Source organism: Pelophylax lessonae (genome assembly GCF_965119305.1).
Source record: "Pelophylax lessonae genome assembly, chromosome: 3".
NCBI classification, from domain to species: Eukaryota; Metazoa; Chordata; class Amphibia; order Anura; family Ranidae; genus Pelophylax; species Pelophylax lessonae.
In genome coordinates this window covers 456,734,234-456,978,026 of record NC_138770.1, presented here as the reverse complement: position 1 = coordinate 456,978,026, position 243,793 = coordinate 456,734,234, and the positions used below count along the sequence as shown (strand labels likewise).

The 243,793-nt window shown below is 43.0% G+C and overlaps 1 protein-coding gene across 1 annotated transcript; it reads right to left on the bottom strand.

Moving 5' to 3' along the window:
* Positions 1-1,110: 1,110 nt before the first annotated feature.
* On the bottom strand, positions 1,111-158,587 carry PLG (plasminogen). The gene is made up of 19 exons (XM_082251594.1): positions 158,440-158,587; positions 142,573-142,708; positions 126,816-126,922; positions 114,478-114,592; positions 105,618-105,757; positions 103,822-103,942; positions 96,680-96,798; positions 95,292-95,454; positions 88,825-88,946; positions 63,725-63,890; positions 61,006-61,165; positions 58,830-59,000; positions 52,282-52,378; positions 48,752-48,872; positions 42,079-42,153; positions 22,647-22,787; positions 17,398-17,504; positions 3,478-3,623; positions 1,111-1,397 (listed from the first exon to the last, which is right to left on the bottom strand). The coding sequence occupies exons 1-19, from the start codon at positions 158,486-158,488 to the stop codon at positions 1,236-1,238; spliced, it is 2,418 nt and encodes an 805-aa protein (XP_082107720.1). The 5' UTR covers positions 158,489-158,587; the 3' UTR covers positions 1,111-1,235.
* Positions 158,588-243,793: the final 85,206 nt, after the last annotated feature.

Here is a 243,793-nt window from a genome sequence, read left to right as displayed (position 1 = left end):
GTGAAGATAAATATGATGGGTAGGTAGAAATCAGGTGCGCTAACCCAAAAAACATAACACAGCATATAAACATATACGTGAAAGTGGTAGAAACAAAGAGTATCAAAATAAATGCAACAAATTTAAATCAAAAGGTGAGTCAAATAGGATCACCAGTGTGTCTCAAACAAAAGTGTCCAGAAAAATGTGATAAACAGTCCAATTGATGATAAATCCAAAAATTTGTGCTGTGACCCCAATTAAACTCAGGAAGGTGCAAGCCACGTGATAAAAAGGTTCAGCGTCCCACCACCAGCTTAGCTCTTTACCAAACGATGGAAATATAAGGGCATGTAAGCATATCCCTGCTCCGGAGATCATGCAGCTACACAAGGATTCCAAATCACCCAGGTGACACTGATAAACACAGGCAGTATCTGGACTCTTACCGGACAACGCTAAGGTGCAAGCCTGGAACTTATCCTATGAGGGGTCCTGTGTGGAATCACTGTAGGTGGATGGCTGGTAGGATCTCGGGTGTCTATTACCTTATACAGCTCACTATGTCTTTCTTGTCTGGTGATTTGCCTAGGCTAGTGACTTCCTGTTCAGCCCTCTCTCTCTCACATGAGAGAGAGTCCATTGTCCATTGTTTTTAAATGCCATTTCTTGGTTGATGTCTGGTGAGTGTTTTGACCCTCCTCGCTTATCATTGGAGGAGACGTTTAGACATGCTGGATTATCCAGCTGGTTTTGGCTGTTCGTTTTCGCTTGGGCTCACCAGTTGGACTTTATGTTAACAGCGATTTATGCTGCATTTTTGATCACAACCTGGTGGCACATTTCCACTGTTCTGCCTTTTTTATCTGTTTGAGCACTAAATGTATCACTTACTAGTGCTGCACATCTCTTATTTTATATGGTTTTCTGAGGGTTGTATATTCACCTTTGTTTGGGCCAGCTGCTATATACACCAGTTTATCTAGCACTCACTTTATTTTGGATTTTACAGGGCCAGGGATTAACTCTATATAGTATCAAGAACTGTTTTTTTTGCCCTAACTCGAAGGAGAAAATGATCTTTGCCTGGAGATACTTTTTTTAGAAATGATAATGAAAACAAAACATATCTAATAAATTAGATTACTATTCAGTTTATTCCAACTGACAAAAAATGTTATTTATTTTTGTTATTTTTGACATACTTCTCAGTCTCGTTTGTTCATTTATAATAAATCATAAGCACTGTTAATGCATTAATTTGCTTTCATTGTCTGTTCAATCCATGAGATAAAGCGAGACACCCGTACATATACACCTGGCTTCATGGGCTGAGCACAGCCAAGACCCCATGAGGTTACTCCTTGTAAAACATACTTTTCCCCATCAAAGCAAGACAAAGGTCCTCCACTGTCACCCTGGAAGAAAGAAGAAATACTTGAAATTTTCAGTAAACATTTAGATGTAAAAATTGTTTCTATGAAGAGGTGTAACCTCTCTTTTTTGTCATACAGGAGATTCTCCAGTCCGTTCACTTATTGTTCTGGCTTTGGAGGGTTGAGAAGTTGCAGCAACAGAATGCAGAATTCTGGCATTTGGGTGAAACCAAAAGAAACAATGCTGCTGTCTGAGTAGTAGCATGTTTGAAGAAAAAAAAAAATGAGTTTAGTCCACCAAGCAGGGGTTTCTGCTGTTTACCAGGGGCCATTAGAAATGAGGAACACCCCTATGTCTTTGTTTAGGGGTGCAGACCAACATCCTACCATTTGCTGTTACATAAAGCAGGGTAATGATATGATTAGCTTTGAAAAACATGAAGCTCTCTTGGTTATAAATCCAATAGTTGAAAACACGAGAACTACTTGTGTACACCCACTGGTGGCTAGCTTGTGAAGTATCTTTTATGCCGGTTCACACTAACGCGGAACGACTTCGGGGGCGACCTGTGAAGTCGCGTGCACCGTGACTTGCACGGACTTCATATAATGAATGTCTATGCAAGTCGCTCCGATGTCGCCCCGAAGTAGTACAGGAACCTTTTTCTAAGTCGGAGCAACTTGAGTCGCTCCTATTAGAACGGTTCCTGTAGCACACAATGGACCGCGACTTGTCAGGCTGACCAGTCGCTTGACAAGTCGCGGTAGTGTGAATGGGGTCTAAATAATTCTACAGATTGCAAATATTCCCTGTAGGAATTATATGGACTAAAGCTGTTGTACAATTCTTCCAATGATCTTTATTTTAAACCTGTAACATTTTTATGTTCACATGGGTGCTGAATAAAAATGGCACCTATATTGTTTTGGCCAGTAATTAATGCAGTTCTTTTTCAGCAAGCCCAAAGCTATTCAAGTGAATGTCTAACGCTGCTTGAAGTGTTCAGATTAGCACAATGCAACAAAATGCCATGTACACCTTCCCTACCCAATGTTTGGGGGTTGTTTTGCCAGGCACCTACAACTACATATGACAATTTGGGACTTTTTATGGATTATCTGAATAATATTCACTAAACGTGATGATTTTTTATTTCATTTTGTAAGTTATATTTTGAATTTTGTTCATCACATACTGTAAACGTAACACTGACATTATTTTATATATTTATTTAAGTTTTTCTAGGAAGGATAAATTACAGTTGTCATTTTGTATATACATTACATTGCACAAATTACAAGGCATCCAAGGCTGGCCATATGTGGTTCTGTTTTTTTCCTTCAATCAACAGGCTGAATTAAAAAAAAAAAAAAAACTGAACCAGTTCCACACATTAGGGGTGGATGGGAAATGCTCCCCACTGTGCTATTATATTCTGACAGCAGGGGGACTACTACGCTGTAAGAATACACAGATTAGCGCTGCAGCTACTGATTGAGTGGCTTTTATCTGACAGGGCGGTTGAACAGAAGTTGATCGATAGATTGACTTCTGTTCGACTGCAGTGGCCTCACATGGGTTGTTATTCTGCCAGTCCCTGCTGAAACGGCTGAATTTCCTTCCATCTTTTGCTACCTTAAAGTCATTCTAAAGCCCCGGTATTTTTACCTTAATGCATTCCCCCCATTAAGGTAAAAAAAAACACCTCACTAACGCTCCTCCTCTCCCCTTTCCCAAAACATTTACCTGAGCCTGTCAGTGATCCAGCGCTGTCACGGCTTCAGGTCTTCTCTCCCCTCTCTTCCTCTTCTCAAATAGATTTGCGCAGCAGCAGGAGCCATTGGCTCCCGCTGCTGTCAGTCAAATTGTGTGAGCAGAGAGCAGGGGCGAGCTGTATTGTGCATGTCCATGGATGCACTGCAGGTGTGCCCCCATAGCAATCGGCTTGCTATTGGTGCACACTGAGAAGTGGAGGAGCTTGGAACACTGGCAGGGGCCCTCAGAAGAGGAGGTTCAGGGGCGATCTGTGCAAAACCATTGCACAGAGCCAGTAATTATATATATAAAAAAAATGTGGCCATTTTCAATCACTTGACTCGAGCAAAGGTTAGATTATCTTACCTGACAACTGTCAATTCCTCCATGGATGTTGCCAGCACACAGTTCCTTGCTTGTCACTTTGTTATTAAGGTATTCTGGGCTGTTACATACTTTATTTTCAATGACAGGGAAACCGGCTTCTTTAAGCACTCCTGCTTTACCAGTGCCTAGAATAAATTACAAAATTGTTAGCAGACTTACTAAAACAATTTAATCTATACAGGTCCAAAACACCATTTGCTTCAATGGTGCAAACCATCAATAAAGTGGCTACATACAAAAATAGATTTGGCATCCGTCCCAAATTGGTTTAGGAAACACACCATAAGGGCAAAGGAGGGGAAAGAAGGGGACTTTTAGTACTCTATAGTATGGTTGAATATATATATATATATATATATATATATAAACCCGTCTAACACTAGGTCGACACCAATGCATTTTTAGTGCATTTTGCAGTTTGCAGAAAGACACTACTGTCAATTTAACATGGTTTCCTAAGGTACACGTTCACATCATTGCTTTTATCAGCCATTTTTTGTACAGGTTCAGGACATTTTGCATGTTGCAGATTTTATTTGATTGCAGATTGCATTTTGCGTGTGATAGGCTTCAATCGACCCGCACTAAAAAACGCAAGTGTTGCATTTTTGATGCGTTTTTACATGCATTCTGGATTTTTTTTTCTCCACGACAAACTGTAAATAGCTGGTTGTTAAGGAGCGGACCGGAAAGCCGGCCACCCCATCCCTAACAACCGATGAATCGTCAGCTGTCAGTGGTGTTCCCCACTGAGAGCTGAATATAAAAAAATAATTTCCCAGCAATAAAAAAAATAAAATAAAAAAAATCTGCTAAAAAAAACGGTGTGGGGTCCCCCCAAAATCCATACCAGCCGCTTATCCAAGCATATAGCCTGGCAGGCGAGCGATCGCCCCCCCATCTGAACCATACCAGGCCGCATGCCCTTAACATGAGGGGGTGCTTTGGGGCAGGGGGGTCTGCCTCCCCCAAATCATTTTGTCCCCATGTTGATGGGGACAAGGGCCTCTTTTCCACAACCCTGGCCAGTGGTTGCGGGGGTCTGTGGGTGGGGGGTTATCGGACTCTAGAAGCCCCCATTAACAAGGGGGCCCCAAGCCCCTGGTGTGCAGTCACGTTGGAACAAGAAGGGCCAACCCCAAACTGTTCCCACAAAGTTAGGAGCATGAAATTGTCCAAAATGTCTTGGTATGCTGATGCCTTAAGAGTTCCTTTCACTGGAACTAAGGGGGGAAAATAACCCCATTCCATACTCCCCCCTCCACCAAATGATTTGGAGCAGTTCACAAAGCAAGGTCCATAAAGACATGGATGAGCAAGTTTGGGGTGGAGGAACTTGTCTGGCCTGCACAGTCCTGACCTCAACACCTTTGGGATAAATTGGAGTGGAGACTGCAAGCCAGGCCTTCTCGTCCAACATCAGTGCCTGACCTCACAAATGCGCTTCTGGAAGAATGGTTTAACATTCCCATAAAAACACTCTTAAACCTTGTAGACAGCCTTCCCAGAAGAGTTGAAGCTGTTAGGGTGGGCCAACTCAATATTGAACCCAGTGGACTAAGACTGGGGTGCCATTAAAGTTCATGTGCGTGTAAAGGTTGGCGTCCCAATCATTTTTACAATATAGTGTATATAAAGTGTAACCGTGCTATGTGTGACCTTATGAATATCTCCAAAACAAAAATCCCAAATTTGATATAAATACATTTTAAAAATTCAATAATCAAGGCATCAATAATAGTGCATCAGTATATGTGTAAATAGATGGATTAATAAACATACATGTGCAAAAAAAAGTAACAAATATATATACAGTACATGTGACGATTCAAATATCAAATTCATAAAGTTCAAAAAGAACTAAAATAATTCATACAGTCCAAAAAAACAAAAGTTCATATTAAATGTATATGTGCTGTGTTTAAACCAATATCAAGTGCATATAATGCTGTGTTTTAACCAACACCTGCTGCGATGCAATAGAAATGTTCCAAAGTATCATCCAAACTCTTCTGTGATCACACAGCACCATGTGACTGCTCCCTGAGCACACAACGTTAAAAAACAAAATTGTACTAGATTCAAAGGAGGGTAATATCACACTGTTCAAACACACACAAACTCTCCAGCCTGAAAAATCTTCTCCAGCATATTACGGGTTAATCTTCATTGTCTGGTTCCAGCATCATCTCTTATACATGTATAAAAGGGGAAAGAGAAGTAATGCAAAATGGTTTATATTTATTCAATATCCATAAGTAATGCACTGAAATAGGTAAGTGTCAGCCCAACACTAAAGAATCAATGCTTATTCTCTGTGAGCAATGCCGGCTGTGTCTTCGAGCTGCAAACGGACAGGCTGTGCAGGATGACATCACAATTATGTCCACTCGCCGTTCGGAGCTCCAACAGTGGAAGGATCGTAAAGGGTCATTATTAAATAAAACCATGCGTGTGTAAGACAAAGGGGTGGAAGGGGTCAGGAGTGTGGAACACAAAGTGTGGAAGGATTAGGGAGTACACTATGTTTCAGGGTTCAGGAGTGTATTACACACAGGGGTGCAGGGTTCAGGATTGTGTTACACACAGGGTACAGGGTTCAGAAGTACATTACAAACAGAGTGCGGGATTCAGGAGTGGATTACGCATAAAGTTCCGGGGTACATTACACACAGAGTGCAGGGTTCAGGAGTACATTATGCACAAAGTGCCAGATTCAGGATTGTATTAAGCACAGACTGCAGAGTTCAGGATTGCGTTATGCACAGGGTTCAAAGGTGCATTACACATAGAGTGCAGGATTTAGGAGTGAAGGGTTCAGAAGTGCATTATGCATAGAGTTCAGCATTCAGCCCTCTTCCACAGCTCCTTCCCTCTGCATCCCTATCCACATCTCACTTCTAAACCCCTCCTCAACTCTAACTCTGCACCCTCTTACCTCTACACACAACCCCCTCTCCACTGTTCAGTTCCACCCCAACCTTTAAAGCTCCCCTATCTTCTACATGTTTACCTTTCTAAAAAACACCTCTTAGCAGATAGCCCAGTTCTATCACCTCCCTTTTATCCTCGCACACAGTGCACTGGGTGCACACTCATTTGCAGCTCTGCCTCTCCCTCACCAGGCAAGAGATGGGGATCACGGTGCAGCTCACCATGCAATGCCCCCCTCCTGCCCATGAACACACTGCTCTTGGCCAGCTACCCATCACTCGTCTTGGCTCTGAATGTAGGCGTAGGCAGAGTTCTGTAGAAGTTGCAGGAGAGCTGCACTGTCATTTGTAAATACAGGGGTGAGCACATGGTCAGTGTTTGGAGATGGTGGAACTGAGTTCCGCCAAGTTCTGGCTAAAAAGCTCTGGCTAAAAAGAATTCCTGCATGTATAGTGGTGAAAATAATTATTTGATCCCCTGCAGATTTTGTAAGTTTGTCCACTAACAAAGAAATTAAGGGTCTATAATTTTTATCATAGGTGTTTTTTAAATGGTAGAGACAGAAAATCAACCAAAAATCCAGAAAAAACACATCCAAATGTTATAAATTGAGTTTAAGTTCAGTAAAAAAAATAAGTATTTGATCCCCAAGCAAAACATGACTTAGTACTTAGTGGAGAAACCCTTGTTGACAAGTACAGAGGTAAGACATTTATTGTGGTTAGCGACTAGGTTTGCACACATCCCAGGAAGGATTTTTGTCCACTCTTTTTTACAGATCTTCTCTAAATCTTAAAGTGTCTCGGCTGTCACTTGGCATACCTGATGTTTCAGCTCCCTCCATACATTTTCTATAGGATTAGGTCTGGGGACTGGCTAGGCCACTCTGTGACCTTAATGTGCTTCTTCTTCAGCCACTCCTTTGTTGCCTTGGCGGTATGTTTTGGGTCATTGTCATGCTGAAAGACCCATCCATGACCCATCTTCAGTATTCTGGCTGGAGGAAGAAGGTTCCCTTTCAAGATTTTACAATACATGGCCCTGTCCATTGGTCCCTCAATGCGGCAAAGTCGGTCTGCACCTTTAGCAGAGAAACAGCTCTAAAGCAACCTCCGTGCTTGACTGTAGGGATGGTGTTCTTAGAGTCATAGTCAGCATTTTTCTTCCTCCAAACTCGAAGAGTGCCTGTCAGGGTTACCTGATCTGAGGCAGAGATGTTGAGAGGACTCCCCTTGCGGCTAAGTGCTGCACACCCCTGGAGATGGTACAGAAGGTGTGGCGCCCAAAGTGGCATGGGTTACCAGCTGCAGGCAGGTAGGTATATCCAGGAGCAATCCGAGAGCGAACTGGAACCACAGCAGGGTAGGAGTCTTCAAGGGCTCTGGAGCAGGTGGGCTACCTTGTGCCGAAGGCATAGTCTCTGGTAGCGGAGACAGGAACTGGCCAAGGTCTGAGACTGAAGCAGGCAGCGGGAACCATGGTACAAGCCAAGGTCATGCACAGGAGACAACCAGAATAGCCAAGGTCAGTGGAACCCATATGGAAGAAAAATATATTTCCAATATATTTAGGGAAAATTTTTTAGAAATATTTGAATATGGCCAAAATTGTAGCATTTCAAATATATTTCCAATATATTTGGGAAAAATAAATTAAAAATTTTTTTTTAAAATATTTTTCAAATATATTTTTCTTCCATGTGGGAAGAAGCCAAGGTTCAAACCAGGAGCAGGAGTCAGGAACAAGCCGAGGTCACAACAGGAAATCCAAACAGAATACAGGAAGAACAGGAACACAGGGAAGCTGAGAGATAATCCAGCAATGAATCTGAACATATGGCCACCTTTTATAGGCCAGCAGAGGGCTGTCAATTGAGCCAGGCACATCCATTGCTATTACTGGCAATGTTGCCTGTTCTCCTATGGTCATTTCCCTGACAGTGCCCCTCCCCAAGAAGGCACATGTATAGTCATGTCAATGAACATAGAAATGATTCAGACAAGGATTGGAAGAAAGTGCTGTTTTCAGGGCTGTTTCTCTGCTGAAGGTACAGGCTGACTTTGCCTCTTGAGGGGCCAATGGATGGGGCCTTGTATGGTAAAATCTTGTTGCCAAGAGACAGCCAAGAAACCTTACGGATTTAGAGAAGATCTGTAAAGAAGAGTAGACCAAAATCCCTTCTGAGATGTGTGCAAACATGGTCACCAACTACAAGAAACTTCTTACCACTGTGCTTGCCAACAAGGGTTTCTCCACCAAATACAAAGTCATGTTTTGCTATGGGGTTAAATACTTATTTTACTCACTAAACTGCAAACTTAATTTATAGCATTTAGTTTATGTGCTTCTTTTGAATTTTTGGTTTATAATCTGTCTCTATCATTTAAAATACATCTATGATAAAAATTAGAGATAGACCCTTCAATTCTTTGTACGTGGGCAAACTTACAAAATCTGCAGGGGATCAAATAATTATTTTCCCCGCTGTAAATGATGATGTGTAAAGAGTGGGCTGGAAAGGCTTAGAATTTCAAAATAATGACCAAAAAAAAAAAAAAATAGCCCAATTCTGTAGGGCCGGCATACATGCAAACGGTCGGCATGCAGGGGTTAAAAAAAAAAACCCAACTTTTCATATAAATATTCAGCTGCTGTCATTTTATAAAATGGTCTAAAGTTAAATGCAATAGGGCAACAGGGAGACATTCTATGCTGTCCTTGTACAGAATGCCTACAGAAATGTAATTTCCTACTTGTGTGATTGGATCACTGGTTTTCTCAGACATCTGCACTAAGATACAAGAAACATTTAAGTGTTTCCTGCAACAGGATTTCCATTTTGTGTGAGATACTCGCTAAGAGTTCATTCTAAAGGAATAGATGCGCTACAGATTATTCATTAGAACACCGAAAGTGCTCCAGGTGAGTATAATGGACTAGAACCTCCCCGTTCAGGAATCACTTTGGAATTGAGATGGTGGAACAAACAGCTATTTCTTCAGAACAGTAGAAATCTGCTACAAAGTTTATTCAAATTCTTGTGATCTACACTGATAACTCACAGGGGAATGTTTTTCCTCAATAAAAGCGGAGTTACTGATTATCAGTTCAATTGATTCACAGTTTAGTATCCCCATGCAGATGCACTGCTATACCTGCTCTTGTTTGAGAAATGTGAATGTTCTATAGCAGGGGTCAGGAACCTTTTTGGCTGAGAGAGCCATGAACACCATATATTTTCAAATGTAATTCTGTGAGAGCCATACACTATATTTCAGGGGTCGGGAACCTTTATTTAATCAGCCCTATTTCGGACACTTTTTTGTTTACAAGTTAAAATCAGTATTTTTTCCTAGAAAACTACTTAGATTATAAACATTATATATATTTTTTTAGCAAAGACTCTGGAGAATAAAATGTCGGTAATTGCAATATTTTTTGTCACTGCATTTAAAAAATACTTAACAGTAAAGTTAGCCCATTTTTTGGGGATTTTTTCAGATGCTTCAGTTGGTTTATCCTTTCAAGGAAAGAAGAAAGCTGTCTTCTATTGCAATGAACCCTTTTCAAAATTTTTTTATGTGGAGATTGGGTCATTTAAAAAAAAGACAGTACTCAGTACAGGTTTACTTTATCCATAGCATTTTTTTTGCATACTGTGAAAGATGATGTCACGCCGAGTAAATAGATACCCAACATGTTACGGTTTAAAATTGCGCACACCCGTGGGATGGCGACAAACTACGGTTAATAGAGATCTCAATAGGCAATGCTTTACATTTTTTTAACGGTTACCAGTTTAGAGTTAGAGTGTAGCTCTTTTTTTTAAATTATTGCTCACGCTCTGGCGATCGCGGCCATACCTCACATGTGTGGTTTAAACAGCGATTTCATTCGCGGCTCGACTTCCGTATACGTTTTTTTTCGTGCGTGAGCTAACGGTGACGGGTGCCGCTAAAATTTTTTTTTTTTTCCTATTTAACGGAAAATTTATATCAATACTTACCGTAATTTTCCTTTCCTGATAGAACTCCATGGCAGCACACGTATGGGTAGGCTCCGCCTCCTCTCCTACCCTATAGGACCCCACTCCCATAAATTTTTGCTCCAAGCCAGGAGCCGTGTTCCATATATAGACTACTCCAGCAGATGGGAGGGAACTCCTGCTGCCATGGAGTTCTATCAGGAAAGGAAAATTACGGTAAGTATTGATATAAATTTTCCGTTTTCCTGACAGACTCCATGGCAGCACACGTATGGGAAATAACTAGCCATACACACCCGGGTGGGCAACTGCTGGTCAAACAGAAATAGGTTTAATTTGCACCGTCAACAGACAAAATCTTTAAACCAAAATCAACTGAGGATAAAGAAGCAGGTTCAACACAATAGTGTGACATGAAAGTGTTAATTGAGGACCATGAGGCCGCTCTGCAAATGACATCTGGTGCAACATGAAGGGAAGCCGCCCAAGACGTAGAAATCCCTCTGGTGGAATGAGCCGTCACCACTTCCGGAGGAGCCAGTCCCTTGGCTCTATATGCCCACTGGATGGTCTGAACTATCCAGCTAGAAATTGTTCTGGAAGAAGCCCTCTTGCCTCTGTTCTTTCCATAAAAGAGAACAAATAGATAGTCTGACTTGCGAAAGGAAGCTGTGAACTTCAAGTATGTTTGAAGGACTTCGCCCACATCCAACGGATGGGTACTCTGGTCATCTTGAGACTTGAATGTAGGTAAAACAATCTCTTGGTTGACATGAAAAACTGAATTTACCTTCGGATTGGACCCTAGCATAGGGACCAGGACAACCCGATCAGGAAAAAATGTCAGAAAAGGTTCTTTGCAACCTAGATCACTAATTTCAGAGACACGTTTAGCCGATGTGATGGCTACTAAAAAGGCCGTCTTCATAGACAGATTCTTAAGGAAGAAGGAATCTCCATGTTCCAAAACTGTTGTTGAGAGAAACTCAAGGACTAGTGGAAGGTCCCATTTGGGGAACCTGGGTTTCCTGGGAGGTCTCATTCTTGACGCACCTCTGAAAAACTGCCGGACCAGAGGATGTTTTGCCCATGAGGTCCCTGTGAAGGCAGAGATTGCTGAGATCTGTACTCTGAGAGAGCCAACAGCCAGAGATAGGTCTAAGCCTGTCTGGAGGAACCCCAGAATGTGATGGATCTTAGGATTAGTGATGAAATCGGACTCATTAGACATGTAATCCTCAAACTTAGACCAGATCCTCTCGTAGACTTTGTTGGTGCCCGGTCTCCTGGCACTCATCATTGTGGACATTGCCGCACTTGGACAGCCAAGAGCTTTTAGTCTTTCCCTCTCAAGGACCATGCCATGAGATGTAACTGCGCTGGGCATGGATGCAGCACTGGACCCTGAGATAGAAGGTCCGACCTGAATGGCAGGGGAACAGGATCCCGAAAGCTCAGTTGGAGCAGCAGAGGAAACCAGGGCCTCCTTGGCCAAAACGGAAGAATTGCTATGATTTCTACCCTCTCTCTCCTGAGTCTCTGCAGGAACTTGAATATCACTGGGACCGGGGGAAAAGCATATGCTTTGTGGAACTTCCAGTGGTCCGTCAGAGCATCTACCCCGTAGGCTTGGGGGTAACGCCATCTCGAGTAGAATTTCGTCAGTTTGGCATTGTTTGGAGAGGCAAACAGGTCTACTTCCGGAAGAATCCCCAGAGAGATGACCCACTTGAAGGTTTCTGGATGAAGAGACCATTCGTTGTTGTCTAGATTGGTTCTTGACAGAAAATCTGCCTGAACGTTCTGGACTCCTGGAAGATAAGCAGCTGATAGATTGGCAAGATTCCGTTGGGCCCATGCCATGATCGGTTTCACTTCTTCCAGAAGGGAGGAACTGCGGGTGCCCCCTTGCCTCTTGATATATGCGACTGCCGTCGTATTGTCTAGCCGTAGAAGGACCGAGGACCCTTTCACCAAGTGACGGAAAGCCATGATGGCACGAAAAGCTGCCCGAAGCTCCAGGACATTTGAGACCAACCCGAGGGTGGGAAAGTCCCACCTGCCCTGGGCCACCTCTGACAGGCAGTGCGCACCCCAGCCCGTCTGGCTGGCATCCGATGTCACAACGATCCAAGGAACGGGAACGATCGAATGACAATTCAGGAGATTTTCCCGTTGTAGCCACCAAGACAGACTCGCCCTCATAGAGGATGTTATCCGTACAGGAGTGTCTGGATTCCCAGAGCTCCATTGGCGGAGGAAACCGATTTGAAAGGGCCTCATCCTCCACTGTGCCCACTTGACCATGGGGGCCGTGGAGACCATGGTCCCTATTATTTTCAGACACTGTGATGCCCGAAGATAAGGAGTTGACATTGCCGGTTGTATTCTGCTGCGGATCACCGGAATCTTCTCCACTGGAAGAGAGATGGTGCCTCTGGAGGTGTTGAAGAGTGCCCCCAGGAAGATCAAGGATTTTGACGGATCCAGATGGCTTTTCTCCAGATTCAAGAGCCACCCGAATTCTTGAAGGGTGGAGATTACCTGAGATCTGTGTTGCAGAATCTGTGCTTGGTCTTGAGAAAGAAGAAGCAGATCGTCTAAGTAGTGAAACAGTCGGATCCCTTTCGATCTGATCAGAGCTACAATAGCCAGTAAGACCTTTGAAAAGACTCGAGGTGAGGTGGTAAGCCCGAAAGGGAGACAGGTAAACTGGAGATGCACTTGACCCACGGCAAAGCGAAGAAACTTTTGTAGTTCTGCTGCCACTGGGACATGGAAATAGGCATCTTTTAGATCTATGGAGATCATCCAATCTTCTGGTTGCACCACTTGGCGGATAGTGAAGAGTGTCTCCATCCTGAACCTCTCTTTCTTTATGAAAGAGTTCAGATGAGTCAGGTCTATGACCGGTCTCCAAGAACCGTTTTTCTTTAGCACCATGAATAGAGGTGAATAAAGGCCTTGAAACCTTTCTTCGGCCGGAACTGGGATGACAGCACCTTGAGAGATCAGGGAATCTACGTATGACAGAAGAATTGACTTCTTTTCTTCCACGCGAGGTAGAGCCGTAGGGATGAACCGCAGAATTGGAGTTTCTTTGAAAGACCAAACGTGACCATGAGACACAGTCTTGACGGTCCACTGGTCCGTAATCGAGGCTGCCCAAACGTGCGCAAACTGACGTAGACGAGCGCCTACTCGCAACGCTTGAGCAGGCCTGATATCAAAAAGACTTTGTGGTCTCCCGACCACTAGAAGGTGTTCCCTTGTTGAACTTCTGACCTGTAGGTTGAGATCTTTTCCAATTCTTTCTGAACTCACGTCCAGGCCTGTAAGATCGAGCTTCTCTGGATCGATCCGAACTTGGTTTGTGCTGAAATCTTCTGCGGTCAAACAAACGGCGATCCTGAGGGAGGAAACCTGATTTACCACCAGTGGCACGGGTAATGGCACTGTCCAGCTTGTTGCCAAAAAGGAACGCACCCTCAAACGGAATCCTGCACCAGGCTTGTTTGGAAGCAGGATCGGCCAGCCAGGGACGTAACCATAAAGCACGTTTGGCCGTGACAGAAGAGAGCATGACCCGCGCCACCAGGCGAATGATATCAATGGAAGCCTCTCCCAAAAAGGCCGTTGCTAACCTTAGTTCATACACAGCCGAGCTTCTGGCTGCTTCTTCTGAGACACCTTTCAGTGTGGTCTCCACGTTATCTACCCAAGCCTCCATAGCTTTGGATGTGGCTGCAAGGGCTAGGGCTGGCTTGCAGGTCATACCAGCTAACAGATAGATCTTTTTGAGATCCGTATCAATTCGTCTATCCAGACCATCTTTAAATGAGACGGAATCTTCCAAAGGTAGGGTAACGTGTTTGACTAGCCTCATCAAGGCTGCGTCTATTGTAGGTGCAGAATCAAGATGCTTCACTTTGTCGGTCTTAAAAGGATATAACCTGGAAAATTTGGACGATAAGGAATTCTTTCTTTCAACTCCATGCCATTCGTCTGTAATGATTTCCCCCAGCTCATTCAGAAAAGGGAAATGATCCCGTTCTTTCTTGAGATGTTTAAAGTATTTCTTCTGTTTTGCTGGGGAGTCTGCTGGCTCTTCCTATTTTAACGCCTCTTTTACCGCTCTTACTAGCGGAGAGATCATGGCAAAATCAAAACCTGAACTTTGGTCTTCTAGGTCATCCTCACTTTCAGAGGAATCCGAGAAGCGACTCGGCTGGGAAGTGCCTGGCTCTACGTCTTCCCTCTGAGGGAGAACTGGAGTATCAGTTGTATGCCCAGACAGCCGGTTGGAATCCCAATCCCTTAAGGATTCTTGCACGATCCGCCTGACCAGGGTTTCCACTGGTGGATCTGGGACTTGTTTTTCCTTGATTGCCCGAGAATAGCAGGCATCACACAAGGATCTATCCTCAGGGACTACAGCCCTACAACCCCAGCAAGATTTGTGTGCGGGGCGGTCAGCATGTCGGGAAGACCGGGTTGGACAATCATCATGGCGCCTAGACCTAGATCTGGATCTATGGTGCCTGGATTTGGATGATGCATGGTGATGGCCTGAAGGTGATCTATCCTTTGATCCCGATGCAGGACGTTGGTCAGACCTAAAAGGGCTGAAAACAAAGGAAAGAAAAGCTCAGGCTACAGTAAGCCAGCTGGCAGACAAGCGAGAGTTAAAAGCTAAAGCTCACCTGTTGCGCAGGGACTGGCCACCGGGGGGCGGTGAGGCATCCATTGCAAATCACAGCGAGATAACCTGCAATAGGAAGGATGTAAGAACTCAATCTTACCTTCCCATAGCCGCCTTTCCCCTCCCCCATTCAAGCAGGACTGACCCAGCACAGGACTTACCAAACACAGGCAGAGACACAGCGTGGGGAGGCCGCCGCAAAAGCCCACAGACATCCCAAGAATGACAGCTCCATCAGCTGTTTAAATTTCCCGGGAGCCGTAAAGCCACGCCCCCCCCGACGCCACCGCGTCATGGAGGACCGGAAGTGGCGTGCGCACAAGCGCAGACCACTTAGGAACCAAGCCTCGCAATGAACACCCAACTGGGAATCAGGAGGCAGGGGGAGGAGCCGAGAGCGACGGCCTGGAACGCAGGAGCGCTCCAGCCGCCATACTAACCAGGAAGCAAAACGATATAAAGTATAAAGTAAGCAATACATTACCACCAATACCGACAGAAGGACCTGGAACGCTCCTCAACCGGAGACTAGCGTGTGCGTCAGGGCATAAGGGCCTCCCGCTAGTAGCAAGGACGTTTGGCCAAGCGATGCAGCCCACCTCTCATTCAGGATTTATGGCATCTTCCGGCATCATTTCAAATTGCCCGGGTCCACCCAGTAGTACTGAGATTGCTGGACTAAGGTAGAAAGGCATCATCCAGGAAAGCCACACGCCACCAGGTATGTAAGAAAACGCATCCTATAAGGTAAGACTTCTCTTGCGGAAGGAGGACAAAAAAGGAACACGGCTCCTGGCTTGGAGCAAAAATTTATGGGAGTGGGGTCCTATAGGGTAGGAGAGGAGGCGGAGCCTACCCATACGTGTGCTGCCATGGAGTCTGTCAGGAAATTATTTTTTTTTTTTACTTTATTACAGGTTTTAAAAAAAAAAAAAAAAAATCTGATCACTTTTATTGCTGTCACAAGCAATGTAAACATCCCTTGTGACACCAATATGTAGTGACAGGTACTCTTTATGGAGGGATAGAGGGTCTAAAAGACCCTAGACCCCTCCATTACACTTTTATATATGCAAAATGCCGAAAACGGCATTTTTGCATACAGCCATTTTTTAAATCTGCCGCCTTTTGCAGCAGAGTAACCCGGAAGTGACGTCATGGACGCCGCCTCCGGGTTACGCCATCGGAGACCCGATCAAAGCCATTTCCGGCTTTGATCGAGACTCCATCCAGCCGGCGGATGCGCCAGCTGGGTGCTCGGGTCTCCCGTTGGGACGGGAGGCCCGTTCAAAGTCACGGAAGGCGGCGCTCAACCGGGTAACGATCGAGCGGCTCCTGAGCCGCATCGGTCATCACTGACGGAAAGCCAACCGTCGGCTGTAAACCACGGTACCGGGATGGTGCCTCTAGCTAGAGGCATCATCCCGGTATAACACCGCAAAGTCTGCCGACGTAGATCTACGTTACTTTGCGGTAAGTGGTTAATAATCATATTTATGGGCCGCAGCTATACAGTGAGTAGATGGAACCGTGCGAAAGTGCCTGGAGTCCGGTCGGGAATAGAGCAGAGCAGGCAGGTATGCAATGAGGCTGGAGTGGTGAAGCGCCTGCAGGCCTGCGAGTGATGGAGGTGAGTATAGGCCCTGAGAAAATGGCGGCCGGCTGCTGAAGGCCTCAGATGTGAGAGGCAGCTCCCATGGGTCCCTGGGTGTCAGAGGGGAAGGAGATTGTGTCTGTCAGGGCACAGGGAGCGGATGGCAGTTCTCCTTACTGGGCGGTGATTGCCAAGGCCCTCAGATGCACAGCATATGAGCCAGCGGCGGTACCACGAGTAGGTCGCGGGGTCCGTAGTGCGGCAAAACAATCACCCAGAGACGAACTGAGGGTAGCGGTGGGTAGCCCACAAAGTGTACGGTCGATGGGTGCAGAAATCTCCTTGGCACCGGGCAGAGCTACACGGATGGCACTGGATTGAGTGGTAGACGAGGCGGGCTCACGTCCGGACACGCCCCCCTTTATTAAAGATTTGTCTGCGAGCCAGATGCAGCCATCAAAAGAGCCACATCTGGTTCGCGAGCCATAGGTTCCCTACCCCTGTTCTATAGACATAGTATACAGTACATTGTTGTCATGGTAATCCTAGGTATGCATTCATTTAACCTGGATAGGGTAGGATGTTAGAGCAAAACAGTAATGTTGTATGTTTATATGTGATCGCAGTAAAATGGGTAATAAAACATCATTGAGATTTAAAAGGCTAATCATATAGCGGTCTCACCTTGTGTCTCGCCCCATCCTGTTACATAACATTCAGACTTAGCGGGCACCACATAATTTTCAGGTGGTAGGCAAGCGGGGAGAACTTCATCTGTGATTAAAGCTGGGCTATAAAAGAAACACATCAGCTATTTTATCTACCAATTGAAAGTTTATAAGAATAATCTAATCCTAGCATTACTCATAGATATAGGCTAATCAAAACAGCTATTTAAGATTTAACACTGATCAGTTCAATTCACGCAAGGTTGAGATTCTTTTGGCATTTGGCATTTCTTTCATCTCCCTAATGGGTTGAAGAAAAATAAAGCTGAACGAATGCCGTACCAACACAAGGGAAGCTTATTCATGCTATTATATTGTGAAAGTGGGATTCCCCCTTGCCAGAATATACTGATCAATGCTCGCAGCCATTGGCTGCAAGCACTGATCACATACAAAATGGTTAGACTGGCTTCTGTTGGACAGACTGCTGTACAGTACAAACGAATGGAGTGTTAGTAGGAATCAGTCGATTTTTGGACACTCTGTACCAAGCCTTAGCAAAGGAAGTGTCTGTCAGCTCTATCATTCTTGATGACTTCCCTTTAACGTGTAAATGGACTGCTACCTGTGTATGTCTGTACATGCAGCAACACACACACTCATATAAACACTCACCAGCCACTTTATTAGGTACACCTTGCTAGTACCGGGTTGGACCCCCTTTTGCCTTCAAAACTGCCTTAATTCTTTGTGGCGTATATTCAACAAGGTGTTGGAAACATTCCTCAGAGATTTTGGTCCATATTGAAAAAAAAGCATCACGCAGTTGATGCAGATATGTCAGCTGCACATTAATAATGCAAATTCCCCATTCCACCACATCCCAAAGGTGCTCTATTGCAATGAGATCTGGTGACTGTGGAGGCCATTGGAGTACAGTGAACTCATTGCCATGTTCAGGAAACCAGTGGTGACATGATTTGAGCTTTGTGACATGGTGCATTATCCTGCTGGAAGGAACCTTTAGAAGATGGGAACACTGTAGTGTCATGGTCAGCAGTAATACTCAGGTAGGCTGTGGTGTTTAACCACTTTCAGAACGGAGGATTTGGCTGCTCAATGACCAGGCCCTATTTTGCGATTCGGCACTGCATGACTTTAATGGACAATTGCGCGGTCGTGCGACGCTGTATCCAAACTAAATTGACATCCTTTTTTTCCCACAAATAGAGTTTTTTTTGGTGGTATTTGATCACCTGTGTGATTTTATTTTTTTGCGCTATAAACAAATAAAGAGCGACAATTTTGAAAAAAACACAACATTTTTCACATTCTGCTACTGTATATGAAATTCTCTCAAAAAAAATCTAAATTTTTTAACATTTTAGGCCAATTATTTTTCTGCTACATATTTTTGGTAAAAAAAATCGCATTAAGCGTATTTTGATTGGTTTGAGCAAAAGTTATTGTGTTTACTAACTACAGGAAAAGATTTATGTCATTTTTATTGTTTTTTTTTTTTTACTAGTAATGGCGGCTATCTGCGATTTTTAGCGGGACTGCGACATTGCAGCAGACAGATTGGACCCCTAACTGACATTTTTGACACTTTTGGGGGTACCAGTGACATTACTACAGTAATCAGTGCTAAAAATATGCACTGTTACTGTAAAAATGACACTGGCAGGGAAGCGGTTAACAGTACTGGTGATCAAAGGGGTAAATGTGTCCCTAGGGGCGTGATTCCAACTGTGGGGGGGGCGTGGCTTGTGAAGTCATCACAGAGACATGCGATCCTATATAGCAGGATCACATGACATCTGTGATAACTTCAGGGAGAAGTACGGACGGCTGTGTTTACATCAGCCGTCCAACCTTCTCTGTCAGCGGCGGGAGATCGCGAGAGGCCGGCGGCCATCAGAGATACCTGCCACACCCACTAGCTTTCCCGCGATCACCACTAGCTCCTCCCAGGCGAGCGCCGTACATGTACGGGCTTTTGCCTGGGAGCGCCAGCCTGCCGCAGTACATCTGTGGCGGCTGGGGCTAAAGTGGTTAAACGATGCTCAATTGGTACTAAGGGGCCCAAAGTGAGCCAAGAAAATATCCCCCACACCATTACACCACCACCAGCCTGAACCCTCGGTACAAGGCAGGATAAATCCATGCTTTGATGTTGTTTATGCCAAATTCTGAACCGCCCATCTGAATCTCACAGCTGAAAATCGAGACTCATCAGACCAGGCAATATTTTTCCACTCTTTGGTAAGTCTGTGTGAATTGTAGCCTCAGTTTCCTGTTCTTAGCTGACAGCACTGGCACCCAGTGTGGTCTTCTGCTGCTGTAGCCCATCTTCTTCAAGGTGCGATATGTTATGCATTCAGAGATAATAATCTGCATACCTCCATTGTAACAAGTGGCTATTTGAGTTAACCTCTTGCCGACTACCTAACGACGATTTACGTTGGCAGTCAGCCCCTCACAGGCAAAGTGACGTAGTACTACGTCGCTAGCCTGTAAGGCTCTAGGGAGCGAGCGCGCGCCGCTGGAGGTGCGCTCCCGCTCACTCACGACCCCCCCCCCCCGGGTGTGAGCAGCGGACCCGATGTCCGCCAGTCCCTCGTGATCGTCGGTTTTACCTGGAGAAAGGCAGACGGCTAATGTAAACAAAGCCGCCTGTCATTCTCTCCTGTGTAACAGCAGAGATCATACGATCCTGCTATGTAGGACCGTAGATTTCTGCTGTTACATGAAAAGCCGCATCCAATCACACAATTGGACCCTCCATTCTCTTCTATGAAGGAGCGAGTGTAATCTTTAATCCAATCCGGTCCACTAAAAACAAATGGAATGATGCATTGGATCAGATTGCAGTTGGGTGTAAGCAACGCATGGGCTCTGTCCCAATCTGCTTAGCGGGGATCAGCTCACAGATCCCCTGCTGAGCAAAGTGGAGTACACTCCCCCCCCCCCCCCATGTGCCGTCTGTTCTGTCCCTATGCTCTGACTCCATGCAGCTTCTCTAACTGCCCCATCTCTCTTTTTCCCTTGCTCTCTCTCTCCTTCTCTGTCCTCTTCTATTCCCCATGTGTTCACTCTAGAGAGGGTCCCTATGTACATGCAGTGGGCTGTATAATAAAACTGCACACAGTCAGTGAAAGTTAATCCCAATCCCCCAATCCTAAATTAGTGGTAACAGCAGTGAAAGTTAGCCCCCCCATCCCCCACTCCTACAGCCAATGACAACGAATGTTAACCCTTTCCTCAATCGCAGCCATTGTGATCACTTACAGTGCATGGTCACCGACTCCTGTGCCCCTCTCTCCTGGCCAGGACTTTGTTTTATACTGGGGGGAGAGAGATAACTCCTCCCACATGGGATTTTTTTTCTTAGAGAACAGGTGTAGGGACTCAACAACGCCCCCATTCCACCACTCGCCATAAACATCACCACCATCCCCTCCCTACGGAGAGACAGCATGCCGCATCAAATGGTAGGTGTGGCCAAACTGCCTTAACTGTGGGGGAGGATCTTAATGGGGCGTTGTTAAATACCATGAGTGCATTGTGCACAGGGTGCAGGGTTAAGGAGCGTGCTACATACAGAATGCAGAGTTCAGAAGTGCCCTAACTACAGAGTGCAGTGTTCACTAGTGCAGCACCCACAAAGTGCAGTGTTCATGAGTGATCTATGTACAGAGTTGTGAATTGTGCTACGTACAGAGTGCAGGGTTCAGAAGCGCATTAAATATGGAGTGCAGGGCTTGTGAAGTGTGCTACGCATAGAGTGCATGGTTCAAGGGTGCACTAGATATAGAGCGCAGGGTTCAGGAGTGCACCATGTACAGAGTGCAGAGTTCAGACATGTGCTATGCACAGAGTTTAGGAGTGCATTACGTACAGAGTGCAGAGTTCAAAATTGTGGTACGTACAGGGTTTAGGGTTGAGGATTGCACTACATATAGAGGGGTGCAGGGTTCAGCAGTGTGTTACATTCAGAGTGCAGGGTTGAGGATTGCACTACGTACAGAGTCCAGGAGTGCATATCTTACAGGCCAGTTTACAACCCCCTTTTCCCCCAGTACAGCGCTCTCTCTCCAAATTTCTCCCCAAGAAAAAGCTACCCTCTCCTTCCAGTATAGAGCGCTCTTCCCATTCGAGTACAAAGCTTTCTTCTCCTCCCCTTCTAGTACAGATCTCTCTTTTCCTCCCTGTCCAGTACAGAGCTATCCTTCAGCTCTCCTCTCCCCCTCAGAAGAGAATCTACCACTTACAGTGGGAGGTCAGGCTGCTGGTTTGGGCTTCTGGAGATGTTGCGGGTGTGATACTAGAGCACCTGTGTTTCTACTCCACCCCCTCTTCTGTTGTATATGCATAGCAGGGAGCATTTTGCGTGTGCTGATGCAAGGGGCCAGCACTTGAGGTGGAAGAGCCTGGTACATTGGAGTGGGGGTTCCAGCACCCACCACACACTGCCACTCTACAGGTTGGGTGCTTTATCACTCTTTTCTCTGCGAGGTGCTGGAACACAGAGTTCTTGTGCCCATCCCGCCCCAGCCACTCTGTGTATTGCACACGGGGTGAAAGCCATGCACATGGGGATGACCCCATGCGCACGCCTATGACTGCATTCCAGAACTGCCAATATGAACAAAAATATGTAAGGCCAGGGCTTTTTTTCAGCGGGAACGCGGGGGAACGCAGTTCCGGCACCTCTAGCACTGAATGTATGCCATGACAAGGGGTGCTGGAGGGTCTACTGATGCTGGATCTATTGATTCTGGAGGGGATCTATTTTTGGATGGCAATCTATTGTTGCTGGTGGAGGATCTTTTGATACTGTGGGGTAATTGTTGCTGGAAGGGATCTACTGTTTGGGGAGGGGGGTTTACTGTTGCTGGCTGCTAGAGAGTCTATTGATGCTGGCTGCTGGGAGATCTTTTGCTGCTGCTGGGGGTCTATTGCTGCTGGGGGGGTATATTGCTGCTGGCTGTGGGGGATCAATTTTATTGCTTTTCTTGTTATCATAACAAAATTTCATACATTCCACTACAAAATTATACTTGGCTCTATATTCTCTAAAAGGGGCTGTACTGGAAGCTGGGTAGGGGGTGGATCCAAGTGTCGGTGCTCAGAGGTGGGTAGGGGTGGAACCAAGGGTTAGTGCTCGAAGGTGGATAGGGGGCGGAGACACAAAGTAACTTAGAAAGGGGAGTTCCTGCACCTTTTCTCTGAGAAAAAAAAAGCCCTGTGTAAGGCAATTACCTCTTCAGCTTCAATAGTGCTAAATCTGCATTTAATGGCTCCAGGAATAGTTTTTCAACATCTCTGACTTGCTTTGATGGTTCATTGCCCACTTCTTTATGGATTCCAAGATGTATTTTGTAATATGATGGTTTGCTGGAGCTGTATAACAAAAAGTGGACAAAAGTCTATTTATTAACAATGTATCATGCTGATATGATGAATAATATAATAATTAAAAATAATGACCGTGACATTAGCTATTTCTGTTTATGCAAGGCATTATTCATCCTTGTATACAAAACACCTTATGCATATATAAATAGCGTTTTCCCTCGAGGACAACCAGTGGTGCTGCACTTTTTCAAGACATTCAGGCAGCATCACAGGCTTATTTAGTAACAATTTAAAATTGCTGTGCTAACAATTTACGTTGTGACTTATTGAAAAAAAAAAACATTTTATGAAAGGTCCGGTCCCTGCTACTCCCTCCCCCACCCCCCCCCCCCTCACTTCCCCACTTTGACAGCTAGCAGGGGACCTTCTCTCCCCACTACCATGTCAAAATTCTAAAAAAACACGGCCATGCGGGGCTTTGTCACTCATTCACAGTGTTCTGTAAATGGAAAACTACAAGTTCTAACAGCCTTAGTGGCTGTTGGGTTGTATATCTCAATGAACTGCCATGGCGCTATGAGCGCTGTGGTAGTTCATTAATTCTTCCTGTCAGCATGTATCAGCTTGCTCAAATGAGGTACGAGCAAGCTGATACACTAACAAGCCTGCAGGATCCTGGAACAAAAAATAATAAATGCACATAATTTTACAAGCAAAAAAATGTGCAGTTAATAATTTTTTGGCAAAAGGTGAACTTATCCTTTTAAATAGCTCTACATGGAACATAACAAGGTATTACAGATATTCATAATTGGTTGAATAAGACACCAGTCCATCCAGTTCAACCTGAGTGAGTATGTGTGTGTGAGATTGTGAGAGAGACTACTATTTTCCTTAATCCCTGTACATTTTGTTTTCTAAGAAACAAATCTAATAGTTTTTTTTTTTAATTTATCAACGCTCTGTGCTGATACCACCAACTGTGGAAGGGAGTTCCACATCCTTATACCTCTAACAGTAAAGAACCCCTTACGCAGTTTGAGATTGAACTACTTCTTATGCCGCTTGTATTGCCGTATGTCTTTTCTAGAGAACTTAGGTTAAATTGTTTCCTCCCAATGCTAGAGTCAAGATTCACCGGTTTGTATATTAGGATCATATTCCCTCTTAAGCATCATTTCTCCAGTGAGAATAAGTTCAATGTTTGTAGACCTTCCTTATCACTAAGGTCCTCCAGCCCCCTTTTTAGCTTTGTTGCTCTTCTCTGGACTTTCTCCTGTTCAAGCACATTCTTCCTGAGAATTGGTGACGAAAACTGGACCACATATTCAAGATCTGGCTGAACCAAAGGTTTGTAAAGTGGTAGAATGATAATTTTATGTCCTAAGTAAAAACCCTTTATAATGCATGCTAATAGTCTGTTCGCTTTGCTTGCTGCAGTCAGGCATTGCATGCTATTGCTGAGTCTGTGATTTACCAGGACCCCCAGATCCTAATCCATTCTCAATTCTCCAGGAGGTTCTCCCCCTAACATGTAACTTGCATGCATATTCTTAGCTACCATGTGCATTATTTGGAATTTTTCAATATTAAACCTCATCTGCAATAAAGTTGCCGACCCTTTTATTTTAACTAGGTATTCTTGTAAAGTTGATTTATCATGTTGGGAAGTTATAGTCCTGCTTAGTTTTGAATCATCAATTTTATTATGGATCTCCATTTCAGTTTGAAGAAAAAGGAAAATATGCCCGTTGTGTGGTGCTGGAAAAACAGGCCTGGCAAAAGCCATGTTAATGTTGTTTTGACTGATATAGAATAATAGAATAACAATATATTCCCTGTGTGCGTCAATTCCCTACGTTTTCAGTTGCCTGGGAAGCATAGATACAGCATACAGCCCCGCTGCCAGCAACTTATTGACAGGCTGAAATATGCATTGAAAGGACGCTACACTGAATAATACTTGTGTTTAGAGTTGTGCATGTTCAAGATCATATGCCCATAATTTAGAATTTTTGCATGTTTCTGAATGCATACAAACTGGGTACCACTAGGTGCAGCATCCAGCCAATGCATATTTTATCCTGTCATAGATTTTAATAGGCTGCTGGCAGCAGTGTGGGACATTGCAACTCTGCCTCCCAGACAGTCAAAGTTGCTGTGATTTATGCACAAGAGCAATCATGTGACCGTCTAAGCCCTGCCCCACCCATTAACATGGCTCAGGGAGCTTGATTGACAGATGAGTATTTCATCATTACTCCATTGCTATTTATTGTACTGTAGTCTATGTCAATGGGTGGACAGGGCTCCAGCCATCATGTGATTATTTAACCACTTTACAACCGGAGGATTTTGCTGTCTTCCGTCCAGGCCACTTTTTGCGATTCGGCGCTGTGCGACTTCAACTGACAATTGCGCGGTCGTGCGACGCCGTACCCAAACGAAATTTACGTCCTTTTTTTCCCACAAACAGAGCTTTCTTTTGGTGGTATTTGATCACCTGTGCGATTTTTACTTTTTGCGCTATAAACAAAAAAAGAACGTTTATTTTGAAAAAATAACAATATTTTTCACATTTTTTTATATGAAATTCCCCCCAAAAAAGATGTAAAAACCAATTTTTTTAAAAGTTTTTGGCCAATTTGTTTTATGCTACATATGTTTGGTAAAAAAAATCGCAATAAGCGTATTTTGATTGGTTTGCGCAAAAGTTATTGCGTTTACTAACAAAGGGAAAGATTTCTGTCATTTTTGGTGTTTTTTTTTTAACGCGTAATGGCGGCGATCTGCGATTTTTTTTTGCGGGACTGCGACATTGCGGCGGACAGACCGGACCCCTGACTGACATTTTTGACACTTTTGGGGGTACCAGTGACATTACTGCAGTAATCAGTGCTATATATATGCACTGTTACTGTAAAAATGACACTGGCAGGGAAGGGGTTAATTTTATTGGAGAGGGAGGGGTTAATGTATGCCTGGTGCTTACTGACGTGTAGGGGGGGAGGTGACTATGTGATTCATGGACAGATCGGATGTCCAGCTATGCTGAACAGTCCGATCTGTCACTCCCTGTCACTATGGAGATCCGCCCGCTGTGTTTACACACAGCGGGCGGATCTCCAGACTCGATCCCCGACGATCGGGTAAGAGCAGCGGCGATCGCCGCTGCTCCTCCCCTGGCCCGACTCCCGCTGTGAATGAAAACAGCGGGAGCGAGCCTCCGGCGGCGCGCAAGCGCCGCCCAGAAGGGGAGGAGTCCAGTCACGTTAATACTACGTGACTGGACGATAACGAACCACTCTGCCGCAGTAGTATTACTGTGAGCGGTTGCAGAGTGGTTAAAAAAAGGGATTTATATGTAAAGAGCATTATGTGAAAGAATCCCATGAAAGCAAACTCTGTCAGATTGTGAAGACATCTCCTGTGCACAGCCCTCTTCAGATCATCCCACAGATTTTCAATTGGATTCAGGTCCTGGGCTCCGGCTGGGTCTTTCCAAAATGTTGATCTTCTATTGGTGAAGCCATTCTTTTGTTGATTTGGAGGTATGCTTTGGGTCATTGTTACGCTGAAAGGTGAAATCCATCTTCATCTTCAGCTTTTTAGCAGAGGCCTGAAGGTTTTGTGCTAACATTGGCTGATATTTGAAATTGTTCAAAAGTTCCTCCACCTTGACAAAAGCCTCAGTTCCATCTGAAGGAACCACTATGCTTCACTGTGTGTATGTTTTTTTTTTTTTTTGTTATGGTAATGTGCTACGTTGGTTTTTCTCCAAACATACTTTTTGGAATTATGGCCAGTTCAGATGGCACTTCAGTTTTCGTAAACATGATACAATATTAGTCCTGACTAAGGGTTTCCCTCTTACCTCTTTTCCTGGACTCGTAGTGAACTAACTTTAGAGGAGCTGACCTATCTGTTCCAGAAAGCTTACAATTGGTGGTTGTGTGCATCACTCTGTTCATGATTGTTTTATATGCAAAGTACAGAGCTTGATTTGACTGCTATCTGCCTGATGAAGCAGACATGGACCCGTGAAACTCATCGAAGTCACAGCAAGCATTCTATCGCTCAAGTTTGACGGGGATGATGAGTGATGATATATAATAAAATCTCATGTACTTGCAATGTTTACATGCAATATTGTTGTCTTCTTAAACTTCATATGTGTTTTTTTTTAATATTTGTAGAATAAAACAACGACTTTTTATACAAACGCGTGCCATCTTTAAAGTCCTTTTTTCCATATTTAGGTTTTTCTCTGTATATATAATTTATTAAGACTGTGGTCCTGGACACTATGGGGGATATTTACTAAACCTGGTGCACTCAGAATCTGGTGCAGCTGTGTATGGTAGCCAATCAGTTTCTTACTTCACCTTCTTCAATTAGGCTTTGGCAATAAAACCTGGAAGCTGATTGGTTTCTATGCAGAGGTGCACCAGACTTTGCACTCTTCAGTTTTAATGAATAAAGCCCCGTACACACGTACCGATGGTCGGCATACAAATGTTCCTCTTTTCTCCCCGGGATGTCGGTGTCTGCTGAAAAGTGCAAAGACAGCACAAGGACAGCGCAAGAATTTTGTCCGCCGACTGCAGAAGTGATGTCATGTAATGGTTAACTTTCCCTGTGTTTTCTATTTTCTGAGCATGCCCAGTCTTGCAAATCTGCGGTCTGTCGGCCGAATTGTGTACTGACAGGCGAACAATCGTCCGTTCTGGTGTCGGCATACAAATATTTTCATGTTTGCAAGAAAGACTTTTGTCCGCGGATTGTGCGCAGACATCTGTCGGAGGCACCATACTAACACGCGTACAATCGGCAGATCCTTCGTCCACCGACGTTTGTATGCCGACGATCGGTACGTGTGTACGGGCCTTAACCCCCTATGTGTCCATTAACTAGAAGGTCTCCCATTGAATTCCTTCCTCCCATCAGCTAGCTTAATTTTAATGTTGCTGTAGGCTTCTTGGGAGCCTCCTAAACAAGTTTTCTTCTTGTTTTTTCATCTATTTTGAAGGAATGTCTAATTCTTGGTAATGTCACTCTTGTGCCATATTGTCTTCATTTAGTGATGACCATTGTCACTGTGTTATATGGTATATCTAATTACTTTTTTTGAAATTTTATCCTGATTGATACCTTCCAACAATGATGTCCCTTTAATGCTTCGTAAGCACCAAAAGATGATTGATGTTTTGGAATGACCTAGCCAGAGCCCAGACCTCAATCCAATTTGATTTGGAGTGCTTTTACAAGGAAGAGTGGGCAAAGATTCCCAAGGTAAGATGTGCCATGCTGATAGATTCCTACCCTAAATGACTGTATGCTGTGAAAAAATCGAAAAGTACTTAAAAAAAAGTAGGCAGAGGGGTGCAGCTCTCGTTCTGTCATATGACAGCGCCCCAGAATGGCCACTCTCGCATGTCCGCGGGGCATGCAGCGTGGCGATTGCGGCCACGTCTTCGGATATGGCGCAACGGCGATCTTGGTAGAGAACTCTTTACCCATGTGATTGGGTGTGTCCAATCACAGCCGGTGACATGTAAATGCGTAAGTGCCATTTATCGGCGCTTCTCGCCTCACACTGTCAGAGTGTGTGACGAGGACAGCTGATCAGTGGCTCCTCCTCAAAGGGGAGTGCAGGACAAGTAATCAGGGCACTGATCTATTAGTAATTCCAGTCAGTGCCCATCAGTGCCTTCTCATCTGTGCTGCCCATCAGTGCCTCCCGTCACTACCCACCAGTGCTGCCCATCAGTGCCCATCAGTGCCACCTATCAGTGCTCATCAGTGCCACCTATCAGTGCTCAGCAGTGTGGGATATTAGCGCCTCCTCATCAGTGCCACCCAATCAGTGCCCTTCAGTGCCACCTCATCAGTGCCCATCAGTAGAGCCTATTAGTGCCCATCAGAGCTGCCTCATCAGTGCACATCAGTGAAGGAGAAAAATTACTTATTTACAAAAAATTTTGGTAAAAAAAAACAGCAACCCAGGGGTGATTAAATACCATCAAAAGAAAGCTCTATTTGTGTGGAAAAAAATGCTAATAATTTTATATGGGTACAGCATTGCACGACTACGCAATTGTCATTCAAAATGTGACAGTGCTGAAAGCTGAAAATTGGCCTGGGCAGGAAGGGGGTGAAAGTGCCCTGTATTGAAGGGGCTAAGGGTGTGCATATTTATGCAACCACATTATTGAAAGTTTTTTTTCCCCCCTTTAACCACATCCATACCGGCGTATAGTAATATGACGCCGGCAGGATGGCTTTACCGTTCCCCGGGGGCGCGCAGCGCAGCGATCAGGGATGAGGCTCGTCCCTCGGACATAGCCCACTCCTGATCAAGGTAAACAGCCAATAGAAATTGGCTGTTTACCATGTGATCGGCTGTGTCAATCACAGCCGATCACATGAGCGGCTCCAGCGCAAACCGCTCGTTCTCTCTGCAATGCGCACCCCCGGGGGCACGCAGAGCAGCGATCGGGGACGAGGCTCGTCCCTCGGACAGAGCCAATCCCCGATCTAGGTAAAGAGCCAATGAAATTGGCTTTTTACCACGTGACCGGCTGTGTCCAATCACAGCCGGTCACAAAGGTCAACAGAGAACACAGTAACTAGCCGTCACCGTGTTCTCCTCCTCACATACTGATCCTGTGTGAGGAAGAGATTGTGGTAACAGCTAGTTACCAATTACTGTGCACTCCAAACACACTGATGGCCCCCCCAATAAAGAGCACCTGTCACTAGCCCATCAAAGTACCTGTTACTAGCCCATCAAAGTACCTGTCACTAGCTCATCAAAGCACCTGTCACTAGCCCATCAAAGTACCCGAGTACCTGTCACCAGCCCATCAGGTACTCTGATGACAGGTACTCGGGTACTCTGACGGGCTGGTGACAGGTACTCGGGTACTCTGATGGGCTGGTGACAGGTATTCGGGTACTCTGATGACGGGTACTCGGGTACTCTGATGACGGGTACTCGGGTACTCTGATGACGGGTACTCGGGTACTCTGATGACAGGTACTCGGGTACTTTGAGTACCTGTCACCGGAGTACCCGTCATCAGAGTACCCGTCATCAGAGTACCCGAGTACCTGTCACCTACCCATCAGAGTACCTGAGTACCTGTCACCTACCCATCAGAGTACCCGAGTACCTTCCACCTGCTCATCAGAGTACCTGATGCCTGAAGTACCCGAGTACTTGACGCCTGCTCATCAGTACCCATCACTACTCATCAGTACTCACCATTTACCCATCAGTACCTATCACCTATCAGTATCAGTACTGATCATCAGTACCCATCAGTACAGTATCAGTATCACCTATCAGTATCAGTACTACTCATCAGTACCCATCAGTACCTATCACCTGCCCATCAGAGTACCCGAGTACCTGTCACCTGCCTATCGGAGTACCCGAGTACCTGCCACCTGCTCATCAGTACCAGAGTACCTGTCACCTGCCTGTCGCCTGCCCAACAAAGTACCCGAGTACCTGTCACCCTTCATACAGCCACCATGACCAAGTCCAAAAAGGTTTATATACGTCCTCCGTTTAAACCTAAATACCGGTGTTATGGCAGCAGATAGCTGCCATAACCCTGGTATTTTTTTAAACGGTGGACGGTTGGCTTTCTGATAAGAGTGGTCCCAGCGGCGGATTTGCTGTGGGATCACCCGTCCGGGATGGCGGAAGAGGTGCCCCCCTTCCCGCTGCATTCCGGTCCTTTTCCCTGCTTACCGGACCCGCCGGCAGTGGGGAAAACTATCCGGTCCCGGATCCTCACAGACAGGATGTCGAGTGAGCGCAAGCTTGCCCTCACTCGACTCTATGGTCTTGGAGGACCGGAGCTACGGAAAATGTCGTTACCTAGCAACCGGTTTAAAGGTCCTTTTTTTTTTTTTTTTTCATTTTATAGAATTATTTTTTTTTTTTCTATCTTTTAGTGTACTTGTGAGATCTGAGGACTTTTTGACCCCAGATCTCACAAAAAAGAGTTCCTGTCGTGCCCATTTCTATTACAAGGAATGTTTACATTCCTTGTAATAGAAATAAAAATGATCAATTTTTTTTTTTAAACGGTGTAAAAATAAAAAATAATAAATAAAATAAATAGTAAAAAAAAAAAAAAATTAAAGCGCCCTGTCCCCGTGAGCTCGCATGAAGAAGCGAACGCATACAGAAACCCGCCCACATATATAAATGGTGTTCAAACCACACATGTGAGGTATTGTCGCGATCGTTAGAGCAAGAGGAATAATTTGAGCTCTAGTAACTCTAAGATGGCAACCTGTAGAAATTTTTAAAGTGTCGCCTATGGGGATTTTTAAGTACCAAAGTTTGTGGCCATTCCGTGAGGGTGCGCAATTTTGAAACATGACATGTTGGGTATCTATTTACTCGGCTTTCACATTATGGAAACAAATTGGGCTAACTTTACTGGTTTCTTATTTTTTAATTCAAAAAAGTGATTTTTTTTCCAAAAGACCGCTGCGCAAATACGGTGTGATAAAAAATATTGCAATAATCTCCATTTTATTCTCTAGGGTCTCTGCTAAAAAAAAAAATATATAATGTTTGGGGGTTCTAAGTAGTTTTCTAGCAAAAACAACTGATTTTAGCTTGTAAACACCAAGTGTCAAAAATAGGCCTAGGCAAGTGGCTAGGATGCATGATGGTGCTCCATGCATGTTGGGCCCCTCTATATGGCTAGGCTGTGAAAAAGTCTCACACATGTGGGACTCAGGAGGAGTGGTAGAATGTATTTTGGGATTGTAATTTTTGCTGTGTACATGCTATGTGTTAGGAATATCCTATAAATTGACAACTTTGTGTAAAAAAAAAAAAGTTTTCATTTTTTTCCCACATTTTCCAAAAACTTGTGGAAAAAAATTATATGTTCAACCCATAATGCCTCATAGAATATACGTTGGAGTGTTTGCTTTCCAAAATTGGGTCATTTTGTGCACTTTTCCATTGTATTGGTGCTCTAGGGCCTTCAAAAGTGTGATAGGTAGTAAGAAAGTTTTATGTTTATTTATGCTCCTAGAACGCCTGAAGGTGCTACTTGGATGTGGAGTCTCTTTTTGTGGCCAGGCTGTGTAAAAGTCTCACACATGTGGTATCACCATACTCAGAAGGAGTAGGAGAATGTATTTTGGGGTGTCATTTTTGCTGTGTACATGCTATGTGTTAGTAATGGCTTATAAATTGACAACTTTGTGGGAAAAAAAAGAAAAAACATTTTTTTTCTTAATTTTCCCAAGAATTTTGGGAAAAAATTATAACTTCAAAAAACTCACCATGCCTCCTACTAAATACCTTGGACTGTCTACTTTACATAAAGGGGTCATGTGGGGGGTATTTGTACTGTCCTGACATTTCAGGGCCTCAAGAAAGGAGATAGGCCGTCAGTAGCACATCTGGTGTGATCAATTTTCAGCAATTGGTACCATAGCTTCTAGACTCAATACTTTCACACAGACTAAATAATATACACTAATTTGGGTTCTTTTTACCAGAGATATGTAGCAGTATAAATTTTGGCCCAAATGTATGAAGAAAAATTTATTTTTTGCAAAATTTTATAATAGAAACTAAAAAAAAAAGTGTTTTTTTTTCCAAAATTTTTGCTCTTTTTTTGCTTATATCACGAAAAAAAAAAGAACCCAGTTGTGATCAAATACCACCAAAAGAAAGCTCTATTTGTGTGAAAAAATGATAAAAATGTTGTTTGGTTACAGTGTAGCATGACTGAGCAATTGTCATTCAAAGTGCTGAAAGCTGAAAATTGGTCTGGGCAGGAAGGGGGTCTAACTGCTCTATATGGAAATGGTTAAAGAAACCCGTTAGTTTTTTTTTTTTTTTTTTTTTATAACATTTTATTGAAGTTCAAGAAAACTCATTTTACAAACAATTTCAAAAATTGAACCACAGAGATGATGTGATAACATAGAAGTAATTGCGACCAGAATATTGTTCACAATTAATGTAATAGAATCACGAGGAACTTCAGAGCATAGAATGAACTGCAAAGAAACTGTGGGATGATATGAAATTTTCAGTGGTATAAAAAGGGGGAGGGGTGGGGCAGGAGGGGAATAAGAAGGAGGGAGCAGGCGGGTAAGGAAGAGTTGTAGAGAGGGGGGGGGAGGGGAGGGGGGGGGGAAGGGAGGATAGGGTGGGAGGGGGGGTGAATGGGATGATGCGAAAAGGTATGAGGGAGAAATGGATTCGGGTACGGAGGAGAGAGGTAGAGGTTAATGATAATAAGGTTGTGGCATACAGTAGAAGTCCTTTGCCATATACTACATATGTAACCTGGATATGGGGGAAAACTGTGCGTCACAGGGGCAAACATGAAAAAGTCAAGCATAAAAGACACCTTCAGAGGTATTATTGATAGCACTCGGTTTCGGGTGGGTACACCACTAGTTAGGAAACCAAGTGCTATCCTCAATCACATTCACTTGCAGGTAGTAGTGTAGTGGGTCTTAGGTCGATGCTATGGAAGGAGCCACCCTCCTGGGAGGGAAGCTAGACCATTTCTTAGTGAAACGGGTGGCAGAGTTCGTGGGGTGAAGGAGCAAGCCCGTAGCTTCTATGTCACGGAGAATATGTAGGCTATTCGTTAACTCTGTAAGAGTTGGGGGGGACGCCTCCATCCAATGTTTTAATATCAGCCTTCTCGCTATCATTAGACAAGTCATCAGCCAAGGCGTGTGGCCAGTTAGGTGTTTCCAACTGCTCTTCGGGATAGACAAAGCCTTATGATTGGTATATCCAAACAGTAGGAGGTAAATATCCTTAGGGAGTTGGATTCCAGTATAACGTTGTACATAGCGCAGAGTTTTGTCCCAAAAGGTGGAGATAGGCTGGCAGGTCCAAAACTTGTGAAGTAGAGAAGGGTGGAGTTCGTTACAATGTGTACAATGATGGTGAAAAGTGTCCGGGGACCATCGGAGATGAGGAATATACGCTCTGTGGATTATTTTAAATTGTTGTTCCCTCCAGAACTCATTAGTGATGTATTTGCGTGTGGTAAGGTAGCCTGATAGGATTTTTTGGTGCGCTTCATCTGAGTGGAGGACTTTATTCCAAGATTTAGCTACGGTAGTTGCAAGTCCTTGGGAAAGTTCCGTATATAGGGGCTTGTATAAGTGAGAGATTTTGTGTTTATTGTGTTGCAGCCAGGAGTCCACTAGGGAGGGTTTAAAACGTCCTTGTGATGGTAGATAAATGGAGTTCACAAAGCTGATGCACTGTCTATAATATAGATAATGACTTGAAGGAATGCTATACTTAGTGGAAAAGGCTGTAAAGGACAGAGGTTGTCCGGTGGAAGTATCAAATAACTGCGCAAACCGTTTTACCCCCCACCTTGTCCAATCCCCATATGCAGTATATTGCTGGGCTTGTGGAAACATGGGGTGTCCATGTATAGGCAAATATTGGGAAAGGCGTTGGGGGGTGCCTAGTCGCCGTCTCACCTCCCTCCATGCCACCACCGTATCTCTCAGTAAGAGATTATGCCTCAAGTGTATTGGGAAATCCCCTGTTCCACAATGCAGCAAGGCTGCTAAGTCGTACGGAGCGGCCATGTGGGTTTCTAAAGTAAAGTTGGTGTATCTCGACTCAAGGCTCAGCCAATCTAGACAACCCCGCATGAGACACACAATGTTGTACATTCTTGTATTGGGGAGATCTAGTCCCCCTGCCTTCTTGGCCAAGTGAAGCTTTGCTAGTGCAATTCTGGGTCTCTTGCCCCTCCAAATAAAGGAAGTGACTGCCTTGTGTAGACGTTGGACATCGGAATGCTTGAGTAGAAGTGGGATAGTTTGAAGAGGGTAGAGGAGTTTTGGAAAGGTGGCCATTTTGTATAGATAGCATCTGCCAGAAACTGACAAAGGAAGGTTCGCCCAGTTTTTAAGTTCCGCAATCATTTTATCAATGGTTGGGGTGAAGTTTAAGTGGTAAAGGGAGGATGGGAATCTCCCTATTTTGACCCCCAAGTAAGTGATATGGCTGGAGGTGACTCTAAGAGGAGAGGCAGATGCCCAGGAGGGGGTGCGTGTGGAGTTCAAAGGAAGTATTTCGCTTTTGGAAAAGTTGATGCGGAGGCCAGAGCAGCGTCGGTATGTATCAAAAACGCCCTGTATTATGGGTAGATCGTGTTCGGGGTCGGAAGTAAATATCAGTACGTCGTCTGCGAACATTGCTGTACGCAATTCATCTGGGCCCACTTTTATCCCCCGAAGCTCAGGATGCGACAGCATTAATCTCGAGAGTGGCTCTACTGCTAGATTGAAGAGCAGAGGAGACAATGGACAGCCTTGGCGCGTCCCTTTGAACAAACGGAAAGAAGGAGAAATATGACCAGCTATCACAACCTGTGCCTCGGGGGAGGCATACATAGTCCGTATCAAATGAAGAAAAGGGCCAGAAAAGCCCAGATGCACTAATACTCTGTCTAGCCATTGGATGTTGACATTGTCGAATGCTTTTTCAGCATCGAGTGTTATTATGGCTGCTTGGTTGTGGGGGTCTGCCTTTGACATTTCTAGCGCTGTCAGGACCTTTCGTAAATTGGAGGTGGCCGACCTTCCCTTAACAAAGCCAGATTGGGTCGGGTGTATAAGAGAAGGTAGTATGGAGGCCAATCTATCAGCCATGATCTTGGATAATAGCTTGGAGTCCACATTAAGAAGTGAGATTGGTCTGTAGGAGCCTGGGTCCACAGGATCTTTACCCTTCTTGTAGATTAATTTAATATGCGCCTGATATCCCGTTGGTAAATAGGCATTGCCGTGAATGATGTGGTTGAACACAGACAGCAGAGTGGGGGCAATCGTATCTACTGCTAGTTTATAAAATTCTGGGGTGTACCCGTCCGGACCGGGAGACTTGCCTAAGGACAATTGTGTGATGGATTTCGTTATCTCTGCCAGTGAGATGGGGGCGTTAAGGAGATTTAATTGATCCCGTGGGACTTGGGTGAGGGTGACCGAGGAGAGCCATTGCGAGGCTGCGTCCTCGTCGTATGGTTCGTAGCTGTATAATTTTTTGTAAAAGGCCTCGAAGGTCTGATTGATTGCCTCTGGAGATTCCACAATCTGACCATCCGCGTTTTTTAGCTGGGTGACATGTGTAAGTGTGAATGTTCCTCTGCAGAGGGAGGCTAGCAGTTTCCCTGGCTTGTTGCCAAATGAATGATACTTCCAGTCTTGATGAGACTTATATAAAAGTTCCCTGGTCTCAGCCCACCCGTCAAAGGCCGCCTTAGCCTCTCGCCACTTTTCTCTATGAAGCATAGAGTTAGATTTATTTAGCTTGGCCTGTGCCTCAGGTAAGGTGTCACTGGCTTCTCTAAATGCCTTAGCTATATTCTTTTTGTATGCTGAGGCATAAGAAATAATCCGACCCCGGAGTACTGCTTTACCAGCCTCCCACAGGAGTATTGGCGATGTGGACGGAGAGGCGTTATTGGCCAAGAAATCCCGCCATGTGTCCCTGACGAGTGAGGTAACCCCAGGGTCCTTGGCTAAATAAGAGGGGAACCTCCACAGTCTAAGAGACGGTTTGTCAGCAACTAAGGTGAGGTCGACTAAAACTGGGGCATGATCAGATATCGCAATATCATGAATTTTCGGGGAGACCGCACAGGGGAGCAAAAGGTGATTTACGAAAATGTAATCTATTCTCGTGAGCGTGTGGTGAGGGTTGGAGTAAAAGGAGAATTCTCTACTATCTGGGTTGTTTAGGCGCCAAATGTCCGTGAGACGCAGACTGTCCGTAAAATTCAATAAGAGGGAGGAGTGGTGAGGATGTTTTGGGGGAGGAGCACCGGCTGCATATGATTTATCTTCAGTGTGCTGCATAAGCTGATTGAAATCACCTGCCACTAGTAAAGGGAGATGTAAGTGCGGTGCCAGGTTTTGTGTCAGCATTTGGAAAAAGGAAGGGGAGGGAACATTGGGGGCATAGACCCCTGCCAAGACCCAGTCTTGTTGGTCAGCAGTGAATTGGACAACAGCTACCCTACCTTCCTTATCTTGATAAATGGGCTGGGCCGTGGCTGCAAAATGTTTGTGTACCAAGATTAGTACCCCGGATTTGCCCTTCACCGCGGGGGATCCAAAAACGTGTCCCACCCAGAGTTTTTGCATACAGTGGAAATCCTTTGCTTCTAAATGTGATTCCTGCAGGACAGCAATGTCGGCTCCCAGGCGTTTAAGATGCCTGAGAACCGTCATTCTTTTGTTTGGAGACCTAAGCCCTTTCACGTTCCAGGAAACTATCGTCATGGGGGATCGTAGTCAAGTGGCTGATCCGCGAGTCGAGTAGCAATAAAAAAAGGTACCTGGAAACACAGTGTGACGCACAGTTGGGAATAACAGAACCTCTGTGTATGTTGCATGTCAAACATATCAAAGAGTAACACTAATCTAAAATAGTCAAAGGGTGAAAGCCCAACAAGGGCCTGGGAAGTTAAGGGAAGTGTGAAAACCATAAGGAGTGCAAACTTCACTTTTTTCCTCATCAAGAAAGCAATCGGACAGACAGCGTTACCGGCTTGGAAGGGTTGTTGTCCATGACGAGATGTAATAAGCCAGCGATATCCGATATTTCAACGGTGGGGCATCAGCAGCCCGGAGGCTCAGCATAGACAACAAAACCTCAAGACGGCTAGCCCCCTGCACCAGTAAAAAAAAAAAAAAAAAAAAAAACACATATAGACCTATACATATAGGTTAAAGCATGCAATATCACATAGATTACTAGACAATAAGACATCTTAGCAATATTAAACATCATAGAACCTGAGGGAGACATCACGGCCGCAGCTGGAGTAAGAGCAGAGACACCAGGTGAAAAATCGCCTGAGACGAATAATGAAAAAAAGGCGAATTGGGTGTCAACTGCTGGACCTTAGCGGGAAACGTGTGCAAATGAGAGAGAGTCAAGACATAAATCAGCGATTCCAGGAGCGGGAAGAAGAGGGACCATTGGTGCGCTGTTTTTTGGCTGATCCTTTCCTGGGGCTCCGTTGTTCCCTGGCACCTTGGGGGCGCTGAAGTGGAGGAGTGGATGGAGGATCCAGTGTTATATTGAAGTGTCGTTGCATAAAATGTGTAGCTTCCTCTGGGTGCGTGAACGACTTTTGCTCCCCCGATAGATCCGACAGGCGTAGCGTGGCAGGATATGCCAGGGTAAATTTTATGGCCTTTTGATACAGGGCCTGACATATCGACTGAAAGGCTTTGCGGCGGCGGGAAACTTCCTGCGAATAGTCCGCGAAAATCAGCAGTTTTTGGCCATCAAGTTGTAGAGCTTTTGAATTGCGAAATGATTTAAGAATGTTCTGCCTGTCCACATAGTTCAGGTACCTCACTATGACGGGGCGCGGAGTACGTCTTTCGTTAGAAGGGGCACCCAGACGGTGGGCTCTTTCCACTGTACACGGGGACGTGATTCCCAGGGCCAGAGGCAAGCGAGTCATAGCAATGTCCATGAGAGACTCTGCCCCTTGGGACTCGGGAAGACCAATGATCCGGAGGTTATTTCTCCTAGATCTGTTCTCCAAATCATCTATCTTTTCCAGGAGATATTTCTGTGTTTGCTTGGCTTGGTGATCCAAAGCAAATGAGCCCTGCAGCTCATCCTCCATGTCGGAGACTCTATGCTCCAGATCAGAGATCCTTTGGGAGTGTTCTCCCATGTCCTTCCTGAGCTGTGCCATCCCTAGTGCTATGGCCTTATCCACCGCTTCGGTGATGGTGGGAGAGAGCAGGGATGCCACAGCCTGAGCCAGAGAGGCTATCTGTGCGTCTGGCAGCGGTGACTGACCTGGTGCTGCAGGTGCGGGCGGGAGAGATGCGTCCGCCATGTCCGCCTCCGTGCAGGCCTGAGGTGGAGCCGCGGCCTTGATTTGCGGAGCGGCGGATGATCCGCCGTGGTGCAGGAATCGATCCATTCCACTGCGTCTCCGGGCAGAGAAGAGGTGGATCGCCGGGTCAGAGTGCTGCTGGCGACGGTGGAAAAGGCTTTGTAAGCGGTAATTCCCGGAGCCGCTGTCCCACGCTGCCTCTTACATGGGCGCCGGAACCGGAAGTCAGTTTTTTTTTTTTAATTGCACATATTGTAGGTCATATTAAAGGTAGAAAAATTTCAGAGGTGATTTATCTTGGTGTGATTGTTTTTACATCTCAAAAAAACCCAGTATTTTTATAGGGGTGTAACTATGAAATCAATTAAAAAATCATATAAAACAGCACTTAAAGTGTTAACCCCTCATAAGTGTTCAAACAATTCACACAACAAAATAACAATGACATCTATATACATTAAAGTGGAACTTTAGTCATAAAATTAAGTCCTGCTAGATCACTTCAGGCTGGCCCCTTTTGCAGGTATAGCTATGTAAAACATTAAAAATAAGTGTCTATTCTGTTTAAAATCCAGTAATACACTTTCTCACTCTGTTCTGCGCATGCTCAGCTGCTCTCCATTTTTGGCATTGTGCTGAAAATCAGAGCCACTAGAGGCTGATCTGCTGATAGCCTAAAGATTTACTGCTGCTCAGGGGCTCTGGCCTTTAGCAAAATGGCAGTCTCCGGCAAGAAGAAACAAAAGCAGTGATGAAGGCAATTTACAGCACACACTAAATTTAGTAGCCTAATTAATCATGTAAAATGTATGTTTCTTGCTAAAGAACATTATTTTTCATCAAGTTATTATGAGTAAAGTTCTGCTTGAAGCGGTCATGAAAAAAAAAACATAAACCACATGTATACAAATGTGTCCATTGCTCCAACAACCTGTAATCAAATCTGTGTGAATTTGTTTATTGAAAAGAAATACAAAGTATCCATTTCACTCCACCTGTGCATCTCTCAATTCTGAATAACAACAAATTATTCCACTCTGTCTTTTATTCCTCTGTGCATGAAATCCAATCCACAGGTGATCCCCGTCACCAGTTAAGCAGATCCGCACTCACCAGACAGTAATGCCGTTGTAGCGTGAGAATTACCTACCCCGTGAGAAAAACCTACCCCTCGTCACTTCCGGCCAGGAACAGCTGAGCAGCGCAGCAGTGCGCATGCTCAGAGCTCCGGATACCTGATGTAAGAACTGAGAACCTGACTAGTGCGCATGCGCACTAGTATGGAAATATGTCGGCGTACTGTGAAGAAAACCTACCCGCGCGGCGGTTACATAAAACAGCTGTGCAGCACTATGAGTCATCTCCGCTCCTGTCCCGGTCACTTCCCTGCTCTCGGCAAGTAAATATAAAAGCGGCTCTCGGCTCCGTGATGTATGTTTTCATACACCCGCCGCCGCTTTTATATTTACTTGCCGATAGCAGGGAAGTGACCGGGACAGGAGCGGAGATGACTCATAGTGCAGCACAGTTATTTTAATGTAACCGCCGCATTACATACAGTGCCGTGCACCGGAAGTGACGAGGGGTAGGTTTTTCTCACGGGTAGGTAATTCTCACGGAACACCGTCTCTCTCAAGATAGGCACACAAGCGCAAAGTTATCCCAAGAGCGATCTTCATTTGTCTGTGTATGTGACTGCTCAGGACTTAGGGCTCTTTCACACACTCCGTCCGTCGGACGGATTCCGTTTATCTCAGCGGGGGATCGATCCACCGATCCCCTACTGAGCAGGAGGATGACAGCTGTTCTCCGCGCTGTGTTCACCCGATGTCCGCCGGTCACACTACGATCGTCGGTAGAGCGGGAGAAAGGCGGGCGGCTTATGTAAACAAGCCGCCTGTCATTCTCCCCTGTGTAAAAATGGAGATCAGACAGTTCTACTATGTAGAACCGTTGATCTCTGTTTTTACAATAGGAGACATGTCCCATCACAGTTAGAAACACGCCCCTAGAACACATTTAACCCCTCCCTCTCCAATACAGTTAACCCCTTCCCTGCCAGTGTCATTTTTACAGTAACAGTGCATATGTATAGCACTGATTACTGCAGTAATGTCACTGGTAACCCCAAAAGTGTCAAAAATGTCAGTCAAGGGTCCGATCTGTCCAATTTTTGGGGGATATTAAACATAGCAGCTATATATGTTAAATACTGTATATAGATATTATTTAATTTGCATAACGAGATTATTTAAATTTTTACAGCAGTTTTTGTTTCCACTGTCTATATTAAAGCATATGCGCATGGGTTTAATGTCACTTTAACCACTTGCCTACTGGGCACTTAAACCCCCTTGCTGCCCAGGCCAATTCTCAGCTTTCAGCGCTGTTGCACTTTGAATGTAAATTGTGCAGTCATGCAACACTGTATCCAAATGAAATTTTTATAATTTTCTTCAAACAAATAGAGCTTTAATCACTACTGGGGCTTTTATTTTTTGCTGAACAAACAAAAAAAGACCAAAAATTTTGAAAAAAAAAAAACAACAACAGTTTTTATTGTTTGTTATCAAATTTTGCCAACTGGTAATTTTTCTCCTTCACTTATGTGCACTGATGAGGCGACACTGATGGGCCCTGATAGGCACTGATAGGCTGCAATGATGGGTACTGATAGGCTGCACTGATGGACACTGAAAGGTGACACTGATGGGCACTGATAAGGCGGCACTGGTGGGCACTGATGGGCGGCACTAAAGGGCAGCACTAAAGGACACTGGTAGGTGGCACTGAAGGGCAATAATAGGCAGCACTCATGGGCACTAATAGGTGGCACTCATGGGCACTGATAGGTGGCACTGATAGGTGGCACTAATGGGCAATGATAGGCACTAATAGGTGACACTTATGGGCAGCACTCATGATAGGGCACTGATTGGCACTGATAGGTGGCACTTGTGGGCACTGATATGTGGTGCTTTGGGCACTGGTAGGTAGAACTGGTATGTGGTGCTGATGGGCACTGGTAGGTGGCAGTGGTGGGTACAGATGCCCCTCTCCTCTTCGGGATCGATGTCCCTCTGACAGCAGCGGTGATCTGCATTTTTTCTCCTCACACTGACAGCTTGGGGAGAAAAAAACAGCTGATCGCCGGCTGCTGTTTACATCACATGATCAACTGTCATTGGCTGACAGCTGATCACGTGGTAAGGGGGTGGGACCGGCCCCTTACTCCGATCTGTGATCAGACGAGTCTCATGGACTCTCTGATCACAGAGCGAGGCGCGCGTGCTCTGCAGGGAGCGCGCAGGCAGCTCATGCACGGGAGGACGTACATGGATGCCCTCCCTGCAATTAAGGTCCATGCTGTAGCCGTCTTTCAGCTATAGCGCGGAAGGGAAGAGGTTAATCATAAATACTATACTTACCGCTCTAAACAGTGTTTTGCTGTGACAACCCATTCACGATCAATCAATGTTCCACCACAGAAGTGCAGATTGTAGCTGTAAGACAGAGAAATGCTTAATTGCATACCAATGCTTATAGAAAGGCATGAAAAGAGTTAACCCTGTTTCATATGGGCTTCAGCTCATAGAAGAGCCGTGTGAACAGCAAGCATTTACAAAGCATTAGCAGAGCTTTTGGTAAGCTTTGTTGAAGCTTTTAAAGTATTACTTAACTTCAGTGTGTAAATGTTAAACACAGATTCTAATGGGAATGCTGATGGCCACTTTAAACAAGCTGCTAGCAGGCTTTCAACAAGCTTCATGTAGTGCTGAAGCCTGCTAGTACCTTGGTTAAAGTGACAATTAGTACCCCCATTAAGGTCTGTGTTCAACATTTACTAGCTAGAGCTGAATGGCACTTTAAAAGCTTCAACAAAGCTTGCCGAAAGCTCTGCTAATGCTTTGCAAAAGCTTGCTGGTCACACTGCTATTATCAGAGGCGGCTCTAGGCTTTGTGAGGCCTAAGGCAAAACTTGGACATGAGGCCCCACTCACGCCCATAATGGGAAAAATAATTCAAGCGATAAAAATTAACTGTATAAATTGCATATATTAAGAGACTTAACCTTTGTACTATGAATTCACAGTTTCTAGAATTTTCTCTAACCAATTCTTCTTTAATGAAAGATCATTAAACATTGGGTATGTATGTGTATATATATATATATATATATATATATATATATATATATATCTATATACATATATATAGATATAGATATAGATATATATATATATATATATATATCTGCTTTTACATCAGTCCCCAGCATTTCCCTATAGGTCACGATTCCCTGAGTCCCTCCTTACATCAGAGTTCAGTGTCCCCCCTTACATAAGAGTTCTCCTTTAAATCAGATTCCCCCCAGCATCTCCTCCTTACATCAGAGTCCACAGAATTCCTCTTAACATTAGAGTCCCCCTCTTAAATCAAATTTCACAGAGCCCCCTTTACATCAGAGTCTCCAGAGTTTCCCACTTACACTGTAAGAGGGAACTCTGAAGACTCTGATGTAAGAGGAGTTCTGGGAACCCTGATTTAGGGGGAATGTTGGGGACTCTGAAGTAAGGGGAGTTCTGGGAACCCCGATTTAAGGGGGAATGCTGGAGACTCTGATGTAAGGAGAGTTCTGGGAACCCTGATTTGAGGGGGAAAGCTGGGGACTCTAGTGTAAAAGGGAACTCTGTGGTCACCAAAGCTCCCCCTTGCATCAGAGTTTCCAGAGACCTCATTACACTTCCCTTCCTCTTTCCGCCACAGTCTAGGGCATGACAAGTCCCACTGCAGAAGGCTGCCATACCTGATTCCCCACAAAGGGCACTGTAAATTCCAGTATAGTGCACTGCCATTCCTCCCTGAGGAATGGAAGCCTGCTATGCTTGGACTTGTACTGCTCTCTGTAGGGGACTGAGGAACTACTGCCTGCTATGCTAAGACTTGTGGTGCCCTCTGTGGGGACTAAGGCATGGCAGCCTGCTATTCTGGAACTTGTAGTGCCCTCTGTGAGGGAGCTGGGAGAAAAACAAAGTACAACTCCAACCAAAACTACCAATAATGTACAGAGTCCATATGCTATATAATGTCACAGCCCCGATACCCCTCACCTTCCACCTCGGGTGCTGTCATTGTGTAGGGCAAAGGGCTCTAGCTCCACCATGTTTGGCTTTGATGTCAGATATGCAGGACTGGCTCAGCTCCACTCTCTTCCCTGGCAAATGACTCTGGCGACTCTGGGGGCCTCTCCTCCTCCCCTAGCCACCCAGGGGCCCTCTCCTTCTCCCCTAGCCACCCAGGGACCCTCTCCTTCTTCCCCAGCCAACCAAGGCCCCCTCTCCTTTTCCTCCAGCCATCCTGGGGCCCTCTCCTTCTCCTCCTCCAGCCACCCAGGGTCCCTCTCCTTCTCCTCCTCCAGCCACCCAGGGTCCCTCTCCTTCTCCTCCTCCAGCCACCCTGGGGCCCTCTCCTTCTCCTCCTCCAGCCACCCAGGGGCCCTCTCCTTCTAATCCAGGCACCAGGGGCCCTCTCCTTCTCCTCCAGCCACCCAGGGGCCCTCTCCTCCTCCTCCAGCCACCCAGGGGCCCTCTCCTTCTCCTCCTCCAGCCACCAAGGGGCCCTCTCCTTCTCCTCCTCCAGCCACCAAGGGGCCCTCTCCTTCTCCCCCAGCCACCCAGGGGCCCTCTACTTCTCCCCCAGCCACCCAAGGGGTATATTCTTCTCCCCCAGCCACTCAGGGGTCATCACCTCCTCCCTCAGCCACCCAAGAGCCCTCACCTCCTCCCTCAGCCACCCAGGGGCCCTCTCCTTCTTCCTCAGCCACCCAGGGGCCCTCCCCTTCTCCCTCAGCCACCCAGGGGCCCTCTGCTTCTCCTTCAGCCACCCAGGGGCCCTCTCCTTCCTTAGCCACCCAGGTGCCATCTCCTTTAGCCACCCAGGGGGCCCTTTCCTCTTCCCCTAGCCACCCAGGGGCCCTCTCCTTTTCCCCTAGTCACCCAGGTGCCCCCTCCTTTTCCCCTAGCCACCCAGGGGCCCTCTCCTTTTCCCCTAGCCACACAGGGGCCCTCTTTTTCCCCTAGCCACCCAGGGGCCCTCTTTTTCCCCAGGGGCCCTCTCCTTTTCCCCTAGCCACCCAGGGACCCTCTCCTTTTCCCCTAGCCACCCAGGGACCCTCTCCTTCTCCCTCAGCCACCCAGGGGCCCTCTCCTTCTCCCTCAGCCACCCAGGGGCCCTCTGCTTCTCCTTCAGCCACCCAGGGGCCCTCTCCTTCCTTAGCCACCCAGGTGCCATCTCCTTCAGCCACCCAGGGGGCCCTTTCCTCTTCCCCTAGCCACCCAGGGACCCTCTCCTTTTCCCCTAGCCACCCAGAGGCCCTCTCATTTTCCCCTAGCCACACAGGGGCCCTCTTTTTCCCCTAGCCACCCAGGGGCCCTCTTTTTCCCCAGGGGCCCTCTCCTTTTCCCCTAGCCACCCAGGGACCCTCTCCTTTTCCCCTAGCCACCCAGGGACCCTCTCCTTCTCTTCCAGCCACCCTCTCCTCCCCCAGCCACCCAGGGCCTTCTTCTCCTCCTCCTCCACCAACCATTGTAAGAATCTTCTAACTTCCCTGGGGCTACTCACCCCCTCACCCCCTTTGTGTAGTAGACACCACAAATATATGACCAGCCTGCAGAGTGACAAGTCGGGGCCTGGTTATCTATATGTTCCTGGGCCAGGGCAGAGCTCTCCTCCCAGAGCAACAACCGATGATAGCAGAGTGAGCTGAATGGGCAGTCACTTCCTACTGATGCAGGTACACGCCCACCGATTCCTCCACATCTTAGGATTACATGATCAGACGGCCAATCCCCAGGCAGAGAAGGTGGGGTAAGTGTCAGCGGATAACAGATACCTGGCAGCCACAGTGAAGGGACTGCAGCACACTGCTGCAACTTTTATATCCGAGGATTTAAAACAATCTTTTACTTGGGAGATTTCCCTGACTGCGCCCTTCTAAATGTTGACGCTCCGCCAATGGCCGCGAGGCCCCTGTAGGTGCGAGGCCTTAGACGACCGCCTACTTTGCCTAATTAGAGAGCCGCCTATGGCTATTATGCAAGCTTCATGAAGCCTGTGTAAAACAAACCTTATATATTATATGTTAGGTGAGTTATACTTGCAGAAGTTACATTTTACAAAACATATATACTTTTGTATTGCTATGCAGTGAATGTGAAGATTTTGTTTTTTCTCACTTCAGTCGAACCTTTAATGGTCTATAAACATGTGCACCAAGCATTAGTGCACAGCCACGTTCCTGACACCTTTACAAATACGTTTTAAGCTAACATGATACAAAATGAGTACTGTATACATGACTATGGAATGATAAAATTACCTTGCAGCAAAATTAAATTATATTGACACTGTGGGGTTGATTTAATAAGTGAATAATAAGTGAATAATACTCATAATATAATATATATATATAATATATATATAATAATAAGTGAATAATAAGTGAATAATACTCATTCACTAAGGTCTGAGTCAAATTCTCTTGCAAAATGCAACTTCCTTTGAAAAGAGAACAGCCTATTTGCCTTTAATCAACCCTTGTAGCTATCATTCCTCTTTACAACTTCCTAGGGGGTCCTGCCCAGGAAAGTCCTCAAAGGCCTTCACCCCTTGGCAGTTTTTAACAATATCAGGTATATCTATCAGTAGTTAGTCAAATCTAAATGGAATGGTTCTGTAACGTTAAAGATGTTTCATAGCTTACCCGTCACCTTCTTCAGAGTGTCAGGAAGATACCCCAACATTTACATTCACATCTTAGTGCACCTTAATTCAATCAGCATGAAATGCGTAAATGTTGATTGTCCAAGAGCAGGATGGGAGGTGTGAAAAATGTTTTTTTTATTGGTTGAGCCAGATGGACTTGTGTTTTTTTTCAACTTGACAAACTAAGTAACTATGTGGAGCCAATATGTTCCAGTTCCAGTTACAATCCTATTGAAAACAACTTTTTTTGCAAAAGGTGTAAAAGAGCCCAGCTACTTCAAAATGGAATAAACCATCTTTAACCGCTTCAATACAGGGCACTTTTACCCACTTCCTGTCCAGGCCAATTTGTAGCTTTCAGCGCTGTCACGCTTTGAATGACAAATGCACGATTATGCAACACTGTACCAAAATGAAATTATAATTTTTTTTTCACACAAATAGAGCTTTTTTTTTTTTGGTGGTATTTATTCACCGCTGGGTTTTTTATTTTTTGCTAAAAAAAAGTTTTTCATAGCTTTTGTCAGAAAATGTTATAAATAAGTAATTTTTTCGTCTTTACTGATGTGTGCTAATGAGGCTGCACTGATGGGCTGCACTGATGAAGTGGCACTGATGAGGTGGCACTGATGGGGCGGAACAAATATGTAGCAATGATGGGCACTGATAGGGGGCACTGATAGGTGGCACTTATGGGCATGGATAGGTGGCACGGATAGGCGGCACTGATGGGCACTGAAAGGCAGCACTGACTTGCATCACTAAGTGCGATGAGACTGGGGCAATGCCATATGGCAGCTAACAGGTGGAAGCCTTTATCACCACATTTCTTCCATAAATTATGTTCTTTCTACCCTGATGATTTTCAACAATTTACACCTTTAGGCTGGCTATACTCTAGTTGAATTTAATATGACCCTATTTGAAGTTTTAAGAACATTTATTCAATTTTCTGATTGTTAGTGGGTCAAACTGACATTTGTTTTCAACTGCAGTGATGTTACATAGTTACATAGTAGTTGAGGTTGAATAAAGACAATAGTCCATCCAGTTCAACCTGTGTAGGTGCGCGTGGCCGTAATCATCTCTCATACCCCTTAATGTTCTGATCCTTGAGATGTACGTCCAAGAGTCTTTTGAAAGTAGCCATACTTCCCGCAGAAACTACCTCTTGTGGTAGAGAATTCCACAATCTTGTAGCCCTAACAGTAAAAAAAAACCTGCGTTGCCTGAGGTCAAAATGCTTCTCCTCTAATCACATTGTATGTCCTCGAGTTCTCATGCAATCCTTGCGGTTGAATAGCTTTTTTTCTATGCTGAGATCACCATTGAGGTATTTATTAATTGCTATCATGTCCCCTCTCAGGTGTCTCTTCTCCAGGGAGAATAAATTAAGCGATTGTAGACGCTCTTCATAATTAAGGTCCTCCAATCCCCTAATTAGTTTAGTTGCCATTCTCTGGACTCTCTCCAGCTCCAACACATCCCTCCTGAGGACTAGCGACCAGAACTGGACAGAATACTCCAGATGCGGTCGGACCAGAGTTTTTGAAGGAGCAGAATAGAACATTTCTCGATCAAATTAATTTTTAACAGTGAATGTGGTTTTTGTTTGGTCCATTTGTTCCAAAATTGAATGTTAAAGCTAATGAAAATTTGCAAAACTTTCATATGAACATTCGTTCAAAAACTACTAGTGTATACCCAGCTTTAGCCATGGAAATTGAGGAACTAAATCCTTTGCAGTCTTCCTTAAACCAACAATAAGATTGTGTACCTAGGACAGGATGAAACCACTTTCAAACCCACCATCCTGCTCTAGGACAGTCAACATTACTGTTTTTAAACACATTTTATGGTGATTGGATTAAGGTGTCCTACTACTAACTAGATATAACATTACCTGGATAAATGAAAACCCTCACAGACTATATCAGGTATGTTACCAGGCAGAGCTCATCAGATGTGTGGTTTTCATTTCTAACAAACAGAGGGTGAGAGTTAAGCCTAGTACACACTGCTAATTGTTTTCTGGGGCTGAATGAAAAAAACCTGACAGTTCAGGTCAGAGCCGCTGTACTAACAATCCGATGTTAGTACAGCGACCTCCACTGCTGTTCTACTGTATTCTGACAGGGGTTGCCCCCCCCCCACAAGAACACTTTGGTCAGTGCTCTCAGCCATTGACTTCTATTGAACCAGCTGATGCTGCCCGACATTCGACCTGTGTGCATGGGGCTTAATGGTCCAGTAATCTGGAAGCACTTGCGCAAACTTTAAAGTTAAAATGTTTTGCAAGCAATTTTCTTGAAATGACAAAAGCAGCGCAACATTTACCTTGTTCGAAGACTGATCTGCCAAGGCCAAGAATTTGGATATGATTCACACCCACCTACAATCCTTCCAAAGCATTTTCTTTGTTTTTTTTTGGGCTTTCCACACTCAATTTCTGTTGAGGCTTAAACAGTAAAATACATTAACATCATATCAGTGGAGGACCAGCACATAACATTTCTTCACTACTTCAGTCCTTTATCTTTGTACTCCGTATGGACTTTAGCAATTACTACATTACCACTATGGGCAAGTTTAATCGGCAAAAACATTGTCATTACTTTACATAACAAAGTAATGCATGCATTGTTTTTTGGTGGACAAACCAAAGACGGCCACAGTTGGTTCGAATCTCGGCCGCTTTAGCAGGGAGTGGCCAAGATTTAAACCATCTATGGGAAGGCTGAATGTACCCAAATCAATCCATTAATGGACTTGGGTACAACTAGCATGTTGGATTTTCGGAATGCAATTATTGCCAGCGGCTAAAGCTGCTAGCAGTAATCACTGTGTTCTCCCGGCAGGGATGGCTCCCTGTGCCCGCCCACAGGGAGAACACAGTTACTCCACAGGAGAGATTCCCCCATCAACACTGACTGTGTTGATGGGGTAATTGAGCTATTTTCTTTCTTTTTTTTCAGCAGTGTGGTTGCAGAAAAGAAAATCTCACCATCTATGGCCTGCCTAAGCTTTCTGATAGCATCATGAACTGTTTAACAAGACTATTCAGTTTGTTGCAGGCTGGCTGGTAAGTTGAGCTGAGAAATGGTTTTTATAGTTGTTTGACATGCATTGCCCTTCCATTTGCTCCTTGCTTTTAAGGCCAGTTATAGGTTGGGGCAGTGGCTGTTTGTTATTTGTTGAGGGGGGCACACTGGTCACCTCTGCTTCCATTGTGATATTTGCAAGGTGTCCAGTGTGCCTTTATGGAGGGGTGGGATCCCTCCAGGCATACCTGCCCTTAATCTAGCCATTGTTATATCTCATAAAATTAGAATATCATCAAAAGCTTAATTTATTTCAGTAATTCAATTCAAAAAGTTAAAACTCATATATTTTATATAGATGCGTTACACACACAGTGATATATTTCCAGCATTTCTTTTTTTTTTTAATTTTGATGATTATGGCTTACAGCTAGTGAAAACCCATATTCAGTAGCTCAGAAAATTAGAATATTACATAAGACCAATAAAAAAAAAAAAAAGGATTTTTTTAATACAGGCATGTTGGCTTGGTGAAAACTATGTCCATCTACAGTATAGTATGCACTCAATACTTGGTTGGGGCTCCTTTTGCATGAATTACTGAATCAATGCAGCATAGCATGGAGGCGATCAGACTGTGGCATTGTTGAGGTGTGATGGAAGCTTAGGTTGCTTTGATATTGGCCTTCAGCTCGTCTGAATTGTTCGGTCTGTTGACTCTCATCTTCCTCTTGGGATGACAATATCCCACAGATTCTCTATGGGGTTTAAGTCAGGCAAGTTTGTCTCTCATCCTCCTCTTGACAATACCCCACAGATTCGGCAGTGTGGCCAGGTGCCAAGTCCTGCTGGAAAATAAAATCAGCATCTCCATAAAGCTGGTCAGCAGAGGGAAGCATGAAATGTTCTAGAATTTCCTGGTAGAAGGCTGCGCTGACTTTGGGCTTGATAAAACACAGTGGACCAACACCAGCAGATGACGGCTTCCCATATCATCACTGACTGTGGAAACTTCACACTGGACCTCATGCAACTTAAATTTTGTGCATCTCCACTCTTCCTCCACACTCTGGGACCTTGATTTCCAAATAAAATGCAAAATTTTCCACAGTCCATGATGATTTGGGAAGCCATGTCATCTGCTGGTGTCGGTCCGTTGAGTTTTATCAAGTCCAAATTCAGCACGACCCTCTACCAGGAAATTCTAGAGCACTTCATGCTTCCCTCTGCTGACCAGCTTTATAGAGATGCTGATTTTATTTTCCAGCAGGACTTGGCACCTGCCCACCCTGCCAAAAGTACCAATACCTGGTTTAATGACCATGGTATCACTGTGCTTGGTTGGCCAGCAAACTTGCCTGACCTAAACCCCATAGAGAATCTGTGGGGTATTGTCAAGAGGAAGATGAGAGACATTTTTCCAGCAGAACTTGGCACCTGTCCACACTGCCTATGTAATGTGAAGGCCTGCCTACTAAATCAATTCAATTTGTATGCAAGGAGGCAGGCCCTTGCAGTTCATAGTTGTGTCATATGTATCATGGACATTTTCAGGGTCTGTATTTGAACCCGAAACCTCTGCTGTGTCGGGCAATGTCGCTTCTTGCTGAGCCACCTGGAATGCTGGACAGTCCCCTGGACAAATACTTATATGATCCTGCCTTGAACCTTGTGTGTCCTGAATCCTGAACTCTTTGCTTCTCCTATGAACTTTCTAATCTAAGCCATGTCTCTGCACTTCTTGTTTGCCAGATTATTGTGCTCTATCCAGCCAGTATCTCGCTTTTGTCTTTCCTACTGCAGTCCATATCTTTAGTACCAGGTTACTGACCCTTGGCTTGTTTCTCGACCATGCTTCAACTTAATCCCAACCTGCAACTACTTGTTACTGACTGTTGGCTTGTTTACTGACTATGCTTCTGTTTGATCCTTACCTGCTATATCCACTACTGGAACCCTGGCTTGCTCACCTCCTGGTGGGGCAATCCTGAGGACCGCAACCTGGTGCTAACATGCAGCTAAACCCATCTCCACCACCAGAAGCTCCGGTGAACACCAGTTGGTACTTAGATTATGCGCTTCAGGTGAGCCTGCATTTATTGATAGAGCGACCTGCTTGTATACCAATCCTGCTGGCCAGTGGGAGTCCCTCTACTGCTATAGCTACAGGTCTCTGAGTCTGACCCCTGACCATAACAGACATTTTATTTTATTGTATCTGTTTGTTTTACTCTGGATAAGTATGTGGTTTTCAGGACCATTAGTGTATATTGCCTAGCAAGAAACCTAACATTTCGACAGCTTGCACCTAAGAAATCAAACAGCCCTACGCTCTCCAAAAGAAAAGCAAAATTGATTTTGTGTGATGATTAGTGATACACAGTTCAACTTTACAGAAACAAAAAGGTATAACACAGCTAACACCAGATTAGTTTGTAAACATTTACTGGAGGAAACTAGAAGAGAAAATGTTCTCAGTTGTAGTGTCCCTAGTCCGATAATATGCTGGTTTGCCCAGGAGAAATGTCAGGAATGGATGAGCACCGACCTGAACTGTAAGAAGACCCCCTTCCTCAATACCATTCCAAAATTATGGTAACCAGGCTTGATCTCACATGACTTCAGTAAATGTCAACTTATGGCAGTTTAAAATGCATATTAGCCAAATGTGCATGAGTAACTGAGGTTTTTTTGCAGCAGCTAAATTAGAACAATGTACATGGATGACATTGATTAATTTTTTTGTAATATCCCACAGACTACCATAAATGATACACCTTCATGTTATCTTGTATAAGTAATAAAATGAGTATGCAGAACATTTACCACAAGCAGGAATTTCACAGTAATCCCAACTGACTGGACCAGGACTTGCTACAAAGCACCAGGGGCCATTTATATCTCCATCAGGGTTCCTGCAGTACTGTGATAAAAAGAAAACACAAAAGTGCATATTAGAGCTAAGTATTTAGTAAACTGGAACGCTAACTACTTTTTAGTATATGATGTAATGATACCCCTTTCACTATAATCACATTTATAAAGATAGTGGCCTATAAAATGACTTTAGTAAAATGCTAATTAAGTGCCAGTGTCTATGGACATGCTTTTGACATCAGTTTGAGATTATTCAGAATTTATTGCAGATACATTATATAGTTGAACTGCTTCAAACTGCTTTTGCAGTCCCATATACTTATATGGGAAGAGAAGCAGTTCTAAAGCAAACAAAATCATATCGATACAGGTCCTAAACCAAATCTTTTTGTTGAAATAATTATAGAAAGAAAAAAGAAACATACTTCGTGGTAGAGGTAAGGGAATGGCGCTGTCTACTGGAAAGTAGTGTAGGTGGTGATATATATATATATATATATATATATATATATATTGTAACAGGAAGTCAGCTAAATCTGGGAATGTAGTCACAGGAAGGAGATACATTTCCACCTGATTTAGAAAGTCCATTAATTAATTTAGGGTGTTGGCTACAGAGCTAGCCAGCAGGAAGTTGAAAGGCCTTCACCTGTTCAGAATGAGGGAGTTAAGGCTCTATAATTTGTTCAGAGAAATTCCTATTGTTTGCTGCCTCCAGAAGCTGTGTCCTGAAGCCATGTGGGCTGGGAGCAGGAGGACAGTCAGCGTGTGCCTCCCGACAGGATGTGTGGGCCTGGGAGAAGACCCCCCGGAGTGATGTGTGCCCGGGACGGTAACCAAGGGTGAATACGTCTCAAAGGTGAGAAGACGAACTGTTGATGTGAAAGAAACAAAGGACTGTGTTGCCCTGTGAAGCTATTATAAAAGGACTATTGAGTGTCCGCTGGAGGACAAGGAAGTCTGCCCGACGGTAGGTTGGAGACAGACACTTAGGCAGGTTCCAGTTGTGAGAAGGTAGCCGCCCACAGAGGCAAGGATTTATTTTCTGTTTTATTTTATTTTGGATGTTTTGCTGCATACAGCCTGGTGAAGAAAACACCATTTAATAAACCACACTGTTTGTTTGCAAGCACTTGTCGGCTACCTCTCTGGGAAAACGCACCCCCCAAGGGGTCATCCACACCCGCCACCGAGCTAATCCCTTACATATGGTGGAGGTATGCAGTGGGCAGAAGCGAAGATCCCTGCAAGGAAGTGCAAATGTTTGATGAACTTTGTCTGGTGCATGAGATTGCACAATCTATGTGTGCAGGAGAGAAGATCCTGACAGAAAAAAAAAAAAAAAAAAAAGTGTTTTAAAGAGACAGGGGTCTCAAAATTTTTTGATGAACTTTGTTGTGTCTGGTGCAAGTGACTGCACAAACTGTGTGCGCAGGAAAAGAGATCCTGCAAGAGAGAGAAAAACTACATGTGTTGAAGAGACAGTGGTCTGAAAATTGTTTGCTGGACTGTGAAAAATTTGTTTGTGGAGTTATTGAAGATGGGGCGGTCCAAACGCCTGAAAAATGCAAAGATAGATGAAATGAGAGACCGGATTCTATGGATGGAGGGGATGTTGCCGTCTGAACCAGCCCCATCCATGCCTAAAGAGAGTCTACTAAAGAGGAAGGTTGTTGTCCCTAGCAACACTGATGAAACTGCTATGGAGACGCAGTGTGCTCAGATGAAAAGTAAACTCAAAATGGAGGAGATGTTGAAACATCTGATTATATCAAATGCAGCTCAACAGCAAGCAAATGCAGCTCAACAGCAGGCAAATGCGGATTTTCAGCAGAGCTTTGCAGCTCAACAAAAGGCTCATCAAGAGAGCATGGCAGGCTGGAAACAGAGACGCCAGCAGCCAATGGAGGCCATCGGTTTGGAGGAAACCGAGTATGTGTGCAGGGCTGAGTTGGATGCCTTGCAACGGAAAATGGAAGAAAAGGAACAAGCCTTGGAATTGCTTAAAATGGAGCATAGAAACTTGCAGGAAACAAATGAACTACTCAAGTCTCATGTGTCACAGTGGGAAGAATCCACTGCTCTTCTTTTGGTCGAGTTGCAAAAACGCAGAGAGACTATAATGGAGAAAGATACCATCCTCATGGAAAAGGAAAGTGAAATTCAGACTTTGCAGAAGCAAAGTATGGCTGATATGTTGGAGTTGCGTAATCAGCTGGAAAAAAGTCTTCAGTCTTTGGGAGCTACAAAAATAGACCTGCAGGAGTCGCAGGAACAGAATGTTGCTCTGGAAGCGACATTGTCTCTCAGCGACAAAGAGAAAAGTGAAAGAGAGGCTAAATTACTGAGTACTGTGTATGAGCTCACTACTTTAAGCAATGTGGTAGATGAATGGCGTGCGGACTGTGAAAGTTGGAAAGGGGAAGCCCAACGTGTCCAGCAGCAGTTAAAGGAGAAAGAAGCCTGTGTGGCAGAATTACATTCTTATTCCCAGATGCTAGCCAATGAGGTGAAGGCTCTTATGCAGGGAAAAGAAGATTGTGAACATAAGAGGGAAAAAGTAGAGGCACAGCTTCTGGAATCGCAAGTCAAGGTGTCAGAAGGTGACCGATTGTGTGCTAAGCTGTCAGAGAAGGCAAACCGACTGCAGGTTGAGTTGGACAATGTTACAAATCAGCTTTCTCAAGCAGACAGCAAATCTAGAGAAATTGCGGAAGATTTTTCTATCTTGGAATCGCAGCTGCAAGACACGCAGGAACTCTTACAGGAAGAGAGGTGTCAAAGGCTGAGTTTTAGCACAAAGCTCAAACAAATGGAAGATGAGAAAAATGGCTTCCTGGAACAATTAAAAGAGGAGGCGGAAGCAAAGAAAAACCTATCAGAGCAAGTCGCAACATTGCAAGCTCAGATAGCGGTTATGAAAAAACGCATGGAAGAAAGCGTTGGTTCATTACAGTGTGTTGAAGATGTGAAAAAGAAGTTTGATCAGATGCTTGGTGAAGAGAAGACTGTGTCTGCAAAATATGCAGAAGAACGCGCACGTGCAGAAACGGAGGTGCGTGATAACGAGAGCAAAGCCCTGTTCTTGGCTCGCTCTTTGGAGGAAGCTCTAGAGTGTAAGGCTGAACTAGAAAGTGTTAAACAGCTGCGTACAGAAATGGAAGAATTGGTCAGCTCCAAGGATGATGTTGTGAAAAGCGTTCAGGAGCTAGAAAAGTCTAAGCGAGCCTTAGAACAGCAAGTAGAAGAGATGAAGATTCCGTTGCAGGAACTGGAAGAGGAATTCCAGGCAACAGAGGATCTGTCCCAAAGAGGGGATAGTGTGCCTGATGCAGTTTTTAAAAGGATCAGTGTTTTGGGGTCTGTCCTGAGTGAGCCTCAGAAATGTGACGACATGTGGCTTGAATCACCCCTTTGGAATAAACCGTTCCTTCAAAAACTTCAAGCATTGGAAAATGTATCATTAGAACTTCAGCAAACAAAGGAGCTGAGTAAGAAATGTGGTGATTTCTCAGTTCAGGCTGAAAACCTAGTGGAGAAAACTAAGGCTGTTGGTGAAAACGTGAAGCAAATGAATAAGTGCCTTTCAGGGAATGTTTCCAAAATGGAACTGGTGAAAGACGGGTGGCAGAAGTTTGATCGTGATCTTGAGATGCATTCCATGTGGAATTCAGATAGAGAAAAAGAACTAGGTGACCTTGAGCGGTCAAATAGTTCAGCAGAAAGTGCATTGAAGAAACCTGTAAAAGAATGTGTTGCAGTTCCATGCTTCTTCACTGATGCAGAGAGGAGGTCTATAATGGATACCACCCAGATCGCTGGGTTCAACTGTGTTGTTGCCTTTGACCCCTATGTTGGTGGAAGGAAAGTTGATGATGTTCTGGTTGGCTACTTCTGTGAAGAGTTTGGCAAGAAATATAAACTGAATATCAAATCAAATAGTAGGCCTTTACTGCGACTCGCTCAGGAGGGCGAAAAGTTTAAGAAGTTGATGAGTGCAAATGCTTCAGATCTGCCTATGAATATGAAATGTTTGAATGATATTGATATCTCTGGGAAAAGGAACAGGGGTCACTTTGAAGAAATGTGTGACAGCCTGTTGTCTCAATTGGAAAATCCTCTGCACAGCATCTTAGAGCAAGCAAAGCTCAAGAAGGAAGATCATTCCCTTTTACAACAAAAAGTCAATGATTGTGTACAGCTGTATGGAGAGGCAACTCAAGTCACAGAGGGATGTCAAGAGTCCCTACTTGGAACAAAGCTTAGTGAAGCAAAGGTTCTCAAAGTTTTGTGGAAAACATTTATGGATTGCAGAGAGAGGCGTCTTAAGAATGTTGAAGACATTAAGACTAGCCCAATTGAGTTGCCTATGGATCACAGTCCTCCGTGGTGGATTGGACAGACGGTTATGAGGGACAAGCTGTCTGACATTTATGAGAAAGCTGTCAATGAAGATGACAGAAACGAGAAGGAGCGAAATGATGCCAAAAATGCAGTTGAAGAATGTGTATATGAGATGAGAGACAAACTGTGTGGCATTTATGAGAAATCCGTCAATGAAGATGACAAAACAGTTTCATCCGGAAGCTTGAGGATAATAGGAGGCTTATCAGTGAGTCAGCAGTGCTTGACACATGCGTGCCTGGAAATCTGTGTCCCAACCCTAGGGTTGAAACAAGAGGGGGGGGTATGTAACAGGAAGTCAGCTAAATCTGGGAATGTAGTCACAGGAAGGAGATACATTTCCACCTGATTTAGAAAGTCCATTAATTAATTTAGGGTGTTGGCTACAGAGCTAGCCAGCAGGAAGTTGAAAGGCCTTCACCTGTTCAGAATGAGGGAGTTAAGGCTCTATAATTTGTTCAGAGAAATTCCTATTGTTTGCTGCCTCCAGAAGCTGTGTCCTGAAGCCATGTGGGCTGGGAGCAGGAGGACAGTCAGCGTGTGCCTCCCGACAGGATGTGTGGGCCTGGGAGAAGACCCCCCGGAGTGATGTGTGCCCGGGACGGTAACCAAGGGTGAATACGTCTCAAAGGTGAGAAGACGAACTGTTGATGTGAAAGAAACAAAGGACTGTGTTGCCCTGTGAAGCTATTATAAAAGGACTATTGAGTGTCCGCTGGAGGACAAGGAAGTCTGCCCGACGGTAGGTTGGAGACAGACACTTAGGCAGGTTCCAGTTGTGAGAAGGTAGCCGCCCACAGAGGCAAGGATTTATTTTCTGTTTTATTTTATTTTGGATGTTTTGCTGCATACAGCCTGGTGAAGAAAACACCATTTAATAAACCACACTGTTTGTTTGCAAGCACTTGTCGGCTACCTCTCTGGGAAAACGCACCCCCCAAGGGGTCATCCACACCCGCCACCGAGCTAATCCCTTACAATATATATATATATATATAGACAGGAAAAGTGTGTACAATGGATATAAGAAAGTATACAAATTTATTGAGCCAATGAATATAATAAAGTGACCATTGGTTCAATTAATTTGTATTTATTTGTATTTTATTGAGTACTCTGCACCTCTATTGCGTTTTACCAATTTCGGATATTTGCCACTACTTATTCATTTTAGCACTTTATTGGTATTTATTGCACTTATATTTCACCACACGTCATATTTTAGCCCATTGCATTTTAGTTATTGTGCTATTTATTGTTCATCTTTGTGTATTTATATCTCTTATATCCATTGTACACACATTTCCTGTCTATATCATATATATATATCACCACCTACACTACTTTCCAGTAGACAGCGCCATTCCCTTACCTTTACCTTTACATTTTGATATAGCTTTTGGCTAAATTTCAGGGAAGCTGCAGCCTACTCACACATCCATAATATATTCTTTAGCGCGGAGTCCAACACCTTTATACTTCGTAGTAGAGCATCTAAGCCAGTGTTTCACTTTTTTCAGTCAAGGCACCCTTTAAAATTATAGACAATCTCAAGCCACCCTTTAAAATTATGGATGATCTCAAGTCACCGCATTCCAAAATGTAAAAAACTATTCTAATAATTTTACATAATGCGGCAGCATCGTTACACGTAGGACACCCAACATTAGAGGTGATTCATTCTTCCAAAGTAAAGACACTTTTGCACACTAGTACCGACTAGTATTCCAGTGTTTCTCCTCTCTGTCTCTCTGGTAATAAGACCCTAGTGTTGATGGAGAGGGGCAGGGGTGGGTCAAACAAGGATGTTGTGCAGGCAATCAATGCCCTTTTTATCAACACTGATGATATCACAGGTTGTTAGGATGCCGGTGGCTAGAAGGTTAAAATTGTGCACAATAAAAACCTGTGGATTTGTGTAACTAAAAGGCAAGCTTGATCCACCTGCTGGCTACCAAAAAATTATCAAAAATGTTATACACAACACACACACACTTGTAGGCACTTTATTTTGTAGTCACACATGTATTCTACTTTTAGTATAAAATATTACATTATCATTATCTGATGATGTAATTCTCAAACAAGCTTACATTTTTATCCAATCCAGCATCTGGGTGACTTATTGGTGTAAAACTGTTGTGTGGATGAGGTGTCTGGGAGCTCCATTCTTGACAGGTATAGCCTTTAACAGTGACCGATCTTGTACCACGATAATCTTGACCTTTACCAATAACACAATCTGACAGAAAAATTGAATTAAGCTAATTAGCATTCTATTGAACTACTGGATTTTGTTTTGTGTGTTGCTCCCAAATTAGGACTTTTCATTGGTTGGGTTCCCTGGGTATTTTAAATTAAAATAAAATGTAATGCATGCATGGTCATATTTTACATTTGAATCCTGATTTGAAATAAAAAGAGTAGATTCTTACTAAATTGTACCAGAAATGTAAAGTGTCAACATAGAAAGGTACAGTATCTCTGTAGCCCTTTATAGCACCATAGGAGCTCTAAGGGACCTGCACTAACATTCTGCTGATACTTTCGTCATTAGAATTTCAATACAGATTCATTTCCAAAACACTCTTACATGTAACTGTGAATAAACTAACCATCTTAAAGTGCACTACTTTGGAAATATCTCTTTTAACATATGAGGGCCTATTTATAAAGATTAGTGAATACTCTTTTTTTTTCTTTTTCAAAACAAAGCAGCCAATTTCACCCTATGATCTCTTATATTTTTAAATTAGTTTGTAGGTAGCTATTTTACCACTAGGTGGCTTTGTACAAGATGAGTGTCTGGTTACAGTGTGTAGTGTCCTCAGGTACTAGTCCCTCTTTAGGGCGAGCCCTCCAACAGTGATTTCAGGGTGAGACAGCACCCATATATGTCAGGTAGGGAGGGGAATAGTTAGTCTTTGGGCATGGGAGCTGAACACCCCCGCACCTATGAGGATGTAGCCAGCCCTCATAGTTCCTGGACAGGGCAAGAGACCATGTGGTCCTGTACTCAGAAGGAGCCGGCTGTAATATTTCCGTCCCTTATGAAGGTGGGGGCTATAGTGGATTAAAAAAGGCCTTTTAGGCTAGGTCGGCAAGCAAGTGACTCTAAAAGAGCACAGTCCTATGAGCACTAATGACCCCTGGGCAGAGGAGAGGTGGTAAGGGAGTTGGCTGCTGAGGTGCTACACATGCTTTCACTTGTGACTACTGTGGACTGTCCACTAAATACCAATGGCACAATGTAATGTTAAGTGACTCTGGAATGCATGTCCTCATGATGTGACTGTAATGCAGTTTCATGAACACCACCAGTAACATCCTTGGGGATACAAAGGTCTATGGCAGAACTAGGAGGAACAGTGTTCTAAGGAAAGGAAAGTGTTCTAACAATGGGCTGGAGTGGGGTAGGGATTTGTGTTTTGGCACCAGATTCAACCAACCACAAAGCCCCTCTTACATTTATATGCGCAAATCCATTGAAATACAGAGGATTTGTGTTCCCAGATTCTTTCAACTAAAAATAATGGATTGTTTGATTTAGGGGGGCTTTCATAAAAAAAAGAAGTCCATATAAAATTTCATAGTTTTCTGCTAAATAGATTTCATTTTTTTTCCCCTCTGTTAGAATATGATGGAATTAAAAGGGTTGTGGATGCAGCATTGTTAGTCATTTTTCCTCTAGCTTTAGATAGAGTAGGGGAAGTTTAACATCTTTAATATTTTTGTTTTTAGGTTTTTTGTTTTTTTTTTACTGTCTGTGTCCCACAGGGAAAATTTTCCTTCACTTTAGCATTCCCAGACAAAAATAAAAACATTTTCAGTTATAAAGAAAACCTCTTAACCTTTATCTAAATGTCAGCAATTGTTAGTGATTACAGGTTTAATATTTTTCCTTCATAGAACCGGTTGTACAATCTGTAAATCTACCTTTACGGCCCATTTACATCAGTGCCCTGCAGTAAAATATGGTACCGCATAGTGCGGTGATTTGTGTTGCAGTGCACTGTAGTAATAAAAAAAATAAAAAGACAGTAGCGATTTTTGCCGCATTGGGACCAAGTCAAAATAAATGAACTACAATAACACAGCCTGCTGCAGTGCACAATAAAGCATGTTATGGGTCATGCATTACCTTACTGCAATTGTGAATTGAAAACAAGTATTTTTCAATGCAAAAATAATGCATGCTTTAGCACATGGGTGTGTTTTATAAAGTAACAGAATTGGGCTGTTGGTTTTCTTGCCTGGACTGCTGGATACTAGAGTAGGCTTTGTTGTCTGTACAGGTTTCTGCTCTATAAGTGGTACATCGGTGCATTTCTTCAGGTTACAATACTCCCATCGTACACTAGGCTCTGTGGTATAACACCATGGGCTTTTGTCGTTATCTGGATTCCTGCAGTAATTATTTTCCAGTCCCCTGCAAATATAAATGTAAGGTATATGATTCCATTTCTTTTAGTCTGAGTAAAATATTGTGGGCTTAATTCACATTTTCCTCTTAACATTTGAGATAAAATAACTCATAGCTTTTTTTCAAACATTGTTTTTTGCAATTCACAAAAAAACACTACTAACAATAAGCATAATAATAACTAACTAATAAGCATAATAATAACTAACAAGAGTTATTTCATCAAAATGTGAGGTATTTTACTCTTGAAACCACTCGGTATTTTATCTCATGATGTGATATCCTGTGGGATGAATACATTAGAGAAGGATTAAAACCTTTGAGATTTTTTAGTGCTAATAAAGAGGTAACATGTCTTAAACCGTAGAAATATGCAGCATATGTATTAATACAAAAGAAAAAAGGTGAATAGAATACCAGTCAAAGGGAAGCTGTATTCACAGGATACACATGGTGTCTCAAAAACAAGTTAAATTAAGTAAATACATACAAAATTATCTTTTTACTGTAAGTCCTGGTTCACACATTTGCGATAAAGGAACCCTGCAAATCCACTGCGGGTTCCCACATCGCACTCGACTCGCAGGCAGTTTACACTCCCATATGTGAATCGCTGGTGATGTCAATACAAAGTTAACGACATCCCCAGAGCAGTTCGCATATCGCAATGCAAACTGTCAGTTCAAAACATGAATTGGATCGCATAGGTGTGAACACCCATGTGATCCGATCCTGGTGCAGACCAAAAAAGGGTCCTGTGCAACTTTGTTCCCAATGCGGTGCAAATTCAGCCATACAATCTGTATCGCTATAGTGTGAACCGGCACTATCGCTATAGTGTGAACCGGCACTAAATGTCAAATATTGAATTGAAATAGTATCACTATAGTGTGAACCGGCACTAAATGTCAAATATTGAATTGAAATATCGCTATAGTGTGAACCGGCACTAAATGTCAAATATTGAATTGAAATAGTATCACAAATCATATATATAAATACTCTTCTTCCACCAATAAAAAAGACAACTTTCATTAAGGAGATTTCCCTTCACTTCTGTCACATAGCCAAAACAGGAAGTGAGAGGAAAACTATACAAATTAAAAGAATCACTTGGGGCTTCCCAGGTCACCAGAACTAGTGTCCCATTGGAAGATTTCCCCTCTTACTTTTCTGGGGAGAACCCAAAATGTGGAATTTTATTTCACTTTAAATGATAATGGTAAAAAAGACAAACAGAGAGAGTTATTCTCCCTAACGGGGACACTGACAGCAATAAAACCTGACAGGGGGTCTAATTCATCTCCCCTCTATCTAAAACTAAAAAAAAAATAAAATTGTCTGGGAAAGTATGAGCAGATCCGCCCGCTTGTGTAAACAAAGCAGGCGGATCTTCTCTGTGACAGACAGGGAGAGATCACAGAAATCAGCATAGCTGAACCTGTGATCTCTGTCTCTGTCACAGAACCCTCTCCCCCCACACACGTCAGTAAGCATGAGGCATACATTTAACCCCTTGATCACCAACAGTGTCATTATTATAGTAACAGTGCATATTTTTAGCACTGATTGCTGTAGTAATAGCACTGGTACCCCCCCAAAAGTGTCAAAAATGTCAGTTAGGGGTCCGATCTGTCCGCTGCAATGTCGCAGTCCTGCAAAAAAAAAAAAAATCACAGATTGCCGCCATTACTAGTAAAAAAAAAAAAAACAATAAAAATGACAAATCTTTCCCGAAGTTAGTAAACACGATTAATTTTGCGCAAAACAATCAAAATACACTTATTGCGTTTTTTTTTTTACCAAAAATATGTAGCAGAAAGCAAATTGGCCTAAAATGTAAAAAAATTTTGATTTATACATTTTTTTTTCGGGAATGTTATATAGCAGAATGTGAAAAATATTATATTATATATTTTTTTCTAAATTCTAAAAATTAAAAATTGTGATAAAAATACCACCAAAAGAAAGCTCTATTTGTGGGAGAAAAAAAAGGATGTAAATTTAATTCGGGTACAGCATTGCATGCTTGCACAATTGTCCGTTAAACTAATGCTGAATCGCAAAATATGGCCTGGTCAGGAATGGGGGGGGTAAAATCTTCCGGTCTTAAAGTGGATAAAAATACACTCATCGAGAATTTTTTTGTCAAAGACATGTAGCTAAATACATTTTGGCCTAAATATATGACAAAAATGTAATATATTGGATATTTTTTAACAGTCAAAGTAGAAAATGTAACTTTTTCGCAAAATGTTTGCTCTTTTTTTATTAATTTTGCAAAAAAAAAAAGCGCAGAGGTGATCAAATACCACCAAAAGATAGCTCTGTTTGTGGGGAAAAAAGGACCTAAATTTAGTTTGGGTACAGCATTGCATGACCGCGCAATTGTCAGTTAAATTTGCGCAGTGCCAAGTTGAAAAAAGTGGCCTGGTCATTGAGCAGTCAAATCTTCCAGCGCTAAAGTGGTTAATCAGCGGCTGTTAGTTCTATCACCACTGAGCACATATTCTCCTTCATCCATCATTTTTGTTTATCCTCTATAATATTGTCAGCATCACTTACGCATTTGGAAGTTTTTCAGGTGTCTTGGAATGTTGATGTGGCACTTGGGAGCTCCAGGGCTGACATCTTTTACCAGAAATAGTTATGTAAGTTGTGCCTCGGTAATCTCCTCCATTTCCTTCATAACATTCTGAAACTGTTGTAGGTGTTGTCGGCTTAGGTATAACTGTAAATAAAAAATGTAATTACTTTTCTTTATTTAAATGAATATGTTCTACTATGCACTGTAGAAAGCATTCATATGGTAAATATTCAAGCTCTAGATTGCAACACACTTACCCGCACACTTTGTCACCTACTTACTATTGGTCCCTCAATATGATTCGACTTCGAAAAGAGGAAGACCAGGGCTTAAGTTTCAGAGAAGTGGAACTTGCCTTGCTAAATGCCCCAGTTTACCCAAAGCCACCAATAATACATCTAAAGTTATTTGTAGCTGCCTATAGGCACCTGCTTTGTACTCTCCCCTCCAGTTTGCTAAGCACATTTTTACTTTAGAAATCAAACTCCTTTCATAGTAGTAAACTGTTACGTACAATTATAGTGGGAGAACCTTTCAAAGTTGGTAAGTTTAATCAAAGACACCAGTTCAACCTGAGTGTGTGTGTTACTTGCTACCATTTTCAATATCACTGTATATTGTGTTTGCTAAGAAACAAATCTAAAGGCTTTTTGAACTTATCTACACTCCCGCTGACAACACTAAATATGTAAGGGGTTTCCAAATTCTTAAAGTTCTACAGTAAAGGCCCTTTAATTCCACATATATCAAACACAAGGCCCGCAGGCCAAATTTGGCCCACCAGGCCTTGCAATGTGGACTACTCACCCAGTTTTGTAGCTGGATCATGGCAAAACTCTATTCCACCACCTCAGATTCTCACCCTCTACTCCCCACTGTCACTTATAAACACTGAAGCCTTTCTGTGTTGCACACTATGCACCCCTGAACTCTGCACTCTGTACATAGCGCACCCCAAAACAATAGATACATTGTCTTACAGATACAACTGGCCTTTTGAGGGAAACCATACTGCTGATGTAGCCTGTGATAAAATAGAGTTTTACACCCCTGCCTTACGCAGTTCAGACTCAGTTTCTTCTCATTCAACTGTGGTGCTTAATTATGTATCATGTATTTTGTAATTGTTTTATTTGACATATTTATGGGTAAAGATGACAAGGGTAGCATATGCCATTAAGTAATTCCAAGTCCTCTTGACATCATTTCCTGATAGCCCATATAAATTTTCCCGTCAGGTTGCCATGTGACTTTGAAAAAGTGGCAAGACCACAAAAAACATTGTCATGGCAACTGTTCTGCTTGTGGTTCAAGTCTGCTTCCTGTGAGTATTATGGCTTCTTCCTAGCCTTCTGCCGTTCCTGTGAGGCTATTTCCTGCCCAACCGTGTGTCATTTCCACTGCGCCGTCTTCTTGGAATCTTCTGTACAATCTCTCCACACTGAACATCATCTCTCTAGCTGATTCTGGCCTCTTCCTTGGAGTCACCTGTTTATCCAGCCATTCTTGTGGTGCTCATATGCTATTACTGTCACCTTTACAGTGTCACAGTGAGCTTTTTCCCACAGCATCATTTATGCCAAAGAGCCATTTTTTGTCTTTATGTGCTCAATAAAACTTTTCTAATGGATACTGTGGATACATGTCTTAGGCCCCTTTCACAAATACGGTCCGATCAGATCCGCCTGTCAGTTTTTCAGGCAGACCTGATCAGATGCCCCATCCACATCTCCACTGACACCTGCTGCCATCCAATTCAATCCTGTCTGTCAAATCCGGACGGATGGAAACCCTATTTTCCATCCGTCTGGCAGATGGGATCGGATGAGAGCGGACAAGCGGTCCATTCCCACCAGATTCCCCCATAGAGGACAATGGGGATCTGACAGCTCCATCTCCGCACATGGAGCGGAGACTGAGCTGTCATTCGCCTGCTCAGCAGGGATCGGCGGATCGATCCCCCGCTGAGCAGAACAGAGTCAGGTGTGAAAGGACCATTATTTGGTTTAATGTAAATATGAAAAGAACTACTGCGCTTACTATCTGAGTATAGTTCTATATATCAATAGAATCTATGATTCACAAGGGTAAAGAAAGAAGTCCAAATATAATATAAAGTGTCCAAATCAGAATGTGAGATCCGTGTTTGAAGAAAAAAGTTACTGTGTTCCAAAGTGAAAAAAGGAGTGAAAAAGGAGGGATCACCATCGAAAAGGAAAACCCATTGATTTAGCTCTTCTCTATTTATTGCGCCCATTTGAATTCGCTTGTGATCACAATTTGAATGCTCGTTATTTCCATGGAAAATGTAAGCGTTCTACCTTTTTAATAAAGAAACAATTTTTGATGTTATTACACTATGTGGAGCTTTTCTGTTTTTTTGGAACACAGGAACTTTATTTTTCAAACACGATGTCACATTCTGATTTGGACACTTTACATTATATTTGGACTTCTGTCTTTACCCTTGTGAATTTGTGCACTGTCGTAGATTCCATCGATATATTGAATTATACTCAGATATAGACTACGAGATTTTAATATATTTCCATAAGTTTGCACGATGCACTTTAGCCTTTTATGATTGGAATGTTATTAGGGGATGTCATACATGGTTTATCATAATTTATGATTTTAGTATAATTATGTGTTATCATTAGGGATGAGCTTCGAGTTCGATTCGAACGAAAGTTCGACTTGAACATTCCCTTTTCGCTCGTTCATCGAATGACGAACAAATGTGCTTCTTTGCAGGAAATTTGAGCGCCCGCATCCATAATGTGCGACGCATGCAGTGCATCATGTGATTGGCCAAAGCATGCACCCTGACCTCCATGCTTTGGCCAATCTAATCATCTCCGCCATGATTGGACAAAGGCAGGCTGCCTTTAGCCAATCATGGCTCAGGGGCTATGTACATGCCCCACACTATATAAAGGCTGCTCGCACAGCCGCAGCGTGTAGTGTGAGTGTGCGGGCGTCGAGATAACAAGTGATTGAGACAGGGAGAGGAACGAGATTAAGGTAGGGAGAGAACAGTCATTTGCAATTTATCAGACAGTGCAGCATAGTCTATTTCGAGACATTGCTAGCAGTGAGTAAGGCAGGGAGAGAGATATGTGCTTTTTATAAGTTAAGAGATCAGATAGGGAAATATACTCAGTAGTGCAGTATATACCATAGACCATATACCATATATACCAGCCTATTGCTTTACAGCACAGAACTCCACAGGTGTAGGGTGCTGCAAACTCCCCGTGGGTTTCAAAAAGTTCATTAGTTTGGGCTTTTTTCAGCACATGTGCAGTAGACCGCAGCGTTGCTGTTTGCAACATCTGTCTGAAGCGGATCAAGCATGGCTAGAACACCAGCACCACATGCTTGACAAGGCATATGACGACCTGCCATGCAATCCATTGGCAACAGCACCTGAAAGAGCCACAAGTTTAAAACAAGCATACTTCACCTTGCTCCTCATCTGGGATCTCTAACCCTAATACAGGACTCAAAATTTTAAGTCCTGAGCTACTAGCCAGGCCTTAAGAGTTACTCGCCACTTGTTGCCCCACCCAAACCCTACCCTGCACCTAAACACGCCCTCGTAAATATCTCATAAAATTACACTGTTAAATGTTTTATTCAGAATTAAGTTACAAAAATAAATATTAACAACAACAACCGAGAGAGAGAGGGTTCAACAGAGAGAGAGGGGGTTTGACAGAGAGAGACAAGGGGGGGGGGGTTGACAGAGAGAGGGGGTGACAGGGAGAGAGAGGGGGCTGACATGGGGAGAGAGGCAAAGGGGGTGACAGGGAGAGAGAGGGGGCTGACACGGAGAGAGGCAAAGGAGGTGACACAGAGAGAGGGAGAGAGGGGGGTGACACAGAGAGAGGGAGAGAGGGGGGTGACACAGAGAGAGGGGGTGACACAGAGAGAGGGGGGTGACACGGAGAGAGAGAGAGGGTGGGTGACACAGAGAGGGAGAGAGGGGGTGACACAGAGAGAGGGAGGTGACACAGAGAGAGGGAGAGGGGGGGTGACACAGAGAGAGGGGGGTGACACGGAGAGAGGGGGGTGACACAGAGAGAGAGAGAGAGAGGGTGGGTGACACAGAGAGAGGGGGTGACACGGAGAGAGGGGGGTGACACGGAGAGAGGGGGGTGACACGGAGCGAGAGAGAGGGTGGGTGACACGGAGAGAGGGGGGTGACACGGAGAGAGAGAGAGGGTGGGTGACACGGAGGGAGAAAGGGGGGGGTGACACTGAGGGAGAAAGGGGGGGTGACACAGAGGGAGAGAGAGAGAGAGGGGGTGACAGAGAGAGATAGAGATGGTGTAGAAATACCACTATAAATAGACTATAAATTATAGACTGTTGTGTGATCCTCTGCGCTTAAAGGTCAAAGAAAAAATATATAGATAAATCAATATCACAAATGCTGCTACTTAATAGAATCAATAAGAGTCCATCAAAAGTCCATTAAACTTGAAGTACATGGAGCAGGAGGAAACTGTTCATCCATAAAGGGTCACTAGTGTAGGTTTATAGGGAACACAATTGCTTGCCACCACCAATGTGCCGGGAGTAATATAGCTGGATTTTAGACTCACCAGAAATAGATGCTTCCCCACTTTCATGGAGCATACGCCCATACGGCGTCCACATTGTTTACTAGCAACAAGGGAGAGGAGCCCCGAGTGACTGATCTACCCAGTGTGGAACCATAAGCGGTTACCGGTGTCTCCTGAGCCCCATTCTTGGAGTTCTATATATTTCTTTCATGTGCAAAGCAATCTGCCAAAAGTGAGTGTGATATTTGAAGTTTTATGAATAAATTTTATGTTTGAAACGGTATCACGCTATTGGAGGCTTTCTGTTTTTGTCATCCATATACACTGGTTGAGAGGAGTTGTCGGCAGTATATCAGGGGATCTGGATCAGAGAAACCATTATTGTATCACATGCTATATGTGCCTGTTCCATAAAAGTGGGGAGGCATTTATTTCTGGTGAGTCTAAAATCCAGCTATATTACTCCCGGCACATTGGTGGTGGCAAGCAAGGGTGTTTCCTATAAACCTACACTAGTGACCCTTTATGGATGAACAGTTTCCTCCTGCTCCATGTACTTCAAGTTTAATGGACTTTTGATGGACTCTTATTGATTATATTTTATTTTATTTATGCATTCATCTTATGCATTTACTTGTCTGTGAAGTTTATATTTATAATTGTTTGGTTTATTATATTTTCATTGTGGTACATCAGCACCCGCAGTGATTCAATTGAACCTATTGTATGAATGGTAAGAGGTTACCACCATCCCTGCGCTACTGAAATTTTAGTCAGAAAGACCTAGAGTTTTTTGATGAATTTCAATTCTACAGAGATAGAGATGGGGTGAAACAGAGAGAAAGAGAGGGGGTATAACAGAGAGAAAGAGAGGGGGTGACAGGAAGAGTGAGAGGAAGATGACAGGGACAGAGAGGAAGATGACAGGGACAGAGAGAAAGATGACAGGGACAGAGAGGAAGATGAGGGGGTATAACAGAGAGAAAGAGAGGGGGTGACAGGAAGAGTGAGAGGAAGATGACAGGGAAAGAGAGGAAGATGACAGGGACAGAGAGGAAGATGACAGGGACAGAGGAGGGGGGGGGGGGTGACAGGGTAGGGAGGAGTAAGTCCGGTCACAGTGCTCATCTTACTCACTCAGTCAGAGATGTTCACCATGTAGCTGCTGGCTGCTAATGAAACTTTCCCGCCCACACACTCAGTGCAGCCCGTGCCTGTGTGAAGATGTGTGGGCGGGAAAGTTTCATTAGCAGCCAGCAGCTACATGGGCACAGGGAGAGAGAGAGAGAGGGGGAGGGAGAAAGCAGAGCAGATTCAGCCTCTCCCATTCCTGGAGGGGGGGAGCTGCTCACTGGGCTATGACACTGGGCTATGAAACACACACACACAGCCTTGTGACAGGAGGGGCAGGCTGAACGGAGGAGCTGCATATTCCCCCTACAGTACAGCCCTGCTCATCAATCCACTCGCAAAATGCGAGAAGGCGAGTGGAATTTTTGAGGGCTGCCCTAATATACCTCATGTCTTCTCAAATACCTGCATTGAGAGGGATGATGGTATAGCAATGAGTGCCACAGAGACTTGCACCCAATCTGCTAGCAGTACACCACTGCTTGATATGAGCAGCAGGCAAATTTCACTACCCCAGTTGCTGAACCATAAAAAGAAATACTGTCCCATCGATCCACATGCTCAGTGTCTTAATGCTAGCTTGGCCACATTGCTGGCATTACAATTGCTGCCTTTTCATCTGGTAGACTCTGCTCCCTTTCGCGAATTTGTGGAATGTGCTGTACCACAGTGGCAGGTACCAAAAAGGCATTTCTTTTCGCGTAAGGCCATTCCGGCTCTCTACCATCATGCGGAAGGTAGTGTTTTGGCCTCATTGGAGAGAGCAGTCAGCAGGAAGGTGCCCAGTACTGCTGACTCTTTGTCCAGCAGGCATGGACAGGGATGTTACATTTCCTTCACGGTGCACTGGGTAACTCTGCTGGCAGCTGGGAAGGATGCAGGACAGGGTTCAGTGTTGCAGCTTGTTTTGCCACCATGCCTCCAAAAAGCTGGTGCTGGTTCTGCCACATCTGGCTACTCCACCACCTCCTCCTCCTCCTCTTCTTCTTCCTCCATGTCCTCTTCTGCTCAATTGTCCTCTGAAGCAGCAGTGCTCCCTAAGCATTCAAGGGGCTATGCAAGCAGTCAGGCTAAAAGATGCCATGCGGTGCTTCAGTTGGTCTGTCTAGGGGATACGAGTCACACCGGGGCAGAGATTCTGTCAGCTCTGCAGGGGCAGGCTCAGAGATGGTTAACGCCACAACAGCTTGAGCCAGGAATGGTTGTATGCGACAATGGCACCAACCTTCTCTCCGCCCTCTGACAGGGACACTTGACACATGTTCCATGCTTGGCACATGTCCTGAATCGGGTGGTGCAGCATTTCTTGAGCAGATCCCTAGGATTCCAAGATCTCCTGAGGCAGGCCAGAAAAGTCTCTGGCCATTGCCGCTGTTCATACAATGCCAGTGCTCGCTTATCTGACATTCAACGGGAATTCAACCTGCCGACCAACCGCCTCATTTGTGACATGCCCACCAGGTGGAACTCAACATTGGCAATGCTGCAGCAGCTGAACATGCAGCAGAGGGCCATCAATGAGTATCTGTGTGGCATAAGGACAGGATCAGGGGAGCTTGGCTTTTTTTTGCCATGCCAATGGCTTTTGATAAAGGATGCATGCACAGTCCTGTCACCATTTGAGGAGACCACAAGGATGGTGAGCTGGGACGATGCATACATCAGTGACACTATCCGTCTAGTCTATCTGCTGGAACACATGCTTCGTGGAATCATGGACAGGGCACTTGAGGCAGAACAGCAGGAGGAAGAGGAGGACTTCCTTTTCTCACAAGGCCCCCTTTATGCAGATATCATTCCTGCAGGGCCACAAAACACACAGGAGGAAGATGAGGAGGAGGATGGATGCAGAGGATAGCATTTAGCAGTCTTCAAGGGATGGTTTTGATTCCCCAGAAACCCCTGGAGTTGTACGTGGTTGGGGAGAGGTTGCTCCTGACAATGTCATCCTTAGTGACCCAGATGACTCAGAAGCTCATGCCTCCTCCAACTTACGTTGCATGGGCTCCCTGATTCTGCAAAGCCATGCGAAAGGACTCGAGGATTCGTGCTATCAAGGAGAGGGATAATTAGGTTGGCAACCCTTCTTGATCCACGTTACAAGGGTAAAGTTGCAGAGCTCATCCTGCCTTCGCAGAGGGAGCAGAGGATGAAACATCTTGAGGAGGCCTTCAAAAATATTTGTGTACCACCTTTTCAGACACTGGGAGGTTAAAATTCTCTTGACATGTTTCTGAGGCATCGTTCAGCCAAAGGATGAGCAGTGGAGAAGGCGGCCGGCTGACTGATGCCTTTAAACAGTTCTTTAGTCCTCAGCAGCACTCAGGGCTGTTAGGTTTAAGCAACCATCAGCAGCGTCTCCATCATATGGTGCATGATTATCTAGGAGCAAGAGCAGACTTGGAGACCTTTCCAAGTGAGCATCCACTGGGTTACTGGGTCTTGAGGATGGACCACTGGCCAGAACAATGCTCAATATGCAATGGAGCTACTGGCCTGTCCTGCTTTCAGCGTGCTTTCCGAACGAACGTTTAGTGCTGCTGGAGGTTTTGTGAAAGACAAAAGAGTGCTTCTGTTCACACACTGTTGACCAGCTGACTTTTATCAAAATGAATCAGTCCTGGATCAACAAGAGCTATCAAGCCCCTGATGCTGATGTAACTGGTTGAATTTGCTAGGGGTCTGCCATCCCTTGAAGACTGCATATGCTGCCTATCCTATTCCTCAATCTTGATTTTGCAAGCTTCCAACAATGTTTTTGGTTTAGGTCACTACCAACCCCCAAGGCCTAAATTTTCTGCACTTGTATGTCAGGTGCACACAATTTAAATTTCGTATGTAATTTTTAACAGCAGGCCCTGTCCCTGTGCCCTGCGCCCAGCAAGAGCAACTGTGAGGGGTTACAGTGTTCAGGCACCACCAACACCAAAGGCCCAATTTTTTGCACCTATATGACAAGTACATGCGATTTCAAATTTGTATGGAATTCTTACCAGCAGGTCCCATTCCTGCGCCCAGCAAGAGTAACTATGAGGGGTTGGTTACGATGTTCAGGCACCACCAAAGGTCCAATTTTTGGCACCTGTATGACAAGTACATGTGATTTCAAATTTGTATAGAATTTTTACCAGCAGGTCCCATTCCCGTGCCCAGCAAGTGTAATTGTGAGTGGTTAGTTATGGTGTTCAGGCACCACCAACACCAAAGGCCCAATTCTTTGTACCTGGACGACATGTACATGCAATTTAAAATTTGTATGTAATTCTTACCAGCAGGTCCTATTCCTGAGCCCAGCAAGAGTAGCTGTGAGGGGTTGGTTATGGTGTGCAGGCACCACCAACACCGAAGGCCCAATTTTTGACACCTGTATGACAAGTACATGCAATTTAAAATTTGTATGGAATTTTTACCAGCAGGGCCCGTTCCTGCACCCAGTAAGAGTAACTGTGAGGGGTTACGGTGTTTAGGCACCACCAACAACCAAGGCCCAATTTTTCTGCACCTGTATGACAAGTTCATGCGATTTCAAATCTTATTTCTAACGGCAGGGCCTGTCCCTGTGCCCATCAAGAGTAACTGTGAGGGGCTATGGTGTGTCGGCACCACCAACACCAAAGGCCCAATTTTGCTGCACCTGTATGACAAATACATGCGAATTCAAATTTGTATGGAATTTTTACCAGCAGGGCCCATTCCTGCGCCCAGCAAGAGTAATTGTGAGGGGTTACGGTGTTAAGGCACCACCAACAACCAAGGCCCAATTTTTCTGCACCTGTATGACAAGTACATGCAATTTGAAATTTGTATGTATATTTGTATATGACATTTTTTCCTAGAAATTAGAAATGTCAGTATTGCTGCAGCAGCCTACATACATCGTAGCGATGCGCTACTTTACAGGCACATTAAGGGGACCCCCCAGGCGCAATATTCGAAGGAATTTTTCATTTTTATAGTTTCACTTTAAGCCTCATTAAATCAGTAAATCACTGCTCCTTTAAAAAAAAAAATTTTAAAAACTTTTTTTGCATTGCTACATGTTCCCCAGGTCAGTACCCGGACCCCCATACACTTTAGTTGGGCAATAACTTGCATTTAACCCTTCAAAATGAGGCTGTTTGATTTTTGACATATGAGTTCCAGACACAAAGACACAAAGTCCATTTAGTCCAACCAATAAAAGGGGAAAACAAAACAAACACTTTTTTTTTTTACAGTTCTATATACACAATCCCATACCCACAGTTGATCCAGAGGAAGGCAAAAAACCCCAGCAAAGCATGAACCAATTTGCTCCAGCAGGGGAAATAATTCCTTCCTGATCCCCCAAGAGGCAATCACACGATCCCTGGATCAACTTTACCTATAAGTGTTCGTTTTCATGAACTATTTAAATATAAACAGATATCAGTCCATCCGGCTGAGCTCATTAATTGTCCTCTAGCACTATCTAGTGACCACCTACTAACAGCGCTCTCGTGTTTTTTTTTTTTTTTTTTCATAACAAACCACACCTGCTTAGGAAATGTATCGGCTTGCTATGCGTCCATTAAACACCATACTAAAGGTTGTTAGTCCACTATTAACTGCATAGAATGTGAAAGAAATGATCAGAGGAAAATCCATTTTAAGACAATTCTACATGTAATCATACCAAAGCAAAGCATGGCAGGGACAACACAATTTCATTTCAATGCACCCTGAATAGAATACATTATACAGAAGGTGTTTGCAGAAATGATGCTGAGCCTGCTCACCTTTTTAAGGAAGGAGAGGAAGGTTGATACCTCCTATGCTTTGACGTGTACCATCCTTGCACGTCAGATCAGATCAGGTTGTTGGATATGAGTGTGTTTTCCTCAACAGTGTCCTTCTCATTGGGTCTAATCTGAACAACAACCTTATAGTGTTTTGCCCTGCTTCAGACAAGAACTAGTTGCTGTTATGGCTGACATTCTGCAACTGTTCCACTGTTTCATTTTTGATTAGACAACAGAAACTTGCTGAAGTTCTGATAGTATCACAACCATGACTACCAAATGAAATTACATGTTTTCGGTAACAGCCCTTTTCTTGCTGTGGCAAGTTGTGGGCTGAGATGACAGCTCAAGATGGTGAAACGACCTGATGCATGTGAATTTGTGTAAAACAATTTCGAAGTAGACAACAGGCTCAAGTCTACAGAAGAAGAAGCAATTGATCTTCCCAGGAGAACTAAGGCAGAGCTTGCCACTGCCAACCTCAGGCTTCACAAAATTGTCTCTAACAGTGACAACAAGGCAACGAAAGCCTTTCCCTTAGAGGACAGTGTTGTTAGTGTAAAGGGATTAGAGCCAGGAAAATATTTTCCCCTTACGCAGCATAGCCGTAGATGTGAAACAAGACACATTCACGTTTCACATGTCAACTTGTGACAAGCCCTTCATGAAATTAAAAGTAAAGTTTTTTCTCTTGTGAACAGCATTTATGAATCTAGTTTTCAGAGGACCCTTTCAGCTGTATACATGCATTACATACATTATCCAACTTTCTTATTCAATTTATTTTAGATTTACCTTCAACTATGTAGTACAAGGGCCTGTCTAAATATTTACAAATTGAAAGTATTTAGGTTTTACCTCATATTATATGGTTTTGGTAAATATTAAGGAAAATTGTACATGAAAAATGTATAATGTATGTATGTCTTACTGTTCAGGGCAAGATACTTCTAAAACAGCTTACTTCTGAAAACACAGATTAGGATACCCCATTAAATACACATAATAATTGTGCATCAACACAAAACAACCTGATCTTGAGGGATCAGGAAGCAATGTTTCCCCTGCTGGAGCAAATTAGATCATGCTTTGCTGGGGGGGAGGCTGCCTTCCTCTGGATCAACTGTGGGTATATGATTGTGTATCTAGGACTGTACTTTTTTCCCCTCTTTTATTGGTTGAATAAGATAGACTTGTGTCTTTTTTTAACCCAACTATGTTAACCAAATCAGCAGTAAAAGATAGGTGAAAAATAAAATGTTTTAAAGTCCAATTATGTGAAAATCTTAAGCGTGCTTAAAGAAAGGACTAAAAAGATCAAATGAAGTAAAGCATTAAGCTGTACACCAATCGGGTGAAAATATCTTTCACCAGATATAATTGATCCCTATGACAGAAATCAAGCAAGCCAAGTTGTTGGTAACAAGCCTCTAGATAGACAGTGATCACAGCAAGCCGCCAGCATTAAACCTTACTCCATAGGTCAGTGTGTCTGGCCGGGCAGCACCTTCATTTATAGAAAGGAACAGAGGCCACACATGGGGTAAACCTGCTATGCTAACTTTTATTAAAAGGAATAAGTTGAATATTTTTACATCATTGGACTTTGATTATTTCGTTTTCAGTTATCTTTTACAGCTGATTTTGGTTGTTTTTTGTTGATGCACACTGTTCACTTATTTATTGGTTTTGGCATCTAGTATTCGGATGTTTGGTGGGTGCAGCTTTGAACACATTTTTCAAACTAAGTGCAGAAGAAAAGATTTTTATTTATTTAGGATACCCCATTATCCAGAGAGAAACAGCAAAGATAGGAATCATGGAAAGAGTCTCTTTAAGCATTAAAACAACTTCTGATACCATGCTCTTACATCCTTCCATCCCTAACAAATGTCACCAGAAAAAAGATCTTTTTTTTTCTATAATCCTTCCATTAGACAATAGCTGCAGTAGCCTACTTCAAAGTTATAGATCCCAGAGACAAAGTAAGTGCGGGTTTTGTCCCTGGTAAGGCCAAGCTGACACCAACACCAGCACATACCATTGTTAGCTGTTGAAATTCCTTAGCTTACACAACGGGAAACAGATTTTGAAATAGACTCGTTTCACTTTTACATGGACAGCATGTGTTGGGATACATACATGTAGCACCCTACAGGTAGGTGCTTGGTAAATGCATGGTGGGCCTTGTCTGCCTAACAGCAGGGCCATGATTGTGTTTTGGTTAGGGTGTCATGGCTTCCAGGTGTGTCTGCTGAGAGGGGAGTCTCCCCACTGGCTCTGTGAGAGGCTTCTCATAGGGCAGTGGGGGAAACCCAATCAGGGACACATTCAGGCTTGTAACTACCCCAGAAGGCAGATTCTGCTGCAAAGGATTCTGGGAGTGGGTATTAGTCTGAGGGGAGCGCGTGGCTCAGCGTCTTTGGCGGGAGCAGAGTCCCAGGAGGGAGGGAACGGCTGTCTCTCCTCCTGTTTGAGGAAGTGGATGTCTCGGGGTGCTGTCTGAGAATGCAGAGGATGCTGAGTTGAGCTGCGGGGATCCGATGTGCTGAGAACCAGTGGAGGGAAAGAGGGGTCCAGTCCCAGGAAAGCCTACACAGGTCGTGAGTACTGAGGATTGCCCCTGGAGGTCTGCCTAGTGTCAGTGGGGACCACTCCGGAGAAGGTTCTAGGATCCAAGTGTCAGCTAGCTGTAAAGAGGGTGCCTAGGTGGAGGACCCTGAAGTGTCAGAGGGGGTACCTAGTTAGGGAACCCTGAAGAGTTAAAGGGGCGTCTGCAGTTTGGGCCCTGAAGAGTCAGTGCACAGTGTGTAATGCATTAGTTAAGAGTTGCAGCCAAACAGGAATTCACATCAAGCTACCTCAAGCCAGTGCAAGGCTGGAGGGAGTAGTCAGTGACTTGTGAGTGCCAAAAGTGTCAGAAGTTAAATATTCTACAGTCCTGGATCTTCTGGACTTAAGTCGGAGTTCCAGCACAGCTTTCAGAGATACAGTGTGTTCAAAGCGCCAGTAAGCATTGGCTAGCGTCAGCTGGCATCAAGACAGCGATAACGGGCATTTTTGCTATAAATAGTCCCAGAATTGTACATAGTTGAGCCAAAGGTGTATCCCACTCATTCCCTTCTCCCATCCCCTAAAATACAATAAAACATAGGGGGCGTGGCCTGGAGAGCAATGGAGTAGGTCGCATTGCACGAGAGCTCCTCCGGCAATATCCTGACTTCTCGATCCTGATTCATCGCTGAGTCCAGAACTCATCTCTTCCTGACCCCTACCTGTTCCCGGATCACGCGGTGGTATGTCTCCCCCCCGGCAGAAGTCGGAGGCCGCTGCGAAGCTGGACAAATTCCGGCACAAGGACAAGGAGGCCCCGCTGGAAAATGGCGCGGCCTCGTCCACCGCCCCGGCTGCATCCACGGCTGATCTGGCACAAGTGCTTGACGCCATATCTACCTGCCAGGCGACCCTGACGGCTCGCATCGAGGAAGTTAAAATTGATGTTTCCCTCCTCCGTCAGGATTTCCAGAAACTGCGAGACCGGGTGTCCGAAACCGAGCACCGCTTAGGCCGCGTGGAGGATGCGGTCCCCCCCCTGCAGGCCTCCTCTGACCAGGCAGAACGCCATATATCCCAGTTGCTCTCTAAGCAGGACGATCTTGAGAATCGGATGCGCCGAAACAACTTGCGCTTCGTGGGCCTGCCTGAGGGTGCTGAGGGGGCCTCCCCTGCCACGTTCCTTGAGGATCTCCTGGTGACCACCTATGGTCGGGACGCATTCTCTCAATCCTTCGTGGTTGAACGGGCTCATCGGGTGCCATCCAAGTCGCCACCTCCGGGAGCGCCCGCCAGGGTGTTCATAGCTAAATTCCTCAACTACCGGGACCGGGATGCCACCTTACGTTTGGCCCGGGATAAGGGCAACATTCCCCACCTCAACAGCCAGGTGCTCGCATTCCCGGATTTTTCTGCAGAGGTCCAGCGTCGCAGGGGCAAGTTTACAGATATCAAGCGGAGGCTGCGCGCCCAAAACCTGAAATATGCTATGTTGTTCCCTGCCAGGCTCCGTGTGGTGGGCGAGGACCGGGTGCATTTTTTCGAGGATCCTGAGGAGGCTGTGGCATGGTTGGACAGACTGAGACCTGCCTAGTGCGTGAGTACACTTTTGTCCGCAGTCACCTTTCCTGCTGTGCCCACCTTACTGCCCATATTTGCCCTGTGAGTCACCTGTATTTTATACTGTCCCTCCGTCACTGTTGACCCTGATCCCCTGCTCCGTCCATCCCTATTCAAGACGTGAGGAACTGCTGCGGATTTGCCCTCTTTTTTGTGACACCCTGTCCCCCCCCCCCCCCTTGTTCTTCCTTCTCCCCCTGTTCTGGACACCGTTTACTCGCCATGTGCACCGTGGAAATATTTTTACAGACTGCCGTGTGCTCTCCCTTTGCTTTGCTCCGCCGGCTCGGCCCCCCAGATGTCCTGTCTTGTGGGGGCTGTTTGCTGGCACTACTACCGGAACTCTTTTGTTCTTCAGAGAATGTTTGCCCCCTTGTTACGCTGTGCCCAGATTGCAAATTTGTTTGTGTTTATTGCTATACTATGTCTGGTGTCCTGGCTGTTTGTGTGCGGGCCCCTCTCGGGTCTCCGCTGCAGCTGGTGCTCCTTCTGCTTCAATATGGGTACTGTTGGGTTTTCCTGTTTGGGGATGTATGCTCGCACAAGTTGGGGTTGGTGTAGAGCTGGGTGGGTTAGGGTTGTTTATTTACAGAATGTTTATTGTGTGCTGTTCATTATGATATTGCGATGCTGCCATTTTTCTATGTTTTCTTGCCATATCTCAGTCTGTACCTCTCTGCAGGCTCGGTCTCCACTGACACTTTATATCCTGGTGCCATTTTTTTACCTACCTCCATGGCCCCGTTGAAATTGCTGGTTTGGAATGTTCGTGGCATTAGGGACAAAATCAAACGTACGGCCCTCTTTACTTTTTTGAAGGCCCAAGCTGCAGATATTGCTGTTCTAACTGAAACCCATGCCACTGGCTCCTTGGTTCGCGCTCTACGGAAGCCCTGGATGGGGTGGACATATCATGCCACGTACAGTTCCTACTCCCGTGGAGTCTCAATATTAGTTGCTAAGTCCCTCCCCTTTGCTATTTGTTCGGTGGAGACCGACCCTCAGGGTCGCTATGTCCTTCTACATGCTACACTGGCGGGTTCTCCTATTCTGTTGCTGGCCTACTATGTGCCCCCCCCATTTTCTGGGGCTATCCTTGGGGCCGGTTTAGACTTTATTGCACGCCACCCTTCTGTGCCTGTTATATGGCTGGGTGATTTTAATATGACCATTGACCCCGAGCTGGATAGGGTGAGTTCAACTCTCCCTGCCCGGCCTTCGAATGGTCTGACCCGTTTTGGTCGGGTAATGTCCCAGTTCTCGCTGATTGACACCTGGCGCCACCTGTATCCTACTAAGAGGGCTTACTCCTGCTTCTCGGCGGCTCATGCCACCATGTCTCGCATTGATTACATCTTTATTTCCCCACAGCTTGCTCCTCAGCTACAGGCAGCGGGCTTTTGCCCGCGTATCCTGTCTGACCACGCCCCTTACTGGGTGATCCTGGATGTTTTGTCCCGGCCACCGCGCAGTAACTGGCGGCTTAATCCGTTCTGGCTTGGCCTAATCCCAGACACTGAATCTCTAGACGCTGAATGGGACTTGTTCTTCGCGACTAATGACGGTACCTCGGATGTCCTGACGGTGTGGGATGCGTTCAAGTCTCATGTGAGGCTGAGACTTTCCCATGCCATTTCTACTTTTAAACGTCACTCTAGAGCTTCATACGCCCAGGTGCTGGAGGACTTGGCCTCTATGGAGGATCAGTATGCTCTTGCACCGACTCCGGATGCGCTCGCGGGCCTTAAATTGCAGACGCGGGTGGCCGAACAGCTTAGTTACGAGAGGGCTAGGCATAAATTATTTTTCGCCAAGCAGCGGATATTCGAACAGGGAGAACGCCCGGGTAGGCTTTTGGCACACTTGGCGCACCTGGATGCCCGCCCTCCGGTGGTCATTTCCCTAGCGGGTCCGGATGGATCCCTAGTTTCTGACGCTGCCAAGGTTGCCAGCATGTTTGCGTCGTTTTTTCGTGACACCTATTCCTCTGCGGTGGCGTACGGGGCCCCCGAGCTGGATGGGCTGCTGGCTGACCTGTCCCTCCCTCAGTTATCGGCGGTTCAGGTGGAGGCCCTTGAGGCCCCTATCTCCGCCGAGGAGGTGCAGGCGGCTATAGCTAGTTTCGCTCGTTGCAAAGCTCCAGGCGTGGACGGGCTCCCTGTGGAATTCTATGCACAATTTTCGTCTACCCTTGTTCCTAGGTTGGTGACCCTCTATCGATCTATTTTTAAGGACGCTGCCCTTCCTGACTCTATGCGTGAGGCCCTCGTCGTTTTGATCCCGAAGCCTGGGAAGGACCCTCTCCAACCTGAGTCGTATAGGCCCATTTCCCTATTACAGACTGATGTGAAAATCCTTGCTAAAGTTTTGGCCATTCGTCTAAATAAGGTTATCCTGACGTTGATACACCCTGATCAGACGGGCTTTATGCCTACAAAAAACACTGCCTATAACACTAGACGTCTATTTATGAATTTACAGGCCTCGCATGCCCAGCTGGGGGCTCGGGTGGTGGTCTCGCTTGACGCGGCCAAGGCCTTTGATTCTGTCGAATGGAATTATCTATGGCATTGTCTGCGTATCTTTGGCTTTGGCCCGCGATTCATCAGGTGGCTGACTATCCTCTACGATGCCCCTCGGGCACGAGTTCTGGCGAATGGCTGGACCTCGGACGTGTTTCCTCTCTCCAGAGGCACCCGTCAGGGGTGCCCTATCTCCCCTCTACTCTACGCCTTGGCGGTGGAACCATTGGCGGCGGCTCTTCGATCCCATCCGGGTATTGAGGGGCTTCGTGCTGGTCCACTGGTGGAGAAGGTTAGCCTGTATGCTGACGATATGCTTTTGTATTTATCGGATGCTGGTCCTTCCCTGGCTTCGGCTCTGCAGGTCATCGAGCACTTTGGTAAGTTCTCTGGTCTACGTATCAATTGGGACAAGTCCCAGATTCTCCCCATGGATGCCTCTCCCCCTACCTTTGCCCAGGCCTCATTGCCCCTTCGACGTGTCAGCGTGATTAAATACCTGGGTATACATATATCTCGGGATCTTTCGGACTACGTTTCCCTCAATATTGAACCGGTTATATCCCTGTTCAAGGCTAAACTCCAGGCGTGGGCTAAGCTCCCGCTGGGGGTGATGGGGCGGATAGGTCTCCTCAAGATGATTCTGCTTCCTAAAATTTTGTATGTTATGTGGCATTGCCCGGTCTATATACCACTCCGCTACTTTAAGGTCCTCGAGGCCCTCTGGAACTCGTTTATCTGGGGATCGGCGAGGCGCAAATTGTCGTCGCGTACGATCCGTCTCCCGATCTCGTTGGGCGGTCTCGCGGTCCCCGATCTTCCCCTGTACTATTTGGCGGCTCAGCTATCCCATTTCTACCACTTGGACAAACAGGACAATCTGAGGTGCCGTCTCTTGGTCTGTGCGGACTCTGGCTTCCCGGTTCCCCACCCATTCTGTGACCTCCTTCGGGGGGTGAAGGGATCCCACGGGTCCTCCCCGCGTGGGAGTCTCTTGCATAACTATAGACGTGTCTGGGACCTGGCGATGCAGAAGATGGGCTGCGAGGCCTTGCACGCTGATACGCCGCTGTGGTTTAATAAACTTCTACCAGAACTTTTACAGATACCTGATCCCAGTGTCTGGATCTCTAGGGGTGTCTTCCTGCTCTCCCATGTATTGCACCGGGGAGCAGTGAAGTCGTACAGCCAACTTAAGCAGGAGTTTGCCCTCCCATCTCATATGTACTTCCGATACATGCAGCTCGATCACGCGCTGCGGGCCCAGTTCCCGGTGGACTGTCCGATGGTGGAACCCTTGGACTTGACTAGGGTCCTCATGGGCGCGGACCACTGTAAGCTGATTGCCCTTCTGTACGAGATGTTGCTTACGCCCGCGGCCACCAAGATCGCGTATGCGTTGAAACCCAAATGGGAACCTTTGTTGGGAGAGATACTGGATGAGGATTGGGAGGATGTACTGATGGGCGCTAAGTGTGCTTCCCCTAAAATGTCGGATCGCTTTACTCATGTATGTATCCTTCACCGTACATACCTTACCCCTGTACGTATGGCTAAATTTCGTCCCACCCAGGCGTCCCATTGCCCCAAGTGTCTGCTGTCGACTGGCACATTCGACCATCTGCTGTGGCAATGTCCGCGAGTACGCGGGTTCTGGGCCCAAGTGGTCCAGTTCCTCCACGATCAGATGGGCGCGCCTGTGACACTCGACCCTAGATTGTGTTTACTGGGACTCCTTACAGATGTTGAGATTAACAAGCACGTGGCCCAGTTCTTGCAGGAGACCCTGTTTCAGGCCCGTAAATTGCTGGCCAAAAATTGGATCCAACAGGCGGTGCCTACCTTGGCGGCGTGGATTAGCGAGATCAATAGCACTCTCCCCTATAAAAAACTTATTTATGTTAATAGAGGTTGCCCGGGGAAATACCATAAAGTGTGGGATAAATGGCTAAATTCTTCCACTACTTGTACATCGTAATTCCTAATGCATTGTGTTCCAATTTATCGCATATCTGTGTACATTGTTCTACTAATTGCTATGTACTCTCGTGAGCTGGCATTGACTGTCAAGATTTATGGACTGGTTTGTTCTATATTGGCTATCTCGCAGCCTTTTCTTGTTGTATATCTCCTGTTGTGTTTCAGTACGCAATAAAGTTGTTTTGATTTAAAAAATACAATAAAACAACCAAACAAAGACGCCGGAGTTGTCAATGTCTCAGTTCTCACGTCCAGGGTCGAAGCTCGCATGGGCTGGAGAGGTAACCGGTAACGATGGCAGACCCACATCAGGCCCAATGCCTGGAAAACCTGCTACATACATAACCACACAAAACCATTTTATGTGTATGTCAGTAACAGATTACAACGCATCAAAAAGTTCTTTAATCCTAAGCAATGACACTCTGCAAATACACTCTTGCAGTGACAGTCGCTGCATTTTGGACATTTCATGGACATCCTCCCTTTACTTCTTGAATGATGACACTATTACAGTTAATTTAATCAAACACATGCAGCTCTAGCCCAGTTCCTCAATCTGTCCTGTGATTGCTTCAATGTGTATAAACACCCATGTATAAAATCCAATAATTTATGAACCAATAAAGTTCGTACTAACAAAAAAAATATTAAATGAATATATATATATATATATATATAGTGCTGTGAAAAAGTTGTTGGCAGGTGTGAAGAAATGATGTAAAGTAATAGTGCTTTCAAAAATATATATTTTAATTGTTTATTTTTATCAATTTACAAAATGAAAAGTGAGTGAACAGAAGAAAAATCTAAATCAAATCAATATGTGGTGTGTAGTGATGGACGAACATCTGACGGGACGGTTCGCGAACGGTTCGTGCAAACTCGCTCAAATGTTTGCGAATCGCAGGTTCGCGGCGGGTCCCATTCATTTTAATGGCAGGCGAACATGAAAAACCTCCAGGTCATATTTGCAGCCACAAAATACTTACTAGCTGTGTACACATAGTCCCACAACATGGACACTGACATACCAGAAGTATTGCTATTGGAAAAGTTGCCATAAAATGTTTTTTTTTTTCCTAAAATCAGCCAGAACTGACAACAGCCGGTAAATACATGTCAAATACATATAGGGTCCATTCACACGTCTGTAAAATGGGCCCGCATCCATTACACAATTTAGTGGAACGTTTACAGACCCATTTATTTTCACCTGACAGCAAAGAACTTTGTATTCTGTGGCGGGAGGTACATTAGGCATTGACAGGATACAGAAGTAAGTGTCGGCCAGTACAGGCCCCAAAAATTAGCCAACAGGCGTTCACCTGACAGCGAAGAACTTTGTATTCTGTGGCTGGAGGTACATTAGGCATTCACAGGATAAATAAGTGTCAGCCATTACAGGCCCCAAAAATTAGCCCACAGGAGTTTACCTGACAGCAAAGAACTTTGTATTCTGTGGCTGGAGGTACATTAGGCATTGACAGGATACAGAAGTAAGTGTCGGTCATTACAGGCCCCAAAAATTAGCCAACAGGCGTTCACCTGACAGCGAAGAACTTTGTATTCTGTGGCTGGAGGTACATTAGGCATTCACAGGATAAATAAGTGTCAGCCATTACAGGCCCCAAAAATTAGCCCACAGGAGTTTACCTGACAGCAAAGAACTTTGTATTCTGTGGCTGGAGGTACATTAGGCATTGACAGGATAAATAAGTATCGGCCATTACAGGTCCCAAAAATTAGCCCACAGGAGTTTACCTGACAGCAAAGAACTTTGTATTCTGTGGCTGGAGGTACATTAGGCATTCACAGGATAAATAAGTGTCGGCCATTACAGGCCCCAAAAATTAGCCCACAGGCATTCACCTGACAGCAAAGAACTTTGTGTTCTGTGGCTGGAGGTACATGAGGCATTCACAGGATAAATAAGTGTCGGTCATTACAGGCCCCAAAAATTAGCCCACAGGCGTTCATCTGACAGCAAAGAACTTTGTATTCTGTGGCTGGAGGTACATTAGGCATTCACAGGATAAATAAGTGTCGGCCATTACAGGCCCCTTGAAACTTTAGGGCTGCATTTCTGCAGTTGGAGTTGAAAATTTGTTCAGGATCAATGGTGTTCTAAATACTGAGAAATACAAGCAGATACGTATCCATCATGCCATACCAAAAGGGAGGTGTGTGATTGGCCCCAAATGTATTCTGCAGCAGAACAATGACCCTAAACATATAGCTAATGTCTTTAAAAAACTTTTTTATAAAGAAGGGGCCAACCCAATAACAATTGGTAATAGGTAATAAAGTGCAGCTGCCCTTTTAAGTGTCAAACACAATCAAGTTATGTATAGTATAAAGGTAGGCACTACTCCTAAAAAAGCAACAGTGTTTAGATAAAAAGTGAAAATGTGATAAGAAAGGTGCCAGCCTCATATAATAGAATAAAAACATGAAAAGCAACAATGTGAAATATGGTGCAACTGCCCCTTTAAGTGTAAATAACACTTAGATCTATCAAATGTGTAAAGTAGGCGCTATTCCTTGGAATATGAAAATCACAATAAAATAAACATTCAGTAACACATATCACATACTGTATATCATATTCCAAATTGTAGTCCGTATAAATATTATCACGGTCACCTTGCCTTTAAACAATTATGCGCAATCATTCTTCTTTTTCCAAAAAAGTGTGACCACCATATGCAGGCAAAATACTCACTCACCAACCGCAAATGACCAATAATATCTTGGAATGCACGCTAGCTCTGCCCTGTGAGCGGCCATGCCATGTGCTCTGATATTTCCAAAGACTGTCTGTGTTGGTGCTTCTCAAGCACCCTGTAAATGTGAGTGCTTTATTTTATGTGTTTTATATTCACCAGTTTTTAATAAACTTACTATACTATGGTATCATTATGGTATTGTGCTTGTGGCTATTCTGGGTAATAAGAGAATACCTGTATGGGAGTTCATGGTGAAAGTGGATTTATCCTATCCCAATTTCAACTTCCATGGCTAAAATAATATAGACCTTAATTGGTCCTTTACGGTTGGTGAGTGAGCATTTTACCTGCATGTGGTGGTCACACTTTTTTGGAATAAGAAGAAATATAACACATAATTGTTTAAAGGTACGGTAACCAGGAAAATATTTGTTTGGACTGGTTACATTATTGTGTATTTCATTTTCCAGGGAGTAGCCCCTACTTTACAGATTTGATGAATGTTATTATGAAATCTCTTCAGTGTGAAGAAGAACAAGGGGCCCTAGAAGTAATGGTTTGGTCCCCAGAAAGCCCTGATCTCAACATCATCAAGTCTGTCTGGGATTACATAAAGAAACAGATGGATTTAAGGCAGCCTACATCCACAGAAGATCTGTCGTTAGTTCTCCAAGATGTTTGGAACAACCTACCTGCCGAGTTCCTTCAAAAACTGTATGCAAGTGTACGCAGAAGAATTGAGGCTGTTTTGAAGGTAAAGGGAGGTCATACAAAATATTGATCTAATTTTCTGATTTGCATTTGTCTTCTGTTCATTTTCTTTCCAACTGACAAAAATAAACTATTAACACTTCTATTTCTGAAAGCATTCTTAATTTACTGCATTTTTTCACACCTGCCTGAAACTTGCTGTGCACCGTACTGTGTGTGTGTGTGTGTGTGTGTATATATATAAAAAAACTTTATATTATTGTGTTAAACAATTCATAAAACATTTTTGATTGAATAATACATAAAAATCCTGTGCAAATAAGGGCAATCATTAACCGCTTCAATTCCGAAAGGTTTACCCCCCTGCATGACCAGGTCATTTTTTGCGATACAGCACTGCGTTACCTTAACTGACAATTGCACGGTCATGCAATGCTGTGCCCACATTAAAATAATATACTTTTTTTCCCACAAGTAGAGCTTTTTTTGGGGGGGTATTTAAACACCTTTGCAGTATTTATTTTTTGTGCTATAAACAAAAAACCTACAATTTTGAAAACAAAACAATATTTTTTACCTTCTGCTATAAAATACACCCAATAAAAAATGTAAACAATCTAATTTCTTCATCAGTTTAAGGCAATATGTATTCTGCTACATGTGTTTGGTAAAATAAATCCCAATAAGTGTATATTGATTGGTTTGCGCAAAAGTTATAGTGTCTACATACTATTGGATATCTTTATAGAATTTTTATTTATTTATTTTTTACTAGTAATTGCGGCTATCAGCGACTTATAGCCGGACTGCGACATTGCGGCGGACAAATCAGACACAAAGTGACACTTTTTGAGGACCAGTGACACCAATACAGTGATCAGTGCTAAGAAAAATGCACTGTCACTGTACGAATGACACTGGCAGGGAAGGGAATAACATCAGGGGCGATCAAGGGGTTACATGTGTCCCTAGGGAGTGCATAATAACTGTGTGGGGGGGGTGCTTGTACTGTGGGAAGACAGAGATCCGTGTTCCTGCTTAGCAGAAACACAGGATCTCTGTCTTCCCTTGTCACAGAACAGAGATCTACTTTGTTTACATAGGCAGAACCCCCCCTTCTGCCTCTCTCGGGTACAATGGGCGGGTCCTGGCAGACATCGGGAACTGCTAATTGGCTCCTGGAAGATGTACAGTATGTGATTTCACCTGTAGGAGCCACTGCCTCGCAGTATATCCTGTATAAGTAGGGCAGTCTGCAACTGGTTATTCAGTGGGTCTCCATACAAAAAGTGTCCAGTGCATCAACACTATTACGTGCTATTTCAAACAGCAATCTTTAAAATAATCTTCAATCATCAATTGTACAGATGCGCCAAACTACACTCCACTGTGCTTTACATCACTCCATTTTGTGCTTCCTCCACAAACATTTCATGCTACTCGCCAGAGGACGAGACCCTTTATGGGTTGGGTCATATGCACTTTTAAAGCCACTCTTTTATTCTCTTTCACGCATTCCATCAGTGTAAACCACATTTAAAAGACATACTAAAACTCTTCATTGCGTACCATCCTTATGTGAAATATGGTGCAGCTGCCCATAGTGTAAATCTATTCCATTAAAAACACGCTTTCCTTTCACTTACATTATTCAGTGTCTGAATCAGCACACTGACATCGACTCTCAGAAAGAACTGTGTACCCAGCTGCCTGTGAGCAGATCTATCTGTCACGTGTCCAACAAGCACCTCCCTATGCATCCAATCGCTCCCTTCCCATCATATAGAGTTTTATGCTATGTGTATATTGTCTATTTCTTTGCCTTTAATATTTTTTCCCTACCTAACTCCATAGCTAGCGGGTGCATTATATAGTTAGCTCCACCCTCCTTCTATATGCTTCAGCCTCCATTAAAATCACAATGTATTCTGCTGGAGCTGGTCATATTATAATCTTTTTATCTGTCTGGTTGCTCATTTGCAAAGATCTGCACAAGTTTTGGATTTGGAAAAAAGATAACACTAATAGTGTATCCACCGTGCCTAATGGTATACAGTAGTAGGATATATATCAAAGTGGGAGATAGCAGCAGCTATAGAAATAATGGTGATATGTCAAAAATAGCCTTAGGGGTCAGGGCTACCTACAGCGCTTGCTAATAATTATAGTGCTATGTGCAATTGCAATTGATCTTTGTGTGGTTTTGCAGCTCAGCAGGAGTAATGATGTCACCCACTCTGTTATGTGACAGATGATTGGTCGCTAGCCAGCACTTCATAATGGGAGGAGGTCACATGCATTTCCATACCCAGAAGTACCAGCTATTTTGCAGTTACAGCCACAGTAGAAAGAGTGACAATTGGCAAGGTGGTTGGGAGTACAAAGAGACTGTTACTTCGTCCTGAATTGACAAGGTGACATTGTCTCCCTAAAGACTTCCCATTAAACTCTAGTTGTGAAACAAGGTGAAACACTATGCACAATATAATAAATAGATTTACCAGCAGGTTGCGAATCACAGCTGGGTATTTCACAATATTCCCATCGTGTTTCTTGGTCTGTGGTATAACACCAGGGCATGGTCTCCCCATCAGGGTTTCTGCAATAGTTCTTTTCTAGATTCCTAAAAAAAAAAAAAAAAAATTGGTTTAGAAAATATTATATTAGTATATCAAAAAAGCATATGAATGGTTTAAATTGAACATATTAATTAACTTGCTACCTGTGACAGGAGTCACTTTGGGCATGGGGGTTGTGGACCCCAAATTCCTTTAAAGAGGTTGGGAGGCACTATGTCCAGCCTTGTGTGGCTTTCTTATGTTTAAGTCACCCTGCATCTTTTATGGATGCAGGGTGACCGGGAGGGTGGTGTACACTGAGAATATGGTTTGGACTATTTCAAATGGGACAGTATATGCATTGCCCATATCTCTCAGGAAATATGGAGATCTACCTTATTCCTGTAAACTGTAAGGCACAGGAAGTGCACTCCTAATATGGTCATTCCAGGAAGTCCAATGAGGAGACGGACTGTCTGAGGTGGCTCTCCATTCACCTATTGTCGGGTGTGCTAATGAACTTGCCTGCTGTCTGCTAAGAGATGTATTGACACTCAGAGTAATGTGTATTGAGGGCTCGTTAGGGAACCATTGTTCTGTGTTTGGCTATTGTGTACATTGATTACCCCCTGGGGGCTTCTGTCTCCTTGCACATGGCAGTCCTTCTGGTCAAGCTATCTGACCAATCACTGCTGACTCATTTTCAAGCCCTCATTTGCATGGCTGGAGAGGACCTTATGGGCAACTGCAGGTACTGTGCAATTGACCAATGGGAAAGCGGTTGTTGGGGGAAGGATGTTCCAAATTCTTTATAAAAGTGTGCTGTGTTCTTCCAATAAATGTTGTTCCTGTTTTACCCTCAACTCGGAGCTTCGTTATTGGGGGGATATATTGTATGCTGTTCCAGTTTGACTGCTAGGAGTGCAAACCCTTCATATGGTTTTTCCTATTCAGCTGTATGCAGCATTCATAAGGTTCCAGCTACACTGTTTGCATCATTCCTTGGTTTCCAGTTCGGGAGTTTGGTGTCCTGCAAGTAGCTGTGCCTGTAGCTCTGGAAGGGGAAGATCTCCTAAACGGTTTTAACCCTTTTGTGTCCGGGGTGCCGTTACACTACCCTTACAAACTTTAAAAGGTTTTCTCCATTCTCTGGTTTTGATTCTTGGTCCTAGTTAGCCCAGTCAATGACCTCTGACAACATACTCAACTGTGCTTCTGTCTAACGCTCTGGCACTAGCCCTACCTGGTTGGATATTACCATTATCTACAAACTTGCCTAATATAACTGATACCTTAACCTGTTTATCGGCCACTTGCCATCATGGACCTCATTCTGTCTGTCATGTGAGTTATAATCCTACTACTAAAAACTCAGATGAAGAACAGATAGACACATAGTCTACATACACCTTAAGATCATATTTTCTCTCCTCAGCCATCCTATTTCCTCTGCATGGCTCACAATCCTTATCTGGGACCCTCAAAGAAAGATGTTGGGGTACACAAATAGTATCTGTACTTCAGCACTCTCCTTTTCATTGAACATTTTCAACACATTCTCCATTGTCAGTACATAATTTGAGGAAAATTTCCTGTACATTATACATTTATTGCTGCAATTGTTTAAATGTAAAAAAATAATTGACACTATAACACAATGGATTTTCCAGAACACTTAGAGAAGTACATCCAAAGCTCATTTGGCTGTACTTCTCCTGTGGATCATGGGAGGGCAGTTCGTTTATGCACTCTTGTGCACTCCTGTGACACATTTTCAGTAGACAGCAGGCTGATGTCAGAGGTGGTCCAGGCTAAGACAAGATTGCGAAAATATGGTCGGGATCCCCCCACAACCCTGGACCGGCACCTGGCTCAGCCTCTCAGCGAACCGCTAAGAGGCTGAGCCAGCTGCTCCCAACCCCTCAGCAGCCCAGAGCTCCAGTGAGGGGGAGGGCAGAGCAGAGAGTCAGTCACTAGTTCTTCTCTGCTCATAGAGCTCTGAGAACCGAGTGATCGGTGGCCGGTTGATCGCTCGGTTCTCATTCTTAGAGCTGGTGGTGGACAGATGCAGCATTGGGTCAATGCGGCATTACCTGGGTAAGTATGATTTTTGAAAAAAATTTTTAAAAAAGCCACACTTCAGGCTTTAACCCAGCAAAGTATTTCTCACCTGGTATAGTATTAAGAAACTAGAATATATCTGTCCTTGTCACATGAAATATATAAAAAAACGTTCCAAACATAGATTGTGAAATGACCCGAGCAAATGTTTATCAAATGTAACAGCAATTAACTTAATTACCAGACACAGTGCAAAAGTACATTTTTGATCCTCAACTTGGCCCATTGTTCTTCACATTTACAGGGAATCAGGTTCTATTAAGGAGTTGTGGCAGACACATGGATAATCTTTACAAAAATGCTACGAAAATCTTTAAGCAACCTTTTATTTAGTGACACAACACAGAGGGCCTTTTCCCACTTGTCTTTTCCACTGACGTTCATTAGCTCATGCACATTGATGCACAGTATTTTACACATTAACTTGAGCTGCATTGAAGCATTGTATTTAATTTAAATAAGCTGCCAGTGCATGGTAATGGAAGGAAAACTAGCACTGCACCTTTTATTGAACATAGCATGTGCGTTGTGGTGTGATGCAATGAACGTCTGTGGCTACCTACTGTACTTATGTGTTGGGATGACATTCTATATGTATGAATTCTAAATCAATGCCACTACAATGCATCTTGTGCTAGGTATAAGTTGATAAATCACAATTGAGACACAATAAATGTGCATTTAACATATGATGAACTCATCCTAAATTAACATATCTGTGCAAATAAAATCCATATAAAATGTGCAAACACTGTGCAAAAAAATATATTATAAACAAATATATAAATATATATATACTGTAAGGTGCAAAAAGGTGCTCAGATCTTTTGCCGTGAAGGAATGATGATAACATGCACCACCAAAATAAAAGAGTCCAGCGATTAAATGAGCTCCTTACCAGCTGCTCTGATCCCACAAGGAGACCATCAGATTCCTTGCTGCATTGCAGCCATATACACCACCATCTTGTATGCAAAGGTTCCACAAACTCCTAAGCCAAGATAGACTCCATGGAGAAAGTTAAAGTACAGAGGAAAATCCACATAGTGTAGTATTTTACCAACATTAAAAAAAAAAAGATAAAATCACGCTTACAGTACAATTGGACGTTCCGGTAAGAGGGGTCCCAAAATGTTATCATTTGCTAGCACTCCCCATTTTTTATTAATTTGTTTATTTACTAATCTATAATGTCTATGTAGCACCCTCCTAGTTAGGTAGGTGCTAGGTAAAAGCATCTGTTGCTCCTGCTGCTTATCAGGGTAGCCTGATCTATTAGTTTGCCTGTCAAATGTTTCCAGGTGTGATTCACTGGGTCTGAGGGAGTCTCCCCACTGTATCCAATGAGGGAGCTTGTTGGACAGTGAAGGAAACCCAGCCAGTGACGTAGCCTGTTTCATGGCAGTCCCAGTTGGAGGGCATGCTGCAATGCATCCTGGGATTGGCCATAAATAGGGAGGGGACATGTGACAGGGCGTCTTTGGCGGGAAGCAGAGTCCCAGGAGGAGGCAGACAGCTGGTCTCTCCTCCTGCAGGTGTGAGGAAAGTGGTTTAGGCAGTTGGCCTAGTGAACCGGGTGTGGAGCTGAGCTGCAGAGGATCCACAGTGCTGACAGTGGAGTTGGTGGCAGAGTCTCTCAGGAAAAACAGTGTCGTGAGTACTCTGGGATTTGCCACAGGGTCTGCCTAGGAGAGGGAACCACTCCAGAGAAGTCAGAGGATCAAGGAGCGAGCTCACACAGGAAGTTTGACAGTAAAGGGGGTGCTGTGTAGTTGACCCTGAAGAATAGGAACAAAGGAGGTGCCAGGAAGGGCCCTGAAGATTGTTCTGCAGTACAGTACAGATTACCTCAGGAAGTTCACTCAATTTTGTGTCAATGCTTGTGACAATAGTGAAGCAGCGGCCTAGCCGTGACTAGCGTTATATAGTGTTACTCAGCGTTAATCAGCATTAATCAGTTGTCCCAGCTATTTTTGAGTAGTTATATAAGCTGGAGTATCCCATTCATTCCCTTCTCCTACCCAAGGTCTAAATAAAAACACAAAAACCAAAGCCATTGGACTGTTTCCCGACTGAGCTAAAACACTTGGGAAAATGTTGAACTGTCATGCTGTTGCTAATGGTAACCCAGGAGAACCCGTAATCAGCAGCTCCCAAGGGAGTAGTGCTACATCTAGAATAAGTTGTACAGAATGACCAACTAATATCATTAACATCCAGGGCTTTCACCCTTGGGGTCAATACGTTTTTCCTATCTATATTTCCAGCCTTTTCAATCACCTCCTCTAAAGTATTTTTCATATATCTTTTTTCCCGGAATCTGTTCTTTAGAATCAATGCCTGTGAAAAACAGTCTCCCCTATAGAGATGTTCCTCCTGATATGCTGGAATTGCCCCTTAGTACTATGCATTCAGTCACGGAGGTTGGTGGCAGCTGCCAATCACAATATACCAATTCCAATCTGTCTTCTTAAAAAAACACCCTGTTCTTTAAAGATTTCTAAATCTAAAAAATGAATATTGGTCAAACTCCATTCATAGGAGAAAGAGATTCCTCAATCATTGGAATTAAGCTGAGCCAAAAAAGGTCCCTTCCTCCCACATTGCCATAAACAAATTGGCGAGGGAGGGAGCAAACTTAGCCCCCATCTCTACATCCACTTTTTGTAAATAAAAAATGATTGTGTGTCATAGCAAAATGTAATAGTTTTAAAATAGAATATATTTGATCCCTTGGGAGCAATAGATTACCCCGTAGATAATGTTCTGCCTCGGTCATCAGCTTCTAATGTAGAATTATTGTGTAAAGTGAGGAAACATCTGCAGTTACTAGCATAGTGTCCTCACTGCATTCTAAACCATCATTTGCTTTAATAATTTGTGTTGTGTCCCTAAGTAAAGCTGCCAGCTAATGGTTTTAAATTGTAATCAATATATTTACCAATCCGTGAGAGAAAAAAAATATATCCAACTCACAATAGGGCGCCCTGGTGGCCTAGATAAACTCTTATGTATTTTGGGAAGAATATTTATAACAGGAATCCTGGGTGTTACAGGAACCAGATAATGTTTTTCTTTTTTTTTTCCAAAATACTCTCTGAAAAACCTCTTTTAACAGTTTTTTCTAGTTCCATCTAATAGGAATGAGTGGGATCTTTCCTTAAGACTTCATATGTAACTCGATCAGATAGTATATTCTCCATTTCACTCATATAATCCTCTTTTCTCAACAGAACAATACCATCCCTCACACGTGACGTTATTCCGCAAGTCAGCCTGACTGCTTGGACCTGCTGGTTATTTGTAACATATGCTGTGTAATTCCCTCAAAATTGTAAGTGTGATTATATGATTTTACTAAAATTTTGGTAAAATACTACACTATATGGATTTTCCTCCGTACTTCCTCCATGGAATCTATCTTGGCTTAGGAGATCGTGTAACCTTGGCATGCAAGATGGTGGTGTATATGGCTGCTATGCAGCAAGGCATCTGATGGTCTCCTTGTGGGATCAGAGCAGCTGGTGAAGGAGATAATTGAATCACTTGTGGTGATTCCTTTTTGAAGTACTCTTTCTTCTGTGGTGTATGCGATCATCATTCCTTTGCGGCAAAGAAAGAGGGACTATTGAAATTTAGAAAATCTGATTCAAATCAATGGGCTGCTATGCCTGTGCAAATGTGGTCTGCCAACCCGCATACATGTGAACCGGGCCTAAAGCAGTAGTAAAGTAGTTTTCAAATAAAAAACACTGGTCCTCCTGCAGGTTTAACCACTTCTTCTGAAAAATAACTGTATTCAGAAGTGGGTCTAGGCCCAAAAAAGTTTGGGAAGCCCTGATCTAGCCAGTAACACACTTCCTCTATTAGACAGACACCACTCTAGATGAATGAGCACAGGGGGCTTATTTGGACATCAGCATTGTCAGTCTGGGATAGTGTCAGAGGTACTAGCAAATTTAAAAACAGCAACAAATCGAAGCTAAAACCCAGCTAATATGTCATAAGTAGTTACAGCAAACAGTTGATCCTTTTGGGATAAAGGTTTTAGATAAATAAATAAAAGCTGATCATTTTAAGCACCCCTGCCAGGGTTAAATAGTCTGTCTCATCTTTGTAACTGCAAGAGAGCTTTTTTGTTGAAAAACCAAATTATTGGCTAGATCACCAGATGAAAATAGAAGAAAACCTACAAACAGAAGCTAATACAGCCATATAAAAGTCTGATTGACTATAAATTCTTTGCCGACTGACATATACTGGATATGTAAACAAACACAATATCTTACTTGCAGGGGTAGTTCTCATGGGTTCTGGTATGGTTGTGGGGTTTCTGCACATTCCAAGCCTGACAAATCTTTCCTGATGCTGTAACAGCGATATTTCCTCGATATGACTCGCCTTTCCCAGACAAACACTGCAATCCCGGTGGTGATGGAGGGGGATTAGAAGCTTCAAAATGGAGAAATAAACTTTAAAAATACTATAATGTAGATATACTGATTTTAGGAGAAAATATTGCATATGATACTATGCAAGCAATGGCTAAAGAGTTAACACTTTTTGGATTCTAAGCAACAAAAAAAAAAAATGCATTGTATCTGTCAATAAACAATGAAGATAGCTAAACCCCCCAAAAATGTATATAATAAAAACGAATATATATATATATATATATATATATATAGTTTCTAGGTACATGTGATTGCTGCATTCATTTTTTTTTTTAATTTTCACCTGGTAATCCTGCAACTAACACATTTCCTGTCCTAGGGTCACAATGCTCACTGTATTAAATATATGAAGGAGCAGTGTTGTTGTCCTAGGCTGTTCTCTCCATTTTGGACTACAAAGACAGTTTTTATAACTCAAGATTCGTGGCAAGGATCAACAGGTATTTTTCTGTGGCGGAAGAAAAGTTTTAACCCTGAATAAACAAATGAATGCAGCCATCAGATCTAAGGTTTTGTAAGCTCCAATATATTACATTTTTGCCTTTGGGTTTAGATATGCTTTAACCACTAGAGCCCTGGGTATCATTTTAAAATGCAACAAGCACAGAGGCTATTTTTTCCAGCGTCGTTTTAAGATGGCACCTGTAGGTCCCACTGGCTAATAGATGTGGGCCAGTACTAAACCCAATCAGGTTCTGGGCTTCTGATCCTTTAACAGATCTCTCAAAAAAAGTTTCCTAGAAGAGAATGTAAACACAATGCTTTGACATTGTGATTACATTGGGAGTGTTATGATGTCACAAGTGGCTGACTGATGCCACTCTGTCCGGCTTCACCCTTCAGCAGAACATCGCTAGGCTGCCTGTTTGCATAAATAAATGTACAGGGAGTATGTATGGATGGATATGAGTACTGTATATATATATATATATATATATATATATATATATATATATATATATAAAATACATACTGTATATAGTAAAAATAATATTCCCTCCTCAGTTTTTTTTGCACCTATGAGACTATTTGCCGAACTTATCATAAAAAAAATTCTCCAGCTGTTTCAGGAACTTAATACATACAAATGCAAATACTTTGTAGTCTTGGGGGGTCCACTAAAATTGGAACTAATTCATGTAAAATAACTGAAAAAAAAAGAACAATTTACCAAGCCCATGTTATTGCATTATATTCAATAAAATTTAAAATTCAGCACTCACTACAGCGTGGAACAGTGCAGTATTCCCACCGCTTGTTTGGGTTAGTAGTAAAGCACCATGGTCGTGGTTCTCCATCTGGATTCCGGCAGTAATTCTCAATGAGATTTTTTTCTGGAATGCTAAAAACATAGGTACATTTACAGGTACAGGTACAAGATCTCTTGCATCAAATGCTGGTAAACTGGGCAATATTAACTTGTATTAACTCTCAGCAACATTTTAGCTATTGCTTAATTAATTTAATGTGATTGTAAAAATAAAAAACCTTTTATTAGTAGCATACCCAGCCCCCTTAGATACTCACTTCACCCCAATCCAGATCCAGCGCTGTGCACATCTGTACCAGTTCTTTTCTCTCTCACAGGCTTGGTTAAGAGCAACAAGAGCCCTTGGCTCCTGTTGCTGTCAGTCAAAACCTGTTAGCAAAGAGCAGGGGGCTTGGTTGTGTGTCTCAATAAATGCAAACAGCCCGGTTCAGAATTGTGCACACACGAGTGACCTATAGGAAGCCCCTTCCTATGGTGGACACTCAGCAGGGGGTGGAGCCAGGAATCCCAGCAGGGGACCCAAGAAGAGGAGGATCAGGGCTGCTTTATGCAAAACCATTGCAGTTGCAGAAAATTTTCCATGACTCCTCCATAATACCAGAGGTAAGGAAAAGCCTTGTATCTATTAGGCATCAGACACTTATGGTCTAAATATGCACATTTTTATGTCAATGAAATGTAATCTCAGTAAAATCCCTCCCAATGTGTATATATAGATCAACTGATATACAGACTGTTACTTGAATGTCTATTATGCTGACCCGGGACCTTTTTAGGGAATATTTTCTTTAAACATTTTTATTAAAATGTGAAAACACTTCTATAGGTTTATGCCTTTGGTCAGACCACTCCCCTGTTCACTTAACCCTGGGCAGATTTCCTCCCAAATCTTGTTGCCATTCCTCAGATTCCTGGGGTCTGAATGACAACCTTTTGTCAGACTCACTAGGCCGTTACACCAAGGCGATTCAGGATTCCTCACATACATCATGCCTGTGACTCAACCTCTCCACTAACCCAACCCAATCCTCTTAACAGGAGGCACTGAAATGCATCCCCAGAGGTATATTCATCCAGCACAGATCCAGACTTAAATGGGAACGGGCAGCCAACATTGCCTCCCTTAAGAACACCCATAAACGCACTCTTTATCCCACCATTTTACTTGATCTCTCAAATGCGTGTGAAACGTGACCTTTTGCGTCTTTTTGCTGATCATTCCCTTATAGCCAGGGACAAAGCACATGACCATTTATTTTCTCAGGCCAACAAATATGGGCGTCACCCAGCTTGGGTCATTAATCCTCGTCCACACCTACAATCATTTCCTTATATACTATCATCAGCTAATGTTAAAGTTCATCATAACAACAAAGCGATAGCCTCCAAATTTTGTCTCTATTGCGCCCAATTATATAATCTTCCTCCACCAGGCTCACAAACCTCTTCAAGGTCGATGTCTGATTTGCATTGGTACATTCGGTAGATGGCATTACCGACCCTTTCACATGAGGACTGAACCGATTTAGACACACCGTTGACTGATGCAGAGTTCCTCTGTGCCATTAAAGGTCTAAAAGTAGGAAAGAGCCCTGGAACGATGGGTTCACCTCTCAGTTCTACAAGACTCTTGCACCACTTTTGTCACCTTTTCTGGCTAAAGCTTTTGAATGCCTTGCATTTGTCATTGCCTTATCTCCTGCACGCACAAATTGTGTTTCTTCCCAAACCAGGTAAGGATCCATCAAAGTTGTTTGCCAATGTGTTAGTCAATTGTCTTTCACCCTTGCTTCGCATTCTGTGCACAGACCTCTTACTGAATTTGAAATCCTCATCTTAGATATGCTCTCTACTATGTATAAAATCTATATCGCAACAGGCCCATGGGACCCTCCCCACCTTTACTAGATTGGGAAAAGAGTTTGCTCCAGAGGATAGGCACACAGCTTTGACATTTACGCATAAATCCTCTATATCCTGCTATGTACAGGAGAAAAATTATAAGTTACTATCCAGATGGGACAGAGATCCTGTCACCCTCCATCATATCTTGGTCCATGTCCATCATGTCTACTCCAGTAATGTAAGCCCTGAGGTCCCCTGGCGTTAAGACCCTATTTCTTTCTTCTATTTTGCTTTTTGTTCTCTCCTTGATTAAAGAGATAGTGACACCTTCTATGGATTCCTATGTAGGGCACTATTGTACACCCAAACTCCCCTGGATGGGGTTATTCTGTTTTCCCTTTTATTCTTACCCCCGTATGCCTTTTATCTGTATAGCCCAGGCTTTACGAGCTTTGATTTCAGAAAAGTTGGACCGATCTTATAGCCCACTCTTTCTCCCCTTCCTATCTTCCTTTTCTTCCTCACTTCCTTCTTTCCCGCTTTTCCTCCCTTTCTTGGTTATTCATTAAACCCCCGCAGACTCCATAACAAATCTGTAAGAGGTTTACTGCAGTTTTTTTTTCAGTCCCCCATTAATGGTGTGCTGCAGACCCATAGACTTACAGTATGTTTATATTGTTTCCTCTTGCAATCTTTGTAAATTACTTCCATGTTGCACTATGTTTGTGGGTTTGACTGAATTCACGTGTGATACTGGAGCTGTCATTTACCACTTTCGAATCTCCTGCATTTTATTGTATTTTTGTTGAAAATCAATAAAAATATATTCAATCTAAAAAGTGAAAAAACTGGAGAACTCAGTCAGGTTCAAACACATACTCCACTTTTTAACTTTGAGGATTACACTAGTGCCAGGTAATAAAACAAACATTTCCAACTGTGAAATTTTGGATTTCTTTCAACTTGAAATTATACTTGATAGCACATCTTCTTTTACTTTAAATGACCTCAAATGTTGATACTCCACATTCCCCTGGACTCTGACCCTACATTTATATCTACTAAACTGGAAACAGTTTCAGCGACCACAGCATATTCTATAAATTTCACTTTCACTTCCACTTTCAGTCAAATTACAAACACAGCCGTAGGCCCACTCATGACATTTCTGGCTTTAGGCCTTCATTTTTGAGAGTAAAGCAATGTCCATACACAAATGCATTTTCTGCACTTTACTGTAACTTTACAAGATTTTCCTGACATTTGACATCACATTGACATTCTACCAGAATTCTCCAGTGCAGAGTGCCATACACAGGAGTAGACATTCTGTAGTTTTCATTTAGGTGCAGAATGTCAGCACAAAATTTTGGAAGCCAACTTTTCTTTGTACCTCCTTTCCTTGGGAGCACCACAGAGTTGTAACCAATTCCCCAACGTATACTATCCACAGTATTTAGCTTCCATCACCAAGTATAATCAAGGTGCCTTCATTACTATACCAGACTTTCCCAATGTCCCTTCCATAATTCTACCCAGCTGCTCCCAGATGGCATGCTCATTCCCAGGTATCATAGTACTCACATCAGAGGACACTGGTCTGGCCTAAAAGTAATTTTGAAACCTGTTTATGACCCACGAAAGGCTAAAAAAATGACAGGGTGACCACAGCTGTTCCTACTAAGTTCTTAATTCTCTGGACTGAGAATTTATGCCCTATAGAGTGCCCTGTAGGTCACATTATAGTAGCTCTGGGGTGTTCGGCTTCCATGCCCCATCTAACTAGGTCCCTCGCATCCTGGCACTTATTTGGGCAATAAAGTTACCCATTACACCGCTAGAGGAAGGTTTTCTCTGAAAGGGCCTAACACCCAATTATCACTTTATCTATACCAGTCTATATGGGGAATGGAGCCATCTAGTGGAAAGAAAGCTAACTGCATCTGCCAACAAGTTAAAACAATTGATAATTGGCATTGCCAAGAATACCCAATAATTTCAAGGAAAATTAAAAACCAAGATTTTTCTTGCACATGATTGGATGGTTCAAGTCAGCACAATCTCATCTCACTTACTAAGCTAAGTAAATTTTTTTTATTTTTTTTATTTTTACAAAGTAAATTTACATTTAGCTTAGTGAATGAGCTGAAATTGTGCTCACTTTAACTATTCAATCATGTGTAAACAAAAATACTTAAATTGACTTTACAAAATGAAACATCTCTTGATCATCTATTGATCGCTAGAGCTATAACCACCACCTTTGGCTATTGCTACTAGTAGCTCAGTCTGACCCCCTTTGCTGCTGTATGATATCCTGTCGTATCAAGTATATGATCAGGGGTGTCTTTATGTACTTTAATGTTACACAATGTTTTGTTCTTGATTTATCTCTTCTGCTCTTAAAATTCTTCAAAAGGAAAGGAAAACATGCTCCCTTTAGTAAATCAGTGTTTTACTGTTTCTAGATTATTTTAAAATTTGGAACCACTGGATGGAGTACTTTCAATGCACACTTTAAAACCACTTTATTCAGCTTGCAGGCATCTAGAGTGTGCTATTTGATTTGCATTAAGTGAAGTCAAACTCTTGCTAGAACTTTCGTATTTAGTATTGGATAAAGTGGCTAAGTAGTAGAACATCTGACTTTTTTTTACTGTTTTCTTTGTTCCTGTTGGTGGTACGTCTTTCAGTTCTGTGAAATGAGAGATTCTAAGCATTTCTCACCCTATGCAAAGGTTAAAAAAATGTTTTAGCTGAAGAAAGATTTACTGTATCTAAATTATAAATTGTAGCACGTCCAAGCAAATTTTTGATTCTGTAAGTTTGCCTATAAATATTTTTTCCTGAAGCTTTCAGTTAATAGCCAAAACAGGTTTTTTTTTTTGGATAGATAGGGGAAAGGTTAGAACCCTTGTCGTTTGTTTGTTTGTTTTTTTTTTTTTTTTTGGAAATGTGAAATTTTATAGCTGTCACAGCACAGGAACTGAAGAAAAATCTTTCAACCGGGACAACTGTTCCATTGACAACTGTCTAAAGTGGGGTACACACTATAAGAAAATCAGGCGAATGATCGTCCGATTTTCCTTGTTGTTTCACAGCAAATCAGAACCGATGAACGGAAATTTGTACGAAAATACCCATACGATAAAAGCTTTTTTTTGTTGTTCATTGATTCTGATCATGCGTAGTCTTTCTTTTCTGATTTTTCTTGTATAAAAATTGTACGAAAACGGTACACATTAACCACTTCAGCCCCGGAAGATTTTACCCCCTTCCCGACCAGGTCCTATTTTGCGATTCGGCACTGCATTACTTTAACGGACAATTGCGCAGTCGTGCGAAACTGCACCCAAACTAAATTTACGTTCTTTTTTTTCCCACAAATAGAGCTATCTTTTGGTGGTATTTGATCACCTGTGCAATTTTTATTTTTTGCTCTATAAACAAAAAAAATTTGAAAAAAAACAATATTTTTAACATTCTGCTGTGACATTCCCAAAAAAAAAATTAAAAATCAAAATTTTTTTAACATTTTAGGCCAATTTGTTTTCTGCTACATATTTTTAGTAAAAAAATTGCAGTAAGCGTATTTTGATTGGTTTGCACAAAAGTTATCGCGTCTACTAACTACAGGAAAGATTTATGTCATTTTTGTTGTTTTTTTTCTAGTAGTAATGGCGGCGATCTGCGATTTTTTGTGGCACTGCGACATTGCAGCAGACAGATCGGACCCCTAACTGAAATTTTTGACACTTTTGGGAGTACCAGTGACATTACTACAATAATCAGTGCTAAAAATATGCCCTGTGGGTGATCAAGGGCTTAAATGTGAGCCTAGGGGAGTGATTATAACTGTGGGGTGGGGGGCGTGGCTTCTGAGATGACCATGTGATTCTATATAGCAGGATCACATGGGCTCTGTGATCATCCCAGGAAGAAGGATGGTCGGCTGTGTTTACAACAGCCGACTGTCCTTCACTCGCAGCGGGGAATGATCGAGAGTGTCAGGCGGCAATCGGAGCCGCCTGCCGCTTTGCTGATAATACATGTACGGTGATTTGCCTGGGATCGGCTGCCTGCCACAGTACATCTGCGGCGGATGGTCAGAAAGGAGTTAAAGGAAAATTGTTTGTTTTTTCCCATACAAGAAAAAATTTGTCCCTTCGAGAATTTTCATGCAAAAATTCAGAATCTGCTGTAGAAAGTTCTGTAGACATATACGAAAATCGTACGAATTTTTTGGACGAAAATGTTCGCCTGATTTTCCTATAGTGTGTACGACCCTTTAGAGGAGAATTCAGTTTGGCAAGGGTTTCCCCCCACTTCCTATCTCTACTCCATTACAGGAAGTAAAGGGAAATAAACGGGATAAAGGCAACAAAAAATAAATCAATAAGAGTTTATGTTTTCCCTACCTTATGCAAAAATATAAAAAAATATAAAAATAAAGGTTTTGACTGTATGTAAAAGGTAACACCTTTACCTTTTTTTAAAAATTATATATCTTACAATTATATACTGCAAACATGTACATTACAAAACCAAGGAACAAAACAGGGGTTGGTTTTTGACACTTGTGGGAAAGTACCTTTCACACAGTATCCGTAATGGCCTTACTTATGACAGTAAAGGTGTGTTTTAGGCTGAGACGCCAGCTAGCTATAGCAAAGACCATATTTATTATTGATGGCATAAATTATACATTTCAACATAGGCTTCATCTTTTTCTCGCAACCGATCTTCAGTTATTTGAAACAAAATGAAGAGCTCCCTGAGACCTCCGATCAACTAGGGTACAGATGCAGAGAAGGAAATGCTAAAAGCATATTACTAGCATTTAGAGATAAGCAAAAAAATAATATATATATATATATATATATATATATATATATATATATATATACATAAAATTCATAATTATTAGAATAAAAACAAATCATGTTTGGTACTGTCCCTTTCACACATTTGCCCGAGGCATAAGCATGTTATGGCAGCACTTCTCATACAAAGACGAAGGAAGCCAAATCTTCCATGTGCCTTAATAATTAGTAAAGAGGGGTTTACTATAAAAGATTATTTTGTTTACTACTTCACGTGTAGCTAATTTTAGGATACACTAAACAATATTCTAGTAACAATTGCAGGATTTCTAATTACCATGATTTTTTTAGTTTCTACTCAAGAGCGCTTGAAGCTAAAATGCTTAACTCAATATTCTGAAAGCAGGCGATTCCACTGCACTTTTACCTTGCAGGGTTGTAACCATGAGAATGGGGGGTTTGTGAATCCCATTTCTGACACACCAAACCGGACTCTGTCCTTGAAATTTTCCCCCTGTAATTTTCTCCACTGCAATGAAAGCAATCGTCTGTAGAAGAAGCATTAAATCCTGATCAATATTTTGCATTAATACATTTATATGCCATGTTGCAAATTAAATCATGAAAGCTTGCATAATTTATTAAAGTTTTACTTTGAGTGCTGAAGTACTTTTACCCTTAAAAAAGAGTTGCAGATTGCAAAGGTTGTAGGACTTCCTACAGCAGCTGATTGGCCTAGAACTTTTACAAAGTGCTGAAATTCCTTATTGACAGACAGTTATACAGGCATACCCCACTTTTAAGTATACAATGGGACCAGAGCATGTATGTAAAACGAAATTGTACATAAAGTGAAGCAATACATTTTTTCATTTCTCAATGCATGTAAATACAATAGCTCCATGGGAAATCTTGGTCAGCTTGACATGGCACTGCTCCCAAACCATAAGTGACAAGGATACCAAGTTTGAGGTGCATGTTAACCTCCTTGGCGGTATGATTATGTCAGGAATTACATACCAAAAGCGGTACAATTCTTTTCATGGAAATTTGGCGTTATGTATTATAGGCCTACAATTCTTAGTAATTACTGACTTAAACCTGACCAAAACAAGACTCTAGTAGACATCCCAGATGTGATAAATTTGAAACACAAACGCATGAATTATAATCGAATCAATAATATTATTTTATTATTTATTATATAATATATATAATAAAATTATATTATTGATTAGATTATAATTCATGCATTATATATTATATATAGATATATGTGTGTGTGTGTATATATATAATATAACGCATGAATTCTAATTGAATCAATAATATAATTTTATATATATATATATGTGTGCATATATATATATATATATATATATATATATACATATACATATATATACCGTTGTATATATATATATATATATATATATATGCGCATATATATATATATATATATATATATATATATATATATATATATATATATATGTATATATATATGCATATATATATATATATATATATATATATATATATGCATATATATATATATATATATATATATATATGCATATATATATATATATATATATAATATAAAATGTGTTTTGTGTTTTGTGCAACGTTTTTTTTTTTTTTTTTTTGAATTTCCCTCCCTAGTTCCGCTCCCATGCAGCATTGCTGCTGCAGGGAACGGAACTAGGAAGTGATCACACCGACGGAGGGACGGAGGAGCGGCGGGACTCTCGGCTGGCGATCTCAGCAATGAGAGATCATTGCTGGATTGCCAGGATAAGGTAAGAGAACACCGCTGCGCTCTCTGCAATCCACCCTGAGCATGACTCGGGGTTACCGATCCTGATATGTAAAATCAACCCCGAGTCACGCTCGGGATTACCGCCAAGGTGGTTAAGGGGATCCAGGACTATGACATGGTAGATTACCTAGGTAGGCTGGCCGGCCACAAAATAGGATATGTTGTAGTCCTGGGTCCCCTCCTGGTGCTCCCTAAGTTTGGTATCCCTGTCACTTATGGTTTGGGAGCAGTGCCATGTCAAGCTGACCAAGATTTCCCATAGACACCAATGTTAAAAACCGGGAGTAGTGCCATGCCAAGCTGACCAGGCTTGTATGTAAAGTGTACATAAAGTGAGTGTACGTAAAACTGGGTATGCCTGTATGTAAATATACACTTATACTTAACATATAATTACTCACCTTCACATTGGGGAATGTTGCAAAATTCAAATCTTTGGACGGGGTCTGTAGTGTAACACCAAGGTCCATTTGAATCTCCATCTGGATTTCTACAAAAGTTTGCCTCAAGCCCCTCATTTGGAAACTTTTCAGGAGTAAAGCTGGGCACGAAAAAATATCATATTACATAATTATTATTATTATACAGGATTTATATAGCGGTGACAGTTTGTGCAGCGCTTTACAATATGTGGGAAGACAATACAGTTACAATACAATTCAATACAGGAGGATTTAGAGGGCCCTGCTCATTAGAGCTTACAATCTAGAAGGGGGGGGGGTCAAGTGAAACAAAAGTCAATAGCTGTAGGGTATGAGCTGATGGAGAGAATGGAGGTACAGTTGTTAGGTGTGGGTAGGATAGGCTTCTCTGAAGAGGAGGGTTTTCAGAGATTATCTAAAAGCTAATAGAGTAGGAGATAATCGGACAGATAAGGGTAAGGAGTTCCATAGGATTGGTGAGGCTCTGATAAAGCCCTGGAGGCGAGCATGGGAGGAGGTGATGAGGGCGCTAGAGAGCAAGAGGTTTTGAGAGGAATGAAGAGAGCGATAATGTAATGTAATTTACATAATGTAAATTGTGCTAAACAAATCATATGCTAATACACAGGGAAGAATTAATAAAAAGTGTCGGAGACAAATTTTGTCTCAACTGGAGATCAGCCAATCAGCTTTTACATTTTAATTTTCTAAGATGTGTAAACAATTTAAAAGATGGAAGCTGTTTGGTTGCGAAGTGCAAAGGCATCATTCTATTCCTGCTGATATTTATTGATGCCAACAATGTTACCAGTGGTGCTGAAATACCCCTGTAAAATCTAAGAAGGAAAGTATTCTAGGATATGTAATGGCAGCAGAGCTGCCATAGCGATGTGAACAGCATTGACTTGGGCATGGTTTGTATTTTATTCAGTATAACATGGTTTGCTAGTGAAGGTGTTTGCATCCCCAGAGATTTACAATAATATACAATTTTTTCCACTTCGCTATCCAAAATATCCAAAGACCATGAAATGTGCAACACAATAAATATTCAAATGTGCAATAAGACAAACTAAATTATGTTGATGACATACTAAATTCAATGAAAATGCACAGGTAAACAGGTATTAAAACAGTTATATATACAGTGCATACTGAAAGTATTCACATCGCTTTACTTTTTCCACATTTTGTTATGTTACAGCCTTATTCCAAACTGGATTTAATTTATTATTGTCCTCAAAATTCTACAAACAATACCCAATAATGACAATGTGAAAGAAGTTTGTTTGATATTCTTGCAAATTTAATAAAAACCAAAAACAAAAAAACCCATGTACATAATTATTCACAGCCTTTGCTCAATACTTTGTTGAAGCACCTTTGGCACCAATTACAGCCTCAAGTCTTTTTGAGTATGATGCTAAAAGCTTGGCACACCTATTTTTTGGGCAGTTTCTCTCATTCTTCTTTGAAGGACCTCTCAAGCTTCATCGGGTTGGATGGGGGGGGGGGGGGGTCGGTGCACAGCCATTTTCAGATCTCTCCAGAGATATTCAATCGGGTTCAAGTCTGGGCTCTGGCTTTACCACTCAAGGACATTCACAGAGATGTCCTGTAGCTACTGCTTTGTTATCTTGGCTGTGTGCTTAGGGTCGTTATCCTGTTGAAAGATAAGCTTGCGCCCCTCTCTGAGGTCCACAGCTCTCTGGAGCAGGTTTTCATCAAGGATGCCTCTGTACATTGCTGAATTCATCTTTCCCTGAATCCTGACTAGTCTCCTAATTTCTGCCACTGAAAACATCCCCACAGCAGGATGCTGCCACCACCATGCTTCCCTGTAGGGATGGTATTGTCCAGGTGATGAGCATTGCCTGGTTTCCTCCAGACATGACGCTTGCTATTCAGGCCAAAGAGTTCAATCTTTGTTTCATCAAACCAGAGAATTTTGTTTCTCATGGTCTGAGAGTCTTTCAATTGCCTTTTGGCAAGCTCCAGGCAGGCTGTCATGTGCCTTTTACTGAGGACTGACCTCTGTCTGGCCACTCTACCATACAGGCCTGATTGGTGGAGTGCTGCAGAGATTATTGTTCTTCTGGAAAGTTCTCCTCTCTCCACTGAGAAACCCTGGAGCTCTGTCAGAGTGACTATCGGGTTCTTGGTCACCTTCCTGATTAAGGCCCTCCTCCCCTGATCGCTCAGTTTGGCTGGACCGCCCGCTCTAGGAAGAGTCCTGGTGGTTCCAAATCTCTTCCATTTATAGATGATGGCAGCCGCTGTGCTCATTGGGACCTTCAATACTGCAGAAATTTTTCTTTACTCTTCCTCAGATCTGTGCCTTGATATAATTCTGTCTCTGAGGTCTACAGACAATTTCTTGGACTTCATGGCTTGGTTTGTGCTCTGACATGCACTTTTAACTGTGGGACCTTATATAGACAGGTGTGTGCCTTTCCGAATCATGTTCAATCAACTGAGTTTATCACAGGTGGAGTCCAATCAAATTGTAGAAACTCTCAAAGATGATCAGTGGAAACAGGATGCACATGAGTGTCAAGGCAAAGGCTGTGAATAGTTATGTATATGTGATTTTTTCATTTTTTATTTTTAATAAATTTGCAAAGATTTTAAACAAACTTCTTTCAAATTGTCATTATGGGGTATTGTTTGTAGAATTTTGAGGAAATTAATGAATTTAATCAATTTTGGAATAAGGCTGTAACATAACAAAATGTGGAAAAGTGAAGCACTGTAAATACTTTCTGAATGCACTGTAAATATACCTTATTTGAACAATGAACAGACTTTTACAGCTGCACCATAGATTTGACTCCTTCAGTATGTTCAATACGGTAGGACTGCCCTTTTAGCTTAAAAGGACTCTCATTTTTTTTTTTGTAATTGTAAAAAAAGATATTGTGAGTTGAATTTCATATACTTCTCTACATACTTTTGGCCATTACCATTAACACTCCTTTACTGTCTTTCCTTTTCTTCTACACCCACTTCTCTCTGAGTACCCCAAAATTTTGCTAGCCAACTTAAGCTGGCCATAAATGGATCAAAATTTGGCTGGTTTGTCAGGGACCAGCTTGTGTTTTGTTCCATCTATAGCAGTACCTGTTTAGGAGAAATTGGAAATTGGTATATTTTTGTTCAATCACCAATCCATCATTTCACCAATTAGCTGCAGCGCTGATTAGTGTATTCCGTCAGATTACAAAAGCACAACTGGGATGATACCTCCATCAACCTCGCTTGATCAGCGCACTAATCATCTCTGTCCAGCTTTACTTAAAGTGGAACTAAACCCTCCTATTGTTTTCAGCCAAAGAAGCTGCCATTTTGTCCTCTGTTTGATCTTCAACTGCCATAATTCTGCACATGTCATCAGTTATGACACCAGTCATTTGATGGGTTGACAGTTTGGTTGAGAGCACAACCAATGTGACAGTTACATTTTCAACATGTGCCAGGAATGTTACTGTTTTCTGAAAATTGTAAATTGATGGGTTTAGTTCCATTTTAAGATTTTTATGCACATATCTATCCATATCTCTATAGTTTTATTTGCCATTTTCCTCAGTATAGGCTGCAAATGAAATGCAATCAATTAAAAAATAAAGAAGAAGAAAGAAAGAAAGGAAAAGATTAAAAGAGTAATGTGATGTGGTATGCATAACTATATAATCTAAGAATGAAGATAAGTATGCCGATGTTGTGGGTCTGATTTAATGAAAATGGGCATAATTAAAATTCTCATTTTAAATCTGTATGCTGAATCTTACTGCCAGAAGCTGGTAGAAACATTTAGAGTAAAAACGACTAGTATTTTTGCGTTTACAGATATGTATCCATTCATACAGAATTTAGAAGTATATAATTCTTCATCCACTCCTCCAGCTCTGCTAGAATAAATTCCTGCATGTACAGCAGGGAAATGAATTATTTGATCCCCTGCAGATTTTGTAAGTTTGCCCACTTAGAAAGAATTAAAGAGTCTATCATTTTTTTTCATAGGTGTGTTTTAAATTATACAAATGTTATAAATTGAGTTGTAGTTCAGTGAGTAAAATAAATATTTGATTCCCTACCAACCAGCAATAATTCTGGCTCCCATGGACTGACTACAGTATGTGCCTATCTGATACACAGATTCGTTCTGTCAATTTAAGAGGGTGCTCCTAACGACAACTTGTTATGTGTAGAAAGACACCTGTACACAGAATCTTTTTCTCAGCCCAAACCTCTTTATCATGGGCAAGACCAAAGAGCTGTCAAAGGACATCAGGGACAAGATTGTAGACCTGCACAAAGCTGGATGGGCCAAAAGACCATCAGCAAGAAGGTTGGTGAGAAGGAGACAACTGTTGGAGTGATTATTTGCAAATGGAAGAAACACAAAATAACTACCAATCGCCCTCGGTCTGGTGCTCCATGCAAGGTTTTGCCTAATGGGATAAGAATGATCATGAGAAAACTGAGGAATCAGCTCAGAACTACAGGGAAGGAGCTTGTGAATGATCTCAAGGCAATTGGAGCCACAGTCACCAAACAAACCATTGGTAACACAATACGCCACCATGGATTGAAATCCTGCAGCGCCCGCAAAGTCCCCCTCCTCGAGAAGGCACATGTACCATTTGAAGTTTGTCAATGAACATCTGAATGATTTAGAGAAGGATTGGGAGAAAGTGCTGTTGTCAGATTAGACCAAAATTGAGCTCTTTGGGATTAACTAGATTCGGCCGTGTTTTTGAGGAAGAAAAATGCTGACTTTGACCCTAAGAACCCCATACTTACAGTCAAGCACGGATGTGGAAACATTATGCTTTGGGGCTGTTTCTCTGCTAAAGGTACATGCCAACTTTGCCGCATTGAGGGGCCAATGGACGGGGTCATGTATTGTAAAATCTGGGATGAGAACCTTCTTCCCTCAGCCATAACACTGAAATGGGTCATGAATGGGTCTTCCAGCATGACAATGACCCAAAACATACCGCCAAGGAGTGGCTCAAAAAGAAGCACATTAAGGTCATGGAATGGCCTAGCCAGTCTCCAGACCTAAATCCTATAGAAAATATATGTAGGGAGCTGATACTTCAAGTTGCCAAGGGACAGCCAAGAAACCATAAAGATTTAGAGAAGATTTGTAAAGAAGAGTAGACCAAAATCCCTCCTATGTGTGCAATCCTTGTCACTAACTACAAGAAACATCTTACCTCTGTGCTTTAAAAATGGGAGGGACCAATGAGATTTATAAATAGCAGAAGAAGATGAGTGGAGCACTGAATTCAGCTGTCGATTGTAGTAGTGTTACCACTTACTGTTAAAAAGTGAAGGAAAGGGGGAATCAGCGCTCAATTTCTAAAATGGTGGGCCACAAAACACAAAGTGGATGAAAGGTGTTCACAAGAAATATATGATGAATAAACAATATATATAATATGAAATATACAACGAAGATCATAAAATTAGCTAAAAAGCAGATAGGTGATAAATATTAAAAAATATGCAAATGAGCAAAAAGTGCTGAAGTGCTTAGTGAAGTGATAAATAAGTAATCATAAAAGTGTAAAAGATACAATAAATCAACACATACAAGTGACTGTGACAATACTTAACAGCAAATAAATAAAAGTGCAAGTGATGCAATAAAGCAGCATACAAAAACACTGAGGATGCTAACAGCATAAATAGTCCATGTGTCACTGGATGGTGTGCCCAAAATAGATATGCATAAAAAAATAAATGCAAAATGGGGTGAAAGAGTTCAAGGGTGTTCCAGTGTATAAAACAAAGAATCTAATCCAGTGATATACGTGTGCAATTAATTTGTGTTTGAGGTATCTTTGCCCATTCTTCCTTACAAAAGTCTTCCAGTTCTTTGAGATTTCGGGGCTGTCTGTCACGCACTGCTCTTTTAAGGTCTATCCATAGATTTTCAATTATGTTGGGGTCAGGAGATTGTGAGGCCATGGCAAAACCTTCAGTTTACGCCTCTTGATGTAATCCCCCGTGGACTTTGAGGTGTGTTTAGGATCATTATCCATTTGTAGAAGCCATCCTTTCTTTAACTTCAGCTTTTTCACAGATGGCATCAAGTTACCATCCAAAATTTGCTGACATTTTATTGAATCCATTTTTCCTTCTACTTGTGAGATGTTCCCTGTGCCACTGGCTGCAATACAACCCCAAAGCATGATTGATCCACCCCCATGCTTAACAGTTGGACAGAGGTTCTTTTCATTAAATTCTATGCACCTTCTTCTCCAAACTTACCTTTGTTCATTCCAGCCAAAAAGTTCAATTTTAACCTCATCCGTCCACAGAACTTGTTTCCAAAATGCATCAGGCTTGTCTATATGTTCATTTGCAAAGTTCAAACGCTGATTTTTGTGGTGAGGATGTAGAAGAGGTTTTTTTCTGATGACTCTTCCATGAAGACCATATTTGTACAAGTATCTATTTATAGTGGAATAGTGTACCACAACTCCAGTGTCTGCCAGATCTTTCTGGAGCGATCGTGCAGTCAAACATGGGTTTTGAATTGTTTTTCTCACAATCCTGCAAGCTGTTCTGTCTGATATTTTTCTTGGTCTTCCAGATCTTGCTTTAACTTCCACTGTTCCTGATGACTGCCATTTCTTAATTAAATTCCGAACAGAGGATATTAACATCTGAAAACGCTTTGCTATCTTCTTATAGCCTTCTCCAGCTTTGTGAGCGTCAACTATTTTCAGTTTCAGTTTTCTAGACAACTGCTTAGAAGATCCCATGGTGCTGATTGTTGGGGCAAGGTCAGATGAGTCTTGGCATTTAAAACCTTTGAGATTGACATCACCTGGTCTTCCCAGACGATGATTGAGAACAATCCATGACACTGGCAGGTCTCAGCCTTGCAAAGGGGGCAGTGCATGCTATAAATTCTGCAGGGTGCCCAAACTTTTGCAGACGCCATTTTTTTGTTTTCTGTAATTTTGAAAGTGTCAATGATGGAAATAAAATCTATCTTTTGTTGACATATTATAAGAATGTCTAATCTGTAATGTGATGCCTTTTGGAGATTTTTCCATCTTTCCTTGGCTTCTTTATGCACATTAATACAAATTTTTACCTGGAGTGCCCAAACTTTCGATCACCACTGTAAGAAGGCACATTAGGTAGATTAGCATTGAGTTCTGAAAAAAAGAGAGTTTGGCTCTAAAATCTGCATTAATTTTTTTTTTGTGCCCGTGTACACAACCCTTTACTGAAGTCATAATAACTAAGATCACATAGATGAGTGTCGTTACTGTAAATGCATTGATGAAGCTCTGGGGCTTACCTGCACCTTTAAGGCTTCATGTACACTGCTACTTGTAAATGGACCTTTAGGAGCAGTTTGACATTTTTTTCAGAAGCCCCTGAACTCTCCCCAATGTTATCTTATCTGTCCATATACACTGAGTCATTTACAGTCATTTAGAGGCAGTTGAGTTTAGTGTCATCTTTTGGAAAGCAATTATTTGCGTTCAGGATGTTCAGAACGTGTGTTTACTGGTGTTTCAAATGCCAAACGAGGCTAAACGCTGCTACCCACGTTTAGCGCTTGCTTTTTTACTGTTTAAAGGGGGAAGGATTTTTTTACCTCTAAAAACGGATTTGAACAATTCCTGTCTGAATTGCATGCGGTTTTCCCAAGCGCTCATGTGTGAACCCAGGCTTGTCATAGTGACTTCAGCTTGGGTTCACACAGCAGCAGTGTGGGAAACCGCATGCAATTTGGACAAGAATCGCACCGCATTCCTGTTCAAATCAAATTCACATTTATTTTGTATGGGCTCAAATCGCACCGTATTGGTACTCGTATTGGCGAGTACTTGACCGAAAGTATAGGTACATGTACACACTGGTAAAGAACCGTTATTGGTGCAACCCTAACCAGACTTGTATAAAGTACTCGAAATTTCTACTTGAGTAAAAGTACAAGTGCTCGATCAAAAAATTACTTAAGTAGAAGTGGAAGTGCTCGCAGAAAAAGTTACTTAAGTAGAAGTACTAAAGTATTCAACATTTTTTTTACTTAAGTATTGCAAGTAGTTTTTTCAAAAAATTTGCTACTTAAGTACTAAAAGTAAAAAGTACCAGTAGTTTTGAAAAAAAATTTCTACTCAAGTACTGAAAGTAGAAGTACAAGTACTGTGTTATGTAGTTATTAAAGAAATAAGTCAAAAGTTTGAACATCATATTGTTTTTATTATTTCAAATGATTTATTCAAATGATTAACCTGTGTTTGTTAGTAGTTTCTTGATGCACTTTAAGCGCTGTAGCACCATTTATTTGTTTGTTTCATATTTTCTTTTTATTGGAAAGATTTGGCATAGCAGCTTTTATTATACACAGCCTTTATTTTCGTATGCGCTGATTTACAAATGACATTATACACATTTTTTTGAGCGTTATGCAACCTGCCATCTACTGTTCTGGCAGTGGTAATTTTTTTAAAAGTAACGAGTAACTATGCAGCACAAAAAAAAAATACTTGAGTAGAAGTATCGAAATCATCGAAAAAATGTAGTGAAGTAAAAGTAGAAGTAGGAGAAAAAAATTCTACTCTAGGAAAGTACAGATACCGCATTTCGGTACTTAAGTACAGTACTTAAGTAGTTCTACTTCGTTACTATACATCTCTGACCCTAACACGCACACATACATGGTAAATATACATGCTCTCTATAGGAGCATGACAAAAATTGCAGCATTTCCTATTAGGAAGAGATAGAGGTGAGTAAAATCTGCCTTAGTAAATGCATTTTAAATAAATGTAATATTATGAATGATAAAAAAAAACTCTACTTTGGTATATGGGGGGTGATTGATGCCCAATCTTGACATGTTCTTCCAGACTTTGTTTTAGATTCAGTTCCTCTGTAATCTTTTCCACTTCCAGAAATGCATTCTTCAAGGTACACTGCAGAATAGATACATGAAAAAATGAAATGAAATACAGATGTAGTTCTTAACCAGCTGTATTAACAACTCACCTTTCTCAATGTACTGTATATATTTTATACAGTATATATACAGTATGTAGCAGTATGTTACATACATTTATATACAGTATGTATATAAATGTATTTATTTACAGTATGTAGCTTGGGGGCACTGTGGGAAGGCAGAGGGTACAGTGAGGAGGCTCTGTAGGGGGTTCTGAAACAAGATAAGGTACACTGTGGGGAGCTGTGGGGCTCTGAAGGGAGGCAGGGTAAAGGCACTGAGGCTGGTAGAGGGTATTGTGAGGAGAAAGGGAACTCTGGAGGAGGCTTGGAAAGCACTGTAGAGGGCTGTAGAAGTAAGGGAGAACTGAACTTCCATGGGACAGTGTGAACAGAGTTTACTGTTTAAAATCTTCGATATGCTATTCGAAATAAAAAAATGTGAAATTCTGAACCATTTTATTGTGGCCCGAAACCGGTTACCAAATCACTTAACCTCCCTGGCGGTATGATTCTGTCAGGAATTCTGTTCCAAAAGCGGTACAATTCTTTTCATGGAAATTTGGCGTTATGTATTATAGGCCTACAATTCTTAGTAATTACTGACTTAAACCTGACCAAAACAAGAGTCTAGTAGACATCCCAGATGTGATAAATTTAAAACACAAACAAGTGAATTATAATCGAATCAATAATATTATTTTATTATTTAATATATAATATATATAATAAAATTATATTATTGATTAGATTATAATTCATGCGTTATATTATATATATATATATGTGTGTATATAGGTATATATATATACATATATGTATATACATATATATATATATATATGTATATATATATATATATATATATATATATATATATATATATGCATATATATATATATATATATATATATATATATATATATATATATATATGCATATATATATATATATATATATATATATGCATATATATATATATATATATATATATATATATATATATATATATATATATATGTATATACATATATATATGCATATATATAATATAGAATGTGTTATGTGTTTTGTGCAACGTTTTTTTTTTTTTTTGAATTTCCCTCCCTAGTTCCGCTCCCATGCAGCATTGCTGCTGCAGGGAACGGAACTAGGAAGTCCTCCTACCGACAGACGAGCGGCGGAGATCTCGGCTGGCGGTCACAGCAATGAGAGCTCATCGCTGGATCGCCAGGATAAGGTAAGAGAAGCTCCGCTGCGCTGTCTGCACGCTCTGCCCATTGACCCCGAGCGTGACTCGGGGATACCGCTAATAGCAGAAAATTCCTACCCCGAGTCACGCTCGGGGATACCGCTAAGGCGGTTAAATAGCACGTGCTCTCCAAAGGGTTAAGCACCCCTGGGTTAAAAATTCAAAGCTGGATGCAGTTTGTCCTAAATCGAAAAGGAATGATGTAACAACCTGAATCTGACATTGTTCAGAAATGCTTGTAGTCAACCATGAGGACTTAAGCCTAGTATGCATGGGTTGAATGTTGGGCGATATCGACTATTTCAAGAAACACCGGCCAACATTCCACCAGTGTGTATGGCAGCCAGTCTTAAAGAAGCCGGGTGTTCAGTCGGCTTCTGTTGGACGTGCATACTGGAAAACCAGAATACGACCAGCTCTGGATCAGTGCTCTCAGCCAAAGGCCACCCCCCCCCCCCCCCCGCCATTAGAACACAACATCGGATTGTTAGTACAGAAGCTCTGATTGGAGCTGTCAGTCTTTATTCCTTCAACCCAGCTCGTTGAACGGAAAAAAAAAAAAAACAAATGGTGTGTACTGGACTTTATTCTAAGAAACATTATATATATATATATACTATATATATATATATATATATATATATATATATATATATATATAGTGCATCCTGAAAGTATTCGAAGCACTTCTTTTTTTCTACATTTTGTTATGTTACAGCCTTGTTCCAAAATTGAATAAATCCATTATTTTCCTGAGGTTTGTTTGAAATATTTGCAAATGTATTAAAACAAAAAAAAAAAAAAAAAAATCGCAACATAAGTATTCACAGCCTTTGCCATGACACTCAAAAATGAGCTCAGGTTCATCCTTTTTCCACTGATTATCTTTGAGATGTTTCTAAAACTTCAGTTGGTTGAACAGGATTTGGAAAGACACACACCTGTCTATATAGGGCCCCACAGTTAGTAGTGCATGTCAGAGCACAAACCAAGGCATGAAGTCCAAGGAATTGTCTGTAGACCTGCTAAACAGGATAGTATGGAGGCACAGATCTTTTCACAGACAAAATTTCTGAAGCATTGAAGGCCCCAATGAGCACAGTAGCCTCCATCATCTGTAAATGGAAGAAGTTTGGAACCACCAGGACTCTTCCTAGAGTGAGCCGCCTGGCCAAACTGAGTGATCAGGGGAGAAGGGCCTTAGTCAGGGAGGTGACCAGGAACCCAATTGGTCACTCTGACGGAGCTCCAGCATTTCTCTGTGCAGAGAGGAGAACCTTCCAGGAAGAGCAATCATCTCTGCAGCACTCCACCAATTAGGCATGTATGGTAGAGCAGCCAGACAGAAGCCACTCCACCATAAAAGGCAAAAGACAGCTCACCTGGAGTTTTCAAGGAGGCACCTGAAGGACTCTCAAACCATGAGAAACGAAATTCTCTGGTCTGATGAAACAAAGATTAGACTAGTCAGTCAGGATCAAGGGAAAGATAATTGCAGCAATGTACAGAGACATAATTCATGAAAAATTGTTCCAGAGCACTCTGGACCTCACACTGGGGCAAAGGTTCATCTTCCAACAGGACAACGACCTTAAGCACACAGCCAAGATAACAAAGGAATGGCTACAGGACAACTCTGTGAATGTCCTTGAATGTCCAGAGCCCAGACTTGAACCCGATTGAACATCTCTGGAGAGATCTGAAAATGGCTGTGCAATGAGCAGGAGCTTGAGAGGTCCTGCAAAGAAGAATGGGAGAAACTACCCAAAAATAGGTGTGCCAAGCTTGTAGCATCATACTCAAAAACACTTGAGGCTGTAATTGGTTACAAAGGTGCTTCAACAAAGTATTGAGCAAAAACAATACTTATGTACATGTGATTTTTTTAGTTTAATAAATTTGCAAAGATTTCAAACAAACTTCTTTCAAATTGACATTATGGAATATTGTTTGTAGAATTTTGAGTAACATAATGAATTTAATCTATATATATATATATATATATATACATATACAGTGGGTACGGAAAGTATTCAGACCCCCTTAAATTTTTCACTCTTTGTTATATTGCAGCCATTTGCTAAAATCATTTAAGTTCATTCTTCTTCCTCATGAATGTACACATAGCACCCCATACTGACAGAGAAACACAGAATTGTTGACATTGTTGCAGATTTATTAAAAAAGAAAAACTGAAATATCACATGGTCCTAAGTATTCAGACCCTTTGCTCAGTATTAGCCCCCTTTTGATCTAATACAGCCAGGAGTCTTTTTGGGAAAGATGCAACAAGTCTTTCACACCTGGATTTGGGGATCCTCTGCCATTCCTCCTTGCAGATCCTCTCCAGTTCTGTCAGGTTGGATGGTAAACGTTGGTGGACAGACATTTTTAGGTCTCTCCAGAGATGCTCAATTGGGTTTAAGTCAGGGCTCTGGTTGGGCCATTCAAGAACAGTCACGGAGTTGTTGTGAAGCCACTCCTTCGTTATTTTAGCTGTGTGCTTAGTGTCATTGTCTTGTTGGAAGGTAAACCTTCGGCCCAGTCTGAGGTCCAGAGCACTCTGGAGAAGGTTTTTGTCCAGGATATCCCCCCTGTACTTGGCCGCATTAATCTTTCCCTCGATTGCAACCAGTCGTCCTGTGCCCGGAAGCTGAAAAACACCCCCACAGCATGATGCTGCCACCACCATGCTTCACAGTTGGGACTGTATTGGACAGGTGATGAGCAGTGCCTGGTTTTCTCCACACATACCGCTTAGAATTAAGACCAAAAAGTTCTATTTTGGTCTCATCAGACCAGAGAATCTTATTTCTCACCATCTTGGAGTCCTTCAGGTGTTTTTTTAGCAAACTCCATGCGGGCTTTCATGTGTCTTACACTGAGGAGAGGCTTCCGTCGGGCCACTCTGCCATAAAGCCCTGACTGGTGGAGGGCTGCAGTGATGGTTGACTTTCTACAACTTTCTCCCATCTCCTGACTGCATCTCTGGAGCTCAGCCACAGTGATCTTTGGGTTCTTCTTTACCTCTCTCACCAAGGCTCTTCTCCCCCGATAGCTCAGTTTGGCCGGATGGCCAGCTCTAGGAAGGGTTCTGGTCGTCCCAAACGTCTTCCATTTGAGGATTATGGAGGCCACTGTGCTCTTAGGAACCTTAAGTGCAGCAGAAATCTTTTTGTAACCTTGGCCAAATCTGTGCCTTGCCACAATTCTGTCTCTGAGCTCTTCAGGCAGTTCCTTTGACCTCATGATTCTCATTTGCTCTGACATGCATTGTGATCTGGAAGGTCTTATATAGACAGGTGTGTGGCTTTCCTAATCAAGTCCAATCAGTATAATCAAACACAGCTGGACTCAAATGAAGGTGTAGAACCATCTCAAGGATGATCAGAAGAAATGGAAAGCACCTGAGTTAAATATATGAGTGTCACAGCAAAGGGTCTGAATACTTAGGACCATGTGATATTTCAGTTTTTCTTTTTTAATAAATCTGCAACAATGTCAACAATTCTGTGTTTTTCTGTCAGTATGGGGTGCTATGTGTACATTCATGAGGAAGAAGAATGAACCTAAATGATTTTAGCAAATGGCTGCAATATAACAAAGAGTGAAAAATTTAAGGGGGTCTGAATACTTTCCGTACCCACTGTATATATATATGGTGTGTGTGTGTGTGTGTGTGTGTATGTATGTATGTATATAAATATAAATATATATATATATATATATATATATATATATATATATATATGTATGTATATATATAAGCTGCAGATTTGTTGGTTGCACATCCATGATGTGAATCTTCCATTCCATCACATCCCGAAGGCCTAAATGCATTGAGTTGCTGCCACATACGTGATTGGCTGATTAGCAATTTGTGTTACCAAGCAATTGAACAGCAATTGAACAGGTGAACCTAATAAATTTGCCAGTTAGCATATATACAGTATGCAGAACAGTGGCTAAGTGGTTAGCGCTTCTGCCTAACAGCACTAGGGTTGTTGGTTTGAATCCCAACCACAAAACTGTCTGCCTGGAGAAGTTCTTCCTGTTTCTGCGTGGGTTTCCTCCAGGTACCCTAGTTTCCTGCCACACTCCACAGACATGCTGGTTAATTGGCTCCTGTCTAAATTGTCTGTAGTATGTGTATGTATAAGAGTGTGTTAGGGACATTAGATTGTAAGCTCCTTGAGGGCAGGGACAGATGTGAATGTACAATATATATGTAAATTGCTATAAAAAATACCTGTAATAAATACATTTATACAGTATATATATATATATATATATATATATATATATATATACTGTATATATAAAATAATTTTGAAGTCCAAAAAAAAAAAAAAAAAAACTAGGGGGGGGGGGGGTTCTTTGTAATAACCTAGGAAGGAGGACACAGGACAGCTGTGAATTTCTGTTCAACATTTTTTTTCACTTTTCAAACAGATGGTATAAAATTCTTCCAGTGGTATATGAAACAGATTAAAGAGCAAAATGAAAGAAATGTATTGCTAGGGTTTACATACATTTTAAAAATAGTACAAAGCTTTGTTTGCTCACAAAAATCAATGTGGTATCTAAAAAAAAATATAAAAATGAAAATGATGCAGTGATTTCCTAAGTAAATAATACAAAATCAATGTGCAAAATAAATACCAATAAAGGTGCACTAGTGCTTATAAAATCATCAAATAAATGTAACACTTACTCCTTCTTAACAAAAAAATGTCATACAACATTTATTAATTCAAATGATGTACACACTAAAACAAGTCGATATCGGTAGGGCAGTGAACCAAATGGTAATATCAAAGTTCATGCAAATTATATAATATTGAGTGCTCCTGTGATAATGTGTTCCAAAAGTCAGAATCAAAACAAATATAAGTCCCCAGAGAAATTTTCAGTGCTCTTCACTTTGTGCAAATCAAGCATAAACTTTTTCAAAATGGTAAACTCCTCCCGACGATTTGCATCTCTACACGCGTGACTTCATCAGGGGTGGAGTCAGGTGCATATGAATAATCTATTTATATTCTACGATGGTCAGCATGAATACCGATCTAGGTGATTAGGTGCTACCACGTATGTAATTTTCCCATCACCGTCCACATTTACATAATCCTTGCTGGGCATAGGTAAATCACTATATAGTTACAATTAAATTATAACAGCTATAAAATACAGTAAGATTAAATACCCATAAAAATCCATTCCTCATATAATATTTACTCGATCGCATTATAAATAACTGAGGTATCAGTCAAAGTGTATAGTTAAGAAAATTAGAAATTCAACTCAACTGTTCATACTACATATATAAAACAATTTGTAAATTCAACTACTAGGACTCAAACCAAATCTAGGATGAATTCTAACGACTATATTGATATCCCTTAATCTATAAACTGCACCCTCTAGCGGTCAAATTTGTGTAAACACTCATAATAAAATCCTTCTGAGGGGTGTCTAAGTGATAACCTATGAATAGCGTTATCTAACATCAAATAGGTCAAGTTATTTTCACATACTCATATTATATCCAATACATATATAATCCAGTTGGGTGTGAGGCTTAATAACAGAACTTTTTGCAATATATTTTTGAAACAATAAAAAAATAAATAAAAATGAAATAAATATAAACAGTAATGGATAGGGGGAGGAGTCATTAAATTAAAACATATTAGCACCATACGAATGTAGTCCTAAGCATGTTGGACAGGAGGAGTATATGTCCATATAAACCAAGTATCTAACTAAGCCATCAAAAATCAGCAATAAAGCAATTTTGATCAAACTCTATGTTGTGGCCTAGGGACGCAAGGGTCTGTAACTCCAAAAAATCTACCTAGACCTGCTCTGTCTAAGGGTGGTGATTTTATTACTTCCTCTCCAATGTGCCCTAAAACTTTCTATCACCCAGAAAAGTAATTCAGCTGCATTTTTATTATGATTGGCTAGAACATGTCTAGATAAACTATGTTTTAAATACCCTTTTTTGATATTTTGTACATGCTCTCGCAATGTTTTCCAAAGTGGTCTCTTCGCCCTTCTTACATACTGTAGATGACAACTGCACTGTGGTACATACACTGCTCCTTCTGTTCTACAGGAGATAAATTCTCTAATCTTGTAAGTTTTATTAGCTGTAAATTCTCTTTTTCTTTCCTTTTTTGCCTTTTGTATGTTTGCAGGCATAACATTTTTTGCATGGGAAGAATACAGTCTCACTGAAAAAGGAGAATTTATTTGTTGTCGGGGGATCTACAATATTCTTGACCAGTTTATCTCTTATTGTTGGAGCCCTTCTTTAGACTTTTGGGTCTCTCTGGTAGTATTGTCTCAAATTGTCTATCTGCTTTTAATATCTCCCAATGTTTCTTAATTTTTTTTTCTGCCTGTTTATATTGACATTATAGTCCAAAATGGTAGCCATCCCATGCCCATTTTTGTCCATCTGGTTGTTTATATTTCACCAGGTCTTCTCTATTCATGGTCCCTACCTCCCTAACTTTTTCTTCTATAAATGACCTGTTGTATCCTTTTTGAATAAAACGATTACCAATTAACTTAGCTTGTTCTTCATACATCTTTTTTTCCTGTACAATTTTTTCTTAGCCGCACTAATTGTCCTTTTGGGATGTTTATTATCCAAGATCCATAATGGCAGCTGTGTATTGGTAAATAATTGTTCTTATTCACTGGTTTGAAATACGTTTTTGTTTTTAATGAGCTTCCATCACCTAAAATTTCAAAGTCAAGGAAGTGTATTATTTCTGTATTGGTTTCCCATGAAAGTTCAATGTTCTTCCAATAATTATTGAGTTTTCTAGTGAATTCTTCTAGACTCTTCATATCTCCTTCCCATAGAATAAATACATCATTAATAAATCTTTTGTATATCAGGAGTTCTTTAGGCCTATCCTTGTTGTTCCCATTGCAATACCTTTTATCTGTTTATAATAACTTTTCCCATAGCAGAAGTAATTATATTCTAAACTGTAATCCAGTCATTTCAATATAAATCTTTTTTGTGTGTCATTTAGATAATGTTATTCTCTTTAAAAATATGTGAACACAACTTGCCCTATTTGATGTTAGATAACGCTATTCAGAGGTCATCTCTTAGTCACCCTTCAGAAGGATTTTATTATGAGTGTTTACACAAATTTGACCGCTAGAGGGTGTTGTTCAGAGATAAAGGGACATCTATATAGTCATTACAATTCATCCTAGATTTGGTTTGAGTCCTAGTAGTTGAATTTACAAATTGTTTTATATATGTAGTATGAACAGTTTAGTTCCATTTCTAAATGACTTAACTATACACTTTGACTGATACCTTAGTTATTTATAATGCGATCCTGATGCTATTTTTAATAGATATTTAATTTTACTGTATTTTAGAGCTATTATAACTTAATTGTAACTATATAGTGATTTACCTACGCCCAGCAATGATTATGTAAATGTGGATGGTGAAGGGAAAATGGTATACATGGTAGCACCTAATCATCTAGTTCGGGATCCATGCAGACCATTATGGCACCTATTCATCTGGATTCGTATCCATGCTGAACATTATAGAATATAAATAGATTAATCGTATGCACCTGACTCTAACCCCTGATGAAGTCATGAAGTCATGTGTGTAGTGACGCAACGCGTCGGGAAGAGTTTGGGTGACGTTAGCCCCTGTGACTCGGCCAGACCGGGAGTGCTCTTGTAGTTGGATTTACAGACTTTGAGGGGGCGATCATGAATGTAAATGTGAGTGATGCTGTTTATTTTGTAATAAATCTTTACAGTTTTACATGATGAGAGATTTCTTTATTCATTTATGGTGATACGTGGGAGTATAAATGAAGAGGAATATCCGAAGAGGCCTCGCATGGACAGATCACCATGGTTGACAGCACTAAGGAGAGTTGTGCTGACAGGCTTGAGCGATCTATATGAGATTGTAGATCTATATTTGAGGTGAGCTGCCACCCACACAACAATTATCACTGCATGTGCTGGAGAGTTAGAATCACGGGATATAAAAAGGAAAACACATTGCTTCCAATGAGAAAAGGAAAAGTCACTATTTTGAATAGGTTTATGCTTGATTTGCACAAAGTGAAAGTGAAGGGAAGGGAAAAAAAATTCTCTTAAGACTTATATTTGTTTTGATTCTTACTTTTGAAACACTATATCACTTTGATCATTTATATAAAAGGAAGCATTTAATATTGCATAATTTGCATGGACTTTGATATTACCACTGCTTTACCAATATTCACTTATATTAAAAAAGAATAGCGCGCAAATGCAAAAGAAATAACTACCAAATCTGAAGACAATCCATAAATAAAAATGTGGGTTTGGTCCCACCATATGGCCATATCGTGCTCAAGCCCACTACTGCGTCAAAGTACCCCATTATCAGTGGGTCCTACACTATCCATGAAAAAGAGATGAATCCAGCCTTTCTAACCCTTGGAGATAATACTCCTTGCTGGGAAGGATGTGCAAATGCACTACAGGGGACTCCTCCTATATCCACTTGATGGTGGACACTGATTGAGTACAGGTGTGTGTGGGGGGGTGGGGAGGTTTGCTCAACCTCGATAGTCTGGTCAGACCGAATACATAATAAACAGGCAAAAAAATTTTTGGGGGAGCATACCCATGTATTTCTAAAGCTGCTGCAGCTATGAACCAAAAGACATGTATATTAAAAAAGAATAGCGCGCAAATGCAAAAGAAATAACTACCAAATCTGAAGACAATCCATAAATAAAAATGGGGGTTTGGTCCCACCACATGGCCATATCGTGCTCAAGCCCACTACTGCGTCAAAGTACCCCATTATCAGTGGGTCCTACACTATGCATGAAAAAGAGATGAATCCAGCCTTTCTAACCCTTGGAGATAATACTCCTTGCTGGGAAGGATGTGCAAATGCACTACAGGGGACTCCTCCTATATCCACTTGATGGTGGACACTGATTGAGTACAGGTGTGTGTGGGGGGGTGGGGAGGGTTGCTCAACCTCGATAGTCTGGTCAGACCGAATACATAATAAACAGGCAAAAAATTTGGGGGAGCATACCCATGTATTTCTAAAGCTGCTGCAGCTATGAACCAAAAGACATGTATATTAAAAAAGAATAGCGCGCAAATGCAAAAGAAATAACTACCAAATCTGAAGACAATCCATAAATAAAAATGGGGGTTTGGTCCCACCATATGGCCATATCGTGCTCAAGCCCACTACTGCGTCAAAGTTTTAATATACATGTCTTTTGGCTCATAGCTGCAGCAGCTTTAGAAATACATGGGTATGCTCCCCCAAAAAATTTTTTGCCTGTTTATTATGTATTCGGTCTGACCAGACTATCGAGGTTGAGCAAACCTCCCCACCCCCCCACACACACCTGTACTCAATCAGTGTCCACCATCAAGTGGATATAGGAGGAGTCCCCTGTAGTGCATTTGCACATCCTTCCCAGCAAGGAGTATTATCTCCAAGGGTTAGAAAGGCTGGATTCATCTCTTTTTCATGGATAGTGTAGGACCCACTGATAATGGGGTACTTTGACGCAGTAGTGGGCTTGAGCACGATATGGCCATATGGTGGGACCAAACCCCCATTTTTATTTATGGATTGTCTTCAGATTTGGTAGTTATTTCTTTTGCATTTGCGCGCTATTCTTTTTTAATATACATGTCTTTTGGTTCATAGCTGCAGCAGCTTTAGAAATACATGGGTATGCTCCCCCAAATTTTTTGCCTGTTTATTATGTATTCGGTCTGACCAGACTATCGAGGTTGAGCAACCCTCCCCACCCCCCCCCCACACACACCTGTACTCAATCAGTGTCCACCATCAAGTGGATATAGGAGGAGTCCCCTGTAGTGCATTTGCACATCCTTCCCAGCAAGGAGTATTATCTCCAAGGGTTAGAAAGGCTGGATTCATCTCTTTTTCATGGATAGTGTAGGACCCACTGATAATGGGGTACTTTGACGCAGTAGTGGGCTTGAGCACGATATGGCCATATGGTGGGACCAAACCCCCATTTTTATTTATAGATTGTATTCAGATTTGGTAGTTATTTCTTTTGCATTTGCGCGCTATTCTTTTTTAATATACATGTCTTTTGGTTCATAGCTGCAGCAGCTTTAGAAATACATGGGTATGCTCCCCCAAATTTTTTGCCTGTTTATTACCAATATTCACTTGTATTTGTGTGTACAATATTTGGATTAATAAGTGTATGACATTTTGTTGTTAAAAAGGAGTAAGTTTTACATTTATTTGATGATTTTTTTAAGAGCTAGTGCACCTTTATTGGTATTCATTTTCCACATTGATTTTGTATTATTTACTTAGCAAAGCGCTGCATCATTTTAATTTTTATATTCTATTTTCAACGTGGGGACCCATTTGATAGATGTAAGCAGCTGCTATATACACTTATTCCAGATGCAAGGTAGCGCATAGGAACCCCCTTACTTATATTTTAATGTGGTATCTACATTGATATGTTTGGTTCATCCACATTTTCATTAGGCTGACAAATGTTTATTAGAAAATTATGGTTTTAGGCCTTCTTCGAATTAATCTGTGCCCTGTGCAGGGTCGTGTTTACTGACATGGGGATGCAAAGGTGTTCCGTGCATCTCCATGCCAGCAATCCCATCGCTAAACACAGCCGCTGTTCCCAATGTGACATCCATGCGGGTGCATTTGGGGCCGTGCACCCACACCCAGACAGATGTTACATTGGAGGCAGCGGTTGTGTCTGTGCATTCCCATGCTGGTAAACATGGCCCTGCATTGGGGCACAGATTAAATCACCCCATGTGAACAAGGCCTTCTATATGAAAACTTCTATAAACTTAGTATAAACAAAATAAATAATAAATGTTGCAAATTGAACACATACCTTTTCTTTCATATATGGCTACATCACTCCTTCGATGCACTATCGAAGACCTCTGATTGTCAAGAAGTGTAACACATAGTTGGTTTTTTGAACCGTACAAAAAAGCCCTAAAAGATTTTTAAAAAAAATTAGCACATGTAAATGCAAACTGCTATCTTAATTTTTCTTTAAAGATTCCATAAAAAGTGACGAGACATAAAATCTACAATGTAAACTAGTACTTTCTGATTGCATTTTGAAAACAGCAACATTGAATAGGTGCCCACACTAGTGCTGCAAAGTCTGTAAAATGCCACTAAAGATAAATAACAAGAAAAATATATTTTAACTCCCTGTGGAGGGGGTGGGAGCAGCCAGCTCAGGCTCTCAGGGGCTCACTGAGAGTCTGAGCTAGGTGCCGGTCCAGCCATGTGGGTGGATCCCGACTCCATTGTCATAATCTTGCCGGAGCCTGATTTGGCTCTGTGACGTCAGCAGACAGTGGACTTCAGCCCTCTGTCTACTGAAAATGGGTCACAGAAGTGTAGATTGAACTGCACTCCTGTGATCCAGAGGAGAAGTACAGCCAAACGAGCTTTGGCTGTACTTCTTTAAAAGGAGAGGGATTAGAATACCTATCAGATTTTTATTGTTGTCTGTATCATTCTCTCTATTTGTCCTAATGACCATTACCACTGAAAGTGAATCCCGAATTTTAGGTGGTCACTGGAACAGGAAAAGAGAGGAAATCCATTTTCCTTTATGTAATAAAAATCAGTGTTTAATAAATACTGTCTCTAAAAATGATATCAAATTAATTTGGGTACAGTGATGCATGACCAAGTAATTGTCAGTCAAACTATCAGAGCACTGAAGCCTAAAAAGTGGCATGGTAATGAAGGGATAATACAGACTGGTACACAAGTGGTAAACAACAAGCCAGGGTTACTAGCGATCTCCTCACATTTCCCTGCTAGAAAGACATCTGATGTTTATGGATGCAGAGGCATGCTTTGGGCATTTGAAAAAAATACCATTCAGTGGGGAGACAATCTTTTTATGTAGTCTAAAGGGAAACATTGAAAATATAGAAATCCTTTAAATAACATGCATGGGGATGCCTAAGAGCAAAGGGGAAAAAACTGTGGTGTTCTAGCTAAAATTCATACCAGGCACTTATCCAGGCATGCAGCCTGGGTGGCAAGGAAAGAGAGAACAGTAAGGCTGGCCATACATGTTCAAATTTCTTGTGCAATTTTCTGTTAGATTTAACACAAACCACATAATATGAGGTCAAAGCCAAACAACGCTTTCACTTAGGCAGGACTTTGTACTACATAGTTGAAGGTACATTTCAGGAAAATTGTAAGAAAATTGTATAATGTATGGCCAGCCTAAGTGTTCAGCCCTCTTTCCCTCTTGACCATACCAGGCCACATGCTTTTCAACCTTGGGAGCAGTAAAGCCTTTCCCCCCTCGTAAAGCACCTTGTCACATGTTGAGGGGACAAGGGCCTCACCCCCACAAGAGATTTGGGTATTTATGGCAGGGAACTTCTTGAAATTGAAAAAAGACTCTTTTTTTTTTTAAAAAAAAGGGGGCCCCCCCAGATACAGTATCTGGCCTCCCCCAAGGGAAATTAGTATGGAATACATTAGTTCTCCTTATTACTCATACGTGAAAAATATAGAGAAATGTAAATAAAACACACTAGCAGCATAAAGAAGTCCTCTAATTCAAATATAATGCACACAAACACATTTATATATATCCCATGTTGTGATACAGTCTCTGTTGGGTCATCCACTGATGAAAATCCATCATCAGTCACGATGATCCATTGCCGAATGATGTTTCACCAATGCACTAAACACGGCTAAGGCTTTATTCACACTTGTGTGACTTTTCGTGCAACTTTGGACACCAACGTTGCATGACAAGTCTATTCCCATTTTTTCCAATGATAACCATTCATATATGTGTGACTTTAAGTTGCAGCAACTTCAAATCAGTTCATGCACTAGAAAAGAAACATAGGAGATCGGACTTTACAGGCCAAAAGGAGAGATTTTTTCATAATTGTAAATAAAATACATATTTATTTGTATCATAATATAATAAAAACACTATACATAATAAAAACTAACACAAACATTATAAAAACAATCCTTAAAAAAGAGGGAAGTATAAATAACTACTCAGACGGCCACTATATGATGATGGTCTTCAGTGCCAACGCGTTTCACTATTTGCTTCTTCAGGACAAAAAGACCCTATAGTGCTCATCTATAGATAGAATTAACATACTTTACAAAAAAACATTGGTACAAATATTATATACATCATACACTGAAGTATTGCGTAATCGTGCTAGAAACAAATGGAAACCAACTTCCAGCAATTCATGCACTACTTTGGTCCGACATTCATGCAACTTGAGGGCCATAGACTTTAATGTTAATCCTCAGAAATTGCATGAAAGTCGTACCTGAATGTTATATAATGCAACTTGTGTGGAACAGTTGTCCATTATCACTGGTCAAAGCCAAAATCATATCCAAGTTGCACCCATCCAAAGTTGCATCAAAGTTGCACCGAAGTTGCGCTCCAAAGTCGGCGCAACTTTGGAGACATACAAGTGTGCATGGAGCCTTAAGGACAGTCAGATACCCCAGCTGCTGTATGTAAACAAATCAGCCAGGGATCCTGAAGGATGTTATTGACCAAATATGGTCAATGACGTCAATCAATCCCTGACTGTCTATTTACTCTACAGAAGCCAGGAATTCAGACAGGCTGGTAGTGTACTTTTTTCAATTAACATTCACCAAGAGACGTCAGTATGAACTACACACTCATAATTATTTCCATTAATTCAAACAACATTTGGCACACAAGGGGTCAATACATTATTTGTTATCAAGCATAAACTAAGAACAATGGCCAGCTAGCTGAAATGGATCAAAAAAAAGATTCATATGGCGCTAACAGATGATGCACACATAAACACATTAATTTTTCAGATAAGCCAAAATTGACATATTCACATCATATACCACAAATATTTGATGTTGCCACATTCAACCCTAAATGGACATTTATATACCACCAAGAACATTTGATCTGGTAATATTTGCACAGCATCAATGATCAGCTTCAACTCAAGTATTTGCACTTCTTCCAGTGATTTATCCTAGTGCAAAATACACTGGCCAAGAAAAAAAGAGTCCACCAGAAAAAAGGTCACACTCTAATATTTTGTTGGCTTTAATTACGGCACAAATTCGCTGTGGCATTGTTTCGATAACCTTCTGCAATGTCACACGATTTATTTCCGTCCAGTGTCGCATTATTTTTTACCAAGATCTTGTATTGATGATTGGAGAGTCGGACCACTGCACAAAGTCTTCTCCAGCACATCCCAAAGATTCTCAAAGAGGTTAAATTCTGGACTCTGCTGTGGCCAATCCATGTGTGAAAATGAGGTTTCATGCTCCCTGAACCGCTCTTTCACAATTTGAGCCCAATGAATCCTGGCATTGCCATCAGGGAAGAAAAAATCCATTGATGGAATAACCTGGTCATTCAGTACTTTCAGATAGTCAGATGTTCTCATTCTTTGGGCACATGCAGTAACTATCCAATAAGACAGTTACTGCATGCTTAATTTAGTTAGTTGCTTATTAATTTCAGGTGGCGACTTTTTTTTTTGGCCAGGCAATGTATTACGTGACCCTATGCATAAATGTTCCTTTCATTTACGCAGGACTAATATTCAAGCACTGATTCTGGATGAATTTCCCATTAAATTAGTTATAAATAGACCCATTTGTGTACAAGCCCTAAGCATATTGTTTAAAAAGAGATCTTTAGATGAATTAACTTATTGTTGGAGTGTGGTTAAGAATCAATGAAACTTGTGTCAAGTCTCTGGCTGTACAGTTTGGAAAATGAGTGCAAATCACAAGGTTGGCTGCACAAATTTTTTTCTCCAGCAATAAATGTTTATTTGTTTTTGGGTTTTTAGTGTTATACAAGTTTTACAAAGAGTAAAGGACAAAGAGCAGCAGGGTTGACAACAGACCAATCAATCAAGACAGAATGTGTAACATGCCATTAGTGACAAACATAAAAGGTATAGTAATAAACAGCAGTTTTACCATGCTAATAAATGACATCACACAGTGGTAAGAGATGTCAATGAGATCCATGGACTCCACATCCTATTTAATTTATATATAGGGCCTGATCTAAGTGTAGCACCCTACAAGGTAGGTGCTAGGTACAAGTATAGTGGGCCTTGGCTGCCTAACAGCAGGGCCATAATTTTCAGCTGGGCTGTCATGTTTCCCAGGTGTGGCTGCTGAGAGGGGAGTCTCCCCACTGACTCCATGAGAGGATTCTCATTGGGCAGTGGAGGAAACCCAATCGGAGGCACATTCAGGCCTGTATCTACCCCAGAAGGCAGATTCTGCCGCAGAGGATTCTGGGAGTTGGTATAAGTTTGAAGGGAGCGCATGACACAGCGTCTTTGGTGGGAAGCAGTGTCCCAGGAAAGAGAGTATGGCTGTCTCTCCTCCTGTCAGAAGGATCCGGTGTCTTGGGTGGTTTGCCTGAGAATCCAGAAGGAGAGAGCTGAGCTGAGCTGTAGAGAGGATCTGGTGTGCCGAGGACCTGCGGAGAAAGAGGGGTTCAGTTTCAGGAAAGCATTCCAAGTGCGTGAGTACTGTGAACTACTCCTAGGGGTCTGCCCAGCTTAAAGGGGACCACTCCGGTGAAGGTCCCTGGGATCCAGGAGCTAGTTAGCGGTAAAGGGGGTGCCTAGTGAGAGGACCCTGAAGTGTCAGAGGGGGCGCCTAGTGAAACAACCCTGAAGTGTCAGAGGGGGCGCCAGCGGTTGGGCCCTGAAGAGTTAAGTGTACAGCATTCAGTGTGCAGTGTACAGTGTTGAGAGTAGCTACCTCCGTCAGTGAAGGGCTAGAGGGAGCTGTTCACCGGACTTTTGAGCTAAACAGAGTGTCAAGAGACAAGTGTCACTACAGTCCTGGATCTTCTGAGTTAACCAGAGTGTTAAAGTCAAAGTTCTAGCACAGTTCAGCAAAACAGTATCTCTAAGCGCCAGGAAGCGTTGGTCGGCATTCAGCTGGCGTCAAAACAGGGCCAACAGGCATTTTTCTATCAAGTGTCCCAGTTAAACCTAGTTGAGCCAGAGGAGTATCCCACTCATTCCCTTCTCCCATCCCCATTACAAAATAAACAAAACAAACCAAAGATGCCGGAATGGTCATTGTCTCCAATCTCACACTTGGGTATTCAACTTAAATGTGCTGGAAGTGTTACCGGTAACAATGGCAGACCCATATCAGGCCCAATGCCTGGAAATATTGCTATATAAGAGCTATACCTTTCTCCAAATTGTAAGTTAGGTTTACAAGAGCAACCAACTCATATACATTGGGTGCTTGAGCAGATCTCCAGAGTCTGATAATAAGCGTCTTGGCGTACATGAGAATATTTACAATGATGTTACAGAAGTTTATGGGGAAGTTTTCAATGTTTAAAGAGATTGTAAAGTCTTGTTTTTTTTTTTAATGTGTAATGGTTTTGCACAGAGCAGACAAGATCCTCCTCTTCTCGGGTCCCTCTTCGGTGCTTCTGGCACCTCCCTCCTGTTGCGTGCCCCCACAGTGGGCAGCTTGCTATGGGGCATACGAGCCGAGCCACAGCTCCCTGTGTCCATTCAGACATGAAGCCGTGGCCCAGCCCCACCCCCTTTCTCTCCTCATTGGATGACTGATTTTGATTGACAGCAGCGGGAGCCAATGGCACCACACCGATGTCTCAGCAAATGAGGAGGAGAGTCCCGGGTAGCCGAGACACTCTCGCAAACTCGCTGGATCTAGATGGACCCCAGGTAAGTATTAGAGGGGCTTAGGGGGGCTGCTGCACACAGAAGGCTTTTTATCCTAATGCACAGAATGCATTAACATGAAAAACCTTCTGCCTTTACAACCACTTTAGGTGAAGTAAGGCTAGCGCTGGATCAGGTTTTGCAAGAATCTCAGTTATTTTGTAAATGACTCAGAAGACCTTATTTCAGTAGCTTATCAGGCACTTACAAGCCCAAATACTGTATATTTGGGAGAGTACCAGTGTGCCGACAGCCTCTTCAGCAAAGAGAGAAGTTCTCATGAGGGAACTTCACAAAATGATATGGAGTTAGGTACCCGCAGGGTAAAACCTTTTTATTGGCTGCACAAAAGTACAATTCTTTTGGTAGGTGGAACAAAAATGTATATGTAATTTAACTTAGGATTTCATTGATTGCTCCTAGTAATGACATTGGACCATGCCTAAATAATGTCAATTGCAGGTTCCATTGCAAGCCTGTGTGAGAGGATGAAAAATACAGAAGCACAACTGGGACAGAGAGATAGAGCACCTATAAATGGAAGTGCCTGAACAATGACCTCCATGGCAGGATATTATTTTATTGAAAATTGCAGAGTTATTGATATTGAAAATTACTTTTGAAATTACAATAAAATTGCTAAAGCAGAAATAAATCCCCAATACTTACCTATGCTCTAATGATCCAATCCCACACCAACACTAGCATTTTCTCCCATGCTTCTTTCAGGCGCTGCTCTGCAACAATCTTGATTGGGTGGCACAGGATGATGTAACTCTCGGGCATGAGCAATAATTCAATCATCCTAGTACCCATGCACCCTTCCAGAAAGTAAACCATGCTGCACATGCACAGTGTACAAAGAAGACTGCGAGCAGGCAGGTACGTTTTTTTTAATGCAGAAGAGATATCGTCATCGTTGGACGTTTTACATTATCTGCTTGAGCTAAATGGGTAGGCAATCTGCTGCACAGCATGTAGTTTCCACCCACCCCTTTGAATTGCACATCCCCTGATGCTTTGGTAATCTTAGTTACACTTGTAAGTGGTCTGTGGGTGATCAGTTGCAGGGTCTGTGGACAGTGTTGCTTTGTGTAATATGCTGGGCAGGCAGGTGGATGTGTGGTGGTAGGAGCAATGGAATCATTGGAACATGAGGCACCCTGCAAGAGTTGGAGTGTGTGACCCAGGTGCCTGCCTTCCATAAATAACATATTTATTATCAGCAGTGCAATTTTTTTTTCTCACCTACCAATCATACACCTCCTCCCACTATGTTTGTAATTGGTATGTGCAATAAATAATAATGTCCATAGTGAATACTGCACATGAGCATCTCTTGAATAGTGAATGAAGCTGGGTGGAGAGATGAGCATTGGCAAGCAGGATATTTCTGTTCAAATATAAAAGTTCTGTTCACTGTTATAATAAAGACATCGCAATCAGCACTCAGGCTACACAGGGGTGGTGATGCTGAGCATACAGCAGCCACAAGTGCTCGGTAGGGATGATCGAACGGTTTGGGTCGACCATCGGTTCGACCCGAACATTGACTGTTCGAAATTCGGCCGAATTTCGAACTTTTTGCGGAAAAAGTTCGGAATTCGGCAACCAGAACCGACCAAACTGCAATGGGACAGGAACTGGGCTTTAAAAGCCCGTGATTGGACCAGAACCATCAGTAAAAGCCAATTGAGGGGGCAGGAGGATGCTAGGAATTTAATTGGAGTGACTAGGGGGTCCAGAGTTCAATCAGTAGTGAATACGCCCCCCAGTATATAAGATAGCCCCGCCAAATCCCTAGCATTGTAATACAGGGATGTGGAAGAGAGTGGAAGCAGTTCTGTTACTCCTGCTTCAAAGTGTCCTTTAGCAATTATTGTATATATATACACATACACATATATAGGTGTGAAAGTAGCAGAACCCAATGCTTGCGCTAATGAAATAATTAACATGCATATGGCTCCGCTCCTATCACACCTATATGTGTGTATGTGTATATATACATACATGTGTGTGTGTATATATACCCCTATACAGAGGTTCAGATGTCATGCCTGCCTCCAAAGACGCCCAAAAAATGCCCAAAAAAAACGCCAGCAAAAAAACACACCTGAGCGTTTTTGTAGCAGGCGTTTTTTTGGGCATTTTTTGGGGCGTCTTTGGAGGCAGGCATAACATCTGAACTTCTGTATAGGGGTATATATACACACACACTTATATGTATATATACACATACACACATATAGGTGTGATAGGAGCGGAGCCATATGCATGTTAATTATTTCATTAGCCCAAGCATTGGGTTCTGCTACTTTCACACCTATATATGTGTATGTGTATATATACAAACATGTGTGTGTGTGTGTATATATACCCCTATACAGAAGTTCAGATGTCATGCCTGCCTCCAAAGACGCCCAAAAAATGCCCAAAAAACACCTGCTACAAAAACGCCCCGGTGTGTTTTTTTGCTGGCGTTTTTTTTGGGCATTTTTTGGGCGTCTTTGGAGGCAGCCATAACATCTGAACTTCTGTATAGGGGTATATATACACACACACTTATATGTATATATACACATACACACATATAGGTGTGATAGGAGCGGAGCCATATGCATGTTAATTATTTCATTAGCGCAAGCATTGGGTTCTGCTACTTTCACACCTATATATGTGTATGTGTATATATACAAACATGTGTGTGTGTATATATACCCCTATACAGAAGTTCAGATGTCATGCCTGCCTCCAAAGACGCCCAAAAAATGCCCAAAAAAACACCAGCAAAAAAACACACCTGGGCGTTTTTGTAGCAGGCGCTTTTTTGGGCATTTTTTTTGGCGTCTTTGGAGGCAGGCATAACATCTGAACTTCTGTATAGGGGTATATATACACACACACTTATATGTATATATACACATACACACATATAGGTGTGATAGGAGCGGAGCCATATTCATGTTAATTATTTCATTAGCGCAAGCATTGGGTTCTGCTACTTTCACACCTATATATGTGTATGTGTATATATACATACATGTGTGTGTGTGTATATATACCCCTACACAGAAGTTCAGATGTCATGCCTGCCTCCAAACACGTCCACAAAAAAGCCCAATAAACGCCTGCAACAAAAAGCCGGGTGTGAAATTAGCGGAGCCATATGCCTGTTCTAAAGCAATTCTAATACAAACAAGTCCGGGCCGAACCTTCGGGAAGTTCGGGTGTTCTGGTCGAACCAAACTTTTCAAAAGTTCGATCATCCCTAGTGCTCGGTTCCCTGAACTTTTTTGGGAAAAATTCCATGGACTGTATTCGCAACCATTTAACTGTTGGCTATATCAATAATGAAAAAGAGGCATAGATTGACAAAAATTGCCAAATAGGCCAGAAGGGGAGGAGGTGGGACTTTGAGTGATGCCAAAAATCATGTAATCAATAGTAACAGTGTTAAATAAAAGGTTATACATTTATTAACATGAGTTAAAACATCTCCACAAAGTGGGACTTAAATGACAAACAGTTAAAACGACCACATAACCATTCAAACTAGTGATCGACCGATATTGGTTTTTCATTGCTGATATCGATACTGATATTTTGGCCAATGCATATAAAATTTTTATTTTTTTTTGACAGTTACTTTTGTGGAGGGATCTGGGGGTCTAAAAGACCCCAAACCCCTCGTCTGCACTTAAAAGCATTCAAAACGCCAAGTTTGGCTGTTTTGAATGCTGTAATTATTTTGAATCTGGCACCAGACAGTACCCGGAAGTGATGTCACTCATGACATCAATTCCGGGTTTTTTCAGAGTAGAATGTGGCTTTGATTGGGTCTTTGATGGCCGTGCAGGCTGGTTGCCCAGGTCTCCCGGAAGGCGGCGGGAGGGGGGATGTCCCCTACCGCTTCTTGTAATGACACCCGAGCGGCTTCTCAGACACATCGGTTGTCATTACATGACAGCCGACTGCCGGCTATGGACGCCGGTACCGGGGTGATGCCTCTAGCTGCAGGCACTCCAGTACAAGCACTTTCTAGAAATATCGGCAATATCGGTAACCTCCGGGCCGATTCTGATATATCTGGAAAAGTGCATATCGGCCCTCAATATATCGGTTTAGCCGATAATTGGTCGATCCCTAAATCAAACCCATGTAGCACACCACAGCATGGGCCTGACATTGTTAGTGCACAGCAGAGTACAGTCCCATTGGTTCTTGTCCGAAGCCCCAACATGTTTCAACTTATCCAAGTCTGTATTAAATATTTTTTTCTAACCAACTTTTTTCACTCATTATAGTACTGGCTGTGAAAGTATTTGCTAAGTATGTACATGTAAACACTCTTATGCCTAGTGCACACTTTATATATTTTTTTTTCGTTCAACCCAGTGGACTGAACCTAAAACAAACTAAGGCGCTAGGGAGTCGGGAGGAGCTCTCTGTACTAACTATTGGATCTCCCTGCTGAGTTATTGTGTTCTGACAGGGGGATGCCGATTTGATCCTGGTTTTCCAGCTTTCCTATTCAATAAGCCAGCTGTTCGGCCTGGTGTGCACACAGGCCAAATGTCGGCTGGTTTCTGTTAAATCAGACAATACCAGCCAATATTCGGCCTGTGTGTACCAGGCTTTAGGATATAGCTACATTTTAATATTGGTTGTTCTTTCATAACGGTGATAAGCCTGGAAAGCTGTATGTTATCAGATAGGGAAGAAGGAGATAAACACTTAAGATAAATCTATGCTGTTCAGAGCCAAGATATCTTAGCGTGCAAAGGAATTTTAGAAGGATAGACATTAGCTAGAAAGGCACCACCCCTCCTGAAGGAAAATGTACTTAGAAAGTTATACAAGCTGTGGCAAATTCTTTGAAATGTTATATTTTGCAACTGACTATGCAGTCTAAAAAAGTTTTCAAAGAAATACCTTCAGTGAAATGTATTTAAGATTTATAACATATGGACTGTGCTACAGTAAGATATGTGAATGTATACAGGGTAATTCATAGACTTATGATTAGAACCAGCTTAGAGTACAGCATTGGCTGAAGAATGAATGGTCAATTAAAAGATAAGAGAACAAAACCAGCTTTTGCTGCAACTTTCACTTTCATTTTAGAGATCTCCCCAGCTGTACTTTTTTCTGCCACTAGATGTCCTCAGTCTTATGGCCAGCATCATTATCCCACTTCTTCTGAGCCCAGGTTGTCCTGGACCTGCCCAGGCTGTGAGTGAACAGTGAAAGGAGAAGCAGCACAATGATAAGCTCATCCCTCTTTTTCTCTGCTTTGTCTTCCTATCTGCATTTTTCATGTCAGCACCTGAACTAAATGACTCTTTGTACCATTTCTTCCTCTCACACGCCATTTCTGCTTTACAGGGACTGCAAGAGGCCTATTCAAATTCAGGTATTTACATTGCTAAAATCCATAGAAGAAATAAGCCCTCAACCTGGTACGTTCCAAGTTCCAACTTCATTATTAGGCTACATCAAAAGTGGCACAAAATAGCTGACATGTTTCGCCTATGACTGCCTTCTTCAAAAGCGGCCGAAAATAGCTAACATGTTTCGGCCATGACAGCCTTCTTCAAAGGTTTTGAAGAAGGCTGTCATAGCTGAAACATGTTAGCTATTTTGTGCTGCATTTAATGTAGCCTAATAAATACTTTGGAACTTGGAATGTACTGGGATGCCTGTTTTTTTTCTTCTATGGATTGATGCCTTGGGAGCACACACTCCAGCCATGAGCACCGTCTCTTAGTAATCTGTGTGGTAAGTTGAGCATGGGGAAAGTTTCTTCAATTTACATTGCTTGCATTTAACAAATATTTTTTATTAATGTATTATTGATAACAGAGCTGCATTCGTGTGTGCTTTTTACATTTGCCTAGAGTTTTAAAGACCCAAAAGAAAAATTCAGTTATTAGTGCTTTAGTAGCAAGATTTCACTTACATTTATCCTGGCACTGTTCCTGCCCACCTTGGTGCAAAGGTTTTGCACCCACCTTTTCCTATGCCACCCACCTTTCCTATTCCTCTTTTTGTTGTATATTCCAAAATATGTATTTTAAATACATTCATTTAAAACATAGCAGAAAGGAAGATGCCCAGATTTGATAACTCACGCATGGAGAGTCAATGTAAGATGTAGGAAATAGTCGTGTCTCGGCAAAATAGGAAATACAAACTTTGGTTGCTTTTTACATTTTGGATATAAAGAGGAGGGGTTAGAACTTAGAACTCTCAAGTTTTTAATGTATTATGTGTAACCTCTCAGTAGAATTTCCTTAACTTCCTGTTCTATAGGGAAAAAGACAGAAACCAAAAGCCAATAAAGGGTGGAATCTATAATGAAACATTTTTATTTTTTTGCCTCTATTGGAGGTATTAATCATTACTTTCTGTGCTGCTGACAACAAGGTTACTGGGGCAGAAAGTTTGGGGAAATCTGCTAAGTGGGTACAATAAAAACTATGAAATGGCTATGTAGCACCCTACGGGTAGGTGCTAGGCAAAGGTATAGTGGACCTTGTCTGCCTAACAGCAAGGCTGTGATTTATTTAGTCAGGGTGTCATGGTTTCCAGGTGTGCCTGCTGAAGGGGGAGTCTCCCCACTGGCTCCTGTGAGAGAGTTCTCATAGGGCGGTGGAGGAAACCCAATCAGGGGGCACATCCAGGCTTGTAACTACCCCAGAAGGCAGATTGTGCTGCAAGGGATTCTGGGAGTGGGTATAAGTTTGGGTGTGGCACATGACACAATATCTTTGGAGCAGAGTCCCAGGATGGAGAGTGCGGCTGTCTCTCCTCCTGTCTGAGGAAAGAGGATGTCTCGAGGTGTCGCCTGAGAATCCAGAGAGTGCTGAGTTGAGCTGAGGGGATCAGGTGTGCCGAGAACCTGCGGAGAGAGAGAGGGGTTCAGTCCCAGGAAAGCCTGCACATGTCGTGAGTACTGAGGATTGCCCCTGGGGGTCTGCCAGACTTAAAATAGACCACTCTGGAAGAGGTTCTGGGATCCAGTGCCAGCTAGCGGAAAGGGGGTACCTAGGTTGAGGACCCTGAAGTTACAGAGGGGGGGCATAGGCAGTGAACCCCAATGAATTCAAGGTTAAAGGTTAAAGGAGGCACCTACTATTGGGCCCCCGAATTGTACAGAGTGTGCCAGTTGGTATTTAAAGCTTTACAGGATTCTACAACATACTACCTCAAGCCAGAGCAAGGCGGGAGGAAAGAATTCAGAGACTTGTTGCAGTGTAACAGTGTCGATGGTTCTACAATTTCACAGTCCTGGATCATTTGGACTTTAAGTCAAGGATTCAGCACTTCTATTAAGCTACAGAGTATTCTCAGAGCTAGTGAACATTGGCTGGCGTCAAGGAAGCGCCAATGGGCATTTTTCAGGAACCAATTCCCAAGTGTACATAGTTGAAGCCTAAAGGAGTATCCCAGTCATTCCCTTCTCCCATCCCCTTTATCTGGAATAAAACAACAAAACCAAGATGCCGGAGTTGTCCATGTCTCAATCTCTACATCCAGGGCCGCAGCTCACATGGGCTGGAAAGGTAACCGGTAACAGTGGCAGACCCACATCAGGCCACAGGCCTGGAAACCTTTCTACAGTTAAAAGTTAAAGCAAAGCACATTGAGACCCACATTTGGATGTAGGGTGTATTTTTTTTTTAAAAAATTGCAGAGCTGTTCATACTGTGAAACTGCATTTACATTCATTCTGTGTATATGGGGGCAAAATTGAGTTTTAATAGGCTATTTTCTTCCTAGTTTGAATATTTTTTATTCGTACATAATAGAGTGAACTAGGAAAATACTGTCATAGCCACTATATGGAGCTGATGATCATGGTAAGTATTTATTTCCTATGATCATCTCATAGTGCCTGTAATGCGACAGCATTTAACCCAGAGAGAAAACAGCCCAATAATATTCAGTTTCTTCCCCATTTGCACAAAATAAATGTGCATGCAGGACTGAAAAGCCATTTAAAAAAAAAAATAAAAATACCACCCCCAATCCAAACCCAGGAAAACTCAAGAAATGTCCTGGAGAATTACCAAGTTGTCAATGTAACTACTCCTAGTCACTCTGAGCTGAAGCTGTTTCCTGTTTCCCATGTGTTGCCTATTCATTACCCATATTTATTGCCCACCTTCTGTTATGATTGCCAGTTCATTGCCCAGGTCTGTTGCCCTTCGTGCTGTCACAATTGCAAAGGGTTTAATTGCCATGTTAAACCTGTTCTTTAAAGCATCATTCACATGATTACCTAATTTCATGTATAACACAATTTTCTTACAAGAATGAGTTATGCTAATGCAAAACATTTTATTTTAGACAGCTCTCCCATCACACAAAGATAGCAAAAACACATCTCATGCAACTGTTTAAACATTTTTGGTTCACAATTCAGATTTTTAGATTGTTTTTTCACACACTGTGAAGGATATTATTCAGTGGTGGCCGGTCTATAGGGGGCGCAGGGGCGCCGCCCCCCCCCCCAATCTGTGGCCAAAGAAAAAAAAAGGAAAAATAAATTACCATTTTCAGCCCACTAGGGGCGCCGGACCTACTGGTGGCTATGGGAGGGGGGGTGGGGTTTTACACCCCACGTGCGGCAGGCAGAGGCACCAATTGGCGGCCTTCTGGGGGTCATCTGGGTGCAGAGCAATGCGCCCCGACACTCCCCACTTTAGTGCTGTCCTCGCTGTGATTGGTCCAGACTCCAGGCTGGACCAATCATACAGGAGGACATCCCGCGTGGGGGCGGTGCGTGCATCAGTCACTCACCGTCCCGGCGACACGTCATCACCTTCCCGCCCGCCGGCGCCGTCAGACCAGAGAGGAGGGCCGGCGCATGATCGAGGAAGAAGACAGAAGAGGTCGTCTCGTGTTCTCGACTAGTCTTCGTCTCAGTCCGTACTCGGGCCAACTCCCGTCAGCAGCAGCAGCAGCACACAGTGACGGTACCAGTGTGTGAGGTAAGTGAAGTCAGTGATGCCTGGGGGGGGGGGGGCCCACACACTGCTTTGAAGGGGGCACGCACGTACGCTGGTCTCTGCATTGATGATGGGGGCAGACAAGCTGGTCACTGCATTGATGATGGGGGCAGACAATTGGTCTCTGCATTGATGATGGGGGCAGACAAGCTGGTCACTGCATTGATGATGGGGGCAGACAAGCTGGTCTCTGCATTGATAATGGGGGCAGACAAGCTGGTCTCTGCATTGATGATGGGGCAGACAAGCTGGTCACTGCATTGATGATGGGGGCAGACAAGCTGGTCTCTGCATTGATGATGGGGGCAGGCAAGCTGGTCACTGCATTGATGATGGGGGCAGACAAGCTGGTCTCTGCATTGATGATGGGGGCAGACAAGCTGGTCACTGCATTGATGATGGGGACAGACAAGCTGGTCTCTGCATTGATGGGGGCATGGCAAGCTGGTCACCGCATTGATGGGGGCACGGCAAGCTGGTCACTGCATTGATGGGGGCATGGCGTTTTTTGCCGCAAATTTTTCTTTTTGCGCCCCCCAAAAATTTTGAGCACCAGCCGCCACTGATATTATTACACTTGCTTGTGTTTATGTGTTTGTGTTGTGTTTTGTGTGTATTTTCCTCATGTGTTTACCTTTAGACTCTTGGTATAGCTAAGGCTCAACCCAACCTGATGTTAGGAAAAACCCTTCTACGGCATACAGTATGTATAATTAACTACCAAAGCATTACAGCAAAATCACATACATTTAACATATAAACCCTGCTAGCTGCAATCTTTACCAGCTGCACCAGTACTACAAGAGGATTTGTAACATTAGCAGTACTTAATTTTACATTTCATTCTTACCTACAAGTAAACTTCTGCTCATTTTCACATGTTTTGGCACAGCCTAATGCATCTAAACCCGTGTATATCTGTCTTTGTCTACCCGCCATCCATGCTCCTTCCGTTTTCACATAGCCATCTAGTTCATCACCTAAAACTAGACACAAATGAAAAACACAGTGATTATCCCATGGATATAGGAATATATAAATAATAAAGGATTTTCTTTAATACTGAGAGTATATTCTGTTCTGTTGCAAAAGTAGACTAAATGAAAGGAGATTTTTAAATTGGATTTTTTATTTTTTTTTAAAACATGCATTCTATATCAATAAAAGTTGTTTGAATTTTCACAGACATTCTGTTAGAATTTAGTTCCAGAAGAAAATAAATAAATAGCATTCTAGGTTTAAAAACATTTGATCAGGCCTAACCTGAGTACTAGAATATTTTAGAGTTTCTCCGAAGGTAAGTATGTTTTTTTGAGAATTAGGCCACCTTGATCTCTGTTGGGAAGGATGTTCCAGTTAATGGATCCAAAGGCAGAAGCACTGCCAAAACAAACCAGCAAAAGCCAAATAATTTCTTTCTCCTGCTTAACAGTGGTCTGTATCAGACCTGAACAGCCCATTGATGAAATGTGATATAAAACAACACAAGCGTTTTTTTTTTTTCAGAACATGCCTCTCTTTTTACTCCACCAAACTTAAATAAATCAATAGCATTTTAAAATTAGCCTCCACATAATTGGGCTACAATTTGGTAATGTCAACCTTTTTTCAAGGACAGAAGCATTAAAAAAGGCTTGCATGCTGATCTCCATAGAAGCCTTTTTTTAGACAGTGTCTAGTTGGGATTAAACAAATTTGTTGAATCTTGATGAAATCCATGACCCCCAAAATTAGCAGTGAACCCCACTGAAGTCTATGGGAGGCGAATCTTAATACTAAATTCTAGCCATGTTTAAAGCATTTTTTAAGCTAATAGGCAAACTTTTTTAAAAAATACTGAACAATGGGAAGAGGGTCCCTTTAATGTAGCTTTGAGGATGGTAAAATCCCTTTCTCTGAGTTCATTATTGGAATGGACACAGCCTCTTTTCATTCTCGACCATAGGATTTATACTGCCACCTACCCGAGTAGGACACTAGGCAGAAAAAGAACACAGCCCCACTATGGGCAGTCCCAGCAGGTTTAAAACTCCTCCCTGCTATAGGCAAGCCAGTTAGTGTAAAAGCAGTACAAGAAAATAAGAAAAGGGAAACAAAACGGGGTCCAACAGACAAAACAGGCAACCACCCAAAAAAAAAACCCACAGGGGAAACAAGGAGCCACAAACAACTACCAAAACATGCATCCAGACAACCAGGTAGCTGCCTTGCAAATGTAAGACACCTGATGTCAGAATGCCCAAGAGGCACTCGGCACCCTGACAAGTGTGCCATAACCAGGCAAGAAGGAACCCAACCATAAATGGCATAAGCCTGAACCAGGTTGATTCAGAAAAGGAGGCAGAAAAGGCTGCCAGGCCTATTCGTGGGCCATCCATATTTACAAAAACAGAATCGGACCTCCAGAGGAAGCCATAGTGGACAGGTGGACACGAACTGCCCAGACCACGACCAAGGTCTAAGGAAATCAGCGCAACCATGTCAGAGTATGAAGGTTGTGGACAAAGTTGAGGTAGAACAATCTCCTAATTTGCTAAGAAAAATGGATACCACCTTCAGAGGGAATGAATGACAAGAATGGAAAACCACCATATCCCTGTGTAGACCAAATTAGGGGAATTACAGGACAAGGCCACCAGCTCACACAATGCATGGAAGTTATGGCAAACAAAAAAGGAAACCTAAGAGAGCGTGAACAAGGGAATTAGGCTAATATTCTCAATAGGAGGCTTCTGTAGGTCCAAAGTAACCTAGATCCCATGGTGGCAGCTGAGAACACACTGGGGATGCCACATGATAAACTCCTCAGAGAAAATGATAAACCAAGAAGTGAGTGGACAAGGGACATTGAAACAAGACCACAAGGGCAGATACCTGATCCTTATTAGTACTCGAAGCAAGCTTGTGTTCAATGCTGCAATGGAGAAGGCCAGGATTCCAGCCACTGAATAGGCTCAAGCCTGCAGGGTGTGCATCGCGAGTGCTGCATAGTCCATCAGCACAGAGGGAGTCTCAGTTCAGAGAAGAAGACATTCTAGATAACCAACCCTGGCAATGCCAATCCTCAATTGCCCTCAATGCCAGGACTGGAGCCAACACCATTGTAAATACCCATGAAGTAGAGGCCAGACCAAAAAGGGGAGGGCCACAAACTGATAATGTTGTCCCTGACCACAAACTGTAAGAAGCATTGGTGCCTGCCACAGAGGGAAATGTGCAGGTTCTTAACCTTGATGTTAATATAGTCTAAGAAATCCCCTGAGGAAGGGAGGCCACCACTGATTGGAAGGATCCATTATGAAGTTCTGCCTCTTCTGAAACAATTCAGGCCTCGAGGTCCAGGACGGGACAGCTCCCACTTCATTCAGTAATATCCTGAATCCTCTCCGGTTCCAGAACTGGATCTTTCTCTCCTTAAAGAAGCAAATCCTGCACTACCCCATAAAAAGTCTGTAAATGAGGAGAGAAGAGTTGCAAACAGGAAGGAACCAATGAACTCAAAGAAACTACATATGTGCAGAGGGAAAGGGACCCTGCCAGTGGCAAGGTTCCTTCCCTGATCTTTATCATGGAAGAAAGGTACTCTGCCCCCTGAAAGGCCCTAGATAAGGTCAACCAGAGTGGGATGAAGAGCTGCTCGCCATGGAAGAAATGTTGGCATGGGCTTGCTCAGACTTCCAGACCGCTTATTAACACTAAGTAAGAGAGCCTGGCGTAGTACTGCCACCAAGATGGGGAACTAGGAAAGCAAGAAAGCTGTATCTACAGATGCATCACACCATACCTGAGGCGATCCGCTAGTTCTCCGTAAAACCAGGGAAAACCTGTTTCTTACCCAGTTCTTGATATAGCAGCCCAGCCCACCCAGTGAGTGTCTGGTACACCAAAGCTGCACCAGCACTGGGCAGAATGATGAGCCTGCAGAATAATGGGAGGGTTAACAACAGGGAAGGAGGTACACCTACAGAAGGGCCCCCTCACAGGAAGAATGCACTGAAAGTGATCTAGGACCCTAATGGATAATACAGGCGGTCCTGGCTTAGGTAATAAATCCAACAAAAAGACAGGGTAGGGAAAATTATTGGCAGAACAATCTGGCTAGGAAGTTCCAAAGGAGACATTCACCACCTCGGCAGCCCCAGAAGTAGCCTCAGACTGCCTACCACACTGGGGTAATGTGTGCGATCACCAGTGCTTTATAAATGCACAGTAGTAGATTCCACAGGGACACAGGAAGGGAGGCAATGCCACTTATCCCTAGGCGCTGAACAGTTTAGCGGGATCAACAGGGTGTAGGGCGTGATGTCCCAGGCAGTGTCCCCTCACCCCCAAATGTCTTTTGAAGTAACATCAGTAGGGACCAGTTCAGGCACAGGCCCCGTCAGCGCTCGCTTGGCCACTGGGACTTATAAAATCCCCATCCACATCATCTGGTGGTAGTTGCTATTTGCCAGGCCCCACCTTGTTTGCAATTCAAGGCTCCAGGTTAGGTTCTAACACTGCTACTCTCACTGTAGCTATTGAAGATTCACTGGGCATCCTCAGTTGCCATTAGGATGTCCCCAGTGGACCGAACCGCATGGCCCACCAGGGCACAGCATTGGTGGTCAGGGAAAGAAGGATGGAAGCTCAAAGTCAAAATGGTGACTGCAACGCCATGTCCCAGTGTCTGAAATCAAAATCGCCGCCCCGCAAAAGGCATGACACTTGGTTTAGCGGCGCAAAGGACAGCAGGGAAAAGCAGCTGCCCTCAGGCAAGATGGCGCAACAGAGCCAACATCTGGGAGGACTAGGGGAACTGGGTACCCAACCCCACACCATTTCCCCCCAAGGGGCATAGAGGCAGAGGGCGGACTAGCAAGGAGTCCAAGGCCTATGAGGGAACCCGGCAGGGCTAACTACCCCAGGGAGTACTTTTGCCCTGTACTGCGTCCAAAGGAGAGGGGGAAGAATCTGCTCCGATTAACAGAGGATTTAGATATCACTCTTGAGACAGATCCTTCTCACCACCAAAGTGGGGGGCTTTCAGACAGGGTACTACTGTGACATGGACTCTGGCGCCCGGTCATGTCCCGGTGAGATGTTTAACTCACTGGCTGCTCCGGTCCAGAATAGGGCAAAGTACTGTCCAGTGGCTGGACAGCATGTAAGCAGTTTTGTTAGGTCTCAACATAAGAGAGAGATCTTTTATTTTGTATTATTTGAGATACAATAACCACAAATATTGTAAGCAGTGTTGTTAGACTTCAACATAGGATAAATCAGGTAAGAGTCAGGAAATTAGATGACACATGTTTTAGCTTGCATTATTTGAGACAATAGCAACAAATGTTGTACAGTGGATGTAGAGTATGTAAGCAGCTTGATTAGGTGTCATATAAAGAGGGTGAGATGAGCCAGATTTATCTTGAAATAGAAATTAGAATATATCATTTAGTGGACAATAGCCGCAAATATTGTACAGTGGCTAAACAGCGCAGCTGCAGATGGCAGTTGGCATCAGCTGCAATCTGGAGCTGCAAAAAAAGTACATTATATTCACCCCAAGTTCGTCAATCTGAGCCCCATGTTATCCAAGCTTTTTGCGCTGCAATCTCTCCTCTATGTAATTTAGTGAACATTTTTTATTTTTGCTTACTGTATATTATTTTTTTATTTTTATTTACACATGTACTCTCATTGCTTTCTGCATTTATGGTATTGATTTGCTGATTGGGCTGTACATAGCAGAGGCCAGGCATGTCTGCAAGTGCTCTACTTTTCCAGCTTAATCTTTCTCCTCTGAAATGTGGTCAGTTTGTGAGTGTTTCTACTGTCCTTGCACTCCAGGGCCCCCAAAATGTGATAGGTAGTCAGGAAATCAAATACATAATTCAAGCCCCTTGCAAGTCTGATAGAGCTCCTTGGATTTTGAACCTCTCTATGCAGCTAGGCTCAGAAAAAGTCTCACGCATGTGGCATCCCCATACTCAGGAGGAGTAGCACAATGTGTTTTGGGGTGTAATTCTAAGTATCTCATGCTGTGTGGTACAAGTATCTTATTAAGTTACTACGTTTGTGTTAAAAATACATTTTTATTTTCTTTCTGCATTTTCCAAAAGCTTGTGGTGGGAAAATGGAACCTTCAAAACACTCACCATGCCTCTTAAAAAATACATTGGAGTGCTTACTCTCCAAAATGTGGCAATTTTCTGGATGTTTCTATTGTCCTGACATTCCAAGGCCTTCAAACACTTGATAAGTAGTCAGGAAATTAGATGCCTAATTTATACCCATTGAAAGCTTGAAGGTGCTCCTTGGATTTTTGGGCCCATTATGTGGCTAGCCTGCAAAAAAGTCTCACATATGTGGTAACCTTATACTAACTGGCACAGTGTGTTTTGGGGTGCAATTCCAAGTATGCCCACGCTGTGTGTGAAAAATATTTTAATTGACAGCTGTGTGCAAAAAGAAATACAATTTAATTTTCTTCCTTTATTTTCCAAAAACGTGTAGAAATGTGTGATCTTCAAAAGACTCACCATGTTTCTAATAAATATCTCAGAGGGTCTACTTTGCAAAACAGGCTCATGTTATTGGTGTTTCTTCTGTTCTGGCACTTTAGGGATGGGTAGTCAGGAAATAAATTGCATTGATCAGGCCTCTTGCACACTGCTGCTCTAAAAACAAATTTTTAGGCATACAGGTGTTTTTTTTTTTTGTTTTTTATTGGTGTAAATGCATACCATTGTTTTCAAAGTGCCTGTACACACAAGTGCATAAATATCCATATAGATCAGTAAGAAATATCAGAAATCTGAGTTGCTAGTCAGTATTTTAGGTGCGTACATGCACAGATATGAGCATATGTGCATACAATATGCCCCTCAATAAAATATTGTATTCAGAAAGGTAGAACTTATTTTATGTGGGTATGTGCAAATATGAGCAAAATTAAAGCCTGAAACTTAAGCCAGAAATACTGATGCTACAACTCCTCAACCTAACGTCCTCTTTTGACCTAACCCAATGGACACACACTTCCACTCACTCCAATGGTAGTACCCTCAACCAAATTTTCTCCCATCTCTGCTCTGCTGGCAACCTTACCAACACCCCCTTTCCTCTCTCTCTGTTCACAACCTCATCAGTTTCACTGTATCCTTGCCTCAAATCACCCAACCCCCCAAGCAGCAAACAATTACTTGTAGGAACCTTCGTTACTTTAACCCCTCTCTCCTCTATTCTGCTACTGACCACCTACATGACATTATCTCTCCCCTGTCCTGTCCTGACCTGGCCACCTCTGTTTACAACAGTTCACTCTCGTCATCACTTGATGCACTTGCTCCTCTAACTACACGCAGAATCAGGCCCCGACCATTGCAACCCTTGCAAACTGACAACAGTAGAAATCTCAAGAGACACTGCCGTGCTCTTTAACGACGATGGCGTAAAACCAAATGCTTGCAGGACTTCACCCTATATAAATCTTCCATCCAAACATACAATTCATGCCTCCATGCTGCCAAACAAGCCTACTTTGTCTCTCTTATCACTACCCTGTCATCCAGTCCCCGCCGGCTCTTCTCAACTTTTAACTACTTCGTCCCCCACCCCCTCTACTCACTAACTCACTCACTGCCCAAGAGATTGCCAATCACTTCAAAGACAAGGTTGATGCAATACGTAAGGACACCTCCACTGCGTGTACATCTTCCCCACTCAACATACCTTGCGTAACAACACAGTCAATACTCTCCTTCTTTGAACTGGCTACTACTGAAGAGGTTAAAAAACTGTTTTCAGATGCCCACCTAACCACCTGTTCCCTGGATCCTGTTCCCTCACAACTATTACGGACATCCTCTTACTCTATCCTATGCTCCCTTACTCACATCTTCAATCTCTCCACCTTCCCCTCCCCTCTAAAACATGCGCAGATCACTCCCATACTTAAAAAGCCCTCACTAGACACCACCAACCTGAACAACTTAAGACCCATTTCACTGCTCCCATTCACTTCTAAACTTCTAGAACGCTTAGTCTATAACCGTCTCAGCTCCTACCTCAATGAAAATAACCTTCTTGATCCCTTACAGTCTGGCTTTCGCTCGCAGCACTCTACAGAAACTGCCTTACTAAAACTCACAAACGATCTACTAACTGCTAAAACCAATGGCCACTACACCATACTTCTATTACTTAACCTTTCTGTGGCCTTTGATACTGTTGACCACCCGCTCCTTCTTAATAAACTCTGTTCCCTTGGCCTCCAAGATTCTGCTCTATCTTGGTTCTCCTCCTACCTATCACAGCGCTCCTTCAGTGTTACCCACAACTCTACCTCCTCCTCCCCATTGCCCCTTTCTGTGGGGGTTCCCCAAGGCGCTGTTCTTGGACTCTCCTCTTCTCTATCTACACTGCCTCCCTTGGTCACTTGATAACTGCCCACGGCTTCCAATACCATCTATACGCCGATGACACTCAAATCTATCTGTCTACTCCTCACCTCACTCCTTCAGTCTCCTCTCACATTGCTAACTTACTTACTGACATATCAACAGGGATGTTGCACCACTTCCTCAAACTAAGTCTCTCTAAAACTGAGCTGGTAATATTCCCTCCCGCCCGTGCCCCCCTCCATGACTTTTCTATCAAAATTAGTTATGCAACCATCAATCCCTCCCCTCATGCCCGGGTACTAGGTGTAATCCTGGACTCTGACCTGTCCTTTCAGCCCCAAATCCAATCATTGTCAAAAGCTTGTAGACTTCACCTCCGCAACATCTCTAAAATTCACCCCTTTTTAACAACTAAAACCACCAAGCTACTCATTCACTCCCTTGTTATTTCGCGCCTCGACTATTGCAACTCCCTTCTCATTAGGGATGATCGAACTTTTGAAAAGTTTGGTTCGACCAGAACACCCGAACTTCCCAAAAGTTCGGCCCAGATTTCAGAACCCCATTGAAATCAATGGGACCCGAACTTCGGTAATCAAAAAACACCATTTTGAAGCCCTAAAACCCAATAAATGCTCCTAAAAAGTGCCTAGGGTTCTGGCTCGTGCCCCAGGGACTATTAATCACACAAAAAAAGTTCTTAAAAATTGTCATTTTTGATAGAGAGCCAATTATTGAAAAAAAAAAAAAAAAGAGATTTTTTGATTTTGACTTTGGATTTAGTGTCTGTGTGGGTCTAAAAAGTGTACCTGTGAAGTTTCAGCTCTGTAGCATGTCCAGAACCATTAAAAAAAAGATTGTTTGTATTATGTCACTTATAGAACAGGGATATGGCTTCGCTATTTTCACACCTTGCAGGTTTTGTAGCAAGCGTTTTTTTGGGCATTTTTTGGGGGTTATTGGAGGCAGGCATAACATCAGAACTTCTGTGTAGGGGTATATATACACACACACTTATATGTATATATACCCATACACATATATAGGTGTGAAAGTAGCAGAACACTATACTTGCGCTAATGAAATAATTAACACCAATATGGTTACGCTCCTATCACACCTATATATGTGTATGTGTAAAATACATATAAGTATGTGTGTATATATACCCCTATACAGAAGTTCAGATGTTTTGCCTGCCTCCAAAGAACCCAAAAAAATGCCCAAAAAAACGCCAGCGCCAAAAAAAAAACACCCAGGTGTGTTTTTGCAGCAGGCGTTTTTTTGGGCATTTTTTTGGGGTCTTTGGAGGCAGGCAAAACATCTGAACTTCTGTTTTGGTGGTATATATACACACACACTTATATGTATTTTACACATACACATATATAGGTGTGATAGGAGCATAACCATATTGGTGTTAATTATTTCATTAGCACAAGTATAGTGTTCTGCTACTTTCACACCTATATATGTGTATGGGTATATATACATATAAGTGTGTGTGTATATATACCCTTATACAGAAGTTCAGATGTTTTGCCTGCCTCCAAAAAAATGCCCCAAAAAACGCCTGCTCCAAAAAAAAAAGGCCCAGGTGTGTTATTGCAGGGTTTTTTGGGCATTTTTTGGGGGTTATTGGAGGCAGGCATAACATCAGAACTTCTGTGTAGGGGTATATATATACACACACACTTATATGTATATATACCCATACACATATATAGGTGTGAAAGTAGCAGAACACTATACTTGCGCTAATGAAATAATTAACACCAATATGGTTACGCTCATATCACACCTATATATGTGTATGTGTAAAGTACATATAAGTATGTGTGTATATATACCCCTATACAGAAGTTCAGATGTTTTGCCTGCCTCCAAAGACCCCAAAAAAATGCCCAAAAAAACGCCTGCTGCAAAAACACACCTGGGCGTTTTTTTGGGCATTTTTTTGGGTTCTTTGGAGGCAGGCAAAACATCTGAACTTCTGTATAGGTTTATATATATATATATATATATATATAAAGAATATATACACACACACTTATATGTATTTTACACATACACATATATAGGTGTGATAGGAGCGTAACCGTATTGGTGTTAATTATTTAATTAGCGCAAGTATAGTTTTCTGCTCCTTTCACACCTATATATGTGCAGGTGTATATATACAGACATGTGTGTGTATATATACCCCAATACACAAGTTTAGATGTCATGCCTGACTCCAAACTTGTCCTCAAAAAATCCCTATAAACGCCTACAGCCAAAAAGCAGGCTGACAGGCGAGAAGCCATATCGCTGCTCTGAAAGTGACCTAAGAGAAACGATGTTTTCTCTATAGTGGTCACCCTGTTATGGAAGGGTTTGGTCACCCTGCCATAGCAGTCAGTGTCAGTTCACCCTACACTACATTACGGCCACCCTGGCACTTAACACTTTCCCTACAAAAACGAAATTTTTGCATCTAACTAAAGTGGAAAATAGCACCCTAACTACACTAGATATACCTTTCCTCATACTAATAAATGCTAAATGACACTTTTGAAGCAAAATTAACAGAACTGCTTCCACTCTCTTCCATGTCTCTGTATTACAATGCTAGGAATTTGGCGGGGGCTATCTTATATACTGGGGGGCGTATTCACTAATGATTGGCCTAGGGACCCCCTAGTCACTCCAATCACATTCCTAGCATGCTCCTGCCCCCTCAATTGGCTTTTACTAATGGTTCTGGTCCAATCATGGGCTTGTAAAGCCCATTTCCTGCCCCATTGCATTTTGGTCAGTTCTGGTTGCCGAATTCCAAACTTTTTCAGCAAAAAGTTCTAAATTCCGCTGAACCTCGAACAGTCAATGTTCGGGTCGAACCGATGGTCGACCCGAACCGTTCGATCATCCCTACTTCTCATAGGCCTACTACTTCATAGGCTATCCCCTCTTCAGTCTATCATGAACGCTGCTGTCAGGCTTATCCACCTTACCAACTGCTCAGCATCTGCCTCCCCTCTTTGCCAATCCCTACACTGGCTCCCGATTGCCCAGCGAATTAAATTCAAAATACTAACCACAACATACAAAGCCATTCACAACTCTGCCTCGAGCTACATCACCAATCTTGTCTCCAAATATCACCCAAATCGTCCTCTCCGCTCCTCTCAAGACCTCCTACTCTCAAGCTCCCTTGTCTCCTCCTCTCACGCTCGTCTCCAGGATTTCTCCAGGGCCTCTACCATCCTCTGGAACGCTCTACCTCAACCTGTACGGCTATCTCCTGCTCTAGCTGCTTTCAGGCGATCCCTGAAAACTCATCTCTTCAGGGAAGCCTATCACACCGCCAACTAATCTGCCATCAGCTCATTCCCTACTCTTACAACCTCTTGTAACACCTGCCCCACCCCATTAGATTGTAAGCTCTTCTGAGCAGGGCCCTCTTAATCCTCTTGTATTATATTGTACTGTAAATGTACTGTCTTCCTCTAATATTGTAAACTGCTGCATAAACTGCTGGCGCTATAGAAATCCTTAATAATAATAATAATAATGTTCAAAAATCAGTACTGTGTGCCAGTACCCTTATGCTCCTTGAAAGCCTATGCATTTGGAAGCAAAAAAAGTCACACGCATGTGGTATTCCCATACTAGAGAGGAATAGAAAAATGTGTTTTGGGGTATAATTGCAGGTATGTCCATGCTGTGTGTGACAAAAAAAAAAAAACTTGTTCAAATTACAACAAATATTTTGCAAAAAAAATGGGGCAAAAAAATCACAACGTCAATAAACTCACAATGCCTCCTAACAAATACCTTGGGATATCTACTTTCCAAAAAAGGGTAATTTTGGGAGTGTTTGTACTGTCCTGGCTTTTTTTGGGCTTCAACAAAGGAGATAGCCAGACAGAACATTAGGGATGATCAATTTCACACACATTATATATATATATATATATATATATATACATACAGTGCTTTGCAAAAGTATTCGGACCCCTTGAACTTTTCGACCTTTTGCTACATTCAGGCTTCAAACATAAAGATATAAAACTGTAATTTTTTTGTGAAGAATCAACAACAAGTGGGACACAATCATGAAGTGGAACGAAATTTATTGGGTATTTTTAAACTTTTTTAACAAATAAAAAAACTGAAAAATTCGGCGTGCAAAATTATTCAGCCCCTTTACTTTCAGTGCAGCAAACTCTCTCCAGAAGTTCAGTGAGGATCTCTGAATGATCCAATGTTGACCTAAATGACTAATGATGATAAATAGAATCCGCCTGTGTGTAATCAAGTCTCCGTATAAATGCACCTGCACTGTGATAGTCTCAGAGGTCCGTTTAAAGCGCAGAGAGCATCATGAAGAACAAGGAACACAACAGGCAGGTCCAAGATACTGTTGTGGAGAAGTTTAAAGCCGGATTTGGATACAAAAAGATTTCCCAAGCTTTAAACATCCCAAGGAGCACTGTGCAAGCGATAATATTGAAATGAAAGGAGTATCAGACCACTGCAAATCGTCCACACACCTACACAGGTTAAACTGGATGTACTATTGTCTTTATTCAATCTCAACTACTATGTAACTATGTAAGGTCTTTATGCACCTTGCTTTGTGCACTGGCGATGGTCATGTTGGAACAGGAAGGGGCCATCTCCAAACTGTTCCCACAAAGTTGGGAGCCTTCAGAATTCCCTTCACTGGAACTAAGGGGTCAACATCATCTTCCCCAGAAAAACAACCCCACACCATAATCCCCCCTCCACCAAATGATTTGGACCAGTGCAAAAAGAAAGGTCCATAAAGTCATGGATGAGCGAGTTTGGGATGGAGGAACTTGACTGGCCTTCAAAGAGTCCTGACCTCAACCCGATAGAACACCTTTGGAATGAATTAGATTGCAAGCAAGGCCTTCTCATCCAACATGAGTGCCTGACCTTACAAAATGCTCTTCTGGAAAAATGGTCAAACATTCCTTCCCAGCCTTCCCAGAAGGGTTGAAGCTGTTATAGGTGCAAAGGGTGGGCCAACTCAATATTGAACCCTACGGATGCCACTAAAGTTCATGTGCGTGTAAAGGCAGGCGTCCCAATACTTTTGGTAATATACACTATAGCTTGTAGACCTATTACACAGACTAAATAATATACACTTATTTTACTAGAAAAATGCAGCAGAATACATTGTGGTCTAAATTTATGAACAAAGATTATTTATTTGCAAAACTGTATAGCAGAAACTAAGGGAAACATTTTTTTTTTGGTTCAAACATATAGATCATTTAGATTCCTTTAGATATATATATATATATATATATATACACACACACAATATATATATACACAATATTATATATATATATATATATATATATATATATAACAGCGGTGTATAAATTTGACCTAAAGAAAGCTCTATCTGTCCCAAAAAATAATATAAAATTTGTATGGTAACAGTGTTGCATGACCAAATAAGTATTAAGCTGGGTACACACAGTCCAAAAATAAACAGCATAAACAGCATTTACCCTGTGTGTATGTTGGTCTGTCTGGCAAAAGCCAGTAGCCGATCGACTACCGATCAGCGCTGTCAGCCAACTGCAGAGATCGCTGATTGGAGTGTTCTGGCAGGGGGGGGGGGGGGGCGTCACCCTGTCTTAACAAAACAGCTGAGTGGAGGAGATCACTGAACTAACCTTGCATGGTTAGTACAGCGGTTTTTACTGGAACTGACCATTTTCTTTTGTTCAACTTGCGGGGTTGAACAAAAAAAAAACTGATAGTGTGTACCCGGCTTTAGTCAAAGTATCTCAGTGCTGAAAACTAAAAAATGGCCTGGACAAAAACAGGGTTTAACATTCAAGTTGTTAATAGGAGTTGATTAAAAATAATTTATATTCAATGTGGAAATAAACATTTGATTTAAAATTTTAAACATAGATAAACTTTAACCCTTTAGTCTAGCTGACACCATGTAAAGCTTATGCTGGCAGCAACATGCCAAGTCCAGTTGAATGTGGGTAACTACTAGTAGATATACCATGACCTGAACAAAGGAGAACCTTCACAGACATACAAACTTGAAAAAAATGTTTACTGCAGTCCTGTTCCCAAGCATTCCATGAATAGTGCAGAACTTCAACTTGTGTAAATTGAAGAATTAATTAAACTAGAAGGATGCCTCCATTTTACCATGGTTTTTTATTTCTTTATGAGCGTTCTTAAATCCTGACAGTTTGCAAACCTGCACCCATCACGATAGATTTATAGAAGCTGCACTACAGCTAAGAATGCTAGTTTCCCCGTGATTTCAATACTTCTGGTTTTTGACCAGAACAAGTAGTTATCAAAAAAGGGCAGAGAAAAATCTGAATTCCAATTTCTGATCTTTACCTTTACTACTGTAGGGAATCTCATATCTGACTCCTGATACATGTCTCAACTGTAAGTGATATTTTTTGTACTTTCATAACACCTGCATCTCCACAACTGGCACATGCAATGTAAAACTAAAAATGAGGAGGCACAACAGATATTATTTCAGCCACCTTTGTATTTCCCCTTCTTTGATTAATGCCTCTGCTGGTGAAAACTGTGCAGTTATAAATCACAATGGGATACTATTTTATTTCCATACTTTACAGTCTACTATATAACATAACTCACAGTGGGATGGGTTTCCTTATAATGAGAATTTGGAACCTTACAGATCTCCAATTTTGGGAAAAAATATATGCAATCCACATTCTAGTAAATCCATTAAATATAAACAGTATATATATATATATATATATATATATACGTATATATATATATATATATATAAATATATATATATACACACACACTAAAAGGAAATGTATATGTTTTAAATTTACAGATCATTTAAAGGGCTTTATGATTGTGGACTCATTGCGAAGTAAGAAAAAACAAGTAAACATCTCTACATTTTAGCCCTCTACCCGTAATCATGACATACAATAGTGTTATGAGATCACCTTTGCTCGTACTTCTCAAATCCCTAAAAACAAGTACAGGTACACTTTGGGAGACAGAAAATTTTGTCTTCCAAAGGCATACCTGTACATGTTTTTATGTATTTATAAAAATAAAAGAGAATTTTTAGTGCATACTTGCGTACATTCACTATTTTACCTTACATATAGACTGATACTAATGCCTTGGAAACACTGCAGATTTTAGAGTAGGGGGAATAACTGATAACAGAGTGCCGTATCAGCATCACAAACATTTTTTAATTATCATGGCCCAAAAAAAAAATCTAAAAGAAACATAAAAATCCTTACTAGATTGTATCTGGTTTCTTCTTGTCTGTCGAAACTCTATTTTAACTTCCTTGCCCCTCGGTTTTAGGGGATGTAATCTCCAAAGTACTACAGTATGTACCATATATGGGGGGAAAGCCCTAGACTCAGGGGATTTTGGAATACAGTTTTTGCCCTACTGATAAGGGTTACCAGAGTCTCAATCCAACAATTCTCACATATTGCGCTATTAAATTAACCAATTTAGAAAGTCTCCCGTGCTATTAAGAGACTGATATTTTTTATCCTTTTAGCAGTTAAATGAACTATTGCCAGATTGTAGAAAAAAACTGCAGTTTAAATTTCTCAGGTTTGGCAGAAAGTATCATAGATCGTGACACATGAAAAATTTGCTAGCATCTTTCAGGATACGGATAAGCATTTTGAAAAGGTTTGGAATCCATAGGCGTGCTACATGCTTGTTGATCTCTAATTTTCTTGGGCCACGCATTTGATCATCCCTACAGTCCTCTGGGATTCTTTTTTCGCTTATTCTTTTCTGCTTTTCCCTTCCACTTCTCTTTCACTTATTTCTTCTATGGGTCATTATATACTCAGGTGATTGTGACACAATCCTGTGCTGTAGATATGTGCCTTGTGGTGACTGCTATGTCATTACATGTATATATTAAGTATGTGAGAATCTGTGGATTCTCTCCAATGACTGTCTTTTGGAGCAACTCTAGCTAATTTTTTTTTGTTGCAATGGCGGGCTATTGTTAGTATCGATTCTGATTATCACAACAATTTTTTTCATTCTCTGAATCCTTAATAAAAACATTGGAAGTAAAACAAACTGAAGGAATAAAAAGAAAGTTTGCTTTTACATGCTTATGCCAGTCTTACAATTACTATCCTTCTGTTCAGTCCGATACATCAAATATTTATTCCAACAACTCAAAAAGCTCTGTTTTAGCAATCACTTTCTTCAAAACAATTTTAGCAAATAAAATTATAAGCATTCCTAAGGCAAATGTAATGCATTTAAATCCAAAATCTTACCTGAACATGTCAATGCAATAAGGAGAATCACAAGTTTGCTAGTGATCATGGTAGGTGAGGTTTAAAAATGAGCTGAAAATTCTAACCTAAATGCACTTTTGATGATGGACACAACAGTCACTTACGCAAACAGTGCAACTTGTTTCAATCAATTATTATCTAGGTGACCTCTAGAACCTTATACTATAAATTGTTCAAACATAGCCTTGAATGGAGGTGTTGTAAGCTCTTATTTACGTTTCAGGCTTACTAAGTAGAATATGTAAGTTCTACGCAAATCTCTGTGGCCCACAAAAATGACTGTGCACATTTTTAAAAAAATTTGTAGAGTTGAGTGCTTAATATCACACTCTGTTCTAAGTCTCCCATACATTACGACTCCCTGTAACCCTAACCTTCACACTAAACCTTCCTAATGTAAACTTAACTTTTTGCTTACACACTTCTGCACCAGGATTCTATGTAGAAGGCCAACAACTTTTTACCAAAATAATACCAGAATTTGGGTCCTGCTGACAGAATGTAATGTCCCAAACTTCTTTAGCCCCAACATAAAGCATGCAGGGGTAATTCTGAATACAATATTAAAAACCTATACTTGGAAACATACAGCTTAAGCAGGACCGTTCAGTTTCCCTAATATCTGGGCTATGCATGATGCTATATTGGGCTATTCATCTTCTAATACATATTCAGGTAATTTGATTGTACTTAACCACTTTAGGACTGCACACTGTGCTGCTACTGTGGCACAGTGTCAGTCCTGTGTCCAGCAACATAGACCTACCTCACTGGACTCCTAGCTGTCTCTGCGCCGCCCGCGCACCGCCGGAGGAGGAGAGACCTAGCGGGAGTCGGGCCAGAGGAGGAGAGGCGGTGATCACCGTCTCTCTTCCCCGATTGTCGGGGAAAGTGTGAGAAGCTCCGCCCACTTGTGTAAACAAAGCAGGCGGATCTTCTCTGTGACAGGCAGGGACAGATCACAGGATTCAGCATAGCTGAAAATCTGATCTCTGTCTCTGTCACAGAACCCCCTCCCCCCACACACGTCAGTAAGCATGAGGCATACATTTAACCCCTGGATCACCAACAGTGTTAACCCCTTCCCTGCCAATGTCATTATTACAGTAACAGTGCATATTTTTAGCACTGATTACTGTAGTAATGTCACTGGTCCCCCCAAAAGTGTCAAAAATGTCAGTTAGGGGTCCGATCTGTCCGCTGCAAAGTCGCAGTCCCGCAAAAAAAAAAATCGCAGATCGTCGCCATTACTAGTAAAAAAAAAAAACAATAAAAATGACAAATCTTTCCCGTAGTTAGTAAACGCGATAACTTTTGCGCAAACCAATCAAAATACGTTTATTGCGATTTTTTTTACCAAAAATATGTAGCAGAAAACAAATTGGCCTAAAATGTTAAAAAAATTTGATTTATAATTTTTTTGGAGGGGGGGGGGGGGGAATGGCCCAGAATGTGAAAAATGTTTTTTTCAAAATTGTCGCTCTTTTTTTCAAAAATTAAAAATCGCACAGGTGATCAAATACCAGCAAAAGAAAGCTCTATGTGTGGGAAAAAAAAGAACGTAAATTTCATTTGGGTACAGCGTCACACAACCGTGCAATTGTCCCTTAAAATAATGCAGTGCCGAATCGCAAAATATGGCCTTGTCAGGAAGGGGGTAAAATCTTCCGGTCTTAAAGTGAATAACAATATGCTCATTAAGAATTTTTTTTGTCAAAGACATGTAGCTAAATACATTTTGGCCTAAATATATGACAAAAATTGAATATATTGGATATTTTTTAACAGTCAAAGTAGAAAATGTAGATTTTTTGCTAAATTTCTTTTTTTATTAATATCGCAAAAAATAAAAAGTGTAGAGGTGATCAAATACCACCAAAAGAAAGCTCAGTTTGTGGGAAAAAAAGGACGTACATTTGGTTTGGGTACAGCATTGTATGACCAAGCAATTGTCAGTTAAAGTCGTGCAGTGCCAAGTTGAAAAAAGTGGCCTGGTCATTGAGCAGCCAAATCTTCCGGGGCTAAAGTGGTTAATATTTGCCAACCTCAGAAATGTCCTTCTCTATCCCGAATTGGGAGGCGTAAAGGAGAAAGTGCCCCATATTCATCAGGGTATGCAAAAATTGAGGGAAAGGGCAACAATACTTGAGGACAGAGGAAGATGATTTGGCCCCATTAAAAAAAGATGTTATTGTTGCCAAAACTTCTGATTCTTTTGCTCTATTGGAAGATATGGCAAACTGTTACAATGGAATAAACTCAAAGTAGTTGGAATATGAGAAAAGGTTGAGGGGAAAATTGCTACGGATTTTACTGAAATCTGGTTGTTGTCTACATACAGTAAAGAGAAACTCTCTACCTATTTTTCGGTAGAGCGTGCTCATTGGGGGGTCCTTTGAGAACATTTCTGCTTAAAGAGTAACTCCACTTTTGTTAAGATTAAAACATTCCCCTCTGGGTGATCAATGTACATTGCAAAGGATCTTAACAAACTTTTCCTCAAAAGGGTGTTCCTCTGTGCCTCTGTTCTGAGTGAGTCTAATGGGAGTGGTTTTATAATTATCAATCAGCTGCAGCAGCTGCAGGGCACTAATGGGGAAAGTTACAGGATCTGCATCCCTTTAGGGATGTTCCTATTGGGAGTATCTCATCAAAAATGAAATTTTTGTTGCAGGGGATGCCTAAAATCTGACTTGTATCTTAGTGCAGACTTCTGGGAAAATCAGTGAGCCAATCACACACGCAGGAAATTATGTTTCTGGGGGGTGTTTACACATTTTAATGTACAGAACACCTCCAGGTAGCCATATTGCATTGAAGTCATGTGTCTGTGACGCAACACGTCAGGAAAAGCCGTGGTGACGTCACTTCCGGTCTACGGCCGAGACCGGAAGTATCGGAGCGGACCGCATCGGCGGCATCTTGCACCTGTATACAACGCTTTTTTTATGCATCCTAACTGTAAGTGCATTTCTGTATATCATCATTAAAACCTGATTATACATACTGCACCATGAGAGTCTTCCCCTGTTTTTCCCTGGTGAACTGAGTATCTTTGGAACATCGCTATTATCATCATTCACGGTCCATGGGATATGACTAGAAAAGGCATCTGATCTATTTGGGGGACACACTGCGAGGAATAACTGGTGACCATTAATGTGAGAGGAGTTCTGAGGGGTTACTGAATATACCCTAAACGCGCATTTGAGTGCTAAGTGAGGTGAGCGGCCATTACACCTAGCTGTGGATTTATAGCTCATGAAACAATCGCACTGGTCGGTCACCGGAAGGGTCTTGTGTTACCCCACCACCATTGGACAGTTTTCCATTGCCATCCTTGGCGTTTTTATTGCACTTGTCGCACTTTTTTTGGGACTTCATCATTTTTCTCTGCGTTTTTTATATTCTACATCAATTTTAATAATTTTACCTGGTATCCCACCTAATTAGATTTTGAGCACTTTCATGCACTGTCACTTTGTTGCATAAGTAGTGTTTTTTCTATTTTATCATCGTTTTATGGTGCTGTCTAGCACATATTAATATTTAAAATAATTCTTATTGGTTCATTTCACTGTCACCATATTTTTGAGTTATCACTCATCACTCTGTCACTTCATTAGTTATTAACCGCCGTAGATCATCACTGTCACTTTATCTCTGAGTGATTACTCAGCACTTCGTCATTAGGTAATCTATTTCTGTGGATCATAATTTTTTATATCAAATGTTTTTTATCACAGCGATCACTTTATTGTGAAATATTTATTTCTCGAGCACTCGAGCACTTCACATATTCTGTCTGCACCTTATATTTATTAGCTATTAGAAGATCCATTTTGTATATTTATTGATTTTATTGACTTACACTGCTCACTGTGATTTTATAGTGGTTTTCACATTGTGTTATTTGTCATTATCGCCATTTATTTTATTTTTAGAGATTGTCTGGTTCACCGATTTTAGAATATTTTGCGCTGGTTCCTTTTACCTTAGATTATTTATAGTATGTGAGGGACACTACTGAATTGGCTGCAGATTTCTGGTGCTCCATTCTTCTCTTTATATTCCCGTCCTTCATTTTCTCCCTCATTTACCCTTTGGTAGCGCATAGGTTCTCATTTCTGTACATATTGCATTGCATTTTCAGAAAATTACAGTGCTGCAGATTGAAAAGGAAAGGTAATTTTTAATAACATTCAATTACAATATGACTTGTGTCACAATTGTATACACTATATTATTTTTCATTTATTTGCTACTTTTTTCCCCACAAAAGGGGAGTTACCCTTTAAATGACTACATTTTAATGATAGAGACACTATTCTGCAGAAAGCTAGATAGCAACCTGATCTGGAAATACAGGGCACAAAAGTATCAATATTTCCTATATTTTGGTAGAAAAACGATATAATAGGGGGACACACCATCTATTCAATCACTCTGTATCCAATCAGGCAGGCCCTTGCACTACATCAGGGGTGTCCCGTGGGCTGCATGCGGTCCCAGGGAGTTTAACATGCAGCCTGAGCCCGTCTGAAGGGACACTGGGGAAGACAGGCGAATGCACGTATGGAGAAATTCCGGGGATGGAGTGAAAACTTAGTTAATGGGTGAAAGGGTGTGTGCTAAAGAGGTCAGCTGGTAAACTCCTTCCTGTGTCTTACTGGTTTCTTTGTTTCTGTCTGTATACCAACTTTCTAAAAAATACAGCAAGGGCTAAGGTAAGGCCTTGTTCTCAAAATCAAAAAAAGCTTGTGTTTTTCTGCAACCGAGGTACATTAATGGTATATTGGTATATAGGGGAGTTGGATTTCACTTAAAAAAAGTGAACGTAGCCTTTAAGCACTTTTGCATGGATTTGTCAGAGGACTGACTGGATTGGACTAGTTTAAATAATCACAGCCTATATGACAAAGGTTTATACAATTTGGGTGCTAGCTGTCTTTGTTTTCCCCCATTTTTGCCAGTGGGGATATGGGTGGTTTGGATTGTTTTGTTTCTTTTAGTCTCTTTATGTTCATGTATTTACTGTCTCCAGATCTTTTTATTCTACAGATGCCAGTTTCATGGTAAGTTTTTGTTGTTATTGTAAAGGAAGCGATTTAAGATCTGCTATGGGGTCTTTTATGTATGTGGCTTGCTGTTTGAGTTTACTTGACAATTTTCACAGGTATTCTATATTACTAGTCACTTACTTATAAAGAAATATGTTTGTTATTGTTTTCTATGAGTTCTCATAAGAGTATGGTACTTTCTTGGACTATTCGAGGCCTCCATAATGTTAGTAAACATACAGCTATTTTTAAGGGCTCTTTCACACACGGAGTCCGCCAGGCAGACTCCGATTTTCTCAGCAGGGGATCGACTGCCGATACCCTACTGAGCAGGCGGATGACAGCTGTGTCTCCACGCTGTGTGCGGAGACACGGCTGTCAGGTACCCATTCATCTCTATGGGGGAATCTGTCCATTCTCATCCGATCCGATCTGCCATGCGGATAGAAAATAGGGTTTCCATCCGTCCGGTTTTGATAGATCGGATCGGATGTCAGCAGACATGTCTTCGCTGACATCCAATACCCCAGCATGGTGGATCCGTTCAGATCCGCCAAAAAAAAACTGACAGGCGGATCTGAAAGGACTCCATGTGTGAAAGGGGCATTTATTACTAGCCATCCATTAGTTCCACTTATGGTAGTTGGAGATTGTAAATATATTTTGATCCTACTTTAGATTTTTTTAAATGTTTTCATCCCCTGGGCCCTAGGCACTGAACAGCATTTGCTAGCCATATTTCTAAAGCCGGGCCTATAGATCTTTGGAGGTGTTGTCATCCCCTAGAGGCCCAATTTTCTTGTTTTTCAGGTACACACTTGTCTTTAAAACTGAATAATTTTGTATTTGGAAATTAGTTATTATTTTCTTTTTATCTTTCTAGGGGTTTATCAGATCATTCCCCGATCCCATTATCCATTAATTTTGGCCCATTAGGATTTCAGGGATTCTGGAAATGAAATCCATTTTGGCTTTTACGGGGCTTGTTAAATAATAACAGACAGTCGGCCTCCTTTTTAGTAGTGTAGGATACACTGAAGACCTATCTCAGAGGTTTAGCACCCAATCGGTGTCCGCCTGTCTGTTTTTCAGGCAGACCTGATCGGGCCACCCAATGTCCTCTATGGGGAGATGAATGTCAGCAGTTTCGTGAGACTTACTCCCTTCCTCAGAACACTGAGGAAGGGAGTGCATCTCCTGCAAAGCATAAGATTTCCAACCGTCAAGGGGGGCTATCTCCAACACTGGAGATTTGTATTCTTGATGCTTGTTATCGTCCCATGTTTGTGAGTATGTAGACTAGTGGTGGAAGAGTGTGGCTGAACTATTTGGGGAATATTTGTTTTCTTTGAACATGGACATTTTTTTGCTGATTTTGTCATAGTTATTATCCACAGGTTTATTGAACTGTATATGGGACATTCTGCACAACTTCTATTTTCGGTTGCAATTAAGCATGTTATATGATCCATTGGAGAGATTTAAATACATATTTTATTGGACCATTGCTATACTTGTCAGAGAAATGGCCATGCTGCAACTGGCAACTCCGCCAGTACTTCCAATGGCCGCATTGGACTCAGGGCATAGACTCATTGTCAGTGAAATGGCTGTGCTGCAACTGGCAACTTTGCCAGTACTTCCCATGGCCGCAATGGACTCAGGCCATAGACTAATTCACTGGCCTATAAAAGGACTCTGCTCAGCCCATCAGATTGCTGGATTGTCTTCAGCTCTTCCTGTTTCCTGAGCATTGCTACTTCCTGGATTCCAGTTTGACCCGGCTTGTTCCTGACCTGTCTGGTCCCTCGGCTTCGTCTGACCATCCCTGCTCCAGTATGGCTCTCCCGTTATCTGATCTCGGTTTGGCTCACAGACTTGCTTCCTGTCTACCTGCCCTCCAGTACCTGATCTTGGCTTTCCCATGGAATTGTCTGCTTCTGGCCTTCCTGCTATACCTTTGGCCTGCACCTGTTGCAGCTTCCTGCCGAGCCCTGCGTTTGACCCCCGGCCGGTCTTACACCTACTGCCTGGTTGTTCCTAGTTCCTCCTTGGACTGTCCAGTGTATTCCTGCCCAGCACTCTGCTAGAGACCGCCTGTCTACCATCAGGACCCTGCTGGCAACCAGTGCTTCTGTGGGTGCTACACCCTCTGTCTCAACCCCAGGGGTGTACCGCACTCAGCCGCAAGGGGAGCCCTCTCTGCATCTCGGCCTCGGATCAGGTACGTGACAATACTGGACTGCTTCACCGTATTAGATATTCATAAAGTGTATATATGGTCAAAATTTTAAATTATATATTCTTTTTCACATTGTATTTCAAATGTTTACAGATTATTCCTATTATTATAAATGTTTCATCATCATAAAGTTTGTAAACTTACATTTTGAAGAATCCCACATGATTACTTCCTATATCTACAGTATGCGCCCTATGACTATTGTGAGGGATTAGCTGGGTGGCGGGCGTGGATGACCCCTTTGGGGGTGCGTTTACACAAGGAGATAGCCGAGAAGTGCTTGCAAACAACAGTTTGGTTTATTAATGCAATTTTCTTCACCAGACTGCAAGCATCAAAAACAGCAAAATAAAATAAAACACCAAAATAAATCCTTGCCTCTGTCGGCGGCTACCTTCTCACACTGGAACCTACCTAAGAGTCTGTCCCCAACCTACTGTTGGGCAGACTTGGCTGATCGTACAGCAGACTCTCAATCGTCCATGTTTTATCTCTTCACACAGCACATGTTCATTTAACAGGTCCCTTTTCCTCTTCTCATTGAACATGTCCCTTTGCTTGTCTCTTCACATGGCAAACATTCCTTTATTTCTTCCACATAGAAATAGTTTGTTTTCTCACCTTGAGAAGTCTTCACAACTGGTTACCCTCCTTAGCGCACATCACTTCAGGGGGTCTTCTCCCATGCTCACACAGCTTGTCGGGAGGCACACATCTGACTGACCTCCTCTCCCAGCCCACACGGCTTCAGGAGACAGCTTCCGGAGGCAGCAATCCTTAGACTTCCTTTGGACGAATTATAGAAGCCTTAACTTCCTCATTCTGAACAGCTGAAGTCTTTTCAACGTCTTTAGACATTTCTGCTGGCTTCCGCAGCCGACACCCTATAGTAATTGGTGCATTGTATCTCCCATCTGTGACAACACTCACAGATTTACCTGACTTCCTGTCACATTTACTTGACGTCCTGTTACACTATGCATTGCTTGTTTCAGTCATTTTACAGAGCCTGTCTGCTGAACAGAGGAGGAGGAGTTTAAGGAGGCAGAGTCAATACAGGAATCACTACTTACAGTCAACAAGGTACCATGGAATATACAGTTTAGTCCTTAGAAATTGAAAAGTAAGCAGAGGATAAACTGCAAAGTATGCAGGGGTTCCAGTAAATATTGTAAAGCTTATATTGGATTGTGAAAAATAACTATCATTTGTACTGATATTACAATGCTTAGGTTCTGAAATTAAAGTGTATGCTGTGACTTTAGAACTTTAACAGCCATAGAATAGAAACATGGGGTAAGAGAGAATAACGGAAACCTGCTCTATCACTGTCCCAGTCCCATCTGAAACAGGCAGCATTGGACAATATTTTCCACAGAGGTCCGCAACTCAATGAAACACAATTCTTGGCCCAGATCTGCCTTTATCACAAGACACAAGCAGGTAGAACAAGGATCCCCAGGCAAATTGCCCAGGGCAACATCTGGTAGCCCAGGTAGAAAGGACATTCATCTAAAGCTGGGTAAAGTCATCTGCCACTAAACAACCTCCCCATCCTCCAGCCAGGTGTGCTGTGTGCAGCGCTGGGACTCTGTTTGTTCTGCATGGGCCGGCTCGCTATTTCCTCCACTCGCCTTCCCATGCTGCTAACTCTCCTGCTGTTTAAATGGGCTGTGCAAAGGGGGAGGGGGGCTGTGTCTGCAGGCTGCATGGTTTCTCCTCATCCTGAGTTTCCCCCTGTATGAAATTCCTGGCAGTCAAATCGGATCCTGTCAGAGAGCAGGAGAGAGAGCCAATGTGAGCTGAGCTACACAACCTAAATTCCCAGCACACTCTATTATTCCAAGTAGGGACTGCTCCTACTTAGAAGCCCTCCTGCAATGCCTTACTCACTAACACTCTTAAAGGGACAGTGCACCATCTAAAGAAGGGCCCCACTGAAAGCTGGCTAATGGTAATTATTAAGCCCCAGGTACTTTATACTACCTCCAGGGGTACCCCCATGCTAGGAACACATACACCCACCAGCTGTTGGGGTTGTATGCACAAGATCTACACCAGTACTCTTTTTGATTCTTCTGAACTAGTTGAGATTGTTTAGACCCGGTAGTAGTTTAATTTGATCTTACTATAACATTTCCACTAGCTGTCATAGAGTGACAGCTAGTGGAAACTTAACAATAGTTTTCTTAAGTCTGGGTAATCACATGTTTATTGATTTACCCTCTGTTTGTTTGCATTGCCTTAATACATTTAATTAATTATCTCTAAGCTTTTTCTGGCCTTATTCTTGTGCTTTCTTAGAGTGGTAGCCTACTAACCCTTAAGTCCACAAGTGTAAACGGTTTTAGTGTATGATCAATTGTGTCAGTAGGGGCTGAGCAGTTAAGAATGTCGTGGCAGAATAGAGGACCCATCATAATCAGTGGCTCCTGTGGGGGTAAGCCCTATACCTCCATGCATGAATCTGACTCTGGGAGAGAAGAGGAGGCAGGTAGGCTACATCAGCCATTTACAAGGAAATTAAAATCTAAAGATGTTATCTTTAGAGAACATATTTGAAACATGAAATATGTAAAGTTAAAGCTGTAAAAACCAAAAAAACATTACATGCTCAAGAAATTCAGCATTTACAGCAAAAATCAAACAAACAGCCTTCTTCTCAGATTCCTCATGTTTAAAATGGAGCTTTGGGAAAAAAGGTCTCAATGTAAGAACCTGCTCATTAGAGGCCTTCCTGAAGTGACTAGAGATTTTGACATAGCAGATACTGTTAGAATTATTCCAAACACAACCTAGGAATGACCCACCATCTCTGAACCCAGCCTTGACAGTGAGCATTAAAAAACTGCATCCACATGGCCTATCATCAAAAAAGCCACAAGATGTTGCCTCCCCCATTATGAAGAGAAGGATCAGAGGCATACCACACTTTGATGTTGGCAAAGCTCTGATCACCATCTATCCAAATGTGGCAAAAGAAACACGTGCATGCTGAAGAGTCTTCTGTCCTATTCACAGCCCTCTCTCAACTTCTGCTGCCATGGCCACGGGGTCATACTTTTGTCCCCCTCATAAAGCCATAATGTCTTGTTCTCCCCCTCCTCCCATCCCCTGTTTTATACTGTTCTAAACATAGTTTTGTTACTTCTTGCTTTCTACATACTCTGCAATATAACTATGCCATCACAAAGGATTATATCTTACAATGTTAAAGACCTAGCTTCCCTAGGTAAAGGGCATACAATTTTCTAAGAAATGATGCACCTTACAGGGGAAATACTTTTCATTCAAGAAAACACTTTCAGATGTCTGCCCAACGTAGACCCTCTTCTCCCAGATTCCCTTCCTGTTTTTTTGCTAATTCTACCTGATAGAAATATTGTGGTGTCTCAGTAGGTTTCGACAGCTCTGTTTCATTTTTATTGGATAAAGAGATATGAGATGCTGATGGAAGCTTTTTTTTTTTTAAAGGGGAAATATGAGAAATCAAAATAATCATAAAATATCTATACAGCCCTAACAAAAACAAGGTCCGTTTCCTGATTTCTACCCCTAATACATTTCAACAAAAATTCTACAAAGGCTTTATCATATTGGCAGGAGACTAGACTATGTCTCAACCCTTAAATAGATAAATAAATACACAGGCCATTCTTCCATTGCCTATTCGAAAGTGAATCAGATTAGACACACCAAATGCAGCACCTGGCTGTATGGAGAACTCTGCACACCACTGTGAAGGTTTTCATGTATACTCCACTTCACACACATTCCATTCCAGATTAAAGCGTTTTTTTGGTCCATCATTTTCATTTACCTATGATCAGTTTGGCAGCAATAAATTATGTGATCATAATCCAATCAGCATAGATTTGAAAATTGGCAATAGTACCACAAAGACTAAGTGGAAATTTTTTGATTGAATGAAACCCTTTTGAATAACCCTATACCCTATATTCCCAAGCTTTTTGAAGCTGGACCTACCATCCTTCTTTGAAGACAGTGACAGTGGATCAGTGTCTCATGCTTTATTGTAAGAAGCACACAAAGCTCTATATATAAGGCAAGATAATGGCTCAAGGTTAAACACTAAAATGTCAACTCAGGACCCAAATAAATTCCTGGACTAGAAAACTACACAGAGTCTGGCTAAAAGAAACCTGTCAGAACTGATCTACAACTCTCTCAGGGAAAGGTATTTCAGAAGGTGATCCAGCGAATGCCTAATTAAAAGAGCCCATGCAACTACATGATCAAATACACTAAAGAGTTATTAGAGCCCTAGAGTCAACATTAGCTAGCAATAGAGTTATTAAAAAGGAAGGGGGAAAGCCTCTGTCAATGCTGCAGGCCACTCTTCCTTAAAAAAAATTGACAAAAATATAGATAAATATTCTGGCCTCATGCCTCAAACCACTCTGACACTCTTGGATTCACTTGAAGCAGGGTGGCTTTGTTCAAGGAAGAGAAGTCAGCGAAAGTTCTCTACGATCGATCTTCATTACATAGTATACTCAAGCAAACGGAATGTCATTACCTCTATCTATCTACTGACACCAAAAAGGCATTTAACCATGTAGACTGTTCTTTCATGCTCATTGTGTTGCAGCACATATGCCTGAACCCAAACATTCTCTCAAGGGTTATATAAGCACCCTACGACTACAAACAAGCAAATGTACTGTCGGTGCAGCACCTATTCCCTGCGCTCTGAGTGGTGCAGTCCTCTATCCAACCTGACTGTAGACTTGTAGATGAGAACAGATGACACGGCAACTTGATAATACTTCAGCCTTGCAGCCCCTCGCTGGACCAGGGTGGTCCGGAAACACTATAAACGACAACAAACACAAGGGCGCACCGGCCTAGTGCATTATCTCTTAGACAGGTTTATTAAAATAATAGATTAAAAATACTCACAAACGAGTTTCTTGATAAAAAGCACATCAAATAGATATAAAATCCTCAGCAACAAGATCGGGATTGAATCGTCCCCTGAAGCCGTGCAGTCTTACGCGTTTGGAGGCGGCGCCTCTTCCTCAGAGCCTCATGATCTGAGGAAGAGATCATGGCTCTGAGGAAGAGGTGCTGCCTCGAAACGCGTAAGCCTGCACGGCTTCAGGGGACGATTCAATCCTGATCTTGTTGCTGAGGATTTTATATCTATTTGATGTGCTTTTTATCAAGAAACTCATTTGTGAGTATTTTTAATCTATTATTTTAATAAACCTGTCTAAGAGATAATGCACTAGGCAGGTGCGCCCTTGTGTTTGTTGACCCTACGACTACAGCTAGAATCAGTGGGGTTACTTTACTTATCATTGATCTCTTTAGCAGCACCAGGAAAGGTTGTCCCCCTCTGCTCTTGATTTTCTGCCCTGAGCCCTCCCTAGCCACACTATGACTTAGGACAAACTATCCATTACATGTTTTATTATATGTAAGAACCACTTACTCTCCCAATACTCATACATAATTTCCATAAACTTGACCTAATCTTCAAGATCAACTTTTAAGCATTGATTTCTCCCCTCCAAGGTCACTCATCTACACTCAAAGTACCCGGTGAGAACAAATGTTAAAATACAGCTCAGTGCTTGATATCTGCGGACTGGGTGGCCATCTCTCTCTCTCTCCTCCCCTCCCCCCAGACCCCCCCCTCTCCCTTTCTTTCTCTACTACTTCCCCCCTCTACTGTCCCTACCTTCTTCCCTCTCACCCTGTGGGCCTGTCCCACCTTCTCAGTAAAAAAGAAAAGGGAGAGGCGGGAGAATAGGAATTGCTACACTTTTTCTTTTATTTATCTGTCTCTTCCTGTGGGCATACATACTTGGGTCCCCCCCTGGTCGACTGCGGGGGGTTGGGTCTGCTGGGGTGGTTCCTCTCCGCCTCTGTACCCCGGCCATATGGTGGATGCCGTGGGGGGGGGGAGACCTCTCCGGGGGCCTGGCCTCCTGTGGCACCTTGATCTGACGTCTTCTTCAACTGCCCTCATGTTCTGACGTTGTATATAATGTGATTGCTAGTATTCATTTCAAAGTTGAGTTATGTCTGGAACTGTGTATATGGTCCTGTATTGTTGATCTTGACTCCATTGTATGCCTTTTCCTCTCCTAATAAACATTGAATTTATAAAAAAAAAAAAAATACAGCTCAGTACTCAGATCATTTTAGATTTAACTTACATTTTTACAACCAGATTGTGGATGACCTGTGCAGATGGGACAACCCTAAAATCTTCTGGTCTGGCCACATCAGAATCATTCAAATTAGGGCTCTACTCCATATTTTATTTATGTTTCAAATGTTGCCTATCTCACTATCTGAAAGTAATTCTCAGATCCTTAAATTCCAAATTGATTGATTGATCTGGTCACATGAAAAGCCCAGCATCCAGCTCCAGGTCTTAATTGGAATTAAAACCAATGAAGGCATGAGCTTCCCAGACTCAGTAAGACTTCGGATTGGACTATTGGAGATTTAAAAAAAAAAAATGGATTGATACTAAGAAAGCACTTGTGAGCCAAAAACATAGTTCAGTACTTTGCTCACACAAGCCATTGTTCCCACAACAACCACTAAACATAAGCAAGCCATAAACTATACAATTTTCTTTCCTTCAACAAAGAAAATTGCTCAATTCATCCATTAACACATTCAATGTTGATGAGGGAATCCCTCCTGCTGGGCTATTGTATTCTGACAATGGGAGGTTTCCCAGCCGTCAGAATACAATAAACACATCTGGTAGCTATAGCCACCAGCAGTGAATGCATAAAAAAACCTGACAGACTGGTTGCACTGAAGTTGATTGCTGGATCAATTTCAATACAACCAGCCTGCCCATAGATGGATCAAAATGTTTCTGGTCTGGTCGCATTAATCTTCAAAATGAATGCTGTGCCCCATGTTTTGTTTATTTTTTTCAAATGTTGCCTATTTCACTTGCTGCAAGATATTCTCAAAACCTTAGATTTCAAATGTATTGATTCATCTGTCACACGAAAACACGAATCCAACTCCAGGTCCTAATCAGAACTAAAGACAATGAACGATTGAGCTTCTTAGACATTAGAAAATACCACAAAGCTTCATTACGCACTAAGACTTTGTATTGGACTATCAGAGATTCAAAAAAAGTGGGTGGATACTGAGAAAGCATTTGTGGGCCGAAAGCATAGTACAGTACTTTGTACAGATAAGCTATTGTCCCTACAACAATTACTAAACTTAACCACTTGCCTACAGTGCACTTTCACCCCCTTCCTGCCCAGACTGATTTTCAGCTTTCAGCGCTCTCACATTTTGAATGACAATTACTCAGTCATGCAACACTGTACCCATAAAAAATTTGTGTCCTTTTTTTCCACACAAATAGAGCTTTCTTTTGATGGTATTTAATCACTACTGGGTTTTTTATTTTTTGTGCTATAAATAAAAAAAGACTGAAAATATTGTGAAAAAACGCATTTTTCTTTGTTTCTGTCATAAAATTTAGCAAATGAGTAATTTTTCTTCACAAATTTTGGCCAAAATTTATACTGCTACTTATCTTTGGTAAAAATAACCCAAATAAGTGTATATTATTTGGTCTTTGTGAAAGTTATAGAGTCCAAAAATTATGGTGCTAATCATTGAAAATTGATCACACTTGACCACACCTGATGTACTGAAGGCCTATCTCATTTAAAAGTCAGGAAAGTACAAATACCCCCCAAATGACCCCTTTTTGGAAAGTAGACATTCCAAGGTATTTAATAAGGGGCATTAAGTTGTAATTTTTTCCCACAACTCTTTGCAAAACGAAGATTTTTTTTTTTTTTTTTACAAATTGACGTATTAACAGGTTATTTCTCTCACAGCATATGTATACTTGCAACTACACCCCAAAACACATTCTACTACTCCTCCTGAGTATGGCGATACCACATGTGTGAGACTTTTTCACAGCCTGGCCACATACAGAGGCCTAACATCCAAGTAGCACCGTCTGGCATTCTAGGAGCACAAATTACACATATAATTTCCTGACAACCTATCGCACTTTTGAAGGCCCTGGAGCACCAGGACAATGGAAACCCCCATAAAATGACCCCATTTTGGAAAGCAAACAGCCCAACGTATAATTTTTGAGGCATAATGACTCTTTTGAATATGTCATTTTTTTCCACAAGTTTTTGGAAAATGTGGAAAGAAAATGAAAACGCATTTTTTTTACACAAAGCTGTCCATTTATGCAATATTTCTAACACATAGCATGTACATAGCAAAAATTGCACCCCAAAATACATTCTGCTATTCCTCCTGAGTATGGCGATACCACATGTGTAACACTTTTACACAGCCTAGCCACATACAGAGGCCTAACATCCAAGTAGCACTTTTCACAAAGTTGTCCATTTATCCACTTTAAGACTGGGCCTATTTTTGACACTTGGTGTTTACAAGCTAAAATCATTTTTTTTGCTAGAAAACTACTTAGAACCCCTAAACATTATATATTTTTTTTAGCAGAGACCCTAGAGAATAAAATGGAGATCATTGCAATATTTTTTATCACACCATATTTGCGCAGCAGTCTTCCAAATGCAATTTTTTTTAAAAGAATTCACTTTTTTGAAATAAACAATTTGAAAACAGTAAATTTAGCCCAATTTTTTCCATAATGTGAAAGATAATGTTACGCTGAGTAATTAGATACCCAACATGTCATGCTTCAAAATTGCGCATGCTCACAGAATGGCGCCAAACATTGGTACTTAAAAATCCCCATAGGCAACATTTTAAAAATTTCTGCAGGTTACCAGCTTAGAGTTATAGAGGAGGTCTAGGGCTCAAATTATTGCTCTCGCTCTAACGATCGCGGAGATACCTCACATGTATGGTTTGAACACCGTTTACATATGTGGGCGGGACTTGCGTATGCGTTTGCTTCTGATAACGGGGACAGGGCGCTTTAATTTTTTTTTTCCTATTTATTTTATTTATTATTTTTTTATTTTTACACAGTTTAAAAAAAAAAATGTTTTGATCATTTTTATTCCTATTACAAGGAATGTAAACATCCCTTGTAATAGAAATAGGCATGACGGGTCCTCTTTATTGTGAGATCTGGGGTCAAAAAGACCTCACACCTCACAACTACACTAAAAAAGAAAAAAAAATTGTTGAAAAAGGAAAAAAAAAAAAAGTGGCCCTTTAAACCGGTTGCTAGGCAACGACTTTTGACTTGGCTCCGGTCCTCCAAGACCATACAGTCGAGTGAGGGCCATCTTGCCCTCACTCGACTTCCTGTCTCTGAGGATCCGGGACCGGATAGTTTTCCCCGCTGCCGGTGGGTCCGGTAAGCTGGGAAAACGTCTGGGACGTGGCGGGAGGGGGGGGCACCTCTTCCCCTGCACCGTAAGGGTAATTCTGCGGCGAATCTGCCACTGGGACCACCCTTATCTGAAAGCCGACCGCCTGCCGTTTAAAAAAATACCGGGGTTATGGCAGCTATCTGCTGCCATAACCCCAGTATTTAGCTTTTAATGGCCGAAGCATATAGTCATTAGGCGGTCGGTAAGTGGTTGCACGTATATGGCAAACAGGTGACGATGACTGATGGGGTGACAGGTGACGATGACTTTTGGGGTGACAGGTGACAATGACTGATGGGGTGACAGGTGACGATGACTGATGGGGTGACAGGTGACGATGACTGATGGGGTGACAGGTGACGATGACTGATGGGGTGACAGGTGACATTGATTGATGAGGTGACAGATGATGATGATTGATGAGGTGACAAGTGACGATGATTGATGGGGTGACAGATGACAATCACTGATGGGGTGACAAGTGACGTTGATTGATAGGGTGACAGATGACGATGACTGATGGGGTGACAGGTGACGGTGATTGATGGGGTGACAGGTGACGGGCGATGGTCACTGATGGGTGACAGGTGACGGGCGATGGTGCACGGCGGTACTGATGGCAGTCTCTGGTGACCGGTGAACTTTAGGCTATGTTCACATGTGAGCGTAGCGATCGCGGGCAGAATCACTGCGATTCTGCCCGCGATCCAGAAATCATTGCAAATCGCGGGACGCCTGTGCGTTGCCCGTGATTTGCAATAGCACCCCAAATGCTGTGCGATGTTGCTGCGATTTCCGCCTGCCGGTAACATCGCGCAAACAACGCATGACGCCCCAAAGAAGCTCTTGTACCTTTTTTGGGCGTCATGCGTTGTTTGTGCGATGTTACCGCGATTCGGCAGGTGGAAATTGCGGCAACATCGCACAGCGTTTGGGGTGCTATTGCAAATCACGGGCAACGCACAGGCGTCCCGCAATTTGCAATGATTTCCGGGTCGCGGGCAGAATCGCTGTGATTCTGCCCGCGATCGCTACGCTCACATGTGAACGTAGCCTTATGGGTGTCAATTTCTGGGCACTGACCGGGTCGCGGGCAGAATCGCGGTGATTCTGCCTGCGATCGCTACGCTCACATGTGAACGTAGCCTTATGGGTGTCAATTTCTGGGCACTGATGAGGTGACTGTTGGGTGACAGGTGCAATTGGGGGGGGGGACTGAGGACTGTGTGGGGACATTTATTTGTGTGATTTTACTTTGACAGGTGTACAGAGCAGTAACTCACTATTTCTAGCTCTGCTCTCCTCACACTGGAAACTGTATGAGGGGAGAAGAGCTAGTAACAGTGAGTTACTGCTCTGTGTTTACATTTTGTGATCGGCTGTGAATGGATTCACAGCCGATCACATAGTAAACAGTCATTATCAGTGACTGTTTACTACTGCCGGTGACTAGCTGTGTTCCTAGGGAACACAGAGCCACCGACATGACCGTGCTGCGCGCTGCCGATTGCGCTTGCGCGGTCTGATTCCGGGCTTTGCTATTGTGATCGGCTGTGTCATTGGAACACAGCCATGCCCATTGGCTGTTTCCCCCCTGCCGGTGACAGGGGGTGTCCCGGGGACACGCCGACACCGGCAGTGCAGGGCGGCGCGCACACGATCGCGCGCCTGCCCTGCTGAATTGGATCACGTCATATGACGTCTTCCCAGAACAATGGCCGCACCGTCCCGCCGTCAATTGACGGCGGGCGGGCGGCAAGTGGTTAAGCAAGAGATACACTACACAACTTTCTTTCCTTCAACCACAGATTGAAAGAAAGACAATTGCTTGATTCCCCCCTCACATTTAGTGTTGATGGCTGTTGTATTCTGACAGAGGGAGACTTCTCAGCTATAGCCGTCAGCAGTGATCACGCAAAAAAAACCTGATAGACTGGTTGTACTGAAGTCAATCCATTGATTGACTTCAGTACAACCAGCCTGCCCATAGATGGATCAAAATTCATCTGGTTCCTGCTAAACTGGCCAAAGTTCTATCCATCTGTGGCCGACCTATGAATTTGGAACCTAGTTTGGGCACGTAGTAACAAGCCCTTCGTGCCACTACTTGAAAACTCCCAAATCCCTCTGGGTCTAGATAAAATAACTTTTCACCATTGCCCTACAGAGGGAAGTTTGTGGTTATATCATGCTACCAAAGGTGGCAAGGCAATTGAGCTTTCAGAAATAGGGGGAAGAAGGTAGACAAACCTCCCTGGAGTTTTAAATATGATTTCAAGCCTGTAGTTGTTTCAAGAGCCTCCCAAAACCACTTTGACACCAAGTCATATAAAGTCATTATAGAAATCTTCAGTGCTATTCAACCTGTGAAACTGCAGTGTCCAAAGATATTTGAGTACCACAAATTTAGCAAAATTCATAGCATGTCATAGCTGTATTTGGAGTATAAGATTTCCCCACCACACTCTGTCTTTTAGACAGCTCACTGATTTGCCACAAAAGATTTTGCAGAGGACAGATATACAGTTTAATTCAAAAAGCACACTTTAAGTGATTAGACCAGGATGATTCATAGACCCTTTTGTGACGTAATATTTAGTAAATTTTTTTCAGGCACATGTTGACTAAAATTTGTTTAAAGTACAGATACTTCTGATTGGCCAGGTCCATTTATCAGAGTTTAAATCAGAGTAGAAGAGTTTTTTGGATCAATGTGTTAGCACAGTGGTTAAAATATAATCAGAGGTGAATGTTTCCTCCAGTTGTAAAACTAATAAAAAATAATTCTTCACTGCTTTGTAGAGATGTGTTGTGTGGTCAGTATTATACAAAGATTTGTGTTTACTGAAAAGATAAAACAAGCACCATATCAAAATTTTAGGGTACAACTGGCAGGATACAATTTAGTTTCCTAAGAAGTGAGTGGTTAGTACATCATTATAAAAGCATGACACAAAATGTGCATTTAGTGTTCAAAGGACAAAGGTCCTAGCTGGACTGTGTGTCCACTGCAGAATCAACAGACAAAACTAGGAGCAATAAGTGTTATCAGTTAGCACACCTCTTACTGGTCATAGACTGTTTCTCTTGGCTGTTCATTCACCACCATGGACCTAAATATCAGAAGGTTGCCTGTTGCTTAACACAAACATCCTATATTTTGCTCCACAAAATGAACTGGACAACTAAGGTAAAAAATGAAAGGTTTCATGCAATCTAACTAGCACACTGCTGGAAGACGTGTTAAAAAGAAATTCATGATAGAGGTAACTGCCAGTTTCAATAAGTCACACTTGCCCACATGCAAACAAATAAACCTGTGGCTAACCTATTGCACCCGATTAAGGCAGCCCATAGATAGATTTGTTTTTTCTTTTTTTCATTCAACCAGCAGGTTCAACATAAATAAACAGACTTGATGTGGATGGAAGAATCCTCTCTGCTTAACTATCGTATTCTGACAGCAGACGCTGTCAGAATACACTGATCTGCATTAAAGGCTATAGCCAGCTGCGAAAATCTGACAGGGTGGTTGTACAGAAATCAATCGATAGATCAACTTCTGTACAACCTCCCAGCCCATACATGGATCAAGATTTGTCCAGTTCCTGCTGAACCAGCTGAATTCGAATCCACATATGGCCGACTTGAGAAATGTCGATGAACTGTCCATGTTACAAAGTTACATAGTTACATAGTAGTTGAGGTTGAATAAAGACAATAGTCCATCCAGTTCAACCTGTGTAGGTGTGTGTGGACGTATTCACTTCCCATACCCCTGAATGTTTTGATCTTGGAGATGTATGTCCAAGAGTCTTTTAAAAGTAGCAATACTCCCAGCAGTTACTACCATTTGTGGAAGCGAGTTCCATAATCTTATTGCCCTTACTGTAAAAAAAAAAAACCCTTGCGTAGCCTGAGGTTAAATCGCTTCTCCTCTAATCGCATTAAATGGCCTCTTGCCCTCTTGCACTCCTTGCGACTGAATAGTTTTTTTTCTGTGCTGAGATCACCGTTGAGGTATTTGTAAATCGCTATCATGTCCCCTCTCAGGCGTCTCTTCTCTAGGGAGAATAAATTGAGCGCTTGTAAACACTCCTCATAATTTAGGTCCCCCAATCCCCTTATTAGCTTAGTTGCCCTTCTTTGGACTCTTTCCAGTTCCAGCACATCTTTTCTGAGGATTGGCGATCAGAACTGGACAGAATACTCCAGGTGTGGCTGGACCAGAGTTTTATAAAGTGGTAGGATTATAGATTTAACTCTGGAATATATCCCCTTCCTTATGCATGCCAATATTCTGCCGGCTTTGGCAGCTGCAGCTTGGCATTGCATGCTATTGCTTAGTCTATCTTTAACTAAGACTCCCAGATCTTTCTCCATTCTTGATTCCTCTAACGCGTATTTTGCGTTAATATTTTTAGTCCCCAAGTGCAATACCTTACACTTCTCCACATTAAACCTCATTTGCCACGTAGTTGCCCACTCTTATTTTGTTCAGGTTATTCTGTAAGATTTCTGCATCATGATGTGAAGTTATTGCCCTGCTTAATTTTGTGTCATCTGCAAAAACTGAGATTGAGCTAATAATCCCATCCTCAATGCTATTTATGAATAAATTGAACAAAATTGGTCCCAGGACTGAGCCTTGGGGCACCCCACTTATCACTCCAGACCAGTCTGAGTACGCATTATTTATTATCACCCTTTGGACATACCCCTTTAACCAGTTTTATATCCAAGAGCAAACCTTGTGGTCTAAGCCTGCAGAATTTATTTTGTAAATTAATCGTTTGTAAGGGACTGTATCGAATGCCTTAGCAAAATCCAGATACGCCACATCCACAGGTCTCCCCCTATCTAGCTCACAGCTCACCTCCTCGTAGAATGTTAACAGATTGGTCTGACAAGAACGCCCTTTTGTAAACCCATGCTGATTACTGATGATACTGTTGACTTTAGCAAATTCTTGGATATAGTCCCTTATCAGCCCTTCCAGTAATTTACAAACTATTGACGTCAGGCTGATCTGCCTATAATTGCCCAGGATATGCCTCTGCCCTTTTTTGAATATTGGTATCACATTAGCTTTCCTCCAGTCACCTGGTACAGTTCCTGTCAAAATACTATCTGCAAAGATCAGGAACAGAGGTCTAGATATAACCTTACTGAGTTCTTTGAGTACTCTCAGATGCACAATATCCGGTCCTGGTGATTTATTTGTGTTAATGTTATCAAGCCTTTTCATGATTTCACCCTTTGTTAGCCATAGCGACATGTCATGTGAAGTACTGCTAACCATACAGTCATGGTCAGTATACCCCTCCTTTTCCTGTGTAAGGACTGAGGAGAAGAAAGCATTTAGCACAGTTGCCTTCTCTGTATCCTCTGTAACCATCTTCCCATCATTGTTAACTATGTGTGCAACATGCCCTGACCTCATTTTTTTGCTATTGATATATTTATAGAATTTCTTAGGGTTCCTATTACTTTCCTCAGCTACATGTCTCTCTAAGTCGATTTTACCCTTTTTGATTTCGTATTTACATATCTTATTCGATTCCTTGTATTGATGGAAAACCAATAAAGTCCCCTCAGATTTATATCTCTTAAATGACATTTTTGTTCCCCAAATAAGTTTTTTTACATTACAGTTTAGCCACCCTGGTTTGGCCTTGGCTCTTCTAAATTTTTTTCCCATAGGAATGCACTGTGAGATGTTTTAATATGTTCCTAAAGCATTCCCATTTTTCCTCCGTGGTCAGTGTTCCTAGGGTTTGGTCTCAGTTTATTTTCTCTATCATTGAGCACAGTTTGGGAAAGTTTGCCCTTCTGAAGTTTAGGGTTATTATATTCCCCTCTTGCCTTGCTATCTTTTGATTTATGTTAAATGTGATCATCCTGTGATCGCTAGAACCCAAGTTGTCCCGGACTCCTACATCTGAGATTAGATCTGGGTCATTAGTAATTTTTTTATTTATATGTTTTTATTAATTTTCACAGTACATAAAGTTATAAGAAACAACAAAAAGAACAGAGAAAAAAAAAGCAGAATAAGAATAAAAAATAAATAAACTACATTGTACCGCTATACATTTATATCACTCCGAATTTTGCCAACATTGATAACTCCTGGGGGAAAAAAAAAAACCCTCTGTGTTTCAATGATGTGATAAGTGAATAAAAACCAAAGAATTAACAAAAGGAGAGTCCCTCCTTATAAGGGACCCATTAGGGGGGAAAATTCCACTGTGTTCCATCTCTGTGATTTGAAAAAAAAAAAAAAAATCACAGAGATTGAACACAGGGAAATTTTCCCCCCTAATGGGTCCCTTATAAGGAGGGACTCTTCTTTTGTTAATTTTTTGGTTTCTATTCACTTATCACATCGGGTCATTAGTAATTAATAGATCTAGCACTGTATTCCTTCTAGTAGGAGAATCCACCAACTGGGACAAGCAGGTGTCCTGTAAATATTCATGAAAAGACGGGCCTTTATTGAGTGTGCAGTCTCTTCTTCCCAGTCAATGTCGGGATAATTGAAGTCCCCCAATATAATGACTGGCCCCTGCTTTGCTGCGTTACCCAACAGTGATAGAAATTCTAGCTCAACCTCCTCCCTTTGGTTGGGCGGCCTATAACATACCCCCACTATTACTTCCCCCTTTACTTCTTCCCTATGGAGTTCTACCCACATGGATTCCAACTCCGTACTCATCCCTTCCATAATGTCACTCCTCTCTACCACCCTTACATTATTTTTGACATAGAGACATACCCCTCCCCCTAATAGATACAGTATCTGGCTCTTTATAATAAGGCCTTTGATTGAGCCCAAACCATATTGGGCAAAGGCCATGGAACTGTTTCATCTCCCATTGTGAGCTTTAGCACCCAATTAAACATTCAGTATCAATCCATTAAGAAGGCTCTATACAAGCATTGGGGCATACTGAATAGCAACCCAAAGTTGGGTCCCACTCTACCACAGCAACCTAAAATAGCCTTTGAAAGTCTTAAGAAAACATGAAGAACTATACTGCCCCAAGCAAATTATCAACTGCCATTGCTACTCCCGCCTGTAATCTTCCCTCTTCTCTAGCTCTCAAAGGGATATTTAAATGTAGGAGTTCAACTGTCTTGACTGTGCCTTTGTCAACCATGAAAAACAATTTTTCATGGATTCACAGGGACACTCTTACCCCATTGACGGTTTTTACACTTGCTCAACTTCTTTCATACTGCATACACTGCTCTTGTGCTATGAACAATCTGTTCAGTATCTATAATATTAATGTAGCGGATGCCTCGCATCTCCTGCGCCATGCCAAGCTGACCGAGGCTCTCACTGGAACAGAGAATGCCTGTCAGCTCCTGTGGGGGAATTTTCCTCCCTCCTTCTCCTCACTGACATTGACTCTGTTCATTCTGCTCCCTCCCCTGCATTCTCATTGGCAGAGGGAAGAGAGCCAATCAGCAGCAATCAGCAAAGCATTCGGGGGCATGTAGTCCCTACCAAAAGCAGCTCCATAGATTTAAATGAGGACAGAACTACACACCCCAGGATTCTCTGGCAGGGGGAGGAGAGGAGGATCCATCTTGTCTGCTAAGCAAGTCAGTTCACCATGAGGCAGGGGTAGAGACTGGATGCAAGAGAAAGGTGCTACCTTCCCAGTTAGCCCATCGCGTTGTTCCAGACATCCAACCTGGGACTGGGAGAGGGGTTTCCCAGGTGCATATCCAGGCGCGCCAACATCGGCTGTGTGAAGAGCTCCAGGGTGAGGTGACCACTCGGGTAACCTGAAGAGCTTGCCTGTTCCAGGACGTTCGTTTGGGCCTTGACTGCAAGATTGGTGAGAGGGCACCTGCCGAATCCTCCCTAAACCAGAACATTGAACTGCTGTTGTTGCCTTGCCTCACTTGATTAGGAGAATCTGTGATGCTGTTACATTCTGTTTGGCAGTGATAGTACCTGCCTAATTTAAATGAGGATTACCCAGATCATTCGAGTCCCTTTATCTACCAAATCCTCTTTGGATGTATTCTGTTCTTTCCACACAAGGAAACCAGCAAGTGCACCACAATAAGGTCATCTAAAGTCTGAAGGATCCTGTCTACACTTGGGACTCTAGCCATTATATGGGTTCAAGTCGTGAGTTAAATCAGTGCACTGAATCAGGTACTGTATTCAAGCTGGTCATCTGGGACTGTGATGCTGGGGTGAAGAAGGGAGAAAAGTGACATAGAAAGCCAAAGTCATTCCTTTCCCCTTCTCCTGCTTGGACTCATATAGCCCAATCCAAGTAAAATTGGCAGTTAATTCCCTGAATTGATATCCAACATATAATTTGTTGCTTTTGTGTGTTTACCTCTGCTCTTGGGGTTATTTCATTTTAACCACTTCAATACTGGGCACTTTCACCTCCTTCCTGCCCAGGCCAATTTTCAGCTTTTAGCACTGTTGCAATTTGAATGACAATTGCGTGGTCATGCAACACTGTACCTAAACTAAATTTATGTCATATTTTTCCCACAAATAGAGCTTGCTTTTGGTAGTATTTGATCATTACAAGGATTTTTCTTTTTTGCTAAACAAATAAAAAAATGCCGAAAAGGCATTATTATACAATTTTGTAAATAGATATGTTTTTTCCTGCACTGATGAGCACTGATGAGGCCACACTGACAGGCACTGATGAGGAGGCACTAATATGCGGCACTAATAGGCAGCACTGATAGGCAGTACTTATGGGCACTGGTATGTGGCACTGATAGGTAGCAAAAATATGCAGCATTGGTGGGCACTGATAGGCGGCACTGATAGGCAGCATTGATGAGCACTGATAGGTAGCACTGATCGGCTGCACGGATGGGCACTGATCGGCACTGATGGGCGGCATTGATGGGCACTGATAGGCAGCACTGATGGGCACTGATAGGTGGCACTGATGGGCACTGATCGGCACTGATGGGCGGAACTGATAGGCACTGATAGGCAGCACTGGTGGGCAATAATGGGCAATAATGGGCACTGGTGGGCAATAATGGTCACTGGTGGGTGGCACTGATGGGGAGGGCACTCATGGGCAGCACTGATGGGGAGGGCACTGGTGGGCTCCCTGAGCCCTGATTGCCATCCCTGGGGGCCATGGTGGGTATCCCGGGGGTTATGGGTGGGCATCCCTGGGGGTTCTAGTGGCAGCCCCCCCCAAAGGGTTTGCACTGGTAATCAATGCTCTGATTACCAGTGCAGACCCCCCGTCAGGAGAGCCACAGATCAGCTCTCCTCTACTCGTGCCTGTCAGGCATGAACTAAGGAAAGCCGATCAATGGCTCTTCCTGTGTACTATGTGACCAGAAGAGAGTAAAAAGAACCCCAAAAAAATATTTAAGTATATAAAGAGTAAGAAAACGAGGACACATTGGCCCCATAAAAGACGACAAAGGAGATTTGGCCACAGAGAACAGAGAAAAGGCGGTAGTGTTAAATAATTTCTTCTCTTCAGTCTTCACAAAAGAATTGAGGGGGGGGGGGCTACACTAACCCAGCTTGTAAGGCCAAGCTAAATAACACACTTTAGGAAGTACCGCCATGGCTAACAGAAGATAGACTTAGAACTAAACTAGAGAAACTTAACATAAATAAATCACTGGGACCGGATGGCTTGCACCCGAGGGTTCTTAAAGAGCTCAGCTAGGTGATTGCCAGACCATTATTCTTGATCTTTAAGGATAGTTTACAGACGGGTATGGTGCCAGCTGATTGGAAAAAAGCCAACGTTGTACCAATATTTAAAAAAGGGCAGAGATATAACTATAGGCCAGTCAGCCTAACATCAGTAGTCTGCAAGATTTTGGAGGGGTTGTCAAGGGACCACATACAAGACTTTAGTAATGAAAATGGTATTATTAGTAGTAATTAGCATGGATTCATGAAAAATCGTTCTTGCCAAACCAATCTATTAACCTTCTATGATGAAGTGAGCTGCCACCTAGATAAAGGTAAGCCTGTAGATGTGGTGTATCTGGACTTTGCAAAGGCCTTTGACACCGTTCCGCACAAACGCTTACTGTTCAAACTAAGGAAGGTAGGTATGGACCATAAGGCGAGTACCTGGATAGAGAACTGGCTCCAGTGGAGAGTGCAAAGGGTGGTGATTAATAGGGAGTACTCGGATTGGGCAGGTGTGGAAAGTGGGGTCCCCCAGGGTTCTGTCCTGGGACCAATCCTGTTTAATTTATTCATAAATGATCTAGAGGAGGGGATATCTAGTACAATCTCAGTATTTGCGGATGATACTAAACTAAGCATGCCAATATCTTCTATGCAGCATGTGTAAACCTTACAAGCGGATCTGAACAAAATAATGGGGTGGGCAACTACATGGCAGATGAGGTTTAAAGTTGAAAAATGTAAAGTAATGCACTTAGGTACCAGAAACCAGAAAGCAAGCTACTCACTAGGGGGGGAACCTCTGGGTGAGTCTAGGATGGAAAAGGACCTGGGGGTACTGGTAGACAACAGGCTTGGCAGTGGCATGCAATGCCAAGCCGCTGCAAGCAAAGCCAACAGAATACTGGCATGTATAAAAAAGGGGATTCACTCCACAAATAAAGAGATTATTCTCCCTCTCTACAAGACTCTGGTCCGGCCACATCTGGAGTATTCTGTCCAGTTCTGGGCACCGGTCCTCAGGAAGGATGTGCTGGAACTGGAGAGAGTCCAGAGAAGGGCAACAAAAATAATTAGGGGAATGGAGGACTATCAGCTATGAGGAAAGACTACAAGCACTGAACTTATTCTCTCTAGAGAAGAGACGATTGAGGGGGGATATGATATCAATGTACAAATACTGTACTGGCGACCCTAGCATAAGGAACAAACTATTTAGAGAAAGGGAATACAATAAGACACGTGGCCACTCACTAAAACTAGAGGAAAAACTGTTTAACCTTAAAATACGTAGGGGGTTCTTCACTGTAAGAGCAGTAAGGATATGGAATTCTCTTCCACAAGCAGTCGTATCAGCAGGGAGCATTGATAGTTTCAAAAAATGATTAGATGGGCACCTTAAAGACCACAACATACAGGGGTATACAATGTACGGTTAACAGCAAACACACACGCACATCATAGGATGAACTGGATGGACTGATGTCTTTTTTTGACCTCACTAACTATGTAACTATGTAACCAAATGTGATTGGACACAGCTGGTCACATGGTAAAGAGAAAAAGGTATTTATCAGTTTATATTTACTAAAATAATTGCAATTTCATCTTCTGTTCACTGTGAGAGACCAGATATAGTGAATGCAGGGCCCTGGGTTTAGTAACACTTTAATACAAGTTTACATTCTAGTGACTGAGTCCTAGGATTATTTCCCTTTTGACTTCACGTCTCTTCGCCCCACTTCAAATTTCATGCCTCAAATCTTCAGTAGCAGCCCTTTTGTGCAGAAAAGAAACACGATAAAGGATCTTGGAGACTGTAATAATTGGCAATTTGAAATTACCAAATGATACTAATAAAAGATCCTAAACAGCACATCCACGGAAGATGCATGTGTGGCACACATCTTCCGTGGTTATGCAGAGATGTGTTGCTATATAAGCTACTCCTTGAGGTCACCTTTGGGAGAGCCACATTGCGCATATTCTATGATGTCCCACCCCCTCTGTCTACATTCCTTCACGCGGGTGGTTTTTGGGGATGGCCATTGGGTCATGCCTAGTAGGAACTGCCACGCAACTCTGCGCATGTGGGTCATCAGCACGCACAAGGTGTCATGGTGTCACTGCCGCTGTGCCATTTTGGGAGCCGGGCGGCAGATGATTAGCGCCGTGAGTTTATTAAAGGGGCTGCCATTGTTGGTTTGGGCGACCCGGACGGCATGCTGCACGCTTACATTGACTCTTTGAAGGTGAGAGGATGTCCTAGACTGAGAAGTTGGTCTCTCATCAGTAGGCTCCTCTCATCAGGGATTGTAGTATCCCTCTATCAGTTGTGGATTTCTTACAAATGATCTCATACATGTTTAATAATCTCTCTCACCCACAGGTGGTTTTAAAATGGCCGCTGCATATTTAATGAGCCATGTGGTTGTGGGGGATGTGCAGCCATGTGTTGCTGCAAAGTGACCTAGGAGTGATCAAAAGATATGACCACATCCTGTGGGTGTTTTTTTGTATACAGGGCTATAAAAGGAGCAATTTGCATGAGAAAGGGCCCTTTTGCCTTTTGCTCTCTCTCTGGATCATCAGCTGTGGGGACAGCCATGATGCAGCAAGGATTTCTAACTGCTCCAGAGATCCATTGGAAGCAACCACCAGAGCTAAGTATTTATTTGATATTCTTGGGACAATGGTTGTATGTTTAAGAAGCGTATTTCTGCTGTTTACAGACCATAGGCTGTTCATGTGTTAGGCATTGTTATATCTGCCAGTCTTGTGATATGTTCCTAATATTGTAATAGTTTGTATGTACAGCATGCTTTTGTTTAGTAAAAGTAAATTTATACCCTGCAGAGGTCTGAGCTTCCTTGTTTATACTGCAAAGTAACCTTGCAAGATATACGCAAGCAAAACAGTTGGGGGCTCGTGCCGGTATTGTGCTATAAATTCAACTGAAGCAGACCTGTTTTCTGTGGTGTATTGTGTAGCTTGTGCTAGGTAAAAATGCTGTGTAAGCTGTTTAGGAAAAGCAAGGCTGCAGAGAGGTCTGGTGTCCAGAAGGGAGTGTGCAGCTTACCTATCTGGGCCAGAAACAATGAGTGGGAGCCTCTTGCTAAAGTATTTGCAAAGTATGCTTCTCCCTTGAATAAGACTTGGAGTGATAACGTCTCAGATCATTTTGTAGATTTTAGCCTAAAGGGGTTTGGCTTAAGTAAAGCAGAGAAGAGGACAGTGTCCACAGTGGGTTGGTACTTTCTACATGCTCTCTATACAGAATCACAGAGAAGGGAGAAGGCAGATGATGAACTTAGGGTATTAAAAGGCCAACTAGAAGTTGCTTCAGAGTGTGTGCGTTCAACTGCTAGTCAGGCTGATGATTTGCAAGAGCGGTGTGCAGCCCTCATGACCAAATCAATTAATGCCTTAAGGGAAAGGAAGGGCCGAAAACCTGTTAGTAAAGCCAGGGTACGTGCTATTGTCACATCCCAAAACTGGGATTGTGAGGATGTCTGCTCCAATGAGGATGAGAAGAAAGAGTTTGATGTTTCAGATGATGACTATGTGTCTTATTCTGATGATAGTGATGATCTGAATGAGTTTCATGCAAGTCCAATAATGCGGAATAGTGCTTGTGATGAACTGAATGAAGTAGAAAAGGGGCCTACCCAAATTGAGCCCAAGGAGCAGCTTGCAGTGGTGACCGAAGACACTGCAAGCGAGGTGAATGATTTCGGTAAAGTTAAACCTGCAGTGGCTTTAAAGTGTGTTCAAACTTCTGTAGGCAGAGCTGAAGATTTGAATGAGCGGTGTGCAGCCCTCATAAGCATTTCTAATGATGACAAAGGCCCTAAGCCTGCAAGGAAGACAAGGCCTATGGTCTCCAGAAGAAACATGTGGACTGATTTACTTAAGGCGGGGGTGCCTAGAGAGGAAATAGATGGCATTCTTACACCAGCTTTGTTTCAGAAGTGGGAACAAGTAAATGGGAATTTTTTATTTTATACATTGCTGGAGAGTGAATTTATCGAAAGCACCACATCCCTAAATAGTAGTCAAAAAAGAGCAGATTGGATATTGGGACTTTTAAGGTGCTGATAATTATTAAATAATGGAGAAAAATCATTTTTTGTAAAAACAATTGGACATATTTTATTAAGGACAATAGTACAAAACATGAACATGAATTATTTTAAAATGTATAAAAGAAAGGAGAAAGCACTTGATTATGTCTGCTCAACATGTTTCACCATCTTGTAGTGGCTTCTTCAGAAGACTGACGAACATCTTTCACAAGTAAACATTCTATATTTAATGAGAAATATTATGAGAAATATCGAAAACATATATATATATATATGTATTGAGTGACAACTGTCAAACAAATATGATAGTTACAATATTTATAGAATTTTTCTAAGAGCTATGAAACAACATACCTCAAATAACTGAACTTAGCCCATATATGGAAGAAGTTGTGGATGGAAAATGCCCTTAGATAGGAGAATATAGAGTCAACCGCTAAAACATGCGTCACACCATAGAGAAGGAACGAGCCAAGCCACAGGGAAAGCTGGTGTTAATACACAAGAGGATTCTTGAATTCATATAAGACAATTCTAAAGAGGGCTCAGATAACACATAACATAAAAATATGTATCTAGTTATATTTACCCTTCAAATCCGAAATTTTGGATTGATAGGACAACATTATGTGCCCCAAGAGAGTGTAGCTGGTATAATGTCCCCTGGAGATTATCCCGATAGGACAGGAGATCCCCCCGAATGGGATTCCACTATATTTCAAATAGACAAAAGAAATAGAGAAAGGGAGCATTCAGCAAGCTGTAGGTAATGCTGTGATAGAAGCAAAAGGAAAGGGAGATAAGACCTAATTACCTTATCCCTGGTTAGCTTGACAAACCAAGCACGCACAATTTGATCAAAGATAGAGTCAAACTCTAATGATGGAAATCATCCAAAGGAGCCAGGTCCCAGGCACAAATCCTGCAGGAGGATATATATTTTTAGTAGAGGGTATAGGTTCTGCAAACAGAGAGCAAAGAGCAGACCGTGGGGATTTCACATAAAGAGACTCACATCCCACAGTCGGCTCCACAATCTGCAGCAAGATCCGGATAAAAAATAGGGGCATAAAATACCTGTGTGCGGTCTTCCTCCTAACAAGCCAGACAGTCCAGAATGACTGTCGGCATCTTGCTGGCGTTTTATGGACCTCCTCCACTCCGGCGGCGTCTGACGTCACCGCCGGAGTGAGAGCTGAATAATGCAGCTGTCTCAGCTGGTTTGGTATAAACTAGAAGTGTCAATTATTACAAAATAGTTTTATTAAAAAATTGTATTAAAGTCCAGAATTGTCACTATATTTATTAATGGGTAGAACAATATGTTCAAAGAAACCCCAAAAATATATTTGATCAAAATTTAATTTATTGATGTGTTGTTACAGATATATAAATGTATTTATTTTAAAGATGAAATTTATTCAGAAATTTCTACAATTTTGAAATCTCTGCAAATATGACAAAAGGGATTTTTTTGTTTGTTGTCCAGAAGGGGGCGCCTCAAGATTTTATCAATAAAAATCGGGTCAAGAATTAGACAGCAAATTAAAGGCGGTACCACTTGCCCGAATCATGTGGAAAGATCAGGCTAAGAGGGACCGCGAGTGCTCATATGGTGCAACAATTGCAGCAGAAAGACTCAAAATCACCACCATCAATAGAGCTGACAGCTCAATCCATAATGGGCAAAATATTAAAATACATATACAAATGGACAATTTATTAACCTGTTCAGTATAATGTTAAAGAAACAAATATACTTCCACATCAATGTATAGTTAACAAAGAAAATTTAAAAAAAATTCATTCCCTATCACAGGAATGGTTTGAAACTTATGGTATCATTGATACCCGGGTGTCGTGTGGCGGACAGATTGAAGATCCACATTGTTTCTCTCTGTACTAAGTTTTTATCTACACTTCTACCTCTCTCATTGAGAGGGATGTGCCTTGCAGTCACAGTGCATGATGTAAACAACCCCCGCCGTTTGGCAATTCGCATGGAAGGATGGTTTATAGATATTCCCATTTGGGAGAATCAACTCACTAGCATTTAACATATACCTACAAAAACTACACCTTTTGCAAGGGTAAGTACCGGTTGATTGCTTATGTAATCTATTGGAAGGTGTAACATGGTGACTATATTACGTGCCATTGTCACATCCCAAAACTGGGATTGTGAGGATGTCTCCTGCAATGAGGATGAGGAGATAGAGTTTGATGTTTCAGATGATGACTATGTGTCTTATTCTTTTTCTTTTTTTTTTAATAAATGCAATTTAAAAAGGGTATAAGCACTATTGGCTTTTGCTAGCAGCTTAAATTCACTTATTTTCATAGTAGCTCGCAGGATCAATATATTGATTTCTGATTTCTCACTCATACCTCCCTTTCTCTTACTTTTTTCCTGTGTAGTATAATTTCCAAGGTCTTCTCTGCTACACGGGTAGACCTTGCTCTGTTCACTATCAACATTGATGATTCGTTTAGGATTGATTTTCAGAGTCTCTTCTTTATCCTCTCCACTTTTTGATACGTTTTTGTTTAATATAAGATCTGACTCTATGGCATATGTGATTTAGTATGTGGAGAGTAAGTGCTTTGAGGGACTTTTAGTAATATTTTATTCTGATTGAGGCTTTTGTCTTTAATTTCCCTATTTTTGCTTAGCTCTGATAGATGGTGTTCTAAACTGTATACAAAAGGAATACTCTACTGTCCCAGTCTGGGTTCACTCTAGGGCGTTGTTGACATCCTTTTCATGCTTCTGTGTCCACCCCTGGGACTTACTTTTAACCATTAATTTCCTATACCACCGTGTCTTGATTAGGCAAGCATTATATGTATATTATATGCACTGTAAATAGTAACTTCAAGTTTATGACATTCTACCTATTGTGTTTTGTACCTTATATTTTAGAGCAACACTCACCCAACCAGTCCCAAGGAAGCGAGAATCTTTGTGAAACACATTGACTTGTGAGTATGAAGAACCTGTGGACACTGACATAGTAAAATTATGCTCATAACATATGGATGATACACACGCTACTGTGTCCCCCTTTGCTCCATTTAAGGGTTTGGTGGTATTGACTATCGGACTTAATGATTTATATTAATGGTTCCCTTGGGTGATCTTTGTGTATTGCACAATTATATTGTACATCTGTTGCAGATTCTTACCATTTTAGTGTCTGTTCTAAACAAAACTTTTCATCATGTTCTGCTTTCTGGATGGCAGGGTTAGATTCATTAATCAACTGGTGAAATCTCAGGGCTCTGGTCTGGAAAGCTTCAGTATTAGCCTCCCTTTAGCAGTAGTTAACTCCTTAGAGGTTTATTACCAATCAAGCTAATTCCTCTTGATTTGAATTTGTTTTTAGACTGCTTTATTAAACTGTATTAGCTGCAATTTGAAGTACATGGGTAACTTTTAAATTCTTTACATTTCCAGAGGACCAGGTCCATTTGCAGGATGTCAGGCTACTTTGAGCATATTTAAAAGCTTTGGCTTCAATAGAAATTTAAGCCATCTTTTTTACTTTTGCAAAATAAGAGGTAAGAAAACATCATCTAGATTCATAGCTGGATATAGGGCTACGGTTTGTCTTTTATGAAAGTGATGGCAACATGCTCAACCAGAAGCTATGATATGCTGGTGATATATGCTTTGACTTGTGTTGTCACCAGTTTCTAGCTGGTAATTGCTACAGCATCCATCTACTATTGGCCATCTCCAGGAAAGCATGGGTGATGTGGTTCCCCACTAATACCTTTTATTGCTTACTGTGGAGATGTTTACGTTTGTTGGCTAAAACCCTAAGGGCCCTTTCACACGGGCGCTCCGTATGTCCGCAAATCATCCTATTTTTTTGCGGATGATTTACGGACATAATGCATGTCAATGGCATTGACATCCAATTTTCTTCCTTTCAGTTCTGTTCCGTTTTTGGAACGGAACAGAACCCTATTTTTCCTCCGTTAAAAAAAACGTAAAGGAAGCAAAATCGGATGTTAGCGGTGTCATCCGCTGACATCCGCAATGCCCATAGACGTACATTATGTCCGTATATCATCCGCAAACGGATGGGATGATATGCGGACATACGAAGCGGATGACACAAGTGTCATCCACTCCGTGAAAAAAAAAAGGACCGGAGCGGAGCCAAAAAATGGCCGTGTGAAAGAGCCCTTATTTGAATCTTATTTTTTCCTATCTGTATACTGCCATGATGTTAGATAGGAAAACAGAAAAATTGTTATCAAATACTTACCACAGTTTTATTTTCTTGATTAACTCCATGGCAGCATAAGATTCCCCCCCCCCCCCCTGTCATTGAGTAGAGGTGAAGCTATACGCTGATGTCAAACCGCCACTTCTGGTTTTAGTACTTGCAGCCTTCTGAGTAAGTGCACTGCTGTATATGTTTTCACTACTTAGCATTTGAATTCCTTTTTTCATTTTATGTGATTCTTATGCATCAGTAAAACATTACTACACTATATCTGTCTCGTTTTGGTATTTGGCACCTTGTACTAGAGCTTCTTTTCCATCTAGTGCCGTTGTGGACTTTTTCAAATCTCTCCCAGTGGTGGGCTGTTGCTGCTACAGTCAAAGGACCTAAAGGTGGGTGGATGAAGCTGGATGTCCATAGAGTGTAAACTGAGAGTGTTCATTTCCAAAGCGTGACTTGCGGCATTGGCAGCTAGTGAACTGATGAGTGCGGTGTTACCCTCAGTTGCACGCGGTGTCCTCTTTGTGGATGGTGGAAGCAATACACAGACATTTCTGGAGTTAAAGGACTTTTTTGTTTATTTATGCATTTTTTTGTGTGTGATTTTCACTTTCACGTTTTTATGCACGATTTATAGTGAATAGTTTAATTTATTAATTACTTGATTATTTACAGTGGGTACGGAAAGTATTCAGACCCCCTTAAATTTTTCACTCTTTGTTATATTGCAGCCATTTGCTAAAATCAGGGCCGGCCTTAGGTGATCAGGCGCCCTGTGCGAGCTAATCCCGTGGCGCCCCCCCCCCCCGCGCTAATTTTCTTGCACCTTTTTTGCACTTTATTTGACTTTTCTTTTTTATGATCACTAATAACTTAGCCCCCCTTACATAAGAGCCCCCCTTACAACAGAGACCCCCCACACAAAGCCCCCCTTAAATCAGAGACCCCCGACACAGAGCCCCCTTACATCAGAGACCCCACACACAGAGCCCCCCTTACATCAGAGACCCCCAACACAAAGCCCCCCTCACATCAGAGACCCCCGACACAAAGCCCCCCTTACATCAGAGACCCCCCACACAAAGCCCCCCTCACATCAGAGACCCCCCACACAAAGCCCCCCTCACATCAGAGATCCCCGACCCAAAGCCCCCCTCACATCAGAGACCCCCACACAGAGCCCCCCTCACATCAGAGACCCCCGACACAAAGCCCCCCTTATATCAGAGACCCCCCACACAGAGCCCCCCTCACATCAGAGACCCCCCTTACATCAGAGACCCACGACCCAAAGCCCCCCTTACATCACAGACCCCCCACACAGAGCCCCCCTCACATCAGAGACCCCCCCACACAGAGCCCCCTCACATCAGAGACCCCCGACACAGAGCCCCCCTCACATCAGAGACCCCCCCACACAGAGCCCCCCTCACATCAGAGACCCCCGACACAAAGCCCCCCTTACATCAGAGACCCCCCACACAGAGCCCCCCTCACATCAGAGACCCCCCACACAGAGCCCCCCTCACATCAGAGACCCCCGACACAAAGCCCCCCTTACATCAGAGACCCCCCACACAGAGCCCCCCTCACATCAGAGACCCCCCCACACAGAGCCCGCCTTACATCAGAGACCCCCGACCCAAAGCCCCCCTTACATCAGAGACCTCCGACACAGAGCCCCCTTACATCAGAGACCCCCCACACAGAGCCCCCCTCACATCAGAGACCCCCGACACAAAGCCCCCTTACATCAGAGACCCCCACACACAGAGCCCCCCTTACATCAGAGACCCCAGACCCAAAGCCCCCCTTACATCAGAGGCCCCCCACACAGAGCCCCCCTCACATCAGAGACCCCCCACACAAAGCCCCCCTCACATCAGAGACCCCCGACACAAAGCCCCCCTCACATCAGAGACCCCCGACCCAAAGCCCCCCTTACATCAGAGACCCCCCACACAGAGCCCCCCTCACATCAGAGACCCCCGACACAAAGCCCCCCTTACATCAGACCTCCCTCTCCCCATGGAGCCCCGCACATCAGAGACCCCCTTACACAAAGCCCCCCTAACATCAGAGACCCCCTACACACACACACACACAAAACCCCCCTCACATCCTCACATCAGAGACCCCCCCACAAAAAGCCCCCCTTACATCAGACCCCCCCCCTCCCCATGGAGCCCCCCACATCAGAGAGCCCCCCCTTACATCACAGACCCCCCACAAAAAGCCCCCCCCCACACAGAGCCCCCCCCACACATAGCCCCCCACATCAGAGAGCCCCCCCTTACATCACAGACCCCCACACATAGCCCCCCTCACACAGAGCCCCCCCTTACATCACAGACCCCCCCCTTCCATTTTTTAAGGAGAGAGATGTCACTTACTTTACTTTGTCTGCAGCATTTTTTTTTTCTTTAAACTTCCCGCCCACACATCCCCGAGAGTGTGGGCGGGCGGGAGTCGGAGAAGGGGCGGGGCGAGGAGGAGCTGACGATCTCTCCTCCCTCCCTGCACTGACGCCAGAGGAGAGATCATCAGCTCCTCTTCGCCCCGCCCCTTCTCCTCCTCCCGCCCGCCCACACTCCCGGGGATGTGTGGGCACTGGGCAGGAAGTCAGCGTGGATTCCGTGGAAGGATCGGAGGCTGAGCTGTGTGAGAGATACACAGCTCGCCTCACTGCAGCAATAGGTGATCGAGGCACGGCTGCACAGCGGGAGGTAAGCGGCGGCCGCGGCCTGTGTTAACCCTGTCCAGGCCGCAGTCGCCGCTCACCTCCCGCTGTGCAGCCGTGCCTCGATCACCTATTGTTGCAGTGAGGCGAGCTGTGTATCTCTCACACAGCTCAGCCTGATCCTCTGCGAGCTGTGATGGCCCATGGCGCCCTGTGCGGCCGCACAGCTCGCACACCCCAAAGGCCGGCCCTGGCTAAAATCATTTAAGTTCATTCTTCTTCCTCATGAATGTACACATAGCACCCCATACTGACAGAAAAACACAGAATTGTTGACATTGTTGCAGATTTATTAAAAAAGAAAAACTGAAATATCACATGGTCCTAAGTATTCAGACCCTTTGCTGTGACACTCATATATTTAACTCAGGTGCTTTCCATTTCTTCTGATCATCCTTGAGATGGTTCTACACCTTCATTTGAGTCCAGCTGTGTTTGATTATACTGATTGGACTTGATTAGGAAAGCCACACACCTGTCTATATAAAATCACCACTGATATCAAAGGTGTGAACTGCACTTAGGTGAACCAAAAACCAATATTTTTAGATGGAAAAAGCTGCATGGTCACTGCAATATCACCATAGTCACAAAAATTGTAAAGGAAATATGCTGCACTAATTCCAACACTGAAAATAAAGTTAAGAATAATTCTGCTAATGCAAAGTTAAACCCACAGAGATTTGATATTGATAAAAAAAAAAAATATAAAAAGTCCAAATGTGAAATTTAGGGCATGAAAGTCCAGGAAAATGTGAAAAAAATGACCACATCCACTAACATAAACAGCTAGAAGATGGGGGGGATCTTGAAAAAAGCTAAAAGATCCTCCACCAGGTAACACCATGCAAGCTTACCAGATAGGTTTGACCTTCTAATTACAGAAAGGCCATAATACGCCCCAATGAAAAAGCATCATAGGAATCTTCTCAAATGAAGTCTTTAGAGGGTTCGGTGTACTCTAATCATTACAGAAGGTATGTTAAAGGAACTCCTTAATAGAACATCCATCCATGTGTATTCATAGCAAAGATAAAAGCAAAAAGCTTCACCTAGTGTATACCATGTAGCAGAGCGTCCCAGAGAGAGCCAGGAAAAGTCCTGTTCGGGATTTATACATCTCCCAGGCTCCTCTCATACATGTTCAGGGATCTCTAATCCACAATTTAGTTCAGATCTTGGGCCTCTCCCCCAATTTATACTCACTTGAAACAGACAGTCAGTGCTCTCATCCTGGAAAATCAGATAACCACACTGTTTTGTCACTACTTTCTTGGATTTGGTATCTGTGCCTGAGAGACTGCTTTTCCCAGTGAGCTTTGTACCTGCTACCTGTTCCCCGCTAACATAGGGTTGGGGCCAGCAGGCAGCTGTAGTAAGCTACTACTTAAAGGGCCAGTACCTGGAGTGACTAAACATGGAGGAAATCCTTAAACAGTGTTATTTACCGCTGCACAGCAGCAAGCAGACTCTTTACTTCAACAACAGATGAGTGCTGTACAAGAACAAACCCAGTTGATGTCTGAAAAACTGGCCAGTGCTGCAGAAACAGACAGAAAGGCACTGGCTGAGCTGGCGCAGATGCTTGCACAAAAGTCTCCTGCTAAAGCTGAAGGGGTTGGAGACCACTCCTCAGTCATCCATGTGAGTCTCTTTCTGTCCAGGATAACTGCTGACCCAGAGGCCTTTCTGGTTACATTTGAGAGAACCGCTGAGAGGGAAGGCTGGCCAAAAACATGTGGGCAGGACTGGTTACCCCCTTACTTACTAGGAAGTCACAGAAGGCCTATTACGATTTATGGCACTTTTCCACTGCAAGTACCGGCTCGTACCGGCTCGGCTCTACTCGGCCCTGCTTGGCCCGGTTTGCTTTTCCACTGCAGTACCGCATGGTATAGTGTCGGAACGGTTCGGTACGGTACGGTATAGGTTTGCTTTTCCACTGTGTATAGTACTGATAAGTAGTGGGCAGGATTACTCTGTACTTGCACCGCCTCTACTGCCGTGACATCATCTTAAGGAGACACAGCAAGGAGACACAGCAATGGAGCCTATGGAGGGAATGGTGTTCCTGATTCTCGGCATGTGGATTCTTTTCACCACTCGGCGAAGACTCTTTTTACAAAGGAGGCTGATGGCAGCAAAGCTAAATACTGCAGAAAAAAACAAGAGAGTATGGGAACTCCTACAACAAAGTAAAGATGATGATGACAGGTTTGCTCAGCGGCGCACAAGGGTAAGCTTTAGCACTGTTTTTGGCACTTTTCCACTGCAAGTGCCGTGTTATGTGTGTGTTATGTGTGTGGTATGTGTGTGTGGTATGTGTGTGTGTGGTGTGTGTGTGTGGTATGTGTGTGTGGTATGTGTGTGTGGTGTGTGTGTGGTGTGTGTGTGGTGTGTGTGTGGTATGTGTGTGTGTGGTATGTGTGTGTGGTATGTGTGTGTGTGGTGTGTGTGTGTGGTATGTGTGTGTGTGTTATGTGTGTGTTATGTGTGTGTGTTATGTGTGTGTGGTATGTGTGTGTGTGTGTGTGGTATGTGTGTGTGTGTGTGTGTGGTATGTGTGTGTGTGGTATGTGTGTGTGGTATGTGTGTGTGTGTGTTATGTGTGTGTGGTATGTGTGTGTGGTATGTGTGTGTGTGTGTGTGTGTGGTATGTGTGTGTGTGTGTGGTATGTGTGTGTGTGTGTGTGTGTGTGTGTGTGTGTGTGTGTGTGGTATGTGTGTGTGTGTGTGTGTGGTATGTGTGTGGTATGTGTGTGTGTGTGTGTGTGTGGTATGTGTGTGTGTGTGTGGTATGTGTGTGTGGTATGTGTGTGTGGTATGTGTGTGTGTGTGTGTGGTATGTGTGTGTGGTATGTGTGTGTGTGGTATATGTGTGTGTGGTATGTGTGTGTGGTATATGTGTGTGTGTGTGGTATGTGTGTGTGTATGTGTGTGGTATGTGTGTGTGGTATGTGTGTGTGGTATGTGTGTGTGTGGTATGTGTGTGTGTGTGGTATCATTTGTTAAAATGAGTATTCTGTGTATTTCAGATCCTTATGCTGCAAAGTCGCCGCCACAGACCTTCTGTTTGGACTGTAAACCGAGCTTCTGATTGGTGGGATGTCATTGTTCCCAATTTTACAAACACTCAGTGGCTGGAGAACTTTCGAATGTCAGAAGAAACATTTGCCTACTTGTGCAACAAAGTGCGTCCAGTGATGGAAAGACATGACACAAACTTTCGTGTTTGTGTTCCTTTAAAGAAGAGAGTAGCCATTGCACTGTGGAAGCTCGCAACTGGCTCTGAGTACAGAAGTGTTGGACATCTGTTTGGTGTAAGCATAACAACTGTTTGTCGATGTGTCCATGATTTCTGTGCAGCAGCAGAGATTTTGTTGGTACCAGAACAAATTCGTTTTCCAGATCAGGAGAAGTTTAAAGAAATAGCTGCCTACAATGAGAACAGGTGGGGGCTTCCACAGTGCATTGGTGCTATTGATGGATCTCACATACCCATCATAGCACCACAGGACTATCACTGTGACTATTTCAACCGTAAAGGCTGGCACTCCATCATCCTTCAAGGTGTTGTTGATGGAAAGGGACTCTTCTGGAATGTTTTTACTGGGCTGCCTGGAAGCCTGCATGATGCTCGGGTTTTGAGACTGTCCACACTGTGGGAACTGTTAATTCGTGGAACACACAAACCAACTAACACTAGAAACATTGGTGGTGTGAATGTTGGCTACTACATCCTAGGAGATTCTGCCTATCCCTTGCAGCAGTGGCTCATAAAACCATTCAGTGACACTGGACGGCTGACAACAGAACAGCAGGTGTACAACATGAAAATCTCCAGAGCACGTGTAGTGGTAGAAAATGCATTTGGTAGATTAAAAGGAAGATGGCGTTGCCTTATGAAAAGAAATGATTGTGCAGTTGACCTTGTGAAATCTATGGTCCAGACTTGTTGTGCACTACATAACCTTTGTGAGAGTCATGGAGAAGCCTATGAGAGTTCATGGGATTCACCTTCTGTACCAGAGCCTGTAGCGGCACTGGCACAGGCTGTAGAGGAAGAGGGCAGGGATGTACGTGAGGCTCTGATGCGTTACTTGAATAGTTGACTCCTGTCAAGCTATAGCAAAAATAGTTCCAAGTATAATGTCTAGCTTCCCTTTTTTTTTTTCTTTTAACGTGCTTTAATTATTCAAGGGGTTGTGGTATGGTGATTTGACCGATCATCAGCACGGAAGGTGAGAAGGCTTTATCATCACCACCGAGCATCGCTGCTGACCACAGCACTTGCTACTGTATACCTGCTATGTCAAGTTGGTAAGCTGAAGGAATGTGTACAGTAGCAGGTGGTGTGGTCAGCAACGATGCTCGGTGCTGATGATAGCCTTCTCACCTCCCGTGCTGATGAACTGTCAAATCACCATACCACAATAAAAAGTTTGTTTTAAAAGGAAAAAAAAATGAGACATCAATGGGCAGAAATATTTACATGCAAATATTATATGTATACATCTATTTTTTATTTTTTTTTGGTCACCTCCTGCCACGTGTATAATGTTTTGCTTTCCTTTTTTTTTTTTTATAGTAAATATGCTTTCAGTAGCAATTGTTACAGTACATTCAAATACAATATTAAATTAATCTAAAAGCAATGAACTACACATGTTTGTCCACTGTTTTGGATTTTTATTGTACAAAACCAGGTACAAAAATGTAAAAAATATAAAACATTAAAACGCTAAAAGGTGTAGCAAACTGTTTTTTTTGTATTTTTTTGCAATATGTACTGCATGGGTTATGGCTGAGAATTCTGGTCTCGCCGGCCACTCAGCGCCTGTGCAAGCATACCCATGACATTGAGGAAGGCTTGGTTGAATGCAGCCGTTTGGGAATTTTCCTGCATCCTTAAGGCCGCTTCCTGTTCCCTTGCTAGCCGGGCCTCCTCAATTGCCATTTGTACATGGCGCTCCCTCTGTGCCCGGTTAAGCTCCTGCTGCTCAATATCAGCCACCTGCATGTCTTTTAAAATAGCAGCATGCTCCTGGCTCCGTTTCCTCTTGCCTGGACAAAAAAGAAGAAAAATTAAAGTGTTGTTTTGGAAAAAAAATCAATAGATGTATGTGTGTGTGTGTGTGAACATATATATATTATACCTGAGACAACACGCTCTGATGCTGCGCTGTTGACGGAGGTTGAAGGTGTTGGTGTCCGTGCTGGTGTTGGTGGTCGTACTGGTGGCGACACTGCTGCAGCCACTTGTGAAGATGAGTCCTCATTCCATGGTGAAAGCGCAGAAGAATCAATAGTTAACAAATCTGAAAGAAAAAACAAAATCATAAATACACATTTTATATATATATATATACACACACACACACAGGAAAAGCAAGCTTTACAGCAGACGGTCAACTGTGATCACTTACCATCTTCTGTGTTCTCCAACAACACCGCAGATGAGTCCAGGGCACCCTCCCTTCCATTGCTTGCCGGTCTACTACCGTAAATAGCGTCCATTTGTTCAAACCATTTCCATTTTTTCCGGTTTGAACCACTCCGGCTGTTGTGGTCCTTTACAGTTCTATAATCACTTTTTAATTTTTTTAATTTGTCCCTGCACTGCTTAGAGGTGCGGTGGTAGCCGTGTGTGGCCAGCAGCTGAGAAAGTTCCAGAAACACCTTTTCATTCCTGGTCGCCCCATCCAGCTCTCGTTGTATCCGCTCCTCAGCTAACAATGAAAGGAATGTCTGCACCTCCTCCATTGACCAATTTTCAGACATCCTTTGGGCTCACTTCTGGTCTGGCAGCGAATCTGTTGGCAATCTGGGGATTAGACACAAGCCATGGCAGCAGTGAAAATTGTTATAAATACAGTGTGACAGTACAGTGTGACAGTGGAATACAGTGTGACAGTACAGTGTGACAGTGGAGTACAGTGTGACAGTACAGTGAGACAGTGGAATACAGTGTGACAGTGGAGTACAGTGTGACAGTACAGTGTGACAGTGGAGTACAGTGTGACAGTACAGTGAGACAGTGGAATACAGTGTGACAGTGGAGTACAGTGTGACAGTACAGTGAGACAGTGGAGTACAGTGTGACAGTACAGTGTGACAGTGGAATACAGTGTGACAGTACAGTGTGACAGTGGAATACAGTGTGACAGTGCAGTGTGACAGTGGAATACAGTGTGACAGTGGAGTACAGTGTGACAGTACAGTGTGACAGTGGAGTACAGTGTGACAGTACAGTGTGACAGTGGAGTACAGTGTGACAGTACAGTGAGACAGTACAGTGTGACAGTGGAATACAGTGTGACAGTACAGTGTGACAGTGGAGTACAGTGTGACAGTACAGTGAGACAGTGGAATACAGTGTGACAGTGGAGTACAGTGTGACAGTACAGTGAGACAGTGGAGTACAGTGTGACAGTACAGTGTGACAGTGGAGTACAGTGTGACAGTGGAGTACAGTGTGACAGTACAGTGTGACAGTGGAATACAGTGTGACAGTACAGTGTGACAGTGGAATACAGTGTGACAGTGGAGTACAGTGTGACAGTACAGTGTGACAGTGGAGTACAGTGTGACAGTACAGTGAGACAGTACAGTGTGACAGTGGAATACAGTGTGACAGTACAGTGTGACAGTGGAGTACAGTGTGACAGTACAGTGAGACAGTGGAATACAGTGTGACAGTGGAGTACAGTGTGACAGTGGAGTACAGTGTGACAGTACAGTGAGACAGTGGAGTACAGTGTGACAGTACAGTGTGACAGTGGAATACAGTGTGACAGTACAGTGTGACAGTGGAGTACAGTGTGACAGTGGAGTACAGTGTGACAGTACAGTGTGACAGTGGAATACAGTGTGACAGTACAGTGTGACAGTGGAATACAGTGTGACAGTGGAGTACAGTGTGACAGTACAGTGTGACAGTGGAGTACAGTGTGACAGTACAGTGTGACAGTGGAATACAGTGTGACAGTACAGTGTGACAGTGGAGTACAGTGTGACAGTGGAGTACAGTGTGACAGTACAGTGTGACAGTGGAATACAGTGTGACAGTGGAGTACAGTGTGACAGTACAGTGAGACAGTGGAATACAGTGTGACAGTGGAGTACAGTGTGACAGTACAGTGAGACAGTGGAGTACAGTGTGACAGTACAGTGTGACAGTGGAATACAGTGTGACAGTACAGTGTGACAGTGGAATACAGTGTGACAGTGCAGTGTGACAGTGGAATACAGTGTGACAGTGGAGTACAGTGTGACAGTACAGTGTGACAGTGGAGTACAGTGTGACAGTACAGTGTGACAGTGGAGTACAGTGTGACAGTACAGTGAGACAGTACAGTGTGACAGTGGAATACAGTGTGACAGTACAGTGTGACAGTGGAGTACAGTGTGACAGTACAGTGAGACAGTGGAATACAGTGTGACAGTGGAGTACAGTGTGACAGTACAGTGAGACAGTGGAGTACAGTGTGACAGTACAGTGTGACAGTGGAGTACAGTGTGACAGTGGAGTACAGTGTGACAGTACAGTGTGACAGTGGAATACAGTGTGACAGTACAGTGTGACAGTGGAATACAGTGTGACAGTGGAGTACAGTGTGACAGTACAGTGTGACAGTGGAGTACAGTGTGACAGTACAGTGAGACAGTACAGTGTGACAGTGGAATACAGTGTGACAGTACAGTGTGACAGTGGAGTACAGTGTGACAGTACAGTGGAATACAGTGTGACAGTGGAGTACAGTGTGACAGTGGAGTACAGTGTGACAGTACAGTGAGACAGTGGAGTACAGTGTGACAGTACAGTGTGACAGTGGAATACAGTGTGACAGTACAGTGTGACAGTGGAGTACAGTGTGACAGTGGAGTACAGTGTGACAGTACAGTGTGACAGTGGAATACAGTGTGACAGTACAGTGTGACAGTGGAATACAGTGTGACAGTGGAGTACAGTGTGACAGTACAGTGTGACAGTGGAGTACAGTGTGACAGTACAGTGTGACAGTGGAATACAGTGTGACAGTACAGTGTGACAGTGGAGTACAGTGTGACAGTGGAGTACAGTGTGACAGTACAGTGTGACAGTGGAATACAGTGTGACAGTGGAGTACAGTGTGACAGTACAGTGTGACAGTGGAGTACAGTGTGACAGTACAGTGTGACAGTGGAGTACAGTGTGACAGTGGAGTACAGTGTGACAGTACAGTGTGACAGTGGAGTACAGTGTGACAGTACAGTCTGATAGAACACAACCCTGAGATCTTTAACCTGTTCAGTGCAGTTCCAGCAGGGTTAAGGGAATTGCACAGGGGAATGGATGTCAAGACCCCATTGAAATGTTAATTTTAATGGGTTACTAGTCAAAGGGGTTTAAAAAAAAAAAATAGCATGGGGGCAGAGCACTGGTACCAATGCAAAAATTACATTCAGCAAAGGAGCAATGACTGACACAAAAAAAGTGTTTAATTGGCCAATAAATTACATTTCTATGATGGCTTCATTAAAAAAAAAAAAAAAGGGGGTCTGCTATTTATTTTGGGGGACCTTTGCATGAGCCATTTCTAGGAGCCATTTCTTCTTTTTTAGCAGGCAGAGAAACATTTGTCAGCAATAGGGTATCTTTATTTTTATGTCACTTTTGCTGTAGCACATTTAATGAAGAATGCTGAGCCTGGAACATAACACAGCAGACAGGTCATTGGGGGGTTAACACATTTCTCACTACAATGCCATTTCAGGCTTTTGCTGTGTGCTGGAACACAGGAGGTGTTTTATTACCTGCTACTACTTTTTAAAGCCAGTGCCCCTGAGTGGTGGTACATGGTGCGCCCTCCCCACATAAAAGAACATGAACCTCTTCTGTATCTACTCACAATCCTATGGCCTCTCAACACACGCTTCTCCCTGCAGTGGTGTCGCATAAACAATGACAGTGATTTATTGACCAATCACTGCCTTGTAGTGAGGACCAATCAGGCTGCATGGGAGGGGTTGTGGATTTTAGTACCGGTACGGTACGCTTGGAACCACAATCGAGTAGGTACTGTTTTTCAGGGCCGTACCGTTCGGTTCCATGCAGTGGAAAAGCAAACCTATACCGTACCGTACCGAACCGTTCCGACCCTATACCATGCGGTACCGCAGTGGAAAAGCACAAAAGCGTGCCGAGCCGGTACGGTTCTATGCAGTGGAAAAGCGCCATTAGAGTCTGCAAATGCAAGCGAATATGAGAGGGTCAAGCAGGAAATCCTGGCGCGTCTCGGTGTCTCTGTGGCTCTTTGAGCACAGTGGGTCAACAGCTGGCCCTTCCAAAATAAAAATCCCCCAAGATCACAGATGTTTGTTTGTTTGTGGAGCGTGTGGTCATGGACCCATTCCTGGGGTCACTACCGATTCCCCTGCAGAAGTGGGTGAGTCAAGGGGACCCCAAATCGGCAGAAAATCTGGTGGAGCTAGTTGAGAGGTACTTTGCTGCAGAAAGCCTGGTCACCGCCTCTACAGCCGCACAGACTTTCCACCCAAAGCCACAGTCTCCCCATTCGACCGGTAAGACTGTTCCATTGAAAGAGGGGGTAAACATGGCAAGGAGACAAGGGGGTGGATTTTTGGTGCCAGGACTGTAGTTTGGTATCCCAAACAAGGGAAGCCACTGCCTGCCAGCAAACCAAACTGGGACAACATCAGGTGTTTCCATTGCTATGAACATGTTGCAGCAAACTGTCCATTGCCTGATGAACCCATGCAGTCTGAAGTATCTCTTAGAAGGCAGTCTAGGTTTCATGCGCTGCAGCGATGAGTGTAGAAAAACACATGTGCCAAATGACTGTTAATAATAAACCTATTATGGCCTTGCTGGTCTCTAGAAGTCTGGTGACTTTTGATTGGGCACAGCAGGAGCCAATCAGCAGGTTCGGCAGCCACGATGGCTTGCCGGCCACCTGCGATCGTTCGGAGGAATGACAAAACAGGCGTCTGCCTATGTAAACAAGGTAAACCATTGTTCTGTCAGACAGGAAGAGAGCGATCTTGTGTTACTACTAATCAGGAACACATATCTCTCTCTTTCTGCAGTCAGACCACCCCCCCCCCCCACACAAAGTTAGAAAGCACTCCCTAGGAGCACACTTAACTCTTTGATCGCCCCTGATGTTAACCCCTTCCCTGCCAGTGTCATTTATAAAGTCACAGTGCATTTTTTTTTTAAGCACTGATCAGTGTATTAGTGTCACTGGTCCCCAAAAAGTGTCAGGGTTGTGAGATTTGTCCGCCACAATCTCGCAGTCCAGCTAAAAAAATGCTTTACTAATAAAAACAATAAAAAAAAATAACAGTCCATAAATGTATTCCATAGTTTGTAGATACTATAACTTTTGGTTAAGTAAGCACTAAACGAAAATTTTATTTTTTCCATTTTTTATTGGGTGTGTTTTATAGTGAAATGTAAAAAATATTATAAAAAAAAAAATATATATATATATATATATATATATATATATTTTTTCCACAATTGTTGGGCTTTTTTGTTTGTTTTTTCAATTTTATTTGGGTACAACGTCGCACAACCGGGCAACTGTCAGTTAAAACAACGCAGTGCCGTATCGCAATAAATGAAGTGGGTAAAGCTGAGATGGTTGATCTGTGTACATGGGGATACCCATGTGGGTATCCTATAGCCCCTGTTAACTTTAAAACTTACTTAGGTAAGGTGACCCGATTCGAATTGTGCCCCCTGAATTGAGGTAATCATTGGTAGGACTTCCCTAAGTTTTGGGAACTTTGACATCGTTCTGACCCGGTCACAGTAACTGACTCAGTGACGGAGCCAAAACTCCTGGCAAACACTGACAATGTGGGTTCAGGGGACTCCTCTCAGAGTTCCCCGGGTTTTTCTTTCTCCTTTATGGCAGGAGAACTGGAGGAGCCTGAGGAAGTCCCCACAGACAGTGAAAGTGGGCAGCCTTCTGCTCACCCTTAGGCTGCATTAGAGTTTGCTGACCTTAATATGCACAAGGAAAACTTAGCACCAAGCAGAGAAAAGAACCTACCCTTGCCAGGGCCTGGGGAAATGTAGCAATGATTTATAATGTACCTGTCAAATTAGGGGACAGGCCCTGTTTTCCTTTTTTCAGCAGCAACGAGGATTTATTGTATCATGTATATAAAAAGAATGATTAAATTGTTGAACAGTTGGTGGCCCCTAAACCCTACAGACGATTGGTGTTAGGACTTGGCCATGGACACTTGCTAATAGGTCATTGAGGGTTTGAGAAAGCCCTGAGAGGGTGTTATGCAGGTTTTACTGGCCTGGGATACAGAAGGATGTTGAGAATTATTGTCAATCCTGTCCTGTGTGTTAAATGGCAGCCCCACTACCCCATTTTCAAAGTCCTTTAGTGCCCTTACCCATTATTGAAGTGCCCTTTGAGAGGATTGCCATGGGCCTTGTAGGTCTACTTCCCATGTCTGCCTGAAGTTATCAGCATATTCTTGTAATCATGGATCATGCTACCCGTTACCCCGATGCAGTTCTCCTATGCACCGCTTCTGCTAAGAACATTGCCAAAGAGTTTTTCATGGTGTTCAGTCACGTTGGGATCCCTAAGGAGGGCCTTACAGACCAGGGCACCCCATTTATGTCACAAATAACTAGGGAGCTGTTGCAAGTTATTTAGGGTGACGCAGCTGCAAAGCTCTGTGTACCACAAACTGATAGCTTGGTGGAGCGCTTTAACCACTTTAGCCCCAGAAGATTTGGCTGCTTAAAGACCAGGCCCTATTTTGCGATTTGGCACTGCGTGACTTTAACGGACAATTTCGCGGTCGTGCAACGCTGTACCCAAACTAAATTGACGTCCTTTTTTTTCCGACAAACAGAGCTTTCTTTTGGTGGTATTTGATCACCTGTGTGATTTTTATTTTTTGCGCTATAAACAAAAAAAGAGCAACAATTTTGAAAAAATAACAATATTTTTCACATTTTTTTTATATGAAATTCTCAAAAGAAAAAATGTAAAAATCAAAATTTTTTTAACATTTTAGGCCAATTTGTTTTCAGCTACATATTTTTGGTAAAAAAAAAATCGCAATAAGCGTATTTTGATTGGTTTGCGCAAAAGTTATTGTGTTTACTAACTATGGGAAAGATTTGTCATTTTTATTGTTTATTTTTTTAACTAGCGAACTGCAATTTTTTTTTTTTTGCGGGACTGTGACATTGCGGCGGACAGATCGGACCCCTAACTGACATTTTTGACACTTTTGGGGGGTACCAGTGACATTACTACAGTAATTAGTGCTATAAATATGCACTGTTACTGTCAAAATGACACTGGCAGGGAAGGGGTCAACTTTATTGGTGATCAAGGGGTTAAGTGTGACCCTAGGGGTGTGATTCTAACTGTCAGGGGGCGTGGCTTGTTAGATCATCACAGAGACATATGATCCTACATAGCAGGATCGCATAGCCTCTGTGATGATCTAAGGGAGAATGACAGACAGGTGTGTTTACATCAGCCGTCTGTCTTTTTCCCTCTGCTGCGGGAGATCGAGAGTGACCGGCAGCCATCGGAGCCTCCGGTCACCCGCGCTAGCTCCCCAGAGAACGAGCGGGGGCGGGAGCACCCTGCCGGTGCCGCGTGCTCGCCCCCTACAGGCGGCTGAGCGAGCGACGTACGGATACGTCCATTTGCCCAGCAGCGGCAGAGTACCGCATTATATGCACGGTGGGCGGGGGTAAAGTGGTTAATAAAACATTAAAGAGTATGTTAAAAAAGGTTGTTGACCAGGATGGAAAAAACTGGGACTTCCTGATTCTGTACTTGATGTTTGCCATCAGAAAGGTACTCCAGTCCTCTACAGGGTACTCTCCATTCAAGTTGCTTTATGGGAGACACCCTCAAGGACTTTTAGACATAGCCAAGGAAATCTAAAGGGGGGAACAGACACCCCACAAAAGTGACATTGAGCATATCACTCAAATGCAGGACAGGATTTGAGCGCCTATAGTAAAAGAACACTTACTGCAAGTTCAAGCAGCCTGGAGAATATACAACAGGGGGACCCAACTCCATGTTTTCTGACCTGGTGACAAGATGCTGGTGTTAGTTCCCACTGTTGTGAGCAAGTTCCTGGCGAAGTGGCAGGGTCTCTTTGAAGTAGTTGAAAGAGTTGGGGAGGTCAATTACAAAGTGTATCAACCAGGTAAAAGGAAGCCCAAGCTGTTAAAGCCATAGAGAAATATACTGGCCTTGACTGCGAGGTCCATCCCTGTAACTCCTAGGCGTACCGAGTCCCCTCTGGTCCCTGAGGTCATGATTCCAGACACCCTGTCTTTTACCAAAAAACAGGAAGCTAGAGAGTTCCTGATAAGAAATAGAGAGAAATTTTCAAAGTTACCTAGTACAGCTTCAGCAGTTTAGCATGATATTTTTACTGAGCCCTGGGTCTATGTCAAGCTCAAACCATACAGAATTCCCAAAGCTAGGAGAAAGGACATCAGTGATGAAGTTAAAAGAATGTTGGAGGTTGAAGCTAGATGTCAGCCAGTAATCCAATAGTGACTGGACTTGAAGGTTTTGTAACAACTTCAGAAAGCCTAATGCAATGACAAAGTTTGATACGTACCCAACGCCCAGGGTAGACGAACCTATAGACCGACTTGGCAAGGCCCACTATCTGACCACTTTGGATTTGACCAAAGGATATTGGCAAATACCCCTGACTGGTAGCGTCAAAAAGAAGACTGAGTTTTTGACCCCAGAGAGTTAGTTTCAGTACAAAAAAAAAGCTTTTCGAGTTGCTAAATGCCCCTGCAACATTTCAGAGGGCCATGGACAGGATCCTAAGACCTCACCGACAGTATGCAGCAGCCTATTTGGACAATATAGTGGTACATGGCACTGACAGGGAGTCTCACTTGTCCCATGTCCAGGCTGTCCTGTGCCATTGGTTTAGAGGAAGCAAGGTATCTGGGCCACACTACTGGCCGTGGAGACATAAAACCTCAGTTGAACAAAGTAGAAGCCATCCAAGAGTGGCCATGACCTGCAAACAAGAAGCAGGTCAGAGCCTTTCTTGGCATCATGGCTATTATAGTGGAATTATCGTGAATTCTGCAACTCTAGCTGCTCCACTGACTGACATTGCGGAAGGGAAAGACTCAGTAATGGTGAAATGGTCCCCAGTAGCAGAGGAGGCTTTTCAAAGTCCTGAAGAAGGCTCCTGGTACACAGCCAGGGCTGTACTCCCCCAGTTTCTTCAAGGATGTTTTGGTTCAGACAGATGTGTCTGATGTAGGTATTGGGACAGTATTGTCACAGGTAAACAACGGGGAAGAACAACCTTTGGTGTACCTGAGCGGAAAGCTCAATGAACATGAGAAGAAGTATGCATTCATTGAAAAGGAATGTTTAGCCATCAAGTGGGCCTTGGATGCACTAATGTACTATTTGTTAGGGCACCAGTTTGATTTATCAACTGACCGTGCTCCCCTGAAATGGATGGCTCAAAAGAGAGAGGAAGGGAGAGGGAGAAAGGAGATGAATAGACAGGTGAACCAGTCATTTTGGGTCTACAGGATTACTCCTTCACTGTAAAACACAGGCTAGGTGTTGAGATGGGGAATGTAGATGCCCTGTCCCATGTTCACTCTTGTTGGGCTACAGGTGTTCTAACCCTGGGGTTAAAACAAGAGGGGGGGTTATGTAGCAGGGTGTCCCAGAGAGAGACAGAAAAAGTCCTGTAAGGGGTTTATACATCTCCCACTCTCCTCTCATACACATTCAGGGATCTCTGATCCACGATCCAGTTTGGATCTTGGTCCTTTCCCCCAGGCCAATTTATACTCTTCTGAGACACACAGCCAGTGCTTTCGTCCTGGGAAATCAGACAACTCCTGTCTGTGAGAGCAAGAGGTTGGTAAAAGCTAAAAAGCTAACAAGTTATATATGTGGAAGTTGACAAACTGTAGGTTTGCCCAGCCTGTTAATTAGGGTCTGTATTTTGCATAGTGAGTGCCGAGACACGGCTAGGATTTTTGTTTTGCTATTATTTTTCCTGTTTGTTTCCTGAGACACTGTACAGCACCTCTATATAGACATTCTTGGACTCGGTATCTGTGCCTGAGAGACTTCTTATCCCAGGGAGCTTGGTACCCGCAACCTGTTTCCCATTCACAACTAGTAAAAATATATCCTAGGGGCTAACACCCTTGTGAATACCTGAGGGGATGTAGCCAGCCCTAATGGCAGAGCCAGAAAGTGAAAGTGCCAGTCCTCCACAGCAAATTTTAAGAATTTTTGATGAATCGACTCCATATAAAATGTCCAAACCCTGCAAATATTGCGTAGACCTTTGAGGTCTAAAATCAGACATATATCTCTCTTTGGCTTTGGAACCATGAAGAGATTGTGATAAAATATGAAGATTTCTTCAGCCACTGAAACCAAGCTGATTACCCCTTGCACCAATAGACGATCAGGCATCTCAAATGACAAGGCCCTCTTCTGTCAATAGTTAGGTACATTTGACCTCATGAACCATGGAGGCGGAATGGTCCAAAACACCAACTTATACTGTGAATCAGTGTAAAAGACTGCGAAAAGAACCCAGTTGTATGAAATCACTTTTTGTCAGGCTTTCAAAAAAAAACCATAGTCTTCCCCCTTCCTGAATGAGTGGGAGCGGAGCGCCCCTTCACAATGAAAAGGACTTGGATTCTGAATTGGGTGACTTGAGTGGTCAGGACCTCTTTTATCCCTGGTCCTGTGCCCTTCCTCTGAACCCATCCCTCTGAGAGTGCTGAAGAGCTACCTAGACGAAAAAAGAAGCTGGAATTTCCTCCAGAAATCTTTTGGATCTTTTTATCTAAGTCCTCACCAAACAGGCATTTCTCATGAAAGGGAAAGTTTGCTAAATATTTTTACAGAGCAGTTCCATGGACCAGCTTTTCAAACAGAGAACCCTACACATGTGAATAGACACCAGAGCAAAACAATAAATTTGAGTACTTCAAGGCATCTACTGCAAAACACTGGGCCTGCATGGGATGGGTTCTTTTTCACCAACTGCCTAATGAGATCTTTAAGGCTTTGGCAAACTCCAACGGCTGCCCCCGCAGGTTGCATAGCAGAGCCTGCCAAGGCAAAGGAAGCTCTCAGCAGCATCTCCTGTCTCTTGTAAACCAGGACGTTGAAGACTTGGACATTATCTACTGGACAGGTCAGATTCATATTGAGACAGGACACTGCTGTGCCCACTGTGGGTATGCTCCACTTTTTCCTCAGCTGGATAAAATTGAGACAATCTCTTTGGCCGCACAAACACCCTATCTGGATGAACCCTTTCAAAATACAATGTCTCGTCTAATAGATAATGCAAGGTAAAAGTTTGTGAATTTTGAGGTGAGCACAAACTAGATCCCAAAGAAAAATACTTTACCAATGAGGATTCAGCAGGAGAAAACCTGAAAGCAGATGGAACCATCTCAGAGACCCTGAAACAGACAGCCCCTGAACCTCTTCAGTATCAGATTCCTCAGATGTGGATTCCACTGTCTGACCCTCTTCAGGTTCTACCCCTGTCACATCTTCATCAATATCTACCCAATCTTCCTTCACCTTTGGAGGGGGACCTGGCAAAGTGAAACACTTCCTCTTCTTACTGCCTTGCAGCCTGGAGGCTGCCATGCCAGAAATGTTTCCCTCTATGCCAGCAAAAGCTTCAGCTAAGGGACATAAGTAGAGGTTGATGTGCCTGCAGTGGCCACAATACCAGATTTAGTGGCTCTGATTCACCTGTCCCATCTGTTCTTTCGAGAAACACAAACTCATTGGGACTACAACCAGAATCCTCAGAACCTGGCAGCAGTGCTGCTTTGTCATTCCCAGCTGCGCTCCCTCCTCCCCACCTCTGGAAGACATCCTGAGGTGGTTGAGGAATAATAAGGTTTGCGCTGACCACAGCAACCCAACTCATCTGAGGGAACAGACCCACAACAATACACAGTAGTGCACCAAACACCCTCCTGGAGGACCACCCTGCTGCCCAGTGTCTACCTTCAGGGATGGCTCATATGTCCCAGTGAAACAAGGGGAAAGTATGCTCTGTGCTACAGACCTGTTAGGAACCTGTCAGGAAGGCTCTGGCAGTGGATGAGTTAAGACTCACAGGCTATTCCGGCTCCACCCCTCTCATCTAGAAAGAGCTCTATTTAAGCTGGATCAGCACACAGGTTCAGTGCTGTCTTGTCTTCAGCTCCTGCCGTTGTTCCTGAACCTGTGACCTGTTTGCTGCTGATTTCCTGTTGACCTTTTGGCTTGTTCCTGACTCCGCTCGTCTGCTGCCCGTCCTGACCCCGGCTTGTTTGACCATTCTCTCGGATCTCCCTTGTCTGTTTACCCGCCTTCGGACCTTGATCGGTTCACCCCTGGTGGGGCGACCCTGAGGACCGCGACCTGGTATCCACACGCAGCGAACTCCATCCTCACCACTAGAGGCTCTGGCGAAAACCGGTGGATACTTAGACTCCGCACCTCAGGCTAGCCTGTGTCACTTACCTTGGGGGGTTCCGTCCAAGCTCCGCCCTCTAGCGGACATCGGGGCCTATCTCTGTCGCCAGGTTACCACCAGCACCCTAACAGTACAAGACAGCCATGTCGGAACCTGCAAGAGAGGCTTCACCGTTAGAGGAGATCGGCCAACACCTAGCAGCCCTGTCTCAAGCCGTGAGGACGCTTCAGGATGGCTATACACAGTTAGAGGGACGATTACGCTCTGTAGCCCTCACGGCAGATTCCACTGTGCCATCTGCTCCCTCCTCCGCTGCCGCAACCGCAGCACCGGCCTCCAGCCCCACAGTAGTGATGCTGCCACCGGAAACTCGGGTCCCTACCCCTGAAAAATATTCCGGAGATCGGGGTAAATTCCGAGCGTTTCGCAATGCCTGCCAGCTCTACTTCTCCTTGCAACCTCGGACCTTCTCCCTGGAGGCCACCAAGGTGGGGTTTGTTATTTCATTGCTACTATGCGGACCCCAGTCCTGGGCCCATCGGCTCCTTGAAGAGAGTAGCCCCCATTTGAACTCTCTATTGTCATTTTTTGAGGCTATGGCCCAACTCTATGACGATCCACAGCGATCTTCCACCGCAGAAGCTGCGCTACACGTTCTCCAGCAGGGGCGCAGACCCGTAGAAGACTATGTCACGGACTTCCGTCGCCTGAGTTCCGACACTTCCTGGAACGAGGCTGCACTCCGGTACCAGTTCCGTCTAGGCTTGTCCGAAGCACTGAAGGACGAATTGGCCCGGGTGGGCATCCCCGACGCACTAGAAAATTTGATCTCCCAGGCCATTCAAATCGACCGTCGGCTCCGAGAACGCCGGGCGGAACGATCAACACAGCAGTTTCGGCCAGCCTGGATGTTGCCACGAGTAGCACCTCCTGTACACTTCCCTTCCGCTGGGGCAGTCTCTCCCAGCCCTGCTCCCGCCGGAGCCATGCCTGATGCCCCTGAACCCACGCAACTTGGGGTCATGCGGCCTGTCTTGTCTCCGGAGGAGAGACGTCGCCGCCAGCTGGGTAATCTTTGCCTGTATTGCGGAGAAGCTGGCCATTATGTGCGCTCTTGCGCAGCAAAACACCATAAGTCTTTGCCAGTCTCGCCCTCCAGTTGTGTGGCATCAGTTACCTCCACCTCCCACTTAGGTTTTCCTGTGTCTTTGCAACTCCCAGAAGGACCCGTCCAGGTTACAGCAATCATTGACTCGGGAGCCTGCAGTTGTTTCATTGACCGTTCCTTTGCGGGGAAGCAAGGCATACCTCTCCAGACCAAGACCCAGGACCTCACTATCTTCCTGGCCGATGGCTCCCACATCAAGTCTGGACCCGTGACCCAAGAAACCCTTCCTCTTCCAATGGTCTCTCCATCTGGCCATAAGGAATTTATACGTTTGGATGTCATCGCATCTCCCTTATTTCCCATTATCCTGGGATTGCCATGGTTGCAGGCACACAACCCGCAAATCAACTGGATCACAGGAGCCGTCCAGTTCCCGTCTCCTTACTGCAGGAACTCCTGTCTACCCGCTCCATCCAAGTCCCCCCAAACTCTGTTCTGTCTCGAATCTGAGCCTGATTTATGTTCTGTTGTACCCAAGGCATATCACGACTTCCTGGATGTTTTCAGTAAGCGGGGAGCTGAGACCTTACCTCCTCACCGTTCATATGATTGCCCCATCGACTTGCTCCCGGGAGCCGAGATCCCATTTGGCCGAATTTACCCACTATCTGAACGTGAGCTGGACGTTTTAAAGGACTATGTGGACGAAAGTCTGAAGAAGGGGTTTATCCGTCCTTCCACCTCTCCGGCAGGGGCAGGTATCTTTTTTGTAGAAAAGAAGGATCACTCCCTTCGACCTTGTATCGATTACCGAGACTTGAATAAAGTTACCATTAAGAACCGCTACCCTCTCCCTCTGGTTCCCGAGCTCTTTCAGCGGCTCAGATCTGCTGTCCTGTTCACTAAGTTGGATCTCCGCGGGGCCTACAACTTAGTCCGTATTAGAGAAGGCGATGAGTGGAAGACAGCTTTTCGTACCAGGTTCGGGCATTTCGAATATCTTGTGATGCCTTTTGGCCTCTGCAACGCCCCAGCTACGTTCCAACACTTTGTGAACGATATTTTCCGGGATTGGCTGGATATCTTTGTCATAGTTTACCTAGATGACATCCTAATCTTCTCTACATCCCTGGAGCAACATCGCGAGCATGTTCGAAATGTCCTCGGCCGCCTCCGTCAGCATGGTCTCTATGTTAAGGCCGAGAAGTGTGAATTCGAGCGGAGCAGCATCCCGTTTCTGGGGTTAATAATTTCTACAGAGGGTATAGAGATGGATCCCCAGAAAGTCTCTGCCATCCTGGATTGGCCACCTCCATCTGACAAAAAGGGAGTGCAGCGATTCGTTGGCTTCGCCAACTTCTATAGAAAGTTCATTAAGGGTCTCTCTCATATCATCACTCCCATTACTCAGCTCACCAAGAAGAGTGTTCGCTTTCAATGGACCCCCGAAGCCCAGTCCGCCTTCTTGGTCCTTAAGAAGCTCTTCACGTCAGCCCCTGTGTTGAGTCACCCGGATCCCACCTTACCCTACCTCCTCGAGGTTGACGCTTCTGAAGTTGCTGTCGGGGCAGTCCTCTCCCAAAGACAGGGAACCAAGGACTTGATACACCCAATAGCCTTCTTTTCCCGGAAACTCTCCTCTGCAGAGAGGAATTATGATGTTGGGGACTGGGAACTTCTGGCGATCAAAGCCGCACTTGAAGAGTGGCGGTATTTGCTTGAGGGGGCTGTACACCCTATTCTTATTTTTACGGATCACAAAAACCTTGAGTATCTGAGATCTGCAAAACGTTTGAGACCCCATCAGGCACGGTGGGCACTTTTTTTTTCAAGGTTTTCATTCCATATCACCTATCGGCCTGGGTCTAAAAATGTTAAACCGGATGCCCTGTCCCAGATGTTTGATAGCCCGAAGGAAACTTCAGTACCTGACACCATCCTATCCGAAAAGAACTTCCTACTTTTATTCACAAATCTGAAGGCCCGTCTTGAGCAAGCCTCTGCCCACATTCCTGGTCCACCTGGAATACCCCTGGTGCACAAAAATGGCTTGTTATGGGTTAAAGACAAGATCTTCGTCCCGGAAGAGGTCAGAACAGCAATTCTGGCTGCCTGTCATGATCAACCTCTGGCCGGTCATTTTGGCGTCCATAGGACCCTTGACCTCCTGCAGCGTTCTTTTTGGTGGCCTGACATGGAAGAGAGCTGCAGGAGTTATGTACTCTCCTGTACCACCTGTTCCCGGTGTAAAACCGCCAGAAGTAAGGCATGGGGCCTTCTCAGACCTCTTCCCATCCCTGATCGGCCCTGGCAAACAATTGCCATGGATTTTATCGTGGAACTTCCACCTTCTGCAGGGTGCTCTGCCATTTTTGTGGTGGTAGATCGACTCTCTAAAATGGCCCATTTTTTGCCCCTCAAGGGTACTCCCACTGCAAGGGAAACTGCAGAGATCTTCATTAGGGAGATCATAAGACTCCATGGGATTCCCAGGAACATCATCTCTGACAGAGGGGTACAATTTACGTCCCGCTTCTGGAAGGCTTTATGTAAACTGTTAAAGATCGAGCTGTCTATGTCCTCAGCCTACCACCCACAGACCAACGGACAAACTGAGAGGACAAACCAAACCCTGGAGCAGTACCTGCGGTGCTTTACCACCTTTGTCCAGGACGACTGGGTAGCCCTGTTACCATTTGCAGAATTCTCCTACAACAATTCCAAGCACTCTGTTACTGGCCAATCTCCCTTCTTCGCTAATTATGGATTTCATCCCTCCTTCTTAACAGATATTCCATGTGAATCCGGAGTTCCTGCAGTCCAAGACACTGTCAACTTCTTTTCCCGGAATAATAACCTTCTGCGGGAGACCTTAGCCAAGGCCCAAACTGCGTCCAAAAGGATCTTTGACAAGAGAAAGAAGGGAGAGTTGATTCTTCAACCTGACGATCGGGTCTGGCTTTCCACGGCTAATCTCCGCCTAGCCTGTCCATCCAAGAAACTGGCTCCCAGATTTATTGGTCCATTTCCAGTTAAAAGGAAACTCAATGATGTATCCTATGAACTATCCCTACCCGATACCCTTCGGATCCATCCCATATTTCATGTTTCCTTACTGAAGCCCGTGATCCCCGATAACTTCCCTGGTAGAAGTTCAGGTACCCCAGAACCTGTGTTCGTGGATGGAGATGTGGAGTATGAGGTTGAGGCTGTGGTGGACTGTCGAAAGAGAGGCAACCAGCTACAGTTTCTCATCAAATGGAAGGGTTATGGTCCGGAAGAGAACTCCTGGGAGCCTGAACGGAACGTCCATGCTGCGGACCTAATCCAAGCATTTTTTCGTGCTCATCCACAAAAAAGGAGCTTGTTGGGCACCCGGAGGTTGCCCTTAAGGGGGGGGCAATGTTAGGAACCTGTCAGGAAGGCTCTGGCAGTGGATGAGTTAAGACTCACAGGCTATTCCGGCTCCACCCCTCTCATCTAGAAAGAGCTCTATTTAAGCTGGATCAGCACACAGGTTCAGTGCTGTCTTGTCTTCAGCTCCTGCCGTTGTTCCTGAACCTGTGACCTGTTTGCTGCTGATTTCCTGTTGACCTTTTGGCTTGTTCCTGACTCCGCTCGTCTGCTGCCCGTCCTGACCCCGGCTTGTTTGACCATTCTCTCGGATCTCCCTTGTCTGTTTACCCGCCTTCGGACCTTGATCGGTTCACCCCTGGTGGGGCGACCCTGAGGACCGCGACCTGGTATCCACACGCAGCGAACTCCATCCTCACCACTAGAGGCTCTGGCGAAAACCGGTGGATACTTAGACTCCGCACCTCAGGCTAGCCTGTGTCACTTACCTTGGGGGGTTCCGTCCAAGCTCCGCCCTCTAGCGGACATCGGGGCCTATCTCTGTCGCCAGGTTACCACCAGCACCCTAACAAGACCACAGCCACCTGGTAGCAGAAACAGCCTGGAAGGATGCCAGCCTCATTCTGTAAGCAATATGGCAACAGACTGTGCCTCCCAAATGATATATTTCTGCTTCCACCCATGTGAGTGCCACATGCATGTGCATGCCTGCCAGGCTTGTGGCTGAAGAATACACATTTTTGTTACAAGATGATTTTCAAAACTGAGGCACAGAGCAAAACCCCAACTCCTGCACACATAGTTGCAACCAGCCCAAGGGACAGACACTACTACCATTACTGCCCCTAGTGGCCAAACCTGGAAGACACTCTTTAGGCAGCCCAAACGTGGTCCCCCTTAAAGGGCCCTAGCCACTGTAGGAACACTCACAAATGCTCGCTTTTAACCTTCACCTATCATGGCAGGCTATGTCACATTGGACCTTCAAGGACTTGATCCCCCTTACCCTTGGGGTCCACAGCCCTGGACATATACAGAACCCTACTGGATACACCTTGGTCAGTAAAAGAACTTCACAAGGTTCTGTATCCACAGGGTCCAGCACCGTGCTGCTGATCACCACCCCTCCTCTGCAGGGCTGCTGTTAGAATAAGAGATGTAGCCAGCTCTGTGATCTTCTGCCATCCCCACTGATGCAAATTGTGTAAAGTGGATGTCTGTGTTTGTGTCAGGAAACTCTGCAGCTCTGTGTGGATGCTCACCCCCTCCTAGGATTTGTGTATAGTGGGTCTGGCAGTGCAGGAACTGATCCTATCAGAGGGCAGGAGAGAGAGAGAGAGCCAATGAAACTTAGAGAGAACTTGCTGGGCAGCTATGCACCTTAAGATTTGTAGTTTCCTCAGAAGGAGAGCACAACTCAAGTGTATGGAGGACAGAAGGCCGCCATACTACAGGAGACACAATTCCCTGTTCTGAGAGGAGGACAACTTCACTGTTTTCCCAAGTGAACTGAGAGCAATTGGAGCACTCTAGGCAAGAGAGAGATGAGGACAGACCTGGCGCCAGGTACTTTACTTACGAATACCTGCATCTGGAGTATCTGTTTAGAGTGCACTCAAGAACGTTCTTGATTCATCTCATTAATAGTTGTCTCAGAAAAAGTATAAAGGTACGTTGACGTAATTTAGGTATTTCCTCCTGGTATAGGTCAGAATTTACGTTACATAATCCTACAACCTTAAATTATTTTATTGCTTGATACTAAAAATTGCTTTGTTTAAATGCTTTAGTACAATACCATTACTTAAATAACTATTTGGTAGTCTGTGGCCTAATTTTTGTGCATTTACAGAGAAGGCAAGAAAGGAGGAGGAGTGGCCCTGTATGTGAAAGATAGCATTAAATCTAACCTAATACAAGTTGGTGAGGCCAACATAGAGTCAGTTTGGGTTACGTTGCAGTTTGCTAATCATGCAGTAACTCGTGTAGGTGTGATATATAGTCCACCTGGTCAAGTTAAAGAACTAGATGATCTACTAGTTGAAGAAATAGCTAAAATGACAATGAAAGGAGAAGTTATCATTATGGGAGATTTCAATCTTCCAGATATAAACTGGAAAACCAAAATAGCAAGTTCTACCAGGAGTACAGATATTCTAAATTCCCTACTGGGGTTGTCTCTGCAACAAGTGGTTGAGGAACCAACATGGAGGGAGGCCATTTTGGATTTGGTATTCACAAATGGGGATTCGGTATATGATGTCATTGTAGGCGAAACCTTGGGATCTAGTGATCACCAGTCAGTGTGGTTTAATATAAGAACTGTGAAAGAGTCACACCACACAAAAACAAAAGTTTTAGATTTTAGAAAAACAGACTTTTCAAAAATGAAATTAGTCATAAATGAGTCCTTATCAGACTGGAACGGATTACATGGAGTCCAGGAGAAATGGGACTACTTAAAAGGTACATTATTGAAGGCAACAGAAAATTGCATTAGACTTGTCAGTAAAAGCAAAAAAAGGAAGAGACCACTGTGGTACTCAGCAGAAGTGGCCCAAATCATTAAAAATAAAAAGCTAGCATTTTGTAATTATAAAAAAAACCCAGAGCAATGAAGATAAGGAAATCTACAAGATTAGGCAGAAAGAGGCCAAGCAAGTTATAAGAACTTCTAAAGCGCAGGCAGAAGAAAAACTAGCTCAGTCTATGAAAAAGGGGGATAAGACATTCTTCAGATATATAAATGAAAAAAGGAAATTAAAACAAGGAATAACTTAACTCAGCATAAAATTTCATTATTTGCGGATGACGTCATCCTAACTCTGTCAGATCCTAAACAATCCTTACCTTCTGCCCACCAGACCCTGATTAAATTCGGAGAAGTTTCCTACTACAAGGTTAACGCTACTAAATCTAACGTCCTAGGTGCAAATATTGATACCATATCCACGAAATTCTTACAAACTAAGCTTCCCTACCCCTGGACTACAGGCCCTTTAACATATCTAGGTATCAAACTCACGTACCCTCTTGCAGAGTTGTACAAAGCAAACTACGCCCCATTACCAACTTCTATTGCACAGGACCTTTCCAGGATAAGCAGTCTTTACCTTTCCTGGTCAGGACGTTTAGCCGCATATAAGATGCTTATCCTTCCTAAGATTCTTTATATATTCCGGACTCTCCCGATTCCAGCACCCCCTTCCTTTTTTTCCGCCCTACAAAAACAACTATCCCAATTCGTTTGGGGCGGCAAGAGGTCACGTACGGCTCCAGATGAAACATAAATTGGCAGGCGGCTGCGGCGTGCCGGTCATAAGAGACTACCACGTGGCAGCAATCCTGGATCAGGTTAGGGATTGGTTCCAAACAGCCCAGGTGAAACCATGGTGTCAATTGGAATCGGAGTGGATGGGTGATGTCTCCTTTGCCTCTTTACTCTTTGCCCCAGTTACTCCAGCCTTACTTAAAAAAATACAACATCCAAAAATACAAGCTACTTTACAGGGATGGTTGTATTTTCTTAATTACTCATCTGATTCCTCCTGCTCTATTAAAGTACTGATCCCATTATCGTCACTCAAGTGGGTTATTCCTGACATATCCTTGACAGTGTGGGAAAGGAAAGGCATCACAACACTGGAACAACTTTATGACAATCGCAAAATGGCCCCCTTTGCGGTCCTTCAAACAAAATATAATCTCCTACCCACAGATATTTTTAGGTACAATCAAGTCTCTACCTGCTGCAACACACTACACAGCACTCACGTCTCTATACCAGAAGCCCTCTGGAAATTCTGGAATGCCCCTATAGTTAAAACTAAAGGTATTGCCTTAATTTACAATATGCTAAATTCTAAACGTTTGTTCTCTAAATCGGCTGCGCATACAAAATGGAAGCTGACTTGGGTAAATCGTTTACAGATCTTCAATGGTCCACAGCAATATCCACAACTTATAAACTCTCCCGGTGTTCCAATTATTGGGAACTGTCCCATAAGTTTATTACCAGGTGGCATTACACCCCTTATATCACGGCTAAATTTTCCACAGGCCAATCTAATCAGTGTTGGCGGGACTGCGGTCAGGTGGGCACGTTGATCCACGTGCTGTGGTCCTGTCATCATCTGAGGGGCTTTTGGGGCGGGGTATTCGACCTGATTGAAGCGATTACTGGCGCCTCTCTCAGCCCTACAGTAGAATTAGCTATATTAGGAATTGGGGTTACCTCTTACCCAAAACATTTCAGATCTATAGCTATGCATATTCTCTTTGCAGCTTGGGCTCTCATCATGAGCAAATGGAAAACTAAGGACCCCCCTTCCATGACTGGAGTCATATCCCACTTAAAAGTGATTGATGCGTACGAAAGGATATTGACGTTCAAAGAGGGCCATGTCCACTCTTACAATGTAAACTGGTCCCCTTGGCACCGCGCATTGGCTGATGGTCTGTGATAGACAATATTACTGAAAGTTACTTATACTTACCATGTTGAATGCTGCTGAATACTGCCTTTGGAACTGTTCTGTTCTTTCCTTTTTCATTTTGATAGTACTCCTGTGTTTAAATGACCCAGACCTAAGCTCCCGTGCGTCCCATAGCCTCGCCTGGCCAGGCCCACCCTCTGGGACCGTAATTGAGAGATCTCTGGGGGTGGGCCGGCCCGGTTATATCATCTAGCGGGAACCGCATAGGGAAGCTGGCTCTTATGTATGTAAATATGTGTTTCTATTCTCCTGGTCATTTTGTGACGTGACTGTTGTTTTTTTACCGTAATTACACGTGATAAGCCTGCTGTACTTTTTGATACCTGTTACTTATCGCCTGTTTGTTACATGTTGAAAATTCAATAAAAATTTATAATTTAAAAAAAAAAAAAAAAAACAAGGAATAACTAAATTAAAAACAAAGGACGGAAGGTATGTAGAAGAGAATAAAGGGCTAGCCGACTGCCTTAATGAATACTTCTGTTCAGTTTTTACAGAAGAAAAAGAAGGAGAAGGACCTCCACTTGAAAGGATGACTAATGAATCGTTTGATGCATGTGTCTTTACAGAGGAAGACGTTCTAAGATTGCTGTCTAAAGTGAAGACAAATAAGTCACAGGGTCCTGATGAGATACACCCAAAATTATTAAAAGAGCTTAGTGGTGAGCTGGCAAAACCATTAACAGATTTATTTAATCAATCATTAGTAACAGGAGTCGTCCCGGAAGATTGGAAATTGGCAAATGTCGTGCCCATTCACAAGAAAGGTAGTAGGGAGGAATCGAGCAACTATAGACCAGTGAGTCTGACATCAATAGTAGGCAAATTAATGGAACCCCTATTAAAGGATAGGATTGTGGAACATCTTAAATCGCATGGATTGCAAGATGAAAAACAACATGGGTTTGCTTCAGGGAGATCATGTCAAACAAATCTTATAGATTTTTTTGACTGGGTGACTAAAATAATAGACGGTGGAGGTGCAGTAGACATTGCACATCTAGATTTTAGTAAGGCTTTTGACACTGTCCCACATAGAAGACTTATCAATAAACTGCAGTCATTGTGCATGGACTCCCATATTGTTGAGTGGATTAGGCAGTGGCTGAGTGACAGACAACAGAGGGTTGTAGTCAATGGAGAACATTCAGAACAAGGTCATGTTACCAGTGGGGTACCTCAGGGATCTGTACTAGGACCAATTTTGTTTAATATCTTCATAAGTGATATTGCAAAAGGCATCGATGGTAAGGTTTGTCTTTTTGCTGATGACACAATGATATGTAACAGGGTTGATGTTCCTGGAGGGAAACGCCAAATGGAAAAGGGTTTAGGAAAACTAGAAGAATGGTCAGAACTCTGGCAACTGAAATTTAATGTGGATAAGTGCAAGATAATGCACCTGGGGCGTAAAAACCCAAGGGCAGAATATAGAATATTTGACACAGTACTGACCTCAGTATCTGAGGAAAGGGATTTAGGAGTAATTATTTCAGAAGAATTAAAGGTGGGAAGACAATGTAATAGAGCAGCACAAAATGCCAGCAGAATGCTTGGATGTATAGGGAGAGGTATAAGCAGTAGAAAGAGAGAAGTGCTTATGCCACTGTACAGAACACTGGTGAGACCTCACTTGGAGTATTGTGCGCAGTACTGGAGGCCATATCTCCAGAAGGATATAGATACTCTAGAGAGAGTTCAGAGAAGAGCTACTAAACTAGTACATGGATTGCAGGAAAAAACTTACCAGGAAAAGTTAAAGGACCTTAACATGTACAGTATAGCTTGGAAGAAAGAAGAGACAGAGGGGATATGATAGAAACTTTTAAATACATAAAGGGAATCAACTCGGTAAAGGAGGAGAGCATATTTAAAAGAAGAAAAACTACCCCAAGAGAACACAGTTTTAAATTAGAGGGGCAAAGGTTTAAAAGTAATATGAGGAAGTATTACTTAACTGAGAGAGTAGTGGATGCATGGAATAACCTTCCTGCAGAAGTGGTAGCTGCAAATACAGTGAAGGAGTTTAAGCATGCATGGGATAGGCATAAGGCTATCCTTCATATAAGATAGGGCCAGGGACTATTCATAGGATTCAAATATATTGGGCAGACTAGATGGGCCAAATGGTTCTTATCTGCAGACACATTCTATGTTTCTATGCATTTTTATATTGTGGTGATTTACTAACACTTGAAGTGGATGTAAACCCCATTCATGAAATCTGACCTATGCACATTTATCTGTAGTGTTTACTTATCTCTCCCTAAGTCCCATGTCTTTCTGCTGCTTCATTCCTCTGTTCTCAGCATGATAACTTCTGACAAGTTCTCTGACAAAGGAGATAAAAGCAGCTGAAAATTTGTGTCGGAAGATAAGCAGAGAGCTTGTCTATTCACAGCACAGTTTCTTCGTTCTTCTGCCTATGTGCCTTTCCTCCAATCAGCTCACACACAGTGTATGCCCAGACTCCCCTCCCACTGCTGAAACAGGAACAACAATTTCTAACACAATCTGCACTTTCTAAAGAATTTAGAAAGCAGCAGACAGCAGATATACATCTAAAACTTATGTAGGGAGATTTGTTTCATCTCTGTGTATTATCTGAGGCTGTTCACTTCACTGGGAATATGTGAAGCGCCAGTTGCCATTCGCTTATAGGTGGCGCATAACCCCGGTAGTCATGATTTACAGCCTGCTCTGTGTCATATGATGAGTTTTTTTTTTTACTTAGGTTTGGAAAATGGGTAAAGCCCCTTTCACACGGCGGTCCGTATGCCTGTTTTTCATCCCATTTTTTTGCAGATGAAAAAAAATAATGCATGTCAATGGGATTGCGGATGTCAGCGGATGACCATCCACTGACATCCGATTTGTGTCCTTTCCTTTCAGTTCCGTTTTTTGGAACGGAAGAGAACCCTATTTTTCTTCCGTTTAAAAAAACGAAACGGATGCAAAAACGGATGTCAGCGGTATCATCCGCTGACATCTGCAATCCCATTGACATGCATTATCTCCGTTTATTATCCGCAAACGGATGGGATGATAAACGGACATATGGACCGGATGACACAAGTGTCATCCGTGTCCGGAAAAAAAAAAAAAGAAAAAAGTGCCGGAGTGGATCAAAAATCGGTCCGCTCCGTGTGAACGGATCCTTAGGATTGGAACCCGCATCAGGCTTTAACCACTGTCTGTGTACCTTTTAATGAGATTTTCCTTTGCTTCCTGCCCTACCTGACATATGTAACTTGGACAGAAAGGAAGGAAATCTCTATCCAATAGAGACTCAAACATCAGCAATATTGTGACTGTATTTTCTTCTTGAGGCCTATATCCCTATTTTGAAGATTACTTCTCGCTTCCTTTGCTGCTTGACTCTCATCTAGGCAGAAGGCGAATGGAAATCTCCTCAAGGGTGTTGTGGACACACAGTAAGAAAACAAAGGTGTTAACTCTGCCCAACTCCACCGTTTGAGTTTAACATTGACTACACTACATATGTCAGAAAGATTTAGAAGTAATTCTCTGTGTGTTTTTTGTATAATGTGGTTGTGGTTCTTTAACCACTTTACCACCGGAGGATTTTGCTGTCTTCCGTCCAGGCCACTTTTTGCGATTCGGCGCTGTGCGACTTCAACTGACAATTGCGCGGTCGTGCGACGCCATACCCAAACGATATTTACGTCCTTTTTTTCCCACAAACAGAGCTTTCTTTTGGTGGTATTTGATCACCTGTGCGATTTTTACTTTTTGCGCTATAAACAAAAAAAGAGCGTTTATTTTGAAAAAATAACAATATTTTTAACATTTTTTTATATGAAATTCCCCCCAAAAAAGATGTAAAAACCAATTTTTAAAAAAATTTTTGGCCAATTTGTTTTCTGCTACCTATGTTTGGTAAAAAAAATCACAATAAACGTATTTTGATTGGTTTGCGCAAAAGTTATTGCGTTTACTAACAAAGGGAAAGATTTCTGTCATTTTTGGTGTTTTTTTTTTTAACGCGTAATGGCGGCGATCTGCGATTTTTTTTGTGGGACTGCGACATTGCGGCGGACAGATCGGACCCTTGACTGACATTTTTGACACTTTTGGGGTTACCAGTGACATTACTGCAGAAATCAGTGCTATATATATGCACTGTTACTGTAAAAATGACACTGGCAGGGAAGGGGTTAATTTTATTGGAGAGGGAGGGGTTAATGTTTGCCTGGTGCTTACTGACGTGTAGGGGGGGAGGTGACTGAGTGAGTCATGGACAGATCGGATGTCCAGCTATGCTGAACAGTCCGATCTGTCACTCCCTGTCACTATGGAGATCCGCCCGCTGTGTTTACACACAGCGGGCGGATCTCCACACTAGATCCCCGGCGATCGGGGCAGAGCAGCGGCGATCGCCGCTGCTCCTCCCCTGGCCCGACTCCCGCTGTGAATGAAAACAGCGGGAGCGAGCCTCCGGCGGCGCGCAGAAGGGGGAGTGTCTGACGACGTTAATACTACGTCGTCAGACGATAACGAACCACTTTGCCGCAGTACTATTACCGTACTCGGTCGGCAAGTGGTTAAAGCGGATTTCCGGGCACAAAAAACGATATTTTTTTTTGTGCCCCTCCGCTAGGTAGACCTCACCTGAAAAGGAATTGGATAGTTATTTTTTTTTTTTTTATTTACTCACCTTGTAATTGAAGATTGAAGATACTCACCTCAGGGTACTTCCTACCTCGGAGCCGCGGCTCACCCCGTCACTTCCTGTCTCGCTATGATTCCTGGGAGCTGAACGTCATAGCTCCCAGGAATCAATGCGACGGCACCGGCCCCGCTCGTCATTTCCGGGCGACGCCGCATTCCCCTGTTAAACAGCTTCTGGGCATGCCCAGAAGCTGTTTAGGAATGCGGCGCCGCACCGGAAGTGACGAGAGGGGCCGGTGCGGCGCATTCTGGGACAAGAAGACGCGGAAGAAGACACAGAAGAGGACCGCGCCGGCTTCAGCTGCCCACAAGAGAGATGGAAACGCTGTGGAAGAAATTTTATAAGTAAGTATTTCTTCTAAAAGGTAAGTGCGAACCGGGACAGATCAGAGGCTAGCCATTGTGGAATGTGCTAGCCCTGACTGTCCCGGGGGTATGTTTAGTAAAAAATTACTTCTGTGCCCGGAACTCCGCTTTAAGTCAATATGATCAATTTCCTAAAATAGACAATACTGTAAATTAAACATCTTTGACATGAAACTTTACATTTTTAGTTTTTCAGTCCAACCTTTTAAGGTATTTGGAATTTTTTTTGTTGTAATTGTGCAATGCTGGGACATTACACTGGTAACACAAATATACTGTACAGTATGCTATTTTAAAAACATTTTGTAGCATTGCCATCTAGTGAGGAGTTCAGAACCTTGCAAAATATTTTTTCTATGTCATCAAGCACATATATTTTCTACATTCATTTACTGTTACTTTATAAAAAAAAAAAAAAAAAAGTGGTAAGATGTGTGTGCTAAGTGTGAAATCACACAAAACATGTGAGCACACTTTTTTGGAAAGTAAACATGACTGCAGACAAGTCGTAGATGAAACGCTTCTTCATTTATAGAATTGTGGTATGGGAATCAGTGAACCTGCTGCCTGGTAATCAGATTACACATAGATCTTTAAAATGGGTTCACACGGGCTGAAAATTGGGCGAAAACAGTCAGTTTTGCAGAAATTTGATGACTTTCTGATCGCGTATACAGCTCCCTGTCTGACAGAAGCCGGTCTCAAGACCAGCTTCTGTTGAACGGGCATGCTGGAAAACCAATTGTCAATCGGCATCCAATCAGTTCTGGCAACGAATGGCTGTCAGCGCTGATCAGTGTGTCCTACCGGGGCGTTGATCCTCCTGTCAGAACACAATAGTAGCACAGCAAGGGAGATTCATAAAGAGAATGAATTGGCGCTATATTCATAAATCCTAGCTATATCAAGTGTCAAGCCTATGGTAAAAAAGAGGGAATGTTCCAATGGCTTAAAATGTCTCTAAACAGGATGATAAGCCAAATATGTGAATAGTGAGATGAAAGGGTTGTATACCAATAAATTAATAATATAATAAATCAAACATCCATAGTGCTAAAAGACACATATAATAAAAACAATAAATAAATCTGTGATAGCTAAAAGAGTGATGGTGAATATGATTTGCAAACAAATGCAAATCAGCAATTATAAAGTGCAATAGTGACGATAAATTAAAAATAAGTAGTTGATATAAAGTAATCATGTAAGTGACATTTAAAGTGCACAAAGTGAAAGTGCTGTAATCAAAAAACAGTCCATTTCAATAATAGTGCAAAATTGCAAAGAAATCGCGACTCTAGAAGTGATATGAATGACACCAGGTACACTCAGCTTCAAGGTGATCGTCGGTGTGGTTAAATTTTACAGTGAATCCAGGTGCTGGTAAGAAATTGCCGCTCACCTTAGCCAAATGATAAACAGGCGTGGTAGAGAGAATGTGTCTCCTGACAACTCTCAATCACAGGCACTCAAAGGGATAAGCATTAAAGTTGGTCTTATGTTCAGACTTGCTCACACAGCAGATAGAACGATGTGGATTGGCCCCATGGATATTCACTCAAAGTGTTCCATCATAAGGGTAAATAATAGATGGGGGCTCATTGTGCAGTATATAAAACCATTTATTCAAACAAAAAGTAGTAACTTACATATACATTTAGATGGATGCTCCACCGCAGATCGCGGGATAGGGATAAAAGTAGAACTTCCAGTCACGGCCGTAGACACGGAAGTGACGTCACCTGGCTCCTCCCGACGCATTGCGTCACACACCTCGTGACTTTTCCCTTGAGAAAGTCACGAGGTGTGTAACGCAATGCGTCGGGAGGACCCGGGTGACGTCACTTCCGTGTCTACGGCCATGACTGGAAGTTCTACTTTTATCCCTATCCCGCGATCTGCGATGGAGCATCCATCTAAATGTATATGTAAGTTACTACTTTTTGTTTGAATAAATGGTTTTATATACTGCACAATGAGCCCCCTTCTATTATTTACCCTTATGATGGAACACTTTGGAACACTTTGTGTCTGTGATTGAGAGTTGTCAGGAGACACATTCTCTCTACCATGCCTGTTTATCATTTGGCTAAGGTGAGCGGCCATTTCTTATCAGCACCTGGATTCCCTGTGAAACATAACCACACCGACGATCACCTTGAAGCTTAGTGTACCTGGTGTCACTCATATCACTTCCACAGAGTCACGATTTCTTTGCAATTTTGCACTATTATTGAAATGGACTGTTTTTTGATTACAGCACTTTCACTTTGTGCACTTTAAATGTCACTTACATGATTACTTTATATCAGCTACTTATTTTTATTTATCGTCACTATTGCACTTTATAATTGCTGATTTGCATTTGTTTGCACATCATATTCACCATCACTCTTTTAGCTATCACAGATTTATTTATGGTTTTTATTATATGTGTCTTTTAGCCCTATGGATGTTTGATTTATTAAATTATTTATTTATTGGTATACAACCCTATCATCTCACTATTCACATATTTGGCTTATCATCCTGTTTAGAGACATTTTAAGCCATTGGAACCTTCCATAGTTACATAGTTACATAGTTAGTGAGGTTGAAAAAAGACAACAGTCCATCCAGTTCAACCTATGATGTGTGTGTGTGTTTGCTTTTAACCCTACATTGAATACCCCTGTATGTTGTGGTCTCTAAGGTGTCCATCTAACAGTTTTTTGAAACTATCAATGCTCCCTGCTAATACGACTGCTTGTGGAAGAGAATTCCACATCAGAGGCGTAACTAGAACCTTCAGGGCCCCGGTGCAGGAAACCATGAAGGGCCCCCTGGTCCCCTGGCCGGGGCCCTTCCCTTCAAGCCTGGGACTCTTCCCACTGATCCTGGGGCCCTTTACTCTCGTTGCGGGACCCTTTCACAAGTTCTGCAGTGGGCCACCTTCCTGCGATGTTGGGGCCTCCCCACAGTGGCGGAATGCCAGGGCCCGGTTGCAAGTGTGACCTTTACGATCCTGGAAGTTCACCCACTGGTGTCAGTTGTTTTTATTTTTTTGATATTTTAATTGTATTATTTTTTATCATTTTATTTTATTTTTTTACAATGTCACGGACTATGACTCTATCCATTGAGAAAAGGAAGGAGCTGGCTGGTAAATTACCAATTTACCGACCCCTTCCTGGTTCTCTATTGTGACACATCCCCTGGGGGGGGGGGGGGCAGCACAGTGGGGGGGGGGGAAGCTCAGTAGGGGGGGGGAAGCACAGTAGGGGGGGGGGACCAGGGGAGCACACAGGGGCCCAGAGACAGCAGAACACAAGTGAACTGGATGGATAGGAGGAGGGGCGGGGCCAGCATACAGAGGAACCAATCTCCTCCATTTTCCCCCTGCAGCTACAGGAGGAAAAAGGAGGGCAGTGATTTCTCTACATGCGGCCCCTGCTGCCCCTCCTATCCAGGTGTACAGGGGAGCCGCACAGGGCCCCCTGGAGCATGGGGCCCGATTGCGACCGCAACCCCTGTAGTTACGCCCCTGTTCCACATCCTTACTGCTCTTACAGTGAAGAACCCCTTACGCATTTTAAGGTTAAACCGCCTTTCCTCTAGTTTTAGTGAGTGGCTACGTGTCTTGTTGTATTCCCTTACTCTGAATAGTTTGTTCCTTATGCCAGGGTCGCCAGTACAGTATTTGTACATTGATATCATTTCCCCCCTCAATCTTCTCTTCTCCAGAGAGAATAGGTTCAGTGCTTGTAGTCTTTCCTCATAGCTGATGTCCTCCATTCCCCTAATTATTTTTGTTGCCCTTCTCTGGACTCTTTCCAGTTCCAGCACATCCTTCCTGAGGACCGGTGCCCAGAACTGGACAGCATACTCCAGATGTGGCCGGACCAGAGTCTTGTAGAGTGGGAGAATAATCTCTTTATTTCTGGAGTGAATCCCCTTTTTTATACATCCCAGTATTCTGTTGGCTTTACTTGCAGCGGCTTGGCATTGCATGCCACTGCCAAGCCTGTTGTCTACCAGTACCCCCAAGTCTTTTTCCATCCTAGACTCACCCAGAGGTTCCCCCCCTAGTGAGTAGCTTGCTTTCTGGTTTTTGGCCCCCAAGTGCATTACTTTACATTTTTCAACATTAAACCTCATCTGCCATGTAGTTGCCCACCCCGTTATTTTGTTCAGGTCCGCTTGTAAGGTTTCCACATCCTGCATAGAAGATATTGGCATGCCTAGTTTAGTATCATCTGCAAATACTGAGATTGTACTAGATATCTCCTCCTCTAGATCATTTATGAATAAATTAAACAGGATTGGTCCCAGGACCGAACCCTGGGGGACCCCACTTTCCACACCCGCCCAATCCGAGTACTCCCCATTAATCATCACCCTCTGGACTCTCCCCTGGAGCCAGTTCTCTATCCAGGTACTCACCTTATGGTCCATACCTACCTTCCTTAGTTTGTACAGTAAGCGTTTGTGGGGAACGGTGTCAAAGGCCTTTGCAAAGTCCAGATACACCACATCCACGGGCTTACCTTTATCTAGGTGGCAGCTCACTTCATCGTAGAAGGTTAATAGATTGGTTTGGCAAGAACGATTTTCATAAATCCATGCTGATTGCTACTAATAATACAGTTTTCATTACTAAAGTCTTGTATGTGGTCCCTTAATATCCCCTCCAAAATCTTGCAGACTACAGATGTTAGGCTGACCGGCCTATAGTTCCCCGGCATACACCTCAGCCCCTTTTTAAATATTGGTACCACGTTGGCTTTTTTCCAATCAGCTGGCACCATGCCCATCTGTAAACTATCCTTAAAGATCAAGAATAATGGTCTGGCAATCACCTGGCTGAGCTCTTTAAGAACCCTCGGGTGCAAGCCATCCGGTCCCGGTGATTTATTTATGTTAAGTTTCTCTAGTTTAGTTCTAAGTCTATCTTCTGTTAGCCATGGCGGCACTTCCTGAGGTGTGTTGTTTAGTTCGGCCTTACAAGCTAGGTTTGTGTAGACCCCCGATTCTTTTGTGAAGACTGAAGAGAAGAAATTATTTAACACTTCCGCCTTTTCTCTGTCCTCAGTGGCCATATTTCCTTTGTCATCTTTTATGGGGCCAATGTGTTCTGGCCTCGCTTTCTTACTGTTTATATACTTAAAGAATTTCTTGGGGTTCTTTTTACTCTCCTCCGCTATATGTCTCTCGTGTTCTATTTTAGCCGCCCTGATTTCGTCTTTACATTTCTTATTACACTCTTTGTAATGCTTGAATGCTGCCAATGTCCCCTCAGTCTTGTATTTTTCGAAGGCCTTTTCTTTAGCACTAATATGCATTTTTATGTTGGAGTTTAGCCACCCAGGGTTTAATTTTGCTCTTTTAAATTTATTTCCCTTTGGAATGCACTGGTCAATCCCCTTGTTAAGTATGCTCTTGAAGCACTCCCATTTTTCCTCCGTGTTCTTTGTTCCCAGGGTTCTATCCCAATTGATATTTTCTAGCAGCGAGCGCAGTTTTGGGAAATTGGCTCTTTTGAAATTCAGCGTCCTTATATTACCCCTCTGCTTCCTATAACTGTAATTAATACTGAAACTTATTGACCTATGGTCACTGTTTCCTAAGTTCTCCCGTATTTCTATATCCGTGAGCAGGTCTGTATTGTTGGTAATCAGTAGGTCAAGTACCGCATTTTTTCTCGTCGGTGCATTCACCATCTGACCCATAAAATTGTCCTGCAAAATATTTAGGAACTGCCTAGCCTTGGCTGAGTGTGCGGTTCCTTCTGCCCAGTCTATATCTGGATAATTAAAGTCCCCCATTATAATGACGTTTCCCGTCCTTGCTGCCAATTCTATCTGTAAAATGAGGTCCGCCTCCTCCTCCCTCAGGTTGGGGGGCCTATAGCATACACCCAATATTACCTTCCCCACCGTGCCTTCCCTTTGAAGCTCTACCCATAGGGATTCTGCCTCGTCCTTAGCTCCATTATTAATATCATCCCTCATATTTACCTGTACACTGTTCTTAATATACAGACATACCCCTCCCCCTTTTTTACCCTCTCTATCTCTGCGATAAAGGGAATACCCCTGAATGGTCGCCATCCAATCATGAGAGCTGTCAAACCAAGTCTCAGTTATCCCCACAAAATCTAAGTCCTCCTCAAACATCAGTAGCTCCAGCTCTCCCATCTTGTTGGCCAGGCTTCTGGCATTGGTATACAAACCTCTTAATTTTGACCGGTTACATATATCCTCATTTGATGTTTTTAGGCTGCTCTCTTGATTTTTCCCCATACCCACCCTGGCTATAAGAGCTCCGAACACCCTACCGCTAATGCCCCCATTTCTGCCCTCTGAAACTTGCTTTCCACTGGCTAATTCTACATCTGTACCCTCCCCCCCCATTCCCTAGTTTAAAAGCCCATCTAACTTTTTGGCCATCCTCTCACCCAGTACGGCTGCACCCACCCCATTTAGGTGCAATCCGTCCCTACCAAAGAGCCGGTGGCCGACTGAGAAGTCGACCCAGTTCTCCAGGAACCCGAAACCTTCCTTACTACACCAGCTCCTCAGCCACTCGTTAACTTCCCTAATCTCCCGCTGCCTCTCTGGTGTGGCTCGAGGTACAGGTAGTATTTCGGAAAATACTACCTTGGAGGTCCTAGTCCTCAACTTAGCGCCTAAGTCCCTGAAATCGTTTAGGACTCTCCATCTTCCTCTGCCTATGTCATTGGTACCCACGTGTACCATGACAGCTGGGTCTTCCCCAGCCCCACCCAATAATCTGTTCACCCGATCCGCGATGTGCCGAACCCGAGCGCCCGGCAAACAACAGTCTGTCCTTCTAATAATTGAGTCCCCTACCACCAGCACCTGTCTTTCCTTTCCCTTTCTCCCGGCCTCACTGGAGGAGTTCTTCCCCTGGCAGCTAGGGGCGTCGCTCTGCTCCAGCAATGCTGGTCCCTGACTGGTTTCCCCAACATCACACAACGGGGCGTATCTGTTGGGGTGCTCCAGCCCAGGATCAGCCTCCTTGCCTTGTTCCCTTCTACCCCTCCTAACTGTCACCCCTCTACTCTGCTCTGATGCCTGCACCTCCAATACTCCGCCCACCTCTGTGCAGACCCCTGCCTGCACCTGACTGGTACGATCCTGGCTCTCCTCCGGTATGGACATTCGTCTCAGTGTTGCCAGCTGCTTCCCTAGATTCAGGACCTGAGCTTCCAGGGAAGCAACGTGGATACATTTTGCGCATTTGTATTCGCCCTCGATCACATGTCCGAGGAACGCATACATATCACAAGATGTACACTGAGTCGCATCTCCACACCCTCCGGGCATTGTACCTACTAATCTAATCTAATGGGGATTCAGTAATTTAAGTCTATCCTATGTGGCTATTTCCTGGCTTCCTAACTCTACCTTCTCACCCTCTGGTACTCCGCTACACTCACTTGACACTCAGTTGCACAACACTCACAATCTCACAGCCCGGTCAGTCGTACAACACTCCCAGCCGCACCTCCCGGTCAGTCGCACACACTCCCAGTCGCACACACTCACAGTCTCACAGCCCGGTCAGTCGCACCCACTCTCAGTTGCCCAACACTCACAGACACACAGCCTGGTCTTTTTTCCCATAGGCTTGACACTTGATATAGCTCGGATTTATGAATATAGCGCCGATTCATTCTGTTTATGCATCTATTTAGTACGTGGTGACACTACTAGGATTGGCAGCTTATTCTACTAATATTTGTATCCTTATACTAACTATTTCCATCATTGCTTCAGTGGGAGCGCATTAGGCCTTTTTTTTCCTACAGCAAGGGAGATTACTGTACTAACAGATGTAGTAGTACAACAAACACCCCCACGCCCAAAAAAAGATTATTTCTGATAACTTTTTTTTGCCAATTTTTTTCGAATGTGGCGTAGCATGCAGATGACGCTCTCTGTGGACTCTCCGTTCTCACCTCTCTCTCTGAAACACATTTCTTTTTAGACAAACATTCCAGCCACAGAGAGTTCCAGCCACAGAGTTCTTATGCAAATGTGGTTGAGGGCATGGCTCCTCGGGAGGCTTACCTGCAACACAAGGCTGCCAGAGGCCAGAAAGAGGAGGCGGGGGGCGGGCAATCAATTATCAGTATCCTTTAGTGTCCCCTTTATTAGTGTCCCCTCAGTTCTCTCTGTCTCTTTCATCAATGTCCTCTGAGTTCCTTGTGTCACCTTTATTATTCTCCCCTCTGTTCCCTGTGTCACCTTCATTACTGTCCTCTCATTTCCATGTGCGTCACCTTTATTAGTGTCCCCTTAGTTCCCAGTGTCACCTTCATTACTGTCCCCTCAGTTCCCTGTATCACCTTCATTAGTGTCTCCTCAGTTACCTGTGTGTCACCTTTATTATTGTCCCCTCAGTTCTTTGTGTCACCTTCCTTAGTGTCTCCTCAGTTCCCTGTGTGCCACCTTTATTAATGTGCCCTCAGTTACCTGTGTGTCACCTTCATTAGAGTCCCCTCAGTTCCTTATTTGTCAACTTTATTACCATTCCATCACTTCTCTGTGTCACCTTCATTACTGTCCCCTCAGTTTCCTATGCCACCTTCATTACTGTCCCCCAGTTTCCTATGTAACCATCATTAATGTCCCCCAGTTTCCTGTGTCATCTTCAGTGCCATCCCTCACCTTTATTACTATTCCCTCTGGTGGAGTCCCTCAGTCGGGCAGGCCGAAGGAGGAGGAGAAGTTGGGCAGCCGTCGATCTGAGCCAGCAGTGCAGCAGAACACAGAAAATGATCACACCAGTCCCTGCTGCAAGTCACTCCCTCCCTTTCCATGCTGCCGAGTGCATCGGCCTGGAGAAGGAGGAGCTAGGCTAAGCAGCACTAGGTGCTCAACCTTACTCTGAGACTGTGACAACACTGGTTGTTAGTCATGAGCGGCCCTAGCAACCAATTTTGGCAATGTAGCTGGTAGGGTGGCTGTCTGTGTCCTCTATTTCATTTTGGGACACTGTTTTGTCCCAGAATGAAGGTGCCCGGAATCCAGGACAGACATGCCAATTGCGGGAGAGTCCCGGGTAATCCGGGACACGTTGGCACCCTACTCCAGACTAGTACAGTAGCACTGCATGCTCCTAGATTTCTAGGGAAACCCTGTAGACCTTACTTTTACAATGCAGTTCAATGTGGAAAACATATAGACCAATTTCAATTTCCAATTTCAATTACAGTTCTGTGGCAGATTTAGAAACTTTATAAGCAGGTACAGCAAGCATTTTTTTTTTTCATTACGGTATAAAGGTTATGCATGAAAAATAAAAACTGATCATCTTAATCACCCTTGCTAGTGTTAAGTGGGTTGTCCCATCCATGTATACATTCTTCTGTAGAGCGTTTGCTTTTTAAAAACAGACTTGCTGGCTGGATCACTAGATGAAAATAGAACAAAGAAAGCCTAAGGGCCCTTTCACACCAGAACGTGGTATGGGAAACCCATGTTCTGTGTGTGTTTTCCATACTGCATTAAAACAGCACTGCAGTTGCAATCTGCAGCAGGTGCCAGTATTAACTACTTACCACCCGCCCACCGTCAAATGATGGCGGAGCGGTGTGGTTCTCGTTCTGGGTGGACGTAATATGGCTGTGCCCCAGAACGGCCGCTCTCATGCGCCCGTGGGGGCGTGCAGCGCGGCAGCGCTGTGTTCCTAGGACACAGCTTGACCCCAATCTTGGTAAAGAGCCAATGACGTGGCTCTTTACCCATGTGATCGGCTGTGTCCAATCACAACAGGTCACATGTAAATGAGGAAGTGCTGTTTATCGGCGCTCCTTGCCTCACACTGTCAGAGTGTGTGGCGAAGAGAACCGATCAGCGGCTGCTCCTCAAAGGGGAGTCCAGGACAGGTAATCAGGGCACTGATCATCAGTGCCTTGATTACAGTAAAAAAAAAACTGTGCACATCAGTGACACCAATCATGCCCATCAGTGACACCAATCAGTGCCCATCAGTGACACCAATCAGTGCCCCCCCCAGTGACCTCAATCAGTGCCCATTAGTGATGCCAGTCATTGCCATCAGTGCCTGCTCATCTGTGCTGCCCGTCATTGCCCATTAATGCTGCCCATCAGTGCCCATCAGTATCGTCTGTCAGTGCCGCCTATCAGTGCTCATCAGTGCCACATATCAATGCCACCTATCAGTGCCCATCAGTGCGGCATATTAGTGCCTCCCCATCCGTGCCACCTCATCAGTGCCCATCAGTGCAGCCTATCAGCGCACATCAGTGCAGGAGAAAAAATACTTATTTATAAAATTTACTGACAGAAATTAAGAAAAACTTTTTTTTCAAAATTTTCTATCTTTTTTTTTTTTTTTTTAGTAAAAAATAAAAACACAGCAGTGATTAAATACCACCAAAAAAAGCTCTATTTGTGTGAAAAAAAATGATAAAAATGTCATTTGGGTACAGCATTGCATGACTGCGCAATTGTCTTTCAAAGTGTGACAGCGCTGAAAACTGAAAATTGGCCTGGGCAGGAAGGGGGTGAAGGTGCCCTGTATTGAAGTGGTTAGGTTAATGACACCTCTTATGTGGAGGTGGGCTCCAAATTTTTTTGGGGGTGTTTAAAGTGCTTGGGTGTAACTTGAATGTTGTACCTTTTTTCACTAAATGTATTTTTTACATAGGAGATAAAAAAAAAAGATACTGTTAAGGATATGTGATGATGTCATGCATGTCAATTAGTAAAATACAGTCTGCGCAAATGGAAAATATATATATACAGTATATATAGGCCAGCTAGCAAGGAACCAATGTATGTAAATTCTAAACAAATCACATAATATATGCTGCCTACCCAACAAAGTAAAAAAAAAAAAGTGTCATAAATAAAGTGTTGTAGATAAAAATAGAAATGTCCATAAATCAGTTCATTAGATGCCACAAATGATCCACCAATAAACTGTATAAAAAGTATGTGACATCCAAATCCTGGATCTTCAAACAGTGGAAACGGGGCACCTGTCACCTAAAGTTTTTAGCTTCCAGAGCTTCAGTCTCCAAATTAGAGGCAGACAATCCATGGATGGATAGATGGATGAATGGATCAATGCCTTGAGTATACTGCAGCTGAATCTACAAACATTTCCACCATAGCAGTCCTTCTGTTGTCTCCTTGCCTTGTGGGTTAAAGTTAATATAAAGGATCACCTTTTTTAAAAAAAAAAGATAACAAACATTAACTTGCCTGCAAAGGTTTTTCACAGACCAGCCCCAATCATCCTATTCGAGGGTCCCCCACCGGCCAAGTGTCCTGATTGCAAGCACAATAAACCTCTGTCAAGGTCTTACCTTGCCCTCCTGTTGGCAGCCATCTTGGACATGTGCATACTGCTGCCTCTTATAAACTCTGATTGCATCATCACTTGCCTGCTGCCTGGGTGTCACACAGTGATGATGCTGCACACCTGACTATATCTATCACCTGATGGGCTGCAGTCTTTGCCCTTGCGTTTGTGCTCCAAGGTGTATCTCTGCTAGCAGTCTTCTGTTCTCCGTGTTCCTCTGTGTATGACCTGGCTTGGCTGATGACTTTCCTGGCTCTCATCCTGGCATCGGCAGATGACCCGCCATCGGTAGACTACCTGCTTCTGGACTCGACCCCGGCTTGGATGACTACCCGCTACTGGACTTGACCCCGGTTTGGGCCTGAGATCTTGGATAGCATTAATTTGGTTTTCCAAACCAATATACTATTAGATCCTAAACACTGCTTAGTAGGTTTCCTGGAGGGTCATGAGTTATCTGAGTTTACTAGAGTAGCTATCTCTGGAGCCCTGTTCCAAGAAAGGAAACATATTCTACAATCTTGGGAGTCTGAGAGGTCGCCAGCCATGCTGTGGTTAAAGACAACCGCTTCCTCCTCAAAGTCCTTTAAAAGTGTACAATTATGATGTACTCTAAGGTACTGCCCCAAAATACTTTTTTTCAAGGGGTTTGGATGAAAACTATTTAGCCTAAGCAAATTGTTGCAAGCATTAGGTTTGTTTATTGTCCGAGCCTTCCTCAGTTACCTCAATTAAAGTGTCAAGGAAGGTGACACATTTTGTGTCTATGTGCTAGTGAACTTCAAATTAAATCGGTTCTGTCCTAGCATTTGTAAAAACCTTTCAATTTCTTTCTTGCTTCCCTGCCAGAGGATGAGACAGAGGATTGCCCCCTTCCAAAGGAATACATTGTTGATGCACCTAAACCAGCAAATTTTGTTGGCTAGGTACAATGACCAGACCTCATTCCCAAACACTGAGTCCTCCTATTCTCCAAGGTAAAAATTGGCATTAGCGGGCGCACATTTTGTGCCCATTGCAGTACCTTTGGCTTGACAATAACAATTACCTTCAAACATAAATGTATTGTTTCCAATAGAAACGTCACAAACAATGATAAATCTTGTACATGCATAATATTTTCTTGGACGAATATTACGTTTGGGGGATGAGGCAATACAATGCCTCCACATGCAGTGTTACTAAAAGTACATTATCAGACACTTACAACCCATCCAATATTGCAAAAGTATTATTAATAGAGGAAGATAAAGCCACAAAAAAAGGCTGTAACAACTTGTCAGTGTATTCACTGATCTGGTGAGGCGTTTGCAAAGGGAATAGCTGATAAATAAAACTATAACCTTTCTCAAGGTATTAAATCTGAGAATTCCTGTTTTCTAGGGTTTCTAAAGTACAAAATTCAGTATCGGATTCCCCCCTCCGGTCTCACTGAAAAAGATCAGTGAATACATTGACAAGTTGTTACAGCCTTTTTAGTGGCCTTACCTTCCTCTATTAGAGATACTTTTAGAGATTAGAGATAGAGATACCTCTTAAAAAAGGTATACCAGGGCAGTACCTTAGAGTATGTCTTAATTGTACACTTTTAAAGGACTTCAAGGAGGAAGCTTTTGTCTTTAACCACTTGACCTGTAGAAGGTTTTTCTGTCTTCATGACTAGGTAATTTTTTTGCTATTCAGCACTGTGCTACTTTAACCACTTAAGGCTCGCCCAGTTTTACTGCTACAGGATGGCACCTCTGCACCAGATCATGTATATCTATGTGATCCGGCTCTTCTGGGTAGGAAGCACACGTGCATGCCGCGGGGGGCTCACTCCCACTGTGATCACACACAGTGGGAGCCCAGAAGCGGGTCCTGCAGACTCGATGTCCGCCGGCACCCCCTGATCATTGAACAGAGAGGCAGAGCAGCAGTCTGCTTACGTAAACAAGGCAAACCACCGTTATGACAGGAGAAAAGGCATGGATCCTGTATTCCTGCAAAGAAGGGATGAGGATCCATGTTTTCCCCTAGTAAAAGCACCTCCCACAGTTTAGAAAAGCACTGGTCAGGCACACAGTTAACCCTTTGATCGCCACAAATGTTAACCCCTTCCCAGCCAGTGCCATTAGTATTTTTTAGCACTGATCACTGTATTTGTGTCACTGGTCCCCAAAAAGTGTCAAAAGTGTCAGAAAGGTCCACTGCAATATCGCAGTCCCACTATAAGTCACTGATTGCCGCCATTACTAGTGTTAAAAAAAATAAAAATAGATGAAAAAATACCATAGTTTGTAGACACTTCAATACACGCTTACTGGAATTTTTTTTACCAAAAATATGTAGCCGAATTTTTATTATAAAAAAGTTTTATAGCAGAATGTCAAAAATACAGTTTTTTTTTTTTTCCAAAATTGTCGTTTTTTGCGCTTATAGCGCAAAAAATAAAAAACTCTAGAGGTGATCAAATACACCCAAAAGAAAGCTGTATTTGTGGGGAAAAAAGGACATACTTTTTATTTGGGTACAGTGTTGTGGGACATAACAGGGCATTTCGCTGAACTAAATCAGATGCTGCAGGGCTGCAAACAAGTTGTAATGACAATGTATGACGCAATCACAGCTTTCCAAGAGAAATTGCGCCTATGGAAGACAGTCTCGCCCACTTTCCATTATGTCAGTGCATCTCAACCTCATTCCCAGGTGCTTTTTGTGTGCTCGATTGGCTACCAAACTGAATCGGCTGATTAATGAATTAACTCTGCTCTTCTGACTTTAACCGCTTGCCGACCGCCGCAAGTAGATTTACTGCGGCGGTCAGCCCCTGCCAGGCAGAGTGACGTTAATTAACGTCACTAGCCTGGGAGGGTCTGGGGAGCGAGCGCGCGCCCGCGGAGGCGCGCTCCCGCGCGGTCACGGACCCCCCGCGCGTGTGACCAGCGGACCCGATGTCCGCCGGCCACTCGGCGATCGTCGGGGGAGAGGGAGAATGTCAGGCAGCTTGTGTAAACAAGCTGCCTGTCATTCTCCTCGCTGTAAAGACACTGATCACACGGATCTAGTATGTAGATCCGTTGATCAGTGTCCTTACAGCTAGAGCCACAGCCAATCACAGTAAGAATCACGCCCCTAGGGACACACACAGCCCCTCCCTCCCAAATAAAGTTAACCCCTTCACTGCCAGTGTATTTTTACAGTAACAGTGCATATGTATAGCACTGATTACTGTAGAAATGTCATTGGTAACCCCAAAAGTGTCAAAAATGTCAGTCAAGGGTCCGATCTGTCCGCCGCAATGTCGCAGTACCGCAAAAAAAATCGCAGATCGCCGCCATTACGCGTTAAAAAAAAAAACAACAAAAATGACAAAAATCTTTCCCTTTGTTAGTAAACGCGATAACTTTTGCGCAAACCAATCAAAATACGCTTTTTGCGATTTTTTTTACCAAACATAGGTAGGATAAAACAAATTGGCCAAAAATGTTAAAAAATTTTGATTTTTACATTTTTTTGGGGGGGAATTTCATATAAAAAAATGTGAAAAATATTGCTATTTTTGCAAAATTGACGCTCTTTTTTTGTTTATAGCGCGTGATCAAAAAATCGCACAGGTGATCAAATACCACCAAAAGAAAGCTCTGTTTGTGGGAAAAAAAGGACGTCAAATTCGTTTAGGTACAGCGTCGCACGACCGCGCAATTGTCCGTTAAAATCACGCAGTGCCGAATCGCAAAATACCCCCTGGTCTTTTAGCAGGAAAATCCTCCGGGGCTTAAGTGGTTAAAGAACAACACTTAACCTTTACCAAATTTGCCAATTTTTTCAACATCCATGTTGACAGAGTGTAACGCTCCTGCGTTTTTGTAGTAGGCTGGATATGCAGCTGCAAAATCTCCACTCAGTAGTCATGTAGAGATGTGTTGAATAACCAGATCCAACTCTCCAGACTCTGTGGGCCTGTCAGCTTCAACATACAGAAATATACACACTCAATAAGATGTTCCTGGAGTGGTGGAATGTATATGACAGTATGAAGGTGTTGTGCTGAAGGGACAGGTGTGAACAGTGATAGAGATGGTAAGTACTTGATAGGTTTGTTCAGGAGAGTACTAGATGGTATCAGGTAGAGTGCAGATAGGTTAGTAATCGAGTATGGTGACAGGTGGTAAGGACAGCAGATGACAATTACAGGATAGACTAACCCAGTGCAAGGATAGATGGCAGTAGACTCAAGAACTAGCAATCTATGTAACAGTGCAGATGATAGATGGTAGTAGACTCAAGAGCTAGCAATCTATGTAACAGTGCAGATAGTAGATGGTAGTAGGCTCAAGAGCTAGCAATCTATGCAACAGTGCAGATGATAGATAGTGTAAGTAGGTTATGGAGGATTCCCCTGTGGGGTACTTATCACTAGTAAATGTTAGTAGTAAAGGGGTCCAGTAGAGAGGGGAAGATCCGGTAGCGAGATACAGGGATCAGTAGCGAGGCTCCGGTCTGCTCCAGGCAGAAGCAACCAGCTGGAGGTTCCGACAGCAAGACAGGCTTGAAAGCAAGTGGATACACAAGGCAGGTTGAACGAACGATGTGAGTGAGAATGCCGGCGGTTGAAATAGCCGCTCTGCGGCGCTCAGCGATGACATCATCTGTCTTAAAGGTGTATGCGTACCACCTAGTAAGAAAGGTGGGACGCATATTTGGAAGGAAATAGATTATTAAGGGTACCAGAGGTACCAGAATCTTACACAGAGCACCACATCACCTTGAAAATAATAGAACTACAATAGCCTGAGAGCAAAGTTACAGAATGCTACAGTCGAGGACTTTTACTGTTTCCTTCCCCTCTACTTTGATGCCACAGCTCCGACTTCAAGCTGCCCGTGTTCTGTCCATGTTTGGGAGCACCTATCTATGCCAAAAAAAAATTTCAGTCATGAATCTGAACAAGACCAAGCACAGATCATGCATCACCAATGACAACCTCCAATGCTGTATAGCACCCTCCTAGGTAGGTGCTAGAAAACCCATATGGGGACCCTGTCTGCTTATCATTGGGGCCTGATTTT

What these genes read in the sequence shown, in the direction of transcription:
- PLG (XM_082251594.1), bottom strand. Translation starts at nt 158,488, where the DNA reads ATGATCACTAGCAAACTTGTGATTCTCCTTATTGCATTGACATGTTCA. An exon ending in CTGTGATTCGCAACCTGCTG is followed by an intron (nt 63,891 to 88,824) that starts GTAAATCTATTT and finishes TTTTATTTACAG; the next exon opens with TTATACCTAAGCCGACAACA. An exon ending in CAGATCAGTCTTCGAACAAG is followed by an intron (nt 42,154 to 48,751) that starts GTAAATGTTGCG and finishes TCTGTCTTACAG; the next exon opens with CTACAATCTGCACTTCTGTG.